This window comes from Sceloporus occidentalis, unplaced genomic scaffold (genome assembly GCF_023333645.1).
Source record: "Sceloporus occidentalis isolate IW3139 unplaced genomic scaffold, rSceOcc1.0.p SCAF_4, whole genome shotgun sequence".
NCBI lineage: Eukaryota > Metazoa > Chordata > Lepidosauria > Squamata > Phrynosomatidae > Sceloporus > Sceloporus occidentalis.
In genome coordinates, this window is record NW_028316984.1 from 46,243,257 (window position 1) to 46,518,981 (window position 275,725).

Below are 275,725 nucleotides of genomic sequence, written 5' to 3' on the forward strand. Positions count from 1 at the left end.
GGCCATTAATACATTCTTCAGGTTTCAAAATGCACCGACTGTACAAGGAGTAAGCAGGTCAATGAAAATCTGACATGTGGTGATAATAAAGACCACCAGAGGGCCAGGACCAAAAAAAATCACTAAATATGAATTGAAACAGTAGGGCATGAATACAGAACTTGCTCATGTATTCTCAGTTTTGGACAGTAACTCAAATGCAGTGTATTGCACCTTTTAAATATGTAGTCATTCCTGACTAAAGATATTAACAATGACCTGCATTGTCTGTGTTGTACTAGCAAAGAATCATATAGTACTCAACTAGAAACTACTGTATATTAATAATTTTTTTTATTTCATATGGGAAAAATACAGTAGCTGTGCAAAAAAATAGATCTACAGAACAAGAGAATAAAATAAGATTTTACAAATACCAAGAGAAACAATAAATAAGCTAGAGAATAACAGTTCATTTCAAAATTGCAAATTCTTTTATGGTTTTTATTTTTAAAAAATCATGCGAGAATGCTATAATAATGTACATACATATTGTACACAGAGGAGTTATTGTTAAAAGGGCAACAGACTACTCCAGCTTATATAACCTCAACCTTTGTTACTTACAGGAATATCCCTCACAAACTAGTCATCTCAAAAACATTCTTGTAATTTATAAAAGCATTTCTCACTGAGGAAAAGTATCAGATGTCCTTCCTATAAAAAATGCACATACTATACCACTCTCCCAGACCTTCATTGTTTATAAAAACACTAGCAACACTTGCAACCCTCTTCCTTATTCTCAATCTTGTAGTGACATAGCACCTCAAAATGTGTTTTAGATAAACTATGTAAAGTGCTGTTTATATGTTGTTAACATGTTATAATCTTATATTACTCAGTGCAATAACCAGGATGTTGAACAAAATGCATGCAAAACCCCATGTAAGTCACTTCCTGCCTGGTAATAACTGAAGTCAATGACAGCCAGATAACAGGATCAAACGGGTCTGCAGAATAATTTGCACAGATGTGATAGACTTCCTGAAGTTACACCTGCATCCTTGTAAAGCAGAAAGAATAAATATTTCCTCAAAAGAAAAAAAAATTATGGACAGATCTGCATCCCACCACTGTGTATGAATTAATTTTAAACCATCACATAATATACTGACTGTACAAAGCACAATTCAATACATGTTTGCTCAGACATAAGTCCCACTGAGTTCAATGGAACTTAGTCTAAAATAAGTGTAAAAAGGGTTGCAGCCTTTTCCACCATTCACCTTAAAAAAAAAAAAAGAAGACTTAACTTGGAATACTGACCAATCTAATTAGGCAGTCTTGAATCTTCTAAGAAAGTTTTCCAACAAATGATGGACTTCATCTGCTACTGTATAAAAAAAGAGCTTAATGTAATGGGTGACCACTACCTGTTAATACTTCCAGTCATCCTAGTCTGCCTGATAAAGATTCAAGAAGTGGCTGAATGATCATTTTTTCATAATACGCTCTGTAAAGTATTAGCGATTAATATCAGTTATGTTATCTGCCACTATGCACTAAGTTTTACAACCAAAGAGACATGGTTTATCCTTATTATTAGTTTGTGAAAATAAAACAGCTACAACTGTTCACACGTTGGACTCTACAAACGATCGCTTTGGCTTTGTGGAAGTGATGTGACTCGATGTGTTAAGCTGAGAGTGCTGTTTAGAGAGAACTTCCTGGTACAAATGAGCCACTGGCTTAGCTATCCTGCCATCTTGGGTACTGGCAGATGCTTGGCACTTCAGTTCCTCAAGTTCTTTACACGGAGTCCCATTCTGGATACTCTCTCCTTGTATTACAATGGAAGAAGGGAAATTTACAGTTTGATAGGCAGAACTGCCTGGCTGTTTGGCAGAGAATTGCTCACAGCTCGAAGACAGAATTGCCCCAGCACTTTTTAGGAACACTTCAGCAGGTTGGCCATGCCAACTTCGATTGGATGGATTTGTCATCAGCATCTGCTGTTGCTGCTGCTGGAACCGTACAGTTTTATCCATGATCCCCATGAAGGGAGTATTGCGAGGCCTATGTTCTGCCGATCCACTCTGACCTTGGCCAACTTTGTTTTCCTTCAGCCGAATGTCTGGGCCTTGTCCTTTCATGTTCTCAGAGAAACTACTGCTTGAAGACAAGCTGCTTGTTGAGCTGGAAGGTACCATGCTGACAGAAAGTGGACCAGGGCAGAGAGAGCTTTGCTGCCTTAACTCGCCAGTTCCTTGAGCTAGTGGTGGACCTCCTTTTTCCAGATTTGGAGGCGTGTGGACAGCTAGCCTCTCGTGTGTTTTGGACTTACTCATGAAAGAGTAAGAAGATCCTTTGTCACCATGCTGCACATAAGGAACCTGGACAGCTGTTAGTCTTTCGCTAAATAATGCAGAGTTACTGCCTGAAGTAACACCTGCTGACATCGTGTTTGGCCCTTCGAAATGCTGATTTTTATTGTTGTTTGGGTTTGAGAGATGTCTGGAGGCCACAGGGCTTGGTGGAAGATATTGAATGGGCTGAGTCTTTGTCCCAGTTTGGCCAGATCCTGTTCTTGCCCCAGACTGGATAGAGTTCAGGTGCTGGTTGGTTTTTACTATCTGGGCTTGTTTTGTGGGCTGCATGGTCAAGCCAGGCTCTCTTAGGTATTTATTCCCTGCTCTGTTTGGTGGGGATATTGGCCTAAATTTCTGCTGGCTGCCTTCTTGAGGGTTTCTGCTGCAGGTTAAAGCAGCTTGGGGGACAGGAAGCCTCTGTGTGGATGGACCAGCCTCCTCTTCATGCAAAAATTCCTCCTCTTCTATCTCTTCTAGGCTGAAGTGATCCTGGACGAGGGCTTCCACTTCATTGTCAGAATCGTTGCTCTGTTGCGTTGGCAGAGCACATGGCTGCTTCTGTTGCTGTGTTTTCTGGAGTTGTTTGCACTCCTCTTCAACTCGGCCTAACAGCCTCTTTATTTCTTGGTTACCAGGGCACAGTTTTATGGCTTCTCGAAGATCACTGAGGGCTGCGTGAAATTGCCTGAATGGGAAGGGGGAAATAAATTCAATTAAATTAATTACAATTTAACTAGTACATACCAAGAAGCATGTGTCTCAGAAGCTTGTTCCTATATTACACCACCACCTTTTCCTTTCTCGTTTTGTATGATAAACCTCACACATTTTCTACAGTACCTCAGAAGTCCTTAAAAGAAGTGATAGAGAAAGCCTTAAGGGCCACTACGGGTTAATAACTTTGAGTAGCATCTCTGGCAGAGAAAAGTGGGGCCAAGGCTGTTCCCAAGCATCCTAAAATAAATGTTCCCAAACACTTCCCATTACTTCCTGTTCACAAAAAGAGAAAAGAGTGAGAGGCCTCCATCTAAAATAGTCTAGTGGTCCAGTGAGATCAAAATGTGGCAAAATTGTTCCTATATCCTAGGGTCATTGGAAAAGTCTAATTTTTTAAATTGAGGGCAATGTAGACCCGAAAAGTTGCCCATCCCTGGTCTATGGCTTGCATTCTAGTTGTTGATGTGTACTTGCAAATCATTTTGAACTTGCACTATCATGCTATTTCCCTGGCAAGATTTGTTCAGAAGAAGTTTGCCAATACCATCCACTGAGTCTGAGAGAGTGTGGCCTGCATAAGATCATCCAGTGGTTGTCCATGGTCAAGCAGAGATTTGAACCCTGGTCTCTCAGAGTCCTAATCCAACATTCAAACCACTACACTATGCTGGTATCCTATTAGCTAGTCGCAAATATAGGAAACTCATTGAATCAAGTGTTGAATGTTGAATTCAATGAATCTACTGTAGTTAGAACTTAACAGTCAGATTCAGTTCTTTGTTCCTGTTCTTTTCTCCTACATTTAAAAGGTGATGGGAACATTAGCACAGAGCTGTGAAATGCTTCCTCCTCCCAGGGATGGCAGCTGCTCCCAGCATATCCATATCTTCAGCAGGATTCATTCTATACTTGCAAACACTGTCCTTGCACTACAGCGAGACTGTAGTTTCCACCAACCTAAACATTACCAACACAGTGATCATGGAATTAATAAGAAAAGTGATGGGCACAGGTTAGGACAGAAATGGCAAATTCTTTCCTGTCTTGTCAAAAAATAACAGGAGGAAATAACGAAGGGCATCTAAGCTTACATGGGACCAAGGCTGCTTCCTAATGACTATTCAAAAGATTAAGCTAACACATCCTCCATGAACATTACCATGATAAATTATTGCTGAAAATTGGCTGTCAGTACCTGCTGTTCCTCTTGGCTCTTGCTCTAGCATAATATGCTTCATAGGACGTGGGTTTGATATCAAGTGCTTTGGTAGCAAACTCCTCTGCCATGCCAAAGTCCTGCCAGAAAAAGAAATAAATATTTCAAATCTTGACATATTTATTTCAGAAAATTATTGCAATAATACAATGTGATATGGATGAGTGACCCAGCTCTATACTTCTGTGCTGGGCAAAGTCAAGTCTTCACAGCCAATTCCTGATTACACTTCTGCTGAGTACTCTGTGCCTCTGTATTGTAACTGCTGTGCTTTGATCAAAGCATGTCTGTAAAGAAATACATTGCCATCATTGCAACTGCAGTACTGCTGTTGCACATTGTTCAGTGGGTTTTTAGAGAGTGGTGAATTTTCTTGGATGGTGGTGAACTCTGGAAGCCTTTAAACAGAGACTGGAGGGCTATCTTTTTGCAAGTGTTTAGTTTTAGGCTATCTCTTTGGAGTGTTTAATTCTTGCTGCTATGCAAGAGCTGGGCCAAATGGGGCCTTTCCTATGATTCTATGATGTGCATCAACATTGTTTCACATGCCTCTTGTTTAAGTTATATAACTGTACATCACAGGGGCTTGAAAGCTACACATCCAGACACTTGAAGAGGCAACTCCCAACTCAGGACCTGTGACATCATTGCCATTTGCTACAAGAGGAAAAAAACATGGGAAAACTTACATTTGTTTTTCTACGGCATCTTGACAGGCTCAGATATAAGGAAACCCTGAGTTCATTGAAAGCTTTCATTTCTTCTCCAAAGCTCTCTCGAGGAAACTTCCGTAAGGCATACTGGTACCGCTGTGCCGCCTCCTTCATCTTTCCTTTCTGCAAGGTCAAAAGCAGAGAAATTTGAGTTTGATTTGTAAATGCTTTTTTTAAAAATTGACATATTAACAGTTGCCAACATTTAAAAAAAAAAATCCAGAATGTTGGATTTTATAGTAAAAAAGACAATAATGCTTATTCAGACATGTCACTAAGAAAATATTTGTGTTAGCTCATGCAGTTTCAATGCCAAGAGGTTTTTATAATATATACAGAGAATAGCACAGTGTTTGGAACTGAAACCTGATGTGGAATGTAAATACTGTAGATTAAATTGCAGAGAACTTTAAAGATCTGTTATTGTTGTGTGCCTTCAAGTTGTTTCCGACTTATGGCGACCCTAAGGTGAACCTCTCACAGGGTTTTCTTGGCAAGATTTGTTCAGAGGAAGATTGCCTTTGCTTTCCTCTGAGGCTGAGAGTGACTTGCCCAACGGTTGAGCAAGGATTTGAACCCTCGTTTCCAGAGTTGTAGTTCAACACTGAGACCACTACACCATACTGGCTCTTAAATATAAGTATCTACCGACAAATATTTTATTGTAACAAACTGTAATCCTGTATTGTTTTGGATCTTCATCAAATTTATGAAGTACCATAGAGAACGTGGGAACCTCTAGCTTCTATTGCATGGATGAGGGAAAACAAGCAGACATCTTCCCCCAAGCAGATCTCCACTCTGACAGCAAGTCACTGGGGTCTTGGTCTACTATCTACTTTGACTTGTATTTCAAAGAGTATCTCAATTAGAACTCAGATCAACTACTTACTTTAAAAAAAATCACTGTAAGGATAATAACATGCCTACCGTATATACCAGGGGTCGGCAACCTCCGGCCCGCGGGCCGGATGCGGCCCGCGAAGGCCTGGCCGCCGCCCCCCGGCTGCCCCTGCCGCCGCCGCCGCCGCCGCTGCGGCCGCCCGTCGCGGCTTTTCGCCGCTCTGGGCGCCGCCATTTTGGGCGGCAAAATGGCGGCGAAGTCTCGCGCGACCTTCCCTGAGGTCGCGCGAGACATCGCCGCCATTTTGGGCGAAAAAATGCCGGCGCCCATAGCGGCCTCTGGGGCTATGGGCGCCGCCATTTTTTCGCCCAAAATGGCGGGGAGGTCGTGCGAGACTTCGCCGCCATTTTGCCGCCCAAAATGGCGGCGCCCAGAGTGGCCGCCGCGGCAGCAGCGGCAATGGCGGCGGGCCTCTAGGAGGCCCGCTACCATCTCTGGGACCCTCCAGGAGGGCTCCCAGGGCGGCAGGGGGCCTCTGGGAGGCCCGCTGCCGTCTCTGGGACCCTCCAGGCGAGCTCCCAGGGCGGCAGGGGGCCTCTGCAGGGCCCTCTGCCATCCCTGGGGCCCTGCTTTAGGGCTCCCAGGGTGGCAGGGGGCCTCTGCAGGGCCCCCTGCCACCCTGGGAGCCCTCCTGCAGGGCCCCAGGGATGGCAGAGGGCCTCTGCGGGGCCCGCTGCCATCCCTGGGGCCCTGCTTTAGGGCTCCCAGGGCGGCAGGGGGCCTCTGCAGGGCCCTCTGCCATCCCTGGGGCCCTGCTTTAGGGCTCCCAGGGTGGCAGGGGGCCTCTGCAGGGCCCTCTGCCATCCCTGGGGCCCTGCAGGAGGGCTCCCAGGGTGGCAGGGGGCCTCTGCAGGGCCCTCTGCCATCCCTGGGGCCCTGCTTTAGGGCTCCCAGGGTGGCAGGGGGCCTCTGCAGGGCCCTCTGCCATCCCTGGGGCCCTGCAGGAGGGCTCCCAGGGCGGCAGGGGGCCTCTGCAGGGCCCTCTGCCATCCCTGGGGTCCTGCAGGAGGGCTCCCAGGGTGGCAGGGGGCCTCTGCAGGGCCCTCTGCCATCCCTGGGGCCCTGCAGAGGCCCCCTGCCACCCTGGGAGCCCTCCTGCAGGGCCCCCTGCCGCCCTGGGAGCCCCCAGCTTTTTTGCTGGTGTCTGACGGGGCCTAGGGCCCCGTCAGGGGCCAGCAAAAATGGGGAGGCCTGGCCCCCGGAGGGTGGAAGCTCCGCCCCCGGCATGCGGCCCCGCCCCTGGAGGGTGGAAGCTCCACCCCCCAGCACACAGCCCCGCCCCGGAGGGTGGAAGCTCCACCCCCGGCATGTGGCCCCGCCCCAGAGGGTGGAAGCTCCACCCCTGGCACGTGGCCCCGCCCCGGAGGGTCGAAGCTCCACCCCCCAGCTTCGGCCCCCCAGTCGCCTGAGGGACAGCAACCCGGCCCCCGGCTCAAAAAGGTTGCCTACCCCTGGTATATACTTAACTATAAGTCGAGAAATCTATGCTCAAATATTGACCCTAAAATCAGGGGTTGAATTATACACGGGTCAATACAGTTACCATGGCTTGAGATCGACTGGAGGACAGTTAACAACAACAACAACAAACAGTAATAATGCTCATAAAGCTCCTTTAAAAAGTAGCCCTGATGTCCCACTCTCTGTGCCTCGGCAGCGCTTGCTGAAAGAGCTGCGAGGCACCAGTGTGAGTGTGCATGTAGTGATTCCCTTCTCAATCCTATCGCCAAACTTTTCTTTCTCCTCCTTGCATTCCCTGTTTTCCCTCCGTTTGCAAGCTGATCTCCAAACCTTGCCTCTTCTTTGCATTTCCCCATTTTCCCTCCGTTTGCAAGCTGATCTCCAAAGCTTGCCTCCTCTTTGGATTTCCCCATTTTCCCTTGGCCTGGAAGCTGATCTCCAAACCTTTGCTGTTGCTGCTGCTGCTGCTGCTCCTCCTCCTCCTCATGTTTCCTCTGAAAACCAAGCTTCTCTTTTCCCTTCTCCGCTTCCACTTTGAAGCCAATCTTAAAATCTGTCTCCTAAATTCTGCCCTCGACTTATCCACGGGGCATATCAAAATCCAAAATTTTGATCCTAAAACCTTCTCTCGACTTGTACACAAGTCTGTCAGAGTGGAGATCTGCTTGGGCGAAGATGTCTGCTTGTTTTCCCTCATGCATGCAAGAGAAGCTAGAGGTTCCCAGGTTCTCTATGGTACTTCATAAATTTGATGAAGATCCAAAACAAAACAGGATTACAGTTCGTTACAATAAACGAAAAAGGAAGGGGGGAAAAGCTGAAAAGAAGAATCTAGCAACACCTTTTGAGACTTAAGCGCTTTATTTTATTTTCCATAAGGAAAACTTCATATGAACATCTAGATAAATGTGTAGATGGTCTTCAGATCTCCCAGCTCCATAAGTTCCAAATTCTTACATTTGCTAATAATTTATATAGGGGGGGGGGGGGGACCCATTAAGATCTCTAATGATATTTGAAACATTTTGTATAAACTTCCCACAACACAACCAACAGTCAAGTATCAAAACTGCACAAAATTCTAGCCAACCACACATATGAAAATATTACTGGTTTAAAAGGGAATGGGAGCTTAAAATAATAATAAAAAAATCTTTTACTGAAGGACAACATAATACAATATGGATTTCCCAATCTTAGAGAGCTGCTTCTGCACAATATAGAGAAGTACAGTCCTCCCTCCGTTCTTTGTGGTCTGCGGACTCACGTCCCTCGCTTATGTGCGAGGGGCAAATAGAGGGAGAATGAATAGAGTGTCCACCTCTATTCAAGCCAATGGGGCTTAAATATAAGCGAAACACCGTTTTTGTAAGGGGGGGGGGGTCTGAAACGGATCCCCGCAAAAAAGGAAGGGCGACTGTATATTGAAAGTGGTGTCTTTGCTAAACAAAACTAAACAAGATAAATAAGGAATTTTCTCCAAAATGCTTGTGTGGTTGTGAGGGCAAAGGTGTAATACTTCCTGTGTAGTTCAACTGCCCAAAAGATTGGCTGCTTTGTATTCAAAGTTCTTGGGGAAGGCATCATTCCCTCTTTCAGCACATGTACAAAAAGCTAGATCTGTCCGAGAGAAAATAATGGTGACCTGGAAGGCTGGATTATATTCTGGGGAATCCTGATGAATGGTTGCTAAGAGTGTGACTGCAGGTGCCACCACCAGAAAAACGGTTACAATATGAGCCTCTTATTTTGCTTACATTTGAAGTTACAGTTTATTTATTTGTATTCTGCTTTCTCCAGACTTGAAGATGATTTGTACTGTACTGTACTGTATGTCTAAACTAACATTTTAAGGCTGCAATCCAACAAACATTCAACCTTGAATAAACCCAGATATTTAGCAAACTGCTGTCTCCGATTGTCATTTAACAGTTTAGTGAGACAACACCCAGATCTCAATCCTATAAGCAACAGCAAAGATCACCTACTTTGTACATTATGTTTCCTTCTTCAATTAGCTTTTGCAGAAGAATAATCAGAATATCAGGTTTAGAAGTAGCCATGGCCCATGCCGCGTTTCCTGAAATTTAGAATATTCACATCTAATCACATTTTTGCTAATAACACTGAACCTTTCAAATCAAATTTAATAAATGTATAATATAATTCGTATTCTGCACTGAATTCCATCTGCTTTAAAACAATGGAGTACCAAAGTGCTCAAAAGAATAACCTTTTTAAAGAATGTACACTATCATGTTTAATAGCAACAACTTGTGTAGACCCAAATTACTACTCAAATATTACTAATGACGCTACCTTTAAAATTATAAGCATGAACACATGACTCATTAATCTGCTGCTCTGGTTGTTGCTATTTCAACATTTGTAAGGAGACTTGGGGCAGTCGAAGGCTTTCATGGTCAGCATCCATAGTTTTTTGTGGGGTTTTCAGGCTATGTGGCCATGTTCTAGAAGAGTTTATTCCTGACATTTCACCAGCAGAGGATGCCAGCCACAGATGTTTGCGAAACATCAGGAAGAAACTCTTCTAGAACATGGCCACATAGCCCAAAAAACCCACAAAAAAAAAACTATATACTTGGGGCATATCCACATTACAGCACTTTGATGGCACTTTAGCTGTCATGGCTCCATCCTATGGAATCCTAAGATTTGTAGTTTGGTGAGGTATTTAGAATTCTCTGCTGAAGTTTAGGTTACTGCAGTAGAGCTTTATAAGCAGCGCATCAAACTGCATATCCCAGGATTCCACAGTACCGAGCTACAACTGTTGAAGTGGTATTGAAGTGCTACAATTGTGCAGTGTGAATGCAGGCTTCAATTACTATATTTAAAAGCAAATAGAAGTTGAACTGCTAGGAAATATATGATCTTTTTTTGTTGCACATATTTATGATCACCAATCTATTTTATACAGCAGTATGCTATGGAAGGGATTTAATTTTTTTATTATTATTTTTTGTATAAGCAATAACTTTTTTAAAAAAAGTTTTATTTATGTTTTCACTGACCTAATTTGGCTCCTTTTCTCAGAAGTGTGACAACTACTGATGTATTTCGACATCCAATTGCTCTGTCCAGTGGGCGCATCCCACTATTGTCAACATGTTCAATAACTGCCCCCTTCTCCACTAAATATTGCACCTATGTATGATAAATTAGAAGAGTGATTGAGAAAAAAATAAAATACATTTGTATAACAGTGAATACAGTTCACCACAAACATCTTCTGCACCAGCTTCATTAAATTAATACACTGTTGAACTGTCTTTCCTTTTGTTCTCCAGCTTGCCTATAAGTTCCAAGATCAATTACTGTCCATTCTTGTCTTGGTAATCAAGCAGACACTTCAGGCATAAGTGCTAACAAGTCAGAAAGTTTTTAATCATTCTTACAAATTCTTGTCAATGACTTGAGTGAATTTGTAAAACCTTTAATTCTCCTCTTAATCTGAATGGTTTGTTAATGCTCAAATATATGCATACTTATTGATGTTTTAGGACTTTTTCTTGTCAAGAAATCTTGTTCACGTCACAGTAGAACAATGTAATGTCTCTATAAGATAGTAGTTATTTTTGATCCTGTACTGTATTTTGATACTCTATTCTTTTTCAAAATTTCATTATGCAACATTAATTTAACAGTCAGGCCAAGTTTAGAGGTACCAACTAAAAATCAAAATAAAGGATTGTTTTCCCCAGTATTCCCTCCAGAAACACTTTCTACAAATTGAAGTAACAGTAACCCAATATTAGATGTGAGAAGAGACAGGCACAGCTCCTGCTACCACCCTGGCCTCAGAGGGAGATAAGAAGAGGCAGGCACAGCTCCACCATGCCCAGGCCAAGAAACAGAAGAACCGGCAGTATCTGCTAGACTTAATCCCTCTCCTCCACTGCCATTTCCTTCTCCTTTTGTGTCATGTCTTTTTAGATTGTAAGACTGAGGGCAGGGAACAGTCAAGTTAGCAATCTATAAGTCACTCTGAAGAGCCAGATGAAATAAATACATAACAATAAATAAATTAGATGTGTCCCTACACACTTCATTAAATAAAAGAGTCGTTCTTTCTCTCAACCAAACATTTCTGCTGACAACATCAGATGCATGAAAAAGGGAACCTGAATTTGCTAAATTACGGTAGCATTCCAGTTGGCAGCATCAGAGTACTGTGGCTTGGTTTCAGATAGTGCAAACTTATAGCAGGCACAGGATCTGACTTGACTTACAATATCTGAGTCTCCATAGAAAGCTGCTAAATCCAAGGGTGTTCGTCCATTCTTGTCTGTCTGGTCTATTGTGGCATCTTTTTCAAGCAAATACTGGACCACACTCTTGTGGCCTTTGAGGCAAGCCCAGCTCAGCGCTGTCAAGCCTTCTTTGTCCAGCGACGAAATGTCTGCACCTAATGAAAAAGCCAAAGAAGCATTCTTTCAGAGAGAAGAATACTCTGTTAAACCAAAATGTAAATATGATAGCCTGTCTCTAAAAGTACATTGATTATTCTCTTCCATGCTCATAGAATAAAATATAATTTTAACCTGCAGTACAGATTTCAATATTAAATCATAAAACATATCTTGAGCCACTTTGGTTGTTATGCTGTCAAGATGACTAGTTTATCTTAAAAGTACACAAAAAACATTTTGTACAAATCCTGAACATTCATTTTACCTTTGGAGATCAGAAATTCAACTGTGCTCAGATGTCCTTCACAAGAAGCCACCATGAGTGGTGTCCTGCCTTGTTTGTCGCTTAAATTTATATCAGCTCCATGTTCCAACAGAAGCTTTGCAATCTGAAAAAAAGGAACATACTCCCATCACAAAATTGTACAAGTCACTACTATGAAGAAATAAAGATCGTGGTTTTGATCCATTATCTTCGTTCCATGGCTGGAAGGGATCTTTTTGTCTAAGGAAGACTTCAGAAACAGTACAGCAAACAGCTCTGGAACGATGATGCAGGGAGTAGGCGACCATCATCAATTCAGGCCATCCTTCCTAGGGGCCATTCACATTACCTTTTAACCCGGTTTTGAAATTGATTCTTCCACATGAAGTTCATATTGGGCCCGATTCTTTCACAATCCATGTCGAGGCTTGCACAAGGAAATGCCCCTTACCCCGGGTTATCGGGAATTGGGCTAAAATCCGTCTTTTCTCAAAAGACCCGGGTTCCGCGAAATATGAACTTGCCCTCGATCATGATCGTGGCAAAGCCAGGGAGGGATTAATGTCAGAAGGCAGGCAGAGGTCAGAGCATTCCCTCCCCTCATCCGAGGGGAGGGGGAGGAGGAAAGAGATGAAGGAAAAAGGATATGGAGGCAAAGGGTGACAGGAGGCAAAAAGGGGGTGACTGACGGGTTCAATTCAGGGCAGGTTGGGGGGGGGGCAGAGGAGGCCAAGCCTCTGCTATCCATCAGGGACCATTTCCCTTTGATTTTGATTTATTATTATTATTTTTGACAAAACATGTGCATGTTTTTGGCAACAGAAATATATCTAGATAGATAGATAGATAGATAGATAGATAGATAGATAGATAGACAGACAGACAGAGGTCAGGGCGCTACAGCAAGGGAAGCCTCTGCGATCCAACAAAGACCTTTTCCCTTTGGATTTTTTAAAATTATTTTTCTCCATCTATGCGCATATTTTTCCTTTGGAATGACTGCTGCAATGCAAATGAATGTTACAAAATGAATGTAATGTTGCAACTTGGCAAATTGACACAGCTTTTGCTACTGTCTCTGAGGGGTAGCCTATTATTTCCTTTGGAATGACTGCTGCAATGCGAATGAATGTTACCAATCGAATGTAATGCTTCTCTTCCCAATTATGTAAATTGGCAAATTGATACAGCTTTTGCTACTGTCTCTAAGGAATTCAGGGATAGCCTAGGGAGAGCAAAAAAAAAAAAAAGCATCCTTTTCTGGCATTCTGAGGTGAGGAATTAATATTGTTGTTGATGATGTTATTATTATTACCTGTGTATGAGGCATTCGGGGGTGGCAAAAAGTGGGGGATACAGAATGCATTAGCTTGCATTTTGAGGTTGAAAATGGGGCCAAGGGCAGATCATAACCTTCAACACTGACCCAAATGCCCACAACACACATACACACACATACACATACACATACACACACACACACACACACCCAGAGGTTTTTAAATTTGACATGTGGTGTCTGGTCCTTTAAAAAAAAAAAGGAGGGGTGGAAAGCACACTTCTGATGCCCCTATCAGTGCTGGAAGCGTCACCTATGACCATCGCGGAACTAACTTTGATTGACAGCCAGGCACCTTCACCTTAAACCCGAATTCTCCAAGAGGGCATTCGTGTTAAAATGCCCCTGATTGGTAGTCAGCACTTGCTTCCAGAGAGATTCGGGAGGGGGCCCCCTGAATTTGACCAGTTCATTCCAGAGCAATGCCGCCAGTGTGAATGAGGCCCTAGAAACCTACTTTGGGGTATAGTAGGATCTCTGGAACAGAAGGGAAGGTGATTTTGAAAACTGAAAAGGAAGAAGACTTGATAATGATCACTTCCCTGTTATGACAGGCAAAATGCTGCTCACAAAATGCTCCTGCCCATACAAAAGAAGATGGATCTAATCTAAATGTACCCACAAAGTAACAGCAGCCCATGTATGGCTTGCACTCAACAAAGCAGAAATGTTTGGGTCATACACAACTACTTGCAGCATTTATATTTCTTTAATTTAGATTAATCTGTGCAACTGCTGCATATCAGCACAATATTTTCCCTTTAGAACCACAAACCCTGTGGTACTGGGTAGCTAAGAATGCATAATCAAGAGTTGCACACCATATATACTCATGTACAAGTCGACCTGATGTATAACTTGAGGGAAGGTTTGGGGGTCAAAATAATGGATTTTGATATGAGCCGTGTGTAAGTTGAGGATAGAATTTAAGAGATAGAAGGTTTTAAGATCGGGTTGGAAGTGGAGAGGAAAAAGTGGAAGCTTGGTCATCAGAGGAAATGCAAGGAAGAGGAGGAGGAGGAGGAGGAGTAAAGGTTTGGAGATCGGGCTGCAAATGGAGGTGAAATGGGGAAATGCAAAGAAGAGGAGGAGAGGGAAAGGTTTGAAGATTGGATTGAGAAAGAAATCACCACATACACACTCGAACTCGTGCCTCACAGCTCTTTCAGCAATCACTGCCGAGGCATGGAAAGTGGGGCACCAGGGCTGCTTTCTAAAGAACCTTTATGAGCAATATTACTGTTTGTTGTTGTTGTTATTGTTGTTAACTGCCCTCCAGTCGATCTCAACCCATGGTGTCTGTATTGACCTGTATATAAATTGACTCCAGATTTTAGGGACAATTTTTGGGCATAAATTTCTCGACATAGTTGAGTATATGTGGTATTTGTGACTGCTTTGTATTCACAATCCCTATTTATCTCCTGGATTAGCGGATACATAGGGACTATGAAAGTCTCCCAGTTTCCACTTATTGGGTAGCAACTGCTGCAACGAACAGGGTCTACTCCAGTCACTTAGAACGTGGCTGACTGACATTTTCACCCTCACTTGTTTAAGTACCCAAGGGTCCTGCACATGAGACTATTGACAGTTATGTATATCTAAAGTGGATCACTGTTTTCATAACCCAAAGCCCCACGTTCAATCACTGTTTTTCCAAACAGAATTGTAAAAATGCCTGCTTTCATTGAATATTATACCCCCCCAAATTCCTTATTTCAAAAATTAAACTGGAATAGGCTGTTTTATTCATCAAGATTTGTCTCACCTGCCAATGTCCCTGACGAACAGCACAGAAAAGTGGAGGTATCCCTCTCCTATTAGTTCTTGTTACAAGAGCACCATATTCGAGTAATAATTCGCATACTTCCAGTTTTCCTCTCCCAGCAGCAGCAGTCAAAGCTAAAAAGAAATAGAAGATTTTAGTTTACCAAAATTAAGAGGGAATAGTTAAAGGGAGGAATTAAGCTAATAGTATTCAGTGTGTTACTGTTGACTGTATTAGTTCAATACCAATTAAGTGTATTGAACTAATACAGTCAAATAATCTGAGTTCTATGTACTAAAATGTCCATACTTTCCAATGTAAGACACAAACTACAGAGTCAAGTAATGCCATTGAAACACCACCCCTCCACAATCACCTTTTAATAGGAAATTTCACTCAGAACGAATTAAAAACCTTTCTAGTCTTTCTTTAGGAAATGCAAGTGTATAGGAAATAGACTTTCAAAAAGAAACAGACAAGGTGGGAACTGACATTGCTCAACTTGTTTCAGGATTATATTAAAGATTTAAACTCAAAACAATTTGGAAAGTTGTCTTTTTATTCTTGAATTTGTAATTACTAGCAACTTAAAATGAAGAATAGCCAGTGTTACAGAAACAAAACAGTTGACTCTTATCTCACTATCACTCACAATTCCTGGGCTCAAAGGGGTCACTCAAGATACAAAAACAATGTTCTCAAGTATACCATATTTGGAAATATGCAAGACTGAAAAACAGTTTGTGGTGAAGCTTAAACAAACAAGATCCTCCGCTATATGCTCTAACTGAAGAATGCTGTCCATTCTGCTGGAAAAGACCACCTCTGATTTGTCTAATATACTCTGCAACAGCATGCCCCACTCAGACTTTAAAAAATAATAATTAAATGAGCAGCTAAACAAGCAATTGATGCAAAATGGAAAACATGAGAACAACCCATGAAGGCTAGAGAAAAACTAATAATCTTTGGCAGATCTTTGGTCTATTGCCAAGAACGTTGAGGGAAGTGGTAACTTGGGGTGATAGAGAAGAAAGTTTTGGAGACAGGGTAAACACAATTACTTGGAAACTGCTGTAAGATAATATAGTAAGATAAACTGACTAATAGATTTTGTTACATCTCATGTGGCATTTCAATAGTATTCCTGTTTCACAGGCACTACATTTAGGGGTTGGGAAGGCAGAGATAGCTTCTCTCACAATGGTGTGAAAGATTTCATACTAGTAATAGGAGAAAGCCTCCCAACTGGTAGTGGCTGGCTATTCAGTTCTCATCTCAGGCAGGATTTTCTAGCCTTGCCTGAAGATGCCCAGGAAGTGAACCTGGGACTGTTTGCATCTGCATGCAACATAAATGTTCTGCTGCTAAGCAAACTTCTTTTACCCAGTGTTGGTATTCTGAGTAAAATATAAGCATCTGCTAAAATATATATCAATTGCAAGAGCTGTGTAGTAAGACAGAATATGTTTTTCCAGTCAGGCAACTTGGAAGCAAGTCTCACATATTTCAATGGGATCTATATCCAAGGAAGCCTACAGAATTGCCCAGTAGCTGGCAAGATGGAGCTACGCCTTGCACATCCCCACACCCAATTGTTGTTGCATACCAGGCAAAGCAGCCAGGCAGAGGGAGCCGTCTCAGCAATCTTTTGTAAGTATGATGGCAGAAACCTAGGCTCCACCAGTGTCATGCAGGATCTCAGCTACTGTTTTCAAAACAGAAACATTGAATATGGAAAGGGATAGGGATATATGAGTAGACAGAGTAACTGTGAGAAAATGTGTCTGTTCTGTAGCTGTGCATGAGAGACAAAAGGGTTTGCATGTTGTGTGCACATTAGAATCAGAGTTGGAAGAGACCACAAGGGCCATCCAGTTCAACCCCCTGCCATGCAGGAAATCACAACTATTAGGCACACAGTAACACTGTATTGCTGTGGTTTTATCTTCTAACCCCTTGAAGTAAGAGCATTGGGATACAGAGAAATTGGGGCCAGGAGGGGAGTTAATATTTCTTCTGAGTACATATAGTACCACTGAGTATCCTCCCATTCCAGCAAACAGTGCACATTTGACCTCGCAAACACAGGTTGTGGAGATAATTTTGCACCCTAATGCAAACTCTAAAACACAGTGATGCCTTTTCTTCATGTTCAGTATGCTACATTCCTTTAAAAAATAAAATAAAATTCTTGACAGAGGATAGATACACTATCTCCCTGCTTTCAGGCCACAGAAACATTAGAATTTAGGCGCGTTACAGACCGCCCAGAAGGGGTGGTCTGCCGCCACTGCCATTTGCAGCGCGGAGGAGCCCCAGCGTCCAAACCACGAGGCTCCTCCGTCCTGCAAATAAGAAGCGCCAAAATGGTGCTTCTCTTTGCGGCGCGGATATGACAATGCGAGGCGCCAATGGCGCACTCGCAGCGTCATATGCGCCGCGCGACGTGCAGACACAGCACGTTCGTTACATAAAGATGGCGGCCCCCATGTGGAATGGGCGCCACCATTTTGTACGGACTCGGTCCGTATTAGGGTTAGGGGCGTCCGGAAGGGACGCCCCTTTCTAACCCTAATACGGACCCAGTCCGTACTTTATGCCTGTCTGTAACGGGCCTTAATTATATTCAGGGGTCAAGATAACACTGGCATTTAAATATATGCAAAGGCTACATAAGCTTCATTTATCCAAATAAATTTCCATACTTCTCTTTCCACAAAGACTCAGAACAAAATGAGTATTATACATGTCAAAAAAGCAAGAAAGTCAAACACAGGAAGCAAATGTGCATTACCACAGAATGTTTTTAAATATACTGTAATGGTTTTTCCTAATACAGACCAGAAAGTGGCAGAACAACATTAAAGAGTTAAGTCCTCCATTTATGCTCTTGAGTTTTAGTATATATACTACATAGCTGAACTCTGAACCATCAATGCCACATTTGAATGTACACCATACAGCCAAACTGGTCACTAGAGGTATTTTCACGACTAAATCTTGACACGGATAGATTGTTAGAATAGGTCATAAAAATATATTAACAGACCAGGATCAGATTTTCAATACATTAACTAAGCCTCTTGACATGGGCCTGCCACTTTATCCAGTTTGACTGCTAACAGAAGCGTCGGCTATTTGGCTGTGATACGCATTGCTCCAAACCCACACTTATTGCCCAACTACTCTCCCTGAATGATCTATATGTTCTTGCGTTGGAAAAGAAAAGCAAAAAAATCTCACTCACACACATACCTGTTTCTCCCCACAGTGTATCCGTTTCATTGATGTCAATTTTAGGCTCCTTTTCAAGCCTTATAAGAAAATGAACCACCTGACAAGGGGAGGAAAATATTAATCAGAAGCTAATTAAAAACAAACCAAGGACAGCCACACATTCAGACAGTCATGAGACTTGACTTTCTGTAGAACTTCATTAGTGGTGAATGATGCCTGTGTAAGCAGTGAATTTAAACAAACAGAGCATGGCTACTTACCATGAAGTTTCCTTTTCTACAGTAGGGGGGAGGGGATCCTTATAACGAGTCTTGCTTGTTCAACACACTTCCAGGCCAGGATTTAATAGCCATCAATCAATTTCTCCACCTTAAGTAGGAGAGCTAACCCTTCCTCCCAGTGACAGCATAACAAGTTCCAGACCAAAAAAGGGTATGAAACACAAGAGAACACAACCAGCAACAGAACCAAAGCCCAACAGACACAGCAATTACCCACCAACAAGAGTGAAAAGGATTTCCTCCCCACTACTGCAGTAGGGAAACCTTCACCACAAGTGCCAATGTTCCACTTTCCTGCAGTGTGAGAAGGGGATCCCTATGACGGGAAACACTTAAGCAGTCATCCTACTTGGGCGGGCAAACTGTGAAAAAATATACCTACAGAAACATCACCTTCTGCAAAACACATCTACTAAAAAGCCACATTTACAGATGCAAATTTGTCAATCCTATAATGTCATACAGTGGGCCCTTGGTATACTCTGGGGTTTGGTTCTAGGACACCACCACACACACACACCCCCCATGGATAACAAAATCCATGAATGCTCAAGTCCCATTAAATATAATGGCATGGTAAAATGGTGTCCCTTATATAAACTGGAAAAGATATATACCCACTTTTTCCAGGCAAGCATTCTCTGAAGATGCCAGTGACAGATGCTGGCGAAATGTCAGGAAGAAAAACTTCTAGAACATGGCCACATAGCCCAAAAAAACCCACAAAAAATTATGGAAAATCAAGGTTTGCTATTTGGAATTTATACTTTTTTAAAAAATATTTTCAAGCTGTGGGTGCTTGAATCTGTGGATAAAAAAATCCGTGGATAAGAAAAGCCAACCATATAAAGGACAATGGAGAAACCCAAGTATCTGGCTTGCAAATATCCTTCAAGGAAGCAGCTGTGAAAAAGGCAACACAAGTAGCCACACTACATGTGGAAAGTGCCTGTATCCTCTCAGGAACACTAAAAAAATATATGAGAACATGCCAATGCAATAAAAGAGTCTCAGATTCACCTCACTCCTGAGGTGAATTGCTAAGTCTCAGCCACAAGGAGGCCTCCAAAAGTTCTTTATAAATGATTGGTTGCTGGAGTGTTGCAACAGCCCTGTCCTAATCTATGCAAAGCAGGACAGAACTGAAGGGGGTGGGGTTAGGGGCTAATTCTCATTTAAGGTTGAGAAATTTACTGATCATTATTAAGCCATGGCTTGGAAGTGTGTGGAAGGAACAAGACACCATAAGGATCCCCTCCCCACATTGAAAAAAAAAGGATTTAATACATATCAACATATCATTTGGTGTGATAGCACTACTTGGCATAGGAAAGGTGCATTATAGGTTTCAGACATTTAGAAGACAAGATATACCCAAATTAATGGTCAGAAATCAATATAATTCTTAATTCATTGTTATGTGGTAAAATATCTTAAAACAATTCCTCAGGACACAAAAATAATAGTGCAAATCAACAAAAGGATGAAAAAAAGCAAACAAATTTGCTACCAGTAATGTCAGAAATATTTGTCAGAATTCTATGTTATCTGTAATCAGAGCCAAATATTTTAAATTTTATAGAGATTTCTTTTTATATAAGTTTTAACTTTGTATAGTTTTTTAAAACAGTTTTTTTTCTATGTAAGTTTTAACTACGTATGGCTTTTTTCTTTTATCTTATAATCTTTGAAATGGTCTGGAGACTTATTCAATAAAGATGTATTCTGAATATATGTTATCTGTTATGTTACTTAACTTTACACATACATGAAGGCGTACGGCCCAACAGGATTTTGGTGAATGATTGTTAAGAATTAAAGAGAAACAATCTCATGTTGAGGAACATGAAATTGTAACTGTCTTCTGCACTCTATTAAGGAAAATATTTTTAAGGAGAGATAAAGTTGAAAAAAATTGACTTTAATCTTTTATTTTATTTTATTATTTCTACAGCAAAGTCTGTCTGTCACCATACCAGCAACCAGTGCAGAATTCAGCAGTGTTGTGAAAATACTGTTGTAAAACAACACAGGCTAAATGTTTGCAAACTGAGATTAATTACAGAGACAATAAATATATTAGCATGGGTTTTGCATCTTTTCAGACAAATGGGGAAGGTACAAATGCATTTCAAGAAATTAATAATTGTCAAGTACTCCATTATGGCAACATGTCTCTTTATAGCTACAGTGTCAAGACAGAAATTCTACTGCATCTCTCAAATACAGGCTTTGCAAGAACTACAGTAGCATCCTGTTTGAAGCATGTGGAGCAGAAAACCCCACCAAGCAGGCTGGGATCATCACACACCAACGCCTTACAATACCAGAACTTTTCTCATAGTCAGGAATACAATTGCTCTACTGATACACAAAAGCTGTAACAGGGGAAATGAGAGATTAGGAAGTGTTCTAGCAACTGCCAAATGATCTGCATTGCTTGCTTTATGGTACACAGATGTGACTCTTCTCACCATCTATTCTGCAAGAGGAAGCACTGTTCTCCTAATCAGCAAGATAGCAGGCACCCCCAGAAGCAGAGGAACAAGGAACTGGGGTTGGCTTGAGTGTCTCCATAGCTTAGAGCAGGAGTGGGCAACATATTATGTGCCCCCTGTCTGTTTTTGTGGTATTGCCTCTTGGTTTGCTTTGTGTTCTCCTCTACTCCTCCCAAGAGACCAGGAGGAAGAATCAAGGCTTCTTTTAATTTCACTATCCCTGAACTCCAAACCAGGGCTGAAGGTTTGTAACAGACCAGCTAGTTTAACAAGCCAGATCACAATTTCAAATTGGTTAGGTTTTAAACTGACAAAGAGTTTGTTACAACCACTATATGAAGCACTGTATCTGGTGTGGATGACATGACATGTAGTGGAGAGAAAAGGGAAACTGTCAAAATCCTCCTTTCCTCATGGGAGCTGTTGGGACACAGCACTCCTTGTAACGGCTTTCTGCTTATGCCTCTTTCACTACGCCATGATGTAAGCAGCATCTGCAAAGTGGTCCATTATGTTTTAAAACTTTTGCCTCATGGAAACATATTGGAGTTTTATTCATATCCAACTTCATTTTGTGTGTGACTGTAGTCCCTTGTCCATTAATGGAAGAGTAACAAGTAAGCAACACTTCCAAACACAGAGAGGTACAAGAAAACTACCTGACTGTGTCCCATGCTTGAAGATGCTGTAAGAGACTGCTGAAGCGCCTGTCGCTTGGTCAGTGAACTCTGCTGATGGGAAGAAGTTACCCAATCCATGTTGAACAGACATTCAAGAATATCGGAATGACCTCTTAGCGCGCTGTGAACCAAAGCACACTGTCCCTTTTTATCCACGTGATCGATCTGTATTAAAAGGGGCAGGAGTGGAATTACAAAAAGGGAAACCATTAATGGTAAACAAACTGAGAGCTTTCTTCCACCAAAGAATGAACATATTCTGTTGAACTGAGAGGTATAAAAAATTGGCATGATTCTGCATATTATCATCATTATCATTCTAATACCCTGCTTCATCCCCCAAACCAGGACCCAAGGTGACATAATAATCAAAAGTAGTGTTTGGAGAGTCTTACTAAAGCTATGCAAACTATTGTCACTTAAGTATTTTAGAATATTAAAGTCATGATGCTTTAAAAAGACTCAGGCAAGAATTTTCCTGCTAGCACTCTTAGAAGACATGAAAAGATTAACATTTTCCCCCTTCAAATAGCTTAACAGTTAATCACAATAGCTAGAATTCTATTGGTGACATGCTGACATAGCCTGAAGTTACACAGGGCTGTCTCCTCTTGGGGACATTGTGGAAGGAGGTATTCAGTTCGTCTGCAGACAGTGTTCTTTCTCCCTCCCTGGAAGGCAGCTTCGAAGGGCTGGAACAGTATTAAATGGCTAGGGGAGTATGTTCTGGGACTTCTGGTGGGGCAGAGAGGGGTATCCACAGACAACTGCATATACAGTCCGTCCTCGCCTTACGCGGGGGATCCGTTCCGGATCCCTCTGCGTAAGGTGAATTCCGCCTATGCTCGACCCCCATTGGAAACAATGGGGCTCGTGCGCAGCGGCGCGGGGCGCAACGGGGTTGCGCGCCCATTCAATTGAATGGGACGCGCCGCCCCTTCCGCCCCGCGCCTTGAGCGCGTATGCTCAAGGCCGCGTATGGCGCGCCCGCATATGGCGCAGGCGTGCTGTACTGAGTGTTATGTTTTTCCCATGCAATGTATGACTGGACTCATAATCTTTTCATTCTTTTTCTTTAATGTGTTTTTCCATATTCATTTAGAACAGTGACTCTATTACAACATAAACTGAACAGCAGTTACGTGGTTACTTGCAGAAATGTCATAAGACCCATTCATGGCATTAAGTTAAACACATGATAGCTGCTCAACACAAAAACTTCATACCAGCTAGCCTTCCCTCCCTCTCCACAATACACAGATGTTCTGCATTCCTCCACACTCTCACCAGCACATCAAATGATGTACAGTTAAGTAAGGTCTGGCTTGACAATAAACAACCACCATCAAATGCACTGTAAGTATCATGTCACTCATCTAGCATAGAAATTTTTCATGCAACTGCATGGAACTAAGGCATTGTGATGCCTCAGGCTACACACTCCATCACTGTCACAGAGAAAGTATACACAGAAAAGGTTTCAAGTAACGCCTGTGTAGTAAGAGTAAATTAAGAGGAAATCAAATAATCTGAACTGTGCTGGTCATGTCTGTAGACAATGTAAGAGTCACCAAACATTTCGGAGGACCAGCAAGTAAACATCTATCAAGTATTTTTTTCCATACTATTTGGCAGGCCAAATATGGTTGCAAAGAATAAAAATGTGGTATTATAATATATATCAAAACCTATACAAAATAATATATTATTTTTATATATATTATAATATATTAAAACCTATACAGAAGAAAATATCAATTACAATTGCATGATAATGATAATTATTCTTCCTAATCACAGAAGCCACACAAAACAGCAATATTCTACCTGTATCTTGCAGAATGATCTCACAGCACATTTGAGACTACTGAATGTATTTCAATGTTCCATCTCTTAAACCCTTAGGGCAGTACAGTCATCTCCTAACCCTCTTGGCTTCAGTAGGGCCCATATTTCAGTTACATTTGTCTCTTTCCTCCCACTCCTTGCTCTTTATTTCATCTACAACATGGCACATTTCAGAGTGTGCCAGCATCCCTCTCCCAAGTATGGTGCAGACCAATGTCAGTTTGGTCATTTACATCCACCAACTTTTTAGGCCATCCCTTGATGTGGAAACATTGTCTGTCTGTCAGGATTACATCCTCATAGAGCAAAGAATTTATCTTGCTTCAGTTCCTGCCTGAAAGCTATACAGAAGTATTCTTCATAGATCCTGTTACCTTTGCTCCTTTTTTGCATAGGATTGAAACTATGTGCATGTGACCTGCGGCTGATGCACAGCAAAGTGGGGTCATCCCATTCTCAGATGCACCATCAATTGAAGCACCAAATTCCAGTAAGAGAAGAACCACTTCTTCATGACCAAGATGAGACTGTACACATAATATTGGAGCATTGTTGAGAACCTCTGTCCTGTAGTTTACATTGGCACCACCCAAAATCAACAGACGACTGACCTAGCATTAAAAGAGAGAAAGGGAGAGAGACTGAAAAGAGGTAGATTCTGAAATACTTTTGTTTTACACATTATGTATGACTTTTCAACTAATGGGTGAAATTAATACAGACTCATGTGAAAAATGCTTCATTCATCTCCATTCACTGTGGTTGAACGGCAAACAGCATTTACTTTTTGATGACAAGCATGGGTTGTAATCAGTGGCTGTGCAAACAGAAGGCAACTCACACAACCACTCCTGCTGCAGCTCTGAAAAGCATCTCCAGAAGGCAGGTGTGTGGGGTGTTGAACACTGCAGGCTATGTCTTATTGGGCCTGCAGTGGAAAGGAGGAAGAGCCCAAAATATGGCAGGACAACCTCAAATAAATGGAAGGGGAAAGTACAGAGAAAGAAATAGATTAGCTTCAGAAGCTGTCTCCTATGTGCACAAACCATATATGTTGCATTTGTACTGAGAACACACACACACAAAAATTCAGGATGTAGCCCAATGACTGCTATCCTAATGTCACCAGTGGCACCATAACATCCTCCAAGGCACTTTTGAGCATCAGCACAGGTTGTAGGACAATTTGCATAACATCCTAATAAGATCCCATCCACAGCGGAGCAAGTCAGTTTGGTGCCACCCAAAATCAAAATATCATTTGTGAGTAAATGCCAGGTTCCTCTTTTGCTGTGCAAATGTTTCTCTCATATTCAATAGCCAGGGCTTATGTAACTTAACGGACAAGAAAATGAGCTTACATACCAGCATTTCTCTCAAAGTAATTGCCACCACATTGTTACTTATTTATAGTCACAGGGTTAAAGTTTTGCAAACACAAACAGGAAATGTACTGTAATGAAATATACATGTTTCTTTCCTTTTTAAAAACAACTAGTTACTGTAACATTCCAAACCTTGTGCCTACTCTCCACTATAGATGCCCTGGCCCCAGATATCTGCCCAGGCTGTAGAAAAGAGGGCAAGACGGTTATTGTGTTCAAGCAGGGCAAATTATGAAGGAGTAGTGAGACTAACAGGAAGAGTGATTTAAGTGCTAACTGGTAACTTCTGCAGGAAAAGAGTTGTGCTATACAGAAGATACACTACTCTTCATGCTCAGCATTAAAGGTTCAAGATTATAACTACTGAAATTTGAAATATACAGGATCCATTGCTTTCTTACCTTTACATTTGGAGTATAGAGATTTCGTAAAGAGGCAAGAGCTGCTGATAAACCATCAGTACTATACCCAATCCACAGGGCTTGAAGATGACTGGAAGAAATTCCAGTCTTTTTACTGAGTCCCTAGAAAATAAAACAGATACCTGCTGTGATAAATTTGCTAGGTACATTGAGGAGAAAGACTGTTGCATCACAGTGTCTGCAGAGGTGACCAACAGTCAAGTTTCCTGTGATAAATTTCAGTTGCTCTGTTTTGATAACGTGGAGGTGGCTGCTAATTTGAAATAAGATATAGTGCATCAGCTCCTGAAGAAGACTTCCCTGGACCTGGAGATTTGTGAGAACTACCATTCCATAATCAAGTCCCCCTTTTCGGCAAGATATTCACTGTGTGGTGCCTAGGTGACTTCTTCCAGGGAGCAGATTACCTGGAATCACTTTACTCCAGATGAAAGACAGTGGGAGTAATCCCTTGTTGATCATCCTAGATTTCTTGGTGCCCTTTGATATCCCTGACCACAGTATCCTACTGGAGAAGTAGGCATCCCATCTGTAGGATGCAAATAGGAAGCACTGTGTTACAGTGGTTCTGCTTCTGTTCTACAGGATACTCTTAGTTCCAGAGAGTGGCAATGCGGGTCTCCTATTCTACTCCATGGTCAATACGCTGTGGGGTACACATCTTCCATACAATCCCCCATACTGTTCAACATTTATATGAAGCTGCTCGGTTGTTTGGGAGTTTGGTGCCACCAGTATGCTGACTGACAACACTCAGCAATACTTCTTGTTGTTAGCCAGCTGGGGCTATACAGGTGCTGGACTAGTGCCTGGATACTGTAATAGACAAGAAAATGACAAATAAACTGAAACTATATCCTGGTAAGATGAAGGCCCTTGGTGCTTTCTGGGTCTGGGAATTTAGTAAACAACCTGCCCTTCTCCACTAAAGAAGTAGGCAAACAGGTTGGGAGTATCCCTGGATCCAATTTATTTTAAACTGATTTTATTTTAACTGATGCCCTGAGATCTTGACACAGGAATGGATCTAAACATTTAAATAAATTTGAAAAACCACAAGTGATAAAAGGTGAAGTAACAAGAATATTTCTCAAATGATTAAGAGTTTTGCCCCATTAAACTGATGGCAAAATTTCTCTGAAATTTAAAAAAAAATCAAGGAAGAAGTTGCAACTGTTTCATGAGAATAAAATGTAATAAGCACTATTACTACTATGAGTATTATAAAGTTGAAGAGACAAGTCAGAGCTTTTACAGTTGTAAAAATGCAAAACATAGAAGCTCATAGCTAATTCAAGTACAACACTGAAATATTTTGAGTTCTATCTATTTTTTAAAGTAAGATTTTTAGAGGAAGGAGAGGGAGAGAGAACATGACAATATTATGGCAAAAAGCTTAATAAACATAAAACACAAATACAAAAGCAAGAAAGAAAACAAGGAAAGGCAGTAAAAGATGTAACAGATATTTTACCTTGAAAATATGCGCTTTAAGAATATGATGCCCAAGTTCCATTGTTTGCTGACGGTTAAGTTTTCCTTCCTGCCTTGAGAACATGAACGCCAGAAGAGCATGCCCAGTCCTAATTGTACGAGCAGAAAGATAGAAGAGATTATTTTAAATAAGGTTAGAATCAATCTTCATGACATGAAACTCATATCATTAATTTGTCATCTGAAAACCTCAAGGGATAAATTTCATTCTTCTTCTCTTGCCCAATGTCTAAATATCAAGATATGTTTATACTCAGGAGGACAGAAAATACTTGCAGGCACACTGCTCCTCTTTTCAGACACACACTGATCCTTTTTGTGGAAAAGCAGGTGATTGTTCATATTACATTTTAAATCAAATCAAGTCATGGGAGATGTAAACTCATGTCTGATGATGCTGGGCAAGGTCATCACATAGTATATCTGGATTTCATTAAAATCTTGTTGAGAAAAGGGTGTTGTACGGTAAAACTACAGTCTTTACAAAACTCTGTTGGCAATCAGAGCATGGATGAATAATGTCTCCATCCCCTATCACACTAGCGAGGCTGTGAAAAGGATTTGTAAAAGAGTTCCTGATTGTGAGTGGAAATATTATCCTCCTGTGCCGGTAGAATGGATCGCCATCTCTCAGTGTGGCTGATGCTTGATAAAGTAGGTATGGCAAACCTAACTACGAGGGTGTACAGACCGGCACTTTATGCCGGCCTGCACCCGAACTAGGGCTGCGGTAGGGCTGAGCATTCATACACTCAGAGCCCTACTTTTGCCGCCTGGCCCATACCAATCCAGATGGTGCACGCTATGATATTGTCCCTCGTGTACAGTGCCCAAATGGCGCTGCGCACGAGGGGTGTCACAATGCTGCGCCAGGGCGCTTATGGCACCCCTTCTATAGCGCAAATAGGAGCCGCATTTCACAGCTCGTTTTTACACTGGGTATGGACGTGGTGTGCGGTTGCCGTGTCCACAACCCAGCGCTTCCAGGGGTGGCATAGAACCGCCCCTTACTGGGATGTCTGTACAGCCCCTAAGTAGGCCATTTAGAATCCTGGCCGTTATTCTTCAACACATATATAGTCAACTCTCCTCCATATTTTGAAATGTAGTCTTTTCATTTCCTTCCCTTCTTCCTTTGTTTATTCATTTGTGAGAGGAACACTGTTATAGAACAATATCATACAATAGTAACATACAAATTCCACTGGATGAGCATAAAGGGTTGACTTTTAATGTATTATTTTTGTATCCATATGCTAAATGTAATTAAAAAGAAACAACTCATAACAATATACTAAAGTAGTTAGAAACAATTTGCACACTAAAAAGTACTGCAGAAATATTAGGGAAACTGGCACAATCGTTGTACAACTGAAACAGAACTACAAAGGAACAATATTTCTGTGTGGAATGAATGCATTAAGGCACTTTGAAGAGATCTGTAAGAACCAGAGCCTAATACCCTAAAGGCACCAGATCCTGTCTGATCTTGGAAGCTAGGCAGGGTCCGTCCTGGTTAGTACTTGGATGGGAGACAGCCAATGAAAACCAGGTGGTGTAGGCTTTATTTCAGAGGAAGGCAATGGCAAAACTACCTCTGAGTAGTCCTTTCCTAAGAAAACCCTATGAAATTCATGGGGTCGTCATAAATTGACAGGTAGCTTGAAGGCAAATACACACAAAAAAATTCACAAAAGGAACAGAGTTTATGATTTTTCTTTGAAACAATATCACCTTCCCAACCCCTGTCACAATTTGTTTTTGTACCCTGCCTGTGCCTCAAAACCTCCTTGTCATGGGTGTAATAGTTGGATCATCCAAGACTGGCTGGGTGCATCAAATCAATCCTATTATTGATAAATGGACTTCCACTGGTGGCCATGTCCAGAACAAGGCTACAAAATTTCAGAAACTCCAGTCATCTTTGTTGAGAAGGAGCAGCTGGCAACAGAAGTCCAGTCCTAGTATACAACTGAGATTTCTACCTAGCAAAATAGCTGCAGTACATGAAAGAGCATTTCCACATGACATGACATATTTATCTCCATTCATTAGATCGGGTTCTAATTTTAGACTATTATGACGCAGAAAGACAAAAATCTTTTAAAATTATATGTCATCCCTGACATCAGTAACCCCATTGTAGGCCCACTCTCAAATCTACTTACAGGATTCACAAATTAGTGAGGTACAATCAGAGATACAAGTTACTGAATAAAAAGAACCCTGAATTAAAGAATATTATAGATCCTATATGGCTTCCACCTATCCTCTCTGACAGTGTCCATAATTTTTATATACCTGAAAAGGGCTTGCTGTCAAATAAGCAGGAATAATGACATAAGGAACATCCTGTGATAGATAGTTAATTCATACTGTTGTGTCGACATAATTACAGTGAGCTCACTATATTGGCAGACTAGCTATCTGCAGTTTGAAGTGACCACAATTAGCTTCGCCCTATATAAGCCAATGACAACAAGTGCTCACAGCTGCACCAACACATGCACATCACTGTCCATAGACCTACAAGCTGCACTTGAGGTCCTGTAATATTTTTTATCCATGAAGGAGGAAATTTAAACCCTGCCACTGTGTGTGTGTGTATAACTTCACAGCAGATAACTAGCATCACCGTGCCAGTACCACTCAATGAAACATACAGCCCAGTCAGTACTGAAAGTGGTTAAATTCTGTTTTTAGATTATGCAATGTTAACACTAGTTTTCATTTACAACTTATATCACCCAATATCTTGATTCTAGAATTCTTTTTTTTTAAAGTGCATGTTCCTTTCTTCCTTGCAATTTAAAACTGATCAGCACCTTTTAGTACCAACTATACATTAGAATGACTGCTAGTGTGGTATAGTGTTATAAGCATTAGACTACAAAGCTAGAGAGCAAAGTTTGCATTCCTGCTCAGCATGAAATCCACTAGGTGACCCACTAGGTAAGTCACACTCTCTCAGCCTCAGAAGATGGCAATAGTAAACCCCTTATGAAGAAACTTGCCAGGAAAAAAAATCATGATAGGTTTGGTTGCTATAAGCTGGAAATGACTTGAAGTCACACAACAACAACAACAATACATTACTATGCATCAATTTACCTTGGTTCACATAAAAAGTCAGTGTTTTCACCTTCTGCTCTCCAAACAAGCCACTCCCTGAAGGATGGGTGGCAGAACATTCTTGTTTTGTCACGCCTTTTTATCAGAAAGCCTGAAAGAGACTCCATCCTCTGCTGGAACTCTTCCCACTCCTGTTCACCATGTATCTGGCCAGCATTAATAGCTTGGAAAATTTGGTCATCTGTCATTGGATGAAGTGATGCTAGGGCCACATTCAGCACTGGCAGGGCTCTTTCAAAGGATGAGTTTGTCATGAACTTCATGTTGCACTGAAGCAAATAAAGCTCAGAGAGGGAGACTGGAACCACTTTGTAGCTTGCACTTTTGATTACAAGATGACCCTTCTCAAAGAGATCTAAAGTCAACTTCAAGTAGAGATAAGATCCCATGCTCCTCATGATCAGGTGACTGCTCACTTTCGCAATAATTGCTGCATCTGCTTTTCCATTGAGAGAGATGTTGTTTATAATATCCTGGCTTGCACTGATCCTGTACTGAATGTATGCATTCAAGTCAGCTTGTATCTCTTTGTTGTCATGGAACTCATCAAGGGAGATAGTGAAAAAAGGATGTGAGCTGGTTATTTCCTACATTACAAAAATAATAGTAACAGAGAGTGCGTATCATCATCATCATTATTATCATCATCATCATCATCATCATCATCATCATCATCATCATCATCCTACTCCCCCTCCCCAAACTTGGGACACAAAGCTGCTTCCAAAACAAAACAGTACAATTAAAAACATACAAAGGCACACATTAAAATAGAATTAAACTAGTACACTATTAAAACATACACTCATTAAAAGAATAAAATGCAATCAAAAAGATAATAGCAATAAAAGCAGTACATATTAAAACACTTAAAATACTAAAACAAATTAAAACAACAAAAATAACACCATATGTACATGCACCCATAAAATTACGTATGTCAAGTATTTTATAGAATGATACAAGCTTCAAAGGTATTGTCCTATACATGGAATTTGAGCTTGCTGAAGGCAGGAAAATCACAACATATTAAAGGTAGGGTGATGAAGCAAACAGTGTTTACATTATGATCCAAAATGGAGACCTAGTACAGATGTAGCTGGATGAAAAACCAGGGGGGTGGTTGGCTTCTCTCCATAAGAAGGGACACTCAGAAGCGACTGTGTCCACCAGCCTGGCCATTTCTCCATCCCGGAGGTCAGCCAGAGATTAACAGAATTGCCTGCCATGCTGACAGGAAAATCCCCAAGAACCATGTGGAATCAGTCCAGATCCATCAGCCTTCTGGGAAGGACCATCCTAATCAGTCCCCCACCCCTGCAGAGGTTCCAAGTCTCATTCTGACCAGGTAATGAGTTGTCTGTGACAACCGCATGAAGGTACTCTACACCAAGACCACCATGACCCCACCAACACAGGAAACGTCCAGTGTGCCCAGCAGTATGAGTAGGTCCAGTCCCATGGTTGGCATGGAAGCCATGAAGTCCTGGGCCACTCTCAACAAAGCAGTCTCAGTAGGGATGTTGAAGTCTTCCAGCACTACTAGATGTGGGGATTCCAACACCAACAATATCCCAGCTACTCACCTTCAGGTAAACACCCTCAAAACTTGCAGATTGTGGGAGAGGGCACCTGGCTAAGGAGATGGATCATGATAGACCACTGCAACTCCATTTCCCTGCTCCTCAGGTCTCACCTGCTGCTACACAGAAAAGCCTGGTGGGCAGATCTGTGAGAGATTAACACCTCATCCAGCCAGGTCAGGACAATTAAAAGTAGACCCCCAAATCAAACTTGGTAAATTCACTCTTTTATTTTTATAAATTTGAATGATTCAGTGAGTCTACTGCAGTTTGGATGCAAGCAGCAAAAGCCTCTGCTATGCACAACCCATGAACAATGGCCACTCATGTATATGTGTGATTTATAGAAGCACCTGCCATAGCCACATCTTAGCCTCCAAATCATTTTTCTGAGCAAAGTCAAAGCACAGTGAGACTCTCTGTCTCTTCAATGCAGTGTTCTTTCCAAAAGAACAACTTGTTCTTAAAATATTACCTGAAAGTTTGTCCTTACAGTCACAATCAATTTTAGCCAAGGAGGAAATTTGGAAATAATATTTGAAATGAAGGAAGCAACAGTATCCCCATAATCAGGTTTGTGAAATTCAGCCTCATTTAAGCCATCTATCAAAATTATATATTCTTCTTCTGGAATTTTGTGTTCTGGAAGACAAGATAGTGAGAAGCAGTAAAGATTACTAGCTTTCCTATCTATTTTAGAATGTTTCTTTCAAGTTAGAAAATTTGAAGATGCCAGACTAATTCAATTTGTACACATGAAGAGAAGATTAACAGCTAATGGGTGGAATCCTGCTGGGCAGTTACGAATACATAATCTACAGTTATGTTTTCATAACTGCTATGTATTCATGATCCCTATGTAACCCTTAGTTTAGGGGCCACATAGGGACCACAAAAATCCCTTAAACCCCATTTACTGGTATGCAGCTGCTGGGACCGATGAGGGGTCTGTTCTCATGTCAATCAACATTCACAATTGCCCCTTATACGAGCAACCACTAGTACATGAGGGGTTTGTAGCAGGAGTCCTTTTTCTGTCTGTTGTGCCAGAGACAGCTGATGGGAGGGGATAGGAAGTCTGGCAGCCACTTCACAATAGACAGGCGAAGAGATCCCCGTTGATCCCAGTGGTTACTTATAGGTAAGTGGGGGTTTTGGGGGAGGAGGTTTAGCCTGAATCCACTAAGTAGCACCATAGCTGGGGTGCTATGTAGTACATAATGGTTATACCTCTCACTCAAATTATAAAAGGTGTGTCTCCATCTTCTAACAAGCCCATGATAAAATTTTCTGTACCAACAAACATTGCTGTTAACTACTGTTTTATTACTTAGGCAGTGAATTCATTCCAGTATCCCAGGCAGATTTGCATATCCAAATGTAATGTGGCACACTAAAATTTTTACAGATATTCTGAATTTTTAAAAAAATGAATTGCTCCTTCAGAAGTGCTTGATACTGTAGCTTCTTTCACATTCCCCTCCATTTAAAGAAAACACACTTTTTTTTTTAAAGAAAAGATTCTCAGATTGGCCAAAACACATTTTAAAATGCATTTATAGATTCCACCAGCATACTGGAAAAACAGTATAACCTACAACATCATTCTATAAAGACATACCTATCAGAAACTACATGACACATTTGCCCTACACAGAATGAAAACACAGATTAAAATCTCAACCACATTACCTTTTATAATTCATTTGAACATTTGAACAACAGTTTGCAACCTGTTAAATAGCAGAAGCCGTTTTAGCCTTGCTAAAGTGGCTACAGACCATGAGTACAGATTACACTCTATGTTGCAAAGATGGCAGGAGGTATACAACCATGCATGCATACCAACACTGAGTTTATAAAATGGATTGCAGGAAGAAAAAAAAAGCTAAAGCGAGTATCCCTGCAGATTCATAATGAAAATATGGATAATCATCAAAAATGACCAGCACAAGAACAAGCCAATCAATAAAAAACAGCAGCAAAGTGGGATCCCAGCTTTGCTAACCCACATTTATGACCAAGTGTCCAGTTTCCCCTAATAATTATAGTGAGCCCTTGGTAACCGCTGGGGTTTGGGTCCAGCACTTACCATGGATAACAAAATCCATGTATGTTCAAGCCCCATTAAATACAATGGATAGTAAAATGATGTCTCTCATATAAAATGACATAATCAAGATTTGCTTTTTAGATGTTATATATTTTTAAAATATTTTCAATCAGTGGATGCTTGAATCCATGGATTAAAAAAATCTGTGAATATGGAGAGCTGACTACACTTGTAATTATAACTGTACTTATAAATATGTACTTAAAATTTTTATAATGCATAATATCAAAATAGATGTTACACTGTATATGCCAATGCTGTTACAGAGCTGTTCATGTTGTTTTACTGATCAAACCACAGTTGCCAACACAACTTTTGTTAAGCGTCCACTTTGCAAATGGATTCACAGCACTTTCTGAATAATTCATGTTATTATATGCACCACAGGCTATTGGGAAGCACATCAGTAAATGTGTAACGTTACAGCCTAATAACGTTTTCGTAAAAATGGAGACCTTCATTATTTATTTGCTACCAAAGTATGAGTTTATTTACCTGTCTTAAATGCACTCCTAAATATACAGTATATGGATTAAAACTAGTTTGAAATATTTCTTTTTCTTGGTAGGCCCTCATACTTATTTAACAAAAAAAGAAAACAGTACTCTAAGTCTGGAGATTGATCCCCTACCCACTGTTACACCCATTTAACACACATCCTCATGCTGTCATTAAAGTCACCCTAGGGGGAAAAAAGTGCATTGGCCTACCTTTTCTAAGGTTCGCCAGTGGTTCCAGTACTCCTCTTCTGAATGCTGCTACAGGATCCTGAACACAGGACCTCAGGCTAAGCATACTTTGTAAGTGTGGTTCCCGTATCAAAAGTTCTCGATATGCTGTTAACTGGTGGGAACGGCAGAGGAGAGCTGCAACACTGTGTACAAACTCTGGGACAAGGCATGTGTAAGTGTTGTCTGCTTGGCAGTAGTGATAGGCAACAACCTTTAAAAAAAGCCATTTAAACATCATGGAGAAAGCAATCAATTACGTATATCAATTAAAACAATGTGAAACCAAGCCATTCGGTCAAACACATTTCAACTGATTTTTTTTAATGAGTACTGTACCCTTCCAGATGTTGTGGGACAGCAATCCCCCACCATTGGCTATGCTGACAAGGGCTGCTTGCAGTTGCAGTCCAACACCAGCTGGAGGGCCAAACATTCTCCACCTTTAAACCAGGAGAACATGTATAGAGAATCTCTGTGTATAGATTTCATAAACCCTTTCCCTCAGGGATTAAAATCCAGGAAAAAGTAGGCAGTTTTATAATACTCTTACACGTAAGGAACCCATCACAGTGCAATTGGGTATAGGTTCTCTCTGCAAAAAAATATTACTGGAATTGTAATATTCTGTTGCAGTAGAATAATGTTACTGCCCATCATGTCCTAACTGCGGAAAGTTTAATAAGTTTTAATACAGTTTAATATTTCAATACATAACTGTTTTAAGGTGGGTATAGGTAAACAACAATAACAACAACAGTCCTTATTCTCCACTCTATGATATGACAGCTTGTCTCCCCCAACAAAATAAATGACATTCAACACTTTCAGGGCAGGCAAACTGACAGAAAACTTCTAGAAGACATTTATTGTTCTGGATATATTTCCATTAGTTTACTAGTTCATTATTAGTGGCACTAGAAGCATCCTGCATCATTTTTCACAAGCAAAGCTGAATCTCTTCTTCCACATCTACCCTTCTGAAAAGTCTGACATTGTTTAAGCATGGAACTATTGCATGGGAAACATGTAAATTCTTCAGGCGTTAATTGGATTCAAGAAACATGTTATCAGTGATAAAGTACTAACTGTCTTTGTCAAGAGCACTTAGCAATTTTGTTCCTTGTTAAACCAGAGAGCCTTTGGAAATCTGTATCCTTGTACAGCAAATAATTAAACCTCTGATCCTTCCATCGTCATTCCCATAGATAAATAATGAAGCCAGTTTCAAATTATCATCATCATCAAAGAAAACAAGGATCCAAAACACAATGCAGAAATAATCCAGTTTGAGATTGCTTTCACTGCCCTGGCTCAGTGCTCGGGAATACTGGGAATTGTAGTTCATTGTGCCACCAGAGCTCTCTGACAGAAAAGGCTAAAGGGCTCACAAAGCTACAGTTCCCAGAATTCCCTAGCATTCAGTCATCACAGTTAAAGCAGTCTCAAACTGGATTATTTCTGCATTGTGTTCTGGACCAAGATCTAGCTTAATCATTTTACAGATAAAGCTTTCTCCTGGAATTTTCTCAATGAATTCAATTTCTGGTGGCAACACAATGTTCTCTCTTTCCAAACCATGGTTTGCAAATTGGGAAACACTCTAAGGTTTCTCCTCTCCCTATAGAATGAATTTAATTTCCTTGCGCACTCTTTTCCCTATCCATATAAGATATATGATCCAGTCTCAAATATATTTTCCAGGACCACACAGTAAGTTCTGCTTCACTCCTCTCTGTTCTCTAAATCGAACACACAAATCTCACAACGCACGTAAATTTATAGCACCATCCATAATCATATTACTATGCAAGCAAATCTCCTGCACATGACCAAATCATAAGACACTGACTATCTATTTAAAACATAATCCTAAAGGCCTTTTCAGGCCTTAACAACACATTAGCTGTGATGAATATGACTTTTTTTGGCCATGTAAACTGCAGACATGAGCCCAAACACACATGCGACATCTGCTGGCAGAATCACTTTTCTGGGTGGAATTGGGACACTGACTTCATCTTGTCAGTGCAGGCTTCATGCATCTCAAACTTTAGCTCCAGAGGAGAACAAAACCATCCAGAGCCTTTTTCTTGGTCAAGACTGAAAGCTGCAGGAAGGTTCTATCTGCAGCATTGACATGACATTTGATCATTCTAGGCCATTGGGTCCCTAATCTTGATCAGGAACATAGCAAAGGGGGAAAGGAGGATTAAAACTCTCATACAAAGCCAAAAAAGGCACTGACAAGTTCCAAAGTGAAGGCTCTAGGCTGGCAATCTGTGTAAATATGGACCCTCTTATGGTCAAAGTCAGAACCACATGCTGTGCACCTTGGTCCTTAGACTCAGTGGTTCCAGTGAGATCAGTGTGACATGGCACTGGCTTTAGAGGAACTGTTCCACTTACATTAATGGGAAGCTAGAACATCTTAATACACTTGTTAAATATAGACTGTTGCTAAAGTGCAGCCTAATCCTCTAAAGGCACCTTTTAGAAAACTCCATTACAAAATCTGGAGGGAGGTGTCTTCTGACATTTTTTTAAAGCTGATTTGCAAACTATCTATGTGATCTAATCCAACTAATCTACAATTCAGAATGTTCACAATTACAAATCTTTTCTTTTAAAATTTGATTTATGAGGAATTAGACAACTATCACAGTTCTCCTACAAATTTAAGTGCATTCATCATTAGGACATCAGATTTAACTCAGGAAAACTATGGATCTATACTCAGAAGCATGTCCCTCCACAATCCACGCAGCTAAGTCTCGTGTAAACTTATATGAAGTGATAACTTCATCTTGTTGGAATTGACTTATTAAATTCTTATTTGATAGAGTTCTAAATATAACAATGACAGCATTAGGACAGCTCTTATGTAAGCGATTGCACGAAGTAATACATCAATGCCAAAGCAAATCCCATCCTATTTACAACAGTTTGCAAGGCTTTCTTCCTTTCACAATCCTTCTTGCAAAAATAAGTGCATTAGAAAGTCCCTAGTGCAATTTGCTGGTAATTCCCATTTATATAACCGCTTGATACATCAGTGACGAGCACACTGTAAGCTGCCTAGATCAAATGTTTTATCCTCACTGTTTCCCTCTCCCAGATACATTAGCTTCAGGAAGCTGCACTGAATAAACTAATGGATAGGGAGGGAGGGAGTAGTAGTTTTCTTTCGAATTATGGATCACCATCTGCCAAACTGAGATAGAAAAGTAAAATACACTCCCACAATTCAAGCTAAACTGGCATTGCTTTGCATGGCCAGGGGGAAAAAGGAAGAAAAAACATGGTAAAAGAGAAAGAAGGGGATTTGAATTCCCCATATGTATTCACCAAGGTTATGCAGTGTCTTCTTGTTACTTACATACAACAAACCAATCAAGTGAACTGCAAGATTTGTTAATGTTGAAAAAAAGAATATACCTAGCCAGCAACCTTGGGTTTTTAAATGTATTGAATTCTTATAAGAGGGATGCTTTGACAGGTAGAATATCCACAGTCCTGAATAAGTACTGGCCAGCAACTTTGCGTTTTGTTGCTATTGTTATTATTTGGGCATAATGCTGAAACAGCTGTTCAATATAAGGGTGTTTGTTACCTTTGAAGCAAGACGTCTAACTGATTCTCCCATTTGGTTCTGATGTTCCTGAGCAGGGGGACATTTCAAAGTTTTGACTGTACTGATACCAGCTGAGGTAACAACAGAAGGGGGTAACTGGCTGAGCGGAATCTCTTGACAGGGGTCACTGGCTGTGGAGGGAAAGACAGGCAGAAACCAGAGTTATAAGTAGTGACACTCATTTTGTGGTATAAATTATATATCTGTAATGCTGGAGATGTTTAGACTTCTAACGGAAAGGTAAACATTGTTTGAAATCCCCCGCGTGTCCTCATGTGTTACCAGTTATGACTTCATTCATGTAGCTGCAACGTGTTCATCCCTCTACTTTGAAGATCTGCAACACTAATTCAGTGATGCCATAGCAGCATATATCCAAATCAGAAACAGAAGGAAAAAAACAATTTAAATTCCTTTGCAATAATAGATGCATGCCTCAAATGTACCCCACATCTATATTTCACACAATAACAAAATCCTAGTATACAGTATATGATATGATATATACATTTGTTCTGATCTCCAACGTATTTTCTTGTGGATAAAGTCTTCCTCCCTGTCTCCCTATCTATCTCAGTCATATATATACACAGACACACACTATTTTATCCCCAACACTCCCTATTTTTAACTATCTTAATTTGTGTTTGACTGATACAATTTATATTCTAGTATCAAAATTTTAAACATCAGCATATTTTGCCACACATAGTGTCACTCCAGAAAGACGACAATTAAAAGTGCACATACACACTGGTTCTGAGATTCAATGGGATTCAGCACATAAAGAGCAGTTGGTATAAGCCGCAAGTGAACAAGCCATAGAGTGCAAGCCCAGAAGAATATAGGCCTGATTTAGAGAAGAATAAATGAAAGATGGCTTTTCTGATCCTGTAGCAACTCCCTCCCCACTAAGCCTTTCCTATAGCTTAGGGTACCCCAAGGCCAGAGCAGGGCTGAAGAATATGAAGGATTTCTAAAATTCAGATGATAGCATTTTCTGAGAATGGAGCCAAAATCTCGGTGCTCCTCTTCCCTCCTGCTATAGCCAACCTGTTCAGCAGGGTCCTCAAACACTTTTAGCAAATGAACAAATGCCAGGGTGAGAACAGATAAGCAATTTTGTGGGATTTTCTCTGGATTTCAACTGTGTGTGAAAGTAAGTATGCAAAACAAACGAGGTATATGTTCAAGGCATACTTTGTGGCCACTACCAGAAAACAACCAGGACAATTTAGAGGTTCTATCAAGTCATCTGCCTGATCAAAGTAGCAAAGTAACTAAATGAATGAACACAGTCTTGAATTTGTACAATGTGCTGTATGAAAACAAGTAGAAGATTAACACTTCTCTTCACTAGTTGATTTTCCTATTACCCACTTTTTATTTTTAAATGGACCTGATTTTGTTCCTTATTTTTATTTCACAGAGCTCAATTCTAATTATTTATTATATCAATCTTTCTTTATCCACTCTTGGCCATAGTTTCAGCTGAAAACTTAAATATTTCTTCCTATCCGCAGTCCAGTATTTCTTTGGAAGCAACATGAAGCACCTACTGGCATGAGTCTTCAAATGTATTCTGCACAGTTTAGATGCCACCTCTATATGATCAACGTAGGTAGAAGGAGAAAGGGGGCAGATACACACCAAACAGGTATTCTTCAAGTCTTCAAATTTTGCTTTTTGAGGACAAGTTTAACTTACTGGTTGGCAGTATTTTAAAATTTACCCAAGATCTTTTTCACTACACATAGGCTGGGTCCACACTGCAGGGATAATACGGCTTGAAACTGCTTTAACTGGTTTGGCTCAATGCTAGGGAATTCTGGGAATGGTAGTTTGTTGTGGAGCCTCCCTGCAGTGCGGATGCAGCCTTACTGTCCAAAATGGTGAAAAGATACACCTTAAAAAACAAATAAAAGAAAGCATCTGCACTCCCTGTATGGAAAAGTGAAGAAACCTTCTCAGCATATCTTTAATACAGTTTATCACAGGAGACTTATTTTGTGTATTTTTGGTTGGCCAATAACATTATCACATTTGTAACCATCTGGTATTCACAATCTCGTGTATTCCCTAATTTATAGGATATATAGGGATCATGAAAGTCCCCCAGTCACCACTTACCGAGAAGCAACCACTGCAATAAATGTGGATCCATCCCGTTCTCACTTGGGAAGAAGATTTATTAATTTTACAGTATTTATACCCTGCCCTTCAGCCCTAAAGGCTCTCAGAGTGACTGATATTTCTATCTCCACTCATGTGAATGATCTCTAGTGTGAGGGAGGAATTGAAACAGGGGCCCTGCTTCTACCTGCTGCAATAAGCCGCTCCCACAGAAGGGGACAGAAACATCAGTCAGAAGCTTCCCAATTGTCAGGGGAACAAACCACTGTTGATCATAGCAGCTGCTTCCCAGTAACTGGGGATTGGAGGGGGGCAATTAGGACATAGCCACAATATGTATGGTTGTTATACATTCATAGCTTCCTTATCATAATTCTGGCTTATAATTACATGCGTGGTTGAGAATGCACATATAGACAGCTACATTTCTTTCTTTAAAAAAAAAAAACTTTGAAAATTCAAAGCAGCACATTTAAAATCACTGACTTATATAGTGAGCCAGAAAGTTATTTGAAAGCTGTCTAAACTTCAGAACTGAGGGGACCTTCAAAAAGACCTTATTTCAAAATGAGGCCTCACATTCTCTCCTACATGCCGTCATATAACCCCACAAAACAGTTCCCTTGTCTTGGTTTTATGAAATAAATTCCACACAGCAATCAATGAATCTGGTGTGGGCCCAGAAGATGATAACAGGCTGTGTGAAAAAAGTGGCTAATGAAGAAAGCACCCAGAGCAAACAGGGGTAGGTATTTCATCTATAAAATGTAAATGCAGTACGTTTTCACATCAATGAATAAAAAAAGAAATTCCTTTTCTTTAAAAAAAAGCTACAATGTTATAACATACTTTTGGGAGAAGAATTAGAGCTGGTGGAAGCAATTTGCCTCATGCGACTTCCATGGCAGCTAAGTGCCACAAGCTTGGAAATAATAGCTGTCTTCCCAAATCCCACATTTCCAACAACAATGGCCCCCCTGGTTTCTGCCTGCTCTGTATTCTTCAACTTTTCCTCTATGGCTTCAAACAGCCAGTCTCTTCCGACAAACACAGAGTCCGTTGTTATGCTTGGCACTTCGAACAATAGTGGCTTTAGCAAAATGTCTTGAGGCTTATAGGGGACAAAACGTGCTGAGAAAAGGGAAAGAATGTGTTACAGAACAATATTTTAAGCACTGAAAAATCAATTCAAGGCAAAAATACTCAAACATGATCAACACAACTGATATGCACTAATCAGCATGGTTTACAATCAAAACTATATTAAATCAGAAAATGTACATTTAACTTTAAGTCACTTCTTACATTTTAAGAGCCTCCTATTCAAGATCTATACAAATCAGGGTTGTAATGGTTTGTTTTTTAAAAATTTGAATGCATATTTTTATACATACACACATCCCTGAAGATATGAAATAATAATGTCCAAGTCCTGTAAGATGTTAAGATCCCTCTCAAAAAGATACCTGATAATTTGTTCCCGACAACAAAATAAGGCACATAGTAGTCTACCATCTGCTGTGCCCAATATAAATAAAATATACCTGTTCTTAATACAGAATCTGGATCAATTTTCTTCCCAGTGCCAAAAATATAGATATATATTTTGAAGAAAGACTGTAGCACACTACACACAAAAGATCCTAGATTCAGTCCCTAGTGTCTGCTGGTAGAGATGGAAAGACAGTTTGGGACAGCTGTTCCTAGCCACTGAAGACAAAACTAATGTAGACAGACTAGGGGCCATTCACACTGTGTAATTAAAGTGCTATTATTCCACTAACTACCATGGTTTCATCCAAAGAATCCTGGGGTTTGCAGTTTAGGGAGGAACATTTAGAATCTCAGCCAGAGAACACCAGTGCCTCACCAAAATATAAATCCCAGGATTCCACAGGGTGGAGTTATGGCAGTTAAAGTGGAATAACAGCACTAGAACAGTGTAGCGTGAACAGGCCCCAGAAGTCAGTAAAAGGCACCTCTCTATGTTTCCGGCATTTATGTGGGTGCTCACATTCAGCTCTATGGCTCAAGACATTCTACACATCTGTTGCCACAAATCCCTGATGTCAAGTCCAATAACTTTCTTATTTATTGCTAATGTGACTTGCTGCTACTGGATTTCTATGGCTGTTCATCAGTACTTGAGAAGCATGCAAGCAAACTCTACCCATGCCATGTCTAAGTACCAATCAGTCATTAAAAACATTAAAACACTTTAGCAGTAGGGGAAAAAATCACTGAACTATTTTTATTACGAAAGGCAATTTACAATGAAAGATGAGATTTAGTTCCAAACACACTGTAGAAATAATCAAGTTTGAGGGCGCTAATTGCCCTGGCTCAGTGCTAAAGAATCCTGGGAATTGTAGTTTGTTGTGGCACCAGAGCTCTCTGACACAGAAGGCTAAGTGACTCACAAAACTACAATTCCCAGAATTCCCTAGCACTTAGCTAGGACAGTCTCAGACTGGATTATTTCTGCAGTGTGTTTTGAATTTTTGGACCTTAGTTTGTTAAATTGTTAAAACACTTATTTAGGATTGGTATAACCTTTGACCACTTTTTAAATTTCTGAAACTTTTTTTTCCTGAAAGGCTGTCATAATTATGTATACAGTAGGCCCTCCGTTTTTGCAGGCTATCCATTCCAGACACACACACCCTGAGAAAACGGAGGCTTGCGCATATTCAAGTCCCACAGGCTTGAATGGGGTGTGTGCACATGCACATCCCCATGTGCACGGGGGGGCGCTCCCCATTAAAAATAGTGGAGGTCGCTCCTCCATGGATTTTCAAGGTTGCAGTTAGGAGGGGCAACTGTATTATGTTTTTGTCAGGTGCTTTGCTAATGAAATTGCTGTGTAACAAGTTCTATACAAATAGCCTTTGATCTTATTTAAATGCTCATTTATATCGATTTAGCCTTTGACCCGTCCTTTTTCACCTATATATTGTGTGTGTTTTTTCTTTAATCATCACAGAAACATTTTAACCAGGTGTGAAGTATTATTTCTGTGAGAATTTAGGGATAAATCTATGCAGGGAGAACTGGGAGAGAATGTGTCCTGATCAGTTCAGGATAGCAGATATAAAGCAAAACAAACTACAAAATGTAGCACCTCTCTTTAATCCAGATGTAAGTGTAAAAATCCACTGAATGTGATACACTGTACTACAACTAGGGATGGGAAAATTTGTCATTCTTGGGCAATCAGTTAAGTAAAACAACCTCATATTCTTTCCATTTTGAATATAAAGAATATAAATTCTTATAAAAATGAACTGCAAGAAAATTCTTACAGTCCCTAACTACAATTGGTAAACCTTTTGAGACTCCACTGAGAAAAGACATCCATTTAGATCCTGATAGCAACCCACACCTTTACGTTCAAAAGCTTTTCCTCTGAGGAGCTCAATAACTAAAAGTAGCTGTTTTTGCGTTCCATGTACAGTACATATTTGCCTCTTTTCTAACAGAACACATTCAATGTACATCCAAATGTGTGATAAGGCTCATATGGTGTATCTAGTTCCAGCGTTGTATGTGAAACAGGAGGAAATGGTCTTTAGATCTTTTCTTCAAGCAAATGCTACTCCTGCAAACCCATATGTATAATGCACAAAGAACATAAATAAGAAAAATTACATCTCACCTTGGCCAGTGCATTTTTTAAAAACCTGTATTTAATGTATATATTACCTTTCATTTCTTGTTGAACTCTCCCTCCAGCAGTATTGTGCCAAGGTAAGCGAATTGAGGTTCGCAATGGCGTATTTCTCTGCCCATCCAAATAGCTCAGGTCTTCAAGCTTGGTGGTACTTGTTGCTGTAAAAACAACATTAACTGGTCACGGTGATGGCTACAAAGTTCAGACATTATGTCAATCACAGCTATATGAACACAGAACAAGGCACAAATGGAATACCCCCTCCCCCAATTTCCTGTTACAACTTGGGAAGTGGTTCCACCAGTGTAACTGGAGAAAAGCAGACCTTTTTTTTCAGCCCCAATATCTTCCCAATGGCTCTGGTTCTTCTGCCTATGTTTATACTCAGGAAAATGCATGTGAAGAGCAGAAATATGTTAATTAGGGGTTACAGTGCGGCAGCAGAAGTGCACATCAGCCTGTGTGTGCTAGCATACACTAACAGCCCCATTTGAAAAATGAAAGTCACTTTACCAAACAAGAGGAACAAACAGTGGCAAAGGGACACCAGATGTGCCTACACAGTAATAAAGGGAAGAGGAGGAGAGAAGCAGCTTATTTTTAGACTATTAAAATGGGACAAGGATTAGAAAGTTGTGAGCAGGAAGCTAAAACATAGTATGGTGTGACAACAGATAAGGACACTTATGGAGAGACAATATCACAACAATGCTGCTAAGGAGCATCACTCTGCCTCCCAGCTTGGTTGAAACCAAACAAACGTTATGCTGTTGTTGTGAAGATAAAATATTCTGATGTCTTCCTTGGAAGAGCATAATGAAACCAAACAAACAAGAACACACACACACACACACACACACACACACACACACACACAAACCCAGGCTTTTAAATTCTACCTTCATAGCATACTCCATCTCTTGGGCACCCAAGTAACTTTGAAAATCAAGGCCTTCAGCTTTCAGAAGCATGAAGTTTTAGTTAACAGCTAAATTACTACCTACTTTTTATATGTCAATGGCTACTTCCCATGGACCTTAAATTCTAATGATTGATTGTGCTTCAAGTGAATTTTTGGCCCATTGTTAAATCTTCAAAATACAAAGTATTCAAGACATACAGCACTGCTCCACAGAAATCATCTCATTAACATAAACATTCTATACTGGGAAATAATTCCATGCATGGAAACCACCTTAAAGTGTATATAATTTTCTACTTCTAAAGAATTAGAGAGAGTTTTGAAATACCCTGCTTCTGCCATAGACTGTCTGGCTCAAGGTCTCATTCTTTGATTTAAATGTGGTCCTTTGTTGTTTAGAGTTTTTAATATAAAAAAAGTCACCAGGAAGGATTTAAAACTGCTAATTTACTGCTAGATAGCACATAAAAGAGGGGGTTTATACTGAATTTTATAGCCAGTTTGGCAATCAAATTATTTATTAAAGCTTCAATATTTCCATGTCAAAACACAGCAAGGTAGCTAAGATGAAGCTTCTGCCCCAGTGATTTCATTCAGAGGTATTGGCAAAATCTTTACTGCTAGATAAATCATGCAGTTTTACAGCATCCAGCACATCAACAATCACCCATTAATAGTAAGATTCTCAGCTTCCCTTTTTGCAAATATATATATATATGTATGTATGTATGTATGTATGTATGTATGTATGTCTAACCATAAAAGCTTTTAGGAAATTGTGAAACCTACTGAAAATAAATGGGTCATTCTCAGAATTAAGTAAGAAGAGAAAATATTTGAAGCAAGTGAGGAAAGTGGTCATGATCCCAAGCTCATATGCAGGAGAATACTGTACTCACAATCACAGGTTTGCTTATTTTTTTCCAAGACATACCATATTTTAAGCTGAAAAGTAGCTTGCCTTTTCAGCACTGTGAACCCATACAGTAGAAAATGGAAAGAAACTTATGGCTAATTATTAGAGTCTATAAGAAACATCCAAATGTTAAATTAATTATAATGGGTGAAGTTCTACACATTTATAAAGTACCTTCATAATATATGAGCATCAATAGCAGAGGGAGACAGACCAATCGTTATAGTGACTCCTATGCTTCTGCAACAGTTTTATAAAGCTGAAGTAGTATCCAAGTTATATATCATTTAGCTTGGAGTTTCTTCAGGGGATTGAGTACAGTGAAATGGAGAACCCCCATTTGAAAACACACACACACACACACACACACACACACACACACACTTATAGATTTCTGATCTGGCAGGAATCCTTTCTGGCCACAACATACTCTCCAGCAGCTTTCCAATGAAATCAGCACCAACATATATCATACATGTTGGTGTCTGTTAAAATTTGAAAGGGAAGTTCATAATTTTTCATAAGAAAAATATAAATCAGTGCATCTATTTTTAAAAGTCTTTAAATATAAAAGCAACAGGATCAAAAGTTTATATTTTAAAGAGCCACTCCACAGCTGTATAAAGACAGATACCAAAACCCTTAGACAACTGTAAGACCACCCTGGCACAGTCTGGTTCTTTATGGAATGGCTAATTCCAGCATTAAGCCATTAGTAAATATTTATATGAACCAAGTGCTCTTTTTATCTGGAGAAGACCTTTTCTCCAATTTTTCTTATTAGGGCTTTCTACCATTTGAGAAAAATCTGTACCCTGAAGATATTTATTATGTTCTAAACAGCTTTAAAACTTACTAAATATTGCCAAAACACAAATTAGTGATAAGTAAGAAGTTAAAAACAAAGAATAGAATATGAGAAATGTCTGGACTAGCTAGAGATTTGGAAAAGAAAATGGAGCATGCTTTAAATTATGCCAGGAACTGAACACAGAATGACATTAGCAAACTTTCTTACAGTGCTGCAGTAAGCAAAAGCTTAGGGACAGAAGTATATGAGATCAAAGGGGTTATCATATTATTTGTCATTTTAGGTTCGTGCTCAGAGACCGAGTATTCAGGATAAGATTGTGAACATTCAGAATGGTACTCAGATCTCATTAAAGCTTTCTGGGCTGGTTCCCACCCATCCCTATTTGTATGCAGGAAGTAGTGCATGAACCTAAAGTACAAGCATAGCTAGCTGCACATGAATATACCAATTCCCTCAATGGCAGGAGCTCCAAGGATGAATGCCAAGATCACAGGAATGTATTTCACCTATTTCAATCATCCCTCAGTTTACACCAACTGGTTTTGATCAAACCAAAAGATTTTGATCAAGCATACATAGTTAAGTCCACCTTTCTGCTATTCTTAAATGGAACAGTTCATTAATTCCCTCATTAGTTTTAATGAGAACAGTTTACAACCAAAAGCTCTCTGCAAAATATCTGTCTGCCAGGATCTCAGGCTCCATTTTTTTGGTCACACTTTTTTTAAAATTAATTGTTTCTTAAATTTCAATAAGTAACATGAAATTGATTGTATAGAACCATAAAACGTATTACCCTTGCCATCCCTTCCATCTGGCATAGCCAATGAAGAGTCAGTAACACAGTTAATCTTATTGTAATTATCAGGAAAGCTAATTTAAATGTAAATGTCTACTTTGTAACTATGTTGTACTATGTAGCAATGTGTATCAGAATTAGAAACTCAATTGTTGTTCTGGAAGACCCTCCTAGGATGTTAGGTTAGTGTCACAGAAAATCAATCACCAGGTTTTTCAAAATTATTTTCTGTTATCTCTCCTCTAGCTAATCCAGTGGGGAAGGTCAGCTTCTCAACAAGTGCTACATTTCACACCTTGTCAAGACAACATCAAAATATGTCATGAATATTTTCCCATGCTCTTGCAATAATCATTCTGGCTGCAGTCAATAAGATCATAGCAAAAGATTTACGTGACAAGTTCTCATTTTCTTTACCATTATCAAAAAGAATCATTCACCATGGCTTCCCAAAAGTTTTTAACCTTTGTACACTCTAGCCATAAGCCTACATCCCTGTACCAAAGATAACAAAGATTTGGGGTTTCCTTATTAATCTTATGAAGTTTATTTGGGTACATATGCCATCTATGCACTATTTTCAATGTAAATTCTTTTGAAGCAGATGAGATCAATTTATGAAGTCCAAATGTTATTCCAGTGTTATTCCACAATTAATACCTCTAATTAATTTGGAATCAATTGGTCTCTTGTAGGTGGCTTCTACTGGATTCTTGAATATTTGTAATACTCCCTTTTTATTGTTGCTTTCTTGGTCTACACATTTCACTTCATTGGTTGGTAAAGATCACAGTACACACACCTTCCAGAAGTGCTATTGCTTTATGGCAATGGTTCTTAATCTTTGAACCTGGAGTTGTCTTGAACTTCAACTCCCAAAAGCTCCAGTCAGCACAGCCAGTAAACAGGGATTCTGGGTGCTGAAGTCCAAAATATCTGGAGGGCCGAAGTTTAAAAATCACTACTTTATGGTTTGTTTTACTAACTTAATATAAAGGCTGAGTGATTTCTTTTACACCTTACTCTAACCGATGAACACATATAGCTACTTCTTTTTAATGCAGTCCGCACAAGAAACACTAGTCCATCTCCTAACATAATATCCCACCACTATGCAGGCCTTTGTATTTTTTAAAAAAAATCTTTATTATTATATCTGTTAGAGCTAGTGCACTCCCTATCACCAGACCTTTAAATGGAAAATCAGGTATAATGGCAACTGGTTCTTGCAAACAACAACAGGAATTCACTCCGCATGAGGTTTCTTCCCTTCTTCCTTACCTGCAACAGAATTAGGTCGCGGCATTACTAATGAACCAGAGGTTTGAGTGTAAGTAACAGGACCATCTCCAGAAGATGCTTCTGCTTTAGGTAAACTTTCTGAAGACCCAACAGTCTCCTCTTCTGCAACTGGTGAACAATTATCTGCTCTTCGTTCATGAATAATTCCTTGATGTGCAGCAGTTCTGAGACTCCCGTCCTTACTCCATTCCAAACTGGATCCACTACGGTCATCGTTCTCAGAGGAACTTGTTACTGTTGCTAAAAAGCAGAAAATGGAAAAGAAAACCAATTAATTCTAGATGAAAGAATGGTGATAACACATAAAGATCTGTAACGTTCTCAAACAATCAGACTTTGTATGATAAAATGTGTCTGGAATCCAACTAGTTCTTTTCTCATTTTTTTAAAGACAGTGAAGCAAATACTTTGTGCCCATTCCCAAAGTACATTAAAATCATAGTTTTCTTCACTAATGTTTCCATTCATCTTGGGGACATTTTAAAATCAGTTTCTCAGTGTGAACCAAGAAATTACTTATCCATATTTACCAAGTACCCTCCTCCTCTGTCCAGCTACTTCATCATCCATTCCGCTTCCCACCTGCTCCCTCACCTCCACTAGCCACACCATTCCACCATTCTTCCTTCCGCCCAGTTGCCATGTTTTCTTCTCAAAGCCTGTCAACCTTCCATGCCATTGAACTACTTTTGCCATCTGGAAGGGGGCAATCCCACCATTAGGATCTTTTCTCCCTAAAAATATGTCATACTACAGTCAGCCCTCCACATTTGCTGGGGTTAGGGGCGAAAGTGGAAAAATTACAAATAACTCTAGCCCCCCCCCCCCAACCATATTTAACACACACAGAAGGTATGATCTACAATTTCAGCCCATTGTGGATGCCTTTGAGATGGTGAAGTTTCTTTGCAAGGCAGAAGTGGATGGCTGACAGAGCCTGTTGCCACTCCACTACTATTCAATGAAATTTTTAATTGGGACTTACAAGTCATGTCGCAAATTAACAGTCTCTCAGTCTCACAAAGCTTGCATTCCCAACTAAAAATGGCATAGGGAAGCAGCAGAGGTGGCAGGAAATAATTTGTGAATAATCAAATCCGGAACATTCAAATCCGCAAATGTGGAGGGCTGCTCTACTATAAACCTTGGGTTAACCCAAGTTTGCTGATACATCTCTCTTGTGTGTGGGTAGTAAGATTTTGACTATATTTGCCATAGGAAGGAAAGATTGAAATGAGAAGGAATTATATTAGAAAGAAGTATGTACTGGAAAGAATGTGTATTACATATACCAGAAAGAACTGTATGATGTGACCAAGTCAATAGATTATTTGAAGACATACTAGACTAGATAGTATCCTTGGTCTGGTTTCAGTGGGAATATACCGGACAGAGTCGGTGCATGTCCTTAGCTGCAACTATGCATGCCTCAAGATTTAAGTATACATGACCCAAAAAAAAAAACACATGACCTCCCCATTTCAAAATGTTTAACTCAAATACTGTTGAACACTGCAAGGATTTGACGAAAACGTGACAAAGTGCTTCTGTATGAAAAAATTATTGAGTTTAAATTTTTGACTGAAGAAAGAACATGGCCTTTTGATATATTACAAGCCAAATGTCTTTTCTGATTTACAAATCAAAGGGAAGGGAAGGGAGAAGGCTAGGCAAGATTTCCACTCAAGTTTTTTAATACTGAAAAGGAGGCATATCGCCAGATTTCCCCTCTCATTTTGGCCACCTGCCCAGGCTTTTCTTGTACTTAGCTTACTGAAAAAGATGAAAATCTGCCCTCACCTCTATTATATCAGTGGAGGCAGACAATTTCAACTAAGGCAATAAAACACTAAAAAGTAGGAGAGAAGCCTTAGCCAGCAGAAAGTGTAGGAGAGGGAGGGGAAGAGCAGTTCTTCACTCAAAGGACCTACTGGCCCAGAATAACATAGCAGGAATGGAAATACAATGGAATCTTACTTAAGTAGTATGGAAGAACAAGCCATTTTCATGGTTGGGTAAAGCCTGCCAAAAAAAAGGTTACAAAAATATACTTGCTAAACTCTGTACTGAATGTGCTCTTAATACTATTAATAAATTAGCATGTACAGCTACATGCTTGGCATTCAGACAAAAAAGTAGGGGTTGTTTGGGAAATGGCATGAACCTCGCTCCCTACCACCTCCTACCCTCTGAAAAGAATACAAAATTATTAGATCAATAGGAAACTCATGGGACTGCAAATACATAGTGCTATGCAAGTTAATTTTCTTTTTCTCTCCCCTCCCCTTTGTCTTCTTCTTCTAATACAGTAAAGTTTGCAATGCCATACTCTGCAACCTAGCTTTGAAAATCATTACCGTTTTCAGGATGCACAGGGAAGTGTGTGGGAGGGAGTATTTTATTTTAATCAGCCAAGTTGCATAACTGATTATCCTATACATCTTGAGAACAGAAAGCACAAATATCTGTGCACATGCATGAATGTACAGATACACACTTAATTCAAAAATCATATATCATAGCTATCTATCTAGTTATTTTCCTTTCTATGCACTTCATTTTAATTACCTACTTACTCCCATTTTGCCTTTTATACCAAATTTTTAAATTAAGCTATTTAAAACATTTTTCAGTGCCAAGATTCTCCTCCTCCCCCACACTGACCATCATAAAAAGGTAACTATTATTTTCTAGCCTTTCTTGGCACTGCCACAGTGTTCCACCAACATCTCCACTGTTTGCTTTCACTAGCATACATCTTTCACTATCACTGCTCTTATCATCCTAACAATAGACACTCCGGCTTGGCTGTGAGTCTTTGCCTCACTAGTTTGATACACAAGTAAGACAGGGAAAACTCTATGCCCACCACTGCCTTCCATACCACAACAGAACTTTATAAAAGCTAGGAAATACATAGTCTTAAAGAGCAACAACTTTTTATGTTTAAAACAAATTTTCATTCACATGTTCTCCAAATTTCACACTGCATACACAACTGTGCTCTGTTTGTTACATAAGCCAACTAAATTTCAGGTACAACATTTCCGATCTAAAGGGTTACACTTGTTGGATAAAAGCCCCACAAATATAGAAAGGCACACCATCCTCATTTCTGCGCATGTCATCTAATTCTATTAATTAAATTTATTCTGATATTACAAGACAGCTGTATCTCAAACTCCTACATTATTTTAATTGTGCTTAATGAAATTAGTTAATTTACTTCATTTAATTTACATTTACTGAAATTTCATTTAATTGCATTCGCATTCCTTAGCTGCACTCCTCTTTAACTCTCAGCACCGCTCAGAAGATCATAAAGCTTCTGTCAGTGGCTACAGAGTGTCTCCTAGAAAACACAGTCCTCCAGTGCTGAGATGACAGGCCCTTGAAGACTGATCTTAGTGCATACTCCAGAAAACATACAATGGGAAGCTGCATGAGAAGCATGAGTGGGGACTGGGCGGGGAGAATAACAGTGAGCCCTGTCAGCATTTCCAAAATCTACAACAAATATTGGTGCTTGGAACAAAGAGCCATAGAAGCCTCTGACAGCAGATGTCAGAGCTAGACCATTTTCTGCAAGCTCATCTGGCAGCCATTCACAGAGGGCTGTGAGTACAGCTCCAACTGTATTCTCTTACAAGTGGGAGATACTTTAAAATGGAGCTATGCAACTGAGCTTCTGGGCATCTAAAAGAGAATACTGGAGCAAGTTAATGAGCATAGGAATAGGTGCTACCATTGGTATCTGCATAATAGAGTTCCAGGCAATGCAGTTTTTGTGGCCATAGCGGTGTGGAGGGTTTTTTAGTGGTGCCTAAACTGCTGCAATATTTCACAATGGTGGCTGGGGGTCTTGTTGGAGGGGGGCTTCCTCCAACCCAAAAGTCATACAGTAAAAAAAAGATTCAACTTAGGCACCACTATCATAGGCAGTACTGACAAGCTCCCTTCTACTGAATACCAACATGCAAGCTTTCTCTTGCTCTCTCTCTCTCACACATACACAGACAAAATCTGCTCTATCTCCAGTCTCCTCATATTGTTCCATCACTTAATGTCAGTAATATCAGAATAACTAAAACATCTTCTCATGCTTTAATAAAGTCCATAACATGGACAAAATCCTACATTGTTTACTAGCATTATTATGATGAAACTGTAAACCAAACCTAGGTGTCTAATAAGGCCAGAGCATATCTTGTTTACTGCTGAGCACCTGTGGCCTCTAAGGCATCCAGCATGATGATTCTACTGAGGACCTAGCCATAATTACAATTAGTTGCTCAGATCAAGCACATTGAAGATTTTTGTATGTGGCTGTTAGATGTAAGTTTCCCCAAAACAAGTATGATTTATTCTGAAGCATATGCTGAAGGCTGGGAACAAGATACACAGGCTGCATCTTCACTGCATAATTAATGGAGTTTGAAACCACTTTAACTGCCATGGTTCAATGTTACGGGATTTGTAGTTTTGTGAGATATTTAGCCTTCTCTCTGAGAGCTCTGCTGCCACAACAAACTACAAATCCTAGAATCCCAAAGGATGGAGTCATGACAGTAACAGCAATGTCAAACTGCGTTAATTCTGCAGTGTGACAGCAGCCTTATACTCCTGATGTAGTCATTCATGAGTACAACTAAGACAGAAACCTGCTCAACATCATCATAACATTTAAACCAGGGGCTTTCAGCTGCACTGCTCATGCTCTTAACCACCATGTATACCCAGAGCACCACAACTTGAGTGTCCCTTATCTGGAATTATGAAATCCAAAACTGTCTACATGGGTGGTTGAGATAGTGACCCTTTTGCTTTCTAATGGTTCAAGTGCATACAAATTTTGTTTCATGCACAAAATTATTAAACAATATGTGCATAAGGTGTATCGGAAACAGAAATGAATTTCACATTTAGACTTGGGTCCCATCTCCAAGATATCTCATTTTGGATATGCAAATACAGTTGTCCCTTGGTATCCATAGGGGATCTGTTCTGCACCCCACACACACACCCTGCAGATACCAAAATCCACTGGTGCTCAAGCCTGCGTTGTCCCCAATGGCAGTGTGTACATAAGTCACATCACCATTAGGGACAACCTGCACTGTCCTGTGGCAGTGCATGTACGTGGCCATGCTGCCATTGGGGACAAGGAAACTTAATGGTGATGTAGCCACCTGCATGTGTCACCACAGGACAACAGGGGTTGTCCCTAATGGCGGTGCAGCAGCATGCACGCACTATCATTGGGGACAACGCAGGCTTGCTGTCAGCAGATGCTTGAATCAGTGGAAGGCAAGTCTGCTGATACCGAGGGCCGACTGTATTCCAAAATCTGAAAAAATCCAAAACAGTTCTGGTCCCAAGCATTTCAGATAAGGAAGACTCAACCTGTAATTCTCTTCTGCAAAAAACAAAACAAAACAAAACAAAAACCCTCATCCAATACATGGTGTCTGAATGTCATAGCAGGGCCACTCCAGTGAGGACCTTTGAGATTCCAACCCCACTGTAGTCCATCAAGAGCTTGCATCAAAAGAAAGTTTAGGCATGACTAAATGCCTACAAGAAAAAAGAGAAAAGAACCACTGAGGATGACATAATTATTTCAAGTGAAAGAGCATTTTAAAAAAATTTGGAGCATGGAGATTTTGGAACTGGAGCCAAGTACTAACATGAACTAAGACAAGGGAGCTTTAGCTCTAGCTCGGTATATCCTTGCAGTCTCATAGCGGCCCACCTGCTGATCACAGAAAAGCAAGCTGTAAAAGAGAATACCAAGAAGTCACGGCATTACTAGGAATTAGAGTGCTTACCTATAATTCCACTGTCCTTGCTTTCCAATGTGGAGCTCGGGCTGCTAATGGTCCCACAGGGACTACTTTTGTTGGCTGCTGTTTTGCCAGCACAGCTATTCAGAGTTGAACAGGGACTGTCGGTGCTAGGCGACGTTGTGCTGCTCGTTAGTGTAGAGCAGGGACTGACTCCTTGACTAGCAACTGTGCACTGCAAAATGAGTAAAACAAAGAATTAATGCACAGAACACAGCACAACATCCATGATGAGGAAAATGAATACTCACTAGACAACAAAGTGAACCTAAACAGCTTTCTAGTAATACTGGAAAAATTCAGAAGCATGATAAAATGATGTATTTCATGGTGATTCAAAAGACAAAAGCATGAAGAAAAACTAGTTTTAAAACTTGCTATCATGAATTATTACAAGTCTTCTAGAATGAGAAAGACTGGCAGGTCCCTGAGTTTGTCTTGACTTACAGTAAAATCATCAGCCGAGATCCTACATGGACAAAGCAGAGTACAATGCTCCACTTCCACAGTTCCAATGTCCCCTCCTCCCCTAAGCAGTAGTCAAGCCACAGGAATGGCCTCTGCTGCTGGTTATCATTAGGGAGGGAAGGGGAGACATTTCAAATGATGAAGAAACAGCTGGTCTCAGCTTGGAGGAGGGAATAAGTGAGGATATAATCACAGATGTCATACATCCTCCTCTTCCTTCTCCTAGGAACCCAGAATGGCTGCATGTCCATTATCCAAATTCTGTCTCTTCCTTTCCTACTAGTAAGCAGCAGCAGAATCAGCAACTTTTTCTGGGGCTGGGAAGCTGCCAGCAGCAGGGGGAGGAGCTAGATCACAAATAGCTATAGAACTGCTCCCTGCATCCCATCCAAAAGAAGATGTATATAGCATGGAAATCATTCCTCCATATCTGTGGATTTTTTTTTTATCCATGGCTTGAAAATATTTTTAAAATATATAAATTCCAAGAAGCAAACCTTGATTTTGCCATTTTATATTAGGGACACCATTTTACTCTGCCAATGTATTTAATGGAACTTGAGCATCCACAGATTTTGGTATCCACAGGGGCTCTTGGAAACAAACCCCAGCAGACACCAAGGATCCTCTGTATGTCACTAACAGGGTGCAATCCACTGTCTCCTTGTAGCAACCCACCAGAGATTAAACAGATGTTTCATTGCTTAGCTTGGCCTGGGAAATGGAGTCAAGCTAGAAGTGCCTGCTGGATAAAAGCCCTTCAGTTAAAAATACTCATCCACAAATATGCGTGGAATAAGAAAGTGATGCTATATTACACACACACAAGTAAAATAACAAGTGTCTTTCATCATCACAGAAATCTGATTTCCAAATGTGAAAGCAAAAAACACTGCTTTAGAACACCAAAAGCTCTCCAGCACACATCCCCAAAGCTAGACAGCATATACTTCATTCATTGTGAGAATCTGTGATGTCTTAGGCTGTACCTATACTGCAGAACTAATCCAGCTTGACATTAGCCTTTTCTTTCAGAAAGGTCTAGTGCCACAACGAACTACAGTTCCCAGAATTCCACAGCATTCACCCACAGCAGTTAGAGTAGTATTAAACTGGATTATTTCTGCAATCTGGATGCTGCCTTAGGAACAATGGGGCAGAGTGCAGATAAAACCCTAAATATTCACAGTAATATCCTTCCTGTTTTATTATTTGAAGTATTAATTGAAAAATATTCATTATGTTCTCATAATTCAACTTTGCTTAGTTTAAATAACTTTCTTGCAGGGAAAAGAACAGAAAAATTAAATCACAACTTGTTTTTTCCCCCACAGTCCTTTCAATAAATGCATCTTATTACCTACATGCTGTTGTAAGTAATCATTATTGTATATTCTTAAGCTTGCTTTCCATTAAATATTTTGAAAGCAGGAATTTCAGATGTATCCAGACTACTATTTTTAACTGGGTTCCATTAGCATACCATGGTTTCATGTTTTTCTTCTGCAGCGATACGGGCAGAGGCTGGAATTCCTTCTCCTAGTAAAAATCCTAGTCTTGTCATCAGTTCCTGAGCTGCTGGTGAACAGCCTGATTCTTTATCTGGTTTTGCTTCTAGGCAAAAGAAAAAAGAAAACGAAAAAAGAGGGAGGAAACATAAATACCACAGAGAAGTGTTACACTGGCATATTTTGCAAGAATAAAAAAAGAAAGAAATGTACATTCATCCAAATCTGAATCCTGCCTTTAGCAATAATACAGTTTCCAGTAAGAGAAGCAAAAAAGAACTGTGAAATGGTATCAATGGGTGTTAAATTGTCACATGTGGGCACATTCTATGCAAAAGTTTAAAATCCAGGCCACAGCATGCCAAAGTGAAATGCTTTTAGTTCCCATTGATTACAATAGGAAAGATCTCGGCATGTGTTTAACCTGTGAAATCAAAAGATCAAACAAGGCATAGCCTAGGTCCGATTCCCCATTGAGGCAGATTTGCAATGTAGGCTGAATCTGTACTGCAGAAATAAGGGAGTTTGACACCACTTTAGTTGCCATGGCTCAATGCTATAGAGCCCTGGAATCTGTAGTTTGCTGTGGCACCAAAGCTCTCTCGCAGAGATGGCCAAATATCTTACAAAACTACACATCATAGGATTCTATAGCAAATAGTCATAGCAGTTTTAAAAAGTGGCATCAAACTGCATTATCTCTTCAGTGAAGATTCAGCCCCAGATCTGCAATAATCGATTAAAAGAAAAAGAAAAAGAAGAAAAAAGCAAGATTGCATGCCTACTTTGAAGGGGAAGGGGCAACAGGCAGGCATCTTTATCTGGAGATCACAATCATAATCTCTCTCTCTCTCTCTCTCTCTCCATTTCTCATACATCATACTCAAGCATGGGAATATACATACATTACCTGAAGCTGGAGTTACATCAAGGATGAAAAATGAAATACGTTCACACAATACTTGTATGCAGTGTCCAAGGGCATTTAGAAATTGCGTAAGAGTAAAACTGGAAAAGGTAGGAATTTAATACAGCTTGAGTCTCCCTTATCTGAAATGCTTGCAAGTAGGCATACTAAGATTTTGGAGGTTTGGGGATTTGGAATACTTGTATTTTCATATATGTACATAATGAAATATCTTGGAGATGGGGAAAAGTCTGAACACAAAATTCATTCATGTGTCATATACACCTTATAGCCGGAAGATAGTTTTATACACAATATTTTGTAACAAAGGTCCAAAGCACACTGCAGAAATATTCCAGTTTGAGACCACTTTAACTGCCCTGCCACAAGGGAATCCTGGGAATTGTAGTTTATTGTGGCATCAGAGCTCTCTTACAGAGATGGCTAAATGTCTCACAAAACTACAGTTCCCAGAGTTCCCTAGCATTGAGCCAGGGAAGTTAAAGCAGTCTCAAACTGGATTATTTCTACAATGTGCTTTGGACCAAAGTTGGTGAACACTGAAAACAAAGATGTCACTACCTTAGTTACCAATGACAAAAGTTTTGGCTTTTGGAATGATTCTGATTTTGGAATTCCAGATAAAAGAGGCTCATCCTGTAGCCCCTTTGAGATTGATTTATTTTAGTATGCGCTTTTATGGACATCTACCTCAGATGCACTGACAGAGGGATACTAAAACCACAAGTATTTAAACAAAGTTACACAGTTGTAGGAATGGAATAGAAAATTGCAAATTGTGACCTGGGTCATAAATCTTCATAGCTGTTAATACAGGTTTTTCAAGAAGCTGTTGTTGTACACCTAAACTGGCCCCGCCCCCCTGCAAAATGTGGTTGTAATGCACCTCCACGTCTCACAATGGACATTTTGCAGGAAAAAAAAATTTGGGGGGAAAATTTGCATAAATTGTTTTTGACTCCAGGGGGAGAGTTTTCCAAACAGGATGAAAATGCCCTCCACACTCCCTAGAATGGGTGCATTCTGGAGGGAAAAAAAAGTTGCAGCTACGTTTTACCACCTGGGGGCTGCATGCACCCCACAGGCTGCACTTTGCCCACCCCTGCTCTATGGCTCATATATGATGCCAGATACTTTCAAGACATTAATGAAATAGCCTTTTAGTAAAACATTAGGAAAAGCTGAGAGAGATAGACTTGGGGCCAAAACAGCCACACCTTTGAGCGCTGGATCAGGGCTGTGGCAACCGCATGCCATAGCCCCGATCTGGGAGGGGGGTTGCCCCAAAAAGGAGCAGCAAAATGCCGTTCCCTTTTGGGCTGGAAAAAAGATGTCCTTTCCGCTGGGGCAGTGGTTTTTCCATGTTTCTGCGGCGTGGCACGTGTAAATACCACGCCACAGAAACACCATGACGCCACCCATTATGTGGTCAGCAGGGCAGCATGACGCTGACTTCGGGGCAGTGTCAGGGCGTGCATACACCACGCCCCTACACCACCCTGAAGCCATGTTTTTTGATGGTCTACTTTGCCCCTTGGTCTACTTCTTCAGACTACAAAAAGCTTACACTACAACTTTTTTCACACAATTAGTCTCAAAGGTGCTACAAGATCCCTTTGCATTAGGAAACTGCAAGGCTGATTCTGTCAAATATGTTAATGGGCAAATGAGGTATTAGTTTTAGTATAAACATACTTACCTGGCAACCAACCCCAACACTGATAACTTTTCATGTTTTATACTGCATCATATTTTTATTGCTACTTCCATTGCAAAGAATTACAGATTTTTTAAAACTTATTTTTCTAATGCTAGCTACCGTGAGAATATTTTCATACAGGATCATCTGTAAATGTGCCTTTCCTCCTTAATTTCAACGTGTTGGAATATAGCAGTATTGCAGCATAAAACTGAGATGACCTTTAATAAGACAAACTAAATCTTAAATGAATCTCAACAACTAGCTCAGAAGGAATTACTGAAACACAATTCCACTTGCCTGAAATGGACAAGACATCTGCTTAATCTTGAGCTAAACTAACCAAAAAGCCCTAGTCCTCAATAGAAAGGATTTAACAGTTTTTCCAGCATCCTTCAAATGATGAAACACCGCCTCATTTCTCTTCCAATCATGCCTTCCAAACATTCAAAACAAGAATCTAATCCTTCCAGAAAGTAATCTGCTGTCCTTAATGCCCTTATACAAAAACTAGTGTTACTAATGGCTGCACAAGTGCTAGCAGAATAGTGTAAGCAACACCTCACCAAACTGATAAATTGTGGTTTTTATAACAACTTGCACAAGCAACTGGCTGGATTTGACCTTTCTGCAGAACCTTTTTGCTTACAGAATAATACCTTGTATGGGTAGGGATGCCATAACCCGGCGGCCCCCGTGACAAACCCACTTTTGGGGGGCCCCTCCCGATACCGGTCCGGTTTGGCCCCTAGCCCCCGGTTCGGCCTTCCCCTGCCACCTTCCCCGCCGTCCTGCGCGGCTGTGCGCCACTCTCCCCACTCTCCCCGCCTGGCGCACTGGTGTAGCCTAGAGAGCAGGTCTTCAGGACATCTGCCACTCAGAGCTTTTGCCCACCCACATTGGTATATATGTCCTGCAAGAGGCCTTACTTTCCAGGTTACAGTGAGAAAAGAAAAAAAAGGCCATCAATCGTTCATGTTTCACTGGGAGTCTAAATGCCTCATCTTTTAAATGTATACCGCGTCAGTATTGTTGTACTTCTTTATCACAGGATCATTTTTGAGGCCCTAAACAGCTTTACTTGTAATATGCAAATTTCTCCCAAAGCTGACCAATGGGAAAGAAGCAATCAGCCCTCCACTTGGGTTGGTTTTCAATGGCTTGGTGAAGGAAGAGATTTTGCCTTGGTGGTAAATAATAGAGGGCTTTGGGGTAGCAAAAGGCTGCAGAAATAGTTTGACCCCCCCTTAAACATACATGGCTCAGTGCTATGGGATTCTGGGAATTGTAGTTTCTTGTGGCACCAGAGCTCCTTTGACAAAAGGAGGCTGAATGGTCCAGAGGAGGCGTTGCCTGGCTGGGGGCAGAGCCTCTTGCCAGCAGTCTGCGGTGGAAGAGAGGAGGCTGCGATGATGAGGAAAAGCAGGGGCTCCTCCGGATGGTCCTGGCCACTTCCCTTGGCCCCCTCCCTCCTTCTCCTCCTCCTCTCAGAGCTCATTCACACTCCCTGGCTTTTCTCTCCCCCCCCCCCCCCCGCACTTTGAGACCCCTTTAACTGCCAAAGCTCAATGCTCTGGAATTCTGGTGTCTGTGAGGCATTTGGCCTTCTCTGTCAGAGAGCTCTGGTGCCACAATAAACTACAATTCCCAGGATTCCATAGCACTGAGCCCTGGCAGTCCAAGTAGTGTGTTTTGGACACAGAGATCCTCCAAATGAATCCAGTCCCTATCCTTTATATCTCTCTCACACACTGCAGGAATAATAACCCACTTTGAGACTGCTTTAACTCAATGCTAGGGAATCCTGGGAATGCTAGTGTTTGGGAAACATTAAGACTTCTGTCAGTGATGGCTCTGAGGCCACAATAGACTACAATTCCCAGGATTCCCCAGCACTGAGCAGTCTCAAACTGGACCATTTCCTCAGTGTGGATGCACCTGGGGAGGAATTCTGGGCACTGCAGTTCAACTATGTTTGGAGGGTTATGTGACTCCCTGTCAGAGATAGCTCTGGGGCCACAGTGTACTACAATTCCCAGCATTCCCCAGCACTAACCCAGGACAGTTAACTCACTCTCGAACTGGATTATTCCCTCAGTGTGGATGCAGCTTTGGTGAGGAACTCTGGGCATTTCAGTCCAGCATTGTTTTATTTCTGCAGTGTGTTTTGGACCAGAGACAAGGTGACCAGGCATCCTCCTCCTTTTCCAGGACATGTTCTCCATTTGGATCATGGCTAAGAAGCATGGATTTATAATTACATGGGTGTTTTTAGCTTTTATTTTTGACCATGTCCTACATTTTTTTGCTTGGGTGCCCTACATTTTGGGGTGAGGGCATTGGTCACCTTGGTCAGAGAGCTTTCCAGGGGTTTAGCTGCCATTCTGCTGTGGTGCTGGAACAGACCACCATTCCCAGAATTCCATAGCATTCAGCCGAGGCAGTTAAAGTGGTCTCAAACCAGATTATTTCTCCAGTGTATATGCAGCCCAAGCCTTTTGCCTCTCTTATGCCTGAGATTTCAAAGCCCAGCCCTGGCAGCACAACAAACTACAAATCCCAGGATTCCATAGGATGGAGTGATGAGAGTGAAAGTAGTGTGGCAGCAGCCTAAGTGTGCTTAATGCAGTTCTTAACATGGTGCACCTCTTGCCTACAGAGTCTCACAAGACTTTTTTGTTTAACAACTTGTACCCATTAACTCCATTTCATGTCTTCTTTATTTAGTGGGGAGGAATACAGACAAAACAAGTCAAAATGAAGAAAAACCAAAGTCCCTTGACCAAGTACACACTTCTGAGAAGTATACTTGGTGAGACACCTGAAACCGAGGACAAATCCACTTTTTGTTTAAACATGTTCTATATGCATAGCCATGTTAACCCATGTTCAGTGTTAAACCCAAAGGGTTTGGTTGTGGAATAAGCCTCTGAAATATGCAAGAGGCAATGTTAAAATAAAGCCATGTTCAATGCCCAAATGTGCTGTTTGGAATGGGGAGAGGGGGGTGGCCAGAAAGGGAAGTACATTTCTGCCATCTGTCTACGAATAATGTCAAAATGTCCTCCATTTTGATCATGCCTAAGAAACATGCATTTATATTAACATTTCTAAAAAAGCATCAATTTTTCGTGTGTCCTCCATTTTTAAAAATGTGCCCTAGATTTGAAAATGTTGTCCTGCATTTGTCCTACATTTGTCCCAGTTTGGAGGTCCTGACTTATGGCAACCCTATGTATGGGGGGAAATATATCTGCATTCTAATAAAATTTCATGTTATTTGTTTGGTACAAATAGTAGTAGCTGACACCATATTACCCATTTTCAATATCATTGTCTTCAAGCACTTGCTAAACAGCAGTATATACACATGTTTTACTCATGAAACTTCCAATTTAATTTCTAGATGCACTTATAATAAGAGGTCTGCTATTTCTGTGGATTTATTGTTGGTTGATATATGACAGATATGACATTTCCAAGAAGAAAAATTCAGGTTCACTTTAAAAGGTGATTGCAAATAACTTGTTGTCTGCCTTCAAGTTGTTTCCGACTTATGGCAGCCACCAATCAAACCTATCATGGAGTTTTCTTGGCAATTTTCTTCAGAGGATGCTTGCCAGTGCCACCCTCTGAGGCTGAGAGAGTGTGACTTGCCCAAGGTCACCCCAGTGGGTTTACATGGTCAAGCCAGGATTTCAACCCTGGCCTCCAGAGTCTTAGTCTAACACTCAAACCACTATGCCAATAATTATCTGCTATTAAACAGTGATGGTTAAATGAGTTGGCGGACTATTGTTATGCCATTATTACCCTGTTTATTCAGACAGAAAAAATGATGTGCTCAGGTATTTTTCTTTTAATTTAAATATGGATACTGAAAGGTTTGTCAGAACTTTCATAACTAATCTATTACCCTGTTCTTCCCCAGGTTAAATATATGAAAAATTGGCATCCCTCTTCTGACAATCTGCTTAGAATGATCAGAAACCAAAGTGAATCACTGGGAGACTATAAACACTTTCCACCATTAAAATAAATGCTGAAGAAGTCCAAGTATTTTTATGTTGTCATAGCAAAGACATCACTAAAAAGGGAGGATGCCTTTGTAGCGATACAAGCTGTTGCCAATTCAGCCACATAGGTTTATCCAGTTCAAAAAGATCATTCATATATTGGTGCAGGAGACATTTCAGAGTTTCCACTATGGGTCACGGTAGCCCTGCTAGTAGAGAAAAGAGGAAAAATTCAGCACTGTGCCACCCTTCCTGCTCAGAGAGAGGGTTAAGCAGATTTGGAACGGGGACTATTACAATCAAAAAAGTAGAATAAGAGTAATTGCTAAACAGCACCATCTCTTGTGTCACATCTATTTTGCCTCTAAGGTACATAGCATATAACAATAATGTGTTTACCAGAGGAACAAGCCCTGTACCTCCAATTTACAAGGCATTTGAGGACATAAGCCTAAGAGGATCCATACCACCAATGCTATACAAAAACACAGACACATATACTATACATATACCCACACACAATTTTTTTTATAAATCTCCCAAAATAGAGTGTGATCTGATTTATTATGTATTTAGCATTTATGACAAGAAACATTTTTAATCCAACAATCTGTAAGCATTTGATCTGAAATATTTGATAAGGAAATAAAGACATACTGTAGTTTAAATACTATCTTCAAATAAATCCAAATCTTAATGTGGAAATTATTTTTACTAGACCACATGTCTTTTCTTTTCTTTTTTTTTACAAAAACATGTACTTTCTTTATATCACTGTTTTAAGGGGAAAGGGCACTGAAAATGGTGACACACTCTTTTTAGCACATGCAATGAATTACATATAATATGCTGTGGTTTTCCACTCCCTTCCATTTTGTTGCCATTGACACTTCAACAGCTGTCGAATTACTTGCCTAATAATGTATAATCAATTCACTGCCACTAATAAAATTTTATGAAATATGTTTTTTAAGAAATAGAAAATTTCCAACTGAAAAATTATGTAGTCACAACTTTTCCAGAATTTTCCACCCTAAATTCCTGACTTAGGTCCAAAAACACACTGCAGAAATAATCCAGTTTGAGACTGCTTTAATTGCCTTGGCTCAGTGCAAGGCTAAATGTCTCACAAAACTATGGTTTTCAGGAGTCCCTACTATTCAGCCAGGAGTTAAAGCAGTTTCAAACCAGATTGTTTCTCCAGTGTGATTTTGATCTTAGTCAATCTTTAGTTAGAACTTTAGTCAGTCTAAGTTCATATTTTCATTTTCCCCATAACAGTACCTCTTTTTTAAAGTTAAGAGGAGAAGGAAATAAATGATATATCCCTAAATGGGTTTAGGGTAGGAGAAGGTTAATATTCATATGTATTTGTAAATATTGAGATGGGTGTTTTTAGAAACAGTTTCCCACCTGATAAACTTGGCAGTTTGATCCCCAAAGAAATTTACACCCATTTTTATTATTTCATTCATGGTTATGTGTCTTCCTCAAATCAGGTTTCAAATGAAATAGCATTTGACATTGATTTTTACATAAATGTTATGTGTAGGGCGGGGTGCCATTAAGATACTAATTGTCTTAATGTGCAGAGATGCTACTGTATAGAGAGAGGCTGCTGCTGAAATCACAAGTAAAGTAAAAACTCTTCTCTTACTCTGTGGGGTTGGATTAACATCATTTTAGCCTCCTGAATACCATAGGCCAAGAGCAGACAGATTTCATGCATGCTACATTACATCATATTGTGCTAGACATATATACACTTAAAGCTGAGTAACACAGTACGTCTGGACACAATTTTGAGCCTTCAGATTTGGTAACAAATGAACTGAGATCACAGCCATTTTCAAATAAAAATCCATACCTGGTTGCATTCCAGCAGATTAAATCGGTTGGGAAAAGTTATCTTCTTGTTGTTACTGCTCAAATAATGATAGCATGATAGAGAAGCCCGAGAAATGAAATGGGACCCGAGGAGGGTTGACTTCAGCACCAGGGCCCTGGATTCTCTATCCCAATAGATATTTTTTATACATTACATCTATGCTTCCTTTCTGTGTAAAACAGTAGTGGGTGACCCTCCAGGCCATGGGACCAAGTCAGCCCTTTAAATCTTTCCATCCTAGCCTCCAGCTACTTCTCCTCACCAAGTCACCTATATTAATTTACACCATCCTATTCTGGGTCCCACCTACAAAACTGATTGTAGGAATTTTGCAGAGGTTGAGTAATGAGTATACTTGAAAAAAGAGAGAGAGAGAGAGAATTTTAATTAAGGGATGCATTTTAGTTAAGGGATGAGGGATGGAATTTTAGTTTGTATATGTTATGTACTGTTTAGGTATTTTATTTGTTTGTGTAAATCATTTATGCATTTTATGTGTTTTTATGTTATTTTGTAAACCGCTTTGATCATTTTGGAAAGGCAGTATATAAATAAATTTATTATTATTATTATTATTATTATGAGAGATTGAGAGAGAGAGAGAGAGAGAGAGAGAGAGAGAGAGTTACTACACACTGAACTAAGAGGGAATACAGACTGACACTTTGTGCTGGTCTGTGGGAGGAACAGCAGCGTAGCGTCCACATACTGGACACCGTGACTCTGCCCCCTTCGCACCATGATGCCATGTGCCCTTCTACACGGTGCATGGCATCATGGTGTGACTCTCACACAGCGCCCAAACAGCACAGTGCGGAAGGGGTGTCATCATGCCATCCCGTCATGGCTATGACGCCTCTTCCAGGGAGTGAAAAAGAAGCCCCTTTTCGGGATTTCTTTTTCTCCTTGTGGAGACCGCAGTGTGCAGTTGCCACAGCCTCCATCCGGGACAAAAAGGGGTGGCATTTCGCCACCTATATGTACAGCCCCTAAGTCACAAAAACCACATTTGGAGTTTTGAATGCTAAAACTACAACCCCATCCCTTGTTGGAATGTGCATGTCCCCAACAGGCTTTGAACCAGTTTTTTTTTACTCTCTTGGACTACAGCTTCCAGAATCCCCATCCAGAATGGCTCAAAACCATATTGACTGGGAATTGTGGGAGTTACAGATCCCAACATTACTTTTTTGAGTTCTGTAACCAAAGCAATATGAACTTCAACAGCAAAAAGCTTCCCACCCTTGATATAAAAGAACAAAACAATTCTGCTGTTTCTTTTCACAAATATTTTAACCATTTGAGAATTTTGCCAAAGTAGCAGGGCTCTCTCTCTCTCTCTCTGTATATAATAAAACTTTTATTTATACCCCGGCTTTTTGTTAGAACAATCAAAGCGGCTTACAACAATTAAAATAATACATCCATATATACAAAGTATCCCCCCTTAAAAAGAGATTAAACAATATAAGATTAAAATTACATGCTCTTAAAAACCAGTAACAGTGGGCAGAGTCATCACATATATGTGGGGGAATCATCACATGGCCAAGTAATTTATTCTGGGAAGGCCTGCCGGAAGAGGTTCGTCTTGACAGCTTTCTTGAAGCTTTTTAGGTTGGTAATTTGACGGATCTTTTCCGGCAGGTGATTCCATAGACTGGGAGCAGTTGCAGAAAACGTCATCTGGGAAGTCGCAGTCAGTATGGTTTTTATAGGTTGCAATAAATTCTTCCCAGAGGACCTGAGTCTATGGGGAGGGTTATATGGAAGTAGGCAATCCCTTAAATAAGTTGGGCCCAAGCCATGTAGGGCTTTAAAGGTGATAACCAACAACTTGTACTGTGCCCGAAAAGTAATAGGCAGCCAGTGGAGTGACTTTAGTATTGGTATTTTATGGTCACACCTGGATGTTCCAGTAATCAGCCTGCCTGCCATATTCTGTACCAGTTGAAGTTTTTGGACTAGGTACAAGAGTAGCCCCATGTTTTAAGAACAAATATAAACAATTAAAGAACAGTGCTTTTTGTTAAAAAGAAAGAATAAAGAGAGAGTAAACTGCTTGACTTTTAAAAATGCAAACATCGATACTTAATTTTAAAAAAGTTAAGCAATGAAAAAGAAAAAGCAATCTGTATGCTGTACATCTCATTCCCTGCACATATTTATAATAATAATAATAATAATAATAATAATAATAATTTATATCCCGCCCCTTTGAGGTCAATCGGGGCAGCTAACAGTAATAAAATACAATACATTATACATCAAAATCTACTTCCCTCCCCCCCTTAAAAAGTTATTAAATCAATTATAATTAAACCCAACAAATCAAAATAACATCAACACATACACATTATTACAAAACAAGACAAGACAAAAAAGTAAACTGTGGTAGCATTCTACTTAAATTTCCAGGGAGGACCTTGGGGACTCTCATGAGAAGAGGGTTCCTGAGGCCGGGATTATCTATCCAGGAAAGGCCTGCCGGAAGAGATCCGTCTTGACAGCCTTTTTAAAGCTGTCTAAAGACGTCAATTGATGGATCTCGTCTGGCAGGTCGTTCCGTAATCTGGGGGCGACAACAGAAAAAGCCCTCTGGGAGGTAGCCGAAAGCCTAGATCTTTGAGGCTGCAGCAAATTCCTCCCAGAGGACCAGAGTGTGTGGGGAGGATTATATGGGAGGAGGCGGTCCCTGAGATAGTTTGGACCCAAGCCATTTAGGGCTTTAAAGGTGATAACCAACACCTTGTACTGGGCCTGGAAATTAATAGGCAGCCACTGGAGGGACTTTAATACTGGAGTAATATGGTCCCTCCTCGATGTTCCTGACACTACTCTGGCCGCCATGTTCTGCACTAATTGCAGTTTCCGAATCAAGCACAAGGGTAGCCCCATGTAGAGCGCATTACAGAAATCTAGACGTGAGGTTACCAGCATGTGTACAACAGTCTCGAGATCCCTTACTTCCAGAAAAGGGCGCAGTTGGTGTATCAGCCGAAGTTGATAACAGGCGCTCTTGACTGTCGCATTTACCTGATTTGTCATCAGAAGTAACGAGTCAAGGAGCACCCCCAGACTGCGAACACAGTCACTAGAGGAGAGTGTGACCCCATCCAGGATTGGAGGTTGCAACCCAATTATTGGTTTCGGGGCCCCTACCAAGCACCTCTGTCTTGTCCGGATTCAGTTTCAATCTGTTTTTCCTCATCCAGCCCATTACTGCCCGGAGACATTCATTGAGAGAGGAGATGCCATCAGAATTCAAGGCCAACAAACAAAATTTGTCATGTTGTTTTAAAAAATGAATGGGTCAAAGATACTCTCACATTTAAAAGCAGTGTCTTCTTAACTGAGGCTTCCAATTTATTCCAAAATAACTAGATTTAGTCTACAGAAGCAGCTATTAGAAACCTCACTAAGAACATGCCTTGATCATCAACCACAGTGGAGAAAAAGTAACACCACCTAGCTACCTGAGCCTGCTAACAGCAAGCAAAGAGTGATGACTCTCTCTTAACCAGAAGCACCAGGTTTCTTCTGTCTTTGTCTGTGTCACTCTCTGGGGGAAGTGAGGAAGAAACGCAGGCATGGATGGCTTGAGATCCATTATTGCTTATTAAAAGGGTGATATGGGCCCTTTCCAGTAATTCCTCATATGTAAATGCAACATCAGTAAGGTGGAAGGTACAGGAAGACATGTTGTACAGGGAGAAGGTGTACATGTTTGAGAGAACATATGTATGATGTATGGCCTTTCCTCATTAAAGGGAAAACCAATGGTTGTAAAGCAGGTCTATGTGTGTATAACAGGTGTATGTTTGGACAGCAGAGGTCTGAGACTAAGGGGGGATACAGACCAGCACCTTGTGCTGGCCTGTGGGCGGAGTCATGTAATAGTGTCCACATGCTCGACGTGCTGACCCTGCCCCCATAGCACCATTTTGGTGTGCGCCCATTTACACAGCATGCACCATGATGACGTCACTGTGGCACAGCGCCCAAATGGCGTGGCACGGAAGTGGCGTCGTCATGATGTGCTGGTGCACCTAGGATGCCCCTTCCAGGACGCTGAAAAGAAGCTGCTTTTCATGGCTTCTTTTTGTGTCCTCCAGAGGCGGTGTGTAGTTGTCACGGCCCTCCAATCCAGGATGAAAAGGAGCAGCTACATGCTGCCCGTCTGTATAGCCTCTAAGCGAGGGACACATCTTGTACAATGAAGATCTAAAGATGGCTTGTGTAGACCAGGTATTATAATAACTTTGAAATATCATATATGTTATGAAGCAATGAGCTGCAATTTTACACCTTGTCTGAGACATACCACAGTGTTGGTACTAGTACTGTATATACCCATGTATAGGTCTGTATATACCCATGTATTTCCACTCTGACAGCTTTTAAAAAAGCACTCAAGACGGATCTCTTCCAACAGGCCTTTCCAACTTAGTTACCCTTCCCCAGATATAGAGATAATGGATATAGAGATCTGGATACGAACTTGACATGAACATGATCACGACTACGAAAATGCCTCCTCATCTGCTTATTTTCCTCCAAATTTTAATTGAATGTTTTTATTGTTCTACGGTTTTTACATTATGATTGTTTAATCCTGTTTTAGCACTGGGATTGGGGGGTGGGCATAGGGATTGGGTTTTTTTTCTCTTTTTTTTGGATCTTATTGTAACCTTGATATATTTTCCTGTTGTAACCCACCTGGATTTTCCATGATAGGGCGGGCTAGAAATAAATCTATTATTATCATTATCATTATTATAAGTCTAGAAATTTTTAGTAAAAATTGACCCCAAAAAACCTGGGTCAACCTATCCAGGGTCCATGTAAATAATGTACTTTAATTTTTATCAAAAAATTCAAAGACATAGATGTGTTAGTCTGGAAAATCAGTATACAATGGGATCCTGTATCACTTTTGAGTCTAATGGAAAGAAAAATGCTGTTAGGATGAGATTCCCTAGATCTGAACCTACCTCTTCAGATGCAGACCGTATGCATCTGAGGAAGTAGGCTCAAGCCTACAAAAGCTAATGCTACCAGCTTCTTTCTTTCAGTTAGACTCAAAGGTGCAAGATCTCCCAAGAGAACCTAAAAGAAACACTGATTCTCTCTACTCTCTGCTTCTGGCCTTTTTGAATGCCTGGGTGGGAAAATTGTGATGATAGTAAAGGAGCTCTGAGAGGAATCAGGTTGTAAAGAATTTAAATAAGACATTTGTGTATGTTTGTCACCTTTTCCAGGTTAAAACAGGCAAAGTTATCAAATTAAAGGTTTTAATGACTGGTGATGCAGTTGCCATTTCCTTTGCTTTGCCGTTTCATCTTTTTTCACATGGGTGTGTTTTCTTAGTTCTGCCAGTGTCTGGTTGCTTCCCTCGCATTTTGCACAGACACCATTTACCAAAGTTCCCTCCTCGTCCATCCAGTCTTTAGGGTAAGCACAAACAGTTATGCCTGCTGGCAAGTTTTTTTGGCATCATTTTCCTTTGGGTACATGTGCCTAAGTTTTATCCACCACTTATCCAAGGGGCATATCAAAATCCGTAATTTTGGCCACATAACCTGCCCTCGACATATACATGAGGTTGGCTTACAGTCGAGTATATATGGTATCTGCCACACGAAAGATACCATTAGTTTTCCCCCTTCACATCTTTCCTTGAATCCATCCATAAAGAAACTTCCTCAAAAATTAGGGTTACTACATTACTCTTAAAGCAAAAATGTCAATTATTGTTGCACAACAACCAAAATGTATTTGCATAGCTATACATGAGGCTTTTACACAGCCTCCACTAGGAGCTGCTGTTTCTTCATTACTGGTGGTCGGCCTCTTTTAGTCAGAAAAGTCTTTCTCTCCTCGGCCATCTCTGATGTTGTTGTTTTACTCATTAAATTGTACATTGTGTGCAGGCTCATGGCCAAGTGGCAGCAAAATTTGCTGCCATATGGGAGCTAGAGGATGGAGGCTTAAGCCCACCCAAACTAGCAAAGAGTGATCAGTTCTTCAGGGTTTATATGATGCTCTTTAGTAACCTCTCTGGTTCAAAACACTCCAATCCCTTTTGCTGAGGGGACAGTCACTAATCACTAGGGTCATGAGAGGTGAATGACAAGGAGAATAAAGCATCGCTATCTAACTCTCAATTAAAACACTTCATTTAAAGAAGAGGGCTTTGCCTTCTAATCAACAACAAAGAAACAATCATATCTGGTTATCAATCCAGAATAGTCAGTGGTTGTATGTTTTACCAAAATAACAGACTGAAAACAAGATTGAAGGAAAAACCCTCAAGATGACCAATATATATTAGAAGTACCAGTGTTTTCAGCATGAAACTACGAGTAAGCAGGTAGTGCTTAAAATGATTGCTTTGGAATGTAAAAGCCTTTCTGGCTCTGATGATTAAGCTCTAGCTTGAAGGAAAATATCTTTGCATACAGCTGCACAATTTAAAATGGCATGAATTTTATTTATTTTATTTCATTTATTGAATGTACACCCTGCCTTTCTCCTGGGATGTGACCCAATGTAGATATCCTCCCCTCCCAATCAACATATACTCAAAAATGAGAAAAGAAGCCAGGGAAGAGTTTTCAGTTCCCCTAAAGACTATTTGTTCCTGTTTGTTTCTCCATATGAAGAGATTTGGAAAACCTAGCTCTTAAATTCAAAGCACAAGAAAAACAAAAAATAAGCTATTTAATTTGATGTTAATAGGCTGGTTCCACTGGTGTCAATTAGGCTGTAAATCTAAAATATCACAGTGAATATGAAATCCTCATTATTGTACAAATACTTACAGGGCATCTTAATTGTCATTTTGCATCGACGTTCATTGAAACTGCAGTTTGTTATGCTGTAGTCAAATTTAATGAACTCAGAACTTTTCAAGAATACCAATTAACTCCAAGGTCGGGCTGTTACCAGCCTTGCCAATACAGACATCTATTGTTATTGCTGTCAGATTTGGGAAGCTTTTCACTGCAGTGGCAAGACACATCACTTTAACATGGCATAAGTAGAGCACTCTCCGTCAGGAAAAAGCAAAAGCAGATCAAAAACTAAATTCAACCATGCCTCTTGCAGTCAAAGTGACCCACAGCTCTCGTGCTTAATTTTTCTTGAAGCCATCATTCCAGAATTTCATGACATTTCCAGACCTTGTACATAATAACTGATCACAAGATTTGCAAAACCATTCAACATGAAAAGCTCAATTCTTACTGTTTTTATAATCAAAGTCCAGTCATTAAGTCAAAATGAAATGACTTGAAAGACATGTGCTTACCATTCTGGTTGAGTTCGGTGGGTTCCAACACTTTCCTCATTGGAGCGACAACTGCATCTCCTGGTATCCGGGGACTTTCCACATATTTGGGCTTCCTGATGGGACCTGAAATGGGAAAGATCTTAGTAGCTTGCCTAGTATTTTTCCAGATGGAACACACATTTCAGAATAAGCAGAGAAAACCAGAACGACTCTTTAAAAGCAGAGATACGTGATGCAGACAGTTTACACGCTACCCACGCAATAGTAAAAACAGTGAACTCTCTCGTATTTCCACTCTTGGAGTCTGTTGTCAAGGGGAAAAAGCAGCAACAGCAAGCTCTAGTCAGGCTCACTTTTTGGAATGTAAACTCTGTTGTGGAACAAAAGCAGTTTCCTTGCTGCAATGTTCCTGGAGCAGCCTCCAGCCTATGTAAAGTGGGTGACTCTGACATGGTCAAAACTCACACAGCTTTGCAACTGGCCTTTCTAGGCAGAGCCTCTGCTTTCCACCTCAATTTGAAGATAACCCTGTTTACTAGTTTAATCTTTGAAGCTGAGAGGCAAGGATTACAAAGCGGACAGCTTGCAACATTAACACTCTAAATACTCCAGTCCAGCAGCTTTATATTACTGAGTATCTTATTTCTGTTGAAGCAAATGACGCACAATGTTGATTATATGAAGGGGGTTGGGAGAAAGAAGAAAAAGGAAAAAAAATCTGTCTGGCAGCTAGCTCACAATATTTTCAAAATCAGAAAAAGAGACACATAAGTGTTGCCAACTGATAGCTAAAGTGAAAGCAATCCATACTCCTTGTTTTATAGACATCCATTTCCCATTGCTGCCAGGGTGGGGTAACAGTTCATCATATGAGTTCACTGAATGGAAGAAAATGAATTTACTACTTTAATCTTTCAGTATTTAAATTATTAACGGGTGTGTACTTTACCAAATGCAACAACTGCAGGAAACATTAAATGCACAATAGAATTTCTAGTCACTAAAATAGCATCACAATGAGAACCATACTGCCATCTAAGGGTTCCTTAGAGAGACTGAAAATAGTTAAGAAATCTTAAGCAATCTAACAGACCAAGGATCCCATTCTGATGAGGCTAGGTCACAATTCCATCTATTCCAATAGCCAAGAAAACAGGTAATGAAACAATACTCTAAAAAAAAAGATGAACAGCCACCAGGGCGACTACAGGACTAACTCACTAAACATAGCACTGCATAATGGTAACCCTACAATACACAAGTAAGGAGAAAAACTCCGTAACATAACATCAAATGAAACTGTGGATGCCACAGTTTCATCACAGATTTCAATCTCACTTGTTCATGCTTATAATACACCAGCATATTCCCAAGGTGAGCCCACAATCCTACTGTGGTGCCAATGATTCTTAGACTTATAGTACAGCATGTCTGTGTAACTCCATGCAATGGAGAGGGGCAAGGAAGCATGCCAAATCAGCGTTGCCAGAGTGTTTCGTAACATTCAAAGTTACCAAAAGATGCTATTAATTCCATTGGAAAGGGCAGGTCCAACCTCTAGGGGATGCAAAAATGACATTCTCGAAGGAAGTAAACCTTGCTACTAGAAGAAGCTGCTGGTGATAATAAACTGACAAAGAAACAAGACATACTATCATTAAAGCCCTTTATAAAATAGGGCAAAACCTTTACCACACAAATGCAGTACTAGAAAAAATGAGCTTGAAGGGATTCTGTTGTCCCCCAGTGATCTAACCAATGATATGCCCCTTCTCTTCCTCAGCTTTGCACCCAAACACCCAGCCCATACATCTATAGGAATTAAATGGAAAGCTCAGCTAAATAGGATACTCTTAGCAAACAATGCACTCTTTGGATTGATCTCTGGCCAGGAGTCTCCGAAAGGAAGGGCTGGAAAGATGAAGACTATTCTGTAAATAATTGAGACACCTTACTTTCCAGTAAATGCAAGCTATAAAATTTTTAGTTGTTGGAGTTTGGAATGCTTGTAGTACATTCTTATTAAGGAATTGACATACTGTAGATCAGCTGATAAGACTAGTGATAAAAGCAAGCAATCCTTCAATTAACTGGTTCCCAGCTACGGTTTTAGTTTTAAAAGGCATTAACCAGCAGTGTGAACTGGATCCGGAAATGAAATGGAAGCCACTTGTTTCTCAAATGACAGTGGTTTTGCAGAATCCATTTCAATCTGGTTTCTGACCCATACTGCTAGTCCTCTTTACTAACTGTTTTGTGAAGAAGGGAAATTTTCAGTGCTCCTATTAATGAATCAGCATCCTGGTCACCTGGGAGGATGCTATAGGATGAAAATATGGTTGAACTTAACATCCTTTCAAAGCGGCATTTAACAACTTTGCTAACCAATAAACCAGACTATTTCAGTGTGCTTTCACTCACAAGAGTTAAGAGCACAAGTGGTTGAACTGACATCTCCAAGTATTCTACCAAGATCTTCAGGTTGCACATACTAAGGAGTATCCACAGATGGAAGCCAGAAGACAGAAGTTATATCCCAATTCTCAATATGGTGGTTTATTTAAGGTCAAAGTCAACGCCACCAGATAAATCCACACAATTTGTAGTAATAGTGCTTTCACTACCACCACCACCATCTAGGTGAGTCTTAAATGAATTCTATCCTATATATAATCAAACAATCATTCATGTGAATTCACCACCCCCAACTCTCCAGAAAACTAGAGAGACAAACCAGTTCTACTAAGAAGAAAAGGAGGACAGGAGGACATTCAGTAACTTATTGTTTGTTCATGTCATTTCCTCATTCCAGAAACTTATAAAACCTAGGACAGGGCTCTGTCATTAAAATTTACCAGTTCCATCACAATCCATTAATCTGGAAAGAGACAATTATCACATACTCTGATAGGTAGTTAACAATAATTTGTTTTGCCATTTTGGGTTGCTGTGGGGGTTTTTAACGCACTGACAACAAATTTGAGAAAAAGACATGCAATAATACAACCTTCCTGCTACTTGCTTAAGAATGTATGTTTTTAAAACTTTATCTTCTCTCTTCCTTCTTATGCTTAACTATGCTTGTAGGCTGGACTAGATAAGGTTTACTTTCCTTTTGGTCCTACTACTTTAGAGTTCTATTATAAGCACTTAATATTCATACTTCAGCTCACATACACACACTCACACACCAAAACATAAAAGACAGGGTGGAATTAACCAAAGAGGATTTTAAAATTAAATAATCCATAATCCTCCTGTACTCTGAATTCATATTATACTGAACACTGTGTTCCTACATTCTTGTCTCTGGGTTATTAAACATTTTAAGTGCACAGTGGTTTTATTTTAGCAATTTTCTGTGCTAGAACTCAAATGTCACCCCTAAGGTGTAAACTAAAACCATTTTTATTCTATGTAGGTCAGCTCGGAAGCCAATAAAATTCTGATTAAAAGGACGCATCCTTCTTTTTTTTCATTATACCAATTGCTAACTACATGTGCGCCTGTGCCTTCAAGTCACTGACTTACGGTGACACCATGAATTTTACAGGGTTTTCTTAGACAAGGAATACTCAGATAGTTTTGCCAGTTCCTTTGTCTAGAACAGTGGTTCCCAACCTGTGGGTCGGGATCCCTTTGGGGGTCGAATGACCCTTGCATGGGGGTCGCCTAAGACCATTGGAAAACACCTATTTAATTACAGTTATGAAGTAGCAACAAAAATAATTTCATGGGTTTGGGTCACCACAACATGAGGAACTGTATTAAAGGGTCATGGCATTAGGAACGTTGGGAACCACTGGTCTAGAATATAGCCTACAGCACCTCTTATTCATTGGTGGTCCCCCATCCAAGTACTAACCAAAGTTTACCTTGGTTAGCTTCTAAGAGCACATAGGATCTGGTGCCTTAGTAAGCTAGTACAGCGCTCCCGCACCATACGCGGGCGCGCCATACGCGGCCTTGAGCATACGCGCTCAAGCCGCAGGGTGCGCACGGGGCAGAAGGGGTGGCGCGTCCCATTCAATTGAATGGGTGCGCGCGCCCGTTGCGCTCCGCACGCGCACGCGCCGCCGCGCACGAGCCCCATTGTTTCCAATGGGGCTCGAGCATAGGCGGAATTTGCCTTACGCGGAGGGATCCGGAACGGATCCCCCGCATAAGGCGAGGATGGACTGTAATTATTATTTCTTATTTCTTTACTGAAAGGGGATAGATTAATTCACAAAAATGTAACACAGCACTAGTCATAACAGGTACCTGTTTGTTTCAATCTTTAAAGTTTTGTAAAGCAATTAAAGTATTCATCGTTATATATCCCACAGTCTCTGTGATATTCAACCTCTAGTGTATGTAATTAATTTTATTAAAAGGGACTAATTTCCTCCATGGTTGAGGGGAATGGAATTATCTATAGCCTCAAATGCTCCATCATCCCCCCCTCATCCCATTCTAGTATACAATCCTAGTTTAGAGGGGACTAATAGAACCACAGTTTGCCAGTTTCAATGTCATAACAAGCCATGACTTGAAAAGGCCAGTAAGTTTTCTCTTGAGACATGGGAGTCAGTAAATGTGACTACAGAGTTTGTTCTTATTTTGCCAAAAACAACATCTAAAAGACTGGGAATATGACAGCTGAATATAATCAGTAGAATTCAAAGATACAGCCATGTTAGTCTGTAGAATCAGTACGTAGAGAGATCTTCTAGCACCTTTGAGACTATCTGAAATAAAGAAATTGGCAGCATGAGCTTTCATAGACTTCATCTAAGTAGAGTGAAGTCTACGAAAGCTCATGCTATCAATTTCTTTCTTTCAGTTAATCTCAAAGGTGCTAAAAGATCTCTCTATGTACTGAATATAATCAGTGTTAAAGTGTGGTATTATGGGGATCTATACTACTAGATGCAGGGCACTACCCACATAAGGCAGCTTCATCAGGGTCTCAGTCAATACATCTTCTTTCATGTCTTGTCTCTAACTGTAAAAACAAATAAAAAACATGGTATGCTCTCTTCATTAATCACCTGGAGGAGAGGTATAAACTTGCTGAAATTTTTGAAGCTGGTGAGGTGGACTGATGTGAAGATGAGAAAACCCCATGGGTTACCTTAGGGTTCCCATAAGAAGGAAACAACGTGGAAGGTATAGCAGCATAATAAAAATAAAAATAAAAATTTTGATGTAGGATTTATATTACAGTCAGAGTGTGTGTGTGTGTGTGTGTGTGTGTGTGTGTAATAGCATATAAAAATAGATAAAATTCAGAGAGAATAAATTAAAAGATATGTTCAACAATATACTTGACCATTTAGTGAAATATTATACCAAGAAAATGAATTTCACTGCCACTACTGCACGGAGAAAGACAGTAATCTTGTCGACCCAATTGACTGAACTTAGAGTAGCTTTTGAGTAATGCACAGAAGTAGACTGTGACATGTCAAATAAATTTTATATCCCAATCTATTAAAAGTAAATAACCTTGTAAATATTGGCATAATTGTGGTCTATTTATCAGAATACTTATCTGATCAATCCAAACCTCTGTCTTCTCAATGTGAATTCTGAGCCTCATCTGATCATGCTTCCTCTTCTACATGTTACTCCTTGATTGCCTACCACTCATTCCAAAGTGTACTTTTGAAACAATACTTGAATATGTTTTAGAATCTGAAACATCTGAAAGTCATATTTTTCTCATTAAATATCAACGGTGTCACTCGTTTATTAATCCAGTCAAACACAAACAGCAGCAATGCTATCATCACTAATGTTACTACCATTCAATATTGCATTTGAGAAATTTGCAGCAATGTGTGCTGACTGTGATATAATTGTTTCAAAACTACTGCTTTAGAATCATAGACTTACACAGTTAGAAGAGACCACAAGGGCCATCCAGCCTAACCCCCTGCCATGCGGGAATACATATTCTGAGGATACAACCATTTCTGAAGTTTGCAGAGAGCAGCAACTGGATAGTTAATGACCAATGGAGGTTTTTTTTTCTCCCAATCATATTGTACTAGAAGGTGCAGCCTTATCATGCTGCTTCTTTTTCTTTGGTTCAGAGTTCAGAGAAGAGCCGTGTTTGGATTTCTTCATGTTTGGAGTTGAAGGCACATTGGTCAGCCAGTGAGACTTATTGATTAGACAGTATCACAGTAGCCTTTTCTCTTGGCACCAAAGACAGGATCAGTGTTGAAGGTCTCTCTCTGGCTGAGGTAGAGGAGGTTTAAGCTGAAACTCTACTATGGCTTCTTTGCTGCCCTGGACACTGAAGCCAGGCCTGGAGTGGGAGGTGTCAATGAGGGTTGGTCCATCTTTGATGGGGAATATGAGGAAACTGAGACAGAAGTTGTGCATAGAGGCTTATTCTGTGTGGTCAATGCAGCAGTTCTGAGGGCCCCTTCCCCATGGAATGCCTTAAAATGGGATGTACTGATGCTTCTAGCCTGTAAAATCTGGCAGTGGGGGAACAAACCTACCACATGCACCTTGCCCAAGCAGAGGAGACATTGGAAGTGGCGGTCCACCTGCAGGATTTTATCCCTGCAATCAGTGAATTTCTTGGACATTTTGTAGGAATAAGATGACCAGGAGGAAATGGAAGTAGATACAGAGGATAACATGGCATACAACTGAGACACAGAGGATAACATGGCATACAGCTATATGATGAAGGCAGCGCCAAAACGCAGCTCTAGAAGTTTCCAAAATTTCCACAAGGTGCAGAGTGACCACTTATATCCCCAGAAAAAAATAAGATTGTAGAATATCTGAGAACTACAATTCCCAGGATTCCCTAGCACTGAGTCAGGGCAGTTAAAGTGGTCTCAAACCGGATTATTTCTGCAGCGTGTTTTGGACCTATGTTAAACAGATACTGTAAAAGCTCTTCTCAGGCTTATGTTATATAGATAATCAGTGAAATACCATTTTACTTCACCTTTCTTCATTTTATTCTACCTGTCATTCTCATTCTCAAGGAAATTCCTCAAGATAGGGATGGACAGAATATTCATCATCACTCATTACCAGGTTAAGAAGGGGACTTCCCAATGGGGAAACCCCACTGGGAAAAATAATAGACCAGTAAAACTTTTGAGAACTTTTCTCCTCGTATGTAAAGGACCAAAATGTTGCAGAGAAATTATTCTTACAAGAAAAAACATGCACAAAAAATGTCCTGTTCTTATGGAGAAAATGGGTTTCCTGTGCAGAAAATAGTTTCCTGCATAGGAAACCTGTTTTCTGCACAGCAAAATACTTTTTGTTCAAAGCCTCCACAAAGCCCATTATTTCCTCCACATACACACACACAACAGAATAATTCCTCTCCAACACTTCTGTATATTTGAATACAGGGAGAATTTTCTGACACAGTGGGAAGAAAACTACCATAGTTGTCCTCACGTGCAAGAATGAAATAGCTGAGCATTGCCATTCCTACCCAAACACTGCTAACATGATTGTTGTTCTCTCCCTCAAAGAGATATAACATTATTCACATGCAACATTCAACATGTATATTACCTATAAATAATGTACAAAACCCCCTGTGGATCTTTACCATATAGTAATTCGTATAGTAATTCACATGTAATGGTAGAGTAAATATGTTCATATAGCATTTTCTGGATGATAGCCTTCTATGGTTTTGCTTTCTGAAGGGCATTCATTCACCTAGAAGAGCCAAAAATGTGAACACCTGCATTGCTACTGTAGTCAAGCTTCTTGATTAATGAACAGCAGAGATAGGGATTTTCTGGATCCTGAATAAATAAATTACTTTTTAAAACTTGCTTTTAACTGAAGCAACTGATCATAAAATCCATACAGAAATAATGTGAAGAAGGTTGGAGTAGGTAAGATTGGTGAGTAAGAGATAAGTTAAGAATGTTGATGATGGAAGAAAGATAGAAAATAGGAGGAAGAAGAACAGGAAATAGGGACGGCAGAGGCAGAATTAAGGGATAAAGAAAGTTTAAGGGAAGAGTGGTCGATTTATATCTTAGAAAGGTCATAGAGCAGGTAGCTGTTTTGAAAGAGGGTAAGAAAGGTTGGAGAGAGATGGGTGATAGTGTTGACCCGATTGAGGAACTTCTCTGAGTTAAGGATCATTAAAGTAACAGATATATATTTGATGCTTTGTAGAGGGGATGTATGACAATGTTTATGGTTTTATGATTATATGTCTATGTCTTTGTATGCTATGTTATTTTTTTTCTTTCTTTTTTCTTTTTTTAATCAATAAAATTTAAATTAAAAAAAAAATAAAATCCATACAGAAAAAGTGGAGGTAGCATACTAGTATACTTTCCGGAAGTTCCCTGCATTACAGAAATAATTATAAGCACAAATAGTTTAGTTGTGTCTTGTTTTTTAAAAATGTTGTGAAACTTTGAAAATTGAATATGTTTTATGTATTTATTCATCTCTTTAGTATTCTATCTTTCACCTTATGCAGAACCCAAGGTAGCCTACAGCATTTTAAAAGCAAGATACTGTACTGTTAAAACATTATGCAAAAGTTTTTAAAGAATCACCTAACAGTACAACTCATTTAAAGGATTAAAACAATATAAAATCAATGATGATGATGATAAAAACCCTACCACAAACGCTTTCTGTTACATAGATTTTCAGCCAAACATCTGCCTGAATATAAAGGTCTATGGTGCCAGCAAAAGGAAAGGAAAGAGGGACTAATAAACCTCCCGCAGGTGGGAATTCCACAATCCGGGAAACAGCTACTGATAAGGCTCCCTCCCAGGATGTCACCAAATGTTTCTGTGATGGTGGTGGAACCAAGAGGAAGCCTTCCCTCAAAATCTTAGAAGCTGGAAAGCCTGAAGTAGGAGAAACTGGTCTTCCAGATAGTGTGGATCTAAGCCATACAGAGCTTTAAAGCACTTTGAATTCTGCCCAGATATGGACTGGCAGTCAGGGAAGCTGTTTGAAAGGGTGGCTGTGTTCATGTTCCCTGAAAAAAACCCAGGTCAACAATCTAGCTGCATTTTGGACCTACTGAAGTTTCTGAACAGTTTCCAATGGCAACCCCACGTAGAACACAATACAGTAATCCAACTTGGATATATTCAAGGCATGTGTTACTGTGGTCAGCTCTCAACAAATGATCACAGCTGGCAGACTAGTTTTAACTGTGTATCACACTGCTGAAACCTGGGCATTTAGGCTCAATCGAGAGTCCAAGAGTATGCCCAAGCTGCCAATGTGCAATTTCAAGGTGGCGTGTAACCCCATCCATCACAGGCTGAATCCCTGATGGACTAAGTAAAAAATATTTTCCAGAAGGATTTTTGGTATTTTATTGATTTGCAATAATCTTTAGACTAAGCAATAAACGACATTCATAATATTTTATTGCTACGTTTCCATGTATCCCATTTATGGGACAAAGGAATGATACAAATCAAACAAATATATCTATATTAAAAAGGAGGCAGCAATTAAAACTAAGGTGACTTTAAAAATGACTTTTTAAACAAATTATTCATTTAAAAAAAAAGTCTAACTATTACTACTATTTTCCAACCCTCTTACTGTAACAACAATGACTGTTTGAATTTAAACATTTTTAACTTTAACTGTGTATTGGCAGTTGTTCACTGCAGGGCACATTCCACAAATGGCCATTATCCACTGTATTTCCTCCTGAAACACGAAATCATTCTTCTGAAATTTAAATATTAGCATTTTAGCTTCAGAAAGAAATTGGGCTAAATAAATAAAAGATATAAGTACAAAATGCCAGTAGAGGGTGCTACTTTAATACTTATTTGGATGTAAATACAAGCAGCAGCAAGGCCTGATTAAAATGAGCTCTAAAATGCATTCCATGTAAAACACAAACCATATCCTTTCAAGAGACAATAGTTCCTGGCCTCTTTACTGCAAGCAATACTATAATTAGACACGGTAAACTAGCACAATAATGGACAACAATTCTGAATCAGGATTAGATTAATAAAACAAGAGAGGGTGAAATAAAAGTATCAAAATGGAAAATAATTCCATTGTTTGAAGTTGCACAGCTTCCCTTTGCATATTTTTATGGCTGCAGAAATAGGGGATACTTGATACTGAAGTCACTTTTTTTGGCTTTCTATTTTAAAACCAATTACAAGCATTCTCAAGGACATATACAGACACACAACAAAAATGTAAGAAGATTAGCACACTGTAACTCCCATGGATTTCTCAACAGAGTGTGTGGAAGGTATTCCCTGATACTATTACATTTCATATTTAAACTGGTCTTTTAAGGAATTGGTCCATAATTTTTAGACTTTTCAGATTTTGTCTGAAAGCAAACAACAATTATATTATGATGGCTAGAAACCTCTGAAACAGAACATAAAGAAAACAAAAATAATGACCACAGAGAACTTAAACACTTTCAAACTAGACAATGAGGAAGTATAACTAGTAAGAGTTCTCAAATCTGGGATCAAACATTGATCAGAATGGGGACTGCAGCCAGGAAATCAGAAGAAGATTAAGAATGGGGAGGGTGGCTATGAAAGAACTAGAGAAGATCCTAAAATGCAAAGACATACAAATCAGAACAAAAGTCAGAATCATACGAGCCACTGTATTCCCAATTACCATGTATAGATGTGAGAGCTGGACAGTCAAGAAGGAAGATAGGAGGGACATCAATTCATTTGAGATGTGATGCTGGAGAAGAGTGCTGAGGATTCCATGGACAACCAAAAAGACAAACAAATAGGTCCCAGAGCAGATCAAGCCAGAAATATCCGTAGAAGCCAAGCTGACAAGACTTAGGCTGTCATACTTTGGACACATCATGAGAAGGCAAGAATAGTTGTCATGCCTCCAGAGCATCTTTGATGCTCTTGAGACATGTATTTAGTTAAGATTATAATAGGTTTTCTATGTATTAGTTTAGAAGGAGAAATAGAGATCTACAGCTTTAAGAAAGGCAAGGATTGTGGGAAATCCCAGGGTCTTATGCTGTCTCCCTCTAGTTAGTTTCTGTGTGTAGTAAGATTTCAGCCAAGTCAGACCTGGAGAGAGTATTTTCCTTTGACAAAAAGATAAGTCCACAAAAGAAGAAAGATAGTCCTCAGAAGAAGAAAGATAGGCGGGGTACAGACCGCCGCTTTGCAGCGGTCTGGCACCGCCGCCAGAAGGTCCGCGGGGGAGCCGGAGCCTTCAAACGGCCCGACTCCCGCGCGGACCGAAAAAAGAAGCTCCAAAATGGAGCTTCTTTTTGCGTCGCGTTTGCGACGTAGCGAGGCGCCAGGGGCGCGCTCGCTACGTCAGCAGCGGCGCGACGCGTCTGGACGCTGTGCGTCCGATGCGTAAAGATGGCGGCGCCCATGTAGAAGGGGCGCCGCCATCTTGTACGGACGGAGTCCGTACTAGACCATGGGGCGTCTAAAAGAGACGCCCCTTTTTTAAAATGGGACGTCCGGAGGACGTCCCAAATGTCCGTGTAGAAAGCCCCATAGAATCCACCAAGAAGAGAGAGCAAGGTACTGTACTGTATTTAGGAAGGACTATTAAGAAAAAGGAGATCAGTTTCATGTTTGTGTTTATAATCAGTAAAGCTTTTGAAACTTAAGAAATTTGTGGACAAGTCTTTTGTTCTGGCTGTGATCCCGAGAGCCAGAGGCCTTACTACACCCAAAGTCCATAGTATTGCTCTTGGGACAAAACAGTTGTAAAATACAATAATGTTAGGAAAGGTGGAGTAGAATAGAAAGAAAGGAAGGGTGAATGCCGATGGATGGACTTTATTAACGAGACCACAAATATGAGTTTGCAGGAGCTGGGGAGAGCAGTAGAGGACGGGGGGAGGGGGCTGGAGATGTCTCATCCATAGGGTTGCCATGGGTTGAGATTGACGCTAAAGCAGTTAACAACAACAGAGTCCATAAAACACACAAATACAAAGAGGGATGAATATATGATGTATTATTTTATGAATGTTTTTAGGTTTGAAAACACAGTGGTGAAGTTCCATGGATCCTGACCTTTGGAGGTTAAATAGATGGCTATGAGGGTGTGAAGACACACCCAACTAAAGATGATGGCAGATTTGGGTGTGCAACGCTGGTACCCTGGTGAGATCAAACTCTTCTACCCAAAAAGGCTCTGAAGCTGAGTGTAAAGTTCAAAAAGGGGGAAGTTTAATTTAAAGAACAAATAAAGAGTTTTCTCCTCCCCAGCTCTAGATAAAAGATACTTTACAGTTTCAGCAATCTTCAGGATGTCATCTCTCTGGGTTTATCTCCTCACTCAATGGAGCTGGTGCAGGGTCTTTCAGCTCCTGAATTCTTTGACTTGATGTAGGTAACTAAATTGGCTAACTAGTACCTGGTAACTGATTTGGCTAACATTCTTGGTAACTAAAAAGGCTAACATGTAAGAAATGCCCTTTCCGGCTGTCTGGGCCTGTTTGCCACCAAAAGACAGCTCTCTGCCAGCTCACAGCAAAGACTGCTCCAAACTAAAGAGCCTCTAGCTAAGGCAGAGCATGCTGGGAAAGGGCAAACCAAACCTGGAAAAATGCAGGGGATCCTACAGCTCCTCCCACAACTAATACAATGAACTTTCCTACACTAAAATATTCTATGGCCTGAACCAACATGAAAGAAAATGCAGGGGAAGATTCAAATAGTCCTGGCAGGACATCACAGAGGGTAAGGCTTTGATTGTAGCAGTCGGATTAATGAATATCCAGTATAAACAGACACTATATCTTTAGGTACCAAGGATCATGCTATTTTAATTTTTGATGACTAATGAACACAGAGATTCTGCATCAGAAAGCAGGATACAAAGTCCCATCATAGCAAAAGTAAGTCCCATGTTCTCTGTTATCGCCCTTTTAGCTGTTGCATGGACACACACACAAACATGGATATCCTCCAAGATGACTATCTACTGGCCACTGGAGGGAGGAAGTGGCAGAGAAGTGTCCAACCATGTTACTGTAAGCAGGATGCACAGCAACCATGTCAACCTCCAGGAAGTCCTGGATGATGATGTCACTCTCTGTCAACCTATAGGCACATAGTTGGATGATTCTCCATCGCCAGTCCACCAGCAAATGGCCATATTGGAGGGGAGGATGTAGCAGCTAAAACAAAGGTGTGGGGGGAGGTGATCATTGTTTAAGAAAAGAAGAGGTTTTCCAGTCTCTGCAACAGTCAAATAAGTGATTTATGATGACATGTGTTGGATTGATGCCATCCTAAATTACTAACCTAAGCGGCAGTGTGGTGTAATTGTTTGAGCATTGGACTAGGACTCTGGAGATCAGGGTTTGAATCCTGGTGAGAGATGTGAAGGCTTGGCCAAAAAATCCACGGAGTAACCTTGAGCAAGTCACACTCTCTCAACTTCAGAGGATGACAATGGCAAACCCCCTCTGAAACAGCCAAGAAAACCCCATGACAGGTTATCCTTAGGCTCACCATTTGAAGGCACATAGCAACAGGTCATCAACAGGATGCCAGCCGCAATATTTTCTGCAATTTTAGAACTGTATTGGTTCTATCCTGTATATGTTTTAAATTAACAGTTAATTTATGTGGATTTTATCCAACATTTTATTTTGGTCTGTAAGCCTTCTAGAAGACTGTGACATAGAAAAGAATGTATGAATGTTTAAAAAACCATTAATATTAATTTTTCAAAACACAGATATAAATAATTGAAACTAAAAAGTCAGAAAGCCATGCACACATATGAGGTATTTCAGAATGATGCTTAATAATGCAAATCCAAAGACCTTGACAGATAAGGTCTTATAAACTGTAAAAGCATATCCTAATAAAATTAATTACATATCTTTGAACAGTTCCTAATTGCCCTAAATGCTGTTTACTGAAGGAAACCTATTCTGGAGTATGTGTTTGCATAGATAGGAACTATAATACTCTAGTTAAAATGCTGGTTAGATCCCTCTTATCTCATTTCATTGCAACACTGAACAACACTCAAATAAAAGCAAATATTATTTCATTACAGCACTTCTGGGATGAGAGGGGGTGTGAACACAACATCGGCTAAATCAGCAAACAGCTCTTCCAGTCCAAATCAAGCCCAGAACATGGAGTACATTTTCAGGAGAAGGAAATGACCAAAAGAAATGTTCAAGGTTGACTGAAGGCTTACTCTTTGTGTAAACGTGTCAAATAAATAACAGAAGATCCTGGTCTAATACAAATGTAATACACTTGGAAATACCTTTAGAAGCTTGGGAAAAAGCTTGGTCCAGAACAAAATCCTTTACAAAATGTCAAGATTTAAAGTAAAACTTTTTGAAGATAAGCAATAGATGGTATTATACACCTGCCAGATTAAAAAAAATGTTGAAATCGGAATCAGATAAATGTTGGAACTGTCAAAAAGAAAAAGGATCAATGGTACATATGTGGTGGAAGTGTGAAAAGGTGAAAGAATATTGGGATGAGATACATGGTATAATACAACAAATATTTGGAATAAGTTATAAGAAGAAGCCAGAAATATATTTACTAAATATGACTTTTTTTTTAAAGAAAGAGGATGAGAGTAGATTGTGGAGAATCTTCCTATACATGATAACATTAGCGAGATTGATTATAGCTAAATAGTGGAAATCAAGGGAGAAACTGAGGGTAGATGAATGGCTATGGAAATTAAATGAAATAAGGAAACTTGATATACTCTCATGTGTTATAGAGGATAGGAAAAGAGATAGGACTGAAAATGAATGGACACAAATAATGACATTCCTAGAGAAAAGATGGTGTTTAGACAAAGGCTGGTTTGCAGTAAATACATAAAGTAAATAGAGGAGATATGTGAAGACCAGAATTGTGAAAATATATGTAGAAGGAGATCAAGGTTATGAGATGTTTATGAAAATAGATTGTGGAGAATACAGGTAGGAGTACAATTAGAAAGGGAAAGAGATTGATGGATGTTAATTTTGGTATTTACTTTTCATTCTTTCTATTATTGTATTGGAAACTGGGCAAGAAACAGTTGGATTCAAGAAGAACCCAAAGAAATTCTGTTGAAGACAGGAAGTGAAACAAGATAAAAATGAAGAATCAAGCATATATATATATATTTATGGAAATTTTATTTGTATATAGTGATTATGTAAAACTTAATAAAGATTATTATTCCCCGAAAATATCCTTTTTAGATTGTAAGCCTGAGGGCAGGGAACCGTCTTATTAAACAGACTGTATGTACAGCGCTGTGTAAATTTACAGCGCTTCATAAATAAAGGTTAATAATAATAATAATAATAATAATTGAATATTCCACCTCATTTTAAAATGAAATATCTGACAGAGTTTTAAAATGGATTAATAAAAATACAAACTGTATGATGTGGTGTCTTATCCAAATCAATACAGGATTAAAAAGAAAAACAAACCAAGACTATGGTGATTTGTAAATACGCCTTTTTCTACACTCCAATAGAAAAGAGAGGTAAGGGGCTGTCACTTTTTAATTTAAATTAAGTTGCTTTTGAAAACACAGAAGACTTACACTGACAATAGAGGACACTGGAATTAATCCAATACACAAACTGTTTCACATACCAGCATAACAGCATTTAACGGATTTATGAAAACTGGTTGGTGGGATCTGATTTCACTAAAGCTATGACAGACCTACTTTTCAAGAGTCAGAAAACATTTTTTCAAGAGGCGTGCTAAAACAGAGATATTAAATATTAGTAACATCCTTTCATCCTCTTTAGAAGATGTGTTCATTGTCCATCAACATTGCATACCCATACAGCTGACAGTGTATACCTATCTACACTGTTGACAATCAAGGAGAAAAAAATATGTTTAGAATTTGGAATCTGAAAAGGGCTGGGAATTGTGGTGGTGATAAGAATTTAACTACTTTAACGAGAGAAAGGAGTGTGTTTGCTCTTCCCGCAGTTGCTCCTCTATCCCCAGCTATCCATTCCCCTCTGCTATTAATCAACCCTGCCCCATCCTTTCCTCCAACCTTTCAGACCTCACCCCTTTCTCTTCCTAATCCCTTCCTATCACTTTTCCAACCCTCCTGTCTTTGAAGATCAACTTGTCCTGCTTTTGACTCCCTTCTTCTCACTATGTTGTCTCACAAATTACTATATTTAGAAACTTGTACCTTCTCTCTCCCTCTCCCCATTCTTGTCAACAGTAGTGGGCCCATCCAAACATTTTTCACAAAAAAGAAGAATTTTCAAACCATCTAAGTTTGAACAAATATTTTACACATCACCATAATCCTGCAGGAAATATGTGGATACACATTTAATTGTGGAGCCGAAGGCTTTCACGGCCAGCATCCACCTGAACATCCCATTCACGATGGAAAAAGAAAAGGAAGGAACACTGACATTTTTGATGTCCTGTTCATCTTCAAACTGAACCAATGATTGGGCCACATAGTATACAGAAAACCTACACACATGGACAGACACCTACACAAGTACTCCAACCATCACCCAGGACAAAAAAGAAGCACAATAAAAACACTGGTAGACCAGGCCAAAAGGATCTGCGAACCCCACTTCCTGGAAGATGAACTGAAGCACCTAAACTGGACTCTACAGGCTAATGGTTACTCCAGCTCAGACAACAGAAGAGCTGCCAGACCCAGAAAAAAACCACAGAAGTGAAGAAAAACAACTGTCCAAAGGGAAGGTATTTTTACTATACATCAAAGGAATCACTGACAGAATAGTTAAATTTATGAGGAAACACAGACCAACCAAGAAAATCCAGCAAATGCTGTGCTCAGCAAGGGATAGGAGAGACCCTCTCATGGTCATAGGAGTTTACCGCATACCGTGCAGCTGTGAACAAGTCTACATATGGACCACCAAACACAGTGTTCGAATGCAAATCAAGGAACACAAGAGACACTGCAGACTGGTTCAGCCAGAAAAATCAGCAGTAGCAGAACACGTTATAAACCAATCTGGGCGTAAAATGCTATTTGAAAACAACAAAATTCTGGACCATGCCAACAACTCTCAGGTCAAAATGCACAGGGAAGCCATTGAGATCTACAAACACCTAGACAACTTCAACAGGAAAGAAGAAACCCTCAAAGTAAACAAAGTTTGGCTACTGGTCCTGAAAAACATCAAAATCAAGACTCGGCACATGCCAATGAACATCACCCAGGGCCAGACAATGGATCACTAATTAAATAAACACAAATCCTCCTTGCATATCCTTCACCCAGAGGCCTTGCCATTTACCAACAGACCAACATACAAATTACCATCAAAATCACTTCCTCTCAACCAAGGGTCACATAGTATATATACTCCACAGACCTCCATGCCACCATCCTCTGAAGATGCCAGCCACAGATGCAAGTGAAACATCAGGAATAAATTCTTCCAGAATACAATCACATAGCCACAAAAAACTAATCAATTTCTTGTCAATCACACAGCATGAACAAAAATAACAGCAAAAGCCTGAAGCAGCTACCATTCAGAGTTTGAAACCAACCATTATAAAATATATTTTCTGTGGGGGTCACTTCCAAACCTATGGCCTGAATTTACACATAATAATAAGCCACAACTCCTGGAATATTTAATAAACCACATTGTGAACATGTCCCATGCTGGTGCCCTGGTAGCATAGTGGTTAAATGCTTGTACTGCAGCCACTCACCCACAAACCATAAGGTTGTGAGTTCAATATCAGTGAAAAGGCTCAAGCTCAACTCAGGTTTGCATCCTTCCAAGGTTGCTAAAATGAGTACCCAGATTGTTGGGGGCAATTAGCTTACACTTTGTAAACCGCTTAGGGAGTGCTTAAGTGCACTGATAAGCGGTATAGAAATGTACTTGCTATTGCTTGCTATTGCTATGGTGCACTCAGACACTTTGCTCTTTCTTCATGAGCAGTTAAACAAACCAGGAAGGAGGCAGCTGTTTTTGATGTTTAAACTCAGGGTTAAATGCAGCTACACAAGTTAAGATCACAAATCACCTTTACACCAGGGCTTGTTGTTGGCCTACAAATCTCAGCTTACTTGAGCATCCAGTCCTCATTCCAGATTCATATTTCATGCAAAGCTTTCCCATTTCTGGATTGTTTACCTAATCAGAAAAAAGAAGCCAAACAGGAGCAAATATCTGATCTGTGTGTGTGTGTGTTGTTGTTGTTGTTTTTTACATCAAGAGACCTTTTACTTCAAAGGTGGCCTATTTTAAATACGAGAGAGAGAGAGAGAGAGAGATCCTATAAAGCTGTAACTAGGAAATTTTTACCCTTCTCAGTATCTGACAATAAAAGCAGGAATCAAAACAAAGAACCAAATATAAAAATTATGTCCCTGTTCCACCTTGTTGGCAGTTTTAGCCTCTCAGTCCTTTCACTGTTTAAAAATCAGAAAAAGAAAGTTCTTCATGATACAGAGCTTGTATAAGTGGGCTGATTAAATACAATCAGATAAATAAAAAGGAAATGCCTGCACTATATAATAATTAACTTAACCTGTCAAACACTTCCAGCTGATTCTGACTGAACATGTGGACAGATTCAGACACTGCAGACTTCCTGGCAATTCCAAGGTATTGGAAGTATGCTTGAGATTACGTTCAGGAGTCAAATAAGGCCAAATCGTTACAACTATCCAAAGAGGTTGTGATCATTTTAGAGAAGGTAATTGAACTTGGAAATGAAAATGTTAGCAGTAGTTGAAATATAATCCACCAAAAATGAAAAAAAGATGTTTGAAAGGCTAGGCAAGTACAAGCAGGTTACACAAGGTCATCCAAAATAAACTGCTGCTTGGCATTTTATGATATATTAAATCAGAAAGGGGGGAAACATTTTAAAGCTAAAAGATCAGGTGATGATATTTATTTTAGCATGAAATCTGTCAAAGCTGATGCTTGCAGGAAGGGGTAAATATTTAAATTATGGAGGAAAATACACACTTTTTTTGGGGGGGGGGGATCAGCTACTGCATCATCTATGAATGTTTCTCTCTACTTTGGAAGAGACACTACCTACTTCATTGCATTGAAAAAAGAATTCTTATTTCAAAATACCAAACTGTTTTTTCTCTTTACAGAAAACAAGAACTTGATAAACTTCACAAAATGCTCAGACCCCCTGGTCTGGTAAAGTCAAAGCAATGTTAGCATGCTGGAATGAGTTCAGCAGGCTGATAAAAAGGAAGCCAGTGACCACACCTTACTTAGCATGATACACACAGTTACATTCACTTGTTGCCAAAACAAAATTTTCAGGATGGCATCTTCAACAGCATTTCCCCCCCTTTCCATACCATATTATATTTGGGTTAGGAAATTAACGTAAGCCAAATTTAGACAGAGAATATTTTCAGAATGAAAACACAATAAAACTAAAAAGGCTTCACAGACAACTGATGCTCCACAGATGTCATGTTTCCCCAGAATTGTAATCAATATATAAAGCTCCTTCTCACTGACTCCACGCATATTCTTCACCTTCCCCCAAATGAAAATAATAGTCTCCAACTACTGCATATGGCAAGAGGAATGGGGATCAAGGCATATTTCTGACAATAAGGCAATCCATCTGTAATGCTGTATGCTGAAACCTAAAGTGGTTCCTATAAAATATTATTAGCAATGCAGGGATCAGGATAGCAAGCAAACCAAAATCATAGCATCTGGCATCTAGAAAGGAATGTGTTAAGTGGTTTAGAAAGACCACTTGGAAGTTACTTTGTTAACCAAGTATAATTTTACAGCAAGATTTGAAAAGAATATTCGTGAAGTTACCTGGAGATTTTTTGCTTGCTCTTGACTGCATTAAATAGGCATGACGAGGCAGTAAAGGTGATGATGGCAAAGACATTGAAACTCCTTTGGCCAAATTCATTCTGTAGACATCTTCAGGAATTGGCTGCATACCACCAGGAAAATCTGGACTGTGGCCAGCCATGGTAATTATCTGTAGAGCACTTTCTGAACATGAATCACCTGTACAAAAGGTGGGAGGAGGGGATTAGTTACACAGCAAATGAAGAGACGCATCTTCTACATAATTCAGGAAGATTGACTAAAGCAATATAAAAATTCAGTGTTACAAGAACAAAATCCTTTGCATTCAATCTTGCTATGAGAACAAAGACTGGTGTTACTGACATAGATGTTTATTGCAGAAAAGAACCACAAACAGAAGCAGACACAATGGATGAAACAGAACAATCTTTGTTTCCAATTTAAGAACAACTATAAAGATTACCACTTTTTAGTCTTCGCTGTCAAAAGCATGTTGCTATGTCAGTTTTAAGACTTTCAGTCTCTGCTAGTATTAATATCTGACAACTGACTGACTGGTTTATGTCAGAAATAGCTGTGAAAAGTAGTTAGTTGCCAATCCAAGCTTCCTGCTGGGAAATGGGATACAAGGCTTAAAAACGAAACAAAGAATGACCTTTCTCTGTTGTCCTTCCTACTTACAAGAGTTAGATTGCACACTCACTTCCTAAACACACTATAGAGAAGTGCCAACAACAATTGATGTTCTTGGAACTTACTATTCAGTCAACATGAGAATACAGTATATACAAGATAAAGTGATATTAAGGAAACTCCATCCACAAAGAGAATTATCTTTATTAGTTTAGTTGCAATCCTAGTGACACCTAATGTGGAGTAAGCCCTTTATTTGGTTCTGTATAAAAATGCATAGGGCCATAGACCCTGGGAATTATGAAATAACTCAGTAAAAACAAGCAAGCAAGCCAAAGTCTACCATCCCACTTTTCCTTTCCACTGAAACAATGTTATCCCTACAATTATTTTCCTTGACATTAATAGGACTAGAAAGGTGTGTCTACAAATCAGTTCATCATTCTGGTTTAGGGTGGGTGGGGAGATTTGTTTGTCTTTGTTTGGGTTGACAGGGCACCCGTATTTGTGCCTAATTCCAGTTACATTAAAATCTTGAATTTTGCCACTGATGTCTGTAAGCAACTCCGAACCTTTTCCCCTGGGGACAGAGCATAATGGCTTCCATGTGTAAAGCAGAAAATGGCATCTTTCCAGAATTAGGTGGTTATAGTGACACTTTTTATATCTATTTACCCCTTTCTACCTCCTCCCTTTTCAGTCGCTCCATTCCATTACTCATCCTTTCTCAACCTGGCTATCTACTGCTGTACTGACAAGCAGTCTGTCTTTCCTTCAAGCCATTTATGGTGTTGTTTTTGTGACTCCCACATAAGAACTTTTTCCAAAGATTTCTTTTGTATCTGCAAACTTCGCAGATATACTCAGTCTGCTGTTGTTGGTTTTTTGTCTCTTAGACACTATTGTTGCTGTTTTATCTATTACTCTAAGAGCGTGGAAACAGAGGGAATCATAAAAGCAATAATCCAGCTACCATGAACAAAGTCTTCCCTCACAAACCACTTGGAAAAATTCCTCAGTTAAGGTGATAGTATCCTGTGCCATTCTCTAGCAAATGAGCACTTTTACTATCAGGCACAACAGAAATTTAAAACCACCCTGAAACATACTGGATCGAGTAACCTTCAGGTGACACTCACCACAATGGGTACACAGGATATGTGTACATATTATGTAAGGAGGACAACTCTTGCAATGCTTTCACAAAAAGGACAATCAAATGTCTGCTCCATTTTTGTAAAGTTAAAGAAGTTAGGAGAAAAAAAACATTTGAAGTCTGATTCAGGCAGTTTAAGAAATCAAGTCATTTGCTATGATATAAAACTGTTTCAGATCATCCACCCATCATTTCTCTGTTCAGATCTGAGGCTTCCTCTGGCTGTACCTATCTGTATTGTTCTTTGATGAATCCTGAACTAAAATTAATATATTATTGACATCATCACTTCCCAGGGCAGAAAAAGTGACAAGGAGATTGATGATACCCTCACCACCAGGGAAAAAAAGTAAACAGGGATGTAGCAAGGAAAAAATGAGTAAACAAACTGAACTCTCTCTGGATTCATTATATAAAAGAAAAGGGAAGTTAAATATACCTGGATCACACTCTGGACTTTAAGAAAGTCAGTTTCCAATAAATTCAAAGAAATGTATTGTGCCAAATCCCATAGTCAGAAATACTCAAAGAAAAGACTGTTCTTGATGGATTGGGAGTTCCTTAAATATGACATACTGAAGGCACAATCACAACCAATTCCAGTAAGACAAAAAGTAGGAGGCACCTAAAGAAACCAGTATGTCTACATAAGGAGCATTTGAATGAGATGAAATTTAAAAGGGACACATATAAGAAATGCAAGCAGGGGCAAATTGTCAAGAAAGTGTACAAATGAGTAGCCAATATTTTTAAAGATCATGTCAGGAGAAAGAAAAGTTTAGAATTAGAGATTAAAAGCAATACAGAGGGGTGGGTATGTTTGGAACAAGAAGAAGAAGAACAAAGAAGTGGTATGCCCACTGTGTGGAGGAGATGGAGAAATGCTATTAGGTGGCAGAGAATGTACAGGCACTTGACACCAATTTTGCCCCTCTCTTCTTCAAAACAGTGGTTTTGGTGCAACAGAGGAAAACAGGCCAAATTATGCAACAAGGGGATCAAAGTCCAAGACAGGGAGAAGTGTCTGGCTACGGTAGGTTTTAGATGGATCCAAATCTCCAGGGCAAAATCAACTGAATCCAAGGGTAGTAAATAACAATTGCAATTCCACTGTCACTAATATTGCAGGTGAGGTCACTGCAGAATGGATAACAGCAAATGTTCTCACCATCTAGAAAAAGATGGAAAATAGTACAGAGGAACTACTGATTAGTTTGCTTGATATTTATACCAGGAAAGATTCTAGAACAGAACTGACTGTGAATACTTACAAAACAATCTTATGATTGCTACTAAGAGTCAGCATGAATTTCACAAAAACATATGATGCCATGGAAATATTGTCCATTTTTGTTTGTTTGTTTGTTTGTTTGGGGTTTTTTTGGACAGAATCACAAACTTGGTAGATTGGGGAATACTATGGATGTAGTATGCCTTGATTTCAGTTAAGACACAAAGCAAGGTTCCTCATAATTTCCTGCAGACAGGCAATAAATCATCAATCTTTTTGGTTGATCTGTAGCTGCTTGATCGACGAAAACCAAAGAGTATTCCTCAATGGCCCTGCATCATTCTGGAGAGACCTTTTGGCACATCTATCTCTGGCCAATGTCTGCCTTTTCACCCATGGTTCCTATTTGTCACCCATTGCCACTGATGCAGATGTAAGTCTCTGAGGTCAGAACAAGGCACCCAGCATCTACAGCATAGCTGGTCACCTGTCCTCAGCAGCAACACTAGGCAACAAACGGAGACCACATGGGAAGGGGGGCACCTATCATCACTGAGGAAAACCTGCAAGATAAGGGGAGAATTCCAAGGGAGATTAGGGCTCAGAATACTCCAGGAGCAGCCCTGAGTACGCTGTCAAATGTAGATAAGCCCTGAAAACTGAAATCGTTTATCTTTGTGAAAAGTAGTCTTGTGGGGAAAGCACTAAATATTCAACCTACTATAGTTGGAATCATGATCAAAAATTCTGGTAAACTAGTTAAGTTCCCATTTTCAGTTTTAAAAGAAGGAAGGAAGGAAGGAAGGAAGGAAGGAAGGAAGGAAGGAAGGCAAAACCTATGCAAATATTAAGAGAGAGTTTATTATCTAGAGATCTATATGTTAGGGGGGTGCGATCCTTATAATAAAGACCCACAGCAAAGGCATTGGGTCATACAAGTAAAAGTGGCTAACCACATAATCTAATGCATTTATATTTATTCAGTGGTGCTTACTCCTAATTTAGGGAATACTATTGTTTATTATATTACTAACTATACTATACTGTTTATTATACTAATTGAATGACAGGTTATTTGAAACTTTATATTCTGCCCTTCCTCTGCAACTGTAATACACAGGGCAGACAGCACCTATTTCAAATAACTACTAAACAAATTAATACGTACACAAATGAAAAAATAACTTTTATTTTCAAATACATGATTACAGCCTGAGAAATAAACCAACAATATACTTCCTAATTGGCCATTCTTATCTTGTTTGCTTACTTCCTTTGAAATGAATGCAGCTAGTTACCCACACCCAGTTTTGTCTTTGGACACCTGCCAGGGGATTTCCTGCTACAAATATTTCCAGATATTTGTATCCCCCTGAGGTATCAGAAGAACAGGCACAAAGCATGTAAACATGGCCTTCTGGATATATAAAATCATGGCTTTCATTGCTGTATACTTTTCTAGTGGGAGTTCAGGTGAACATGCTTGAGTTCCAGGTGAACATATCCAAGTTGCAGAAGACCCAAGAAAGGCTTTCTGTCTGAATACGAGGCTGCATTTTCAGTAAACTGTTGAGAAAGTAACCAGTGCGCTGGTATGTCTCTGTGCATTCAAGAGCACACTCAGCTGAAGGCTACGAGAGGAAGGGGGAAGGAATAACACTACCTATACATTTCATTTATTGTACGTTTTATCTCACTCTTGACACAAAGCTCCAAATGATTTCCCATCCAATGTACTGACTGGGGGCTTTGGCCATTGCTGCTTAGATTCAATTACCGTATATACTCAACTATAAGTCGACTTCATGTATAAGTAAGTCAAGGGCAGGTTTCAGAGGCAAAATTATGGATTTTAATATGACCCTTGGATAAGTCAAGGGTAAAACTTAGAGACATGCAACAAAGGATTTTAATGATGAAGCAAAGGAAAACAATGCCAAAAAACCCTACAAAACTATGGCAGGCTAACTGTTTGTGTTCACATGAAAGGCTGGATAGAGTAGAGTAAAGGGAAGTCAGGGCTTCCAGTACAGATTGCACTCTTGCCTTCCACTAGGGGATGGTTCCCTTTTTAATAAGAGTTAAAGTATAGTATTTACATTGACCCGTAGCTAAGTCGACCTAGGTTTTGGGGGTCAATTTTTTGACTGAACTTTTTAGACTTATATATGAGTATATACAGTATGTGGAATGTCAAGGTAATCTCACAGCATCCACTGGGCTTCAACTTTGGGCCCAATCAGATGTTTTTCTAAACACAATATTGGAAACTATAGCTGGCACCCTGTTAGGTCAGATTATATCATTGTAGTCGGATTCACATTCACATAAGGGTCAACTGCACCAAGGTCGTATTCTCAAGAGGGGAACAGACACATTGTTCCATCTCCAGGACCACTGTGTGAATGGGGCAAACAGCATAGTCACTGTCAAAGTTCCCAATGCCCAATGTGTCCCAATGCATGTGTCTCAACACACAAGAGGAAAAACTGCATATCAAGATATGTTGCGCATCAGGCTATATTGTACAACAGGAGCTCCTGTTGCACAATGGGGCATATTGCACTGTGCCCTGTTGTGCATCATCACAAGCCACTAGCATGGTTGCCCACTATTTCAGCAACATAGCACCTTCATTGTAAAGTTATACATCATGCTTTCTGATGCAGAATCTCAACCCATGTCATTTAAAACACACAGACAAACAAATAAACAAGCCTTAATATGAGACCCAGATGATTGTTTTTTGCCAGGATTGCACACATCAAGATGGGTGGTTTGACCTTTTTCACCCCTATTACAGCACTGACAAAAATTATCACTTCACATTCAAATTACTTTTTCAGGAAAATAAGTTTCTTCTTGTACCAATGACAATTTTCTTTCCTTGACTAATACTGGCCCATGCCTTAGTCCACTTTTAGTGCTTCTTAGCTAGATACTGTTGAAAATACATAGAAAACAAAAGTCTAAATCCAATTGTAAATCCCAACTACAGTAAACCCACTTAATCAGTGGAATGTGGAAGGCTAGGGGGCTGCACCAGCCTCCCAGAAGACCTTGAAGGTCTGTACCCCTCCACCCCAAATACTCCTGTCCCCCAACCTCTTCCGAAAAACCAAATCTTCAAATATCCTCTAGGATATGTTCAACATGTTCTGGACCAGCCTGGGTCAACCCACGAGAGGCAACAAGAAAATGTGAGCAGAATTCACTTCCTGCTCCTAAAAAAGGGCATTTGCTGGGCCTAAATTCCTAAATTGGCCTGGAAGGAAATGTGGTGGAAGTGTACCCCCAGAGGACATTTTGGGGTATTTTAGTTATTCATTCATTTATATTTATACTTTGCTCTTTAGCCACAAATGCTCTCAGAGCAGTTTATAGGTTGCTAATTTGACAGTACCTGTCCTCAGGTTTATAATCTAAGAAAGACATGACACAGAAGGAGAAGAGAATGGCAGTGGGGGAAAGGACCGAGTCCAGCAGATCCTCTGGTTCTTTTCTACCTCCAAGGCCAGGACAGGGGATTTTGGAGGAAAACACATTTTTGGAAAGAAAAAACACTGACCCCTTAATGGTCCAAGGGGGCTGCATGCAGCCCACAAGCAACACTCTGCCCAATGCAGATCTAATTGTTTGCTTGATGTACAGTTATCAAATGAACTGAATTTCATTTCAGCCAAAGAGTTCATGCCCCTTGGCCTTGCAATTAAAAGCAAAAGCAAAATGAGAGGGGGAAAATTCCACAGGGAGTAGCCAAAGGTGAGCAGAGGTTACAGAGTCTGGGATAAAGAGGTGTTATGTGTATTCCAAACACTAAAAGCAGCAATGTTTGGACTATAGCTTCAGTAACATATATTGTGAAAACCTTAGCAACAAGCACCAATTCTCAGGTTACAAGTATGCCTATCAGCATATGCCTTGCTTGCCTTGAAGACAAAAATCTTAATGCTGTGTTTCTTTTCTTTTTTTCTTCTTAAAGAAACACAACTCATTTTGAAACTCAAAGGTATTTTAAGCAGATGTATTCTTGGAAACAACTGCTGTCTAAGATCAGCACTAAGTATACGGCACATTTATTTACAAATGGTCACACATAAAACACTGCCGCTTGATATATACAGAAGCCTCTTTTCTTTCCAGCTCAGGGTGGTATGAACCTTCTAGCTGACAGTGAAGTGTCAGCAGTAGTCATAACAACCATCCTGGATGACTGGTCAAAATAAACAAAGCAGCATTTTCCACAGATTTTTGCAACTGCTTTACTGTGACCATACTCTAAATCCTACCACACAGCATGAAAATTAAGAGGGTTAATTCCCTTAAAACTGGAATAAGAAATGGTAGTAATTGGAAGTAAAAGACTGCTTTTCATGGGGAGCTGCAGGACAAAGAAATAGTAATTTGAAAGATATATTTTTCTTGTTTGTTACGCAGGGAGGAAGGGATGTGTTCAAACTAGGGTGAGGGTGGGAAATCTACAAGCTATGGTAATCTCTCAATTTTAATCAAACCACATTTCAATAACAACAACAACAAAAAATGAGCTGTTGCCAATAAGGGAAACTGGATCATCTTTTCCTCCTTCTAATCTGAACACTAGATATGAGACCTCAACTTTTTAAATATTCAGTTAATTCTTTGGATAAATTGCCCTTCCTTATAGCCAGCTCTTAACAAGACTCTTGGAAACAATTGCCTTTTTCTGCCCTTTGCCAAATGGTGCCCTCCAGACCTACTGACTATAATTCTCTCACCCCAGTCAGCATCCCTCATGACCATGATGGCTGGGGGAGGTGGGAGTTGTAGTTCAACACATCTAAAGGCTAAAAGTTAGAGACATCCACATCTTGAAATTCACAGCATCTGTCACAATTCGGAAAAGGTTGGAACTGATCGGTTCAATATTAATCTACAATTAAGCAAAGGCGGGGTACAGACACTTTGCTGCGCGAGGGAGCCACAGCGGACAAACCACGCGGCTCCCTTGCACAGCAAAAAGAACCCGCAAAAAGCGGGTTCTTTTTCCAGCACATTTGTGAAGTCCGAGTGTGCCACTGACGCACTCGCAACATCACAAGTGGGCCACAATATGCGGACGCTAAGTGTCCATTGCGTCAGAATGGCAGCGCCCATGTGTACAGGGCACCGCTATTTTGTGGGGTGTCTGTAAACGATGCCCCGAGGCAACCCTAGCACGTATGCGTTACGTGCTAAAAGGACCGTCTGTCCAGGGCCTTAGTTCATCTTTAATATTTCAACCAGAACCACTGAAATCATCTAGATGTGATCTTTTATAAAGTTCCAAATGTTATGCCTCAGTTCTCTAACAGATATCTTCTCCATTTGGTTTATAGTTTATGCCAAGAAATATTTCAAATCAGTCACCATACTATCTGGCAGAGAGTTCTATTAACCTAAAAGATGGATTGTGTTATGTATTAATACACAGATTGCTTTGTAAGATGCATTCACAATAACAAGCTGTTCAAACAGTCAAAGGGCTTGGTAGCTTCAAAATGAACAAGAAATTGATGCCCACACGATCACCATGTAATATCAAGTATTACGAATGCTGCTAAAACAAAATTAAATGCAGTTGAAACTCAAGATACAGCAGCAACACAGCAAGTGTTTATTCTCATATATATATATGTTTATTTATTTGATTTATATCTTGCCTTTTGCATTATACAGGGTCCCAGGTAGCTTCCAAAGATTTATGGTATAAAAAAAGAATAATTTTTTTAAAAAATACAAAAGTACAAAAGTTAAAAAGCAATTAAATGTCAGGTTTTTTTAATCCACAAGGTTAAAACAAGACACACTTAAACAAAGTATTAATAAAAACTAAAAACAGATTAAAACATTATCCCATTACAAGCCTTTTTGTCATTTAAATCATAAGCCAAAGGCCTGCTTATAAAAAAGTCTTAGCCTGCTGGTCAAAGGAAAAGAGATTTTTCTACTTCAGAAGGTTATTATTTGGATAAAACGGGAATAGTGAGAATGGTGTACAGTATGCTATCTTGATCAGGATAGAAATATCAATATAACCAACTAAATAATATACAATCACTCCTCCGTATCCATGGATTCTGCATTCACAAATTCAACCATCCACAGTTTGAAAATAATTTTTAAAAATCTAAAAAGCAAACTTTGATTTTGCCATTTTATATAATGATAGGATTTTGCTATGCCACTATATATAATGGGACATGAGCTTCTACAGATTTTGGTATCCATGGGGGACCCTAGAACCAAACCACAGCAAATACCAAGGACCCACTGTATTCTAATATTCAATTTTCATACATGTAATTAGTGGTGTATTTAGTTAGAATAAAGAACATATTGAATATTGATTTGAGAGTTGCTGAACACTAATTCCCATAAAATAGTTTCATATTTCAATATTCTTTTCAAAAATCATTGACCTATAAAAAAATAAAGCATCACATCTCAGTTTTGGAGCATCAACAGTTCCATCTGCATCAAATAAATTATATATGAACTTGCTCTGCTATATGTTGATTTTTTAGACTTAACCCAGTCTCATACCTAGCATTTCTAGTATCAAGAGTTCCACTCAGTGTAATCACTGAAGCATGGCTCAACAGAAAAAAAGGGGATGTTATCTATAAAATATAACCAAAGCATTTAATCAGATTAACATCCTTTAAAGAGAGGAATTGTAGTAATATTACAAATGATGTTTCTGTAGAACTTACATGAATGTAGAACTTAGGACTAATCCTCTAAAAAAGCATAAGCAATTAAAAAACCTTTTAGGACTCTCTAATACATAATATAATAATAATATATAATATAATACAACAATAAGGAGCCCTGGTGGTGCAGTGGTTAAATGCCTGTACTGCAGCCACTCACTTATAAACCATAAGGCTGCGAGTTCAATACCAGCCAGGGCTCAAGCTCAACTCAGGCTTGCATCCTTCTAAGGTCACTAATATGAGTACCCAGCTTGTTAGGGGCAATTACTTTATAGTTGTAAACTGCTTAGAGAATGCTTAGAGTGGTATGAAGCTGCTATTGCATATATATAAATGAAATATAAATGAAACTGCTATTGCTAATATGTGAACATTAAACATAATTAAAATAATTCACTGACATGTACCAGATTTAGATAGCCACATCTAAAACTCAGAAATAAATTATTTTTAAGAACTTTTAAGCTGGAACGTTTGTGAGACTCTAGAATTCCAATTATCCTATCCTTAAAGTGGGAATTGAGCAGAAAAGAACTCATTATGTCCAGCATATATAGTTTTCTTCACCTATGATTATTGAGATGAGAATATATACAAGAATCTAATGCAGGCTTTAAAGGCAAAATTATATTAAGACAAATTAACCATATAGATATTAATGTAAATGAAAGTATTGGTCAGGCTTCAAATTCAGCATTTAAAACTGGTATCTGTATCTCTAACAAACAACTGTAAAGTAGAAGGGAATCAAGTGATCATTGGACTAGGAGGCTCAAGTCAAAATCTGGTACACTTTTTCTTTTAGTTATAAACAATTTATAAATAATTTAGTTATAAATAATTTAGTTATAAATTATGCTGGCTATGTTTTACTGGCTAGAAAAAGACATGTCCTTAAAAGCAACAGGAAGCCCAAGATATTCCATGCCTGACAATTAAAATATCAATAAATGATAATTTGTTAAGACACGTTCACAGTACCAAACATATCTCTGAACACTGTAATTACATCCAAACTGAATACTGAAAGGCAACAAAACACATACCAAAAAGCAGGATCAAACAACTTTTATTCAACTGAGTGAATAACACAAAGAAGAATTTCCTTCCTATTTATATGATCCATTAAACACAAACAGTCTAATGGAAGGAAGACAAAACATTCAACTGAGTACTCCAAGCAAGACAATTATGAAATATCCTTCCTAATCATTTTAATCCATGAGAATGTTTAAAAAGAGAAGGATATTATAAATAACATCCATATGCATGTAAATTTAATACACATGAAGCTGCTATTTATTGCAGGAAGGAAGTTGGGGTGCAGTCCAAAGCATATGGAAAGTATAAAGTTGCCAAGAGTAACTTTAAGAAATAAGTTAGTAGAGTGCTATAGGATTAAGAAATACAAACTAGAATTAAGATCATAAAGAAGTATATAAGTAAAAAACAACTTAAGATTTTTTTAGAAAATATGTCATATGGAGAGAAGCAAGCTGACTTGCACTAGTTATGATCACTGATGCATCTAGGTCTTCTCTAAGCAGAAGAGGTTCACAACATGATCTTACACAGAGAGCCTTTCGTATCACCTTTACCTCATCCTTTTAAACTGAAATATCGGGGATTTAATTTGGCATTTTCTACATGCAAGGCATGTTCATGTAATTGCCCCATCCTAAAATAGGAGTGATACAGGGCCAAAGCACGTGGCTGGTAAAGAGTCTAATCATGTCTAATTTACAAATTGTAAGCCGCTCTGATAGCCTTGGCTGAAGAGTGGGGTATACATAAATATTGTTGTTATTATTGTTGTTGTTATTGTTATTATTATTAAGAGCATCTGGAGGCCTCTCCAGCTGTGATTGGCCCAGGACTGTGGTGACCGCACAGCCTGTTCCCAAAGTGGGCCACTGCCGTGGTCCCAAACTGGCACCAACAGGAGTTGGATTTAATCTGCTCCTTTTTGATTCAATGCAAAGGACCAGATCGTGGTGCTGGAGCATGTTCTGGACAGTTTGAGGGCATACACTGTTTGAAGGATCACTGCAATCAATACTTATGGGATAAAATAAGAAGATAGACTGTTTTTTGTGTCATTATGGTGACCTAAGGAGAATCTATCATGGATTTTCTTGGCAAGATTTATTCAGAGGAGGTTTGTCTTTGCCTTGAGACTGAGAAAGTGTGATCTAAGGCCACCCAGTGAGTTTCCATACACAAGTAGGGAACCCTAGTGAAGTCGAAGGCTTTCATGGCCGGCATCCATAGTTTTTTGTGGGTATTTCGAGCTATGTGGCCATGTTCTAGAAGAGTTTCTTCCTGACATTTCGCCAGCATCTGTGGCTGGCATCTTCAGAGAATGCTTGCCTGGAAAGGAGTTGGGTATATATATTGTGTGACCTGGAAAGGCAGGAGTGATTTGCATGTGGATTGTTTTGTTGCTAATGGCAGGCCACAGGGTGGGAAGGTATGCAAAGGAGGATCAGTGTCTGCTTAATTAGTGTTCATTGTCTGCTCAGAAACCCCTGACCCTGGGAGATTTCTCATTTGCATTTGTTGAGTCTTCTTCTTGCTATTTTCAGGACTGGTACCCAAACCTTGTTTACTTTAAGGGTTTCCTCTTTCCTGTTGAAATTGTCCAGGTGTTTGTGGATTTCAATGGCTTCCCTGTGCATCCTGACTTGGTAGTGGTTGACATGGTCCAGAATTTCAGTGTTTTCAAACAGTATTTTATGCCCAGGATGGTTACAAACATGTTACAATCCTTTGCATACCCTCCCACCTTGAGGCCTGCTGGGAAGATTCGACAATGACAGAGTTTGGACAGGGGTGCTCGAACAGCCAAGGGTTGTCAGAAGGGGTGATCCGATATAAAATATCTAACTTCTTGCAGTGAGGGCAGGTGGAAACATTGTGACCCTCACCAAGGCAACGGAATCACATAGAGTGGCCATCTTGGCTGAGAATCTTTCCTCTGCACTTGGTGCACCTCTTGAAAGAGTGCAAGGACATCGTTGGACAAGCCAAAGGGACAAGACCAGAGAATGGTCAACCAAGCCGAAAAAAATACCATAGATCAGAGTCCAAAAGCGAAAGTAAAGGAGCGAATTCCAAGCGAGGTTCCCTGTGCAGCTCACGCGGCGGATAAAAGGAACTGAGAAAAGGCAGGAAGATACCGAGCTTATATAGAGGGTGGCAGAACTACCGCCAAAAAGTTTTCCCTAGCGATTCCAGTAGGATCCGGAATTGCTGCGCAGGCACAGAATAACCCATTTGTGTGCTTCACAGAGACCATGAAGAAGAACTACAGCTTCTAGAAAAGAATGAATGCTACTGTGGGGAAAACAACAGGATACAATATAGATTTCCATGATGGAAGCTTGCAGAACTGGGGCCGGGGGTATAATTCTCCTTCCACATTGCAGCACTCTGTACTCCAAAAACGATCTTCAGAGGTCCAGAAAAAACTCCTGAGTGAGTTTTGCAGGGAGGGAAGGAAGAAAGTTTGAAAAATTCCATTAAGAGAACATTGGATTTAGCCCAAAGCTACTTCCAAAAATCTGGTGACCTGAGACTTCTAAGGTAAGAATCTCTTTCCACCTCTGATGATGCATATTCTAATGCTAGAAAATACCATTTCTTAAAGTCTGTTGAGATAAGAAAGTATGAAACCAAAATCATTTTTTAAAATGTTTACATCAGAAACCAACCAACATTTTATTCCATTTCAGGTTAAGACACAAATTTTGTTCTTTTACCATCATAAACGTGTAGTTTTCCTGTTTTGCTATCCTGCCCATCTACTATTATGCATTCCACGTGAGTGGCAACAATAGATTTTCCAATAGTATGAATTATTTGGCTTTTTCAAAGCAATTAGTGGGAATTGCTAATTTAAATACAAAACAGAAGGTCTGTTACTTTGAGATCTCATTGGAGTTTAAACAAATTCCCTAGGAACTGTAGCACCACAAAAAATACCTACTGCTCAGCAGAAATGCCACCGTACTAAACTCTTTTATTATAACCAAGAACCACAAAAACTTGGGCACAGCAGTACAGAAGAAATCAGAAACAGACCCATACATGAATATGAAACAAAGCATCTTTTGTTGAGTAATGTATTTAGAAAAATGACTAAAAGTCAAACTGTAACTTGAAAAGATTCGAGCACAAGTTCACCTTTTAAAACTAAAAGATCAGACATTTTCATGGCAGAAAATTTTCACATAAAATCCAAAGCTTATCAAACAGGGTATACACAACAACAGAGACCAAGTAGATTTGACTAGTTTTACTATGTCAAACACTATTCTATGATTTTGAGAGGTATGACCTCATCAACAGCACAAGAAGCCTATCACGGAAGCACTAATAACTACTAATTTACTCTGCACTTGTGTTCAAATACTTGTCTTTACTCAGCATTAAAGAAAGCCAAACATCTATGTTAAATGAACAATCTAACAGATAAGTTATTTTAATAACCTATAGTCATGGGGGTATTTTTACACAGAACTCACATACTGTCATTTGAAGAATTGTAAACAATAACCCCCAGTATCCTTCACCTGGGAGGAGGTGGTTAGCAGTTAAGACACTAACTCTGATTATCGCAAGATTGGCAGTTTGAGGCCCAAGGACCATGTGACGGAGTAGGCTCCCGTCACTAGTCCCAGCTTCTGCCAACCCAGCAGTTTGAAAGCATGTAAAAGTGCAAGTAGATAAATAGGTACCACTTGGGTTCTATGTAGTCATACTGGCCAACTGACCACTGAGTCTTCTTTGACAACCCTGGCTCCCTCGGCTTATTAATGGGGAGGAATGATGCCCCCTACAGTCGGTCACATAGGAAGTGCCATGGCAAGCCAACAGCCCCATTTTTAAATGCTCACTAAATAAATAATTTCTTATGGTTTGTTTAGCCACTCATGATGGTGGAAAGAGGCAAGTGGCAGGGTATGCCTACTCTTCCCACTAACGCATGGCATGCAAATGATACTGATTGCCACTTGGGATAACACATCATAAAACTGAAGTTTATCTTGAATCTGCTTGGTTTGTACATCTCAACCCATACCAGCCAATTAATTATAGTTTGTTTATTGCAGGCAAATTAAGTTTTGAAGATTTAGTCTCAGTACTGCTTATGGATCTTGGTTTGCTTTAAAGGCTTTAGTCGTTATGCAGAAACTTTTAGGCTAGTCTTAATACATTGCTTTGACCTGATAGGCTGAAGGAAAAATATCACAAAAATGTTAACAGCTCAGATATTCATCACAGCAGTTCCCTGAACTTTCTTACTGTGCCTGGTGGTAGACTCCTTTCTGACAAGTTCTTGCTCTCCACACAGCCCTAAGACAATTTTTTAACATTTATTTTTAGAGAACATGAGCCTCTATCTAATGACCAAGCATATGTTAAAAGGACACCATTGCTCTTCACGACCTATACGAACAGATGCACTTGCGGTTTGTTCTAAAAGCCTCTCCACAACCACAAACACCCACTTTCTTCCCACTAAAATCTGTTTCAACAAAAATCAACTACCTAGTTCTATTCTAAGTATGTACATTATTGCTATCAGCTACTGCTTGCTCATCAGTACTGTTTTAGAGCAAGAAAAAGAAAAGGTCTTGTTAGAAAAAGAAGAAGAGTTAGAAAGACTCTTGCTTTGGAGGTTGCGAGGAAAAAATTAGCAGGTTTTGCCTGTGGGCTACCAGTAGCAGAAAAACTACTCAAGAGGAGGAATATATGCATGTTCCATTAGCCCAACATACTGCTTCCAATGAGCGCTGGCATGGTATAGTAGTTTGACTGCTTGACTAGGACCCTGAAGACCAGAGTTCAAATCCTTGCTCAGCCAAACCTTGGGCAAGTCACACAGCCTCAGAGGAAGACAATGACAAACCCCCTTTGAATAAGAAAACCTTGTGATAGAACCTAGAGTTGTCATAAGTCAGAAACGACCTGAAGGCACACAATAACAAACAACGATCCGGAAAATTGCTTTTTTACAGGTGTGTCTATCTGTGGGAAAGTTAAACAAAAAGGAGAAAACAATTACACATACCTCTGTTTATAAAATATAATATCCAGCCAACTAAAACCAATGGACTGTACAATACTCTCCCAATGCAAGGAAGCAATACACAAATTATATTTTTTGGAAGGGCTGGATATAATTGTGTAATTCAGCTTGTAGAACAGCTTCTGTAAACAGATTCTTCTACCACACTAATATGCTAATCTAAACTGCAGGGGCTGCACGCCACTATTTCCCAGAAATATCATTCTGGCAAAGGAGAAACTAGTTTGAGAATGCTTTATTACAAGAATGGGCAACTGTGCCCCTCAAGATTTTTTGGACTGCAAGTCCCATAATGCATCAACACCGACTATGCTGGTTAGGGTTAATGGGAGCTCTATAGGCCAAAAAAACATCTGGATGATCACAGTTGCCCAACCCTGCTTTATTCCAAGCTTCCTTGAGGATAATTTGAGTAACAGATTAGTTATAGAAACTAAATAATACACCTACCAGATTCCTTCTTGCTTGCCTTTCCACCATCTCTGCTTTTCTTCAAAACGGCTTTTAACATTTTAACACTGCTCTTCTTCCTACAACAAAAGAGGGCACATAATAATTTTAAATGACTGCATCTGGAGACAATTTTTGCACATCACAAAACAAAATAAACTTTTATAATAAGATATTAATTCAAAACATGTTGAGGGTTTACTTTTATTTTACCTAAAGATGTTATATAAGTTAAACAAAATATTAAAGCTACAAGGAATGTTTTAATACTAGGAGCAAGTGACTAGGGGTTTACTGACTTGTTATAAAGAAAAACAGCAGACAACATTCTCCACATTCCACATATAATTAAGGTTATGAGGCTAAACCTGGATAAGTTACTGTTAAGGACTCTGGCACAAGCATGTCTGGTTTTTGACCAGAGTTCATCAGAAGAGGAGGGGAAAGCTACACTAACAGAACAGGTATCATAAATTTAAGGAAGTATGGGAAAGACAATAAAATACTTAAGAGAAAATGCATTTATATGCTTTAAAACTGTGAATAAAAATAAGCCTGAACTAAAAGCTTATAATGGGAGGAGGGAGGGCATTCTAAACATTTTAAAGGCCTGAAAATAATATTGTTTTAAAGGGAGACTAAAAATAGTTCATGTAATGTTTTCTTCTTCCCAGTCATTTTGTTCCATATACCTACAAAAGATGCTGCATACACCATAGTGGAAGGGCTGTGTACAACAGGTACCTGCCTAGTTTTGAATTGAGCACCTTGGAAATCCTATTTTGTCTAAAGTTTTGTGCTTCTTCACCATTTTTATGTAGTCTCTATAACATTACTCTTTCACACTCTTCCGACTCAAGCCCTTCCTCAGTTGAAATCTTGTCAGCTTTCACTTGATGTCAGATCCTGAGCATTCACACTTCTCTGGCCTGAAAGCTGTTCTTAGATTTTGCCCATGCCACAAAGCTCGGATATACGTGGTATCTCTCATTCTCTAAACCTTGGATAAGGAAACAACAACAAACCCATCTACTATATTATTCTCCAGGCAACAAAACTGAGAATGTTTCTCTCCTTTCAGAAAGTACAAATCAAAGAACAAAATGAATACACCCATGCATTTATTTCATTCTTAAGGTATGTGATAAAACAGGTACTTTATTCACAGGGAATCAAACAATCCCTAGCAGTTATAGAGTATATGACTGCCAGACTCTAATGTTTATATACTAGGATAACACAGTATTTTGGAATATTCTTGGCCTCTTAAATTTTACTTTGTTCAGAAGCTTATTCTGACCGGTTAAGATTATCTCCTGGGGGGAAATTAGACATGAACCTTGGCTCATTCTTCTGAGTGACCTCACTGACACAAATTGCTGAAGCATTCTTTGAAACCTTTTCTGAAACTGTAATGTACACATTGGTGAAAAAGTAGCTATCTCATTTAGTTGTTCACTTCTATGTACAAGGAGGGAAGCAAGTGTATGGAATTAATATCTAATAACATTTTTAATGGCACAGAATTACTATCATTTTGATTAGGCTGGCGTTGGTTATTTTCCATAGTACTGCTCAACCATGTGTTATGCAAAGGAGACAGGGAAGAGCCAAAAAAGGACAATCCCTTTTGCTTCTAGGATCAAACTGACACCTAGTCTTCAGCCAAGCCAGATTTTCTATGTTAACGCTCAAAAGAATCATCCTAATATCTCTGGCTATAGGGTGGGCCCAACTTTTAAAAACATATAAACATTTTTCTTCCATTGTTGCTTGGCAACCTAAGTGTTCTTTAATTAGTGTTCTTTTTCAATCATTACATGTTTGTAAAACCTATATTAGACATAATATAGTTCCAAGTGATAAGGGAGGATCAAATTATTTCATGTATTGCAATACATGCATTCTCTCCCTTAGCAGCCTTAAGCGTCTTTGATGTTTTTAGAGTCCCACAGCTGTGCAAGTACTGTAGGTTCATGAGACAGCTATGATTTACATCTAACATTCCAGCCAAAACTACTAGGAGTTTCCATTGTTGCTACTTCCTCTGGCAAACACTACATTCTTAACCTCCATTGTTCTCTTTTCCATGCTCCTGAACAACATTTTAGACAGCATGGTTCTAATTTTAAGGAGAAAACCCAAGGCTCTTTTTAAGAGTCAGGCATCGTTTTAAGCCACTTTGTGTTTTCATCATCTATAATCTGAATGTAATATTTTTAATAGCTAGAACATACCTCCATCTTTAAAAGGGCTCACACATGCTTTTTACTGATATTAGCAGTACTCACATATTTACACATAGCAGCTCTTAACATGCAACAGTTTGCCCTCAAACTGCATGGCATGAGTTCACACATACACAGTTCTCCTTCAGTAGAGTAAGCTTGATACTGAAGACTGACATCCTTCACAGTACAGTATTTGCAAGTTTGGACAGACATGATAGATTTTGACAAAGATTGTGAAGTCGAAGGCTTTCATGGCTGGCATCCATAGTTTTTTGTGGGTTTTTCGGGCTATGTGGCCATGTTCTAGAAGATTTTCTTCCTGATGTTTCGCCAGCATCTGTGGCTGGCATCTTCAGAGAATGCTTGCCAGGAAAAAGTTGGGTGTGTGTGTATGCATGTACACACACACACACTGTGTGAGCCTGGGAATGCAGGAGTGATTTGCGTGTGTATTGTTCTATGCTGATGGCAGTCCTCAGGCTGGGAAGCTAATACAAAAGAGGATTAATGTCTGCTAATTGGTGATCATTATCTGCTGGGAAAGCCCCTGACACTGGCCTGTTACAGACTGCCAAAATAAAGCTGCTTCGGATCTCTTTGGTGATATGCTATTTAAATGATGCATGGGTCCTAAGAATCCAGAGGTCGCGCCAAAGCCACACTCCATTTCTAAGCACTGGAGTGTAGCTTTGGTGCAGCTTCCGGATTCTTAGGACCCATGCATCATTTAAATAGCATATCTCCAAAGAGACCCGAAGCAGCTTTATTTTGGCAGTCTGTAACAGGCCACTGAGTGGTTTCCCATTTTCATTTGCTGAATTCTTATTTTGCTATTCCTCAGGACTGGTAGCCAAATTTTGTTCACTTTAGGGGTTTCTTCTTTCCGGTTGAAATTGTCCAGGGGTTTGTGGATTTCAATGGCTTCCCTGTGCATCCTGACATGGCAGTGGTTGGCATGGTCCAGAACTTCAGTGTTTTCAAACAGTATTTTCTGCCCAGGATGGTTTGTGGCTACTGCTACTGCTGATTTTTCTGGTTGGACCAGTCTGCGGTGTCTCTCGTGTTCCTTGATTCTTGTTTGCACATTGCGTTTGGTGGTCCCTATGTAGACTTGTCCGCAGCTGCATGGTATGCGGTAAACTCCTGCAGCTGTGAGAGGGTCTCTCTGGTCCTTGGCTGAGCGAAGCATTTGCTGGATATTCTTCGTTGGTTTGTAAACCATTTGCAGGTTGTGCTTCCTCACCACTTTGCCTATTCTGTCTGTGACTCCTTTGATGTATGGTAAAAATACCTTCCCTTTGGTATTTGGTACTGCTTGTCTTCACTACTCTGGATTTTTCTGGGCTTGACAGCCCTTCTGTTGTCTGAGATGGAATAACTATTAGCCTGTAGAGCCCGGTCTAGGTTCTTCAGTTCATCTTCCAAGAGGTGGAGTTCGCAGATGCGTTTTGCTCAGTCTACCAGTGTTTTGACTGTGCTTCTTTTTTGTCCTGGGTGATGGCTGGAGTTCTTGTGCAGGTATTGGTCTCTGTGTGTGTGTTTTCTGTATACTGTGTGACCCAAACTTTGGTTCGGTTTGCGGATGACTAGGACATCCAAGAATGGCAGTGTTCCTTCCTTTTCTTTTCCCATAGTGAATAGGATGTTGAGGTGGATGTTGTTCAGATGGTTCAGGAACACCGCCATGTCTTTTTCTCCATGGCTCCAAATGGTGAAAGTGTCATCCACGTATCTTTGACAAAGATTTTTCTGATATCAAGTGAACAGTCCCAGATGGGAGATTTGACTGTTCATTGCTGATAGCATCACCCAAAAAATCCAAGGAAAATCTTCCAAGATTTATTTAGCACCACATCATGAAGCAGAAGTGAGCTACAACAAACCTTTAATTACCCAAAACTAAACTGGGGAAGGTTTGGGTTTCTTTTAGCAAAATAGCTCATCTGATGATCTTAGAATGGTAAATAACGCACACAATGCAAGTGACTGCCTTATATTTTTCCTGTTGACATTGCAAATGTTTGATTCTAATTTATTTGTTCCAGCCATAATCTATAGCAAGTTGGCACAAGGTTTTTTTAATGGAAAAGGGATAATAGCATGCAATTTACACAGCCAAAACCATGGAATTACAGTCCGTAAATCCTGACAAAGTATTACACTCCATACTGTAAAGTTACATGAAGAGGGTTCCCCCTACCCTTATGGCTGCTCTTAAAGTTATGAACCAGAGTGAGAAAAAGTATCTAAAGATGACCTGCATGCTAATAGATTTTTCCCCATCTCTCAAGGTTACTGATAGAAAGGGGGGGGGGGGGGGGCTGGAATTGTGTTGAAGCAATAAAGACAACATGGTAAACATTAAAGCATAAACACTGTATCTAATGAGTAGTGGAATATCTTACATTCTGACAGGGAGGCATGTCCTACTGTCTACAGAAATTGAACAGAGAAGTAGAATGCAACTGGATTTGAATCAATATATTACGTACTATTGCAGCACTATGCATAAACAGGACATTATTTTCTGTTCTTTCCTTGACTATTAATTTACCACAGATCCTAAATTATAGGCATGATTGATGTGCTCTATTGGGAGAAAAATCTTTGGCAATAAATAGCATCTATAGTAAGGATATTTCAGAAATGAATAGGGCAGTGATTTATCATTTAGTATGGAAATATTAACTGATCTACTGTGAGATCAGGACATGCGGTAAATAATTAATTGGTATTCTAGGCAGTGTGCAGACTTGGAAGGTGACTTTGAAGTAGCTGGCAACAGCTTAGAACAAAGTGATGGGGGGGGAGAAGATGCCCAAATAAAGAACAGTTGGTTTATAGGAAAATAAACATATACTGAGAAGCCACCACAGCTTTAAAGTACTTAAGGATTTTAATGTATGGCACGATATCAAATAGAAATTAAATTGAGTAGAGGAAATGCACTTATCAAAGCTCAGCATACTTAAAAGCCCCTCTTCCTCTCTACATTTTACTTGTGGATGTACTTTCCAATGGAGAATGCCATACTCCTGAAAGATTCTCATGTTGAGGAATCTATTGTCACCCTTATCCATTTGCACTTTTTGCTCAACCCATCTCAAGAGCCTACCTACTCCTCTGTGGTAATTTAGGCATGCATTGTATCTGTGTATAATCCATGGTTATGACTTGTGCCATGTTGCTCATGGCTAGTAGCAGAATAGACATTTCCCTGTGCGCTCCATCTAATTCAAAAGGTGGAAGTCCCAAAGAGTTTTGCACAACAGCATTTTTGACACTGTTCAGAAACCCCTGGCTCAAATGTTATACTATACAGGAAACTGGTATGATTTGAGGTAGAGGAAAAACAAGAGGGACTGATATATGGGGGAGGCATTATAGAAGTCTTTCTCTGAACAGTGGTCCTTGAACAAAACAAAACAAAACAAAACTACAAAGGAAGACTGAAAAGAGAATTGGAATGTTTCCCCAAACTCCAGTCCATCAACAGTGGGTTAAACAAAGACAATAGTTTCCTGGCAAACTACTATACATTTTTTAACACTAGCTAACCCCACAGCCTCATGAGGGCTCTTTTGGCCAGTTCATCACATCTCCTTTCCAGTTCCCACACTACATTCCAATACTCATTACGTATCTTACCTTTAGGCAACATCCTTCCTCCTGCCTTTGTCCCCCAACAGCCATCTAAAACTTGAACTTATCCATACCCAAAAAGTTTTGCATTTCTACTGCCATTCTCTCACACACTGCCTGCTTATAAAGGTCTGCACCTGGAACCTCCCTTCTACCACATGCATCTGAGGAATTAGACTGAAGTCTACAAAAACTAATGCTACAAGATCCCTTTTCTCTGAAAAAGACATTGACGAGCAGGAAAGGAATATACAGAACAATCTGAAGTCACATGGTCCAGTTCTACTGATTAAACTAAGCAGATCTGAGCCAATAAGCTGCATAATAGAGAGACTGGGATGACACGGATATGTAAACAACTTTCAAAGGAAAAGGTAAGTGCATGTTTATGTGAAAAACTGGTTCTAAAAACATGACAGCAACTCTGTACAAACCACATGGCGGCATTTAATCCAACATACTGTTTCCAATAATGGCCAGCTAGTCACTTTTAGAAAGCCTCAAGGAGAGCCTGAAGGTAATATTCCTTGCTCACTGTTCATCATCAGTCATGACATTATCCAATAACTGTTGACATCTCTATCTTCCAAAGCAATTTTAGTTTGAACTTATGAAATTTCATTCCAAAACCATTCAAGTCAATGGCAATCACCACATCTTTACAATAGCAAATGTCATGTTAATTATGCACTGAATATCAAAATACATTATTTGTTAATTCTGAATCTACTGTCTATCAATTTCATTAGGAGATCCCAAATTATAATATTCTGAGGAGGAAAACACCCCCTCACCAATCCACTTTCTTTACATCAAGTGTATATAATTTAGTCAGAGCCCAGTCACAAGTTCTATGTAAAACTAGGAGGTTTTGTCCCAATGTATATCATTTCAAACTTCAATACCCTACCCATTTTGTTATCCATTTGCTCTGATATGGCAAGAGCTTTTCAAAACTCTTGGAAGCCTGCTTAGGGTTTTCACCATACAGAATGGTTCGATATCATCTTCTAAAATTAGCTACTATAAATTATGGTTCACCCAAACTCCAATTATTTATGAATATATTAAATATCCTCAGTCCTAAGTCAGATAACTTTACTAATAACTCCTCTCCATAGAAAGGACTATACTTTTATTCTCACTCTCCATTGCCAGTTCTTTAACTAGTCACCAATTCATAACAGTACCCGTCCTCTTACCCTTAAAGGCAAGGTTTTTCTCTTCCTCTCGTTTCCTTTAAACTATACTTTACCATGACATCCAAACTAGAAAACTAAGACTAATGGTTTGTCTCTAAACCACAATTTGAAGGTAGTAAAAACAACAGCTGAATGGCATGGTAAAGACAAGGGAAGGCATGTGCTCAGAGAACTAGAGGGAGTACATAAGTTCACAGTACACTCCTGGAGAGAGCCAGTGTGGTGTAGTGGTTTGAGGACTGGATTCTGGAGAACAGGGTTTGACTCTCCACTCAGCTATTTAAACCCACTGGGTGACCTTGGGCAAGTCATACTCTCTCAGCCTCAGAGGGAGGCAATGACAACCCCCTCTGAAGAAACTTGCCAAGAAAGCCTCATGAAAGGGTCACCATAAGTCAGAAACTACATAAAAGCACACAACAACATTCCTGGGCTGCTAATGCATGGTTGATGGAACAATTTCAGATCACTAGGACAGCCCAACCTGCATATCCACTGATTCTTTATTCATAGTTTCAAGTACTGATGGCTTGAAAATATTCCAAAAAATATAAATTCCAAAAAGCAATGCTTGATTTTGCTATTTTGTATAAGGAAAGGCAATTTCCTGCACCACTGAATTTAATGGGACTTCAGCATCCATGGATTCTGGTATCTATGGAGGATTCTGGAACCAGACCCCAACGGATACCAAGGGTCCACTGTATGTGTACCTCCCTTACAGACAAAGGTACAGTGAATACTCTAAATCATATAAGTGGTTAGTGGGATACGGTTGATTTCAAAATTAACCATTATTCTTCTGTCCCTATGTACCGTTCACAAGCATTATCACAGACCCACTCAAAAGTAGCTTCATAACAAGGATCTATTTTTTAAAAAAGTAAATACTTGGAGAAGAGTAAGTTTTCTCTACTCAGACATAGTATAATCCAAAACTGTATGTCTTGTCTATAAATGTTCAATGTATCTGCAGAACACTTATAAATGATCCATCAAGGTAATAATCTTTCTCATGTTGTATTTTCAAAATGAATGCCTGAATTTAATGAAAAAATCATTTTTAAATCCCCAAGTCAAAAGCTCAAAAACTGTAGCTGCTAGACAATAACTCAAATACTGTAGCTGTTATTACCCATTTCTCTACTGTCAGTCCAACCATACATTACAAGGAGAAACTGGAGCAAAAGGCAAGTTAGGATAAAATCATTTGCTGTGGTCATACCAAACCCACTAAACAGAATGCCTAGAAATCACTTACCAAAGAGGCCAGACTGAATAGGGTGACCTTGGGCAAGTCACATCCCCCCAGCTTCAGAGGAAGGCAAACCCACTCTGAACAAATCTTGCCAAAAAAAACCAACAACAATCCCTTCTTAGGGTCACCATAAATTGGAAGCACATAACACTAAGACCCTCAGGCTATTTTGTCACCATTGTCTCATCTAAACCTTTCCACCAACTGGATATTGGAGGAGGGCTGTAGGAGGAGTCAGAGCACAAAATGACATTTTTGTCTCTCTTCCTGCCCTTTCCCAAACATAGTTCAACATCCTACATGTGCACATAGCTCCACTTGTACAAGTCCGCATGCTCCTACCTCCAAGCAGCTGTCAAGCCCAGAAAGGGCCCCTTGCTGCTTGCTGCTGTTTATAGTGGGGAAGGAAAAGATAGGGAGCTGATTGAGACTAAGAAGCAGCTGGCCTCAGCTTGAGGCAGGCAGAAGAAAGAAGGGTGTGCTTCAAATGGAGTGCACCCACATTTTCCTTCCCCTAGGTGTCCAAAGCAGCTGGATCCTGACAGTATGAACTGCCTCCCTTATCCCTCCTCTCCCCACAGGCGCAGGGGCCCTTCTCAGGACTTGACAGGTTATTATTATTATTATTATTATTATTACGCTTAATCACTTGGAATCCAAGCGGATTACAACAATAAAATGAGATAGTTAAAAATTCTAAAAACCGCTATTCCCCCCACTATAAAATATAGTAATACTAAAAAGAGATTAAACCAGAAAAACATTAAAACAATAGTATAAAGTAAGTTAAAATCAATAGAAGATTAGTAAGAAATTTATAGCTGGGTCCAGATAGGATGGTGCTGAGAGAAGGGAGGTTTTTGGATGGAGCACAAGGGGAAGAGACGCTGTGCCCCATTCAAAAAGGGACTTAGGTACTCATAGGTTACTAATATGATGCCATTCGTAATGTGAAATGCATACTGGGTATTGATGTGTACACACAGGAAAACATAAATGCATGCACATAAGAGAATGCATGTAATGTTGTGCATGGGCAAGGGAAAGGATACACTACTTGTGTATCTCACAAGTGCAAATCAATTAAAGGGGCGGGACAATAAAACCAAGAAGAAAATCTTCACACATTTGTCAATGTTGCCACTTTTCATGTTCTTCCTCAGATCTCTATTTGCTTTGAAACTGAACGAAAGAATTCTTTCGCGCACAGAAGTGACCATTATATTTTATTCATGTTCAAAGAAAAGCAACTTGGAAGAGCTATTGCCACTGGCCTCTTTTCCCGCTGCCTTTATCAAGAAAGCACTGGCATCAAGCCAAAACAGCAGTTTAAACATTAAACATTCATACTCACCCCAGGGAAGCAGCAGTTTTACACTCCACCAGGAGGGCCTGAGGGAGAAAGGGTTTTTGTTTTTTTAATTTAAAAAACTGCTTAAAACAGAAGCCTTCCCTACCTACAAGCCAGGTGGCCTCCTGGCTTATCAAACTGGTTTTAAAAGACCACAGAGGGAGAGTCTTGTAAAGTCCAGAAAATGCACATGGTGCAAAGTGGACACAAAGGAACAATCCACAAAACTAGATCACACAATTTAGAAATCCCCCTAGCTGTGCGTTAACTTTTTTTCCCTTTCAAATGAAGACCCATTCTCTCACTTTGTCAAAATTGAGCAAATCCTGACTCCTTGTGATCCCTGCCTACTCTTTAGGAGTATATCATTTCAACATGTCAGCTACCATGAATCTTCTCTTGCCAATAAATCAATTTCAATTGAAACCAGAACTTTGCTAGAGAAAGTCAATGATGAAAAGCCACATTGTAAAATCAATGGTGTCACACGGGAAAATGGCACACTAAATTAGAAGCCACTTTGACAAAAAGAGGAACATCATATACTGATCATAAGCTACACCTAGCCTTCCATCCTCTTCTTGGTTTATTCATATATACACACTTATGTACACAAAAACACCTTCAAACACCGAAACACACAGGGATGGGTGGACTCAGTGTTCAAAATATGTACTAAGCCTGGCTTAACTTCTCATGCTCTCTTGTATGCCTTTGCATAATATCCCTTTGTCAGAATGGCCTAGTGGTTTGAGCATTGTACTATGACTCTGGGGGCCAGGGTTTAATTCCCTGCTCAGCTATGGAAACCCACTGGGTGATCTTGGGCGAATCATACACTCTCAGCTCCAGAAAACCCTGTGATAGGGTCACCTTAGAGTCAACCTAAGTCAGAAATGACTTGAAGGTACACAACAAAGGACTGAGTGCGACGTTTGTGCAAAGGGCTGGGAAACTTGCCCTTTCTTATTAATCTGTAGGGTCCCCTATTGGAGGTTCTTGAGGATTCAAGTGTGCTGGATGGAAGCAGCAGCAGTAAAGGGAAAGTTGCAGAGGCTGTAAGTAGAGCTTTTGAATAAGCAAGAGGTGCGGATGTGTGGGTGTAATGCTAGGGTGGAATAGAGGAAAAGAAAGGGTGTGCACTGTGGCTGTCAGAATCATTAAATGTTTAATACTATAATCACAGATATACAAGCCATTTATCAACTTTCAGAAGATGTTAGTTCTGGGAAGGTTGTACCAAGTAACTGGTTTATGAAGCCACATCACCATGTGAATCCAGTAAGTTTTCCCATGAACCACTGACTTCCTGCATCGTACCATATCATGGCTACAGGTTGTTTGCCAAGATTTTTCAACCCTGCCCATAGGGTTAGTTTGAGCAAGCATTAAACCAAAGATACTGTTTCAGTTTCCCATGAACAGCTCCTGCAGATGTGTATCTGAACTAGCAATCCTGAAATATTACAGTAGCAGTGATGAGCAATTTTAAAAAAAAGCTATACAAGAAGAGCCATCGTTCAGCCCTACTTCATTTTGTTTTAAGATGAAACAGTACACATATTTCTCAGCGTATTTGCATGTTGCTTATAGAATAGTTCCAAACTGGATATGAAAACATTAGGAGCAAGCATAAATATTTGAACAGAAGAAACAACACTCCTGCCAAAACAGTCTGCTTTTGGGAAGAGATGCAAGGGAGCAGTGTGCCTAAATTCAGAATCATTTTCCCCATACTGCAGCATGCACATTGTCTCAAGGGAATGCATCTACAACCCTCAGTGTCTAGATACACAACATTACTCTCACGCTTGGCAACCATTTGTGCATAAAGCAATATTTTTTCAGTGCCAGTTACAGAAAATAGCACTGTGCAACCTCTGAAAAGCTCCATGTGGGGTGTCCCTATTTCTATCCCCCTTGCTGTTCAGTATCTATACGAAGCTGTATGTTCAGGTCATTAGGAGTTGGGGGGGGGGGGGGGTTCTGTGACATCAGTTTACACATGACACTCAGCTCACTCCCCTTGCCATTGAAGCCCACAGGAACAAGGCTAGATTTAAGTGGAAAGGGCCTTGGAACATTTCTACAAACAGGGCCTCCTTGAGATCACACTGGTGAACCATCTTAGCATGGACAACTTAGAAATTAAACAAATTAGTTATGGATACACTGCTAAGCACTACAGAAAGGAGCACAAAAATCTTCATGCATGAACCCCTTTTCAGCCCTACAACTTCTGCAAGGTGATCGGCCTGATTACATCCATCTTTTACTCAATTACACAAGTAACACTTGAAATGCTAACAATAAGTTTCAGAAATGGGCTTTGAGAAAAGAAGCAAGCAACACCTTTTTCCTTCAGTACTGTTAATCTGTCAATGTTGATAATCCAGTCCTGGGCAGGGGCTGTCCAGGAAATGGACGGATACCTAGCTAGATACAGTAATGGACAAATGAGGGACACTAAAACAAGCTGTACCCCAAAAAGACAGCTACTCTATGGATTGGTGGTTTCTGAGTCTAAGAACTGGGTAAGTGACTGGCCCTGCATGCGGCAGCACTATCTCTGAAGGAGCAGATGCACATCTTGGAAATACCACTAGATTGTGGTAGGCAGCTATGGAAACCTCTCAGGAGACCTTGGACAGCTGTACTCCCCGTAGGGTTTTTTTAAAAGGAATGTGGGGGTATTTTGCTATATTTTTAAAAGTCCCTGAACAATTTTAGACCCTAGAAATCTGCTTTAATAGCAGGAAGTTGCCAGACATCACTTCCTGTTCACTTCTCACTTTTGCAATCATAAAATATGTGGCACTCTTGGCACAGAGTGCCTAGGGCCTGCTTTGATTGATTGGCTCAACAGCTACATCCTTACTTGGGCACAGATAGCTGGCCACAGCAGTCTGTTCAATTTCCCAATTGAACTACTGTAATGTACTCTGTGCAGAGGTACCATCTAAGTGCAGAATTCAGCAACAGGACTGCTGTATGGAGTACCACATAACACTAGTCTTAAAGGAGGACCAGACACCTGGTTGGATGACGCGACCTGATGAGTTCTTCCCACTAGAATTTTCTATGCAGCAGCAGCAGACATGTCCTGTGTGTGGAGTGGTCTATTAGGATGATATCCCCCTATCCAGGTATCCTATCCCTCAGGCTGCAGGATTTGATTGTGTTTATTAGGGATTTGGTGTTTTGAATTTCAGAGGTTTTCAGATTTTGGAATATTTGCATATAAATAATGGTATCTTGGAGATGGGAACCAAATCTAAACATGAAATTCCTATCTGTTTTATATATACCATATACACATGGTCCGAAGGTAATTTTATACACAATATTTTAAAATAATTTTGTGCATGAAACAAAGTTTATGTACAGTTAACCATCAGAAAGCAAAGGTCTCACTATGGGCTAAACAGACGCACCACGCCCCCAAGCCAGACAAAAGCGACACCGGTCATTACACACCAGCCGGCTTCTATCCAGCTTGAGGGTATGGTATTTAGATCCCACATGCCCCAGAGCCAGCAAAGAGCCAGCTCCAGAGGCAAAGGGGCAGCTTTGTTCTGCCCTAAATGGGAGTGGATCTTTTCTGCTCCTATTTGGAGTAAAAGATGGCTGGATTGGGGCCGTAATCCAGTCTAAATGGGGTGGCTCAAAACATCCCCTTTTTGGCCATCTGTTTCGGTTCTATCTTAGCCACCCATGTGGACTATTTTGCATTTTGGAATATTTTGAATTTTAGAATTTCAGATAAGGGAATCCCAACCTGTATAAGGTCTTCCTGTATAATGTTAACACACTGCACATTTTGAATAGGTAGATGAATGATTCTGGGTTATTCTAGGATATCAGAATCATGATTTCTGGCTTTTCCTTTTTCATCAGAAGTGCAAAGTGAGATGGAACATATTTTTGAAATGGCATGATCCTCACAACTTTGTACATGAAATAAAGTCTGTGTACAGTGAACCATCAGAAAGCAAAGGTGTCACTATCTTAGCCACCCATGTGGAGTATTTCAGATTCCAGAATTCTGTATAATGGAGATTCAACCTGAATTGGTTTTTAAAAGAAGTCAATGTGCATACTAGACAGCTTTTAGTTTGTCAAAGCAAATTAAATTCAAATTGGACTTGGTGTTAAATGAGAAACAGAACTCTGATTACTTTTCAGTTTGATTAGTTTGCAAAAATAACAAAAAGAAAAACTAATATTCAGAGGAGAGACCCCATGCTATAAAGGACAATTGCTTCAATCATCTTTCTTTTTCTTGAAAAATAAAAAGAAATACTTATTTCTGATGTACAAAATAATGGTTATTTGATTGAATGGTTATATGATCGAACTAGTCTAATATATGCAAACTAATTAATTATATTATGCCAACTGATTGATATTTTTAAATCTCTCAAATTAGATTTCAAATGGGCTCGCAGATCTCATCACCTACCCCTCTACAAAACAAAGTATTAATAATACTAATACTCATGAAACTCTTGTTGAAGCTTTTTAAAGGCTTCTATACTTCGTATTATCAAAGATGCCGTAAACAGATCATACTTCTAGCATCTACATTTGTTACTATGGCTTTCCCTCAGCTAGAGTTTTCCTGTTTTTCTGTTATTTTAGTCTTTTGTTCTTGTTTACCATTGTGAGCAGAATTAAGAGTTGATAGGTTATCTTTTCTCCGTGGTTAATTATGGACAGCAAATTTTAGAGATCTCTAAATGGCAACATTTTCCAACAAGACAGACATTTGGCACTTCACTGAATAAAAAAGATTGCAGAAATGAAGCTCCAAATGTATTTAGAGAAAAAAGCATATTTACCAAGGCATGAGGCAGGACTGAAAATGCTTTCCACTTGTGGCAAAACAGTATTCATTTTCCAACTTAAAAGTATAGTTCCACCCTAGTAGTTAGTGTGGCAATATTTTGAATAAAGGAAGAAACCAGCAGATTACAGAGTTATGTACCAAGGAACTGGCCACTAATAACAGGGGATTAGGGGATTTTTATACAGAATAAAGGCCAACTGAACAGCACAACCTTTAAAATGGTCTTGTTAAACATGTATCTTTTGCTTAACTCAGCACCCACAGATTAGTTCAATCCTTCCTTCAGGTCAACTGCACTGAAAACACCAAAATGCTACATTGACTGTTTCACAGAATTATCATTTCCTTAAAGAATTATGGTTAGATCATGCCACCTCTGAGTATTTCTTGCCTAAGAAAATACTATGAAATTTATGGGGTTGCCATAAGACATCAGGTGATATCAAAGCACATGCACATACAACGTATGACAGCCAACCACAACACAATGTTGAAAACTATTGGTCCAAGCAAAAATCTAAAACCTACCTAAAGTCTTTCCTGAAAGATATTTGAGTACACATTCAATTTATTTATGTAAATATAATTGGCTTACAAAAGGTTAACCCAAGATAACAAATATCTTGGTGCCTGGATGGTCCCCACTGGAAAATATCTTTGGCTTTTCTTTGAGCAAATCATGATATAAATATGACAACGGCCACTTTCACTTCTTTACAAATTTACTCAGGTAATATCAAAGTAAGGAGTATGCAGGTGACTCAGTAACAAACTTGAGTCACATCAGTAATTTTTGAGAACCTCAAAAACACATAAACAAATGAGACCCAAAGTGATCTATGAACAATTCAAAGCTTACCTGCACTGGCTAAGTTTTAAGACTCTGGAAGGCAGTGTCTACAGGTGATAAAATTTAACAGGTATTTTCATAAACAAAGTGTAATGAAAAATAATTACTGTTGAAGAAAAGTAACCCCTTTTCCAATATAATAGAGAAACAAAACTACAAAATCCAAGAACCTTATCAGAGACGCAACAGAGATATCAGGACTACCAGTATAGGACCACGATTATTAAATATTTCCTTTTGTTACAGATGCATCCACACTGCAGAAATAATGCAATTTGACAACGCTTTAACTGCCATGGATTTATGGAATGCAATGGAATTATGGGATCTGTAGTTTTGTGAGCTATTCAGCCTTCTCTGTCACAGAGCTCTGGTGTCGCAACAAACTACAAATCCCATGACTCCACAGCATGGAGCCATGGCAGTTAAAGCATTGTCAAACTGCATTATTTCTGCAGTGCAGATACAGTCTAGTATTTTTTCCAGTTCCAGTTAATTATTCTGTGAAATAACACCTCCTCATCACTGCTTCCCAGATTATTAGAGAATTAGGAGTGAGAACTTTCTCAGCTCTCACTTAAGCCTTGCAATAGGTAGAAATGTTTTAACTTTGTGCATATATGGAAGGAAATCAAACAAACAAGCCAAGCGATTCATTGCTAAATGACCTTGAAATGAATAGCCTTTATTTCATTTGTCTGCCACAAATGAGATTTATCAACTAGAACAAAGAATCTTGAAGCACCCTTAAAATGTACTATTGTATAAATCAGGGGTAGGCAACCTTTTTGAGCCGGGGGCCGGGTTGCTGTCCCTCAGACAACTGGGGGGCCGAAGCGGGGGGGGGGGGAGAGCTTCCACCCTCTGGAGGCGGGGCCACATGCTGGGGGCGGAGCTTCCACCCTCTGGGGCAGGGCTTTCTCTGCTCCCTTTCCCGACCTCCAGCTGTCTGAGAGACAGCTAGAAGTGGGGGGGGGGGATTGGGAGAGGGGGTGACAGGCGCGTGCCTGCTCCTCCTGCCCTTCCTTGGCCCCCAGCTGCCTCCCAGAGAACCAGTAGGGGCCCATGAGGGGCAGGAACAACAGGTGCACGCCCCCTGCTCCTGTCCTCGGGGCTTTGCCAGGCCTGAGGTGTCCTCCAAAGGACACCTCAGGGCTGCCAAAGCCCCGCGGGGGGGAGGAGGCGTGTGCCCGCCCTCTCCTCCTTGGCCCCTTCCTTCGGCCGAACGGGCTCCAAGGGGCCCTTTCGGCCGAAGGGGAAGGCCGAAACCACTCTCACTGTTAAAGCAGACCTTTTAGCATTGAAAGCACTGAAAATACGCAGAAATGCACTTTGGAAAGACACACTTCAGAAAGAGTGCATGTCTTCTTCCTACTCCTCCTCCTGCTCCTTCCTTCCTCCTTCCTCCTCTTCTTCCTCATTCCTTCTCCCTCCCTCCCTCCTCCTCCTGCTCCTTCCTCCTCTTCTTCCTCATTCCTCCTCCCTCCCTCCCCCTCCTCCTGCTCCTTCCTTCCTCCTTCCTCCTCTTCTTCCTCCTCCCTCCCTCCCTCCCTCCCTTCTCCTCCTGCTCCTTTCTTCTTCCTCCTTCCTGCTCCTGCTCCTTCCTTCCTTCCTCCCTGCTCCTCCTCCTCCTCCTGCGGACCCCCTCGTCCTTCTCTCCAGGCCCGCGGTTGGAGAGAAGGACGAGGGGGACCCCCGCCTCCCTCTCCCCAGGCCCCCGGCGCCACTGCCTCTCCCGCGCTCTGGGAGGGCCAAGGCTTCCCCACAGGGCGGGGGGAAGACCAGCGCCGGCTGCCCCAGCGCTTTCCCCGCCCCTCAGAGGCCTCAAGAGGGGGGGGTAACAGTGGAGCAGAGTTCATGAAATAAAAGAGGTACATTCTGGCTGTGACATTTATATGCAAAGCTCACATTAGCTGATGAAGTGGACTGTGGTCCGCATGCATACTATCTGTTAACCCTTAAATGGTGCCACAATACTTGGATAGTTTGGATGCCATAGATTAATACTATCACCCCTGTGGAATTTACTAGTTAGAGACTAGAGTTTAATAAAATCATCAGTTTTTGAAGATTGATTCTTCTATGTTCATTCCACTCCACACAACAATAAAAATTACTTTTCTTTTTATTGCCTATTACCTGATTACATAGAAGGTTTCCACATGAAAAATTTATTAGACAAATGATGCTTCTGGTAGCCTGTCTAGACACTCTGTTTACTGCAAGAAATGGGACATGGTCTACAGCTAAAGGGGAAAGCAAGATTAAAAAGGAAAAAAAAGCCTTAGTGGAGCTGGACAGTAAGAGAGGAGAAGTTAACATCCCTTCAGGTCCCCTATCCCTACTTCTCTCAAGTAAAAACGATAAGACTATAGACAAGTAAGAGAAACCATTTGATTTAAACTTAGAATGAATTTATCCTACTTATCCCATGCACCACTTTAAAAAAATGTTTAAAAAACCAGAAGCTTTAAAGGGAAGTTTGAAAGGTAACTAACTGCTCTACATGCAGGCACTCAGTTTGATCAAGGATTACACTGTGCATTCTCAATATGCTGTACCATTTTGCTTCTTCTTAAAGGTAGAAGGAATCAGGTAGCATGCAGCAGCATATGCCACATTAACCACAACCCAGGATTCCCCCAGATTCTTGGCTGAGCCTGACCTCCAGACTCATAACAATGTGATTTCATGCTGGGAAGGGAAGAATAAGGCAGAAGATAGTGCATCTGAAATGAATTCTCACCAAGTCTGAAAAATTCTGGCCTCTATTATCTGTATCATGTGTCTACAACTTATCAGTAGTACTGTACTATAAAAAGCCTGTTTGTATGACTCATTTTTAAATAACAATATGCCGTTGGCCAAGCAAAATGCACACAAAATATCAGAAAGCAGCAAACTCTCCATACAATGAAACATGAGAAACTCTACGACATTTAGAACTAAGATCAAATTTACTATAATGTGGCTTAACTTTTAAGGTCTCTTTGAAACTTCAGTATGCCAGTACAAGCTCACCTCACTTCGTCCTCAATATGTACATATATGTGTTTTGGAGGAAAGGGGAGAAGTGCAGTTTGGAACTGGAACTGATTTGGAATTTTATGTACAGTTGTCCCTTCTTATACACAGATTTTTTATACACAAATTCAAGCATCCACGGTTTGAAAATGTTCAAAAAAAGTATAAATTTCAAATATCAAACCTTGATTTTCCATTTTTTATAAGGGTCACCATGTTGCTATGTTATTATTTTTAATGGGACTTGAACATCCACTGATTTTGTTATCCACAAGGAATCTTGGAACCAAACCCCAGCGTATAACAAGGGTCCACTGTACTCTTAAAAAAATAGAAATAAATTTAAAAGCAAACCTTTTTACATGTGTTACACAAGTTCTTTGCCCTGACAATGTACTGTAGGCAAAAGGTTTCTTTAAATAATCTTCTAAAAAGATTATAATTTCCACAGTTTTGTTATGCCTTCATTATGGGTAGTCTACAATATAGATAATACAAGACAAGCCCACTTGTGGTAAAGACAAGGATGATATAAAGAGAGAAATCTCAGTAGGCCTTGCAGTACACCAATTTATTTCTGTCTTCACAAACTGTATGACAGATTGACATACTGTACCAGCAAATTGAACAGTTGTCCAGCCATCACTATTGCCTTGAGGCAGGCTGCTCACTTTTGTATAGTGCTAAATGAATACTTGATCCATTTATACATCTACACTTTGCTATATTACTAAAGATGAAACATTTGTAAAGTTTAAAAAAACATCTCTACAGAAGAGAGGTGGAGTCTTACTGACATCACAAATATCATTCAATCAACACAGCTAACAGACTGTACAGCAGTTACAATGGGTTGTTTCTATTGTAATACCACAGAATTGTCCTCCCAAAGTTTGAGTCTGAAGAACGAAAAATAAACTTGGACTGAGTGCAATGACAATGTTTCCAAAGAGATCCTACTTTTTTTAAAAAAAAAAGTCTCTTTTTATTCCTTGAACAGGTTTTTTTAAAGGAAGTGGGGAGGGAGGCAAATAACCTTGGAGGATTACTGAACATATCCAATAAATAAATTCATCTGCCATATATTTATTTCATTAATTTTAAAAGTCTGACTTCCAAGAAGCATGGCAGACATCTTATCTAGTTCTGCCGCTGAACAAAGAGGACTGATAAGTTTAGGTACAATCTGAATCAGCTTACCAAGAGGTTGGCACAGAACACAACCCACGTTTCTACACCTGGCTTCCATTACACTTGATTCCTTTGAGGAAAATAGAGCAAGTACAATTGAAGTTTAAAATCAAAGAAAGTCTGACCAAGTCTGTTTTTTTTTTAAACACTTGCATTGTTTCTATTCCTTTTGGAACAGAGGCCTATCATATCCCTTAATGAAAGTTCCTCACAAACAGATGGCAAATTCCCTTTTCAATCTAAAGGACTACATTAGACAGATACAGACCTAGTGGAAGGAGGTCTATGAGCACTAAGCACAAAAATATTTCTCAAGTTAGCTCTCATTACTCTTAAGCAGCACAGGACAGTTAATAAAAAGAATAGGAGTGGGCTCCAGAATGCTAACATTAAATGCTCTGAAAGAGAGAATTGACTGATACGATCTCCAGCTAGCAGCAAGGAGGTATAATCTTACAATAACTTCGGCAAGTTATGACTCAAATAACAGGGCTGCTATTAATTGAATTAAATTGTTGTTTTATATAGCCAAGCTGAGCTACTTTTAACCACAAAACCTTAGCAGTTAACTATGATTTTTATTTTTATTTTCAACCAAGAGCATGTGCACTATTCTAAAGGCCAAGATAACAATGATATCACATCTTGTGTTGCTTAATTAAACTCTTCTTCCCAAATGTGCAATGGAGAGAGAGAAAGAAAATAATAATAATAATAATAATAATATTTTATTTCTATTTCACGCCTCTCTCTATGGATCGAGGCGGGATCACATCAATATCGAGAATACAAATTGCAAAGTGCACAACAGATTAAAAACAACATTATATAACAATATTATACTATACAATACAATACTAATCAACCAGCAGTGTTGTGATAAGGGAATTAAAGCATCTGAATCATCGTCTGTTTTCCACATTATCAAATCAGAGTGGGAGTATTCAACTATAGCAGGTTAGGTGGGTATGCCCGCCGGAAGAGATCCATCTTTAATGCCTTCTTAAAGCTTCTAGAGTGGTAATAAGACGGATCTCCCGGTAAGTTGTTCCATAATTTTGGGGCCGTGGCTGTAAATGCTTTTTGGGAAGTAGTGACCAGTCTAGTTTTTGTGTATTCCAGCAGGTTCTTCCCTGAGGTTCTAGGAGTGCGGGGCGGGTTGCATAGGGAGAGGCGTTCCCTTAAGTAACTCGGGCCCGAGCCATGTAGGGCTTTAAAGGTAACGACCAACACTTTGTATTAGGCCCGGAAGCTAATCGGCAGCCAGTGAAAAGTTTTTAATATTGGTGTAATATGGTCCAATCTTGATGTTCCCGTGACCAATGTGGCTGCAGCATTTTGGATTAAGTGAAGCTTCCGAACTTGGTACAAAGGTAGCCCCATGTAGAGCACATTGCAGAAATCTAAGCGAGAGGTTACCAGTGCATGCACTACTGCTTCAAGATACATGTGGAAGAAAAATTATTTGCCTTAAAAATTATTTCTTAAAATTATAGGCAAGCCAGATTTTTAAACCAAACCCAGGAAAATCATAATCAGTAATGTGTCTACGGCCTGTTACAGACTGCCAAAATAAAGCTGCTTCGGGTCTCTTTGGAGGTATGCTGTTTAAATGATGCATGCATCCTAAGAATCCAGAAGCTTCACCAAAGCTGCACTCGAGTGCTTAGGAATGGAGTGTGGCAACCTCCGGACTCTTAGGACCCATGCATCATTTAAATAGCATACCTCCAAAGAGATCCGAAGCAGCTTTATTTTGGCAGTCTGTAACAGGCCTACATTATCAAGATATTATAAATAGATGCCCCATTGAGCTTTAAAGACACATCTCAAATCTTAAACAAACGTACAATATCTTTAAACTCATCACAGTAACTTTTCCTGTAGAAACCTATGAATTATTGTCTAGTTTACAGTGCTGACTAGTCAGAGCACTGTGCCTTTTGTTAGAGAGCCTATGTTTCAATACAGCTATTAGGAAGTATGCTTAGGAATAAACAGTACTGAAGTGCCTACTATGATTTCATATTTGTCAAACATTAAAATGGTCCACAAGGGATGGGGGCACCAGGAGTGTGTTTTTAATTATTTAAATCTGGGGATGGTTCCCTTGTGAAGGTTTGGGGGATTTATTTATTCCCCTTGACTTCTAAAGCTGACTCCCACACACAGTTGAAACAAAAAGAAAAACCCTTCCCTCTATAAGCAAATAGCACCCCCAGAAGCCTTGGGAGGAACGATTTCTTATTTGAATGCAGGTGGGAACCATCTCAGACCAGAACAGGCCTTTTTAGAAACAGGGAGTGACTTCCAGTTTGTTTTTCAAAAGGCTACTTCAGGCCTGAAACTAGTTTGAGGTGAAAAAACTGTCTTTAAATGGCAACACATTTCTCAAGGTTTCAAGTGTGCTGGTTGCCATTTATTCAGCTAAAAAATGGGACCATGGGAGTCAAGGACACATTGGTGGCCATATGCTACCTTCAGGCTGCACTTTGCCTGCCTCTGATTTAAACCCATTTTCCACACACACATGATCTAAGTCTATTTCTCCAGTGCAACTGAAGTAGCTCCCATAAAGGTCCTACCAACACACAATGGAGTCATTCCAACTTGACTACAATCCCCTAAAATCAGCAATTATCTCTGACTTGTTTAGCACTGTTATGTTAAAGGTTATGCTGCCACAAGGAAATTATTCTGTAAAATGCCACGGCTTTCTGTGGTGAAAACTCCACATTTATTTACCAACTGTAAGCCTGTTATTTTAAAAAGCCAAACCAGCATCATAATTTTATACAGGCACAGAACAATTGTGTTTGCTTCAACAGAGAAGTTTCTTAGGAAATTTCAAGTGAGAAATCAACACAGAGATAACATTTGCTTTATTTAAAGAATTTTGAATCTATGTTCCAATGTTACAATAAATAAAAGCAGTTATCATTCACCTGTATTCTTTGATTAAAATTTGCATATTAAGATTTTATCCAATAGTATCCCTTTGCTGATTGAAGGTTTACTGATCCAATGATGCTTCAGTCAGCAAAATGGGGAGGGAGACCATTTTTACTACCTCCTTGTATCTACAACAACCTCTGTCCTACCCTTACATTGTTTTGAACTCTCCAACTCTTTAAAACAACATGAGGAGGTGGAGGGGGTGTACAGGGTCAGCACTGGATACAACTCTTAATCCCTTTGTGATATTACTTTGAAGGCATTTGAAATATCTGTAAGTCAACAACTAATACATAGATTGTTAAATAAGGCATTTTTAACAAGTACAGGGAACCCATACTCATTTGCATTTTGTAATCTTTATGGATAACATGACAAGGTCATGGAAGACTTCAGCTCCATTCTTGCTGCTAGGACTACTATACTTGAGTATAAGTCAAACTCATGTATAAGTCAAGGGCAGACTTGGGACCAGAATTATGGATTTTGATATGGCATAAATGTTTTTAATTACCCTAAAGGATGGATGGCTAAGGAGGAAACTACCGCCACCATTTTCCAGCCAGAAGTGGTGCCACAGTGAAGAAAGTAGAGCAGGTCAGTGCTTCTTTTAGATTCTCCCAGGATAGACTATGCTTTTTCACCTTTTGCCACTCTAGTCAGAGAACGAAATGCTTCTTTTTCTGATAAGAGTTAAAGTGCAGTACTTACATTGACCCATAGATAAGTGAAACCTGTTTTTGAGGTCAATTTTTGACTAAAATTTCTAGATGTATACATGGGTATATACAGTATTTAATTAGCAATGCCCAACCTCTTCAATAATGGCTGAGATACTACATTGGAAGACATACATCTCCACAGCTACATATCCTGGTGCTAACCCTTCCAAAACACACCTTTTAGGTGACACAGGTCTCCCCCTGCCAACATGGAGGAATTAGCAGAGGCATGTCCAGCTATTTTTCTGTTGTTGGATGTGCTGCAACAGACATCCACAGGGACCTTGGGAGGTCCCTGAATATTATGTTGTTTGTGTTCAAAGAGGCACATTATGAGCAGCAATTTCAAGCAAGGCAATTCAGTAATTAACATTTCAAGCAGCAGGAGGAAGATCCAAGTTTCTGTGAGGTGTTTTAATTTCTTGAAGAATACTTCTAATTTAAAAGATCTACAAATTTTTAAATGTCTGTTGGCTACAAAGACTAATGCAGTGAAGAAGTACTGACAACTTATTGCACTGTGATTCTTTGGGGCAAGTTTCCTTGGTAAAACTAGACTAATCATAGCAGTCTCAAATTATTCCACTTTTACTATCTGTCCTCCACAATAGATCTATGTTGGGAAATATTTTCATGCATTAAGTTTTGCAAAGCTTCCATGCCTGGTGACAATTCCCACTTGCCACAAGTGACTACAGCTGAAATATGGTCAACATATCTGTCACAATATTAAATCTCAGTAAGATACAAATCTGTAAAAGATAAGAGGAGGAGGGCAAGTGGGCTGTAAAAGAACAGGAGTAGGTTGTAAGTACATGTGGCTAATATTATAAAAATCCAGAATTAAAATTGTTATCTTCATGTTTACCAGAAAAACTGATTGTCATTTCAAAATGGTTAGAGATGTTATGTGAGAGCCTTTGACCTAATGTCAGAGACTGAACTTGGTATGTCTTAAATGCTATTACACACAAGCCAAAAAATGTAAACCTAGAAATTCTAGATTTCACATATAAATGTGAAACACACCCGTCTAGAAACTCTATTCTATATGTGAGCTGTCTACATTTCTCCATTTTCTTTCTTGACTGCATTGGACACCTGTCCAGGAAACCTTTTTTTAATAACTGAGTGCTAGCAACTATTATTGAATGATACTAATAGTGAAAAGTAAAGAAAAGCCAACTATAGAAGTAATGAAGTTATTTGCAATACTAATCCCTTTCCCCCCACAAAGCTCCTGACTTTAAAACATTAATTGCCAACACCATCACTGGAAGCCCGTAAAGAACCAAATATCTGCATTAAATAATACTAACAGTTGAATTTCAATTATAGAAACAGAGTTAATGCTGTTCAAATCCCAAAACAGTAATGAAAAATCATATGCCCAGTACCCTTAAAACTGCTAAACAACAGAAGAAACAAGCAAAAAAATAGTGAACAAGCACACTTGATGAAAAGAACAGTTATGTAATTTAGGAGCACCCTTTATAAATGTTGATACAATCCCATTGTATCCATGCAATGATATTCTCAAAAGGTATTATTCCTGCACAGCAATCCTGGTGAAAAATCTGCTGTTCAACCTAAGAAAGGCATTAACACTGGCACTGAGCACAGTCCAAGATGAATAGTAGCTTCAAACATCAGGTCACCAGATGTTATGAAAATATGGCAGAGGGAGAAAGAATTGATACATATAGCTTCTTTCCATATCATGTCAGAATACCAAGCCTCAGTCCACAATAGCTACCATTTTAAAACTAAAATCATTGTTGTGTCAATTCTGTCAAGGGGTTTTCTTATTTTATTTAGAGGGGGTTTATCATTGCGTTCCTTTGAGGTTGAGAGAATGTGACTTGCTCAAGGTCACCCAGTGGGTAACCATGGCTGTGTGGGCATTTGAACCCTGGTCCCAAGAGTTGAAGTCCAACACACAAACCACTACACTATGCTGGCAGACAACATCTGGAAAGACAATATAAGTATGCAAAGGAATGTGCAGGTGGCTGCCTATCACATCCCAACCTCAAAGTAACTATGAGCTGCTAATTTCAAGGACAATGCTAGCTCTCTGTTCTTCTGCCTGTCCAGTTCATGGGCTGTTAGTTTCTGGTAACTCAGTGGGTTTCCATGGCTGAGCAGGGATTCAAACCCTAATCTCCAAAATGATAGTGCAACACTCAAACCACTACACCACACTGGCTCTATTGCTAAACTAAAATCAAGGCACCTTAAATACACATAGGCACAGAACATGTGGCCCACTTTGAAATGGTTGTATTTCAGGTGTGCAGGGTCTTCTTCTTTTACTCAAATCCTGAGATCTCAGACACAGAATATATGGCCCACTCTGGACTAGGTATTTCCAATTAATACTCTTAGCTAACAGATGTGTGGGGGTGGTTGTATTTTAGGCATGCAGGATCTTTTTTTTTTTTACCCAAACCTTGAGGTTTATGAAGTGCATAACAGTGGCTTAGATGGGTTGACATATATCTAGAATTAAAGAAGCAGGCCAGAATGTTTGGCGTACAACCAGCTGAGCATGAAACATGGGAGGGTGGGGAAGAAGATTAGTAGCTGCATAAAGCTTCTGCAACTACAGAATAGCTTTATAGTTCCTGGATGGCCCAGAAAGAGAACTTTCTCTCACCAGTCTACCCAAGAAGCCCCACCCAGAAATCCAACAGAAGATCTGTCAGGTAAGAAATTCCAAAGAGCTGGGCATGAGGTGTGCCACTTCCTCCAAGACATGCTGCACCAATAAAGGCTGAACCTTCACAGGATGAAAATGGAGACCCAGTAAGTTGGGCCCTTCCTTGTAATGGTGTAAATGATTAACAATTTCTTAATATTACCAGAAATACTCTCTCCCTCTCACTCACTGCCCCCCATACACACACATACACACACAATTACCATTCAAATAGGACTGTGTATAAAAATGGGTTCATACGGTCTCTTATCAAGAAGTACAGAAGAACATATACATTTTTGCAATGCTATTTCTTCATTCTTTTTTTAAAAAAAAGAGAAACCCTGCCAATTTCCAGTGCCAGATAAATGTCTGAAAAAGTGTAGGCGGATGAACAGTACATTATGTGATCGCTGTAAACTATGCAGAAAATAAAATTTAAATAGGAAAAATAATGTCTGCTAAATATCCAGTTAGTTTTACAAATGGACACTGTACAATATATGTTATCACTAACCTACTTCTCTCACCCTGTGGTTACTGAGTTCTGCCCTATTTTTGCAAGGCTGCTGCCACAAGGACTACCAGCGTCAGCTCCAAGTGATCAATGCACATGATTACTCAGGCATTCACAGTCCCTCTTTCTACTCAGTCTCTGTTATTTTCTGGCATATAGCTGTTTTTGTTTTCTCCCATAAGTTCTACTGCTTAACTGCCCTATCACCCATACCAGAAGTGTTCAACTAGTAAGTATTTGTATTCCAAGTCCTGTACAGTTTTTTTAAAAGGGAAATGTATACAACAAGGATCACATCTCCTTTATTAATCGTTTTAACACAGCACCTCCCTCCCTCCCTCCCTCCCACCTATCAAATTTCTCTTGCATCACTTCCAAAGCTGGTATCTCTTTTTGTGGAGGATGGGAACATCTTAAGCACATGTAACTGCCATAAATACATAGGCATCTAACAGGTTTCTCTTCAGAACTCTTTCTACATCTTTAATCCAGATTCTCATAAATCTGTTCTATCTGGCCTCATATGTAATTTTATTTAGGCAGGGAGGTATGAAATCTTTATTATCCTGTCCTTTTCTTGCTGTTCTGAAATTGACCAGCTCAGACTGAAGCAATTTTCTGAAGTTACCAAATGTTTGAAATTACAGTCGGCCCTTCTTATACACGGATTTCTTATACACGGATTCAAGCATGCACGGTTTGAAAATGTTAAAAAAAGTATAAATTTCAAATATCAAACCTTGATGTTCCATTTTTTATTAGGGACACCATTTTGCTATGTCATTATATCTAATGGGACTTGAGCATACATGGATTTTGTTATACACGGGGGATCTTGGAACCAAACCCCAGCGTATACCAAGGGTCCACTGTACTTTTTTTTCCAGCCAGTTAGCTAGATTCTTGCTTCACATTTCAAAAGTGAATATAAACAACGGTAAATAATTAAATATGATCCAGAAATTGTATATTAATAGCCAGAACAATCACTTTCACTATTTCTCCAAATCCTATGTTCTGCCCATCAAGTTACATGCTCTTAGACAGTGCGCACATAAAATATCCTACAATTAACTTCTGGAATTTCTACCATGTCAACTACTCACAAACATTCCTTCTTATCCCTTTATTTACCTATATGATCTATAAAGTATCTCTAATTTTGTTTGATAAGTCAAGATTTGATTAAAACATCCTATGGGAAATGTCACCTAAACTTCAACTATTTTGTTTGAGCTCTCCGAAGTCTATACATCTATAATTTTGGTACAATTATTGCCTGCAGAAAAATGAGAACTACAGGACATTTTTTAATAGTTGGATCCAGATTTGGACAAGTTTAACAACACTTGTTTCAGTGGGAGTGGTCTAAGTGTTACCCATGCTGTTTTATATAAATTTTGGAATCAATGATAACCCTTGGATGACCCCTGGCCAGACTCCAAGCCTGTCCGCCATTACTGGCAAAGCGAGAGGACATGTGCACATCCCCTGAGGGGAGAAGCCCCATTTACATCTTAGAAGGTCTGGGAAGTCGCATGAAGGGATTATCTTGAGTCAGAAGGAGTGAAATGTTTGCCTTCCCTGAAGCTATCACCCCCTCCTCAAGTCTGTTGTCCGAACAACTTAAGTCAGTGATATTATCAGATCCAGACATCCAGGTGAAAGAAAGCAATTAAACGCCTTTGTTCCAATCACCAAAACTCTCTGCTCTCAGGCGAGATTTCGCCCTTAAAAGGTCCCAACTTTGGCTGCTCAGTGCGCCATCCCAAAGGTCTACTTACTCCACGTCAGTCAGACCTCTGTTCTGGTAGCCGGCATTTCTGCTCAAACCCAGGTTGCGGAGCAGACTTGTCTCACTGTCCCACATCCCATTCGCTTCCCGGAGGAAGACTACATCTTGGTGAGTATACCATTAGCAAAGCCTAAACATCTTTTCCACAATTCCAACCTACCTTCCTGAGCCTTGATTGTGTGTGTGAGTGTGTGCATTGTGTGTGTGTTCCCCCTGTTTTCAATAAAGTAGACATTTAGTTATTGCAATCTGTCTCAGCTTCAGTCATTGGGAGGCCCTGGTCTACTCCGTATAAATATCGGGAGGGCGATCTTGGTGGGCTCTTGTAGCCAGCCCCCTCTTGCAATATTTGGACTAATAACAACATAATAAAATTCCCCTACGGACCCTTGGCTACATAAGTGTGGCTAATTTGAACCCAAACCAATTCTTTTCAGTTCAACTAATTGATTTCTTATTCAAAGCATTCAACAAAACCACAGAACAGTTTTTAGGCTTTGACCTAATTGACAAAATAAGTATGGTGCTTTGTATGTGGATGACGAACATACAATGCAGGCAAACACAAAACATATAATAACAGGACAAACAGAGTTTGGAAACTTCTTTTAGTAAGTAGGAAGTTATAGTTATATATTTTGCCTACTGACATACCATCTTAAACATGTCTAATCTTGCAAACTAAAAAGGATTGTGCTTGAATAAAACTTGGATGGGAGTTACAAATCCCCAGGCACTCATTCCCAGTAGTTTTTACTGTTATTTTTAAACTATACTTTTAACAGAATTGTTTCAAATCCAGATATCTGAACTCAATTTTTTTTGTAACTATAACTTAACAACAAAGGACTCTTCACTTCTATCCAAAAACCAGGAAGTCAGCCTGGCATAGTGGTTTGAGCACTGGACTACAACTCGGTAGACCAGAGTGCAAATCACTGCTTGGCAATGGAAACTCGCTGGGTGACCATGGGCAAGTCACACTCTCTCAGCCTCAGGGGAAGGCCATGGAAAACCCCTCTGAATAAATCTTTCCAAGAAAGCCCCAGGACAGTTTGCCTTAGAGTCATCATAAATGGAAAATAACTTGGAAGGGACACAACGACAGATATTTAAAAGCAACAGTTTCCTTTTAGAAATGAATCAATTAACTATCTAATCTACTTGCTTTTAGTAACTACAAAAAGTCAAAGGCTTTCATGGCCGGCATCCATAATTTTTTGTCGGTTTTTCAGGCTATGGGGCCATGTTCTAGCAGAGTTTCTTTCTGATGTTTCGCCAGCATCTGTGGCTGGCATCCACTCCAAAATCCAATTCACTATGGAAAAAGAAAAGGAAGGAACACTGCCATTTTTTGATGTCCTTATCATCCGCAAACCGAACCTATGTTTGGGTCATACAGTATACCAAAAACCCACACATACAGACCGATACCTGCACAAGAACTCCAACCATCACCCAGGACAAAAAAGAAGCAGAATCAAAACACTGGTAGACCGAGCAAAACACATCTGCGAACCCCACTTCTTGGAAGATGAACTGAAGCACCTGGACCAGGCTCTACAGGCCAATGGTTGTTCCAGCTCAGACATCAGGAGGGCTGCCAGGCCCAGGAAAACCCAGAGGAGTGAAGACAAGCAGCCACCCAATGGGTCAGGATTTACGGACTGTAATTCCATGGTTTTGGCTGTGTAAATTGCATGCTATTATCCCTTTTCCATTAAAAAAAACCTTGTGCCAACTTGCTATAGATTATGGCTGGAACAAATAAATTAGAATCAAACATTTGCAATGTCAACAGGAAAAATATAAGGCAGTCACTTGCATTGTGTGCGTTATTTACCATTCTAAGATCATCAGATGAGCTATTTTGCTAAAAGAAACCCAAACCTTCCCCAGTTTAGTTTTGGGTAATTAAAGGTTTGTTGTAGCTCACTTCTGCTTCATGATGTGGTGCTAAATAAATCTTGGAAGATTTTCCTTGGATTTTTTGGGTGATGCTATCAGCAATGAACAGTCAAATCTCCCATCTGGGACTGTTCACTTGATATCAGAAAAATCTTTGTCAAAGATACGTGGATGACACTTTCACCATTTGGAGCCATGGAGAAAAAGACATGGCGGTGTTCCTGAACCATCTGAACAACATCCACCTCAACATCCTATTCACTATGGGAAAAGAAAAGGAAGGAACACTGCCATTCTTGGATGTCCTAGTCATCCGCAAACCGAACCAAAGTTTGGGTCACACAGTATACAGAAAACACACACACACAGAGACCAATACCTGCACAAGAACTCCAGCCATCACCCAGGACAAAAAAGAAGCACAGTCAAAACACTGGTAGACTGAGCAAAACGCATCTGCGAACTCCACCTCTTGGAAGATGAACTGAAGAACCTAGACCGGGCTCTACAGGCTAATAGTTATTCCATCTCAGACAACAGAAGGGCTGTCAAGCCCAGAAAAATCCAGAGTAGTGAAGACAAGCAGTACCAAATACCAAAGGGAAGGTATTTTTACCATACATCAAAGGAGTCACAGACAGAATAGGCAAAGTGGTGAGGAAGCACAACCTGCAAATGGTTTACAAACCAACGAAGAATATCCAGCAAATGCTTCGCTCAGCCAAGGACCAGAGAGACCCTCTCACAGCCGCAGGAGTTTACCATAGAGTTTACCTCTATTAAAAAAGCCCTCCCTTGACCCCCTAATTCGGAATAATTATCGGCCTGTCTCGCTGCTGCCATTTTTTGGGAAGGTGATCGAGAGGGCAGTCGCCTTTCAGCTTCAGGGACTCCTGGATGAAACGGATTATCTCGACCCATTTCAAACCGGCTTCCGGGCGGGCTATGGAGTTGAGACTGCCATGGTCGCCTTAGTTGATGATCTCCGTCTGGGCATGGACAGGGGAAGCGTGTCCCTGTTAGTGCTTTTGGATATCTCAGCGGCCTTCGATACCATCGACCATGGTATCCTTCTGGATCGCCTGAGAGTTAGGTATCGGGGGCTCTGCTTTGCAGTGGTTCCGTTCCTACCTCTCGGGCAGATTCCAGATGGTGGAGCTGGGGGACTATCGTTCCGACAAGAGGGCCCTTACATCTGGGGTCCCTCAGGGAGCGATTTTGTCCCCTATGCTATTTAACATTTACATGAAGCCGCTGGGAGAGATCATCCGGAGACATGGGGCGCGGTGTTATCAGTACGCTGATGACACCCAAATAGTCTTCTCTATGTCTCCGACTGATGCAGTAACTAAGGATGGCATCTCTCCTCTTGATGCCTGCTTGGAGTCGGTAATGGGTTGGATGAGGGAAAACAGACTCAGTGTGAATCCAGAGAAAACGGAAGTACTGGTGATAGGCTCTCCTGGTCCAGGTAAGAAAGTTTTTCCACCTGTCCTGAATGGGGTCACGCTCCCTGTGAAGGACTCGGTTCGCAGTTTGGGGGTGCTCCTTGACTCGTCGCTCCACCTTACATCTCAGGTGGATGTGACGGTTAGGAGCACCTGTTATCAGCTTCGGCTGATACGCCAACTGCGACCCTTCTTGGACCGGGGGGACCTTGAAACCGTTGTACATGCTCTGGTAACCTCTCGACTAGATTTCTGTAATGCGCTTTACATGGGGCAACCCTTGTACCAATCTTGGAAGCTTCAGTTAGTGCAGAATACGGCAGCCCCGAGACTCTGGAACGCACTCCCTAATGAGCTCCGCATGTCCCCTTCCCTTGATGTTTTCAAGAAAAACTTGAAGACTTACCTTTTTCGTCAGGCATTCCCCCCATGAACGTTGGTGTTATTTTTCTCCCCCTGAATGTGACGTTTTTTCCATCCTGTCAGCCTTGTAATTGTACTGTTGTTTTTATCTTGCTATTTTATTGTATATTGTGTTTTTAAATTGTTTTTATTATGCTGTAAACCGCTATGATCCATGGAATAGCGGTATATAAATAAATTTTATTATTATTATTATTATTATTACATACCATGCAGCTGTGGACAAGTCTACATAGGGCCAGCCAGAAAAATCAGCAGTAGCAGAACATGCCACAAACCATCCTGGGCATAAAATACCATTTGAAAACACTGAAATTCTGGACCATGCCAACCACTATCATGTCAGGATGCACAGGGAAGCCATTGAAATCCACAAACATCTGGATAATTTCAACCGGAAAGAAGAAAGCCTTAAAGTGAACAAAATTTGGCTACCAGTCCTGAAGAACAGCAAAATAAGGACTCAGCAAATGCAAATGGGAAACCATTCAGAGTCAGGGGCTTTCCCAGCAGATAATGATCACCAATTAGCAGACATTAATCCTCATTTGCATTAGCCTCCCAGGCTGAGGCCAGCCAACAACACAGAACAATACACATGCAAATCACTCCTGCATTCCCAGGCTCACACAGTATATATACACCCAATTTTTCCAGGCAAAGCATTCTCTGAAGATGCCAGCCACAGATGCTGGTGAAACGTCAGAAAGAAACTCTGCTAGAACATGGCCAGATAGTCCGAAAAACCCACAAAAAACTATAACTACAAAAACCTTTTAAAAATGAAAATGTCACAAGGCCTGTAGAACAAAACTAACTACGGTAAAAAATAAAAACAGTTAGGCACATTACAAAAAGGTAATTTAGTTTTCATTGTAAAACATAGTTTTAATGGTTACATAGCTTAGTTATGCCTTCATTTTGGGGAAGTGATTACAATTAACTAATTAGTAAATACATCCCTGTAACTATAAAAGTAACTAAATCCAGTTACAATTACACTGTAAAATGGTCAGCATTAGTTGATCTACCAAAGTAAAGAGACTTAATTATGTCCTAATTATTTAAAACTGAATTCATTACAAATAATATTGTTCGTAAGCCAAGTTCTGAGAAGACTGAAGAAGAAAGCAGAACATTAGTATTTCTCTAATCTAAACAATTCTTGTATGAAATCTGGGTGGAGGTGGAGGGAATGTATCTAAATCAATGACTTTGTGCAGCTGCTGTATGCAGTATGACAGTTTGACAGTTCTGCCGATTACTGCAAGGAGCAGGAGGTCTGTTTGAAGATGCTATGGCAGACTCCTCATTGCAGCACTGCCTGAGTGAAAAAAGAAATAATCTTATGGTGGCACCCTGTCACTACTAATCTCTATGTAGAATGGGTATCCAAGTAATTGATACAGAGGATTAAAGACAAAGTAGCAATACTGTCTTCTTTGATCTTCATCAACTGAAAGTGCATAAAGGACTGCAGAATGTTAAATAACAGAAAACACTGAAAATGCAGAAAGGAAGCAGGGGAGGGGGTGCCATGTGATGCTGTGGAGAAACATTGCATCTAACATAAGTAGAGCACTGCTTAACTTCAGGATGAATCCAGACTCCGTGTTTTTTTGTTTTTAAGTATAGTATCAAAAATGCCAGGGTGGCACATAGTCATCTCCAGTTAGTCAGTGGAGGCTCCCTTCATACTATATTACGTACTTCCTCAACAGGGCTTTGAAATAAGCCTAAAAGGATTTCTAAACAAAAGTCTTTTTGTGCACCAGAGGGACAGAGAGAGAGACATACACAGAGAGAGATAGAGAGAGAAATGTAACAGCAAGCACATTTCCATCCAAAAGACAGGAGCAAAAAGAGAACCAGTATGTGCCTCTTGAATGCAGGATGCAAACTCCCACATCTGTTTTGGTGAACTCAAAATGCTCTACTGTGCTACTAAAGCTTTTATCATATACATGAAGTGCCCCTCCCTGAAGCATTTAAATAGCTGGTTATTGTTGTTCTGAGCCTTTAAGTCATTTCCAACTTATGGCAACTCTAAGGCGAACTTATCATGGGGCTTTCTTGGCAAGATTTGCACAGATGGGTTTTTGCCTTTGCCTTCCTCTAAGGCTGAATGTGCCTCTCCCAAGGTCATTCAATGAGTTCCCATTGCCAAGGGAGGATTCAAACCCAGTGCTTATAACGCTAGCAAACAATAGCTGGCCAGACACTAAAAGTATGCAAAGGAATGTCCAGGTTGCTGCCTATCACATCTTACCCTGAAAGTAACTATGCCCTACTAATTCCAAGGATAATGCTAGCTCTCTTTTCTTCTGCCTGTTCAGTTCATGGGCTGTTAAGTTTCAGGCACTATGCAAAATTAACTTCCCAGAGAGGCAAGGCATGGGGAGGGAGAGGAATATGCCATGACAAGTCTGGCAATTAACAGTACTGAATATTTCCAAATGCAACCAAAACTAACAATATGCAATGCATTCAACATTCACTCTTCCCTCTCTTTTCTCTCCAGAGTCTGTGTTTAATGTTTAAGATCCTTGGCAGAGAGATCTATCCTTTCCCAGTTAGCATCCGGTATACCAAAGGTGCTTACACACAGCAATGTGGAGTGCAAAGAGATAATGAAGGTTGGAAAGCCTTTTGGGTAAGAGGGAATAAACTGAAGATGCCCAATTATTCCAGCACAGTGCAGATGGCGGAAACAGAGTAAGACATTAGACACACAATACAGAAAGAGCAGAGCTATGGCCATTTAAGCAACTATATAAACATAAATGTCTGTATATATAAGCATGAAGAAGCGTCTTTTAAGATTACTGGAACAGGCACGTCTTTTAGATACCACTACCAGTGATACTTTTATATTGTTACTTTTCAAATATAATTGTATTGTTCTGTTTCCTGCCAAAAATGCCAAATAAAAATAAAGCCAAGTTAAAAATGTCCTGTCAGTGTGAGCAAAAAATGGAATGCAAGATGGGACAGGAAAAACAACAAAAATGAAAAAATGATGGTATATGTATGAATGGGTGTAAGTCTCAATGAATAGCTCACTAGAGACAGTACAGCGCGCTCGTGCCATACGCAGAAAGTTAAACCACCGGGCAATGAATGGCATGTGTGACCATAGCGTGCGCACCGCACCAAACACAGAAACACTCCCCCATTGTAACCAATGGGGTTGGAGTTTGCACGTTATTCCCCATACGTGAAGGGATCCAGAACAGATTCCCGTGTATGGAGAGGGCCCACTGTACTAAGCTTAACCAGTATCATGTGTCATGTTTTTTCTCTATTCACTTTTTGGGGGGTGGGTTGTATGTGAGGCACTATCACAGTGGATCAAAACACACTGCAGAAATAAGCCAGTTTCAGACCGCTTTAACTGCCCTGGCTCAGTGCTAGGAAATCCTAAGAAGTGTAGTTTATTGTGGCACCAAAACCCTCTGACAGAGAAGGCTAAATGTCTCACAAAACTAGAGTTCCCAGAATTCCCTAGCATTAACACAAGGCAGTTAAATCGGCCTCAACCTGGATTATTTCTGCAATGTGTTTTGGATCAGTAAATCAAAACTGCCCTCTCCCCTGTCTCCTGGTTACCCAGCTCTCATGAACAGTTCTCCTTCCGGACACAGACGTCTGTTACAATGCTCTCAATGTCCAAGACTTTCTTCCCAGTTACTATAATCACACTCACAAGTGAAAGAACTAGACAAGATACTAAAGAGTAAAGGTATACAACAGAGCTGTATACAACTGACAATTCTAAAGTTAGAATTGTCCAATCCACTGTATTCACCATCAACATGTATGGATGTGAGAACTACGCAATAAAAATAGCAGGCAGGAAGAAAATCAAATCATTTGAGATGTGGAGCTGGAGAAGAATTCTGAGGACACCATGGACAGCCAAAAAGACTGAAATCTCCCTAGAATCCAAGATGATTAAACTGAGGCTGTCATACTTTGGTCACATGAGAAGGCATAATTCATTAGAAAAGATAATAATGTTAGGAAAGTTAAAAGGCAGCAGAGAGAGAGGAAGATCACATGCCAGATGGCTAGGCTTAATAAGGGAGGTCAAGGGCTTGAATCTACAAGCCCTAAGCAGAGCAGTGGAGGACAAGGGGGCTTGGAGATGTCTCATCCACAGGGTCACAATGAGTTGAGGTCAACTTGAGGGCAGCTAACAACAACAAACAAAGCACCAGAAGGAAGAAATTTTTGAAAATAGCCATCCGCAGCAGTAGGTTATTCTACAAGAACTGAATGCACTTAAACATTTCAAGTCAATAGTGAGCATATCTGTAAATGGAGAAAACAGATGGCCTGGCTAGTAGCAGTCAACTATTAGCACAAGATAATATGGTGTCCTCCTACAAAGGATGTACTGCCCACTCATCAACCTTTCAGGAAGAATGGCCCAGGTTTCTACACATACACACACAAAACTCTAGCCCATCAATGGAAGCAGTTTCTCCCTTGTAAAACAAAAAGATACTGATGAACAATTCAATTTTTAAACAATGTTTGTATCATCTTTATGGTACTTTTTATTTCAGCATTTAACAAAACCAAAAGCATTTAACAAATTTATCACATGGAACTTCTCCTTAAATGCTAAAGATTTTGTAAGGCACTGTGCTCCCACCTTCCTTGAAAGACACTAAATCAAAACAGGAAAGTTCACACACAGAGAAAGTCAGAATTATCAGCCTTTTATCAGCCTACAAAATTCTTTCTGAATTCTTTTGGAGCCTAACATAAGTGATGTAGTCCAGCTCAGCTTAAGCTATGATGAATTGTCAAAGGAATCTGAAGATAGAGCATGCCATTTATGGAAGCAGATGTTACAATCAAAAGCCACATTTAAATCTAACCTAGGGGCACATATAATACTAGCAGCAAGCAGTTTTTCAAGCACTCCAATATATTTGTCACTCTGCAAATGTACTGATATTTTTATTCAGGGGTGTAATTCTTTACCCAGTACTAAATGCTCATATTTATTGTTGTTGTTAACTGCTGTCAAGTTGACTTTGACTTTGGGCAACCCTACAAATGAGATACATAGAAGTCACATTATAACCAACAGGCCTGCTCAGACTCTGAGCCATGGCTTCCTTGATTGAGTCTATCCATCTATAATGCAGTTTTCCTCTTTCTTCTACCTTGTTGTTGATACTGTGTGCTTTCAAGTCAATTCCAACTTATGGTGATCTGTAAGCAAGCCTATCATGGAGTTTTCTGCGATTAAGAATGTATGGCTCACTCAAGGTCACCCTGCAAGTTTCCATGGCCAAGTGGGGAATCAACCCCTGATCTCCTTGTCTGACACTCAAACCACTACATCAGACTGGCTCTCTCATCTTCTACTGTACAAGCATTAATGTCTTTTCTAGTGAGTCATGTCTTTTCATGATATAGCCAAAACATGACAGGCTCAGTTAATTATCTTGGCTTCTACAGAGACCTGAAGCTTGATTTGCTCTAATACCAATTTATTTGTCTTTTTAGCAGTCCATGGTATCTATACAACTCTTCTCCAGCAATACATACATTTCAAATGAGTTGATTTTCTTCCTACCAGCTGTATTAATTGTTTGGCTTTCACACCAGACATAGAAATGGGAAATGTGATTGCATATGCAATGCTAAATTTAGTATTGAGTGATATATTTTACACTTCAGGATCTAGTCTAGTTCATTCATATCTGCCCTTTCAAGTCCTCTTCTGATTTCTTGACTGCAGTCTCCATTCTGATTCAGCGAGCGAAAGCATGGAAATTTTTGAACTTTTTAAATGTCTTCATCGGCTATTTTAAAGTTAGATAAATCATCTGTGGTCATTATTTTTGTTTTCTTAATGTTCAACTGTAAATCTGCCTTTGAATTTTCTTCCTTGGCTTTCTTCAGTAATCATTTCACATCTTTGCTATTTCTGCAAATAGAATAGTGTCATCTGCATATCTTAAACAATGTTGCTTCCATCAGTTTTCAAGCCTCCATCCTCTGAGACTAATCCTGTTTTTATATATAAATATGATCAGCCTACAAGTTGAACAGGGTGATGAAATGCAGCATTGCCTAAGCCTCATGCACTGGCTGATTTTCTTCTAAAATTATTTGGTGCATGCCAACATTATTTGTATTATGACACCTAGTGTCACTTCCTTTCCTGAATCCAGCTTTAATTTCTAGCAGTTCTTGCTCTGTAGAATTGTTGTAGAATTTTGAGCATTGTTTCTTCCTGCATGGGAGATTAATGCAGTTGCATTATGATTACTACAATCCCTGGTGTCCCCTTTCTTTGGGATTGGAATGTACTTTGAGTGTTTCCAAGCTGTGTGCCATTGCATGGTTTTCCATATTTGTTGACAGATTTTAGTTAGAACCTGAGTAGATTCTGTCTCTGTAGCCTAAAGCAGCTCTACTGGTATGCCATCTGTTCCTAGTGATTTATTTGTCCCAAGTACTTTGAGTACAGCTTCCACTTCACCTTCTAAAATTGGATTTTCATCTCCAAATGGTTGCTCTTTAAATTAATCTGTCATTCTTTTGTCCCTTTTATATCATTTTTTGTGTGTTTTGTTTCCACTGTCTTTTTATTTCTACTTGGTCATGTAATGTGTTCCCCTGCTAGTTGTAGAGCATCCCCACTCTTGGTTTAAATTCCCCTTTGATTTTTCTGATCTTATGGAAGAGGTCTCTTGGTTTTTCTTTTTTTTGTTGCCATCTTCTATTTCTATGCACTTATTATTATAGTAATTCTCTTTACCCTTGTGCAACAAGCCGCTGAATAGTTGCATTCAGGGTTCTGACCTTATTTCTGTTCCTTTTTAGTTTTGCTTCTCGTTTTGTCATTAACTGCTTGAAGAATTTCATCTGTCATCCATTGAAGCTTTCTGTCTGCAGATAGTGTCTTTTTGCATTCTTCCCTGACAATGTCCCTTACTTTAGTCCAGAGTTCTTCCAACTCCCATTAAATAAGGATTAATAGTGAAAATAATTTTTATATCATCTTTAAATTCTATCCTAAGATGTTCTTCGGGTTATATTTTGGCAAGTGTTCTTTTTTAGCTTGAGTTTAATTCACAATACTAGCAGTTTATGGGCTGTGCCATAATGTGCTCCTCATCTTATTTTTGCATAATGGGGCTTTTCCATCTTCTGCTCCCAATGATGTAATCTATATGAGTTCTATATTAGTCATCAGGTGATGTCCATATGTATAGTTGCCTATGGTTTGAAGAAAGTCTTTGTGATAAATAAACTACTGGCCTCACAAAATTCAGTCAGTCACTCTCCTGCTTCATTTCTTGATCCTGACCTAGGCCAAATTTCCCTTTAATCTTTAATTTTGCTCAGTTTTTGCTCCAATTTATCATTCCAATCACCTATGATTAACAAGTGCTGTTCTTGTATTTGGCCAACTTTCCCTAGACTCCAATAGGCTTCCCTAGACTCTTTCAATTTCTTCTTCTGTCTTTGTTAATTGGAGCATAAACTTAGATTGTATATTGATGGAATTTCTCTGAAGTCTTAGTTACATGATTCAATCAGACTTTGCATTATAGTTTTGCTACATCTTTTAAATTTTCATTTTCTGAGTAAGGCCTGATACAGACAGGCAAAAGCTGTCCTGCTTACCTCTACTGAGGGCAGCACAGCAGGGGAACATTCAAAAGAGTAGTTCAGAGTCCAATCCAAGGGTCACACAATACCAGTCAGTCAGTCACAGCAAAGGGCAGAGGCAAGAGCATAGTCACAAGGAAAGTCCAGAGGTCAGATAACTTGAATCCAACAGCAAGGAATACAGGAACAACAGAACTACAAGACTAGTTATTGGCTGCAAAGAATCTCTGCAGCTGGAGGTCTTTTATAAGGCCTCTGCTTCTCTCAGCTGAAACCTATTAGCTCTCCTCTTGGCTTCTAGCCTGGAAAACCTCCTCAAGGACTTCTTGACCTGCCTTCTCTCCACAAGTCCTAGCACCTGCAGCATAGAGTCCATAGAGTCTGTTTCTCCCTCTGCAGCTTCCTGAGTCCATGACACAGATGCCGTCATGGGGCCAATTTTAGCGTGCATTAGGGCTGGGCGTCCATATGTGCCCAGCCGTAATAGCGGCACCCGTGCGCCATATTGCTACAGCCATGCCCACATGGGGCACGCAACAATGACGCGCAGACATCAGCATGCTCAAACAGCGCTTGCCAGAAGCGGTGGCATCAAGGCGGCCAAGCGCCATTATGGTGCTCTGGGCAGCTTCTGTTGAGGAAGTGCGCGACGCCAATGAGGGGCAAAAACAGGCAACATGGAGCCGCCCATCTGTATCCCCCCCCAAAACACTGTTATTATCTAACTCAAAACATCCAATTCCTGCCCACTTCAGCTTCCTTACCCCAAGTACTGCAATGTTTATATGTTCCATTTCTTGTTTTCCTGTGTTTAGCTTTCCCTAATTCATGCTTCTCTCAACGATATGTGTTATGCAGCTTCAAAATTTCCTTTCACCTCTGAGCACATCAGCATCTGGATGTTCTTTCAGCATGAGTCCAGTTGTGTCATCAGCTACAGCATTACTCATAGTTGTCCTCTGCTCTACCCCAGTAGGTCATTACCAGCCTTCCAACCTGGGAGTTTCATCTTCTGGTACTATTTCTTGTTTCATTTTGGACTGTCTCATAATAGGGTTTTCATGGTTAAAAAAAATTCAAAAGGCATTTATTCTATCTCCTTCTATATAGTATTAATAAGTGTTAGTTATGGTGCCACTGCAATATCTCAGAGAAATTCTCTGTCAGTGTCACCCTCCACTATGCCTGCTATCCAGGAGCTATTTGGCATAGGCGTGTTACAGATGCGCCTAAAATACTTACCGTGTACGTACTAGGGTTGCCCGGGGGCATCTCTTCCAGATGCCCCCCAATCCTAGTACGTACACGGTACGTACAAAATGGCGGCGCCCATTCTAGATGGGCACCGCCATTAGGACGTCACAAATGCGCCGCCTCCAAACGGGGCGGCGCGGACGCGACGTCCTCGCACCGCGTGAGGGTGCCTGGGGCGCCCTTTTCGCGAACCCAGAAGGAGCTCTGAAACGAAGCTCCTTCTAGGATTTGCATCGCTGGCACAGCCTTTAGACAGCTGCGCCAGCGACGCAAGGCAGAAAGGGGCTGAGCGGCCCCATTCTCCTTCTCCCCGCCGCCGTCGGGTGTACTTGGGGCATGAAGCCCCAAGAACACCCCTTTCCAGGACGCGGGGAAGTGGCCTGGAATGCGGCGGAACAGGACCTCAGAGGCTGCCGCTGTGGCAGCTGAGGCCCCGATCCGGTGGGGAACGGGCTGGATACAAGCCGCCCCAAATGGGTGGTCTGTAACGCGCCCTATTTAGTCTGGCTCATCAAAAGCCTGTCTGTCTTGGAAGATCCTGCATCAGCATAGCCTCTTACCTCACAGGAGCATGCAATCCCACAATTGTAGAAAAGTACTGCCATGGTGAAATATCTCCCATTACTCTTGTTATTTTCCACCAGTAAAACTACACAGACAGTAATGTATGTATCTTTCATTCTTACAATGCTCTTGTTTATCAGATTGCCATAAATAATGAATCAGCCCATTAAATTGTCTTTTCTGTTCTACTGATATTCTCCTTACATTGAAAGTGGAAATGAAATTTTTGTAATGGGGGTGCAGCCGCAAGGCTGCACTGCCATTGACGACAATGGGACTTGAGCATCCGTGGATTTTGGTAACTGTGGAATGAGTCCGAACAGATCTCCCGCAGATACTGAGGGCCCACTGTAAATCATTTGTTTCAGCATAAAACAGAAAATGAGGAGGGAATAAAGGAATCAATGACCAACTTTTAAACTAGTATGGCTATCTCTTTGAAAAGTACTGTATACACTTGACTATAAGTCAACCTTGTGTACAGTGGTACCTCGGGATACGAATTACCCAGCTTACGAAATTTTCAGGATACGAAAAAAATTAATTTAAAAAAACTGTTTCGGGTTAAGAAAGTTTTTTCGGGTTACGAAAAAACTTTTGGTGCTTTTCGGCGCGATTTCGCACCAAAAAGCGGCTTTTCCCCATTAGCGCCTATGGGGATTCGGCTTGCGAAAGCCTTTCGGGTTACGAAATTGACAGCGGAACGAATTAATTTCGTAACCCGAGGCACCACTGTATAAGTCAAGATCAACTTTTGGGACCAAAACTGTGGATTTTCATATGACCGTGGATAAGTTGAAGGTCAACTGGAGCGAGGCTTCGGGGGTGATGGATCACCCTTCCCATCTTCTCCCAGCTGGGCTGTCCCCGTGGAGGCAGCTCTGTTGGGGAGAGGCTTCAGGGTTGATGGATTGGGCTTTCCAGCCTCTTCCCAACAGAGCTGCCTCCATAGGGACAGCCCAGCTGGGAGAAGATGGGAAGGGTGATCCATCACCCTCGAAGCCTCACTCCAGAGGCAGCCTGGATGGGAAGAGGCTTGGGAGGACTTACCACATTGACCCCTGTATAAGTGGAGGTTCGTTTTGGGGCCAATTTTGACCTAAATTTCTTGACTTATAGACAAGTATATACATACAGTATAAAAGGTGTCTTTGGCCTACTTGTTGGGCCAATAAATTGACATAAACACATTGAGAACATTCCACCGAAAATACACTTTTAATCAAAGTAAAACACGTTTTATCAGCAGTTATTACAGTGGGATATTGTTATCTGCTGGGGTTTGGTTCCAGCCCCCCCCCCCCATGGATACCAAAATCCGTGAATATTCAAGTCCCATTATATACAATGGTGTAGTAAAATGGTATCCCTTATAGAAAATGGCAAAATCCAGTTTTGCTTTTTGAATTATTTCAGAAATATTTTTAAGCTGTGAATGGTTGAATCCATGGGTGCAGCATCTATGCATATGGAAGGCCAACTGTATTTGTTTTTTCTACAGTGCCTTGTAGCATCTTGTACCAAGCTTCATAAAATACCCTGAAACACCTCAAGTAAATATTTTCAAGGCAAAGACTGCAATCACAAGTGTGTATGGAATGGCAGGCGTGTCAACAAACAGGCCAAAACCCTACTGAGCCATTATGCTAGCAGAAAGAAATGAGGTGCAGGCTCAGCAGCCACAATAAGTAATAAGGCATTGGGGAAACTGATTCCTGGTACAGACAGATCTCCTACTGGAGAAATACAGTGCTTAAAGCTAACAGCAATGGCAAGCTTCCCTCACCACCACTGTACAACCCTGGAAAAATGCAGCCACTGCCATAATGGACCAACAGGATTTTAGTCTTATTATCTTTTTTTCCCTAATGAAGCAAAAGTGTGTTCAGTGGTATCTGGAATGGCCCTACCCAACAGTTACAAAACCAAGATACTTATATTGGCACACAATGCCCATATATCATTTCAGCTTCCTCTTCTTATTCTCGAACTAAATAAAAGTTTTGATTATCAGGCAGCTTCCTGTTTAGAAACACAAACATGGAAAATTGTAAAATACATTTATTATTGCCTGGTATCCTGTAATTGACACACACATGCATAACCAGGGGTTATGCACAGATATTTTTGAGTGTGGCTGTTCACTAACTCCTTGTGCAGCATCCAGTCATGTGTTCTCCCAGCGAGTTATCAATGAGGACTAGGAGTTGCATAACCAAGGGTTGTGCATAGATATTTTTGAATGTGGCTATTCACTAACCTCTTGTGCAGCATCCGGTCATGCATTCTCCCTGCGAGTGCATCACTGAGGCCAGAATGAGGTGCCCAGCCAGCCACCTTATTCTATCTTCAGATTGATGCGCCCTCAGCAGTAGCAGCAGGCAGCTCAGGTCTCCTTGTAGCAACAAGACGATGTTCCCACTGCCCCACCATTGCAGGCACATCACTCTGAGGCCAGAGTGAAGTGCCCAGCCATGCTAACAAGCCCTGGTGGCACAGTGGTTAAATGCCAGTGCTATGTGTTCGATCTCAAGGCTCCAAGATTGACTCAGCCTTACATCCTTTCGTAGGTTGGTAAAATGAGTACCCAACTTGTTGGGGGCAATTGACTTACAGATTGTAAATTGCTTAGAGTACTGAGTTAACTATTAAGTGGTACAGAAATGTAAATGTTATTGCTATTGCTAACAAGGCCTAAGCAACATGCCCACAGTGACAGAGGCAGTGGGCAGCTTGGACCGTGCAAGTAAAGGCAGCTGCCATTGTCACCATGAAGAGACCAGAAAGCCAGCAGTATAAGGTGAGTTACAGGAAATAAAGCTGGGCATTGGGTAAATAGCTCAGACCTAATTTAGAGTTTGGGGGCTGTGTGATGCAAACACTAAGCGGCCAGCTTAGGGGGAATTCAAGGGACGGGGCTAATGTAGATAAGCCCAGAGAAGAAAAACAAATATTAAAATTAACCTGGTTTAATTGTATTCAACTGGAACATTGGACAAAATGTTCTTTGAATGCAGGGCCATTTTTGACAGTACAGTGCGCCCGCGCCATACGCGGGTGCGCTTTACACGGCTTGAGCATACGTGCTCAAGCCGCAGGGCACGCGCGGGGCGGAAGGGGCAGCGCATCCCATTCAATTGCATGGGTGCGCGCGCCCATTGCGCCCTGTGCGCCTCCGCGCCGCCGTGCACAAGCCCCATTGTTTACAATGGGGCTTGAGCATAGGCGGAATTCGCCTTACGCGGAGGGATCCGGAACGGATCCCCGCGTAAGGCGACAGCCCACTGTACATTCAGCCTTATCTATTGGGATAGAAAAATTATAGAGTTTAGAAAATACGCGAAATCTGAACAATTGATTATGCAGAGATAGTATGGAGGCAAATAAAACTTTGAAAGGCATCACATGTGAAATATATAAATTATTATTAAAATACAATGAGAAGTAATAAGAAAATACTAGGCTCTGGTGATGGGGAGCACTTGGGGAAGGGGGGAAACGAAAAAAAAGAGAAAAGAAGGGGGAAAATGAATTAGTAATATAATTAATGGTATACTTTTTTGTAACTATGGCCCGTTCCACACAGGCCTTTGTGCCGCCCCCGTCACGTGCTAGGGGTTGGCCGAGGACCATACCAGCCTCACCCCTAGCACGTGACAGGGACGTAAAAATGGCAGCGCCCTATACACACAGGTGCGGCCATTTTTACGTGCCGGACGCTTAGCGTCCGCATGTCCCCCTTGCCTTGCGACATCATGAGTGCGCCATTTGCACACTCATGCATTGCAAGCGCAACACGAAAAGAAGCCGCTTATTGCGGCTTCTTTTTCTGCCGCCGGGAAGCCTCCCCGTTTGGAGGCTGCAGCTTCCTGGCGGCGGAAATGGAGGCGGCGGCAGACCACCCATTCTGGGCAGTCTGTAACGCGCCATAGATAAGTATATGGTGAAAAGAAGAAGCAAGAAGAATGAAGATTTTAATAACAATTTTATGTGGTTTTTTTAAATTACTGGTCTAATTAAAATTAAATGGTTTGATATGTAAAAGATTTCTTATATTATTGTATGTAGGTTGTAATACTAATAAAGAATTATAAAAAAAAACACAAGATAAACAAGGTCATTTTTAATCTCCAGACAGCACCCTTGTTTTTCTTTCCCCTTAATGGGCAGCTTTTCTGCTACTTTAATGACTTCTGTTACTCTCCCTTCCCCTAGAACTCCCCCCCCTCAAGTTTTGACAGCTTCTGAGAGGGAAAAGGGCCCCCAGAAGTTGTGTGTGCAGATTTATGGTTTGCATACAGTGATGCAGGATCTTGGCCTATCTTCATTGCGCTGTACACTTCATTGCTGTGTACACTTCATATATTCCTCCCTTCACCCACATAAATTCAAAGGCTGCTTTCAGTTCCATGCATAATGTTATATGCAAATGACAATACTATTTATATAAAGATACAGACACACCCTGTCACAAGTAACAGGAGCAGCAGAACATTAAGCAAGTAATCTTGGCAGAAGCTGGGTGAAGGATAAGGGGATTTGGAATGATGCTCCATTTGTAGGTGTGTGATTTGTGGGGGTTGCCAGCCTCCTCAGCTCACTAAGGAACTCAAGCACAGCTGGTGGGGCAGTAAGGTATATGTGGATCAAATATCTTTGTGATGTCTGTTTTGTGCTTGACTTTTTCCCAAGCAAGGGAGAAGCACTCCTCCAGTCAAAAGAGCTGGCTGCTCCATTGTTTCTGGGCTTAATTAGAGATGTTGTTTATGTACTTTAGAGTCTAATGAGAAAGGTCCTGCCTCCTTTGTATAAAACACCCCACCCGCTCATTTTAGATCCTCTTGGAGATCCTCTCCCATGTGCCTCTCTCCATGCATACATGCACATTTCAGAGAGAAAGCTGGAGGCTATTAAATGCCAGGACTTTTATGTGATGGGCCTCTCCATGCCATGAAGTTCTCCAATCCCAATCTGTTGCCATCCTTAGAAAGAATGCAAGGATAATTTGTCTTTTTAAAAGACCTTTAGAGAAACAAATGTTTCATTCAGTATTTTAATAAACACACTCCTCTTCTTTATTATTGTAACTGATGGTTGTTTATATGGTTTATAATTCAACATGGCACCAAAATATGAAAAAAGTGAATTAAAAAATTAAAATAAATGGGTTTTTATCCAAAGGTGAAAAATGCTTCTGCAAATATGTGGCAGGCACTGCCCTCATTAAATTTCAATTCCTGCTGAGTTACTACAGTTTGCCAAACCATACCCCATATTAATCTGAAGGCTACCCTGCCCCTCTTTTTAAAAAAGCTCTTATAAATAGCTCTTTAAGGTAGGAAGAATTATTTATATATTTATTTACTTGGGTAAGGAGGTTAGTGGGTGAAGCAGCAAAAATTGGTAACCTTGTCCACTAGCACAAAGCTACCCTGCTTGCTATTGTACATGCAATAGTAAAAATGGGGGCAAAGGTCCTGGATATTTTACTGTGTGAGCCATGTAAATGTCTAACTGTTCACACTTCTATCCACTGTATAAGTGTTTTGGCTGGCACAATAGGATCATGGGACATGCCTAGAGGTAAGCCCCACTGAACCCAATGGTGCTTATGTCTGACTAGACATGTACAAGCTGCACCAAAAAACAGTCTTTGCTGGCAAAGCAGATCTCTTACAGCTCAGATGGAAAAATGACAGTCCAGCTGACTTGTGGGTGTGTATGACAGAGCTGTTGAGTAGAATGAAGCCCTATGTTTCTTTATGTTCATTTTTTTCTAAAACAGAATTCTTTTTAAAAGAGGCACACAATGTACTGTCTCACGTTTAACAACAGTGTAAGTTAATTAGCAAATATGCAAACCAACTGAGTTGAGAAGCTGCAAGTGTTGTAAATTATAAGCAAAAAGCATTGCACTTGGATCATGGAATTGGAGCCCAAGTTACAGAATGGCAATAACAAAAATAGTAACCCTGCCCCCCTCCATTTGTTTCCATTGTGACCTTGGTAACATATGTAGTTTCTAAAATGTTAAAAGCTATATCCTACATAGGCATAGGAGCTGAAGTGTCCACCTGAAAAGAAAACTGAACAAACTAACACAGCCGGAACAGGGAGACAATAGAAGGAGGAAAAAGAATAATAAAGAAAAATAAATACACACATTCTGAAAACTGAGAAATGGTTTCACAATTGCACTGCTGTGGCAGTCTGAAAAAAGTAGGTGAATAGGAGTCATGTCCTTAGAAGATGGATACTGAAATTTGGGAGGGGAAAGCCTCTGGCCAAAACTCAGCTGCAGAACATTTGGAATGAAGATCAGCATGGTTGAAGAGATACAGAGAACCAGTGTGTTGCAGTGCTTTGAGTGTTGGACTATCACCTGGAGAACAGGGTTCGAATCCCTGCTTGGCTATGAAACCCACTTAGGCAAGTCACATTCTCTCAGCCTCAGAGGCAAGAAAGGGCAAACCTCCTCTGAACAAATCTTGCCAAGAAAATCCCATGACAGATTTTCTTCAGGTTTGCCATAAATCAGAAATGACTTGACGATACAACAACAACAGGTGCAGAGATGCATTTGATTGCTGCACACAGTTCATGATCATGTACATGTTACTTTTAAAACCAAAGTTGGCACCCATGGGAGGAAGTCTTACATTCACAGTGATTCATGTGGTTTTAAAAAATGGGGTGGGTGCAGGCCATGGAGGTTTTCCACACTTGCCCAAGCCTGGTTTAGACGTTCATAACAGTATTAAGGAGTAGTATTATGGTTTGAGCGTCAAATTGTAACTCTGGAGAACCATGGTTGAATTACCAATAGGCCATGGAAATCCACTGGGTGACCTTAGACAAGTCACACTCTCTCAACCTCAGAGGAAGGCAAAGGTAGACTCCCTCTAAACTAATTCTCCTAAGAAACCCAGTGATAGGTTCATTTGGGGGGTCACCGTAAGTCAGAAATTACTTGAAGGCACACAACGGTACTGAGAGAAAAGCAGTTTTGCGTTTTTTACCAGCTGTCACAGCATGCCCACTCAGAAGCAAGTCTTCAGTTCAGCAGATTTTACTCCCAATTGCAGGCAGCACTACACCTTTGTTCTCAAAAGCCTACCCTTTCCCATGAAGATTCTTACCAATAAATTAAATATTTCAGGGTAAAAAAATAATAATCTTACCCTTTATTTGTAACTTGGATACCATTATCTTTGGCCTGCCAGAACATTTCCAAAAATAGGAAAACAGAAATCTGCTCAACTTTTCAGGAGGCTAAGAGAGGGAGGTTTATATAACATTTCCCATTATGCTTTAGAAATAAAGCTACATGCCTAATTAGAGGAAGAGGTCAAGAGTACATGTCTGCATATACACCTGAAAGCCTGCTCTTCAAGCTATACTCATTATCTCAAAACACAAGGCTTAACCTCCAAATGGGAAAGACCCTGCAAGCTGGACATGGATAGTTCTTTGCAGGGCAATCCATCTCTAGCCTTCATCTAGCTTCATGTGGCCGCTCTGTCTCTGCCATTTGATGCCTGCCTGCCTGGGTAAAATGAAACAGACAGAAACAGGCCTCCATGACCTGGCTAGGCACAAGGAATTTCCATGAAACTAACAAATTAAAGCCTACATATGTTCCATTTTATGTTCATGGGATAACTTCATACATGTCATCCTGTGAAAACCAACTGTGGGTCAGGGTCAAAGAGGTGACCTTGTTTTGATTTTTCGGATACACCAGATAAGGATGAATGTACTGTCAAAAATGGCCCTGCATTCAAAGAAAGTCACCTATTTGCATTTTATTCAAGAGGCTTTTCAGATACATCAAAGCTACTCTCAACTATTTTTGAGAGAGTACTCCTTTTTCACATTCCTACTTATCTTATGAAGTTGAACTGAAAGAGGGAGGGGGAAAAGTTGATCCACCATGAAAAGTTCAACTCCTACCATCTGATAACTTTGATGTTCTCCAGCCATTTTGTTTCAAAGGACTATTAAGTTTTTATTTAGCCAAAGGCAGAATGCAAAAACCAGATTTGATTTTTTTAAATTCAAAGCAAACTTTATAAAGCTGGAGTAATTTATACTAATCAAAACCAGCAAGTCTTCAGATTTTTAGTAATTAAAGGCTTTTCACAGCTGGCATGTAAAAGAAGTTTCAGCCCTCTACTAAGCTATACATTTAAACTTAGCTTTCATCATGAGTTCCTACCCCCCAACACTGACACAGACACACACACATGCACACTTTTTTAAGGCTTATGGAAGGCAGAAACCTATGCCACACAAAATGTTTCACAACTACCCTAAAAGCAAATACAATCCCAAAAGATTACCTCTAGCTACAGAGTTCTCACTCACATACAATCATACACAACCACACCTCTCTGAAAGGATGATTCTTGGATAACAAACAAGTTTCAACTTCTCTCCTGTATATCTATTAATCTAAAATAACCAACAGAGAAAGATTTTTTTCTCTTGCAAGCTAAATATATCTTCAAAAATGTAAATTTAATCACCATGGTCCATTCCAAATTCCAGAATTATTTTTTTTCTTGAAAATCTAATATGATATAAAGCCATCCTGACACTGCTCAACTATGAAACAGCAATGAAACATCATTTTACTATTAAGAAATATAAGCTTATCCCCTAACAATTCTCTTTCACAAATCACTATTATATCTATCTCACATAAACACCTCATGTTCACTTAAAGTGCAAAATTATTATGGATTAAGTTTGTAGAGTATAAGCAGAAGTATTATGCAGGTCTTCTAAACAAGTACCTGACAGTAGTATCACAGTATATAATCATTTATTCATTCATTCATTCATTCATTCATTCATTCATTTTTATGCCCTGGTTTTCTCCTGCCACCAGCACCACCACCCTTTCACCCTGTGAAAGGGTCGCCATAAGCCAGAAATGACTTGAAGGCACACAGTAACCTTCATGGAGTTAAGAGACTTTTTGTTTTGTCCAGGAGCTTAATCTTCAGTTGGCTGTAATGTGTTGCATTGTTATGTGCAATTCAGCGACAAATTTACCAGAAGCTGTTTTGTGTTTTGGGATATCAACAGAGAAGGTTCTAACAGACAAGAGTAATGTGTCTCTATGTTTTAAATTCAGTGGGCCCTCCTCTCACGCAGGAATCCATTCCGGATCTCTCTGCATAAGGGGAAATTCACCTACTGGAGCCCCATTGGAACTAATGGGGCTCACGCCCATGGTGCGCATCTGAGTGCGCGCCCCATTTGTTCTTCCAGAGCACGTGAGGGGCTCTTCCAGCACAGCTTTCAGCGTATGTATCATTTTTCAATAAGCCTTTTCATTTTTTTAAAAAATGGGTTATTTTAAATTTTGTTTTAACCTTAAGAGAGGTCTGTGCTGGACATGTTGACTTCATATTGATGGATTTTGAAAACGGTATTTGATGGGCCAGTGATGTAGATATAAGGAAAATTTTACTTTTGGAATACTTGCAGTGAAAAGGTGGTGGGGATGGTGGCAGATTCCAAAACTTAAGCATGCACTTGTCTCCCATACTGTGTCATGCGCTGCAGAAAGAGATCTCAAACAAGGTCAGCCCTCTGGCTCCTTAAAAGTCTAAGCAAACTAGGCTTTATTGATCAAGAAGGCTACAGTTTCCATCCTGAAAACACCTGACCACCCAGCTTTAATACTATTATCTAACGCCACAAACCAATTGTAGAAGTATACCAACTCCCTGTAAGTTAATGCTAAGCTGTTCCTCAATCTCAGCAATTTCATTTCAAAGCATGTTTTTCATTGGAAGCCTAGCCCCAGCTTGTCTTCAACCAGATCTCCTGCCTCTCTAGCCCTCCCATCCGCATCTCTCTGATTTGATGCCTGCCCTTTCCAGCTTGCCCATAACCACCCCTCTGACTCTTTCCAATCTTATTTTCCTGTGATTAACACTAGGATAACTGCAGTCTTCTCCAGAAGTAGGCCAAAGCCTAGCACAATCCAGCATCTGAACCACCACATATACACCACAGTGTATTCTTATTCATCCACAGAATATGTCCCCTGCAATCATTTGGACATCTATCATGTCCAACCCATGTCCTGATTTCAATAAGCCTACTCTAAGTATGACTTAGTCTGGATAGAGACCATGTTCTGATAAAATACTGACAAATAAAGTCAACATCTGCAAAAGGCCAAATGCTATGCTTCTCCAGAACATTGTCAGGACCCAAGGTTATTTGTCTATCCATGTGTTATTAAACTAGAACAACCACCAACCAAAACCACATGCACGTAGCAGATTAATATGGTGGGACAGAATGAAAGTTTTGTGGGGAGGTTATTTTGTGTTTGTTGAATGTGTGTGTTTTTTTAAGAAGACTGACATGAAGTTTCAACAAAACGTAAGGGATGAACTTCAGAAAGTAACGTTCACCTGAGTTAGATTTAAAGTATGCACACACAGACAGACACAACACCAGCTGCGGGCCATACTGAGACGAAGCAAATCCGTCATTGCTTTCTTGACTCTTTTTAAACCAGTCAGAGGAATTCTGGACTGGGACTGCAAAACTAAAGGGAAGAAGCAGCCTTTTCTCCCATTATATTCCCAACACCATCATTTAAACCCTCCATCAGCCCTAGCTGTTACTCATCCTATTAGGATAAACATACAAGCACACAGGCTTTTTCCACAACACGACAAACAGCGATGTGAGTGGGAAGATCTAATATAAAAAAAAATACCCCAGGGATCAAAGCACTTTGGTTCCAATCCAACTTGGAGGGCCCTGCAGCTACTTTTAATGTTGGATCTCTAACATCTCATCCCTTTCAACCCTCTGGCATTAACTACAGTTCTACAGCACTTTGTAAGGAACTATCATCTAATTAGGTACTTCTATGGTGCCTGAGCAATACAGAAGGCGAGGAAGAGAGACAGAAGAATGCCACTAATCTACATCACCTTGTTTGTTTGTTTGTTTTGGTTCTACAAACTAATCTTTGGCAAACTAGGGGTGGGAGGGAACCTACAGAATCCCGTCAAGCTGCCTCATCTTTCCCTGGAATGTAATCAGACTGAAGCAAACTTCCTCCCACGGACTGGATGGGTTTTCATCATTGTTGCTGCTACTGTTTTTCCCAGACCAAGCTTTACAGCAGGGGTGGGAAATCTTTAGCCCTGCAATGTTTTGGACTTTTAGGCCCCATAGTCCCAAACCTCTAGCCATGCTGGTTGGGGTTTCTGGCATTGAAGTCCATGAAAACAGGAAGGACAAAGTTTCTCTACATATGATACAAATGAGTTCCTGGGGGACAATTGGTTGCTGACCCCCCCCCCCCAATAGCAGCTTTGTGAGGCTAAGCAAGAGATCAAATACGAGCCCACCATTTGGCTTACTGGAACTATCAGAAGGTCAACAGTTACCTTGACATAGGCCAAGGAAAAATAATGCATTTTGAGCTATCCTAACTCATTGGAAACATATTTTTAAATTTGAATGGCTCTATTAGGCCTCATCTCAAGCCCAGCTATGCTTTTGGATCCCAGCTCTCTGTCCATTATTGGATACCAGGACAGCTAGACCACCTCTTCTACCTAACTGAAAGATACTGAAATAATGGTCTTGAGAGTATGCTGACATTTTGTGTTTTATTTATTTAACCCTCATTCAAGCAAATGGGGTGTTTTAGTTCTCCAGTCATGTGTTCTGACAGAATTCCGACCAAGGCCTACAACGTGGATGTTTCATGACATTACACCTGAAAAGCTGAGAACAAAGTCTCTAGTTTCAACCACCTGCCATATAATGTTGTGCTTTTTGGAAGCAAAAACAGCTTTTTAAAAAGTGCTATTGTATCTGTGTTGGTTATAATTTTTGCAAACAAAGAGGGTTGACAGCTACTCAAAACAAAGCTTCCATATCAAGTGAACATGTGTTTTCTGGCTCTGTTGTTTGGAAATTGTGAAATACTCTTGAATCTGCACCCACAAACACTCTTCAGAGAACACAAGGTAGTTCTGTATCCTGTAATACCCAGGAAATCTCACTCAGATTAAATTATTGAAGGCAAGGTTTTTCAATTACTAGGACAGGGTAAGTCTCCCTTCTCTGAAACACCTGGTACCAGAAGGGGTTTGGATTTCTGCAGTTCCTTCCTTCCTTCCTCTTTCTTTCTTTCTTTCGGATTCTGGAATACCTGTATATTTGCATATACATACATAATACGGTATCTTGGAGATGGGACCCAGGACTAAATGCAAAATTCATTTATCTTTCACATAAAACTCATACACACAGCCTGAAGGTAATTTTAAACAATATTTTAAATACTTTTGTGCATGAAAATATTTGTGTACATTTAAACATTAGAAAACAAAAGTGTCACTATCTCAGTCACCCATGAAAAATGTTTTGGTTTTTGGCATATTTCAGATTTTGGAATTCCAGATAAGGGACACTCAACCTTTGAAGATATCCTACAAAACGGAAATATTTATTTGCACCGAGTCTTAATTACTAATTTACTTAATTGCTAAATTACTTAAATGTAAGCATTGCACCTACTTTTAATTTCTGAGAAAGCAAAGCAGCTTGCTTAGTAGTGGCTGGATTTCTTGTGAGTCTGAAGGATAGTTTGTTAGTGAATTTCCGAAGTGAAAATCCAACTGAAAAAAAGATTGCAATGTTGAGCAAAAGAAAGTGAGAGTTTCCTATCTTCTTGAGGTCTGTTTAAAGCTTTTAAAAAACAACAACAAGCTTGTATGGAATGGTTTCTGCTTCTTCCATCATCTACTAAGCAGACCTTTTGGACACACAAAAAAGCAAGCAACCTACAACAGTTGAAGGAGGTGTGCCATTTGGCTTTGAGGAACATGACAGCTGACAAAAACACAATTCATTTGAATGCAGAAACAGACACCTTGAGGACAAACACCCTTGTAACAGAGGAGACAATGAAGTGAGCCTATACAGATCAACCAGGTAATACTTTCACTGAACATTTCTACCTAGAAAAATAAGCACAATAATGTCACAGATGCTGGAACCTTTTAAAAAGGCAATAGATGAATTGTAGCCAAAAATAGCTGTGAAGACTCCTCTGCAGATGTATTTTAAGGGCACAGGATGATTGCTGCGAGTGTTCCTAGTCTGACATTATAAGGCAATTAACTATTTTGTCCATAACACCCTTGTGTTAAAAACAGGAAAGCTGGCCATACAGCCTGTACTACTCACACTGTCCTCAACCATCTTCCTTGTGGGCAGGAAGTAAAAGCAAAGCAGTGAAATCCTTGAGCGCATGGACTGGGAGATTAGAAGCACACTGAACTCATACATTCATCCTTATGTATGAGAAAAAATGTAGATGTGTCCTAAAATATATCTTATCATTGCTGCCAAAATGATTATGACTTACAAGCCTCCTTTTTCAAACACATATGGTTCTAACCTGCCAAACCAGACTTGTAAATACTTGCTAACGGAAGCCAGAAAAGTAAAAAGGATCACATCCAGGCAAGAAATCAGGAAAGCTGTTTCTTATTCCTCCTATCCAGATTTTTAAATTGATTTCATGTATATAATAATGTGTAGTGTAGTGATTTGAGCGTAAGACTAGGACTCTGGACATCATGGTTCAATTCCCCACTTGGCCATGAAAACCCACTGAGTGACCTTGGGCAAGTAACACTTCAGTCCTAAGAAACCCTCATCTTCGGGTTGCCTTAGAGTCACCATAAGTTGGAAAAAACTTGAAGGCACACAACAAATATAATATGTGCCTTAAAAATGAAGACTTTTGAAGTAGCTTATCATACTAGAAAAAGACTGGAACCTACATTCAATCATCTATCAACTATTCAACCCAGTCCAGGACCATTGGTATAACTGCTTGCTCCAGGATATTGATATTCCTCCAAATATACATTTTAAATTAATTTAATTAAATTAATTTAAAGTAAAATAATAGCACAAATTGGCTATATTTCCATTCAGATGCAAATCTAAATACCAATCTATATCTAGTGATGCATATTCGAAAAAATCTTAGTGATCCACAGTGCATTCCTTTCAATTGGATGCATATCTACATTACTGGATATATTACTTTTTGCACAAATCCAAACATGCATCTACATTCCAATACAATTAGACACAAGTAACTACATGCACTGAGCAAAAGCCTGCTTTTCTTGCAAAAGGAACAAGGCACAATGCTTTGAGTTTAGGTTTTATAAATCACATAATAGGTAATATTCAAGGGTAGCCATGTTGGCCATGCAGCAAAATACAACAAAATACAAAATCCACAAAACTGTGACAAGGGTAGAAGCCTCTACTTGCACTGATATCTCTCTGTACAATCTTAACTGACAACAGAAGTAATATCCGAGACAAAATCTAGGCCTGTGACTCTAACTTCTTCTCTTGTATGATTTTAAACATCTCTGCCAGATGGAAGAAACCAATCAAGGCCCAAAAGCTTACACAATGTATTTTCCAAAATTCTCAAAACAGTGATATCTTTATTGGGACAACCAAAATGCACATTATACGCTTTGCAAACTTTCAAAGCTTCACTACCTTCCTGATCAGGCAAAGGTGCAAAAAATGATACAGGAGAAAGAAAGAAAGAAAACTGAGGATGTTAGTACAATGTCTAACACCTTTGCCTGATGAAGAAGGCAGTGGAGATTCGAAAACTTGTAACATGTATAATGCGCATTTTTGTTGGTCCCATAAAGGTATCACTGTTTTGTGGATTTTGGATGATACTGTACTTTGCTAAATGGCCAACACTGTTACCCATGGATATCACATATTCTGTGTATTTCAGTTGGCCCAATACTGCTGTTTTGTGGATTTGGGATTTTGTTGTATGACAGGTAACATTTATTATTTTCAGATTATGAATGTTTAGACTGTACATTTGGATTAAAATCAGTCTGACCTAACATGACAGGCAGGTCATCTCCATGTGAATTTCACAGAGACATTTGGCTGGCAGCTATAAGAAACACTCATGTCATCCCTTTGTATCAGGTGAGATCTGATTGGGCATTACCTAGAAAAGGTAATTCACCTACTTGTTGACAGCACCCTGACCATAAACTGTTCTGCCTGAGGAAGTCCACCTATCTTGACATTATCTGAATATCAGAGGAAAGCTTTGTTTGCCCCAAATATTTCTACCTTAGCTGGTTTCTTTTATGCTATTTGTTTTTATTATGCTGATTGTTTTTATACTTTAAAACTATTATGTTCCTTTTTCTAGTTTAATATGTTTTACTGCAATTTTGATTTGGTGATTAATTCCTACCCATGGATGTAGAACTTTTCAAAACTATTGATATATTTGTTTTAAAATCCTTAAATGTATATAGAGAACATGCCACCCTCCATGTGTTTTGATCTACAACAAGGGTGGGCATGATTCACTCCACAGGTAGCCCTATTAGCAATTTTTTTTAAAAAAAGCTTTTTGCCCCCAAATACCTCCATGTGCCTTCTGGGGATCTGGAGGGATTTTCACCATGTGTGAATGCCCTGTTGAAAAAAAACCAAAAATAAATAGCCCAGAAAGGGCCCAAAACATGGTAAAAACATCTCCCACTGCCCCTAGATGGCTTATACTTGTAATGCCATGAACTGCTATAGATTGTCCTTAAATCCTTTTGTTAGTCTCAGCTAGAGTAAATCCACTGCATCACTAGGATTTACATAAGTGTTGTCTCAGTAGTGAGTTTATAAGTCAGGTCCAAAACACACTGCAGAAATAATCCAGTTTGAGACCGCTTTAACTGCCCAGGATCAGTGCTAGGGAACTCTAGGAGCTCTGGTGCCTCAATAAATTACAATTCCCAGGATTCCCTGGCTCTGAACCAGGGCCATTCAAGTGGTCTGAAACTGGATTATTTCTGCAGTGTGTTTTGGACCTAAGTTTCATTTATTAAATGTTATAGATTTACCCAGAACACAGAACACAGCTCATAATAACAACCAGGATTTAGTAGGGCATAGAGTTTTGGAGGCAAAAAATTAAACTTTTTTGCAGAAGAAACAGCAGTAAAGGGTTGTGACCCTCCAAGGAATAGGGGCTAATGATGACACCTTCACCTTCCACAGCTCATCACCCCTGATTTACAACCTCCATCCAGCATAGTAATTTATAAGAGATTTGGGGAACTGTAGGCCAAAACATCTGGAGTCCAATAGGTTTCCAAGCCTTGCTCTAAAAAGAAATAAAACAAAACCAAGGCTGAACAGTGGTGCTTGCTGGCTTTGGTCTATAACTGTATCATCAAAGCTATTGAGGCAGGCTTCTAACTTCTTTGAAATTACTGGCAAAGGCGATACCTCTCTTTGCAACCAAAAAAACTACTCACTCAGTGTCTCCAATGCAAAAGAACAGCTCCATCTGTGCCAGGCTACAGACACACAGGCAACTACATACTTTTCTTTTCCACACAGATGGCACAAATTATGGGGGACAGTTACCATCCAGAAATTTTAACCTAGTATTATTAGGTGTCAAAGGATGTTATTTTCATGTAAGTTCATTTTCTCCAAACTTCAACGTTGTGACTATGGTAAATTCATTATAGTTCACTCAGTTTTTACACAAGCACACCTGTATCAAAAATGACAATGCTTTCTTTCTCAAATCTACTGTACAGTACTGACCATGTCTGGGACCTTCCTGTTTTTCTACCTTTTTTTACTATACGTATGTGCTTTCCCCACCCATATAGGTTTTTGTTCATTTGATGAAAGCCAGTAACAAAACTTTGACTTTACTGGAGTTCATTCACCCAGCAAGGGTATTTTAGGGATATCAACAAGCCCTGCTGTTCTCATTTAATCTTCATTTCTTTCAACAAGGCTCAAAGGTAAACAGATGATAAACTGCACATGGAGAAAATCCAAGTAGAGGTAAGCACCTATTTGTTACATAAAAAGCTACACACTATTACAGCAACATCAAACCATTTATTTTCATGGCTATTACATCATCCAATGGTCAGAAAGGATTTGTCCTAGAATTATATATAAGAAATAGTTTCTATTTGGTATTTATCCATTTACTGCAGAATCCTAACATTACAAAGCAAGATTTCTCACATTTCTCTTTTTAACAGCCATGAAAGGCAACATCAAAGTAAGCATAAGATATAGTGTGATTTTAAAAAAAATCAGAGGGAACAGATCAAAAAGGAAACCTAGTATTCCCTGGCACAAATTATTAGAAAGATCAGATTCCCAGTCACAAATATTTTATATTATCAGTCACGTGAACTTCTAGACCAGTGATGGCGAACCTATGGCACACGTGCCAGAGGTGCACTCAGAGCCCTCTCTGTGGGCACATGCGCCATGGGCCCAGCACAGTTTGCCAGAATTTGTTACTAAAAAGCCAGAGGGACACGGCACTTTGCAATAAATAAGTGGGTTTTGGATTGCAGTTTGGGCACTCGGCCTCTAAAAGGTTCACCATCACTGTTCTAGACCAGTACTACTCAAAGTGGTAGTTCCTGGATCAGTGCTGGTTCCTGATCTGTTGGCTTCTGGTTCCAGGAGTTTCCAAGCCAGGGGAATAAAAACTGTAGTCAATGGACACAGATATTGTGCCAATCTCGGGCACATGGAGGGGAATAATCACTGGTCCCCCAAATCAGACAGATTGTGTAGCACTGCTTTAGACTGCAATTCTTTCCTCTATTGGTACACTTTCAGTAAAATCCTATATTGAGGACCAAGGGACTATGAAACAACTGAATTACAATTCATGAAGTTATGTTCTTTCACATTTGGCCTGCATAGATATGATTTGTATTTAATTTAATTAATTTAAATTAATTTGTATTTTTATTATTTTGACAACTTTTGAAAACTGTTTTAAATTAACAGTTTTAATATGATTCTTTGTTTTTAGCCTTATGTTACTATCCACTGTTTTAACCATATTTTGGTTTAATTCATATTGTGAGCGCCTTGAGTCTTATATTGGGAAAAAAGTAGGATATTAATTAAATGTGTTTATCCACTCATCAGTGATTTTGTGTTATCATTATTTTGTGGATTGTCAAAGCTGAGCTTCAATGCAACTATCACTACCTTTTAAAACATTTATCGCTTAAGTGTCATAAATTACAATTTCCCCTGCCAAATTCAAATCATATCTATTTATTTATCTGTAACTTAGAAAAAAACATTCATATATTCATTGGAATGGACACACACAAAAACTAATGCCTTTCTAAAGTCTCAGAGGACACTGTTGTTCCTATTATAAGTGCCTTTCTGCAGCATTTCAGCAAATTTAAATTAACTTGAATTTTGAATTAACCTCAATTTAGAATTAACCCAGTTTATTAGCCTTTATTCACTGAAAGGAAAAGATAGTTTAAATAGGAGTTTTTTCATTCTCTTTTTGCTTAATACGAAAGCCTTTTAAAACTATGTTTTTTACTCAAATGTTAGCCCATTTGCAATGCAACCATTTGTGTTTTTATTTGGAAGCTGAAATCAAATCACATTATATTCTGTGAACTCTATGTCCTACTAAATCCTGGTTGTTATTATGAGCTGTGTTCTGGCAGATACTGGGTAAATTTATTACCTTTAATAAATGAAACTTAGGTCCACAACACACTGCAGAAATAATCCAGTTTGAGACCACCTGAATGGCCCTGGTTCAGTGCTAGGGAATCCTGGGAATTGTAGTTTATTCTGGCACCAGAGCTCCCTGACAGAGGAGGCTAAATGTCTCACAAAACTACAGTTCCCAGTATTCCCTAGCACTGAGCCTGGGCAGTTAAAGCAGTCTCAAACTGAATTATTTCTGCAGTGTGTTTTGGACCTTACTTACTCACTACTGAGACAACACTTATGTAAATCCTACTGATGATGATGATGATGATAATAATAATAATAATAATTTATATTCCACTTTTTCACAAAGGAATCAAAGCAGATTCCAACAATATAAAATAACACAGCATACAGTTAAAAATCACAATTAAAAGAGCTAATCCCAAAACCTAACCCACCCTCCTAATCATAAGACAAGTTGCAAACATAGGTTCAACCCATAAAATAAGATTAAACAGCAAAAAATATAAAAGATATACTGGAGCAAACATAATAGGATAATGAAGTTATAAGTAGGTTATACAAAACAGTTATCCTGTGGAAGGGGAGGGGACAGGGAAAGCGACAGAATGTCAATGTCAGTAACAATACTGGAAACAATGGAAGTGACAAGAGTACCATCAGCAGTAGTTGTAGTGATGGGGAAGGCCGATCATGGACGCTGCTTGGGAAAGACCTCCCGGAAGAGATTCGTCTTAATTGCCTTTTTTAATGCTTCCAATGTGATAATCTGATGGATCTCATCCGGCAGGTCGTTCCAGAGCCTGGGAGCGGCAGAAGAAAAGATCCTTGGGGTTACTGCAGACAATCTGGTCTTCTTAGGTTGCAGAAGAGTCTTCCCAGAGGACCGAAGTGTTCGGAGTGGATTATGTGGAAGGAGATGCTTCCACAGGTAGACTGGACCCAAGCCATGTAGGGCTTTAAAGGTTAAAACCAACACCTTGTACCTTGCCCAGAAACTAATAGGCAGCCAATGGAGAGATTTTAAAACAGGAGTAATATGGGCAGTTCTAGGTATGTCCGTGACCAGCCTGGCTGCCATGTTTTGTACCAGTTGAAGTTTCCGAACTTGACACAAGGGTAGCTCCATATAAAGCATGTTGCAGAAATCAAGCCGAGAGGTTACCAGTGCATGTACAACTGTTTCAAGATCTCCCCTTCCCAGGAAGGGGTGCAGCTGGCGTATCAGCTGAAGCTGATAACAGGTGCTCCTGACTATCACTTCCACCTGTGCTGACAGTTGAAGCGACGAGTCAAGGAGCACCCCCAAACTGTGGACAGACTCCTTCGGGGAAGTGTGACCCCACCCAGGGCTGGCTGACATAACTCCATTCCCAGACTGGGGGTTCCTATTGCAAGTACCTCCATCTTACCTGGATTCAGTTTGAGTTTGTTTTCCCTCATCCAGTCCATTTCTGACCTAAGACAGGCATTCAGAGAGATGCCATCCTCAGTCACTGCATCAGCCCAAGACATAGAGAAATATATTTGGGTGTCATCAGCGTACTCATAACGTCCCACCCCATGTCTCCGGATGATCTCGTCCAGCGGCTTCGTGTAAATGTTAAATAGCATGGGAGACAGGATGGTGCCCTGAGGGATGCCAGATTTTAGTTCTCTTTTAGAAGAGTAACTGTCTCCCTGCATCACCATCTGGAATCTGCCTGAGAGACAGGAACGGAACCACTGCAGAGCAGTGCCCCCAATTCCCAATTCTCCCAGGTGTTCCAGAAGGATAACATGGTTGATGGTATCGAAGGACTGATAGGTCCAAGAGCACCAGCAGGGTCACACTTCCCCTGTTGGTGCCCAGATGGAGATCATCAACTAAGACGACCATGGCAGTCTCAACTGATGCAGTGGATTTACTCTAGATGAGACTAAGAACAGGATTTAAGGACAATCTATAGCAGTTCATGGCATTACTCTATAAGCCAGCATGGTGCAGTGGTTTGAGTGTTGGACTAGGTAGGACCATAGAAGAACAGGGTTTTGAATCCCTGCTCATTCATGGAAACCCACTGGGTGACCTTGGGAAAATCTCACTCTCTCAGCCTCATGGGAAGTCTTCAACAAACACTTATGAACAAATTCCTAAGAAAACCCTAGAATAGTGTCACCATCGCTCTCAGTGAAGGCATATAACAACAATAATTCTAGCAATCAGACTTCAGCACATAGTGCCATTAACTAAAAAGCACCACTTCCCAGAACTTCCTTTTTGACAATACAGGCTTAGGTTCCAAGAGTAATTAGCTTAACAAAGTTGACACAAGCTCCATTCCTTCCTTCCTTCTTTCTTTGCAAAGATTATTCTCTATCTACGAACTTCTTTAAGTTAACTTAGGAGTCAAACCATAACACAGAAAAAAATGGGGGGATGAAAAAGTAAATGTTTTGAGGCTTATATCAACCACAAGAACTAGAAACTTGGGGATATTTTTGTGATACACTTCCCACATTGAAAACTGTTAGAAATCCTTCCCATTCTTCAGTCATGCCATGTGAAAGCCACTAACCGCATCCTTGTGATGCAATACCACACACCACGGCAGTCATATTCCTGAAAAGTGAATATGTATAACCCTTCAAAGATCAACCTTTCTGTAGAACTCTTCAAGCAATGTCTTGCAAGTCAGTCCTGTATAGTTCACCTCCGTAGCCATCCACATACCTTCTTTCTGGGCAGTAAATGGAGTTGGGGAGGGATCAAGCTTCCAAATATGATTGCCCTCCGGTGTACAAAATTAACAAATAGGCCAGGCAACAAAATGTTTTCCAAGATGCCCAACTCCACTTACCTTCCCATCACCAACCCCCTTGCTAGCGAACTCAAGTACTCTGTAGGCACTGAGCATATACCTTTGAAGAAATTACTTTCTGAGGAATGGGTTTGGGGAGGAAATACTCCTGGAAATCCTGGATGCACCCACTCTTTCCTACTAGGTATGGATGGTGCCATCTTTACTATATAAGAATCAGAACTTGGAGAATGAGTTTACTATTAGTTTATAATATAAGAAAATGGGTGTAATTCATCCTATGAAGGGAGAATACTGCGCCTAGGGCTACTGGGGAAATAAGGACATGACTTGCCTTCTATCACAGCAGAGTAGGAGCTGGCAAGGATCCTACAGTAGGCATCTCTCTTTGCAAAACAGACAGCCATACACCAAACCCATGACCAATATGTCTTAAAATGTAACAAGCTTTCCCACTATCATGACAACTTGCATTTGCTTGCACATTTCCCACTTTTTTCACTATGGTCACTTTCAACATGGTACATCCTCTACAAAACTTCTAATAAAACTGACCACATTTTTAGTTCTATACCAACTTTTTTCTAGATGTAAAAAGGTGATTCAAAGGACTGTGGGCATTTTTAAAATCAAATTCATATTAAGTTGTTTTGTGTGCCTTCATGTCTTTTCCCACCTATGGAGATCCTATTACAGGGTTTTCCTGGCAAGATTTGTTCAGAAGGGTGTTTACCATCGCCATCCTCTGTTGCCCTCAAACTTGCCCAAGGTCACCCAGGAGGTTTCTATGGGTGGGGATTCAAACCCTGTTCTCCAGAGTCCTAATCCAACTCTCAAATCACTACATACCACACTGGCTGTCCATGTAAAGTAGTAAGTGTGGTGAAATAATGCAGACTTTCCCTACATTACTCAGGAGGAAACATTTCCACAACATGAAATTCCATCTTAAAAACCATACATTTCAGGATAGATTCCTTGGCTGACTTTAAAGTGATGCCCTCCCATTCAGAGTTGCCATGGCATCGACTGTACAAGGTTCTAGTTAAAGACACAAAATGTCTCTTTCCTACAGGCAGTTATGGGAAGTTTGCAAGTTTGGAAAAGAACCAAGTATGCTTTGGCTCTGCAACAGACCTAATTTATCATCATTTGGACATTCCAGTGGTTAGCTAAACCAAGAAAGCTGAACAACTGGCACTTTATAACATCAAGCAAAGTAAAGCTCCATATGCACTGCCAAAGTTATAGAGCTATGCCCTACATACCAACAGCAATTCTCACATTTAGCCATTTGCTCTCCTGTAACAAAATAGATTTGAAGTACTGTAAGTATCAGTGATACCCTACTCCCCACTACTGATGCTCATTCACAGCAATTAGGAAGTCTCTGAATGGTTTCACATTTAGCAACTAGAAAAATATATCCTTTTTAAAATCACCATCAAAAATTCAGAGGAAATTCTGAAGGATGCAAGATAGCATATTTGTTTCCTTCACTACTATAAGATGGATATTATCCCAAGCTTCTATTTTAAAAGAGACAAACAAAGCATTTTGGCTGACAGTGGGACTTTGCAAACAATTGACACGCACTGTCTAATCTGCACCCGGGACTCTTTATATGGAGTGGTTGAGTACAGCATATTTATAAATACTATAATGACTACTTTCCCAGCGACTGCAAATTCTTCTGCTCCTAGCAATCAAAAAGAACCCTGCTATTAGAAAGATATTTCAGCTTTCACATTAATAAAAAAAGTAAGGCTTTTGCCAAGCAGAAAAGTGTCCCATCTCAAAAATATTACTGAAGTATCTCTTTGGCTGTTGCCACATAGCAAGAAGCCCAGGGTAGAAGAACAGCTGCCAAGATACCACAACTCCTATATATGAGTTCAGTGGAGCTTAGTCCTAGGTATAGGATTACAGCCTTTATCAGAGAAATCTTCATGCACCAGATCAAGATATTGAGTCCTCCAGAGTCATGTTTTGTTGCAGAATCCAAACAGAACTAGACCTCTGTGTGTGTGCCTTCAAGTAGACCGGCAATTGATGTATTCCGTGACACTGTTGAGGCTTTGGGAGTAGATTAAACAATGAAGGCAGATTTTCTTTTCTTTAAGGTAGTTTGACTGATATTTGGGAGAGGGGACCAGAAGAGAATGAAATCAATCACCTGAGCAGTTTCCCTAGTTATAGCTACCTGACATGTACAGGGTATTTTACTGGGGGTTTTTAAACAAATAAAAAGAACAACAGTGGGAACCAAAACATCTACCAGAATTTACACAGGCTGTATCCACACTGCAGAATTAATCCAGTTTCATACCACTTTAACTGCCTTGGCTCAATGCTATGGAATTCTGGAAACTAGTTTTGTGAGATATTTAGCCATTTCTGACAGAGAGCTCTGGCATCACAACAAACAGGAATCCATAGCACTGAGTCATAGCATTTAAAGTGGTATCAAACTGGATTATTTCTGCAGTGCAGATGCAGCCACAGTGAAAGGTCCAAAATACACTGCTAGGGAATTCTGGAAACTAGTTTTGTGGGACATTTAGCCTTCTCTGTCATAGAGCTCTAGTGCCACCATAAACTACAATTCTCAGAATTCCCTAACACTGAGTCAGGGAAATTAAAACTGTCTCAAACTGGATTATTTCTGCAGTGTGTTTTGGCCCAAAGTTTATATAACAGTGCATGATAGTTAACTGAATCATAGCATAACAGCATCGTAGAGTTGGAAGAGACCACAAAGGCCATCTTGTCTAATCGCCTGACAACCAGGAATTCACAACTAAAACACACCTGAAAAAGACCATCCAACCTCTCCTTAGACCTCCAAAGAAGGAGAGGTACAGTTGAAATGCAATGATTTTGCAAGTTTTTGGATGTTCAAAATGTACCATATTTTCAGCAAATACCCAAGGTTAATTTATGAACCAAAATAAGTACCATTTATTACTCTTCAACTAACAGAGATGATTTGCTATATATGTTGTACAGATTTTGCACAGATGCCCTAAATATCTTACAGTTAATCACAATTTTGTAACTTTTCCCGTTGGGTTTCTAAAATCATTAGGATACATGTTAAACCTAACATTACATTTCCTTCAGAATTTCTTGTGGCTCCAAGATCAAGTTTATGCTTGTAAAGAATTCTAACCATCTTGGCTGCTAACCTTGGTTTTATGGGCTAAGCTAAAAGACTAAATCCAATTGTTAGTTTCAAGTAGTGTAGACACACTGAATCAACAGAACTTACACAAGTGTTGACTTGTCATGTTCCTACTGATTCAGTGGATCTATTCCAGGGACTAACAATTGCATTTTGCCTAAAACTACTGAGTCGAGACAGTTTGCTCTCTCATTCACATTCAAATATTGTGAATTTTGCTACATTCTGGTCAAAACAAAGCTGAAATTAAATCCATATCCATTTTTTTATTTATTAGGTACATTTAGATTTGGATTCTCTGGACTAGTCCCCTCAGATCCCATTCTGCGAGGAGAGATATAAATTCAGGAAATTAATTAATTAGAAAACCCTGCAAACAATTCTCATCCAATAGCCAGTGAGGTTGTGATGAGAAATTGCAATAGGGTTTCTACTTCTGACTGTCACAGCTTCACTCACTGGGAGGAGGAAGCTAGAAGGTCATCTTTCTGTGCCCTGATAAGCAGTAGAGCTGAATTCCATCACCCGGTGTGGCTGCTGGCTATTAAGGTAGGGTTGGGGGGATCGGGTCAGGTAACATTAGTCAGCTATGCATTCATAACTAAGTAGGCTATACAGGACCTTGGCATAAACTAGTTAAATAAATAAATGAAAGTAGCCTAAACTATACCTAACACAAAAATGTAGTAAAATTACAAGTAATACCAACGTAATACTTCACATTAGCTAGGAAACATTCTGCTCCAAGTATTAGTATTAGAGTATCAGTGCCAATTGTTTGTGTGTTGACAACCAGCCGAAGCCTGAGCCACAAAGTCTCCACTTCAACTCTCATTAATAAACTCATTAGATAGTCTTATGGTATAAAACTTAGACAAATCATTTTCTTTCATCTCAGCCGCTCATCTGCAATATGGAAATAATACTAAGAACTTAACTTTACAGGGCTTTTGCAACAATAATCAAGGCAATGGCCTGTGTCAACTTACCAGTCAACAATTGATTCAGTAGATTTACTTTACACTTGGACTAAACAAAAAGATCCGGACCAATATACATGAGCTACTTTAACCATTCTAGATGCAAAAACATGAATGCTCATCAACAGAACTTACATAAGTGACTTCATTGTACAACATCTAAAGAAGTACATTTATACCCACAAAAGCTCATGCAAAAACAAAAACCAGTTAGTCTTAAAGGTACTGCTGCACTCCTTCCTTTTGTCCCCTTTGCCCTCCCTTCCTCTTTTTTATGAATGCAAATAGATTATTTATCCCATTTTACTCATTTGCCACCAATGGATTAGGTTTGCAACATCTTTGGCTAGGGAAAGTGTTCAAAGGCCCAGCGGTGGCTCTTACTACTGTTCAAATAGGTGATGCTCAATCAAGCCTGTATGTTCAGAAAAGAATTTAACAACACTAGTCTTGTGTTCATGAAAATAAAAATATTTTGAGATACAAATCTTCTCTGTGTTGATATCACCATCTCTCCCTTTTTGTCTGCTAAAATACAGGAAATTACATATCATGAGATTAAATCAACATATAAAATAATTTCCTGGTTTCGTTGTTTCTCTCTTCTTGACAATGTATACAGATAATAAAATCAGACAAATAAGAATCATGGGGGCTGGAAGATGCCCGAACATTGCCCTGTCAAAACTCTTACATATTTAACAGTGGATCACAAGTCAAGAGCAACAGTGAGGACAGCAGACAGTGTTAAGGGCATCTATTTGAACCAGAGTGGGCATCTCTAGGTCTTCCAGGTGTATTTGGCCTACAATTCCCACCAGCCCCTGCCAGCAAAGCCACTGGGGAGAGATTATTAGAGCAGCAATCCAAAAACATTTGGTGGACCACAGCTGTTCACCCCAACAGAGAACTGGATTTAGGGCATACTTAAATTGCTCTAACAAACAGGCTACTCAAGAATACTGAAATTACTGTCTAGCTCAAACTGGATGGAAGCAGGAATCACCCATTTCACCCAGAGAAAATAACTTACTCGGATGTCCTTTCCTTTTCCATATACACTCCTAAAATGTTTCCTTGCTCTTTTCCAAGTGAGCTCCATCACACCCAACTGTCCCAATTCTTAAAGAGATAAATCAACTAAAACAGGAACATGCCATCTGATTCTGTCTCTACCTCTCTTTAGTTACAGATTACACCCCTTAATTAAAATGCAGGGTAAAATGGTTGGAGTGTGTGTTGCAAAACGAAGTTGCTATCCTAGTATTTCCACACAAAGAAAAGCAAAACTAGCATCATCAGATTGCCCTGCCTCCTAAAATAATTCTTCCATCACCCCATACAAACGTCTGGAACATTCCCCTATTGAATCAGCTTTGCCACATAACACTTCCTTAACTTTGAACATCAAAGTGTAATCTGCTGGATGCCAGACAGCCTGGAGTCCTCCAAATGTCTATTTCTCCACAGGACAGTCAATTTGTTCATTGTCATTTTCTTCACCTCAGTTCCACATCCTCTCCCAAGGGGAGAAGTATAGTCTGGGCAGTCTCCCCATGTTGACTGCAGCTTCACTTTTTAACACTGTATTAAATCCCAGTCCTACAGTTATTGGCTAAGGAGGGAAAACTCTGCACATGCTCCCAGACCCTCTTCATTACTTTTCCACACTACTGGCTAAAATTCAGTCATGCAGTCAACCTCTTTCAGATACTTCACATGGTATGATTTTCTTAACCCTTCTGTATGCCATTCCCAACCTTTAGTCTTCCAGATGGAATTCACCTCCCACAATGCCTGGCTGTTGGCCAAGTTTGCTGGGGCTTCTGGGAGCCGATGTCCAAAACAAAGAGAGGGCCAAAGGTTGTGAGCCACTATATGATCCACCTCCACTATCATATACCACTGAGAGAAAGGTTGTTTTTTCCACAGCAGGAGGAGACCTGCGCAAGGGCCAGAGTGGTGTAGTGGTTTGAGTGTTTGACTATGGAGGCCAGGGTTTGAATCTGGGGTGAGCCTGGACAAGTCACACTCTCTCAGCCTCAGAGGACAGCAATGGCAAACCACCTCTCAAGAAACTTGCCAAGAAAAACCCATGATAGTTATAGGGTCGCCTTAAATCGGAAAGGCACTTGAACACTAGAAGGCACACCACAAGAGGGACACGTGTACATCTGCCACACTCCACTGTGCCCCCTGTTTTAAAGCCCCAAATCACCCCCCAGAGTGCCAGGGGGCACAGTCTGCTTCTCACACTCCTCTTCCTGGAGGCCAGAAATAGTTCAGGGTCCTGGTTGTAGGGCTCTGGCCACCACCTGACACCCTTGGCGACATGGGAGGTGGCACCCCCATCACCCCCCTGACCCTGGGGCCTCCTGGCCACACTCTCACACTGGGTGCCACACAAAACCTTGTGGGTTTAAGGAATACTCCAGGACTTGGCAAGGTCTCTTGGACCCCACTTTGCCCCCATGGGGAGGAAAGACTGTGCCCCCCAGTGCCCTCAAATCCCTGCCCCACTTGCCTTGCAAAAAGCCTCTCCGTCTCTGCCAACCATCAGCACCACCCCTGGCCACGCTTGGGGCTTCTTCGTGCAACATGAAGTGCCTTGCTCACCTCTCCAATAACAGATACACACACCTCTCCCAACCCATTTTGGGGTGCCTTCCCTCTTATTTCCACCCTCTTTTTTTCAGGACACCTGGCTGGTAAAGGAAAGCCAACTCATCCCAGGGTGATCCCCGGTCCTCCTTTTCCCGGACACGTCCTTCATCATTCCCACCTTCTGCCCAGAAGGGATCCCCAAACCCCTTACTTACTTATTTATTTAATTAATTTTTCTATCCCGCCTTTCTCCTCGAAGGGGCCCAAGGCGGCTCACGATACAGCAATTTTAGAAAACATATTGCAATAACAAAAAAATAAATTAATTAAAAGATCAGCGAAAAACGATATAAAATCACAAATATTAAAAGCCACAATACCAATTTTACGCACGGCCTTCCATTTTACGCACGGCCAAGAAGCAGCGTGCCTTTACATTCCCAGGACTGTGTGGGTGTCTTGTTGTGTCTCTCTGCATGTGTGTGTGTTTTAGCTTGAATCTTGTGTCACGTCCTCCCTTTCCCCCTGAAGGTCCTCCATTTTGAGGTGAGGACCTGAACAGAGGACCCCCCTTCCTTCCCTCCCTCCCAGGCAGAAAACTTCACTTGGGTTCCCTCCCCCTCTCCAAAGATAGAAAGGGAGAGGAAAGCTCTCCAAAAGGAGAGGCAGGGGGTCCATGGGAGAATGAGGAGGAAGAGCAGGGAGCTGAGAGGAGGCATGGGGGGACTAAAGGAGAGGCAAGGGGGTCCTTCCCTTCTTCGCCCCACAAGGGCTGGACTACTTACCTCCCCCAGTGGCCCCTCGGGGCCGAAGGAAAGGCGCCTCCTCCTCCTCCTCCTCAGGCTCCCTCTTGGCGCGTCCCGAGTGGGACTCTCCAAGGCGCAGGCAGCAAAGGCGAGGCGGATGAGCTCATTGGAAAGCAAGGAAGCAATGAAACAGGGAGGCAGCCCTTTTCCCCGCCTTCCCCCCCCCTTAGGGAGAGGGAGGAGGAGGAGAAGAGACTAGAGGCCAGTCCCAGGTTGCCTGCAAGCTCTCTCCCTCTGCGCCCTGCTCTGGGTCAGGCTCAGTCCTCCTAAACTCAAGCCAAGCCCTCCTGGGCGCGGCCACCTCACCGTGGCAACCTCACTCAGCTCTTGCTTTCTCCCTTCTTTATTTTCCTTTTTCTCTCCCTCCCTTCTTTCCTTCCCTCCCCCTCAGAGGCCAAAGTTCCTGTTGCTTGGATAAAATAAAAAAAAAATAAGGCACAGCCATCTGGGACCAATTAGTGGGCAAAGGCTCAGCACTAGGCCCAAAGCACCAGGCCAGGCCCTCCTCCTGCTGCTCTTTTCCCCTCTGGTCAAGGGCCCTGCAAACCTGGAGCCAAAGGAAGAAAGGAGCCAAACTAAAAGGCTCTCTCAGCCTCAGGGTGACCAGAGGTCCTCCCTGCAAAGGAGGAGGAGGAGGAGAGCAAGGCACCACAAAATGGAGAGCCTTCAAGGAATAGGGAGGACCTTGACAAATAAAAGCTATATATATATATATATATATATATATATATCCCAAAATGTCTTGAGCATGGCTAAGAAGCATGGATAAATATATATATATATATATATGTATATGCTTCTTAGCCATGCTCAAGACATTTTGGGATTACTCCAAATGTAGGATATGTTCTGGGAAATGAAGACATCTGCTCACCCTGCTCTGTCTATACAGTGGGTCTTTGTTATCCCCTGGGGTTTGGTTTCAGGACACACACCCCCAGTGGATAACAAAATCCGTGGATGTTCAAGTCCCATTAAATATAATGACATAGCAACATGGTGTTCCTTATATGGAAAATCAAGGTTTACTATTAGGAATTTATAATATTTTTGAAAAATATTTTCAGTCCATGGATGCTTCAATCCCTGGATTAAAAACTCCGTGGATAAGGAGGGCTGACTGTATTCCACACTGACATGTCTCTGTTCCTGGTGCATAATTTAAGATATGTCGCCGGCTTTCACACTGTGGTAACCTTTCTGTTTTCTGTGCTTAGGAAATATTTTTTTATTCATTTATCTTATTGAGTATTTATACCACATCTCTGTTCCTTGTGCATAATTAAGATATGTCGCTGGCTTTCACATTGTGGTGATGTGCCTTTTGGTTTTCCATGCTCGGGAAATATTTATTTATTCGCTTTTTTGAGTAGTTGTACCATGACTCTGTTCTTGGTGCATAATTAAGATTTGTTACTGGCATCCACATTTTGATGGGCTTTAGGTTTTTTCATGCTCATGAGACATGTATTTATTATATTAATTTATTTATTTTATTAAGTATTTTATTTTATTATTAATCATGTATCTGTTCCTGGTGCATAATTAAGATCTGTCGCTGGCTTCCACATTGTGGTGGTGTCCTTTTTGGTTTTCCATGCTCGGGAGATATTTATTTATTTATTGAGTATTTATACCCTGTTCTTCAGCCACAAAGGCTTTCAGAGCGTGTTACAGATTGTTAACTTGACAGTTCCCTACCCTCAGGTTTACAATCTAAGAAAAACAAGATGGAGAAGAAGAAGGGAATGGCACTAGGAAAGAAGTTCAAGTCCAGCAGATACTGCCAGTTCCTGTCTCCATGGCCAGGGCAGTGGCAGTTAAGATAGAAGCAGGGTCCTCCATCTGCCTCTGGGTCTAGGCCTGGTGGAGCTGTGCCAGTGCCAGACTCTTTTTCTCTCCCTCCATGACCAGGGTAGTGGCAGTTAAGATGGAAGGTGGCCCTGTCATCTGTCTCTGGGCCTAGGCCTGGTGGAGCTGTGCCTGCCCCTTCTTCTCTCCCTCTGAGACCAAGATGGTAGAAACAGAGAGAAGACAGCCCAGATGAGGTAGGTTACCACTGCACGTTCCAGCACTTCTGTATGTGAGGTACAATCACACTCATACTGGGTGTTAACAACCAGTTGTGTGGCTTGCATGCTCAGTGCTGTAACTACAATATGGGTTTGCAGTTTCACTGCTTCCAGGGCCACATTTTTTTTTTTACCTGAGAAGTTTACTCTAGCACTAGACTGTGTAACTGGTATTTAAGAGTAAAGGAGAGGTTTTATTCATAGTTGTTGTTGTGTGCCTCCAAGTCATTTCTGACTTACAGTGACTCTAAGGCAAACATATCACTGTTTTTTTCCTGGCAAGTTTCTTCAGAAGGGCTTTGCTTTTGCCATTGCCATTGCCATTCTCTGAGGTTGAGAGAGTGTGACTTGCCCAAGGTCACCAAGTGGATTTTCATGGCCGAACCAGTGTTCAAAGTCTGGTCTCCAGAGTCATGGTCCAATGCTCAAACCATTACATCACACTGACAAATTAAACTTTTAGGTGTTATTCTGTGTCATTGGGTAGTTCATGATTTATTGGTCTCCAAGAAGTGCGTTGTTTAGTTTGCAATCCTGGATACATATATGGACTTGGTGAGATAGTGTGCAGGTCTACACCAGCTAGAATATTCTGGGCTATGCCTGGAGTATTCTGGCCCCAGAGCTGCCCCTAATTCACCTGTTATCTCTGTACTCTGGAGTGACACAAGGCAGTGATACAAGGCAGAGCAACACACATCCCACTGTGTCACCCAGCACCACTGCACAAGTCGCTCCCTCTGAGGTCAACAACAAGGCACCAAGCATCAATCACATGGCTGGGCACGTCACTGTGACCAGAGAGGGAGTGACTTGAGACAGTGACACCAGGCAACACAGTGGGATAGGTGTGTAAACAGCTCCCAGCAGGACTGTGGAATAATCCAGTTTAAAGGAGGGATGGTCTGGATTCAGTATAGTACTGGGCTCATGTTGTGAAAACAGTCCACACTCGAATTGGGGCTTTGGCCCTGCATTGTGAAGATGGCACCATGAGGGCAGGGCGAAACCAATTCATTTGGCCCCTGTAGACATGTCCATTGTTAGAAATAAATCCATAGAAGTGAGTTGTTAATTTTTGTAGACCAGATACTTGATGAAATATTTTAAAATTAGACCAAATGAGGAAGCTGCCACCAATTCCAGACTTGCATTCAGTTGAGCATGTGGCGTGCACAAAGTGTATGGAGCAGACCCAAAATTGGTAAGCTGTTCCTTTTCTTCTTTCTCTGTGTGTGCATCAATTTCATAGAGAGTTTTAAGGCAAAGACTGCTCAGACGTGGTTTTGCCAGTTCCTTCCTCTGAAATATAGCCTATAGAAGCATACAGGAATACCCCAGTTAATAAAGCTCTGACAAAGAAGCTTCTTTTTAGTGTCCAGATGTCACTTTTCTTCCTTGTCCTTTGTCAAGCTGGAGGGTTTGGGGTTTTCTTTTAGCTACATTGGCATGATGTTAAAGGAAGGCTGGAGAAGCACTCTTGGTACTAAGGTGCAGCTGCATGTCTGCAGTAAACAATACAATAAAGTTTGAATTGAGAAAGAATTGGATTCTACTGTAGCCAATCCTGTCGCCCTGTGTGCCTCCCAGCAACAGGCACGGTGAACAGCAGCTGCCTCTAAAATCCCACTAGACATGTGTGAACAGCAAAATAGAGAGAAGAGGTGAAAGACAGTCAGATTACAGTACCTTACAAACACCCCCCACCATGTTAAAAAAAAGCATAGATCTATGCTTTGTTTTCTGCTTCACCAGAGAACAGGACCCGGAACAATGGATGCAAGCTGCAGGAAAAGGGATTCCACCTCAACATTAGGAAGAACTTCCTGACAGTAAGGGCTGTTCGACAGTGGAAGACACTTCCTTGGAGAGTGGTGGAGTCTCCTTCCTTGGGGGTCTTTAAGCAGAGGCTGGATGGCCATCTGTCAGGTATGCTTTGATTGAGAGTTCTTGCATGGCAGGGGGTTGGACTGGATGGCCCTTGTGGTCTCTTCCAACTATGATTCTATGTTTTGTCACCAAAACATAAAATCATAAGAAAAATGAAGGCTGGTGGGGAAAAATACTCATCCCTGGATGCATTTTGGAAGAAGACTTCAAGTGGTCTCTAGAAAGTTCAAACATTTTTGTTTACATATTCAAGGCTCATCATATTTGGTTGTTTCATATTGCATGTGCATATTGTTAGTTTTGAATGAAAAGTTTGCTGAAACAGGTTGAAATGCTCTTCTACCCATATTTTTTCCATGTTATTTCTGCCTCTGGTTTCACATTTTCTGTTAATGAAGTAATGCACAGGGACACATCTACTTCATTAACTGAGGTATACCTGTACAGTATATGTCTCATTGTCCCAACAGGCTCCAGAGATCTGAGCTTATTAGAAGTGTTTCTCTCTCTCTCTCTCTTTCTCCCTCATTTTGCACATCTTCACCCAAGGTCTAAACTGAACATTTATAGAAGTGTCTCTTTCTCATGTGCTATGTGTTCTGGCTGCTCCCTCACTTCCATCTCCCATCTCTTCTTGGCTCTCTCCATTCACTCATTAAATTAAGCCCAAAGTCACAGATTGTTTACTCTTGTTTTAAAAGTAACAATGTATGGCAAATATTATTTTCACTTTAATTTTGCACAGAGGCATTTGGAAAAAGTAAATTTATAGGAGCCCTGGTGATGCAGTGGTTAAAGGCTGGTATTGTAGCCACAATGTTGTACAGTGGACCCTTGTTATATGCTGGGTTTTGGTTCCAAGATCCCCCGTGGATAACAAAATCTGTGGATGTTCAAGTCCCATTAAATATAATGACATAGCAAAATGGTGTACTTATAAAAATTGGAAAATCAAGGTTTAATATTTGAAATTTATACTTTTTTTGAACATTTTCAAACAGTGGATGATTGAATCTCTGTATAAGAAGGGCTGGCTGTAACTGATCCTAGAAAAGGGCTCCAGGGTCTACTCAGCCTTTCGTAGGTTGGTAAAATGAGTACCCAGCTTCTTGGGGGCAATTGGCTTACACATTGTAAACCACTTAGGGAGTGCTAGTTCACTGATAAGTTGTATAGAAATGCACTTGTTATTACTATTGCTATCATTTTTTAGTTTTTTTTAAAGCTTCATTATGCTTTTGTGGGGGTTTTTTGGGGGGCGGGGGGGGGCTATGTGGCCGTGTTCTGGAAGAGTGTATTCCTGATATTTCACCAGCATCTGTTGCTGGCATCTTCAGAAAATGCTGGCATGGAAGTGAGTGGGGTATGTAAATACTGTGTGACCCATGGCTGAGAGATCCTTGGTTGAGATGAAGTGATTTACATGTTAATCTCTGTGTTGGTCTGTTGTTGAATGGCAAGGCCTCAGGGTGTCTATTTAATTAGTGATCCATTGTCTGCTGGGAATCCACCTGACCCTGGGTGGTTTTCATTTGCACTTGATGGGTCTTGATTTTGGTGTTTTTCTGGACTGGAAGCCAAACTTTGTTTACTTTAAGGGTTTCTTCTTTACTGTTAAAGTTGTCCAGGTGCTTATGGATTTCAATAGCTTCCTTGTGCATTCTGACCTGATAGTTGTTGGCATGGTCTAGAACTTCAGTATTTTCAAATAGCATTTTATGCCTAGGATGGTTTATAACATATTCTGCTACTGCTGATTTTTCTGGCTGACCCAGTCTGCAGTGTCTCTCGTATTCCTCGATTCATATTTGAACACTGTGTTTGGTGGTCCCTATGTAGACTTGTCCACGGTATGCGATAAACTCCTGCATCTGTGAGAGGGTCTCTCCTGTCCTTCACTGAGCTCAGCATTTGCTGGATTTTCTTGGCCAGTTTGTAGATCATTTGGAGGTTGTGTTTCTTCACCAGTTTCCTTATTCTGTCTGTGACTCTTGATATATGGTAAAAATACCTTCTCTTTGGGTGGTAATTGCCTTCACTCTTATGGGTTTTTCTGGGTGTGGCAGCCATTCTGATGTCTGAGCTGGAGTGACCATTAGCTCGGAGAGCCCCATCTAGGTGCTTCAGTTCATCGTCCAGGAAGTGCGGTTCACAGACCCTTTTTGCCCAATCTACCAGTGTTTTATTGTGCTTCCTTTTTGTCCTTCATTTTGTTTTCTGATTAATGCAATCAATTTTTACCAGAGCAAGTATATTTGAAGTAGCCCAAGAACTGTTGGAGAACGTTAAATAATTTCAACTTCACCAATAAAATGTATAGTAAAAATCTTATGTTTTCTCAAATTCACCTATTTCATATTTTTGCTCCAATAATTTGGGTTAGGTACGGCACTAGCAGCAGATTCCTATAGTGTTCGTTGCTGTTGTGCAATTTTATTTTTTTTCATACTCATAGGGGGCCTAATATGAACCAATATTAGGTTTTCTTGGTCAGATTTGTTCAGCGATGGGTGCCATTGCCTTCTCCTGAGGCGAGAGCATGTGACTTGCCCAGAGTCACCAAGTAGGTTTCCATGGCCAAATGGTGATTTGAATCCAGGTCTCCCAGAGTCCTAGTCCAATGCCCAAAACACTACACCATGCTGGCTCTTTCCTATAATGTTTACTCAGAAGTAAATGCACTATATTTAATAAAGCTTTAGTGATAACTAAAGTATGCCAGCAAAGAGTTTCCATGAGTTGTGGGCAGCCCAAGGGCAATTAACAACAACAACAAAGCTGCTAAACAAGCATGCATAGGATTGCACACTAAAGACATACAATTCCAAATTCTTAGATATATTCAGCAATACAACTGAAGGTGCTAACCTATTGACTGTTAGTATAGTTCACAATTCCAGTGCCCCAATTTACCAGAGAATATTCAAAATTATTAAAGCAAATTCCTTGATTTTCCCTGCTTGTGTGGCCAGTTAGACTGAAACAGCCATTGCTTTTTCTTGCAGTGGGTTCTCTCTCAAGCTCTGTGCCATCAATAATGACTGATTTATGTCTGATCTTGCTGCAGGTATCACTTTACATAATATTCAGTGAAAACCTTTATATCTCTTCCCATGTGTCACTGTTGGAGGTGCTCTTGACATTAGAACATGCGGTGGTAATGTCAGCATTAATCTGTTCACTACTGTGCCACTGGCTATACTTCCAACTACAATGGGTGAAGTCAGCTGAAAAACTTCAATTATTCTGAATGCAGCTAGGATTTCCCCCTAAGAACTGACATTCTGCTTCCAGTGAGATTTTATCTCTATAATGTACTTGTGTCTAGGAACTCTTAACACCTAGTCATTTTAACAGAATAATCTGGACAATTACAATAATTTTATCTTGGTTCATTTACACATTACTATCCAGACAGAGTTGTAACTGGGGGCTTCTGTATGTAGGGTGGTAAACTGCAATATAGAGTGCAATATAATGGAGCTAGCCAAGATTCTGAACCCCATATGTGATAGGATTGGACAAGAACACGGAGTGGGAATGCATCTGCAGTGTAAAAATAATGCATCTTGACACCATTTTAACTGCCATGGCTCCATCCTGGAGATTTCTGGGTTTTGTTGTTTGGTGAGGCACCAGAACTCTTTGGCAGAGAAAGCTAAAGACCTTGTAAAACTACAAATCCCAGGATTTCATAGGATGGAGCTAGCACACCTAAAGTGGTGCAAAACTACATTATTTCAGCACCTGGATCTGTTGTCCAATTGGCATGGAAGGTAGCAGTTGGAATCGTCCACACACACCTCCAGGTGCTAGGAATTCCTGTGTTTTCTTAGGTAGCACTGGCTGCTGTTGTAACATTGAAGCCAAAAAGATTTATGACTAAAATAGAGCTGTTACACAAATTAAATGTTGGCACATTTTTCATTATACAGATAATTACTGAAAAAATTAATTAATTACAAATTTAAGCCTACTTACTCTAGGGTTGCCATAACCCTCCTGCCGGCGGGACATTCCCGGTTTTTCACCACTAGGGGGCGTCCCTGCACGGTTTCCTCCTTGACTCAGGTTTGTCCCGGGTTAGTGTTGCCAATCTGGTGACTTTCACACCAAAATGGGTACTTTTCAGAGCCTTTGGTGTGATTTTGGTGGTTGGTTTTAATGGTAATTTTGAGAGTTGAAATAAGTTCCAATTATTTTTATTCAATTAGGGCTATGTTTTATTGCCATATTAACATTACAGGGACTTTTCTGGGATTTTGACTGAATATTTGGTGAGATACGGGGGGGGATTTGGTGAGTTTTGGCCAAACGTTTGGGGAATTATCTTCGAGGCTTGTTGGCAACAGGAGATTGCCAGACTCAGGAAGAGGAGCTCCTCCCCTGTTTGGTCCCAGCAAGGCAGCAGGGGGGAGAGGGCCATTTCCTTTGGCACCGAGGAGAGGAGGAGGAGGAGGAGGAGGTGCGTGGCCATTTTCAATATTTATTTTGCCCCTGTGTGTTTTTTCTAACTTTGACTGCCAGGGCTCAATGCTCTGGAATTCTGGTCTCTGTGAGGCATTTAGCCTTTTCTGTTAGAGAGCTCTGGTGCCACAATAAACTACAATTCCCAGGATTCCATAGCACTGAGCCCTGGCAGTCAAAGCAGTGTGTTTTGGACACAGATATCCTCCTTTTGTGAGTTAATGAATGAATCCAGTCCCTAGCCTTTCTATCTCTCTCACACGCTGCAGGAGTAATAACCCACTTTGAGACGGCTTTAACTCAATGGTAGGGAATCCTGGGAATGCTAGTGTTTGGGAGACATTGAGACTTCTCTGTCAGTGATGGCTCTGAGGCCACAATAGACTACAATTCCCAGGATTCCCCAGCACTGAGCAGTCTCAAACTGGACCATTTCCTCAGTGTGGATGCACCTGGGGAGGAATTCTGGGCACTGCAGTTCAACTACGTTTGGAGGGTTATGGGACTCCCTGTCAGAGATAGCTCCGGGGCCACAGTGTACTACAATTCCCAGCATTCCCCAGCACTAACCCAGGACAGTTAAGTCACTCTCAAACTGGATTATTTCCTCAGTGTGGATGCAGCTTTGGTGAGGAACTCTGGGCATTTCAGTCCAGCATTGTTTTATTTCTGCAGTGTATTTTGGACCAGAGACAAGGTGACCAGGCATCCTCCTCCTTTTCCAGGATATGCCCTCTTCTGCCAAATTTCAAAATGTCCTCCATTTTGATCATGCCTAAGAAACATGCATTTATATTAACATTTTAAAAAAATCATCAGTATTTTTCGCGTGTCCTCCATTTATTAAAACTGTGTCCTACATTTGAAAATGTTGTCCTACATTTGTCCCGGTTTGGAGGTCGTGACTTATGGCAACCCTACATTACTCATAATTAAACTTCAATAGCCAAATAATCCTTTAATTTTGTTTTGTGTTTCAGATTGCCTTTTAGTGTTATGCATACAAAATCAAATGCCAAAAAATCAAATGCTATATTCTATGGGCCACATCCAGATGAAGGCATAAATCCCATGTTGTTCAGCCTCCCTGCCGCACAATATGCAGATGAGATGGCACTATACTATTAGCAGAAAATAACAAAGACTTGGAATGGTTATTGAAAAAATTCAAGTCCGAAAGTACAAAGGCAGGTTTACAGTTGAATATTAAGAAAACAAAAATAATAACCACAGATGATTTTCATAATTTTCAAGTAGACAATTAAGACATTCCAGTAGTTCAAGATTTTCATATTTGGACTTAATCATTAATCAGAGTGGAAATCAGATGAAAACAAGGACTTGGAAGGGCAGCTATGAAGAAACTAGACAATATCCGGAAGTGTAAAAGATATATCACTTAATACTAAATTTAGAATGTTCTGTGCCATTGTATTTCCCATTTCTATTTATGGCTTTGAACACTGGAGAATGAAGAAAGCTGATAGAAAGAAAATTAATTTTTTCAAGATGTGGTGCTGGAAAAAAGTTCTGAAAATATCATGGACTAGTAAAAATATAAATAAATGCATCCTAGAAAAAATAAAACTGGACTCTCCCTAGAAGTCAAGATGACTAAACTGAAGCTGTTGCACTTTGGCATATCATAAGAAAACAGTACTCACTAGAAAAAGAGGAAAACTGCATTCCTGATGGATAGACTCGATCAAGGAAGCCACAGGCCTGATTCTGAAAGACCTGAGCAAAGTTGTTTATGATAGGGTGACTTGGAGGTCTCTCATTCATAGGGTTGCCATAAGTCAAAGTCGGATTGAAGACAGCCAACAACAAAAATGTTCCTTAGTCTACACTGACTTTCCATTTGGTCCCCTTTTCAGGCATACCGTATTTTTCCACCAGCTTTACCAGCAGTGAGGCTCAGGTTTGAACCTGGGTTATTTGAATGTCCTCTGTCACTGTGCTACAGCCCTTCCAACTGTTCATTTTATGGGCTGTCACTATAAAGTACACCAAAGAAGAAATGTATTAGGACTGTGATTGGTTCAACCAGTAGGTATCAGACTGGTAGGTGTTCATTGGGAACAAGTTGCAAATAGAGAAGTGGAAATGGAAGACTTTTAAGATTCAGATTCCTGAAATATCAATCAAGAGTCTGATTACCACTTGACTAGGCAACCAGCAACCTTAAATCAATGTCCTGTAGCATTCAGCATCCTCTAGCTTTCTGTTTCTGGATGCTATGGAGTCAGTCTTACACTATAGAATGCCCCCTTTTGGGAATCACTTCCTTGTCTGCTCTCTTTCTCTTTATGGGGCTGTTCAGATGGTGAAAATAATCTTGGGTTGAACGCAGGTTGAATCTTTGTTGTTCACATGAATTTCAAATGCACCCAAGTACATTGGGGGGGAGGACAGGATTGCCAAAAAACCCACTTAACACGGGATTATTGATCTCGAGTTTCCCTCCAAGTTTTCCTAAAAGATTTGCATTGTCGATTGTGTGAATAACTGATGCAAATAGACCCGGGATAAACCGAGATAACACTCTGCATGCCTTTAATGTGTTTCAAATACAGTACATCATCCACACCACATCATCAACTCCATCTTTATTCTCAGTGATGACATGTGAGGGTCACACAACTCGCAAAGATGCACAGAGATGCGGTTTCGATTTTTAAAAATTGTGTAAACAACAAACCCAGAATGCGTGAGTGAGATAATTCTCATAGTTGTACTAAAAAAAGTCTGAATAAACCCTTAGTTTATGGACAGATGGATAAGAATATATATATATATACACACCTCTCAGTTTTGCCACTGTGTAAACTTCACTGACCATTGGCTCTGGTTCCACACATCATCAATTGCAATCTCTTTCTGACTCACACCCCCTTTTCTCCATGGATCTCTGACCTTACCTTGGGAAACTTCCCCCGTCCCTGGTTTACAAAATCATTGGCCTTGACAAAAACCAATTCTACCCTCTCATTTGCTTACATATTCCAAGGGTTACTCAGGTTGAAAAAAAGGACAAGATTAGAAGCTCCTGACTCATCTCTCTTTCATCCTGTGTTGACAGATGACATAAACAAAGGAAGAACTGTTATCTCCTGTTGGGAGAGTTTATATGCCCATAGACCTATGAGAACCTGGGAAGGTTTGGCTAAAGGGCTTTGGAATTTTTCTTGTTCATTTAATCAGCAATTGGTTATCTCAGGGTAATCCTGAGAGAGCAAGTTCCTTTGTGTTCAAGGCAGGCGAGTTTGGATAAACATACCTAAAACACCATCCTAACAGAATTATCCCTTTCTTTTTTTTGTCTCAGTGATCAAGATGGTCTCAATTGCCTCCCATTTTACTTTCTTTCTGTCTGACATGTCTGAGACTTTTTGACAAAAATTGTTTCAATTCCAGAAGCCTGAACCCAAAAGTTCCTGTAGCTATAACTGGGGCTGCTGCCACACTGCAGAACTAATGCAGCTTGACACCGCTTTAACTGGCATGGCTCCATCCTATAGAATTCTGGGATAAATAGTTTGTTGTGGCACCTGAGCGCTTTGACAAGGAAGGCTAAATATGTCACAAAACTACAAATCCCAGAATTCTATAGCATTGAGCCATGGCAGTTAAAGTGCTGTCAAATTGCATTAATTCTGCAGTGTGGTAGCAGCCTTCGTAATGAAGAATTTTTTACTGCTATCTATGTAACAGAGTGCCAGTATGGTAAGTAGTTTATGTGCTGAGCTCTGGAGACCAGGGTTCAAATTTCCACTTGGCCATGGAAACACACTGTGTAACCTTGGGAAAGTCACATTCTCTCAGCCTTGGAGGAAGGCTCTGAACAAATCTTGCCAGGAAACCCCTTTGATAGGTTTGCCTAAGGGTCTCCATAAGCCAGAAATAATGTGAAGGCATGCAACAACAACAATTTAAATAATAATCCTCTATCCGTTTGCAAGACATCAAGTGGTTTAAAGGAAAGCTTGGAACTTGGATATTTTTAGTCATACATTATTTCTAAAGGTACTCTGTCTGTTACAGCATTTGATGGAGCCAAAGAGGAAAAAACTAAAATAAAACTAAAATCGTCTGCTGTCTTCGGTAGCTTTCTCTTGGGAGGAGTCAAATCCACAGCTGTTCCTTCACTTAGATTTTTGCCTTCTTCTGCCTCTTAGGCTGATTTATTCAGATAATTTGTCTGAGCCAAATGGCTTTCTGAGCTTTCTTTAATGGGAGTTATGTCTGCTTTCGGATTCTCAAATTTCCCTTGCGAAGATTTAAAGTTTTGAGAGATCTGTTCAAGTTATCAACAGCCATAGCCTGTGCTAGGAATGACAGCAGCAAAAGGCAGCTTCAACTCTGGGAATTTAGCAGTCCACCCCCTCCCTCCTCCCACAGCAACATCTTTGTTCCTGGCCATTTATTTTCACTAGATTGTACTATGGTTTCTGGTTACAAAATGTAGCTGCTCTTTTAGTTACGTTCTCTTGTGGAGACTATTTCAGTTAGTAACTGGCCATTCAGATGGACTCCTGTTCTGCATCAGCTGCATAGCCTCACCAGAAACAAGTTTTGTCCAGTATAAGAGGCTTTGGTCATCCTAAATGGATTTAGGTGATAGCAAACTATTATCATCTTTGATATATAGGATCAGGAGTTGTACCATAGGTGATTGAAGATACAGAGAGCAGAACTAATAGTTTGGATCAGAACAATGGAGCTTTCATTAGATACAGCTGCTGCTTTGGGCATGTTTGCACAAAAGCTTCCCATGCCCTTTGGTTCAGCTTCTTAATACAACTAGAAAAGTGAGAACTAGTAGCACCAGAGGCAGTTACATATTTGGAAGGCAAGAAGGGCAGACCAGAAGATCTAGTTTATCCTTACTATATGGTGTCATTCCTCTGCCTAACAGACTACTTCTACTCCAAATGCTAATGGACTGAAAGTCCCATCAGACCTAGCCTACATAATCAAATGGAATGGGAATACACAAAAACTGGTGTCAGAACATTTCAGTCTCTCGGCATTCCATCTCAGACCTCAGAACAGCGGTCCTTGAACAAAAGAACTACAAAGGAAGATTGAAAAGAGAAACAGCACAACTGGAATTTATCCACAGATTACAGTGCTTCAACAATGTGTTGAACTGAAGCCCCATTCATGCTACAAAAGTAACCCAGAGTGAACCCAGTTTATTTCCTTGTTTCAAATGCACTCGGTGCATTTGGGGGGGGGGGGGGGCTACCCAAAAACTCACTTAACCTGGGATATTCAATACCAGTTTTTCCTCAGTAGTGTGAATACACTACCAAATCGATCTGGATCACCCAGCCAACCCCCACCCCACCCCTGGCACCTCTGAGCCTTTTCCAGGGGGTGAGGAGGAGGAGGAGTTCTAGGAAGGGCTCCTGAGGCGGCCAGCTGCTTTCCAGTCAGGATGGGTTGGGAGATATCGGTGGTTTCCATGGCGCGGGGGGGGGGGGGGCTGCCCAGGCATGTGTGAATAACACACAGGGTTAAAATACCTTGGTGAGATGCACAAACCAAAAACATATTGGGAACAATGATCCGGTATTGCATCACCGTAGCGATTTGAATCTCCTCGGGACAAAAAAGTGAGTGTGAATGTGCCCAAAGATAATGGTTTCCTGGCACCGTACACAGTTCAACACTAACCTCGATCCTCATGAAGGTACCCTTGACCTGTTCATTGCATCTCTCTCTGTTTCTCACACTCATCCATTCTCCTCACCTTCAGGCTACAGCTTCCAGTGCCTTTGTCCACCAACTACTGTAGTTAAAACTGGACTTGCCACTCCATTTCCATACACAAACGATTTTGATTTTGAATTGACATTCTCACACACTAATGACATATATAGGTGTGTCTCTGGTTTTCCACTCCACCAAATGCTTCTAGGAAGTAGACTTAAGTCTGTGAAAGCTCATGCTACCAATTTCTTTCTTTCAGTTAGTGTCAAAGGTGCTACAAGATCTCTTTACATACTGATTTTACAGATTAACACGGCTATATCTTTGAATTCTTGTTCTAGGGAATGTCAGAAGTGAGGCCATCTAAAACCTATTTTAAAGAAAACCTTTAGAAACCCTTCAGCGGGGGCACTGCCATACCTTAGCAAGTAGGTTTTTGGGGTCATGTTTGATCATTCACAATAATTAAAATGAGTCCTAAGAGTTACAAGACTGTGATATATGGCCTCAGAAACATTGACAAGGATAGGCAAATTTATTGTGGGATTTTCTTGGCAATATTTGTTGAGAGGAGGTTTGCCATTGCCATCCTCTGAGGCTGAGAGAGTGTGACTTGCCTAAGGTCACCCAGTGGGTTTCCATGGCTGAGCTGGGAGTTGAACCCTGGTAACTGCATGGAATTTCATGTGTAGGAAGTATGCAAAGGAAAAATCTCCTGGTCAGTTAAGAAAAACTTGCATTTCTATAACTAATGGTACCAGTAGCTAAATAGCTGATTGCTTCAAATCAGCCACTCAAATACTGTAGCTAGTTTTGTACAATTAGTGACACAGATCAAAGACTACCTCAGACATTGCATTTTTCTCTCTCTCTGTGTGTGTGTGTGTGTGTGTCATGTGCCTTCAAGTCATTTCCGACTTATGGCAACCCTAAGGCAAACCTATCACGGAGTTTTCTTGGCAAGATTTGTTCAGAGGAGGTTTGCCATTGCCTTCCCCTGAGGGTGAGAGAGTGTGACATGCTCAAGGTCTTGGTGAGTGGGTAGGAATTGGGTACCATGGCCAAGCTGGGAAACGAACATTGGTCTCCAGAGTCATAGTCCAACACTCTAACCACTACGCCACACTGGCTCTCTACATGGGTATAATTTAATTACAGTATTAGGGGTGACCTTATATACAGTAGTTGGTCTTGGAAGTTAAACATAACTGATTAGTATAGGAAGTTCACAGATTGGCCAAGTGCTAAATGTCAGTGATGCTAGTATCTTTCCACCACTTTGTGAAGTTACAAAGCAGAAGGTGAGTACCCAATTCCTACCCACTCACCAAGACATAGAATGCTATCATAAGTCACTGCTTAATTCAGTGGAACTCAGGGAAGGTGGAGGATTAAGTCTGGCAACAGGAGCTATCCAATGAATTTAAGTGTAGGAACCAACTCTTGGCTGCTCAGTAATGCTTCCTTCCATCTTCAGTTAGATCGGTATCCACATAGCTGTTTCATGGATAAAGGGGGAGACAAGGAGGCTACTGAAAACCAAAGGAAAGTAGATGAGCAGAATCTACTGGCATAAAGTACCATCAGTTGCTTCTGTCATCAGTTGCTATGACATTGCTTTATTGCTTCTCATTCCACTGTGATTTCTCTCTGATCAAAAAATTAACAACAGCAAGGTCCACTGCCCTATCACAGAACTGGAAAGCAGGGTTGGACAATTTTGGACAGTCAGCTCTACCGTTCTGCCATCTGCCCATAGCCAGTGGCATCAAACATCTGGAGGCCACAGCTGCTAATCCCTGGTCAACACAACTAAATCTTTCCAAATACATGTTGCAGGGAAATAAACACTAATGTGATTTTCGTATCTGTGGAATTCTGTTATACTTGGCATTTTCCATAGTCATGCAGGGAAATGTTCATGTTTGCAGTGATCTAACCCTTGTGTTGAGTTCTGTCTCATTCATTGATATTTATTTCCTCATAGGTAAATGACTAGTTAGCATGCAAATGCACTTTAAAACCCATGGGGGAATACATTAAATAATTGTATTAGGGAGTTTAGATTTTCTCTTAATTGTATTTATTCTGTTTTCCATCTCTCATTTGTTTTGTTTACCTTACTGTGGTTTTCATTCCTGATATGCACACTCTTGCTCAACCAGTTTTTCCTCTACATTTATTTTCAAACTTTGTGCATGTGAAAGGCATAAGGTAAGTGTGAATAATATGTGGCAGTCAAGTGACATGTGCCAGGAACCTGGATGATATGTATTCCCCCTCAGGAACTGGTGGACAATACTATAGAGAACAGGCTGTTGATAAATCCTGCATTTATGCTGGCCCACCACAGCACACTTCTGCAAGGCATTTGAAGAAGAAAGAATAACAAATAAAACCCTGCCAGTCAGCCACAGGAATGCCTGCCTCACTGAGAAAAATGAAGTTATTATAGGTAGCAACTTAAGTACACCATACTCTTTACCTTTTTTCCTTAAAGCCCATCAAGTACCAGGATCAGCCCCAGTTTATTAGGAGAGTCCAATCTCCATATTAAAAATAAAAAGAAAGATGTTGGAAAGAAGTGGATATATGATATTGCAGCTCAGAAAGTGGCAGTGAATTCAAGCAGCTAAAGAAAAGTAATTTAGATCTGCTGTTCAGCAAGTATAGAGTGTATGCAATGCCTCAAATGCTTTCTTACATTTTTATGAGCCAGTTGCAAGTTAGCATTCGTTCCTTATTTATTTTGTTTGGTATTTTTAAAATGGATTGGGATATAGTGTTTTTTCACTCCATAGTATTAAAAATCAACAAGTAATGGGCAGTGAACTCTGTCTGCAGAATGGAAAGACATTTACTGTGGATTAGAGCTTGGAAACATTACATTGGGGGACTATAGTTCTAAAAAGTATAACAGCAACATAGCCAAAAACACTCTGCTGTGGATTAATTGTTGTTCCTGTTTTGGTTCTTCCACCCACAGGAACAGTTAACCAAACCAAATATGCGGCCAAAACACACTGCAGAAATAATTCAGTTAGAAACGGCTTTAACTGCCCTGGCTCAGTGCTAGGCAATTCTGAGAACTGTAGTTTGTTGTGGCACCAGAGCTCTCTGAGGAGGATATCACACGACTGAAATTGGAAGTATAATCCAGTGTCATCCTGAACGCAATCATGCGTGTTCACATTATTGCGCGAAAGGTTACCACATGCGATCACTGGCAGTCTGAACGCACTCCAAACATCAATCCACACTTAAGTACATTCGGTGAACTAGTGAAGTCGCAAACCCTGTTCCTAGGCAACTTCGAGCTTGGTGCGCTGTTGCTTGGTGTGATGTGCATGTCCTTTGGTCCTGGTTTCCCCCCCCCCCAATCTGGAAGGGGGGGTTTCCCATGAAGCCATGCTGCAATTCCGCTTCAGTTTTGCTTCCGCTTGCCCTACAGTATTGCTCGGGGGGGGGGGGGCTGCTGCCTGCTAATTAAGAGGCATGGACTGGGAGCTATTGGATAACCATTATATTCACGTTTTAACGTGACAAGAGTGAATATATGCTTGTTTTAATATGAATAGAGCATGTTCTTTCAACAATTCCTCCCCCCCAACCTCTTTTGTAAATTGTGGGGTTCCTTGGTTCCTCTCTCTCACTCACCTAAATATGCTATGCTCCAGTCATCTGGAGTCTCACTGAGCATGCGCAAGGGTGCCAATTCACAATTAAGCACCCACCGATGTGATGGCTTACTTTGCACAGAATCTGGGTCACGTTCAGGGAGGCCATTACAGCGAATTTAAGGTATGATAACTAATCATGTAATTGCATGAATTTTCAAATTGACCTCACTATCTTTTCTTTTGAAATTGAGAGCCTCCCGTCCTGTTTGATAAACTCCTGACAGAGATGGTTAAATGTTTTACAAAACTACAGTTCCCAGAATTCCCTAGCATTGAGCCAGGGCAGTTAAAGTGGTCTCAAACTTGATTATTTCTGCAGTGTGTTTTGGCCCGTGGTTATATTATGTTTATTTTCAAACCTAGGTTTCTGACTTATTACTGAACCAGGATCACAAGCCAGGGTTTGTTAGTCAGTGATTTGGAAAATCTGATCCATGGTGGCATTTGGAAAGGCACATGAAGGTCAAATGCAGGTACAGGTCTGTGCTCTGTGAATCTGAGGCCCGTTACAGACGGGCCTGAAAATACAGACTGGGTCCGTATTAGGGTTAGAAAGGGGCGTCACTTCCTAACGCCCCTAACCCTGCAAAGTGGAGGATCGTGGCCTCGGAGGGTGCCGGTCTGGCAGCTGAGGCCCCGATACAGCGGGGAAAGGGGCGGGTGCAGGCCGCCCCAAACGGGCGGTCTGTAACCCACCTAAGTCCCCATCCCTTTATTCTCTGCCTTCAAGACATGGAGCACAAGGTCTGAATGGAAGGTCTTACTGTCCTGGACTGCGGCCAGCACACACAAACGCTGATAAGGATGTCTCAGCAAGGAAGCTAGCTATGCAGCTTAAAACAGTCTACAGACCTTGCAGAGAGAGCCAAAGCCGGAGTCAGGATATCAGAGGTCATGGTAGTCAGTTCGGTCCAAGGTCAGGGCAGCCAGAAGGTAGCAGTAGTCCAGTCATTTCCAAAGTCAAAGGGTCAAAGCAACAAGGGTTCAAGAAGCACAGAGCCAGTGCCGGCAGCAATCACACCAAAGGATCTTGCAATAAACTCTGGCACCGATTTAGCGTCCCCCAGCTGGTTAAATAAGAGACACTCTCCCCCAGTGCCATCTGTGGCTTGTTTGCAGATTGCCTCTCTGCAATCCTCCTGGACTGATGCGTGCAAGCACTCTCAGCTCTTCTTTCCTTAAAGGAAGGGACCTGCATGCTTGGTTCTTCCTCAGGAGCCACACTCAACTGCTGAGCCTCTGGAGGAGGCTCCACAGAGCTAGAGCCTGGCTGAGCCTCAACCACTGGGGCTGGAAGATCAAGGCTGGGGTCTGACAGGGCAGAACTGAGACCTGGTAGAGCCTCAATCTCCCCTTGCACCTGAGGAGCCACAGTTTCCTCCTCGTCCTCCACTTGGCCGGTCATGACACTTACTGACATTCTATGGAATGTGAGTAAAAAACCATATCACCATGGATCCTGTTTTTAAACAAGACATTCTATGCACATTAATCTCAGAATGTGTAAAAATGTTTGGACTGGTCAAGTCAGAGAATAAAGATGGGCTGCAAGGAGATGATTGAGGTAGGGCCAACACAAATCCTTACATGTGCTTCCAAATATAAAAAAAATGTACTCAAATCACTTTTGAGTTTTTTAACCTGCTTGTACTTCACTTTATGGTGACAAAACGGCAGGATGTGCATATGCCATATATCAGTGATGGTGAACCTTTTCGAGGCCGAGTGCCCAAACTGCAATTGAAAACCCACTTATTTATTGCAAAGTGCCATGTCACTCTGGGCTTTCTAGTAACAAACTCTGGCAAACTCTGCTGGGGCGACAGCACATGTGCCCACAGAGAGGGCTCTGAGTGCCACCTCTGTCACACGTGCCATAGGTTCGCCATCACTGCCATATATAGTCAAATCTATGCTAAAATATTTACCACAAATAAATAAATAAAGGGATCAAATACAATGAATCTGCCAATTCCATCAGATTAAATGTTGATAATCAGAATATGCTTTAACACACTGTTGGCAGGTTGGCACCTACCTGCATAATGTCCCTTCCAAGATGCCCACGTTGTGTGTGTTTTGTTGCTGATAAACCTTGGAGCCTGCATGATCAAAGCAAATGTCATCAGTCTACTCAGTCTTCAAGGTAGATAGAATCATCTTCAAGACTTAAGTAAGCTTCCTGATAAACCTTTTTCTGTTAAAAAAAAAAAGAAAGAAACTACAAAGCAATTATTAATGGATAGCTTTTCAGTGAATACATGGCTGAATGCATAGTGTATTTTCAGGGATTTTTGAAGTTGTAGTCCAAAAAAGTAACTTTTCCAGAGTCTGAATTAACTGGTGTTTGTGCTTTTGGCTGTTTGCAAAAAACCCACCTGGATTTCTTTCTCTCTTCCCTGTGTATATCTTCTATTTCCTTTATGCCCCTTCTTTCTGTGAAGCCCCAGTATCTTCTGCTCAGGATAGTTTGCACAGGTATTGCTATGATGAAATGTATACTTTTTTGTTAATTTGTTTTTGAGAAGTAATTCCCCACATTGTGAATGAAGCTTGGTTTAAAGAACATAGTGTTACTATTTGTTTCCACTGTTCGGTACATATTAGACTCTGGCTGGCATCCTGTGAGGTGTTTACATCATCGTAAACTGACATGATTACATAGAGGTGAATTATGACATTGCACAACACTCGTATTCTCATGGGGGGAGCAGAGACTAACTATGTCTCTGGGACCATTGTATAAATGTAAACAACATTATGGCCACTGCACCATGGATCAGATTCTGCAATATCACAGTGCTATTAGATCTGTTATGCAATGGGCACCAGAATTCTGTGGGATATGTTGTGCAAATGGGGATACCCATTGTGCCACAGGATATCACATAAGATGCCCCAATATACAGTGTCACAATTCACTAATTAATCGTTGGATTCACCAACAAGAAGAGTTCACAATTTACTAATGAATTTAAAGAAGGAGAAATGCAAGCTACTACACTTAGGAAGAAAAAAAAATGAAAGGCTTAGATACAGGATGGCTGACATCGGGTTTGACAACAGTACATGAGAAAGGGATTTGGGAGTCAGCAGTGTGATGCAGCTGCTAAAAAAGCCAATATGATCTTAGGCTGCATTAATTGGAGTGCACTGTCTAGATCAAGTGATCTGCTTTGGTCAGACCTCACATGGAATACTGTGTCCTGGGCACCACAATTTAAGGGAGATATTGACAAAACTGTAACATGTCCAGAGGAGGGTGACTGAAATGGTGAAAGTCTGGAAACCATGCACTATGAGGAGTGGGCTAGGGAGCTGGGTATGTTTAGCCTAGGGAAGAGGAGTTTAAGAGGTGACATGATAGCCATCTTTAAATATTTGAAAAGGTGTCATATTGAAGATGTAAAGTTGTGAATCATATCCTTTGATGCAGGATCTCGGCTTTTGTCTTTTACAAGGTCATTCATTCCCTAGGGGAACCATATGAAGATTTTTGGTATAGAGTTACCTACATTTCACAGGCAATAAAGTTTCACTTCTTTCCCTTTCTTTCCACCATTGTAGTCCAAATGGACACAGACATGGTCCTAATATTGACAATCTGCATCAATAACCAATTTTTCCCAATAAATATGCCCTGTCTTCTCCCCATCCTGGTTGCCACTGTGGTTATTCATTGTGAGACTTCACAGTATTCTCTCTCTGATCCTGCATATTCTTTATAGTGAAATGAAGGTGAAAGTGTTTTTCAGAGAAAGAAAGGCGAGTCAAACAATAGTCAATAGTTACTAGTCAAACAATAGGGAGACAGGGGTAAACATGGGGAGTAAACACAGCTGAGTGCCATGATACAGAAAGCATTACTGTAGCATTAGAAGCTCTGCTGTGATGTTTGCTGTTTGTTGCTATTCTTGGATATATTTTAACTCTTGTGTGTTCAGTAGAAGATCCTCTTGCAAACTCTATATAAATGTAGTTTTATGGGACCAAAATGTCTGGACAATATGTGTCTGGACAATATGTATATATTCCCAGAGCATGTGCAAATTTATACTGATGTCTGGAGAGACAGCCAATAACAATACTGCTTGGGCAGTTTTTCAATAATGTGTGATAGATTGTGCTGTTTTTCCTTGCTTCATGATCTCAGATTCCACAATAGGAGTTGCACCTACAGACTGTAGGGAATCAAGCGGTAATAAAATTACAAAGCCACAGCTTACTGCTTCCCACTTAAGTATAATTCCTTACATAACTGTTCTCATTCCTGCAGTATTCACACTATTCTAAATACATCTACATGCTCCACAGTGTGGAGTTCCTGCTATGTCTATGTAACAATACTGAGTTTATCGTGTGCATACAATTAAATGGACCCCTCCCTGGAGCTGGTACTCAGGCCTCAAGGTGACCACTATACTAGACAAGTGGCTGTGTCGATCAGTGGGTTCAGTGTAGTAACATGTGGTCAATCTTCCCCTTCAATTCTTTCTTCCCTTTCCATTCTTAAATGTAAACAGTCACACGCAGCGGTAGAAAATAAAGCAAGTAAAGGTTTATTAATTAACACATTAAGTTAAACAGGAACCTCTCTAAACTCTTTCTACATTCCCTGCTCCCCCCCCCCCCAAAAAAAAAAACCCTATTCAGATCTTCAGTCTGGATGCTGCCACACCACAGAATTAATGTAATTTGAGGCTGTTTCAAGTGTCATGGTTCCATCCTATATAATCCTGGGATTTGTAGTTTGTTGTGGTAACAGGTCTCTGACAGAGAAGGCTACATATCTCACAAAACTACAAATGCCAGAATTCCATAGCACTGAGCATGGCACTTAATGCAAAGTCATACTGCATTAATTCTGCAGTGTAACTGCAGCCTCAATCTCTGACTGGGCTAAGGAGTTTATTGCTTGGGCAAATAAGCCAGTTTACCTCTTCTGGCTTCAATTCTGGATCTGGGATGCCCCAGGATGGTATCATAACTAAATCGACACTGATCTAGCTGAAATGCCACTGCCCGAATGCATCCCAGGTCGAAGCCTCGCTCAGCTGGGCAATTTTTAAAGTTTGAAGCTCCCTGACTTCTGTGCTGTCTGAGCAAGGCTTCGACCTGGGATTCATCCGGGCAGCAGCCTCCAGGATCCAGAATTGAAGCCGGAAGAGGTAAACCATCTTATTTGCCCAAGCAATAAGCTCCTAACTCACTCACAATACGACTCTAGATTACAGCCTTCTCACTCCTTAGGCCTTCACAGCATGCCCAATGCTGTGATTTGCTGGTTCTTCCTGGGCTTGCATAGCTTCTCATTTCACTCTACTCAGAAGTAAGTCCTATTTCAGATTCATGGGTATAGGGCTGCATTCAGAGATAATAATAATAATAATAATAATAATAATAATAATAATAATAATAATTTGTTTTATTTATATACCGCTATTCCAAAGATCATAGCGGTGAACAGCAAGTAAGCTAATTAGTAAGTAAGCTAATTTGCCCCCAACAGTCTGGGTACTCATTTTAGCGACCTCGGAAGGATGCAAGCCTGAGTCGAGCTTGGGCCCTTTTGCTGGTCTTGAACTCGCAACCTTGTGGTTTCGAGTGAATGGCTGCAGTACAGGCATTTAACCACTGCGCCACCATTTTTTTTTTTCATTTTAAAAGAACAAGCCAGGTTATTCTGGAGTTACTCAGGATCTTTAGATACCCTCAGAATGAGAAGAAAATCTCATTTCTGAAACACATTTGGTTTTAATAAGCTCCAGCCCTTTGGGAAACTTTTTCTCCCTTGCCTTCCTACTGCTCATATAACATGATCTTCATTTTGCAGAAATTAGCAGATAAAACGCTTTATGGCATGGAGACAGACATTATTAATTGCTCAAGTCTGTTGAACTTACTGCACAGAAAAGGAGAGGAGCATGGGCTGTTTGTTGGTTTCTGTTAACTAGATGTAGAAGCAGCCTGCTAAACAAATAACTTTTCTGGATTAGATGAGAAAAATTTCTTTTGGCCAGATACTTCAGGAACCCCTTGCTAGCTTCTGTATACAACATGAGCGTTCAGACCACTGCTGCAGCTCCCTTTTCCTTTTTACTACCTCACCACTGCTTCCCACTTTCACTCCTTTCAGGGTGCCTAAAAGTATGAACCTGCCAAAACCCTAAGATCTTTAGGGGAAGACTTTCTTTTGATCCCGCCACCATTACAGGCTCACATGGTCTCAGTGGTTGCTCCCATCTTTTGGAAATCCCTTCCCCAGGAGGCTAGGCTGGTCCCCTCCCTGCCCTTCTTTCGCCAGCATGCAAAATGTTTCTTTTCCAGCAGACTTTTAAGCTTGGTAATTGTACTAAGGCAGGCTTCTTATTGGGATGTTTGTTTTAGTCTGCCTTTAATGGTTTTATATTTTTAGCTTAGCATTTTTTTACTTATCGTATTAATGTGGTGTTTTAATTTTGTGTTTTCAAATTGCACTGTTTTATTGTTGTTGTTTTATTGTTGTTGTTGTTGTTTTAAAGCATCTTTTGTGAGATGTCTTGGATCTAATTTGGGAGAAAGATTGCACATAAATTAAACAAGGAGAAGATGTTTAACTTGACATTTGGGACAGTGGAAATAAGAGAGGAACTGGATGTTTAGCCAGGATTTGGGATGGTAGGAAGAAGTCAGAGAAGGAAGAATGAGGCAAAGGTGAGCATACACAGGAAATGAAGGCAGAGACAAGAAGGAGAAAGAACAAAGGAGAGAGAAAATGAAACCAAGAATTTTAAAAGAAATGAATCAAGTACTGAGCCAAGGAAGAAAGGCATCCAACCTGTACAGCCCCATAATGGCATGGGACGAGAGGTGGAGGTGGACAATTTGGATCAGGGAGGTGGGACAGATATTCCTCCTCCCCTGTGTAGCGTGAGTCTAAACCAAGGGCTCCTAGGACTGCTTTTAGCAAAGGGAAAAAATGTTGAAATTTGTATTTATGCATCTCCTTAATGACATTTGCTTTGGCCCTCTGCCACTGTGCTATACCAGATTTGTTTGTTGGTATCCAAATGCAAACATGACATATTCATTGGCTCTAGATGCTCCTAAGGGTTTCATTTTTATAAGGCTCATGGGGTAAACTCTACATAACTGAGAAGGCAAAGAAAACACAGTATTTTCACAAAAGTATCTGCAGCTTCAATAGAGTATTCCTGCTCACTGATTAGTATCCAGAGGAACCAAATGATTTTAATTAACTGGAAATTTCAGTCTTTCCTTCCAGAAAACCCACAGATGTAAATAATAATGCCGATAATCCTCAGTGTTTAATAGCTTTACAAGAAATGGAAATGCTGATCTTATGGAAAGCAGACATTACAGTAAACAACGTTGTTAATGCAGACAACTCTGCCTACGGAAAATTGGCTGAATTATTGCTCTTCTTTTTGCTGCTAATTTGCAATTAGCTGCTGTTGTGGCTGAAGCCCATGTGGACATTGGATGTGTTCTGATTTCTGAGCAGTTTTCAGAAGAAAAAAAAAAAACTACTTCATGTTGCTCATGAAAAACACAGTTATCTTGGAGATGATGTGGGGTGACTGAAAGTGTGTGTGTCCATGTGCATTCAAGTTATCTGTCCACTTATGGCTATCCCATGAATTTCATAGGGTTTGCTTAAGCAAGGAATCCTCAGAGGTGGTTTTGCCAGTTCCTTCTTCTGAAATAGAGCCCTCTGTTACTATATAGACTGGGAAAGGCTGAATGGCTCTTTTCTCCCATGTCACTCATTACTAGAGGGTTTCTACTTCACCACTGAGCCATAGGAAGAGGAAGGGCATGGATCATATCCGTAGCTATGGGCATAGCCCTTCTTTGTGCAGCTAGTGAGAAATAGAGGCAAACAAGAAGATTTAGAAAAATGGGAGAGAGGAAGATGGTGAAGGAAGGGGAGATGAGTGAAAGCTTCTAGGTGTCCACTCAAAGCAACTTTGCACAGTGCACATGCCAGCTGCATGGTCTGCAGTATTGTGCCTGTGCCAGAAAGTGGTGATGGTGGTGGTGATAAATCCAAGTAGGATAGGTCCATTCAAAATTATGATCTGAATCCAAGGCATAGGTACTGCCTCTTAAACTTTGCCTGGCCTGCCTCTGTGAAATTACAAGGAGCCAGCCCTTATCATATCTCAAGGCTTCACCACAGTAACATCATGACCGCCTGTACCCTGGGATGTTTTCACAGTACAGAATGATAGCACAGTGATTCCACTATAATTGCCATGGCTCCATCCTATGGAGTTTGTCGTTTGGTGACAATTCTAAATGCCTCTCCCTAGATCCCAGGATTCCATAGGATATTGCCATGACAATTAAAGTAGAAACAAAGTGCTATAATTGTGAAAGGGCTCCTGGTGTCAGGTTTGTGCCCAGAAATCTCTGGAATGGAATATTCCTAACATGACAGTCCCAACTGAGAAATGGGAAATATATCAGGAGACCCAACAGGTTTCATCTTTGTTTACAACCAGTGTTGCCAATCACCCTTGAAGGAAATCCCGATTGGCTTCCCAGAATGCCTGCAAAATTCCCGGGAGGGGGCAGGACGTCCAGGTCAGGGTGCGGGACGCCCGGGTCAGGGGGTTGGACTTCTAGGTCAGGGACAGGACTTCCAGGTTAGGGGGGGCGCAAGGCACTATGGGAAGGCTAAAGGGGTCCGGATTTCTGGGATGGGAAGTATGTTGGACTTTTTTGGGGCGGGAAGGTATTTTCAGGCCATTTTGGGGAGGGGGGCAGGAAGGTATTTTCAGGCCATTTATTTGAGTGGGAAGGTATGTTTGGGCAGGAAGGTTAAATACCCTGGAAATTTGGCAAACCTGGAAATTTCCCAGAAAGGTTTAAAATTTCCAAGTTTCTGGGAAATTTCCTGGAAATTGGCATCACTGTTTACAACTGGCCCTCTGTATCCATGGGTTCTGGGTCCACAGATTCAAAAGTCGTGAGATGTGAAGCTGGAGAGACACTGAGGATCTGTGAAATAGCAGGAATCTAAGTGTGGTACTGAGCATAAATCCACATTTCCGCCATTTCAAGATCCTCAGTCTCTCCCCAGCCTCATGTCTCGTTCATTTGCTAAGCAATACAGTATATATAACAACTATTTACTAAGCATCTACACTGTATTAGACATTTAAAGTAATCTAGAGATGATTTAGAGTATACTGGAGGATATATGGCTTTTTTCCCCTTTTCTTTTCTGTTCTGCAAATGCTACACTATTTTCTACAAAGGATTTGATTATCTATGAAATTTGATATCTGTGGCGAGTCCTGGAACCAATCCCTGTAGATACTCAGAAATGACTGTACTTATCATTGGGAATTGGGTGTTTGATTTAAAAGTTTTTCTTATAATCTAAGGGGTCCAGTGTAATATTTGCTGTTGGCTGGTGACCTCCATATCAGCGAGGCAGGATACAGTCTGAGCTTTAAGGGAATTATCCAAGGAGCTGAACCTATTTTGTGGACTGTGCTGCTAGAACCATATAATTAAGCCAAAGCCACAACAAAGATTGTAGCCTTTTCTGATCAGCCATAAATACACATACATACACGTGTGTGTGTGTGTGTGTGTGTGTGTGTGTGTGTGTGTGTGTGAATTCCTGTCTGGACCCTTCAAAGTGAGTTTCATATATATTATATAGCCTATATATTATGCCAGTCCACCCCAAACATGTTTTCCAAATCTGTTTATACTCTATCTGACAGTTCATATGTGATATGATGACAAGCTGGCAGAAGTTGAATGTTTTGTGTAGCATGTGACAAAGTACAATGTATAGACCCAATCATGGAAGCCAGGGCCCTGGTTTGCAAGATCAGAGCAGGGCTGTTGATAACAAGGTATCATGGAAGTTTCATTCATACAGTCACCATAAGATGATGCTCATTTGATGGCAATTAGTGCATAACACATAGTAGGGGAAAATTCAGAAAAGGTAGTACTGTGAATTCAGTTTCTCAAAATGTTCCAAAAGATATGTCATGCTACTCTGTTCCCCTTGTCCTCCCAAGAATGAAATGTCATTTGTTCTTTCTCTATATTCCAGAAATATCTGATTCTTATTGGTTGTGCAGGACCTTTTGGGCTTTGCAAATTAGTCTTGGAATTCTTGGCCAGCTTTTTCTCTGTAGTTAGAATTTGTGTTATACATTATAAAATGAATGCCACTCTTCTTCAACCACCTAAGGGTCTATAGGCAACCATCTAAGAATGACAGGCAAAGGATTATTGGCAGTTCCACCAATGTGTGCAGCTCTGTCAAGGTTGCAAGCTTTTCAGGATCTGGATCTGTGTTTGTGAAACAGTCATTCTTTGTATCTCTGGTTGAAAGAAAAACAAGGTGGATGAGGGAGAGGAGCAGAATTATGCCCACTCACACCATGCAACTGCCTGCATATTTGAACTGCATCAGTAGGGACATATCACATATAAATCAAAGTGAAAAAGCAGCAGGATTGGGAGGGATTGACAGATTTAGACTGTCAATGAGAAAGAGCACTCCAACCATTGTAGTCCATTGAACAGACTACAGACCAGCTAGTGGACAGACCCAGTGTCATATGATTAGATATGACTACAGATTCTGCTCTCCTCCTCTAATTCAATTTTTCAACCTTCCTATGATATAGGAGATTATTGCACAAAGCATCTTTCCCGACATAATTGCACATTTTTAACTAAACAGCAATGGGTCTTTTTGCATTGTCCAGCAATTGTGCGATAATAAGAGGACAACAAATAATATTGTACATTTACTGTCTTGAAAAAAATGATAACATGACAATTTGTTACAAAGGAATTTGGAGGAAAAGACATATGCAGAGGAAATTGTATTTTACTTTAGTTTCATTTTCTAAATGGGAGAAACAAAAACCTCTGGAGGTAAATGAATTAAGGTTATATTTAATCATTTGATATTTTTCTTACCAATACCGCCTAAAAATGTATGGGGTCGCAAAAATGCATTTTGTTTGTTCATTCAAATTGTGTGATAATGGCTAAAATAAATAAACAAACCAGCAAACAAAAAGGAAACATCACTTTAGAGAAAAGTACTAAACCTTCTCCTCCTTGTGTCACTACCAGAAGAAGAATGATAAGAATTATTCTGCAAAAGGGAGGGAGAGAGTAGGAGTCCCAACCAACCACAACACTTGGACATCTTCATTCACTGATTAATCCAGGGATGACCTATCGTGCACATCAGCAAGAATGAATGTGTGAATGACAGCTATTCATGGGATTTCCCCATTCTTTAAAGCTGCAGGAGAAGCACAGGTTGAATGCAAGATGCCTATTGCACAGCCACAGGGGTGTGCGATAGCATCTGGAGAATGAAGATTAAATCTCACGTCTATGCTTGGATTAAATGGACTCTGCGATAATCTCCACAGTCCTATATTTGCCAAGATCTAAATACAGATATGAACAATGGTGGTTTATAGCACTCGGCTAATGGTAAAAACATATGATAATAAGCTAATGTATTTGAAAACCTTTATCGAGATCTTCAAACGGTTGTACTAGAATTGAAAGGAAGGCACATAAGACTGAGGAGTGGCCCTGGATTCCTTCAACACATCTTTCATTTCTTATCTTTTCCCTCCTCTTTCTTCCCCCATTGCCATTGAATTAGGATCTTTACAGAATATTTGAGAAGAATGGCCTCTGTGTTATACTGGGTATTATGGTAAGGGAAAGAAGTTTAAAATAAAAGTAACTGCCCATGAATGCTCACAATAAATAGATCTTGTAGATATATCTTCTGTTCTCTGACACTTTATCCCCCTGTCATTAACTTTGACTCACTCTAGTTGGATAGCGTTACACTTTCAATCTGATAACCGCAATAACTAATCATGCCAAAAAAGGACTCTGCTACTTAATAATTATGCAAGGTGTGTAGTTTCAAAGCACCTGAATCACAACAGCTTCAGGCTGAGACATCTCGCAAGGCCATAAAAGGGCAAGGAAAATGATCAGGGGACTGTAATGTGGCTTTTCACAAAACATTGAAACAAGCGTAATTTACAGAAAGCTACGTTATAAAAAAAAGGGAAACAAAAGCTTAACATGTTTCACTTCATGCAATGAGAGACATGACAGCTGACAGCTATAGCCACTGTAAATGTGAGGTTGGAAACCTACTGTCCTCCAAAATGCACTCCAGTTCCTCTCTGCAGGTGATCAGTCTAGCTGATGGAGAGGGATTGTGAAAGCTGTGGTTCAGCAATACCTGAAGCACCACAGGTTTCCCACCACTGCTGTAAATAAAGAAATAATATTAAATTCATAGTGGGTCATTAGTGTACTAGCTGGGATCAGCACTGCATTAATAGTCATCCAGACGACGATTCCCCCCCCCCCCCCGCCAACCTCAACCACTGAGTCTGGAACTGAACATCGGACTATAAATTTGCCTATTTCCTGAATGCTTCTGACGATGCATCAGCTCATAGCCACTGGCACAGATAACAGCTTCTGAGCTAAGAAGATTATTAGCAACCCAGTCTGGCAGTGCTTATGTTTGGGAAACATTGTGCAAACATTGTTCCTGGCATAATATGGATAGTGCTTTAAAAGAAATAGAATAAAAAGTTCATATTTAAGTGGTTATTTAAGTACCCTTGACTTTAATCCTCACCATCACACCACCATTATAACAGACTAATTATTGTTCTATTAGATTATTTTTGATGGCTATATCTTACATATTGTGTGGAAAAGAGAATTTTGACAGTTAGTGCTTTACATGTGGGGCTGAGAAAAGATACTGAATATTCTTTATTTACTGATCCATTAAAAGTAGAGATGACTGATTTGAAGCTGGTTGCCTTAGTTAAAATGACTTGAATTTTTTTTTTAAAATGTCCCACAACTATTATCATTTCCAGGGTCTCAGATACTCCAAGGGTACCAAATCCCATCGGATCTTGGAAGCTAAGCAAGGTCAGCTCAGGTTAGTGCTTGGATGGGAGACTGCTAATGAATATCAGGTTCTGTATGCTATATTTCAGAGGAAGGAACAAGCAAAATACCTCTGACTATTCCTTGCTTAAGAAAACCCTATGAAATGCATGGGTTCACCATAAGTCAACAGGCAACTTGAAGGCACACACACACACACCTCTTATCATTTCTGCCAGGCCAAAGTCAGATGTTTGGGAGCAGTGTGTCACTGCCCCCCCTCCTTAGGGTGTTACTTGGTATGGTCCACACTGCCTAGTGATGCCTCCGGTCCCACGTTCCTATAACTGAAAAACTTGTTGAATAATTGTTGGATGAGTGCAAGCTTTTTCTGCATGGAGGGAATCAAAACAATTCAAGTGCAATGACTAAGGATTTCGGTTCTATACAGCCACTTTGGAATTCTGCCAACCACAACAAGAGTAACAGCAGCAACAACAGATTGTTGTTGATTTGACAGAGCAGAGATCCAGACTTCTGAAGAGAAGCAGTATGCATCATAGTAATGTATTCTTTCAGCTTGATTTGTGCCATTTAGAACACAAGTACCTGTTCATGTATTGCTTTAAGCAGTACTCAGCAAATGGAACCCAAATAGTCATATTTTAAGGATAGGTGCTTGAATAAAAGTAGGACAGGAACTTTTCCCAGCACATGATCTATGAGGGGGGGGGGGGTTCACCCTTCCATTTTTATTGCCTGCTGCTTGAGGAAAATTGCTATCTGCTTTTGATTATTTCAGGCTGCTGGCTGTCAGAGTTAATTTATTTGTCAATCAGTCCTGATGCTGCTGGCTGGTTACTGTGAAACTAATTATTGTCAGAAAGCTCAGGGGATTCCACAAAGACATGCTCTCCACAATGTCATTTTTTGAAATAATAATAATAATAATAATAATAATAATAATAGAGGAGGAAGAAGAAGAAACATATACATGAGATTTGAGTCTGGCCAGACACAACAAGGAAGACTAAATATGTCATGCATTCTTCGCTGCTCTCTTTTTATTCTTTTGATAGTCTTAGGAAATTTTATATCAAACATGTGTGTTTATAAGAAAAGAGGGATCACAATAAAAGCTCTGCTCAATCAGGCCAAAGGCCTAGCTGATCCAACATTTTGTTCTTGAAGTGGCAAAGTGGATGCTCCTGTGGGAAATCCACAAGTGGAACAATGGTGCTACTTCACTGTTACTGCTTTTTAAAACCCCATTAAACTAAGAGCTAATGGTGATAAGGAAGAGCTACAGATGTTTTCCAAGCACATATCTTGCACATGCCAGTGATTCCATTCCGCCTGTCCCTGCCAGCCAAATATAGGATGTGAGCCATACAGATACAGAGTGATTGCAAAGTCAGAATAATGCAAAAAGAAGTAAAGGGGGCCCTTGGTATCCACTGGGCTTTGGTTCCAGGACACGCCCCTCCCCATGGATACCAAAATCTGTGGATGCTCAAGTCCCATTAAATACAATGACATAGTAAAATGGCACCCCTTAAATAAAATGGCAAAATCAAGGTTTGCTTTTTGGAATGTATATATTTTAGAATATTTTCAATCCATGGATGTTCAAATCTGTGGATAAAAAATCCATGGATATGGAGCGCTGGCTGTACGTGCCTTCAATGATTGGAGTAACCCAATTGCAGTGCTAGTGCTCTGGAAAAACACAGAAGTGGTGAAGACCTTGGGCCTCACTGTTTCCAGCACTCCTGTGCATGCTGTTGCAGCTTATAGGCACCATGTAAATTTCTACAATCAACCAAAATGCTCCTGGCCTTGTATCATGCTGGAGCATTGTGGGAAATAACAGCTCTGAGTCACTCCATTGTTCACCTGCACTGCTGCGTCCCATCCACCTCTGACCACTGTCTGCTTCCAGTTAAGTCCTCTACTGCCCATGGGGAACACTGACGTAGGAGTGGGTCTAGTAGAGGTCAGAGTAGAGGTCAGTACCTGTTACACCTGGAGCTGGCTCTACATTGCCTGACTTCTGTAGGTATCTACAGTTACAGATTCCAGTTTAACATCTAAGTATTGGATTGAAGAGCCAGCATGATGGGCTAAGTCTGCATGATGGACTAAGATTCTGGGAGACCAAGGTCCAAATCACTATTCAGTCATGGAATCCCACTTTTGACCTTGAGTTAATTACACTTTCTTAGCCGAAGAGTAAGGCAACAGCAAATCTGCTCTGAATAAATCTTGCTAAGAAAACCCTGTGATAGGGTCCCCATAATGTAGAATCAACTTGAAGGCATATAATAACAACAGGATTGAGAGATAAGACAATACCCTTGTTATGTGACCTAAACCTACTCTAGCATCTTTCTAATTGTATTTGCAGTGACAATTGATTGCTGAAATGCTCTTACAAATGACATCAGACTCCCACATAAATGTTCATTCCAGACATGCTGGTGTTTCTATTTTACAATGATATCTAACAGTCCCCACACCTCTCGGGGGGGGGGGGGGGCTCTACTAACTCTGGTTGCTGTTTATTGTCTTGTTGAGCCAAATCAAGGAATGGATTCATTAATACCGAAAGGGTGGCCCTCTTAGTTGCTAATACAAACTTGCAAAAACAGTTGTGTATTACTGCATGCACCACGATCAATGTTCTCCCCAAGTCACCCGTGAAGCCTTTAAAACCACTGAACTGGAATTATTAATCCTGTGGAGCATATAAAACCCTGAATGTTTCACCACCACTTTGTAAAACAGAGGAAACAGCTGTCCTAACTTAGGGGCTAACTATATAAACCTCTTGCAAGAACTGGGGCAACACTGCCTACGCATTAAGGAAAATGAATGTTAAGAGCTGATGCTGTTTTTATAGTCACTTGACCCACAAAGCCAAAGCTAAAACAGCTGAATGTGTTACTTACTCAATTTCCTACCTGTCCTGGCCATGAGGCACAGGACAGGTAATAACAGTTTGTAAAATACCTCTCCCCCCCCCCACACACACACACATGCACACCAGGGATGGAGAACATGCACCTCTCCAAATGTTGTCTGATCTCCTAATAGCACCAGATAGTATGACACTTGGTATGGAATCATGGCAATTATGGCCCAACACATCTGAAGAGTCATATGTTCCCTATTCTTGTATATAAAAGACACGTGGTGGGCAAATTTCAAATGTGCAAACACTATCATGTATATGTTGGGTGGAGGGCTTTCATTTTGTCATTACATGCCTTTGAGTTGACCTCAACTTATGATGACCCCATGAGTAAGACTCAGGTCCTGCAAGCTCAGGGCCATAGCCTTCTTCATTGAATCTATCCATCTTCCTCCCTTTTTGTTACCTTCTACTTTTCCTAGCATTATCATCTTTTCCAGTGAGTTGTGTCTTTTCGTTGTGTGGCCAAAGTATGACAGCCTTAATTTGGTCAACCTAGCTTCCAAATATAGCGCAGGGCTGATCTGATCTAGCACTGATTTGTTTCACTTTCTGAATGTCCACAGTATTTTCAACACTCTTTTCCAGGACCTCATTTCAAATCTGTTGATTTTTTTTTCTTTCACTGTCCTTCCTTCACTCTTGCTGCTTTCTTTTCTTTTTCTTTTTTTCTGTTTCCTTTCTGAAACAGCTTTCTTCACTGCCCAGCTCTCGCATCCATACATGGCTTGGATTATCTTTACTTTAGAATTCAGTTTTATATCTTTAGGATTTTGTCTAGTCCTTTCATAGCTGCCCTTCCCAGTCCTAGTCTCCTTCTGATTTCATGACTGCAGTCTCTGTTCTGGTCAGTGATAGATCCTAGATATGGGACATTTTTGTCTATTTTTATTTCTTCATTGTCTAGATTAAATTTATATAAAATCTTCTATAATTATTATTTTTCTTAACTTTCAGCAGTAAACCTGCCTTTATGCTTTCATCTTTAATTTTCCATAGTAATTGTTTCAAGTCTTTGTTGTTTTCTGCTAGTACAATGGTGTCATCTATATATCTGAAATTATTGATGTTCCTTCCTCCAATCATCACTCCTCCTTTTTCCAAGTCTCATCCTGCTTTTTGTATTATATTTTCTGTATAAAAGTTGAACAATTAGGTGATAATATGTAGACTTGCCTGAACCCTTCTCAGTTGGGGACCATTCTGTTTCTCCATATTTTGTTCTAACAGTAGCTTCTTGTCCTGAGTACAGGTTTCTTATCAGGATAATCAAATGTAGTGGAACATCCATTCCTTTAAGAGCATTCCATAACTTTGTGTGATTTATGCCATCGAGGGCTTTGCTGTAATCTATAAAACATATACTAATTTTCTTCTGAAACTGCCTACTGCAGTCCATTATCCATCACATGTTTGCTATGTGATCCCTAGTGCCTCTTCCTTTCTTTAACCCTGCTTGAACCTCTGGGATTTGTCACTGCATATATGGTAAGAGCCTCTCCTCTAGAATTTTGAACATAACTTTACTTGTGCGGGAAGCTAATCCACTGCTGTAGTTACTGCAATCTCTTTTTTTGTGTGGATAGGAAAATATATTGATCATTCTAATCTGTTGGTCATTGTGTTGTTTTCCTTATTTGTTAGCAGATTTTAGTTGATTCTGTCTGTGTGGACTGCAGGAGTTCAATTGGAATATCATCTTTTCCTGGCGATGTATTCTTCCCAGTTGCTTGGAGTGCAACATTCACCTTGCTTCCCAAAATTTGGGCTTTCTCTTTCTATTATTCTTTCTTCCCATATGTCATTGATTCTTTCATCTTTTTCATACAGCTGTTTCTGTGTATTGGTTTCACTGACTTTTCATTTTGTCTTGGTTGTGCAATATGTTCCTATTCTGTATAGCACCCCCACCCTTGGTTTGAATTTCCCTTTGAATTCCTGGATCTTGTGGAAGAGCTCTCTCATTTGTCCACTACCAAATCTGTATTCTGACTGGGATCCTGCAAGAGTCTTCTGTTCTCTCTCCACAATAGCAAAGACACAGGAATAATCTGTACATTATCTTACCTGCTCCTGCCCACCTTCTTGTGGTACGATTTCTCTCCAGACTATAACATATACCTGAAGAACTTCCCATCACTCAGATATATTCCTCTGGTATTTCCCTTCTGGCTATAGAGGTGTAAGATTAGCCTAGCTTCTTTATAAAGCTGACTGGGCCTTTTACACGATAACCAGTTATCTACCAGTCACCACAGGTTAACACAAGTTTTGCTGATGCCCTGTGTTTCCATGTTTTTCTCAGCTTCTTTTCTTGCTCTGGTTCTTGTGCTTTCTTCTAATGTCTCAGACAAAGCCTCTACTTTCTTACTTCAATGTACCTCTGAACTGCGTTTCCATTTATTCTTTTAGCATTAGGGTTGCCAGTTTGAAAAATGGAAACAACTCCTGTACCTTTAATGACTGTGTAGAAGAAAGAGAATTTCAGCACACATTGCATGTCACACAGCCAGGTAAACTGCAATGAAACTAGAGTGCATATCTACATATGTCTACAAATGCCAGTATAGTATTGAACCAGGTTTTTTTTAAAGGATGCAGACTGATGTAACACAGAATATACATCTGTCCTCATAACTGCTGCAGTTTTGTTTTCTTCTTGGATTGCAAACATCAGGTATAGGAAGAAGGAAGCAGTGGGCAATTTTAACTGCCTGAAGGGTCTCATAGTCATTTATATCTCTATTTACAGGCATATACTCCCCTCTAGTGGCAATAAAATAACTAGCCATACTGTTCCTGGACAGATCATTCCATACATCTGAAAAAGTAGACTGAACTCTATGAAAGCTTGTGCCACCAACCTATTTCTTTCTCTCAGGACTTTATCACCCCAGGCTTATAAGGAGCCACAGTTGTCTAGAAAATGCAAACATGCCTGATTGGGGATATTAATTATTGCACAGCCCTTCCAAATTGCCATGGTGTTCCTTCTGTACCAGCCTCTGCCTTCCTCTCACTGGCCTCCATAGCCCACCTCCCTGCATAATCTCTTCCCAGCATGCCTTTCCATCTGTATTTATTTTTATTTTTAGCGCAATTGCACAATCATGGCAATCCATTTAGTAAAATTTAATAAAGAAAATAAACTGAAAGAAAAAAGAAGAAAAGACAAGAAAAACAGCCAGCTTCGGAATACAAAGGGTGGGGGCAGATGCCATATATTGGAATTGCTTATCACATGAGAATCAACAGTGGAAAAGCATCAGGATTGGGAGGCATTTACAGGTTTTAACAGTCAATGAAAAGGAGTACTCCAGCAATAAATAAACTACACACTAGCTACTGAAAGAGATACAGCATTATGTGATAAGTACAGTTACAGATGCTACTGTCCTGTTCTAATTCCATTTTTCAAGCCTTGTATGATAAAGTCTTCAGTTAGTCTCAAAGGTGTGGTTTGCATATGAAGCCATACTAATCATATTAATAATAATGCTGAACCAAAACCAGTAGAGATAACTAGCCTGATCAACATATTTGCCAACGTACACTTTTTTCACCACTGATCAGAAAACAAAGGATTGGCAGAGGTCATATACTTTTGAAATACTGAAAAAGTTTTTGCAGTGCAGGCCAATACATATCTACTCAGAAGTAAGTCCCGTTGGGTTCGGTGCAGCTTACATTCAGGCAAGTGTATATAGGGCTGGAACCTAAAAGCATGAACTGGAGGGCATTTGATAAATAAACAAGTCTGCATCTTCATGTGCAGATACTGTTCAGTGAATGCAGCCATTCTGTTCAGTGCTTGATAATTACCATACATACTCAGTTATGGAATATACTCAACTATAAGCCAACTCATATATAAATTGAAGGCAGATTTTGCCAAAATTATGGATTTTGATATGACTTGTGGATAAGTCAAGGGTAAAACTTAGGGGCATTTAACAAAGGATGTAAAGGATGAAGGAACTGAAAACAATGCCAAAGAACCATTAGGCATAACTGTTTGTGCTCACCCTAAAGACTGGATAGATGAGAGATTGGGGGGGGGGGGGTGTCAGTGCTTACAATACTTACATTAAACCATGGAAAAGTCAACTAAGTTTTTTGGGGTCAATTTTTGACTTAAACCTTTTGACTTATATATAAGTATACAGTAGACCATTTTTAATCAAATTGGGAAAACATGATACACAATTTAGACTGCTTGTCGAATGTGAAAATCTGTTTATTTCCTAAGACTGTATGTTCTTGGATTACTAGAACCTATGAAGTAGATACCCTCGTTGCTATGTGAGTATAAAATGCTATTTTGGTTGATGCTTAGATGGCATATAGTTATAATTGCACATGACAGGGGAAAAGCATAGCTATGGTACCGCTAGAGCAGTGGTATTTTGGCTTGTGTTTAAGGATGTCCAGCAGTAAGGACATCTTCAGTCTAGCTTTGATCATGCTGAACAGCAATATTGTATATTTTTATATTGGTATTAGGCATAGTGCTGAGGATTTGCATTAGAATTGAAGAAGCTGTATCAGCAATAATCATAAGGCTACAAGTTTAAGATTATATATGCAGAAGGTGTAGGGAATTTTTTTTAATGGTGGCATATTGTGCATTTTGGGTACCTAGTTAGGAAATGCTTTAAATAATCTTCCCATCACTTACTGACATTTCCTCCTTCAAAATGCAGATAAAGGGCTGTATTGTGTGGTTTTGAGAGTGCATTCTGAGGTCCCATCTGCACTGTTGAAATAATGCAGTTCGACATAACTTTAACTGCCATGACTCCATCCTACAGAATCCTGGGACTTGTCGTTTGGTGAGGCACCAGCACTTGTTGAGAAAGAAAGCTGAAAAAGTCATAAAACTACAAATACCAGGTTTTCATTGGATGGAGCTATACAGCATTTAAATGTTGGCTCTCTTATGCCCTGCTTGATGTGCAAAAACAAAAAACAAAACCCTTGGCTCACCAGAGATGCCAATTTACAGCACTGTCTGAAGTAATCACACTCGGAAGTAGATAACAGTAGCAGAGTATGGAAACACCAGTTCAGTTTAAGTATTGGCATTGCACTGACTACACTTGAATAAACTCACAGACACTTGTTGATATCTTCCAAGTCCTTGCAGGTTCTTTATCAGTAGTTGCAGTATATACAAATATGTGCAAACACTTCTCAAAACTCCCATCAGCTTACTCCATCTGTTATCAAACAATCCAACCATCAACATCCCACTCTCTTCAAACCACTAACAACATTCCACCAACATCAACTCACAGGTGCCTGAACTCTCAGTACACTTATATACAGAGTTGTCTAGGAGTCATCACTTGGTGCTACTCAGCATGATATAATCCCTGTAGTAAGTTTTTGCATCATGCCTCTGACTCAGCAATACAAAATATTTTGCCACATTTCAAAGGAACATTGTTCCAACATTAAAGTGGTGTCAAACTGTATCAAACTCAATCCATAGGGAGAAGCGGGATGTAAATAAATTATTATTATTATTATTATTATTATTATTATTATTAATTTATTTCTACTTTGTAGATGCACTCAGGCTCTGTTGTCCCATCAACATGGAAAGTACCATCTGGAACTGTCCACACCTCCAGGTGCCAGGAATCTCTGTGATTTCTTAGGTAGCACTGGCTAACTGTTTTAACACTGAAGCCAAAAGGAGTTATGACCAAAATAGAAGTGTTATACTGAAAAGTAATGCAAATTCAATGTTGGCACATTTTTCATTATACAGATAATTACTTAAATATTTAATTAATTATAAATTTAAGCCATTGCTGATAATTAAGCTTCAATAGCCAAATAATCCTTTGATTTTGTTTTGCAATTCAGGCTGCCTCTTAATATTATGCATGCAAAATCAAGTGCCAAAAATCAAATGCAGTATTGTTTGAGCTGCATTTCTACAGTGTAGATGCACCTTTAGAAGCCAAATATAATTACACTGACGCTGTCTGATCAGAAATACATCTCTCCCTCCAAAACCTATGAGGAGCTCCCCAAGGCACAGATCCAGAGGAGAGAGCTTTTAATATCTCATCTTAGGCCATAACTGAGAAACTGCTTTGGGGTGGCAAGCCAAATCATTCTCCCCAGTCCTCCAGGGTTTAGATGATAAAATAAATAATAATTATTTAAATAATATTTAAAAATAAAATAAACTAAAATTAAAATTATTTTTTTTAAAAAAACTGGAGCTTCTTCTTTCTCCTCCCAGTTAGCCTCACCTCTAGAGACAGCGGCTGCTGCCATACTGCAGAATTAATGTAGTTTCACACCAATTTAACTGCCATGGCTCCATCCTGTGGAATCCAGGGATTCGTAGTTTGTTGTGCCCCCAGAGCTGTCTGAGAAAGAAGGCTAAATATCTCACAAAACTATAAATCCCAGAATTTGTATTACATAGGATTGAGCCATGGGAATTAAAGCTGCATCAACCAGTATTGATTCTGCAGTGTAGATGCAACCTGAAGTAAAAGCTATATAGAGCTAGTGGTAAGGGCTTTTCAGACTCCCTCAGAGGGCAGTGGACTCCAGGGTGACCAGATGTCATGGTTGCAAAAGAGGACAAGGCACTGAAAAATGTAGAGTATTCAAGATAAATGTAGGACATGACAAAGTAAAAGCTAAAATTACTAATATAAATATAAATTCATGATTCTTAGTCATGCTCAAAATGGAAAACCTTTTGGAATTCCTCCTGGACAGAAGTCTGAAATGTAGGACATGTCCTGGAAAAGGAAGACATCTGATCACCCTGGAGGTGGACTCTTCTCTGTTGGAAGTCTTTAAACAATAGTTGGATGGCCATCTCTTGGGAGTGCTTTGGTTGTGCATTCCTGCATGGCAGGGGGCTGGACTGGCTGGCCCTTGTGATTCTTTCCAGCTATGTGATTCTGTTCCCCACCTTGGTGTGACTAACAGCAACACTGCGATAAAAATTAACCTGAAGAAACAAGGAAGTGCTGTCTCCCACAATCCCTGCTCTTTCCAGATAGTCTTCTGTGCCTGTTTTTAAAGGTTTTTTTTTTTTTAATACAACCTCCTGGGTCATAGGTTTTGCTTTCCTTTTACATGGTGCCTAACAGATCTGGCCTATAGGCCCTGTGCCAGGAGTCGGAAATCTTTGGCCCTAGAATTGTTGCGAGTCTTCAAATCCCATAATCCCTTACTATTGGTAATGATGGTCTTGGAGGATGGAACTGAAGTCTAAAATATCTGGGAGGCCAATGGTTTTCCATTCTCACCCTATGCTGAAGTTGATTTAAACAGATACAAGAATCCTTAGACATCTGACAACTTAGGAGTTATAAAAAGTGTGAATGCTGAGCAAATAAAGAATAAGGCAGGAACGACAACCATGATGGGAGCAAACACTACTGCATAGAGTCAGGTGCCATCCATGGATGAAGTCTCAATGATTAAGCCAAAGCCTGTAACAGAAAGGGGAGCTTCTGTATGGAATTTGAAGGAACTGATGACACTTTATCCACAGATTCTTCATCCACAGATTCAACCAACCATAACATGAAAATATTTTAAACATATATAAATTCCAAAAAGCAAACCTTGATTTTGCCATTTTATATAAGGGACATCATTTTTCTACCCCACTGTACATAATAGGACTTTTTGTAATCCACATGGGGTTCTGGAACCAAACCCCAGCAGATACCAAGAGCCCACTGTATATCCTAGGCACACACAAAGTACAATGCAGAATAGAATTGTTAAAGCAAGCAGTAGACTTGTGACAATAAAGCTGGAAGAGAGGTACACAATTTGCAGACATGTTGTACCATAAACTTGTGATAGAATTAAAAGATATAGCCGTGTTAGTCTGTAGAATCAGTACGTAGAGAGATCTTGTAGCACCTTTGAGACTAATGGAAAGAACGAAATTGGTAGCATGAGCTTTTGTAGATTTCAAGTCTACTTCTTCAAATGCATCTGAAGAAGTAGACTGAAGTCTACAAAAGCTCATGCTGCCAATTTCTTTCTTTCTTTCAGTTAGTCAGTCTCATAGGTGCTACAAGATTCCTCTGCATGTGAGGGCATTACTATATAATCCATTTTTCTTCCAAATCCTTCCTTAATGCAGCACAAAGGAGAAAAGAAACACCTGCTGTGAGTACTGCTAATGTTATAGTTTTTGTTTAATAAAACACCAATCCATGAGAGGTGACTATTTATTCAATGACTATTCATTTCAGTCAGAAATACAACTCAGAACCTCAAAAGCTTTGGGAATTCGAAATATCTACCAGAACACCTTTATCCACAGGCTTGTTGATGCTGCTGAAGCACTCCAAAAAATTGGTGAAGTAAAATTTCCTTTGCAGAAACCATGATTATGCTTTCTCCACAAAGTATATTCTTCTGTATGCTTATTCATTCTATAATGCATTCCCGTCATTAAGCTACCAAGCATGTAATTTCCTGGATCCTGCTTTTTAAAATTGGCATTGCATATTCTGCTTTCCAGGCATATTGAGGCCAATATTATGGATATGGCATACATTTGTAAGATCAGCAATTCCATTATGAATTTTAGGATGGTTGCTATATTGTCCTAGATTTACAGTAATTGTGCTACTCTTTCTGTACAGATCTCTTAGCAGCTGTTCAAGTCTGGCGCTTTATGTTGTGCTTGATTTAGTTGCGTGGCTCTTATTCAAATATTCTGTTATTTCAGTGTTGGTGGTGGTCTTCTTATTCTTTTTGCCTTAGTCTAATACACTTTTAGAGCATCCAATATTTTTGGTATCCACACCAAATCCCAGTGGTTATCCAGGGCTGACCATACAAGAAAGATCCTACTAACTTGAACCATTTTGAATATGTAGGAGGGCAAATGTCGGTTCCTACTCATTTAAGTAGTTCACTGTCACAAGTACAAAAAGAAATCTGGAACAGCTTAATAGATAGTAAATGGTCTTTATTTCATATGAAATAGGAAATTGGTGTCCAAAAACAGATTCTTCATGCTGCACCCTTTTCTTTTCAATCTCAGGAAGCATCCTTCTGTGGATTCACTATGCATAGTTTAAGGTTCTGCTATGGTCAAACTGTTCCTGAGATAGCACATGCAAAGCAGCATGCTCTGCAGCGACTTGGTTGAACACACAACCTCCAAGTTGTATAGTACGTAATTTATTTTCCATACCAGTATAGCATATACATGTTTTTTTGAAAGCAAATAGAGTTTAGAATAAAAGTCCAAGATTTCCTCTATATTTTTCATCCTGTTAGAATCCTAAGTAGTGTGACATTATAAAGGGGGTAAGGATCTGAAGACAACCATTTGAGTTTATAGTATAGCCAGTAGCAAAATTAAATGCAGTATTAACTTGGGAAATGCTTAAACACAACATAAGAAAAATAAAACTAAATGTACTTACAGACTTAGTCCAGTCATATATATGTGATAAGACATTTTTCCAAAATAAGGCTGAATCCCAGCATCATTTTGAGAGATTAAAAGTGGTCTCCATCTTTCCTGGCTTACATTATTGCAATTAAAATATTCCAGGAAAGGTCCAATTTATTTACAACACTAGTTAGTTTACACATGTCACTGGACAGGTTGGAATGCATCAGCATATTTTTGAGGAGTGCAGTATTTCGTTTTTTAGGATGAATGAAGTGCCACATAATCTCTACCTCTCCAAGGACAGGACTTAAAGAAATCACTTGTTTATTCCTAGCTTAAAGTGCTGTAATAAGGTGGTTTGGGAGTTTTAAAATGAGAATCTTATGAATAATATTATATAAAAAATGCTTTCGGTGAAAACAAGTGAATATATAGTTTTATTGCAAGAAAAATACAAAGTAGAAACTACCTGAACCATTTGGTCCATTTACTGCTTGCTTAGCTAAGTACTGTTTTGTTAAGAGTATGTCTTTCAAATATATGAATATTTTATTATACATCTTTTTAACATTTCCATGGCTGCTGAATAATGCACATTCTTTTGGGCAGTATAATCTTCTCCAGGGTGGGTCGTGGCTTTTGATGTGCTACTTGTGAGGCAGCTGGTGGAAGTTTATGTGCAAGCTGTAAGGTTAAAAAGAAAAGAAAAGAATTTGAATGAAAGAACACCCAACTATCAGTATTAAAATTCAACCTGGTAGAATATGCTTATTTACTTTGCATTTGATTTCTTGACCAGTCTAAGAACATTTAAAGAACAGAGAGACCTCATTAAATAATTTAACATATTAAAGATAAAAACCATTAAATAGCCCCACAAGGAGAAAATAATGGTGGTAACAGTGGGAGAATCAAGAAACAAACAGATTGATAAACAGAATTTTAAATACCAAATGAAAAAGTGTAACAAAGAAACCTCCCACACATGAGAACATTTTGGTCCTTTGAATAATATGGAGAAGGGAACAGCAGATGATTATGAATGTAGGCATGTGGTGGTGTCTTTGTCTACTTCTCCCGGTCAGGTTTTCTTGTTTTATGACTATCTTTCCTGATACTTCCCTATCCTAGCAGCAAGCCTAACAGGGCAAGACAATGGTTGCCAAACCAGTGTTTTCTAACATTTACTCCCTTTGCACACTGTCAACCTATTGGAGCCAAGAAACACCATACTTCTTGGCTAGACTGTCCTATATATACATTATAATAATATCCATGGATTTTTCCCTGGCTTTTCAGGTGCATGGGAACAACCGACCTGCATATCAAGAGCAATAATTACACACTAGGCCCTATGCTGAATTTGCCAAAACAAAAACCCTCAAACAACCTGACAAGGGGGTTCTTCACATTCATTCTTGCCTTGCAGTTGACTAGTCAGCTTCAGATTACTGTTAAGTCCAATATTTTCCAGTCAAGTGGATGTTTTGGAGCAACCAGAAGCAATTTTACAGAACTGCATGCACTGTGCTCTCCCAGAATGGTGATTCTTGGTGTACTTATGAAGCTTGCCTAACTAAGGCCTGGCTAGGCATAAAGTATATTAACATTTCAGTAACAATATCGCCTTTCAGTTCTCTTCTAGTTGCCACCAATTTTGTCTAGCAGATATACTGTATTTTGCAATTGACACGGGAAGTAAAGTACTATCTTCAAGTCACCTGTATGTGTCTTTAAGTCGTCACTGTGGTGACCCCATTAATTCTATAGGAAATTTGTCATTGCCTTTCTCTGAAATATAGCCTACAGCAGTGGTTCTCAAACTTTTTACCCTTGTGATCCCCTTTACATCTACATGCATCTCACACACCAACATAGTATATGAATAAAAATATTTTGTTGGCTTACTGTGTGTATTTTCATTCACACTTCCATGGTATATTTATATTTCAACCTTTTATAGACTCTTGGCCCCCATGAGCAACTCTCCTGCCCGCCCCCAGGGTCCTGCCCCACAGCACCCAGTATTCCCTGACAATCTCCTTTCCAAGGGCTAGCCAGGTCTAACCCTGCTTAGCTTCCAAGATCAGATGGGATCTGGTGCCTTGAGCGTATTTATGCCTAATCTGAATACCCCTGGAATTCAAACTCATTTAACCCTATTATTAGAGGGATAACTTCTGCCGCTGCTGACCAGTTACTCCTACAGCACTAACAGCTGCTGACAAAATATCACCCTCCAAGCTGTTCGATCTAAACTGTTTAACATTCTGGGATCAAAAATACCTCCTGCACTCCCTTGGATTGCTACAAATACAAGTGAATGGCAAGGGGAAAGGAGCTATCTGGCAAGGAGAAGGAGGGGAGCAGCATTTGCTGTCTGAAGTTAAAAAAAAGTCAAATTAATCCCTGTTGCAGCATCTGAAGGCTTCCAAATGGCCACATGCTAGGATTAGTTCGATTTATTCATACTGAGAACCAGGAAACATTCTGCAGATGCGTAAAGTGTAGCGCACAGCTTGAGCGGTGCCAGAATTGCTACAAGTTTTGTCTCGGCATGTTCTCCACATCTGATGAAACAGCATTCCAGTACTTTTCAGGCAGAGGAAACCTTGTGTTCTTTATGCCAGCCCTTTCCCTCCCAGGTATAGAATTACTGATAGGCAGGACGATCCTTGATTCTCCCCTCTTCCACATCTTCATTTCAGCATCCATTGAGGATCCTCTGTTACACTTTCTCATTCCAAAGTTTTAATGTGATTGAGCTCAATCCATAAAGTGATATTTTTCACTAGTAGGTAGGCAGGTAGGGGAGTGTGGGTGGGTGTGATAGAGAGACTGAGAGAAACACAGAAACATACACAAAGTAAAGCCAAATGAAAGATTTATGCTGGGATATGAGTTGTAGCAATTCCGACACTCCTCAAACTGTGCTCTACATCTGCAGAATACTTTCTAGTTGCTCAGTTTGATTAGAATGAATGAAGTCATGAAATGAAAGAAGTTCACTCTGATGACTCTTGCATAAAATACATGCATAATCAAAACATGCTTGTACCATGCACATTACCAATTGCCACAATAATTGGTAAACATTAGCTGTTTCATATAGCTTAGCTTTATGGGTAATTGCCACGGACTTCATCCCCTTGGCCCCAAGCACCCACCTTCTCTCCATATCCATGCAAGGCAAGGCCCTGCCACCGGAGAATACTACTTCATGCCCTTAGTGAAGCAAGATGTGACCCAGAAAAGCGCCCTTAGTGAAGCAAGATGTGACCCAGAAAAGCATTCTTACAACAGATCTTGCATTCTCTAAGATTCTTTGTAGTTCTTGGTACAGACCAATTTATCTGCTTCTCTGAAAGTGGCATTTAATGTATTTGTTCATTAGAAACTTACTTTATCCAGTGTGTCTGCCAGCAAGACACTCATACTCTGCATCTTTAGGATATTAGCAGAGCTGTGAAGCAAAACACAACAAAATAAATGTTAATCAGGGTTTGGCTGTTCATAAAACCATTCTGTTAAGGAAAATGCAACATGGGATATACAGTAGAAGAAATAAAACATGTATGTGAAAGTCACAGTGACTAAGCAAAAGCAATTAAGAAGCCACACAGGTGTAAAAGCTAATGTAATTTAGCAGTCCTAAATGCCAAGGACAGAAATGTAGAGTGTACAATTGAAAACACCTGAGAATCATTAAGTGTACAAGGTGAAATGATGAAATCATTAAGTATGGGTTGAACTATGAGAACCAATCAAAATGGATGTACACGTCCACTGGGTGGAAACTGACTAAGTGGGTGGTGTTTGACAATGGCTATAATAATTGCTATGTTTGCCAATGTATTGTGTGGGTAGTTGTGGAGTTGTGTGAGTAGTTTGGAGATTGTAGAGATTGTGATTTATAGGGCATATAGTATTTGTATATAGTAGAATAAAGTAGATCTTTTATATAAGACTACTGAGTTGTCTGGTGTCTTGAGTGAAGATACAAGAGCCAGCAGGATCCTGGAGAAGTGTGGAGACTTCTGTGGAAGAAGAGTGAGAAGGCTTGGAGAGTTTGTCAGGGTCTTCAGCCTATTCTCTAAAACTCTGCTGCTTTGGAGAAAAGCATTAACCACTGGCCAAAACTGGTCAGCGCCGGTGCATAACAAGGTGGTGAGTTAGAGCCAGAGGTGAAGAGCTACAACTCCCATCATCCCTGACATGATGATCCGAGACCTAACCTTCTACTTTAGAAAGTCAGCATAGCATAGTGGTTAGAGTGTTTGTTGGGAGTATGACTCTGGAGACCAGAGTTCGATTTCCAGCTTGGCCATGAAACTCACTGGATGACTTTGGGCAAGTCACATGCTCTTAGCCTCAACGGAAGGCAATGGCAAACCTTCTATGAACAAATCTTGCCAGGAAAACCTCATGATAGGGTCTTGGGCATGCCGTAATTCAGAAACGACTTGAAGGCACACAACAAACAACAAACTTCTATTTTACTTCACAGACTACTGTATGGCCAAGCTAAATATGCCTTTACATGATCAGCCCTTGTGTACTTGGTCTTTTGTTTACTATACAGCAGTTAAGGGAGAAGGTCCCCCCAACCAAGACTGAACTATGATTGAGGCGGGGGCAAAGGATTAAATGTACTTTTCCCCAATGCCATGATCACGATTCTGATTCCATCCTCAGCAACAAGAAGCAATCATATGCTTATACTAGTTGGGACGACCTCCTTCAATCCTTGATCACTTATCTTCAGGAAAGTGCTGGGTATTCCAGCCTTCTACAAGATGGCACTCTCCCAATGTTTTGGACTACAACTTCACCATTTCTCATCACTGGATAATGCTGACTGGGGTAATGCAATGTTGTAGTCCCAAATACATGGATGTGCCATATTGGGAAAGGATGGTGTACCCTTTTGACTCATAAGGAATTCAAGTGACAAATGAGACTGGATAACATATTCTATACTTCTTTGAACACAACCAATGTAAACCCCAGATGATTTAAGTCAACCAAAACAAAAAAGGCCTAGGATGAATAAGCCAATCTTCAAATATATCTTTTACTATGTACAACATACAGCAAAATCTATACTTAGACGTCAAATATGTAAGAAAACCATGATTTGTGCACTGTTTCTATTTTCCAGCCTTCTAAATTTCTACACAGGGATCCCTAGTTCTCAAGTGTTGCTGAAAGATGAGTCTTGGTTGACTCAGTCGCTTGAACATGAGAGCACAGCAGTGCTGAAGCGACTTCTGGGACTCTTACCTCAGAATAACTGATTGCACAAACAGCTTGTTTTTTGTTGCTTACCAGAACACTGCTGTGAGACCAGAATATGAAGCTACACTTGATCCACTGACAAGATTTCAGTCAACACATCTTTACGTCCCCCATTTTAATACCCATTACCTGATGGTAATAAATTGTATAACAGGTCTTTTGCTTAAAGGTTTTGTGCAGAGGAAGCGAATGAGTTCATTTCCAGAAATAACGTTTGCACAGTGAGAAGAAGACCACAATAGTTATTTTTGTGTGCAAGGTTTCACCTCAAATAAACATTTGCCTCAGAGGAAAATAAAAGAATTTTTAGCACTGTTGCACTGTGTGCTTAGACTGCCAAAGAATTTTGCAACACTTATTTCCAGTCCTCCAGGCATCCTTCTTCAAAACAAGAACAAAGCTTATGACTATGAATTTGATGTCAAGTAGCACAGAAACTTTTGCTAAACTATTCCACTTTTGCCAGAACATTCTGCAGGAGCAGTTATAGTTTACAGTACAATCCCATACATGTCAGTTCAAAAGCAAGCTACAAACTCACAAAATGAGCTTAGGAAGTCACTGTCTTTCACCCCAAAGGGGTGGTGGGAAGAAAACTATTCTGCCTTGAGCTCCTGAGATGAAAGGTAGAATATAAATTTAAAAAGGAAAACAAAATGATTCAGGTGTTTTCTATTTTACTGGACAATAGTACTGAACAGCATCACCCAATTATCCAGAATACAGCTAGCAGCAGAACTACTGGGATGTAAAAGAACACTTGTGAATGCTAGTTCCAAGGGAATGAGGCTGATAATGTTATAACCTTCACAAATCAGCTTTTTTTTTTTAGGAAAACAGAAGTCAAGAAATTTGGGAAATAAGAGGGAGCCTAGCTCACAAGCACCCAAGATGGCAGCTTAGTTTCATCACTCCATAACTCACCCATCATTTAAACTTTTCAAAGCCATTTTTAATTTGCATTTACACTCTGACAACACTTAACTATTACAGAAGAAAACCTGCTCTGGACTTCACCACTAATGTTCCCCAAGAACCTACTTTCCTTCCAATAGACTCATGAATCTCTGACACTGGTTTGAAGGGTTCTGGCAAAGCAATGGGTTGCTTGAACCTGTGCAGATGCCAAAAGCATGCAAAATCCAGCCAAAGGAGCTCCCTTTCAGAAATTCAGTGTGAAGCTACTGTGGGGCTAGGTGGCCACACTGTAGCATAGCAATTTGAAATTAACTGCAGTTTCAGCAAAATCTGGAAAGTACAACACTCAAAGTTTGGACAAAACCTGCATGACCAAAGAGCTGAAGACCTCTAACAGGTGACATCTAAGTGGATCAAGGTGGAAGACAAAAAAAAAAAAAGGGGGGGGGGGAGAAAAAAAAAGGAAAAGCCATGTGTTGAATCTAGGGGCCCAAACAGACAAGCCAAAACAAAGCTGCTTCAGGTCACTTTGGAGATATGCTGCTTAAATGACGCACGCATCTTAAAAGGCCAGAAGCTGCACCAAAGCTGGCACGTGGCTTTAGCGCGGCTTCCAGCCTCTTGGGATGCATGCATCATTTAAATAGCATACCTCCAAAGTGACTGAAGCAGTTTATTTTGACCTGTTTGAGGAAGACTAGTTCAGGTGGGTTTGATGGGTAAATCTGCCCTAATATATAAGCACAAGCTGGCATATTAAACAGACACACTCTGCCCTGGGACTGCATCCCAAGACTACCAAGCAGACCCAATACATTATCAAGCACTTTACACATTGTGCCAGAAAACACAGATCATGTGCACACCAAATGATTTTAGGTTTATAGAAAGTGAGGCAATGTAAAAATATAAATATGAACATCTTTCCCTTTAAACCCTTTGCAAATGCAAATCCTGCCATCTTCTGATGACCTTTCTACTGACCATCTTAGGAAAGTCTACATTTTGACACCTTTGCTCATTCCCTGTGGAATTAAGCTGCAACTTCAATAACTACATTGCAAAAACAAAAACAAAACAAACAAATTACATTGCAATTAGTGAGATCCTTGACACTTCAGTCTCACAAGGCTAAACTCCCTGATGGTGAGGAGGAAGAACACATACCTGGCCATGGTGTTTCCTGGGAAAGGATGAGAGGTGGCCTCTTCAAAGAAAATGAAGAAAATATCAAAACATTAGTCTCTTTCCCAAGAAGTAGTAGAAGGCAGATCAACACAGCAATCCTATTATGTACTATTCGGCTATGCAGCCATTTTATCACATCCCAAGGATATTTGTTTTATGTGAAGTTGAAAGTTTTCATGGCCGGCATCCATAGTTTTCTGTAGATTTTCTGTTTTCTGTATGTTTTCTGCTCTATACCAGTGTTTCTCAAACTGGTTGCCTCTTGACCGGTGTCAGTCCCCAAGTCATTGGTTGCCACTTCCTGGTGAGTTTCCAAGGGGAAAATAAAAACAGATGCAGCTAATGGACAAAAATATGGTGCTGGTCCCTGGCATGCATTGTTGGTCACCCACATTTGACAGCCTGAGAAACACTCCTCTGTGTTATCCTTACACATGTCCTAATAGGAATAGTTTTGAGCTGACCAAGTCTGTTACTCTGAAGAGGGTAGGTGAAGTTGGAGAGGGATTAAAACAGCTTTTGCCAGCCTTCACCTTTTTCCCAGAGAGTGCAATCACTTTCTACTTTGAGATCCTCCCATATGCCAGCAATTTATTAGGTAATTTACTCCAGTTCGTTTGTGATGGTGTTAATTTTGTTAATAACAAGGGTGATTCCCCCCCCTCCCCCCGTCTTCCAACTGGGTCTACCATCTTGCATGTTCTTACCTGAACATGTTCTCCCTCAAGTCTCAGATAAATTAACAGTTTATCATGCATTTTAATATAAACAAGCTGACAAAAAGTAGATTTGAATTCTCAAGTATTTCAGTCCCACAGCTCCAACATCTTTCTCTATCAGGAGACTTAGCCACAATAAACGAGGTTTTTATTGTCTATGATACTGTGCTGGTGGCTCCTTCACACTGAAGCAAATGGGGCAATGGTAATTTATTGTAAAAAAAAGTATTCCTTTACACTGTCAACATAATGATGTTGTGATGGGGAAATTCAGATTTGTTGGGGATGAAACTTAGAAAGAAAGTCACTGATGGTTCATACAGTGTTTCTGATCAGACAGAGCTGTTTCAATACTCCTTTCATTCTGGGGCTGTCATATTGACTGAAGACATGAACATGATGCTTAATCAGAATCTAAAAAGAAGTCCTTGCGCACCCAGGCCTGGAAGGCAGACATTATTATCATCTGTACAGTCACTCAATATTTTCTTACTGTTGTGTGGAGGGACAATAATCAAAAAGGTCAAATTATACATTAGCTGACGTGGGGCTGTGGCATCTGGTCTCTTATTCTTTTGTGTTGTCTGCTTATATTTCTCTGCATTGATTGTTGTAGTAATTCTCTTTATCGTTGCACAGTAATCACTGAACAGTAGCTTTCATGGTTCTGACTTTGTTTGTTCCTTTTCTTTTGCTTCTCGTCTTTCCTTTACCGCTTGAAGCATTTCATCTGTCATTCATTGCTTCTTTTTCTTTTTGGCCACAGACAGCTCTTTTCTGCTGTTCTCCTTAACGATGTCCCTGGCTTCTGTCCACAGCTTTTCTGGTTCCAGGTCAGGTAGTGCAAATTCTCAAATTTTCTTTAAATTTTGTTGGGATGTTCTTCAGATTGTATATTGGTATGTTGATGTCATCTTCTTCAGCTTTGTTCTAATTTTTGATATTAGCAGTTAGTGATCTATGCTGCAGTATATGCCTACTCTTGTTTTCGCTGTGGAAATTGAGTTTTTCCATCTTCTGTTACCTATTATGTAATCTATTTGCTTTTTTATTGGCCGTCCAGTGATGTCCATATGTACCATCTCCTCTCTGGTTGTACGAAGAGTGTATTTGTGATTAACAGGTTGTTGGCCTTGCAAAACTATCAGTCGCTCTCCTGCCACCTACTACTGTCTTCCTTGCTAACATACAGTCATTGGCAGCTCTCTCCAAGTAATCTGTACCTCAAAACAAAACTTTTCACCTTTAGGTTGAAGTGTGAGCATGTTTTGCATTCTGAATATTAAAATAATAATAATAATAATAATAATAATAATAATAATAATATACTACATGCAGTTTTCTCATACTGAACATGTTCTGATTTGTTTTCTTTCTGGTTTCATTGATATTACTTGCATTGGTTTACTTTGGTAGTACTGTTATTAAGTATACCATTCAATATTAGAACACAACAGAAACAAAAAAGGCAAGCATAAAAGTGCACATACTTTGTCTTCTCCTTCCCAGATGATTTGGAATTTTTTTCTGCAGGTGCATTTTCCATCTTCTTAGAAACTCTCTTGCCTCCAGCTTTGACTGTAGGGGAAAATTGTGAGACATACATAATGAGTGTTTCGTGAGTAACTGGCTTGTCTGAAGCCAAAACAGGAACACTTCTGCTGAATCTGCATTAAGAAACATAGGCAAGAAACAACATTTAATTCAAAAGTAACTTCCTTCAGGGGATGCACATGCACCCTTTTAATACATACTACTCTAGCACATTGGAAGCTGCCCATATACTGACTCGTCTCAGACAGACTGCTGGTCTATCTGGTTTAGTCTCTTCTTCTAGGCTTCAGACAGCACTTTTTTACAAGCCTTATATGGTTATATCTATACCTGATGCCTGGAATTTGGACTTTAACCCTATTGCTGGTCCCTACTAGGTTAGGCCACTGAATCAATGGGCTTTACCCAAGTGTTGGCTTGCTATTCAGCAATCAATTCAGTATGTCTCCTCTAGCAGGAATTAGTAGGCTGGAATAACAACAAAAATACAATGGATATGAAGCCACATTCACAAGCATTATTAACACTTTTCCTCTCCCCCTTTCATGAAGAGGTCATTTGTGCATTCGTATTACAGCCCTATTAAGTGTTGGCTGTTGTTTAAAAAGCATTTAATCATGGCTATCACCCCTCACACACAAATCATATCAAGGCTTGCAGTAACCAGGGTTGCAACAAGAATTTTGTTTTCTAGATAATGGTTGCAAGTTGTCACCTCTTGTCTAGCTCAGGCGTGAGCAGACTCCATGACAAACAGCACAGAATTTATCCAGCCAAGATAATCCAGAAACTTGAAAAGGTACTTCTTGTGATAACAGTTAGAACGCTGATAGTTAAATTCATCAGATCAAACAACAATTATGTTCTGTTAGCAAGCCTGTCAATCAGAAAAGCAATTAGCACCAATTAAAGCAGCAGCAGCAACAGTTCCCATGTTGAGTAGTGTCAAATAAATTCATCTTTAGAAGCATGCAGAAATATTTCACAAAAAAGTGTTTCAATAGTGTAAAGATAGTGCCAAAAATGTATCTTATGCTGTTCAAAGGAAAGACAAAACCTGGGTCGAATTCTCTCATTTTAGGGCATATTTGTACCCTGGTTCAATCTGTGAACAGGTTGGTTAGTTATGAACTACATGTTTTCACAACAACTTTGTGGATATAGAAATAAAGTGTCAGGGCCTACTGAGTGTACAGTCTAAAAGTTTTGAGACAGTTCCACGTCTTACGAACAGGTCTTGTTTTGGTAACAATATATGCCCAGCTTGATATTTAAATTCTAGCATCCTTCTTTTCTCTCTCACACTAGTTTTCAAGGCAGATTATAGTAACTATAACATCAAGAGGAAATGTTTAACCAGGAACATGCTTCAGATAGGCACACATAATAAGAAACAAGATTAAGATAGTTTTATAGATTTTTATTCCTTAAAAACAGTGTTGTCATGATGGCAGCTGGTGCCAGCTGAATAGCCATACGCTAAAGAGAACAGCCCTTCTCCATAAGAAAAACATACCATTTAGATTTTGTATTAATTTACATGCTGCATCAAATGAATCCCATTCAGCTAACTTTTTTTAGTCTAAAAAAGTATGACAGGTGCCTCAACTGGGCCAAGGCCACAACAGATAGTGAGGCATGTTTCTCACAGCTGGTTCCCTGCTAAACCTGCCCCCCTCCCATAACACAACTAAACTTCTCTCTATTGGCACTAATGGCATTTTTCTTCTCTCAGACCCTGCTGGGGGAAGGCAAAAATTCAACAAAAAGAAAAACACAGTTGGGGTAATATTTCAGTAGGTGTAATTGTGCATCCAAACTGGATCAGGCCTTCCCTGCACTTATTTTACAGTAAAATAAAAAGTAAAGTTTAGTTACACATTATTTAACACAGCATGTAGCTCGTTTCATTTCAGATGGGGGGGGGGGACTAAGGTGTTAAATGCAAGGCTCCATAAAGGACATAGGAAAGTGGATGACCTTTTCATATGCCTAGTGCCTAGGCTTGCATCCTTTGAGCATGAGATAAACACATTTTTAATTATTCAGACTTTTAAAAGTATTTTAATTGCATTGCTGTTGGTTAACTAGATTTCTTATTTTTTTCAACAGTTCTGTTCTAGTTTTAAAAGCAATTTATTTTATTATGTTTCTAATAAATTAAGTCACATTGCACATTCTTAGGGAGAAGCCCAGCATAGGATGATTAAATATCACAACATCCTCTTGAAAGGAGTTCCTAGCATAAAGGGATAGTATAAAAAATGAGTTATGGGAGGGGAGGTAATTAAGCTGCAGTTTTGTAAGAGTTGTTAGGGTTTTATGAGGGTTTTTTCATATTGAAAAACTAGTTTGAGATTTCAATACACTTTAATTAATGGTACATTCAACAAAAGTTTTTTTTAATATTTTTGTTTTCTTTCTCTTTATCCTAGCCTTCTTCCAAGGCAAAGTTAGCATTCATGCCTGCCCTGCAAATTAGGTTAAGATTAAAGTGACCTGAAGTGTCCAGCCTCAGCTAAGTTTACCTAGTTCCTAGCCAGCTAGTGTGGTGTAGTGGTTTGAGTGTTGGACCAAGATACTGAAGGCCTGGGCTCAAATTCTGACTTGGCCACAAAAACTCACTGGGTGACCTTGGACAAGTCACACTCTCTCAACCTCAAAGGAAAGAAAGGGCAAGCTCCCTCTGAAGAAATTTGTCAAGAAAACTCCATGATAGATTTGCCTTAGGGTCACCATAAACTGGAAACAACTTGAAGGTACAGAATAATAACAACAACAACTAAGTTCCTAACGAATTACCACTCCACTTCCCAGTGCCTCAGAGGAAACTGGGAGCCTTATTGCATGAGACAGGTAAATCACAACTCTATCAGAATAACACCTTCAGTTGGGACACTGTCCCTCTTCTGTTGTTCTCCTATGAGAGACTATTTTAAAAAATACAATATTAAAACACACACACAAAAAAAACTTGTTGATGACCTCCTTTCCCACTTCTGTTCTGCTATGCTTTCCTGTATGAAAGTTCAATTGCATTTTATGCCGATTTTAGCTGGGCAATGGGGTGTGAGTTGGGAGGGAAAACATAGCGATCAGGGGAAAAGAAAACGGCGTGGACATTTCCACTTCATTTCCCTTCAATTGGAAAAGTAACTGTGAGAAACCTTTAAAACTTTTTTTCTCTATAGAAAAAAACCCATTGCCAAATAACCGGTCCCCGCCACTGGGGCTTTGTCAGGGAAGCCAAAACCTTGCTCATTGTACTCCCACCACCCCACCTCCTTTTCCAGCCCTGTTTGAGTTTCTGTGCCAAAACACACTGCAGAAATAATCCAGTCTGACACCATTTTAATTTTCCCTGGCCCAATGCTTGGGAATTGTAGTGTTGTGAGATATTTTACCTTCTCTGTCAGAGAGCTCTCGTGCAATAACAAACTACAGTTTCTAGGATTCCTGAGCACTGAGCCAGGGTACTTAAAGCAGTGTCAAACAGGATCATTTTTTGCAGTGTGTTTTGAACCTCTGTTGCTACAATACTATGTTGACCATGGTATGCTAACGCCTTCAATCTTTCTTTCACTGACACTGACTTTCACAAGTGCCTGGAAATGTAAGACAAAAAAAAAAGTGTCTTACAGTTTTTTTTAAAAAAAACATTTATTTCCATAGCCCTCTGCCTCCTCCTGCAGACATACTCATTGCTGCCACATGAAACCCAGCAATAAATAGATCAGAGAGATGGATCAATAGCTGCTCACTTTTCTCTGTAAGCAAGTCTAGAAAGTCTGAATTATCCCAATCAGGAAGCTCCAATAACAAGAGGGGAAAGGCCCCTTTAATGGCAAAACTGTTTTCATTTATATTTTGGTGAGTGTGCCAAGCAATGAAAAGAGGTGGGGATCATGCGTTGGAGGAGGAGTGGGTGGGCAGTCCCAAATGCTGTTGTGTGAGAGAAGGTTTTGTAATCCTGGAACAGTTCTGAAGATGTGCAAGGAAAAAGAGCAATCCTGATTGAACAGCATTTTTATAGACCAGGGGTAGGCAACCTTTTTGAGCCGGGGGCCGGGTTGCTGTCCCTCAGACAACTGGGGGGCCGAAGCCAAAAAATAAATAATTAAATATTTTTTAAAAAATTGAAATAAATAAATAAACCGAGACAAATGTAGGACAACATTTTCCAATGGTGGACACTTTTTTTAAAAAAGTGGAGGACACGCAAAAAAATTTGCTGATTTTAAAAAAAATGTTAATATAAATGCATGTTTCTGAGGCGTCTATAGACAATTGCCCCCCTTGCCCCTGCGCGCGAGAGGCCAAAGGCCCCGGCGGCAATCGGCGGCAGGACCGGGCTGGGGCAGGTCCCAAGGCCTTGCCGGGCCGCATCCGGCCCGCAGGCCGCAGGTTGCCTACCCCTGTTATAGACAATGCTATTGCAACAGTAGGAGAGCCTCCTAAAGTCCAGAGATTAAATAAGAACACCAGGGTTTGCCATCTCAACCATGTGCTTTCAACTATAACAGTGGAGGTCAATGAGAATTGTACTTATCTGGAAGGCACTGTATTTGGAAAAGAACCATAAATAAAGAGATCTTGTAGCACCTTTGAGATTAAGGTCCCAAATACAGGGCAGAAATGATCCAGTTTGAGGCTGCTTTAACTGCCCTATCTCAAAGCTAGGGAATCCTGGGAACTGCAGTTTTGTGAAACATTGAGCCTTCTCTGTCAGAGGGCTTTGGTGCCACAATGAACTACAGTTCCCAGGATTCTCTAGCACTCAGCCCGGGCAGATAAAGCGGTCTCAAACTGGATTATTTCTGCAGTGTGTTTTAGTCCATAGGCAAGACTCAGGGTTCGAATTTTGGCTCAGCCATATAAACCCACTGAGTAACTCTGGGCAAATCAAACTCTCTCAGCCTCAGAGAATGACACTGGAAAAATCCATCTGAAGCAATTTGCCAAGAAACCCTCATCATAGGGTCACCATGAAGGCACATAATAACCACAGAGGTCCCAAACACACTGCAGAAATAATAATTCAGTTTGAGACCACTTTAACTGCCCTGACTCAATGCTAGGGAATTCTGGGAAATGTAGTTTTCTAGAACATTTAGCCTTCTCTGTCAGAGAGCTCTGATGCCACAACAATCCCCAGGATTCCCTAGCACTGAGCCAGGACAGTTAAAGCGGTTTCAAACTGGATTATTTCTGCAGTGCGTTTTGGACCAAACTGAAAAAAAGAAATAGGCGACATGAGCCTGTGTGGACTTAAAGTGAAATGCATCTGAGGAAGTGTGCTTAAGTCTAGGAAAGCTCATGCTGCCAACTTCTTTCTTTCAGTTAGTCTCAAAGGTGCAACAAGATCTCTTTACATACTGATTTTACAGACTAACATGGCTATATCTTTGTACTTGGGAAAGTTTGTGATAGTGGGATGTTGACTCCTAGCAACAGTAAACACTGGGCTTACCCAGAATGAGTAACCTCCATTTTGTATCTCAATTCAGTTTTTTTGCTCAAATTTATAACACCACTTTGTATAATTGTTTGTGGGCATCTTCCAAATAGGAGTCAGTCATGAGATGCACAGGTTGCTCTTGTCATAAGCACTATGCTAAAATAAACAGAGAGGCTATGAGCTGAAGAGGGATGTATGTGCACCTGAGCCAATACAAAGTTTGTTCACATATGTGTAATCAGAGTAACCAGAGATCCTTACTGCCAAGGAGGACATGGCACTGCAAAAATGGAGGACCTTCCAGACAAATGGAGGCCATTAGCCAATAAAAGCTCAAAACATATAAATTCAGGCTTCTTAGTGATGTGCAAGAAGGAGGCCATTTTGGAATTCCTTCTGGAGAGAAGGCTGACATGGAGGGCATGTTGGGGAAAAGGAGGACCTCCAATCACCCTGGTGTGTTAATGTGGTTTGACCCCACTTTAGCTGTCATGGCTCCATCCTACAGAATCCTGGGATGTGCAGTTTGGCAAGGCACCAGCACTCTTCTTGCAGGGAAGGCTGAAGAGCTTGCAAAACTAAAAATCCCAGGGTTCCCCAGGATGGAGCTACAGCACTTGAAGTGGTGTCAAAATGTACTGTTTCTACAGTGTAGATGCACTTGTTATCACTCCTAGTGCAAGCTTTTCCCCCATGCAATACACTGGACACTGGGTGAACAATGAGTGCCACTAAACTTTGGGAAGCGTTTCCCCCACAACAGTGGTGTCACTATGGGTGTGTGGACCACACCAGGTGACACCCTAAAGTGTGTGTGGGTGTGTGCAAAACCACTGCTCCTCAAACCTTTGGCACAAATGGGCTGTGGCATTCATCTGCTTCTCTTTAAAATGCTTTAAGAGATGTTGGGAGTGGGGGAGAGCTTAGTGGGAGGAGAAAGAAAGGCCCCGGAAGATTTTAAAATTACATTTCAAATTCCAAAATTTTACTTTAAAAAAAATTAAACATTAATTTTTTTTTATTCTTTTATTTTTTTTCTTTAAAAACATCACGTTTTAACCCAATCTTCACTATCTATATGTAAATACATTTAGGTTGTGTGTATGGTATTGCAATTTGAAGGCAAAATTTTAATTTTACTAGTTGTTTATGTCACAGCCATTAGCACTGAATTCAGCAGTATATGGAAATTACAATTTATGAGTAACATTAGTGCAAAAAACAACAACAACAACCCCAAAACGTTACTAAGGGTTCTGTATGGTTTGAAATGAGCTGAGAGAGTGTGACTTGCCCAACATCAAGGTCAAGGAATAGTAGTGTCGTTGTGTACAGAGATCTTGTAGTGGCACCTTTGAGACTCACTGGATGAAAGAAGTTGGCAGCAGGAGCTTTCCTAGACTTAAGTCTCCTTCCTCAGATGCATTTGGATATAATAATAGTAATAATAATATAGAGAGATCTTGTAGCACCTTTGGGATTCATGAAAGAAAAAAGTTGGCAGCAGGAACTTGCCTAGACTTAAGCCTACTTCGTTGTTGTTGTTGTTGTTGTTGTGTGCCTTCCCGTCGTTCCCCGCCCACCCTCTTGTGGGGTGTCCTTGCCAAGGTGGGTTCAGGGAGAAGGTTTGCCACTGCCTTCTTCCCCTGAGGCTGAGAGAGTGTGACTCCCCCAAGGTCACCCCAGTGGGTTGCTATAGCTGAGCAGGGATGCCAAAACATCCAGGTTTTCACGCACATACACACCCACAATGCTCCATCTGTGGGAGATCCTGATGCCCTGGTCCTCCTCCCCACCAGGCTTCCTACCTGCAGGCGAGTGTCCCTTTCTGAGTGCTCCCACCTTCGCCATGGCTCCCTCTCTCCAGCTGCCAGACTCAGAGGCTGCTCTCTTCTTTTATAGAGGAGGAGGGCAAGAGAGGAGCTTCTTCAGCCAAGCTTTGGGCAGGAGTCACGTGGCCCCGCCAGATGTTTGGGGCTCCTCCTCTTCCCAGGGAGGCAGGGAGGGAGGCAGGGAGGCAGGGAGGAGGAGTTTGGAGCAGAACAACATCTGGACTGTTCCAATTTCCAAGCCTGATTGGACTTGGAAGAAGAAAGGAGGGAGGGTCAGGAATCCCACTTCCAAGTTCTAATCTAAATACTTAGGCTGCTGCATCCCCACTGCAAGAAATGACCCACTTTGACACCACTTTAACTACTGCCCTGGCTGGCTGCTCCATGCTATGGAATCCTGGGGTTTGTAGTTTGTTGTGGCACCAAAGCTCTCGCACAGAGAAGGCTGACTGCCTCGCAAAACTACAGATCTCAGGATGCCATAGCACTGACTTGAAGGCACTGGGATTTGTAGGTTTTCTTAGTGGCACCAGAACTCGCTGACAAGGAAGGGTGACCATCTCACAAAACTACAACTCCCAGGATTCCACAACATTGACTTGAAGGCATTGGGATTTGCAGTTTTTTAGTGGCACAGAGCTCATTGACAAGGAAGGGTGACCATCTCACAAAACTAAAACTCCTGGGAGTTGTAGTTTTGTGAGATGTTCACCCTTCCCTGTCAGTGAGCTCTGTGCCACTAAAAACTACAAATCCCAAAGTTTTCAAGTCAGTGTTATGGAAACCAAGAATTTGTAGTTTTGCAAGATATTTAGCCTTCTGTGTCAGAGAGCTCTGGTGCCACCAACAAACTACAAATCCCAATGCCTTTGAGTCAGTCTAATAATCTGAAGTTTTGTGAACTATTTAAACTTCTGTGTCAGGGAGCTCTGGTGCCACAACAAACCACAAATCCCAGTGCCTTCAAGTCAAGCCAAGAATTTGTAGTTTTGTGAGACATTTAGCTTTATTCTGTTAGAGAGCTCTGGTGCCACAACAAACTATAAATCCTAGGATTCCATAGCCTTAAGCCATGGCAGTTTAAGCAGCGTAAAACTGCATTAGTTTTGCAGTGCGGACTCAGCCTACATTTGAACAGATGGTTCAGCTAAATCATAAAGTCAACAATAATTCTGAATTAGAAATACTCTTTTTAGGTAATGACCAGCATTATCAGCTACCATCTCCCGTAGTGTGGCACCAACAACTGGCTGGTTCATGTTATTAAACTAAAAGTAGACAACTCTAATTCCTGTTTTGAACTACAATTCCCATAAACCCTTGCCATTGTCTCTTCTGGTTACAGCTGATGGGAGCTGTAGGTTATTTTAAGACTGTGATTTCGACTGGCCTTTGGATCTTAATAAGAGGAGTGGCTGTTCTTGCTGTTTTGGGGACTGTTTTAATTTAATTTTTTCCAAAGCTTCTTTTAAAATTGCATTTAGAGCTTCTTCTTTGTGGCATCCCCTGCCCAAAGCACCCCCTCCCAGGATAGCAATGTCTACCGAGAATAGGATGTGATAGCCTCGCTGGCAAACCACGAGGTCATGACTCACCTTCTGGTTGACAATGCTTTATCCGTAATTGGATAAGCCCATGTTGATTCGGCTGAGACAGTGTACACATCCTGTTCCCTTTGCTAATTAGAATTCTCCTGAACACACATTGGTCCCTGATTCTGCAAATTGCCTTCTGATGTACTATGAGATAATAAAACCTAATGTAACCCTGATGTGAATAAAAGGGGCTGGCCAAGACCTGGCCAGCTAAGAAGTTTTGCACCCCCATTCCTGTCTCTGCGTCTCATTGCCACAACACTTCTTCTTTTTCAAAGAGAAGCCTTAAGTGTTTTTAATGGCTTTTAGTAATTAATATTTTAAAAGGATTTTTACCTACTGCATGCTGCCTCGGGGGCTCTGGCAGGTCAAGACGCGATAAAGAAATGCCTCAAATAAATAAACAACAGGCCAAAACTAAACCACAGTGTAACATAATGTCCAGACACGGTCAATATATGAGGTTTTCATTATTTCTCTAGCTTTTATTTACTCTTCTCAGTTATTTGTTGGCAGTTATCCCATCATTTACATATTGTCTTATTCTAAACTGTGTTCCACATAAGAGGGTTGTTGTTGTTGTGTGCCTTCACATCATTTGTGACCCTATCCTGGGGCTTTCTTGGCAAGGTTTCTTCAGAGGGGGTTTGCCATTGCCATCCTCTGAGACTGAGAGAGTGTGACTTGCCCAAGGTCACCCAGTGGGTTTCCATGGCTGAGCCAGGATTCGAACCTTGGTCTCCAGAGTCATAGTCAAACCACTATGCCATGCTGGCTCTACTACTTCTACTACTACTACACTACTAACAGCAGTTATGTTAATTCAATATAAAATGTAAGGGGAAAGGGAAGTCTCAAAGAGTTTTTAAAAATAAAGGTCACATTCCTTGGCGAAAAGTACTCTGTATTCTTTGGAGCAGGAGTGGAAACGTGGCTGTCCAGATGTTGGACTGTAGCTCCCAGCACTCCCCACCACAGACTGTGCTGGATGCTGGGAGTGTTAGACTAGTTCAACATCATCTGGAGGACTGCATGATTACAGTGATTCCCAAACTTTGGTCCTCCTCCAGCTGTTTTAGACTTTAACTCCAGAAGCCTCAGCTAGCTTGGCCAATAGTTAAGAACTCTGGAACTTGAAGTCCCAAACATCTGGAGGACCAAAGTTTGGGAACCACTGGAAGAAACAAGAAAGGATCAGTTACCATGCTGCCATTATGTTGTTTCTTTAAATAACAGCTTCCCTTCTGAGCCCAAAGGTACTCAGAGGCATCTCCTCTCAAAGCCATAGTGTTCTCCTCCTTTTTGGGGGGGGTGCTGGTCCCATCAGTCCTAGTCAGCATAGCCTATGGTGAAGAATGCTGAGAGTTGCAGTCCACTTTGCCCACCCTTGCCTTGGTTGTGTTTCTAGAAGTATGTGTGTTTTCACAGACAAATGCCAGTTTGGAAGAAATGGTTAGAATTTTAAAAAATAAAACAAAGCAAATTTACCCCTGATGTGAATGCAATTCTGGCAGGTATCAAAGATGTGACCATGTTCCCATTATTTAACACATAGACAAAGATAAGGCTTTTTGTTGAAGAATGTCCACAGGGGAATTTACGTAAAAAATAATTGTAGGAATGCAAAATTACAAAATTATCCTGGATTCTGAAGAAAAACAGGAATGGCCAGGAAAATTGTCTTTTTTCAGATGTCTTTTTTTTTTTTTTTTTTTTTGGCATTTGAGTATAAAGTATTTTAGAGACCCAGTATGGCATAGTGGTTTGAGCACTGGACTATGACTCTGGGGACCAGGGTTCAAATCCCTGCTGAGGCACATACTTTCAGCCTCAGAGGATGGCAATGACAAAGTTTCTCTGAAGAAACTTGCCAAGATCACCCTGTGATAGGTTCACATTAGGCCTGAGGGTCACCATAAATTGGAAATGACTTGAAAGCATACGACAACAACAACAACAACAAGATAAAGTGTTTTATTATGTGCTTTGTCAGACTTTTTCAAACCAATTAAAACGGTGACAGTCCTAATGGATTGCTGCAAAGCCACAGATTATATAACATATCCTCTGACAGATGGAAACTGGAACAAATGGCCAAGCAACATCAAAGTATGGTCAAGATGGCAAAAGGTATTAATGAGGAAAAACAGACAAAGCAGAAAAGGCTGCAGCAGTTTGCATTTGACTATGACTACTGGGAAAGGTAAGATTCCCCCTCATCTTCTATCCACTAAGTAAATTGTGTACATAGTACTTTTCCACTTTGAACTCAGTTTGCAGGAATGACAGTTAGCCAACGGAAAATTGGATGGAAGAAAGAAAAACTGGGAGATTTTAAAAACAGCCAAAAAAGTGGGACAACAGCGGATTGATCAAAACTGTTCCTGACAATTTGGGGCAGTTGGCTGGTATAATATGATCACAGATTTTTCCATGCTTGATAATGCTTCGCAGTCCTGCAGCAGGGATATGTAACTTGCATCCTTCTAGATGGGGTTACAGTGCAGTTCCTATTAGTGCTTTCCTGCATATCTATGTGTGAGGGACAATGGGAGTTTTTCAATCCAATTAATATGAAGAGCAACAGATTCCACATATCTGTTCCAGAAGATTGCATTTGCAATCTTTCACGAGAAAGAAGTGCAAAATTCAGTTCTGGAACCATTCTGCCAAAGCATACTTTCTGAGATCCTTGTCCCCTACATCTAAATTTGCTGATCACATAAATGTTTGGTTATATGGTGTGAAGAGGCCATCGATCCCATACAACATGAACAGATTCTGTTTGACTCTGGAAACTACCTGGTTACCACACTCGTTCCTCAATTTGGCCCACATTTATGTATTTGACATGCTGGATTAGAACAGTTTAGAAGCAGAACAGACATTGCAAGTTGTGGCCAACTTTGACTAATCCAAACTCAACATTTTGACATCTGTGTGCATTCCTGGAAGAAGGTTTTTTTTTTTTTTTTAAAGGGCTGTCATGCACAGTGAAGTGAAAGAACAGTGTGCTTGGAGTTTATCTTGCCTCAGAACAGGAGTTTGGAACTTGGCCCAAGGCTCTGCCATGGTAAACATATTCTGGGTTAAAGAAAGCTGAGCTGTCTTGCTCACTAGTCTTACTGCTGAACTGTCTATTGTGCTTACTATGATGTCCTGCCATAGGTAGAGTCTTGAAAAGATTATTCAGATCACAGAAAATGGAAGGAATCAGCTCTTCATATTATATTGCTTTCTGAAAGGGACAAACTTCCTTGGTCAAAACCTACCAGGAGGCTCTTCTATGTTGGCTTTTCTCCTATCTGCTGCCTTCCGGATGTGTCAGGAGCTGATAAGTGTTATAGTCTGACCTATTTAGATGATGCTAGGGTGAAGAACGGTGTTCACGCTGTATTGCAGCTGCTCATACTTTCACTGTCATAAAGTATCTTTGGTTTCATACCAGATTTCATTTGTTCTTTTTTGGTTCCTCATTTTTATTCAAACAATTTCCTCTCTTGCATTTTTCTTTCGCTGGTATTTTTCTCATAAAAATATCATCTGGGGCTATGTACAGTTCTGACATTATTGTTTATTTCATTTAATAACTTGGAGAAGAAAGTTGGTTACGGAATCACTTCAACTCACTGTCTCGTGTCTCCCTCTTTCAGAACCTCTCCAAGCAAGGCAACAATACGGAGATCCACATATATCCATGAAAAACATATTCACCGTAAGGACCATTCCTGGCTGATACTGCACTGTGATGGGAGATTAGCCAAAATAAACCTTTAGGGATCTCTTGCTACTCTTAACTAAAAGATTCAAGAAAGAGGAAATATTGTCTCTTGGAAGGCTAATGTCATGAACCCTCATGTTTGCTTTAACCACCTACCATAAAAGCACCTGACTCTTTACAGGAAAAAGGAGAATCCCAGGTAACACCTGGACCCCTGGAATTGTCACTGCTTAATATATACTAAGGGCAGTACCTGTTTTGTGGTAATAATAATAATAATAATTTTTATTTATATATTCTGGTTCTTCCAAGGATTGGAAGTTGATAGTTGGGAGATTTGGGGGTGGCTTAAAAGAATGATGATGGTGTGTTCAGATTTCTATCCATTGCCTGTGTTGGTCTCTCCCAAGATGGAACCATAGCTGAAAGTGTTTGAATAGAATAATAGAGTTGGAAGAGACCACAAAACTCATCCATTTCAACCCTCTGCTATGCAGACACAGTCTGAGCACTCGCAACAAATGGGCATGCAGCTTCTATTTGAAAACCTCCAAAGAATGAGACTCCACCACTCTCTGAGGGAGTGTATTCCAATGTCAAACAGCTCAGTCCAGAGGTTCTTCCTAATTTTGAGCTAGAATATCTTTTCCCATGGCTTGAACTGCTCTGTGTCATAGTCTCTGGAGCAGCAGAAAACTAGCTTGCTTCTTCTTCAAAATGATATCCTTTCAAATGTTTAAAAATGACTATCTGTGAAATTTAATAAAAAATTATAAAATAAAAATAAAATAAAAATGACTATCATGTCATCTCTTAACCTTCTCTTTTCATAACATACCCAGCTCCCTAAGGGCATGGTTTCCAGACTTTTTACCATTTTGGTCAACTTTCTCTAGACAGTTTCTATCTTTTCCACATCCTTCTTGAATTTTGGTGCCCAGAACCGGACACAGTATTCCAGGTGATGTCTGACCAAAGCACAATAGAGTGGTACTGTTACTTACTTTGATCTATAGACACTATACAGTGTGATGCAGCCTAGAATTGCATTGTTTTTTCTGGCTGTCGCATTACACTGCTGACTCATATTCAGCTTGTAGTCCACTAAGACTCCTAGATCACTTTCATACGCACTGCTATCAAGCCAGGTGTCACCCACCCTGTATCTCTGCATTTCATTTTTACTGCCCAAGTGTAGTACCTTGCATTTCTCCCTGTTGAAATTCATTTGGTTAGTTTTGGCTTTCTAATTTGCTAAATCTATTTTGAATAGCAGATATTCTATTCCAGGAATGGCAATTGCAGCCCTCTAGATGTTAGTGAATGAAAATTCTCACAATCCCTACAAATGCTCCTTTAATTCCACCCAAGTTTTGTAACATTCTTGAGAGTTTATCTGAAAAAAGCAATTTCCCTTCTCTGGTTCTGGAGTCCCTGGAGTCTTTCCAGCCTACTCTCAGTAAAAGATACTTAATGACAAAATTATAATGCAAAATTTGATGATACCTTTTAGATAGTATCACTAACGTCTTACTCTTGCTACTTTGTTGTTGCCTACCTTCAAGTTATTTCTGATTTATGAGTACTCTAAGGTGACCTATCATGGGGTTTTATTGGTAAGACTCGCTCAGAAGAGGTGTGCTATTGTTTTCCTTTGAGATTGTGAATAATAGATATTCACTGGTTTTCTGTGGCTGAGTGGTGATTTGAACCCACCAACACTCAAACCATTACACCATGCTGGCCCTCCCCTGCTATTTTATCATTTATCATATAAAGTATAGTACCTGGCCTCAGAAAACAGAAACTCTTTGTCAGGAAATGTAGTGATTTGAGCATTGGACTGCAACTCTGGAGGCAAGAGTTCAAATCCCTGCTTGAACTTAAAAACTCACTGTGTGACCTGGGCCAGTCACACTCTCTCAGCCACAGAGGATGGCAGTAACAACCCCCCTCTTAAGAAACTTGTCAAAAAACAACAACAAGGTTATAGGGTCGCCTTAGGGTTGCCATAAGTAAAAATATGACTCAGAGGCACACAACAGCAGCAACAACAACAAAACATCTCCACATTGATACCAGCATGTCAACAAAATAACTGTACTGGTATGGTAGATTTTAGAGAGGAATAAAGCGTCACCTGTGAAACACTGAGAGAGATGTCTGATTAGGTTGTTTTAATCAGTGGCGTGATCACAATGAAACTTTTCCAGAATAAAAAGCTTAAATTTTTGTCCAGTACAATCATGTACTGGCTTATTCCGATATTAAGTCCCATTTTGTTCAGTGAGATTTATTCCCAGCTAAATATATACATATAGGATTGCAGATTTAAGTGCATAAACCTACTTATTGTTCTTTTACTCCTCACAGACTGCACATCCAGATGAAAGAGATATATAATTCCTATTCACTATAATAGTATTACAGTAAGTATATTTAATGCATAATGGCAAAGCAAGATATAACCTGTCTCACTCCACCCCAGGAACCAAGATCACCTGCATCTACCCTGCCTGGGCTTTGGCTCACCTAAAAGCCCTGGAGGTAATGTGTAAATGGTGCATTAAGGTATGTGCAAATGGGATTTAGGATACAGTTGAATAAATGATACACTGACTATACTCCCTTTATAGTCAGGGGATGAAAAATGTTCTTGTTTAAATTTTCCCTCCCCCTCCCCAGTAATGGTTTTCCTAATTAAAAGACATCTATTTTATGGTTACTGATGCCTTGGCTGTCTGCCAATTTTCCTAGCAAAAGGGCTAACTGACTGAGTGTTTTAGGATTTTCTGGTAATTCTTGTTGTAAGAAGAGTCTTATGGACAAGAAGAAGCAAAGCTTTCATAATTATTTTGGTCATGTTACTGCTTGTTTTGCGAGCATAATGAGGTGTAGCCATTTCCCCGAGAATTCTACAGAATTGTGCAGCAACAAGCCTCAGGTACTATAGCAATCCAGCAGAAGACAAAACACGTCATAGGATGTGTAAAGTCTCTCACTCACTTTCCCTTGCATTGTAAATAGAAAGTGCTCATTATTTTTGCAACTACGGAGGTATAATCTTTGCTCACAGTACTACAGTATTTTCCCCACACTCCTTCCTGGTGAAAAACATTCTACTGGACCTCTTTCAATATAAATCAATAGGTCCAATTTTCTAAGTTTATACAGGACTGGGGAATTTATATCTTACCAGAATCTATTAATTAAAAAAATAGTTAGCAATTCATTATACTTTGTTTGCAGTGCAAACAAATGTTTACTCAGTCTGGTGAGCTTACATTTTTGTAAGTGTGTTTGTTAGAATGGCATACTTAATGCTCAGAAATCTACTCTACAAATCTTGGTTTTGTTTTAAGAAGAAGAATACTTATGCTTTGACAGTAGAGCAGCCGGAAGCAAGAGAAACATTCTAAAGTACAGTACTTCCTGTTTTTCTGCTGTTCCAGTCAGCTGTGACTGCATCTTTCATACCTCAGTGAAAATTAGTTTCTGTTTCCAAGTTCTTTTTTATAGCTTTCTAGATCTGGAACCAACTCTTTTGAAATGCAGAGAATGGCTTCCCCCAAGTACAAATTGATAATGGTGATGGTGATGAGGATGGTGATTTAGACATAGGGCCACAATGATAATCCTGTGTTATGGCTGAGTCTGATAAATCATATCACACCATTATGCATGAACAGAATGTATAGGGCAGAAGGCATCACAGGATGCTCCTTCTGTTTTCTGCTTTAATCCTCTGGCATCTATGGTCTGTAGCTTTCACCATATTATTGTTTTATGGTTTTGTTTGTTGTTTGTTGGTATTAGTGCTTTCATTACCTGTTTGCATAGATGCATTTTGGTGTAACCTGATGCTGTGTTCATTTTTTTATTTCTGATTCCCCCCCCCCCCCATTCCTTTTGTGAAGTTTTTTTCAGATTTGAGTTTTTTAATATTGCATCAGGTGCCATCGGGCAGGTGAATACTGCAAATAGGTAGTATAACAAACAAATGGACATATGATTACAGTGCCTTAAGGAAATGGCTGTTGCTCCTCAATCCAGTGTCAATCTAACCAGTACAGAAATGAGGATTCTCAATGGTATTGGCTCTTCCCTCATTTACAAAAAAATAAAAATGAAAAAATGAAAGATCAGGTGGTAAGCCTGTTTCTTGACTGTGCCACTTCAAAATATGGTCAGGTCATTGTGGTTACATGCTGACATACTTTCCCATGAAAAAGAAATCTCAAAACCAGCATGGGAGGGGAGAAAAGTAGGCATCTAGTTTCTATGAGCACAGAGTTTTTTGTTTTGTTTTGTTTTTTAAGTATGTGCATGAGCATCAACATTATCCTAGTAAAGTCCAGGAGCAGATTTACTAAATTACTTGAGCACATCTATGAGCCTTTTCACATTACAAAACTAAGATGAGAGGTAGCGAGGTAGAAGCAGTTTTCTGTTTACAGTTTTCTGTTTAGTGCTCTGCATGACCTAAAAGCATTTATGTTCTATTTTGAAGGGAGATGATCGTAAAAGTGTGCCTTTTGTTGCGCTTGAAAAGTCTGTTTGGAAAAGGCACATTTTTATGACCATCTCCCTCTAGAGAGAGAATGATGCTATGATGTCTTGTGGGAAGGCAAGCAGAAAGCCACTTCTATCTTTTTGTGTCTCATCTTACTTTTTTAATGCAATAAGGTTCTCTGTAGTGTGTGTGTGTGTGTGTGTGTGTGTGTGTGTGTGTGTGTGTGTGTATCTCCACACACACACACAGACAGACAGACATGACCTGCCTCACTATTACTCTACTGAAGTAGCACAGTAGGTGGCTAACAGGAATCAAATAAAAATCAATATACTTAGTTAAAACATGAAAACAAAGCACAACCAGTCTGTCAAACAGCAGGTCAATAATAAAGAAACTATAGCACCTAGCCAATTAAAGGTGTAGGACAGACTACCCCAAAAGGGCGGCCTATTTTCCTCCGGAGGGACGCTGTAAAAAGAACCCGGAAAAACTGGATCCTTTTTGAACCACCAGGCGGATGTCACAATGCTCCAATGGTGCACTCATGATGTAAGCGATGCGCAGCTACGTGTATATGCTGCACGTTGCTTATGTAAAAATGGCAGCGCCCATGTTCATGGGATGCCACTTTTAGTACGCCACCAAACCGTGCTAGGGTTAGGGACCATGCGGTTGGTGTGTGGTCCCTAACTCTAGAATCGGCAGCGGCACGGCCCTTTGGGACTGTCTGTCCCGCGCCAATGTCTCCCTTTACAGCAACCAAACATAAATGCCAAATCTCTGTCTAAATAAAATGTCTTTTCCTCCTGGTGGATGGACAGCTGGAGGTAGCTAGTAGTGCGTGCCTCCACTGGCAAGATGTTCCACAGTCTGCAGGCAACCACCTCTTGACTCCACCAAACATGCCCTTGCTGGTAAAATGTTGAGCAGAAAGGAGAGGGAGCTCCAGAGCAGCTCCTTCTGTATAGTTGTGATAAGGCTTCTTTTCAACTTGTTTGTTATTATATCACAAGCTGCCCTGAAAACATCTTATTTTAAATAGACACCTTTACAGTGGTAGTTGGTAGCTGCCAAGTCACTGTCCTACATGCGCCTTCAAATCACCTGTTGACTTACGGTCAATGGTGTCACTAGGGTTGGCATCACCTGGTACAGTAACTCATGGTGGTCACCTGCACATTAACCTCCTCCCATACAGTATCCTAAGTAATCTTTTTTGTACTAATGTTACTCATAAGTCATAATTCCTACATCTCCTGTAAGCAAAATTAAAATTATACCTTTAAATTACAAAATGTATTTACACCCACATCGTTGGATGTGGTTAAAGTGAACATTTGGTAAGCTGTGATATTTTTAATTTAATAAGAATAAAATCTTTTAAATTTAAAATAAAAAAAAATTTTTTTTAAACAAACCTGAAGCTTCTCCTTTCTCCTCCCACTGAGCTTCACCCCACTCTGATGAGCTCCAGCATTTTAAATGGATACAGGCAAATGCCGCAGCCTCTTTCTGCCAAAAGGCAGATGTTTGGTGAGCAGTGGTCAGGGTGACCAAATGTCCTCCTTTTTCCTGGCATGTCCTGCATTTCAGCCTTCTGTCTAGGAGAAGCTCCAAAATGACCTCCATTCTTAGCATGACTAAGAAGCATGAATTTATATGAGTGTTTTTAGCTTTTATTTGGTAATATCCTACATTTTTCTTGAATGTCTTGTATTTTGCAGTGCCTTGTCCTCCTTTGTGGTTAGGACATCCGGTCACCCTGGCAGTGGTATCATTCCCCCCCCCCCCCTTTTAGGATGCCAACCAGTGTGGTCTGAACTCCCTGTATTCCCTAGTGACACCCCTACTTATAGTGACCGGATAAATTTTTCATAGGGTTTTCTTGGCCAAATAATCTCACTCAGAGGTGGTTTTGCCAGAGTGAAAACTAGAAAAGGCTCTTATTGTGTAGAAGTGGGAATTCGAGAAGGTGTTGTTTGTTACCTGGTTGCGTGACAAGCAAAACCTGCAGAAATTCACTCTTCTACATATCTATTAAAGGTACAGAAACCCTCTTCATTTTTAATCTGGCAGTTCTATTTGCAGCATGTTCCACTCCAGTTTTTATTTTGTTAGAAAATGAAAAACCATACATTAAGTAGTTTTACTCTAAGCAATGCAGCACATGCCCTGTGTGGCTTGGTTTTGGTTTTCATTTCTGCTATCCGGCCACCTGTAACCCTGGCCAGAGCTTGTAAGGGATGCAGTGGTGGTGGATTCCCCACCATTCCTCCCCTCCTGCTGCCTCACTTGCTCTCTTGCTTGCCCAGCTGCCCACAAAGGGTGGCTGAATGATGGATTGGCAAGTGAGGCAGTGGGAGGCGACAGGAGGGGTGCACTAGTCCCTATTCCTCCTGTGCTGTTCAGCTTCCTCCACAGGAAAAAACCGGGCAGCGGAAAAGCCATGACAGGCTAGCGCTTGTTCCTTCTCTTCCTCCGCTGCTTGGCTTCCTCCTCAGGGAGAAGGCCAGGTAGTGGAGCAGATATGAGAGGTGAGAGTTTGTCCCTCCTCATCCTCTGCTGCTTGGCCTCCTCTTCAGGGAGAGAGCTGGGCAGCGGGGAAAGGGCAAGTACAGCAGGACTGGGACACACACATCCCTCCTCAGTGGGAGGAGGGCCTGACCGGGGGTCATCCCTCCTCTGCGGTGTCACCCAGTGCGGTCTGCACCCCCTGCACTCCCTCTGTGACATCACTGCACTTTTGGAGAAATGAGTTCATTTTTATGGTAGAATTGTATTCATATAACTTGTGTTACAAAATGCAAGAGCTGCTAAGGTGACTAGTAAGGCAAAGAGGTTTCCCTTGCTTTAAATACAGAAGGTTATATAAGTCAATACGAATAAGATGTAAACAAAAAAAATCTATTTTTATGTATCTCAGAGGCTTTGTTTACTTCTAGTAACTAACAGATATGCAGGTAAGGCATGTCCCATCAGTTTACACAAATTAAGCTTTAGTTTTCATTTAGCTATGACATGAATGTTCCACCCAGACATTATTTATTGCTTCAGTCTTGGCCCAAAGAGTTTGTTCTCATTTTGGCTTCAGGCTATCTAGGTTGAGTTATTTTGCTAATATAACCAGTTACAGTTGCTTCTTTATTAATTGCTTAGACTTTAGATCATCTCAAAGCTAGAGAAATATTTCTGTGCTCCTGGCATATAAGCAAATGTACAGAAGGATGATAAAAATGTTCCTAAATGTGTCATAAGAGCTAGGATGTGTGTAAGGCCTGAATACATAAATCACTGCTGAATACTTATATTTATTTAAAAATATTTACATCTCTCTTCCTCTGAGGTGGTTTATATCCAAGTAAAAAAACAACAACCTACATTCAAAACAGAAAAATAACAGAACACGGTATGAGTACCAAACAATAATACATTAATGGTGCAATTATACATAAGTCTTCCCAAGAGGAAGCTCTGCTGAGTTCATTGGTGCACTTCAGAGTTTGGTATGTTAATTTTAAAATTCATTAATTATACTGTCATTGTTTATAGAGTACTGTCAATACACATGGCACTCTACAAAAAGAAAACAACAAAAGCACACATTCTTGCCAAAGCATACTATGTAATACTAAAAGGGAAGGGAAGAATGAATACAAGTACAAAAACTCCAAATTGCCCAGGTAAACATAGTCTTAATATAAAGAATCATATTGATAAAATTAAACCGGAGACCTTAAGGGTTTTTTTTGGGGGGTGGAGTCTAAAGAGCAAAGGGAGACAAAGAGTAAACATTAACACTCTGGCTCTGCTTCTTGAACGTAATTTGTCATTTTGCTGATTATGTTGTTAGCATTTGTCTTAAGTTTATAAGATGGCTTGTGTGTGTAAGTTCTGTACTTTTCCCCTCACTGTGAAACAATGGTACCAGTCTGCTCAGAGTATCACAAGATCTGGTTTCCTGTTTCTCACACACTGAAATCACCCTCCCTTAATTCAGTAATATGATGCTCTTAAGCCACTCTAGGTAGTATGGCAGGTTACTGCCAGCACTTTCTGAAAAGGGTGACCAGAGGGCCTCCTTTTCCCAGACATGTGTTGCATTTCAACCTTTTGTTTGGAGGAAATTCTAAAATGTCCTCTATTTTGAACCATAAAACCAGTTCTTGTGTTGTCTGGTGCCTTAGCAGGCAGGCAAGCAAGCAGGAGGTAGCTCAACAGGTTTATGACTGACCCTATTGCTGCAAAGGGGGAAAAAATAAGCTGGACTGTGTCCAAAAGAGGGCAATCAAAATTATGAAATGTCTGGAAACCATGCCCTATGAGGAGCAGCTTAAGGAGCTGGGCATGTTTAGTCTAGAGACGAGAAGGTTAAAGGGTGACATGATAGCCATGATTAAATATTTTCAGGAGTGTCATATTGAAAAGAGAATAGGACACAGAGCCATGAATGCAAACTATAAAAAAAGAGATTCCACCTAAACATTAGGAAGACCTCCCTGACAGTAAGAGCTGTTTGACAATGGTATATATGCTGCACCAGAGTGTGGTGGAGTCTCCTTCTTTGGAGGTTTTAAAACAGACTGGATGGCCATCTGTTAGGAGTGCTTTGACTGTGTATTCCTGCATGGCAGGGATTGGATTGGATGGCCCTTGGGGTCTCTTCCAGCTCTCTGATACTATGATTTTGAGACTCTGGAGATTATCATATTGAATTTAAAGTAACTTTTTCCTGATGGGATAAAGTCGTGTTTAATAAGCGCAGCTGGGATCCGGAATGCTTATGGGATGCACTCGCCCAGTCTCAGCTGTGTGTGATAACAGCCTCTTTTAAAATTAAACACGCCTTTATCCCGTTGGGGATAAATCGCTTTAAATTCAATGCAATGATCTCTTAACTGGTCTTAGACTAACAGCTGCAATAGTTCCATTTTTTATTTAAAAGAATACATTCTTAAATCCTATTCAGTTTTGTCATAAAATACTTTTAGGAGGTGTGATATCACAAAAGCTAGTTCAAGATGGTTAACTTTAGAGCTCTTGTCTCTTCCCTACCCCAAATCTTTTTTTGATTATCAGGGGAAAGGGACGGGTTTTCTCCTTAAGAACATTCCTGATTGTAGCTCCATTTTCCTGCTTGAGGCATAAGAGGAGAGGATGCCATTGAGAAAATTATGGAAGAATCAGGTGGGGCTGTAGGACACACCAATTTCCTAGATCTTGACATCTGAAGTTCTGGGCATGAGGTTTCAGAATAATAGCAATAGCAAATACATTTCTATAATGCTTATCAGTGAACTCAGCACTTCAAACGTTTTACAATCTTTAAATCAGTGCCCCAACAAGCTGGGTACTCATTTTACCCACCTACAAAAGGGTGGAAGGCTGAGTCAACCTTGGAGCTCTCTGGGATCGAACTCACAACCTTGTGGCTGCAATATTGGCACTTACCCACTGCACCACCAGGGCTCCATAATTCTGTCAGTGCTGTACCTCTTAAATTTTATCAATCCAGTTGGGCTGTCTCCTGTATCCTGGATATCGTGCCTGATCAGATCATTATAAATGTAGACCCGGAAACACAGTCCATTGAGTTCTGCAATCCAGCAAAAGTGGTACCACAAATTAGTTTTGTAACATCTTGTTGTTGCTGTTGTTGTTGTTGTTGTTGTTGTGCCTTCAGGTTGCTTCTGACTTATGGCAACCCTAATCTATCATGGGAGTTTCTTGGCAAGATTTGTTCAGAGGAGGTTTGCAATTAGGGTTGCCATCCCCGAGGACCTCCAAACCGGGACAAAGTTAGGACAATGTTTTAAAATGTAGGACCTTTTTTTAAAAAAAAAATTCCTGGCCAGGAAATTTAAAAAAAAAGGTCCTACATTGTAAAACATTGTCCAATGCCTCGCTGGGGCCTGGGAGACAGCGTCTCGCAGTCCCCAGCGAGGCCTTGGAGGACTCTGCAATCGCGGAGCCGCTTGAAGGCTTCGCCGGGGCCTTGGGAGACAGTGTCTCCCAAGCCCCCGGCGAAGCCTTCAAGTGGCTCCGCGATCGCCGGCCCAGGCTTCCTCCCAGGCTGGGAAGGAGGCGGGGGTTGGCTCCCATCGCGGCGATCGCCGCGATGGGAGCAGTCTCCACTTCCTCCCTGGCTTTGGAGCAAGCCTGGGCCTGGCTCCCAGGCCGGGAAGGAGTCGGGGGCCGCCCCTCATTGCGGCGATCGCCGCGGTGGGAAGCGGCCTCCTCCTCCTCCCGGCCTGGGAAGAAGCCTCGGCCGGCTCCCAGGCCGGGAAGGAGGCGGGGGCCGCCCGTCATCGCGGCGATCGACGCGAGGGGAAGCGGCCTCATCCTCCTCCCGGCCTGGGAAGAAGCCTCGGCCGGCTCCCAGGCCGGGAAGGAGGCGGGGGCCGCCCCTCATCGCGGCGATCGCCACAAGGGGAAGCGGCCTCCTCCTCCTCCCTGGCCTCGTGGAGGCCTTGGAGGACCCCGCAGTCGGAGCTCCAACCACGGAGAGCCTTCCCAGGGCTCAGCAAGGCCTTGGACCCGCCGCGGGGGCTGAGGTGGCCGCGGTGGGCAGGGCCGTCCCGGTTTGGGCGCCAAACCGGACCGGGACCGGGATGGCACCGCCCAAACCTGGATTGTCCCGCCCCCCAGCGGGATATGGCAACCCTATTTGCAATTGCCTTCCCCGGAGGCTGAGAGCATGTGACTTACCCAAGGTCACCCAGTGGGTTTCATGGCTGAGCAGGGAATTGAACCCAGGCCTCCAGAGTTGTAACCATGGTGCTGGGGTAGTAGGAGCAAAAGGCATCAAAGCCTCTCCTGCTGCTTGCACAGATTCAGCCACATGCTTGGGCCCTCCAGAGCAAGGTCATCCCTGAGAGACTTTGTTATAGCTGTGCTATGGAATAGTTCATAATGCAGTTCTCTTTCCCACGGTGCACTTATGAGAGAAGGGGGTAGATAGAGAGGGAAGAGAAGAAAACAGCTTTTGTAGTTTGTTCAGCTTATTTTGGCAATCAGTCAAACCAATATATTAATAACCATTTCAGGCATAGCTACTTACATGGTGCTGAATCAATCAACAGCAATCTTTCTCCTGTTTTGACAGTAGCTGTTTCTTTGCTTGAAATGCCTGTTTAAAAAGGAATCAAACATCCTGATGTATATATTCTGGAAGTACAAAAGCAATCTTATTTTAGATAGACAGACAAATCCACATTCCTGGGTTATTTTTAGCAATTTGTTGCTTCTTCTCACTATAGTAGTAGTAGTAGTAGTAAGAATAGATTTATTCATTCTTTGTTACTGGTATTTAAAAGGTAGGAGGGTAGTAATTCATTATTAGTGCATTCCTTTTACTTGCTTCTTAATTTACTTTAATAAACAAAAATTTAAAAACAGCTAAAAATGACACATAATGACCCCTCATAAGCAATGGTTCAGGAGTAAAAAGCACATACTATTTGTTACAGGTAATGGTATTTCAAGTTGTTGCATTATTTTGTTTTAATATTTACCCTTTATGTAAAGAAGTGGCTTAAATTAAGAAAGCACCAAAAGAACCAATCCGTTTTTTAAACCACATAATGCTAGAATTTGCTTACCCAAATAAATACAGAATGGTAATATTGTTTCATTTGTATTTTTGGTATTTAATCAGAGCTGCAAGATTATTTATCTAAATTAGGGGTGGGCAGTTGTGGAGGGCACAGGAGACAATATCTTGCCCCTTGCCCCCCACAGACTACACCTGCCTAAAAACAGGGCACTGCTCAGATATGAATGAAACTTGAAGTGGCCTTTGCATTCTGTTTTTGTTTGTTTTTTGCCATTTTGAACTAATCTTTCTACCTGTAGGAGGAATTATTATGTACAGCTAAAAGCATCCAGGAATGGATTGTTACCATTTAGGAGGTGATGTCTGCCAAATTTAAGGGGCTTTGTGAGGGTTCATGGTTGGGGTTCTTGGCAGGGACCTGGAGGTGCAGTTTCCCCACCCTGATTGAAATCCATTTTGGCCTATTTTACATAGGGTGCACTTAATTATTTAATCCTTGAAGACTGGCAGCGGCATAAATAAACTGATTCCACCAATAATTATTGTGTTTGAGCTGAGGAAATTATATTTAAGCCAGTTCATTCATACACAGAAATCATCTGGTTATCTGAACATAGATGTGTGATTCGTTATCAGATTGCCAGCCTTCTAAACTACTCAACTCAGAAGAGGTTTGACAGCACTTTACGATTGCTTGTGGTTACTTTCTAAAGCCAGAATCCTGTAGGTGAACTACACTGTTGGAACTGGGAGTTATATTAACATATGCACTTTTGGGGATATTGCAGAAGGAGTTACTGAGTGTATCCTTGTACAATGTCCATTGCCATCACTCACTTCTGACAAATGCTAGTGTGGTGCTACTGAAAGTGGTAGTCCATTGACTGGTGCTAGTCTGTGAGCCATTGGTTGCCAATCTGTTCACAGCAAAGAAAGAGACAGTTGTGGTCAGTGGGGACAAAGATGGTGCTTATCCCTGGCAAACTGGAAAAGAAACCTTACTGGTTCCCTGTATTGGATAGAAGCAATGGGCTAAAGTACACTGTGCATACCGACTTGTGATCCAGGAAGGTAATTGTCAAATCCAGCAGCTAACCAAGTTCAAAAATTCTGGCTTCAGTAGTTAAAACTTTGCAAACCATTTTCCAGCACTATAGTTCCATACCAGAGACACTCATTCATTAAACAGCAAGAATTAACAAACTGATGGTGGGCTCAGCTCTCATTAGTTAAGATTAATAAACTAATTTCCTCCTCTTGCTTCCCATGCCAGATTCTTTTCACAGGAATGACCTTGAACAGGCTTGAAGCGTGCCTGCCCCCTCTGTTCCTCACCAGTGTTATCTCACCACCTGGGGCTGAAATCACCATCATGACTCTGTAAAAATTGTTATACAGTGCAGTGGGCCCTTGAGAGCTGCTGCAGTTTTCTCCCAGGATCCACCATGGATACCAAAATCCGGGGATGCTCAAGTCCCATTAAATACAATGGCATAGAAAAAAAATGCCCCTTATATAAAATGGCAAAATCAAGTTTTGCTTTTTGGAATTTATATTTCCTTTTGTTATTTCTAAGCTGTGGATGGTTGAAGCAATCAATTAAGAATCCATGGATACAGAGGGCTGACATAACCTTCCCAGTGTTTTATGGCAGAAAAAGTGCGTTTGTGATAGTAATGGCTGTTCCTTTCTTCCAGCTGTGCAGCTGAGGCCAGACCTTGACCAGGAGCATATACTGTACACGCCCTGGCTTCCTCTTGGCATTAACTGGCTATGGGAGCTCAACCTGGTAATAATATATGAACATTGTATATATGGTAGAGTTGTGGTTTTATTCTTGGGACACTGTTGTAATATAGTTCATTACACTGTCAGTTTCTCCCTGCTGTTCTTTCTGTGTTTGTTGAGAAACCCTCCTGTTGTGTGTTTTCCAGTTTTTAGAGTTTTATACTCTGCCAGGCTGTAGCGTTGCTGAGGTTTGTGTCACCAGGTGCAGAGAGGGAGGCAAAATGTGTTGTCTTCTCTACCCCCCCCCCCCTCAGAGCAGCCACACCGGACCTTGAAGGCACTGCCCCCCAAGAGCCATCACTGATGAGAGGGATGGCATTACGGTCTCCAGAGAGCCCACTAAGGGTCTGGTGTAAGTGTTGGGTGAGGAGGAAAGGGAGGTGATACCCTTTATTGCTTGCCCATTAGGCACGCCTGTCCCTTCAGGTGTACCTCCCTACCAGATGACACCTGGTGTAATCTGTAGACCCCTAGTGACACTTCTGGTGCCAGGGTTGGGTCGTGGCCTAAAAGGACAGAGTGACTTTTATCAGAGGGAACTTTATGAATATGAATGAGAGAAAGAGAACGAGTGAGCATTATTGTTTATAGTATAGTTTTCCAAGACTAATTTACAAATTCTCCCAAAGGCAGTAAAAGGTGAGGGTCCTCAACTGAACCAGATTTCATAATCTACACTGCAGATCTTTCAGTCGCAAAATTCTGAAAAGGGAGGTCACAGGGTCCTTTTGGAAGAGTCAGCACACATCAGTTAGATGTGGCAATTCTACCTCTGTTCATTTGTTAAAAAATTTCACTGTCAACTAAGGTGAGACACCGAAGCCTGCAAAAGTGAAAGGGCCTGGGACATCCCCAGGGATTTTAACAGCAAGGTAAAATTTAAAAACTGTTTCTTCGGGTGAATCAACTGCAGCACAGTCTCTTCAAGCACAACAGTGGCACTGAGCTATAACATGAGAACTATGTCCAGGAGCAAGGATTCTCCTCCTTGGCCCCCCCCCCCATTTATATTTTTTTCCCAGATGGAGAGTCCTGGGGGAGTTAAAAGGCTGTGTGTGTCCCACTCCTTTATTAGACCACATGCACAAACTGTCTGTTTGTGAAGTTGAGGCTGCAAAATCTTTCTTGGTTGTTCCTTCATGGAATGCAGTGTGAGCAGTGCCTGTTGTGACAGGCTAGCCTTCCATATCTCCACCCCACCCCTTAAATTTCGTTTGTATTTACACATGTACAAAGTGAAGAGTCAGCCACACCTGGCTCAATTATGCTTTAATTGTGCATGGTTTGATGGAAATAAATGGGATTCCTAATCTTAAACTACACAGTGCTTTCAGACGCCAAGTACATTTGGAAGGAAGACTTATGTCAGTGACATTCTATCTCATAATTTCACACTTCATGCTTATTATCAACTATTTCCTTTAGCTCTATTAAGCTTCCAGACAAGCACTTATCTTACATTTTAACAGCATGGCAGAGCTTATAAGAAAGGCAGATACCATAATGAATTTAATTCAGTAACAGCTTAATAAAAGTTTACAGTACAGACTGATTAACAGAAGCACACACTTCTTCTTAGCCTTCATCATTCAGCTATTACCAAGCTAACAGTGAAATGCAAGCTTATTAAAATGAATGTAATTTTGCAGTTGACTTCAGGGGAACTTGTACTGCATATACTGGAGTTGATTCATTATTTTAACTCTGATTTTCTCTCTATGGAGATATAAAATGGCATATGAAATTAAACACAACTTGACAATAACACGAAAACAACAGGCAATCATCATTTTAAAATGGTATTATGAAGTTCTAAATTCACATGCTAGCACAATCCTATGAATACATTACTTAGAGAGAAGTCAAACACCAGTTGAATTCAGTGGGACATACATAATATATGTATAAATTCCCAGTTGTTTGTTCATGCCTATAGGACAGTGGTATGGGACTTTCTGGTTTCTATACATTTTGAACTACAACTCCCACATCCCTGTATCATGGCCCAAGCTGGGTAAGAGCTCTGGGCATTGTTGGCCAATACATCTGAAAGATCAAAGGTTCATTGTCCCTGCAATAATGATGATGATGATGATGATGATGATAACAATAACTAATAATAGTTTGTTACTTGCCTCTTCCAGTGGATTGAGGTGAGGAACAACAACAAGCCAGCAAACAAATAACAATAAATTTTATTTCTTTCCTTGCCTCTCCCCAAGGCAACATATCAAAATGCAAAATGCAATTTAAAAAATCACATAAAACCAGCAGTTAAAATACAGTACTATAAAACCATTACAATGCACTGATATAATACTTTCTTTAAAATATACCATTTAAAAGTCTTGATTTAAAATTGAGTGGGTAGGCCTTCCAGAAGAAATGTGTCTTTAATGTTGTTTTAAATGCTGTCAGTTTTTTTAGCTGCACAACAATTCACAACATCAACTAAAACACGTTAATTAAAACATGTAACAATTTAAAAAGACAAATAAGATATACACATTAGAATGATGCAGAACTGAATTCTACAAAGTATGTGTTTTAAGTATTCTGTGCTGTGTTACAGACCGCTTGAAAGTGGCGGTCTGCCGCCGCTGCCGCCATTAGCACCACTGAGGCGCCCCAGCAGTTAAACCATGAGGCTCCCCAGCGCCGCAAAAAAGAAGTGCCAAAATTGTGTTTTTTGTGCCCCGGAAGTGGTGCCGTGAGTCACTAGTCGCGCACTCGCGGCGTCACTTCCGCTGCATGACATGCAGATGCTGAGCGTCCGCGATGTCAAGATGGTGGCACCCGTGTAGAACGGGCGCCACCATTTTGTACGTCCTCAGGACGCACTAGGGTTAGGGGCGTGCATAAAGCACGCCCTTTCCTAACCCTAGTACATCCTGAGGATGTACTTTACGCCCGTTTGTAACGGGCCCAAGTAAATAAAATTGTTGTAGAGGAGAGGGAGAGACAAGGCAAACCTATGCACTGAACTACCATCCTGCTGAACTGTGGAACAACTCCAAATGGATATTTTGACCATAGTGCTACCAATCTGAAACTCTTCCCAACTGTAATAAACAAATTGCAGTGGCATCAGCCATGTTGAAAGTGACACACCCTTGTTAGCAAGTAAACTGCACTGGAAGATGGCACATTATTAGACTACTTAGGGTGCAACTACACTGTAGAAATAATGCAGTTTGACACCACTTTAAGCAGTGTAGCTCCATCCTATGTGAATTCTGGGATTTGTAGATTTGTAAGGTCTGCCAACGAATGCTGGTACTGCACGTAACTATAGATCCCAGGCTTCTGTAGGATGGAGCTATGCCAGTTAAAGTGGTGTCTAATTGCACTACTTCTACAGCAGTGATTACCAAACTTTGGTCCTCCAGACATTTTGGACTTCAGCTCCCAGAATTCTTGAGTGTTGGCCAAGTTAACTGCGTTTTCAGGGAAATTCCCAAAGTTTGGGAATCACTGCTCTACAGTGTAAATGCACTCTTTGTTGTAGATTTTTTGTGGTGGACGGGGCAGGGGATTTAGCAAAATAAAGTGCTCTGTGTATGTGTGTACATGCACACATATACGCACACAAAGCAGAGAGCCAGCTTGGCATAGTGGTTTGAGCATTGGACTTAGGACCTTATCACACTACGAAATCCCATTCAGAAATGGGATTTAAACTAGATTTAATTTAAAAAAACATAATCACATGACATTCCTGCAAGTGTGAAATAACGCAAAAATAAACCAAAGGTAAAATGGAGAAAAATGGCAGCTTTTTACATTTGGAAAGTTCCAAAAGTAAAAAGCTGCAGTTTTCACCATTTTACTTTCAGTTTATTTTCACGTTATTTCACATTTGCAGGAACATCGTGTGATAAACTTCCCACATTTGCAGGTTTTTAATTTTTTTTATCTACTTTAAATCCTGTTTCTGAATGGGATTTCGCTAGTGTGATAAGGTCCTAGGACTCTGAAGACCAGGTTCAAATCTCAGCTTGGCCATGGAAACCCACTGGGTGACCTTGGGAATGTCACACTCTCTCAGGCTCACAGGATGGAAATGGTAAACCCCCTCTGACGAAACTTGCCAAGAAAACTTCATGATAGGGTTGCCTTAGGGCTGCTATAAGTTGGAAATGATTTGAAGGAGCACAATAACAACAAATATATACAGAGCACCTTTCCCAAAAATCTCTGGAAGATATCGTAGATCTATCACTCACTACTCACCATACACACTCAGGTGTTTATCACACGGAGCTTTTTGGAGCTTTTTGCAGCTCAGATCCGGGGTGACTGTGGGTCCAACAATGCGAATTCACGTTAAAACGTGAATGTGTTATCAGACAAGATTCCCTTCTATGGGCGCTCCTTCTGTGGTGCTTCCGCAGTGATTCCAAACTAACTCCTCATTTTTGTGAATTCGGAAACAAGTGAATTCACCAAAATCTGCTTCTAAGCTCCCTTTGATTTCACTTTGAATTGGTCTGGTGTGGAAGATCACTCTGATGTCGCCCCCCTTGGCCCCCTGCATCCTGCTGCTCCATCCCCCTCCTCCTCCTTCATGCCATCTCGTCCTCTCTGCCCCCCTGCACCCATCCCATCATCTCCTGACTGCTCCTTCAGCCCGATCCTGGCCCCGGTGACCCCTGCGACCTATCTCATCATCCCCTGCCTGCTCCTTCAGCCTGCTCCTGGCCCTGGTGATCCCCTGCGACCTATCCCATCATCCCGACTGCTCCTTCACCCCAATCCTGGCCCCGGTGACCCCCTGTGATCTACCCCATCATCCCTTGACTGCTCCTGCATCACGATCCTGGCCCCAGTGACCCCCTGCGACCTATCCCATCATCCCCTGACTGCTACTTCACCTCAAAGAAGTATGACAGCTAAGAAGGGGGCAGGGAAGGAGGACAGCGTCCAGAGCCCCATTGAGCATGAGCAAAGGTGCCGATTCGAATCTTTGAACCCTCAAAGTATGTACACTCACCACGCTTTGCTTGAATCTGCATCATGTGACTTGTCTGGAATCGAACTGTCTCCACTTCCCCTTTGATTTGGAAGGGCAACGGAAAGGCAACCAGGTGTGGTAAAACATCACATTTTAACGTGAATTCGCATTGCTAGACAGGAGTGACTCCAGATCTGGTGTGAAAAAACATCATGTTTCGCATTGCTAGAACAGGAGTGACTGCGGATCTGAGCTGCAAACCCCCCACGTGTGATCAGGCTCTTAGGTGCTTATGAGACTAGTTGTTTTATCTTATTCCATTTGAAAACAGCGTCTCTTGTACACAGAGAGGTAGCAGAATGGCAATGCATTCTTTCATAGCATCCCTGCATTTGCATTTCACTGTTGTTAGTTCCTGGGTTTGCTTTCTTGCACTTGAAATATGAAAATGGTATTGATGCCACCCTGCTTGTTCCACCATCCACATGTTTTTTTTAAATAAATTGGAATTATTAAATTGCGCAATTATGTAATCATGCTACAGCATTATGGAACTATCCCCACTCTTCCCCAGATTGGGAAGATGAACACACAGCATGCCACTTCCACCATTTTGTCCCATGCTTTCCTCTGAAAACCAGCAGTTGCTTGTTTCTGCCTCTGGAACTCCATTCCATGGGAGGCTAGGCTGGCTTCCTCCTTGCTTTCCTTTTGCTGGTATGCAAAGACATTTTTGTTTAAGCAGCCTTTTAATGGACAAGCAAGGAAGGTTATGATTGAGATATGTGTTTTATTTATTAACTTTTGTATAGGTTTTAAATTATTTTATAGCATACAGTGTGGAAGTTTTCATTTTTTTAAAAAATTAGGTTTTAAAAACTGATCCTCTTAGGAAGCCACCTTGGGTCTTGGCTCTGTAATACTGTCCTTTCCCTCTTTTAAAAAGAACCAGTAGTTGATTTTCCAGGCTTACAGTTAGCCACTAGAGGGCACAGGATCCTCTCTAACACATCTATGATGCTAAATTCAGGAGGCTTGCAGGTAGAGAACAAAAGTAAGTGTGTAGTAATTTGTGATGAGTGCAAGTGGTTCCCAGGCTACTGAAAATGACAATAGAGACTGCCCTGTTACTCGCAGTGAACATTTTGCAGACAAACTCTTATACGCAACTGAATAGTCAAAATATGAATTGTGATGTCCACCTGGCTCCTGCGGAATTACTTCCTGCCTTTTTATATAAAGTTTTGATATTACATATAGCATTAAAATATCCAGTCTGGACTATTTCAGCTAAAACCAAACATGGAAAAATTAGCTAATACCTAGTGTGTGTGCATATGAATACCTGCATATGTGTGTTAGGGTTGCCAGGTGTCCCTTATTGTAAGTGGAGTTGCCAGAGTGAAAAAACCTTGAATGGTTGCACAGAAAAGAGAATTTCAGCAAGTGTTTCTTGTCATGCAACCACGTCATAAGCAACACCTGCTGAAATTTCCTTTGCTATGCGACCATTAAGGATGCAGTAGTCCACTGCAGTTTTCACTCTGACAGTCCTACTAAGGGATATCCCTTACTTATGGACTGGCACTCTTATCCTCTATGAATATTAAAAGGAACACCAAAAGTCCTGTACTTGGGGGTATAGGACCATCATAAAGCTCTCAAATTATATAATTTATAATTATATAATTATATAAATAATTCACACAGGGTTACATATAATCAAAGGGGGGGATCTGTTACAAGTGCAATTGGTGTCCACTTTTGCCACTCCAGGCTTAGCAGTGTGCTTGTCCAGCTGTGTGTAAAATTCCTTCCTTCACAATGGCTGCTGGCCTGCCAACATGGTATTTTTGAGGCTTTGGGTATTCCTGTAGGATTGGCGATCTCACAGGAGCCTTTCTCTTTTAAGACTTGAGGTGGGCCTTGTGGGATTTTCCAAACTTTATCCCACCAAATGTGAGAGCTTGTCACTAGAATCCTTCCCTTGTCACCAACACTGGAGGTTCCTCTCAGGAAATCCTACCACTGTGGCTAAATAAGGGGTTTCTACTCCCATTTCTTGGGCCAAATGTGAAAACTTCCATGGTGCTTGGTGTTATGGCCTACCTCCAAGATTCTGGCTTGCCCTCTGAGTCTGAAAGCTCTGATGGGGAATCTGAGACCCCAGGGGACATGCCAGCATTGCAGAATCTCCAGCAGCACCAGGAGAAGAGCTGCAGCTGGCATAGGGACTGGGTTCCCAGCAGCTGCAAGAGAAAAGTTCTCTGCAGCCACAACCCTCAGAGGAGAGTTCCTGCAGGCACAACCTTCAGATAGCCAAACTTACCAGTTCATATCCCTATGGAGAGATGCCAGGAAAGAGAAAAATGGCAGTGTTTAAGAATTTAAATAAGATACATGCTGTGAATAGCCAACACCTGCAAGAACCAGATGGACTATAAATATCCCAGCACCTCCCTTGGCCCAGTATGGCTGACAACCCTCCATCTTCCTTGGGAGAAAGCTATGTTGGTGCTTTGTTCCTTAACTGATTGCCTGTTGTCTTGAATTCTGCCTGGACTGCTTTCCTGGACTGAATACTCAATTCTCAATACTGACTTGTGAAGGACCTGAACTGGAATAGACAACCACTACTTTTCTACAGCCCAGTTCCATCAAGCCTAGCCTGAAGAAGGCCCTACCTCCATTCCATCTCACATCATCTGACCTCAGAGGGAGTGAAAGGCAGGCCCAGCTCCATCAGGCCTAGCCTAAAGTAAGAAGAAGAGTCCTCCCTCTAGTCCATCTGCCATGGTCCAGGCCTCAGGGGGAGAGGAACTGCTTGACTTATTCCCTTTTGCACTTCCATTCCCTTCTCCTTTTGTGTCATGTCTTTTTAGATTGCAAACAAACAAAACAGGAGGCTTACACCGTAACTAGTCCAAAATAGGAGGAAAAAACAATTAGTCTTTGCAGCATTGTATATCCTTGCAAGGTGTTTTTTGTTTAGGACTTTTCAATTATATTTTTGTTATCATATAATAATTGCATTATCTATTTATGTCCATTCAAATCTAGTAATTAGACATACATATTCACTTAGAAATATTATAGCATTGTTGTATTTATTTACAGTGGGACTTAGTGATTTATAGTATACCTACCAGTTTGTTTTTTCCCTCCTATTTTGGACTTTTTAGATTATAAGCCCGAGGGCAAGGAAATGTCTACTTAACTATCTGTAAGCTGTTCTGAGAGCCTTTGTGGCTGAAGAGTGGGGTTTAAATATAGCAAACAAACACAGATGCCTTGGTGAGCTTGAACTCTCTCCCTCTCCCTGCTTAAGATGCTGAGACTTTGGACTGGGGGGGTCTGGCTAACTTCCCAAGGGCACAACAGGACACTTAGTTACAACAATTACCAAGAGTAGTTTCCCTAATTGCCACCTCTGTTACAATATATGTACTTCCTCCTCTCCTCCTTGTGTGACACCAACTGTGGGGACAGTCTAAATGACTTCAAGGTTCCTATGTGGATTTAAGCAACTTCTAGCCCGCAACAAACAGCACCCTTCTATATTCAGTGTTGCCATCACAGACACCAGGTCTGATTCCAATCTTTCATATATATATATATATATATATAGAGAGAGAGAGAGAGAGAGAGAGAGGGGGGGGGGTTCTCAGAGGCCAAAAGTATATAAAAGCAAACATTGCTTTATTTACAGAAGTTAAACATAAGATAGAAGACTTATTTTATTACATTTAAAATAGCACACACCCTCTCTCACACTCCTCTCTAGCTACCTCAAGACTCTTAAAAACCAATCATTTATTTTTAAATCTGGCTGATTCTTAGGAGTTTATCACACGGAGGAGATTGGGAGTTTATCCTGTAAGTATCCCAGAAAAATCACGTCGTTATGTGAAACGATTTCACACGATGTCGCACAAAACCCACCATTAAAGTGGTCACAAATAAGCATTAATGTGCGTCTTTTTACTTTTGGGATTTCAGCAACAATGCATTTTTGATATCTCTTTATTTGCACAATTGTGTGTGATAATCATTTGCACAATTACATGTCATTTTCGCTTTATTTGCAGGATGCTTTAAATGCAGTTCAATCTCTCTTTAATGCCGAAATTAGCCCCAGTGTGATAGACTCCTTAATCAGGTATCTTCTTCATCCTCTCACACAGGCCATCCATACTCCATCTTAATCCCAACTGTCTAATTAAATTTAACACCAACCAATTGGCATTCATCAGCCTTATGCAAATCTCATCAAACATTCAACCAACCAGCATTCACTTCAACATTCCATTCTCTCCTCCCTCTTTACTTCATCCTCTATTACACAGCCAATAAATTAACCAATATTTCTTAACACATGTACATGATAAGAGATCTTCCATAGGTGTGCCTCTTATGCTGCTGGCAATAAAGTTGCAAGGTTTCCAGATTAGCATTTCTCTGCACTGGCCAGCCACTGATTTCTTAATTGCTAAAGAAGATTCATAAGGGAGGGCAAATGTATGCATTAATACCTGCTAACCTACTATGCAGCTTTATGGGCAACTTCATTCTAAGCGGTAACACTGAAGTCAGAGAAGGAAGAACTCAGTATATAGGCTGGCAGTTTAAAACAATAGTCCTGTGGCATCAGAAAGACTCAGCCAATTTTTGATCATCACTTCCCAATTGTCAACTCCTTATGTCATAAATTTGACTGTTCCTTAGTGCTGTTTTGAAAACCTGGCAACCCTAGGGTGAGTACACATGATAACCAGACTGTGATAGTTACTCTTTTTATTGCTTTGCACCTTCATGTTGTTTCTGATTTATGAAGACCCTAAAGCACCCCTATCACAGGGTTTGCCTTTGCCCTCCCTTGAGGCTGAGAGAATGCGACTTACCCAAGGCCACCCAGTGGGTTTCCATGGTGGTGTGGGGAGTCAAACCATGGTCTCCAACTGTCCTAATCCAGTGCTCAAACAACTACATCATGCTGGCTCTTCCTCTGTATTACTGTAATGCTCTATGGCATATCCATTTTAGCACAGAAGTTTTTGTGCCAGTTAAAACTGAAGTGAGAAGTTCCTCCTACCAACATTTTACAGGTGAAAAGAACAGTATGTTATATTGTCAAGATGAATATTCTGTATTGAGCTAGAAGCAAGCGGTATTAGAGGAAGGAGGGAGATGAGAGATGCCACCCACATTGCCAGTTAAGAGAACAGTTTAGATGGCTTCAAATCAAAGCCTGGAAAAATAATTTTGGGTTGACAATTTCCTTGGTTAGCATGGGCAGTGGCTATCCAGTATTTATGCTAGACAGTTACTATCCAGTATTTATGCATCCCCCAGCTGTACAAGAAGCCAGAGGTCTCGTACCAAGAAGATGCAACACATTCAATACTTACATCATTTCAGTGGTGTCCCTAGGGTTGGTGTCACCCTGTGTGGTAACTCATGGTGTCACCCTTCCATTGACCTCATCCCATTTCACACTATACACAATCCTTAGTAATGCTTTTTTGCACTAATGTTACTTGTAAATCATAATTCCCATATACCACTGAATGTAATGCTAATAGTTGTGACATAAACAACACGCAAAATTAAAACCATACCTTCAAGTTACAATATCATACACATAGGCTAAATATATTTACATATACACAGTGAAGATTTGAGACAAAGTTTGTGTACATTGAACCATCCAGATGCAAAGGTGTCCCTATCTCAGCCACCCAGGTAGACATTTTTGAGTACTTCAGATTTCAGCCAGATAAGGGATACTCAACCTGTAATACATCTTATTCAGATGTTGAAAAAAGAAAAGAAAACCCTCACTTTTTCATTTTGATGATGGAAAATATAATTCCCTCACATTTATAAATAGTAATTACTGAATCAAAGCCATGTACTAGACACAGAGCTGCTGCAGTGTGGTGGTTCAAATCCCTGGTTGAAAGCTTAGCTTAGCCTCAAACTCACTGGGTGGCCTTAGGTAAGTGTATTATTTTAATAGTTTTCTATGAAGAGGCTCATAATCTGTGGCTTTAACTGTAGTTTAAGTAGTTTATGCATAAATCCAGCAACAGGAAAGAAGATGAAGACACTTAAAGGAAGCTCTTCCAAGTGCTGTGAAAATATCACACTTCACCTACGATTGCCAATAGGACTGCTGGGATGAAGAAATCCACAAGAAAACAATGGTTGCTTCTCTCAGAAAAACAAATCCAAACATATGGCACAACTGTGATTTAGAACACTCCCCATCCTAAGCACCTTCAGGAAAAACCTATTTTGCCATAATCAGACAGGGAGCTCATAGCAATATAGTAATACATACATTGTGCCAGCTTTCATGTAAAGTCATGATGGTGACAGCCAGCGAACATTACTCACAAACAATGGGTCCTACATAACTGGAAAAATAGTCTCATAATTCCAATCTATATATGTATACTACTGTTTTTGACTTTCCTTCACTCTTTGAGCAAAAGCTCCCCCCTGTACCCCAATCACTCATTCACTTCTCAAGATCGGATAGAATTTATTTTCTCCTTTCAAACTTTGTTTTTAGGGAAAGGCTGAGGCTAGTCAGCTCTCAACTAAGGACCAAAAGAAATCTGTAGCAAATCAGAATTTCTAATACACATCAGTGTGCCAGTGTAGTGTAGTAATTTGAGCACTGGACTATGACTGCAGAGAGCAGGGACTGAATCACCGCTCAGCCATGGAAACCTACTGGGTGACCTTTGGTCATGTCACATTCTCTCAGCCTTAAAAGAAGGCAAAGGCAACACCGCTCTGAACAAATCTTGCCAAGAAAACCCCTGAGAGGGTTGCCATAAATTGGAAATGACTTGAAGGCACACGACAATAAAAATAATCAGAGGTAAGAACCAATGAATGGATAAACAAACACTCCAACTCTTGGCATGTCTACCCATTGAGTTAAATGAGACTTAATCCCAGGGAATTTTCAATGAACTACATTTGATGACAGATGAACCAGATTCAGATTTATATGATTTTTTGACAGTTGATAAGCAGCCCAGTGGTTATTTCATTACAGGCAATTATAACTGTACATAACCTAGGATTAGTTAAATCTTCACCCACTAAGGCAGCCCAGTAGCCTAATGCGACTGACAGTTTCAGATAGGCTCTGGATCAATAAGAGCACCTTGGGGGGAAGATTAAGGCTGAATAAAAAGGAATACACATTTTGTTCCCATGTCAACCACTCATATGGTAGGATTGATTTTTCCCTCTTGATGTCAAGAGTAATTTAGGCTTTCATGAGAAGATAATCCCAATCTTGTCTGCTTCTCTGGTCACACAAGTGCCAGTGCTAGTTTAAAAGTCTGAATCATTTTGAGAGATGGTCAATGAATAATTGCACTCATTCCCAACAACCTGATTGTAAGCCTTTTAAGAGCCAGCATGATGCCTTCCTATTTCCATCTAATTGAGATCAATCCCCTTTTCTTCCATGTGCTTGCAGCTTGTCCGCAAAGGAAATTAATTTTGTCCTAGTGAGACTCTCCCAGTTCAAGGGTGCAGGAAATGAATGAAGCTTCCCATGTGAAACTCATAAAAATAAAATGGAAATGACTCGGGTAAAGTTGCTCAAAGTGTTCAGAGATCATGGATACATCAGTGGAAAGGGAATGGATGCAAACCTCTTGCTCCTGTCATTTTTCAGAGGTTGGGAGGAAGTTCAGCCCTGTTCCCTACTGCTACTGATCATAAATATTAGGGCCTCATTCCCACTACAAAATAAATCGTGTTTTGAGTTGAATCGATGAAGCTGTTTAATGTGAATGTTCACACTATTTCAGCTGTGATCAAACCTACCCATTTCAGTTTAATCCACTTTGCGTTCACATTCAGCAATGGATTGATTCAAAATGGAGTCACCTCACAGGAGTCACTGCACCAAAGGAACCGAGTCAAATAGACAGCGCATTTACACTTGCCCTGAATCAATTCATTTCAAAAGAAGCAGTGAATTCTGAAGATCCTGAAGAACCAGTTTAAATGGGTTTAGCATTGTGCCCCCTTGACAAACCACATCACAAATTTGGCACAAGTGTGAACAAGGGCCATTTAAACCAGTTCAGATTGGCTTGAAAACCGATTTATTATGTAGTGGGAATGAGGCCTGTGAAAAACTTCTTGATAGTAACCGCTGTTTGATAACACAACAGACTACCTTGGAAGATGGTGGATTCTATTTATTTGGAGGATTTTAAACTTAGGTCAGATGGCCAGCTCTCAAGCTGTGGATTTCAGCACTGACAGAAGGTTGGATGAAATGGATCTCCCAGCTCCCTGTTTCTACAGTTCTATGAGACTACCTGTGTTACACTGGCTTGTTCTCCTTCACCAATGTTGTCCTTCCATCTACCAGGCCAATCTTGCATTTAGGCAGAGAGTTGGTTGCTTCAGGCAGCTGATTTGGGATGTCATGAAAATGTAAGTTATTTTATTATTACTGTTGTGTTTTGATTGCCTGGGAAGTGCAGAGATACTTTTATTTGTGGGATTTTCAGCCTCAGGTGTCAAAGAAGATTTTCATACCTGGCATAAAAGTGGCTCAAACGTCACTGAAATGTCCTGAAAAGATGGTGGAAGTGAACGTGTCTGAATGTCTGGTGCGCTTCCTCCATCGTCATTCAATCGTCGGTCCCTCCTTTGCATCCCTGAATCGTTCCTGGGCAGCGGATTTCCTATAAACACAAAGTTTGTGTTCATAGGAAATCTGCTCCCTTTGTGACAATTCAGGGATGCTAGAGGGAGCGACAATTGAATCATGATGGAGGAAGTGCACCTGGCATTCAGCCACACACGTTTCCTCCACCTTTTCAGGATGTTTCAGTGATGTTTGAGCCACTTTTATGCCAAACTGGTAGCCCAAAGGCACCAGTTCCCATCCGATTGTGGAAGTTAAGCAGGGTCAACTGCTTAGTACCTGGTTAGTACTTGGATGGGAGACTGCCAATGAATACCAGGTTTATTGTTGTGTGCCTTCAAGTCATTTCTGACTTATATGACCCAACAGCAAACCTATGGGTTTTTCTTGGCAACATTTGTTCAGAGAAGGTTTGTCATTACCTTTTTCCCTGTGGGTGAGAGCTTGTCCAAGGCCATTTCATGGCCAAATGAGCAATTGAACTCTGGTCTTCAGAGTCCTAGTCCAACACTCAAACTACTACGCCTCATGGGGACTCTCAACTACTAGGTGCTCTAGGCTCTATTGCAGAGGAATGAACAGGCAAAACAACCTCTGAGGATTCCTTACCTAAGAAAAACCTATGAAACTCGTGGGGTTGCCATAAGTCACCAAGCAACCTGAAGGCACCACACACACCCACACACACACACACACACCCACACACACACACACACACACAGGGCTAACATAAGAATAGTAACAGTTGCTGATATTTACTGAATGGTCCTTTTGCCAAAAACAATTTATTAAATGTTTCACTCAGGTATGCATCTGCCATTCTTCTAATTGCTGTTTTCAGTTTCTATGAAAATAAAAGAGAAAAATGTTTTATCTGATTCTGTAAGTCCTATTACATTATAAGCTAAGTTTACCACTTGGGAAATAAGAACTTCAGTGTCTTACTATAGCTAATGTGGCAAAGGGAGGACATTTACTCACAGCAGGATTTTTAAATGGTACATTTAATTCTTTCTCTTGCAACAGTTATAGTGTTCCTTTCCTTGGAATGCCTCATCTAGCATTGGCTAGACGCTGATCCTTATTTCTCCCCTCCTCCAGGAGGTGACACCATTTCTCCACATTCTCATTTTTACTGAATCCTAAATTGGATTAACAATGCCATTAGAGACTCAGACCCTATACAGACAGGCCTGAAAGGCTGGCCTGTGATCAGAGTCGAGGTGCAGCGTCCTGATGACGCATGCTCTGACTCCGCCCCCAGGGTGCCATTATGCTGTGCACTGCTGCAGACCCTGAAATCTCAACTGGCAACCCTACCATCCATAATATAAATGGTCACTGAATTTCCAGCCAAGCAATCGTTTGCATGAAATTAGTTTCTGAGTAGATGGGCCACATGCATTTTCTGTACACATATCAAATACCTTTGCAAGAAAGTAAAAGGAGACAACAAATTGAGAATTGCTACCAACTTTGCTGGAACAGAAATGAGTAACAGAGACTTGGCTGGGGCACAGTAAGATCTTGGGTCAGAAGGGGCATTTCAGCAGCTTAAAATCCCATTCATAGGTGAGGATAGTGTTATTACAATGTATTAGACAATTTGATTCAATGGTATATCTTCCAGTGCCTTAGACAATAAAGTATGAAAGGCCTTGGAAGATATACCATGGAATCAAATTACCTAACAACAGCTTCTAGTACTTCATTCATAATTGAGCAAACTTTAGCCCAAGCATCCTTTAAAAAATGTTGAATATCAGAACTGAATAGTACCCTGAATGGTTTTTCCATACACAGACAAAACAACTTGATTACTCCAATCATTCTTCTCAGCCAGATGATCTAGGGTGGGATGGTTATAAAGCAACTGCAATCAGAAAGTTTGGCTGATTTGCTGCAAATTACATTGAGACCAGGCAGTAGATCCAGGTTTACCTTCTGCCTATCCTTGTTTCAGTTAATCAAAATGCAAGTGGACAAAAGCCATTTTCTTTGTTTGTCAGATGAACCAAGCAGTACTTGTGAGACTACTCTCCAAATGTTTGCCATCCTTCAGAAGAACATGCTTCCATTGCTATTAATTTTTATAGTTTCCAAATATTTCTTTACTTTGAGAGAAGAGGGACAATTTAAAACATTTGCCAAATCTTTCCAACTAAGAGCAAATATTTGTCTTCCTGCTTTGAGTGCTCCTGAGGTTATCTTGCTGATAGTTTCTTTGAGAGATTTGCTATTGAATATCCTGGGAAAACATTGCTGCTGGTGATTGGCAGGTTCTCATTGTTTTCTGTTAGGCTTAATTTAAAAAACAAAAACCCCACCACATTGCTATAGAGTTCTTTCCTCCACAGTGATACCCCATACCTCATATTTGCAATAATGGCTCAGGACTACCATGGTAACTTAAGATATAGTGCAGACTACCTAGAGTGAGTGCAGTCATGCTTCCCTTTTAGTAACAATGGGGCTTAATTATCAGTGAGACAGAAAGTACTATTACATTATAGCTTTTTGGTTGTGGGTGAGGTAATGATAAACCCTTGCATTCATACTCCCACAGTGGATTATGTCCTTGTTCTATGTTTAACAACAGAGGTGGGATCTAATATTTTAAAGATGCACATAGAAAAATGAGACCAATTTAAATGCGTTTGAAAAATATGATTTGTTGAGCAAAAGCTATGGCTTCTGTTCACAGTTTTGGAAAAGTCACTTTTTGGACTACAGATCTCGGAATATCATAGATAGTCAGAGCTGTAGTCCAAAAAGTAATATATCCAAGCTCTGGGTACAGTGTCCTAGACTGGGTGCACCTCTGAAAATTTATTTGGAGATATGGGTCTCTGTCTGGAGCAGACATGCGTTTTCTGTGCATCGTTCCTTCTTAGCATTGTAACAGATCAACAAGAAGCAAGATGTTTTCAGCCAAAGCACATCACATGGCAACCAAATGTTTGATGTTTTCAACTAAAACACAAATAACTGAGTGACCAGCTGGAATGGGGTTGAAGAGAATGCTCCCTGAACAGTGCGATCTTAATATGGAGCCACTGATACTTCCATCATTGTGTAAATAAATAAATAAATAAATAAATAAATAAATACCTCCCACCTGTTAAAAATGGATTGTCATGTCCTATTTGGAAGCAATTGGAACACTGTTGAGCACATCTATTGTAGCTCTGATGAAACTCACAGTGGTTTTTGAGCCCTTTTGGCTTTTTGCCTTTTCTCTTTATTACACCAAAGTTTAAAGAGCATTCTGCAGCTTTGCTTTCCCCGTGACCATGGCTCCTGGCATTTACAGTGCACAATCAATCATGTCAGCCTCCAGAGTTTGCATAAAAGCAAGAAATGTGGCTTTTTATAACTGTGAAAGTCAGCGGGGTGATCAGTTGAGTGAATTATCATCTTTCAAACGATGGTTTGCACATAGGTTTTTGAATCATTTTATTTCAAATTCATACCTTGTTCTGATCTATCCAACCTAAATTCTGGATGTACACAGCATTTTTATTTTGTGATAAATCTGCAAATTAAAACTTTCCTGTCTGGACAGTGTGAACAGTAAGCAATGCTAAAAAGGCAGCGATTTGGTTACCCCAAATATAAGTAAATTTCAGCACTGGGTGCTTGAAAAGTGCAGGATGTAAATTCAAGGGCTGGGGAATTTTGGAAGTTTTCATTCAAAAATAATTAAAAGTATATAGTGTCCTAATT

The 275,725-nt window shown here is 40.4% G+C and overlaps 2 protein-coding genes across 8 annotated transcripts; both read right to left on the reverse strand.

The window, feature by feature from the left end:
- Positions 1 to 341: 341 nt before the first annotated feature.
- On the reverse strand, positions 342 to 179,146 carry TANC1 (tetratricopeptide repeat, ankyrin repeat and coiled-coil containing 1). 6 transcript variants are annotated; one of them, XM_089519957.1, is made up of 26 exons: positions 179,030 to 179,146; positions 108,526 to 108,605; positions 92,222 to 92,422; positions 72,427 to 72,531; positions 56,559 to 56,689; positions 54,593 to 54,782; positions 48,744 to 49,004; positions 44,044 to 44,169; positions 41,191 to 41,472; positions 38,188 to 38,339; positions 34,557 to 34,788; positions 32,209 to 32,375; positions 30,130 to 30,737; positions 26,999 to 27,107; positions 25,504 to 25,626; positions 24,092 to 24,328; positions 21,849 to 22,034; positions 18,429 to 18,507; positions 15,171 to 15,304; positions 12,061 to 12,184; positions 11,616 to 11,791; positions 10,398 to 10,530; positions 9,351 to 9,442; positions 4,974 to 5,120; positions 4,264 to 4,364; positions 342 to 3,036 (listed from the first exon to the last, which is right to left on the reverse strand). In XM_089519957.1, the coding sequence occupies exons 2-26, from the start codon at positions 108,584 to 108,586 to the stop codon at positions 1,617 to 1,619; spliced, it is 5,577 nt and encodes a 1,858-aa protein (XP_089376083.1). In that variant the 5' UTR covers positions 108,587 to 108,605; positions 179,030 to 179,146; the 3' UTR covers positions 342 to 1,616. The 6 variants fall into 6 exon arrangements, with proteins under 6 accessions (XP_089376083.1, XP_089376084.1, XP_089376082.1 ...); XM_089519958.1 differs by lacking the exon at positions 179,030 to 179,146 and adding an exon at positions 178,625 to 178,796; XM_089519956.1 differs by lacking the exon at positions 179,030 to 179,146 and adding an exon at positions 176,674 to 176,691 and having other exon boundaries at positions 56,559 to 56,686.
- A 42,829-nt stretch (positions 179,147 to 221,975) lies between these two features.
- On the reverse strand, positions 221,976 to 239,295 carry DAPL1 (death associated protein like 1). 2 transcript variants are annotated; one of them, XM_089519962.1, is made up of 5 exons: positions 239,155 to 239,295; positions 231,821 to 231,912; positions 229,595 to 229,632; positions 225,614 to 225,674; positions 221,976 to 222,895 (listed from the first exon to the last, which is right to left on the reverse strand). In XM_089519962.1, the coding sequence occupies exons 1-5, from the start codon at positions 239,195 to 239,197 to the stop codon at positions 222,776 to 222,778; spliced, it is 354 nt and encodes a 117-aa protein (XP_089376088.1). In that variant the 5' UTR covers positions 239,198 to 239,295; the 3' UTR covers positions 221,976 to 222,775. The 2 variants fall into 2 exon arrangements, with proteins under 2 accessions (XP_089376088.1, XP_089376087.1); XM_089519961.1 differs by lacking the exon at positions 229,595 to 229,632 and having other exon boundaries at positions 231,825 to 231,912; positions 239,155 to 239,291.
- Between the last annotated feature and the right edge of the window lie 36,430 nt (positions 239,296 to 275,725).

Bases quoted from the DNA above. Each gene is read 5' to 3' on its own strand.
- TANC1 (XM_089519957.1), bottom strand. From the start codon at position 108,586: ATGTTAAAAGCCGTTTTGAAGAAAAGCAGAGATGGTGGAAAGGCAAGC. The intron at 30,738-32,208 runs GTAATATTTTAA...TTTGTAATGTAG, and splicing joins CTGTAAGGACAAACTTTCAG to GAAATAACCAGCTCACATCC. The intron at 12,185-15,170 runs GTGAGACAAATC...CCTTTTTTTCAG, and splicing joins TTCGTCAGGGACATTGGCAG to ATTGCAAAGCTTCTGTTGGA.
- DAPL1 (XM_089519962.1), bottom strand. From the start codon at position 239,197: ATGGCGAAGGTGGGAGCACTCAGAAAGGGACACTCGCCTGCAG. The intron at 231,913-239,154 runs GTAGGAAGCCTG...TTTCCCCTACAG, and splicing joins AAAGGGACACTCGCCTGCAG to TCAAAGCTGGAGGCAAGAGA. The intron at 222,896-225,613 runs GTAAGTTTCTAA...TTAACCTTACAG, and splicing joins TGGCAGACACACTGGATAAA to CTTGCACATAAACTTCCACC.